The sequence below is a fragment of the Pinus tabuliformis genome, chromosome J, assembly GCF_031772625.1.
Source record: "Pinus tabuliformis cultivar Carrire ecotype Pingquan chromosome J, CPIR1, whole genome shotgun sequence".
In the NCBI taxonomy this organism is placed as follows: Eukaryota; Viridiplantae; Streptophyta; class Pinopsida; order Pinales; family Pinaceae; genus Pinus; species Pinus tabuliformis.
In genome coordinates, this window is record NC_142295.1 from 1,357,667,048 (window position 1) to 1,357,955,405 (window position 288,358).

Genomic DNA, 288,358 nt, shown 5'->3' on the forward strand with positions numbered 1-288,358 from the left:
CTCAGCTAAAAACCGTGTTATCTGTATTATCATACAAGTGGAAATATCTCAGGATTACACAAAGCTTGAGCTCTCAAGCTATCCAGCTCTCAGTACAATCCCTCACTGCTGCTCATAGACATAATATACAACACATATGCCTTCCTTCAGTCCTCCAAGCCTCCTATTTCCGTGCACAGTTTCTCCTGGGTCCTCCAGCTGTAACCTGTGTGATTCTCACCTCACACACTGCTTTGACCTTTGTAGCAACTGCACAATCCTGAAGGAATGAATTCCTTCTGCATGCAAGAGATTTTCTTATAGGAAAATCCTAGCAACTGATAGTACATTGTCCTTGCCTTTAATCTCAACTGGGCCTTTGTCTGAACTGATATGCGTGAGTTATTTATGAGAGAATATTCATTTATCTGGAGAACACTAATTGCATGCATGCATGTATTAACTGACTAAACTCACAATTAGTTCCTCCAACTGTTTACAACTAATTTAACTGGACTAACTCAGTTAACTGAGCTAACTAATTACAACTCAAATACAACTCATCCTTATCTCCTTAATTAAGGGATAACTTCCTCAATCAAAGGGATAACTGTTGCATGTCTTCACAAAGACTTCGATAACTATTGCATGTCTTCACAAAGACTTCATGTTTGAATTTCTTCAACTAATTAACTCAAGATGAATTAATTAATTAATTTTCAAACAGCTGGTGAGACTAAATTCAAATTTTAATTCTCAATTTTGATTCAAGGACAAATCAAAATTGGAATATATCCTAAAATGTTATTTATAACAATGCTATTTTTTAGCATTTCTATTTTTATCATTCTTGTTGCTATTTTCAACACCTTTAGGTTATGGCTTGCTAAATAGCTTGGTTTTTACCTCTCCTTTACCTTCTTGCTTTCTAATTGCTTGCAGGCAAATATTGCAGGGAAATAAAGGCAACATTTGAATCAGAGCAAGTTGAAAAAGCTGAGAAATGAGCTATGAGAATATCTTGACAGGTATTTGCAACCTGTTGCTAATGATGTTATAGGAACTGTGTGCTGGGATGTTGGTCTGCTAGCCTAGGCGAGTTACACCTAAGAGAACGAGCCTCCATTGGCGAATTCAGCCTTGCGGAACAAGCCCTCATAGGCTTAAGGCTGTGTGCTATATGATGACTCTTTCTAAATAACTCGAAGAGAGAGTTTCCTTTCTCCACTCAACTAGCCTTCCATAAGAACTTGCCAGGTGTGAGGATACTCTTTAAGTTGATTTCATGCTTAATTTCACTAAAGGTTATACTCTCATTTGTTAAGCATATTGCAGGTCAGGTCAGACTTTTGGATCGCTGGAATTAACTTGCTTATGATACGAGAGAAATGGTTCTCCTTCTATCTGGATTAGCTAAAAACACATGCTCCCTTGTTCACAACATGGGCCATGCAAGACTGTTGACACATATGAGTCATGCGAAGTGATACGAGAGCAATGGTTCTCCTTCTGTCTGGATTAGCTGAAAACACATGCTCCCTTCTTGACAACACGCGCCATGCAATATTGTTGACATGCATGAGTCATGCGAAAGTGTTGACACATCATATGTTTACGTGTTTAGTCATTTTATTTTAATATTTACTTAACATAAAATGACAAGAAAAGTATAAAGTAGCATTGGTTCATTTGAACTGTAAATTCTCTGTATCACTTATACTTATCCTAAGTTTTTCCTTGGTATGAGGCCAAATAAGACCTCAAACTTTTTTATTACTTTTGATTCGTTAACAAAAAACGTTGTCAATGTTTAATACGTTGAAGAAAAAGTGAATTAAAACATGTATGAAAAAACTTTGGGTTTAATCATCTATGTTTTTGTACATGGCTCATATTCCAACGCAAATCGATTACAATAGTTCCTGCTGCCTTATGGAAGGGACTAAAAAGAAAGGGTTTCTTTATTTGAGCAAGAGTTTGAGACTGTATAAAGGCTCGTTACAATTTTTTTGGTGTTTTGTCAAGTATGAAATTTTTTTGGGTGAAGATTATGTCTTTTGGAGACATATATTAAACATTGTATTTTTTTTTTTTTTTTTTTTGTAATTTAATTTTTATTTATTGAGTCAGCCACAGATCTAAGAGTAGATAAGTAAGACTCTAAGGGGACAACAAAGTTTGGAGAATCCCACTCAAAAGTGGATGATGGTCATGAAGACTATAAAAGTGAAACCCATTATGCATACATGCATATGGATGAAGAAGATGCAACAAGGATTGCAAAGAGAGAAGTTGAAGCCTCTGTGTATGAAGCAGAGCAAGAGCGTATAAATGCTCAAGGACTCCATTGTAATGTGGATGGTGCAGATGATGGTGAATCCCACAGTGACAAAACACATGTGGATGATGACTACAAAGTGAGATGTGCATTGGTGCATCCAACCACAACTGATGAATTTGATGAAGTTGAAATTGTTAATGAGCACATGCATGCTCAGATATCCCACAATAGAGTGGATGAAAAATATGTTGATTTGAAATTTGACGAGGAACCATTACTTGATGATGAGTGGTTGCACATGATGCAACAAAATGCTCTTATTGATATGTTGTTATTTGGTGAGAGAAACCCACTTGTTTCAAAAATCTAAGTGGAAGACAACATGTTTGCAACAACACAGATTTGTGAAGAAGCAGAGAAGGAAGATGTAGAGCAGGAAGCTCTCACTGAAGAGCATAAAGAAGATATTTTTAACATTGATTTTGAGTGTGCAAGTAAACAGGATAACAATCCAGCTAAAAGAAAATACGAAGAACACGATGCAGGAAAGGACATGGATGTTTATGAAGACAATGAAGAATGCATCAAAACCATTTTTCAATAATGGAGTCAAGAAGAGATAAGATTATATTATCAAGAACTATGGAAAAAGGAAAGTCAGGAATATGAAGCGCAAGAAGCAGAGCAAAAAAGACAGTTTGAAGATGCAATGTTCTGGCAACAGTCCATAGTTGAATGAATCCTTGAAGAGGAACCTGTAGAAGACTAACTCAGATCAAATTCAAGACAAGCCAAAGAAACATTGCATCAACAACAAGAAAATATATATGGAGCCTACAACAAGAAAGTGCAACTAAGAATGAAGTAGTTTCACGGATATAGAATCTGGAAGCAGAGAAAAAGAAAATGCAAAATTGTCAAAGTTTTGAGTCATTGTAAGCCTAGCTAAGACATAGACCAACAAACATGTTTGATGATAATTGAGTCAATTTCTATTGTAAGCCTAGTAGACATAGTTGAGTCATGTTTGAGTTATGTTGAGTCACACGATTTTAATTAACTATAAAATAACTCGAACTCATTCGACTTGACTCAGTTAACTGACTCTCCTAAATTTAGCCAACTCTGGCATGTAGGAGTAATTACAATTTCTAACAGAAACTCACTTAGAGAGCAATGAAGACATGGGTTCAATGGGTCCTCCAACATGCCAAATCTGATAAAATCCATGTGTTCCTTCGCAGTTAATAAAATTGGTGAAAACAAAGTGTTGTTATGATCCACCAAAATTAAATTATTAAAAAATGGCTGAAACAATCTCTATAAAGGGACAATTGATAACCTATACACTCCACCACTTTAGTGTGATAGAAAAGCATCTTCAAGATTTGGCACTCAGATTTTAGATTGAGGGCAAACAAAAGCTCTGCACTAAGGCAGACACGTCATCTAGAGTTATGAATTTTACAAACATAATGAAATTAACATGTAAAGGAAAATTCATTATATATATTGGGAGATCGCAGTAAGAAGGCTACCATCTCCATTGCAAGTAATCACTATCTGGCATGCCATTATTCTAGCACTGAAATCCTCCATCAAGAAAAGGGCAGTTGCGAGACTGATATAGGGAATAGGAATCGTCCCACACCCATGAGCCTATAGAAAAATCACAGTCCCCAGATTGCACAACCTCACTGACATTTTTCACAATTTCCAAACCTTGAACAATAAAATTCTTATTTCCTCTTTCAAAATCATGTTTGGATGTTTCATTTCTCGACTCCTTCTGCAGATGATATGAAGTGGGTCATGCAACAAATTTAGGGGAAAGAGTAGTAGTATTCCTATTGTTACCATTTGCTATAGAACTAAGTTTCAGAGAGCTTGTGTACATGAAAAACCCATAATTGCTGAGAATGCCAGTGAAGTTTGAATGTTTCTTCACTGAATGCAGTCTCCCCTGAATGCAAACACACCATAATGATGTAAGAAAGGGGAGGGAGTTTGAATTACGGGGGGAGCTGGAGTTTGAGTATTGTTGGAGTGCGTGGAGAGTGGATGGAGCTAAATGGAGACGGTGGATGGAAAAGGGGGCTTGGACGCTGGTCAACGTACCGCCCGAGAATTTAAAAAAATCGGTTGCTAGGAAAGCCAAAAGGTAGCATGAGTAGACTAAGCCTTTCTAAAATATTCATCCCGTTGAACAAGGCTTTTAGACATCATATGATTATTATAAAGTTCAATTTTATAGGTTGCTGAACATCTAAATACATTGTTCTTGTTTTTTAAAATATTACCAAAAGTTAAACCTTGTCGTTATTATGCCTCAGTGGTTAGAATTATTCCTTTATTTAAAATTTTATTTTGATAATATAACTTTTTTAAATGGTAAATATTATGCATAAGCAACGAAATGAAATATATATGGTTTAATGTAAAAGACATTTAAATTTAATATACATGGTTTAATGTAAAAGACATTTAAATTTAATATAGTATTAATTGTTTTGTAATGGATTAGTTATAGTCATTGTTATTTTTTAGTAAATTAGTTAGAGATATTTTTTTTAATAATGATATAGTTGAGTAATTTTTTTTAAAGAGGTGTGATAAAGAGGCATAAACCATAGATTTGTAGTTGCTCCCCAAATAAGAAGATAAAGTCTCATATATAAAAGTTTACGTTGTTGCACTTCTTGTTGTATAGTAGGCAACCAGAGACTGCTTTAGCGAAAATATTTGCACCACTACTTCTAATTTGTGAACAACTTTTTCATGAACAAATTTAGTGCTCTGTCATCCAACTTTGATATTGGCAGCATAAGGGCTTAAATTTCATTCAGGAACCCTAACAATAATTTCCTTATTGAGAATTTTTAACGAAGCGTGAAAGGCTTGCGAGATCTTGTTTGGTTGAATTAAAGTTATCTTTCCATGGTTTTCAACACTCTGGAAAGCTCATAGACGTTTTGTCCACGGGCTAAGAAACACATGTGGTGTTGTGTAAAATGAAGTGGTTGAATAGTTAGTGCATCCAATGTATGGATATGCATTTGGTACACTATGCCAGTACATGTGGACAATAATTTTTTCAAAGCCAATAATTGGTTGGTTAAGGTGGTGCAGTGAGCTTTCAACATTTCAAAGAGTGTAATGTGTTTGGTCTATATGGTATATTGCTTTTGTCATATTTAAAAATAGTATTTATTTTTATTTAGTGTTAAGTGTGATAATTATTGTCTTTTTCAATTAAGGTGAGGAATAATATTTCTAATAAGTGTATTTATTATTTGATGGTTATTATTATTATTTTATTTAAATATTCTTGAATATTTTCTAAAATAGGAAATGTGCGTTCTATATTAACTATTTTTTAATATCCTTTATTTTAAGTAATAGAAATTCAGAATTGAAAAATTATGAATGAAAAAATGGGTTTCGTCTGTATATGAGTTTCAATACCTTTCTTTGTGGAGCTTGGCAAAACTATCACGAACAAGTCACTAGTTGGTCCCCATGGCAACTTTGGGCATGAGGTTTCTGGTTTCTGTCATCCAATTTTGATAATGGCTCTGACTTGGGAATTTGCCTTATGTGTACATTTGCAAACAACAAAATTAAGTGCTCCCTTTGATTGGCCACATTGCCTTTCTGAAATCCAAACATAGCTTGGAGCCTTTCAAGCAGATCTTGCTTTGCACCTGTTTTCTGATGATGTTCAGGCCATGGAAGGCCATGAATGTTATGTATAGCTACTACTGCAACTTCAATCTCAAGAAGCTGCATGATGGCTTGATGTGCACCAACAAGATCAAGAGGAAGAATATTATAGGACACATACAACTCTGCTTTTTTCTCAACATCTTTACCAGAGTACATACTCTCTGGAGCAACTTCAGTAGACTTTGTCTGGGTGGCTGCCTTTAGTACTTCAAATAGTACTGCAACAATTTGGTATGCTTTTTCTAGTTGAGCTCGATCAGCCTGATCAACCACATCATCAAGCGCCTTAACATAGTTCTCATGGTATTGCCAATAAATGTTCTACATTTCTCTTACACCACTTTTATGCTTCCTTCTTGAAAAGTTGGCTCAACATCCCTTTTGATTCTTTGCAAGAGAGTTGTCTTGAACTGGTGAACACCTTTTGTTAAACACACACATGGCAGCAACAAATATGAAAGATAAAACATGAGAATGCATTTTTATTAACAAGAGATATACATTTATAGTACATGGTTTGACCGTTGGGTTCCACATCCCAAGGTCTCTTGGACTTCCTTTTCTCTATTCCGCTTCCACACTAACCCATTGAGGATTAGGTGTCCAACATTCCCCCCCTTAATTCGAAGGGTTATGTATGAGTCCAAGAAGAGAGCTGTAATACAAAATGTGCAAAAATGCATGACAGCACTAGGCTGAATGTGCTCTCTGAAATGTTGGTATAAAGGGAGGTGGTTTAAGGATGACCACCAACACTGGAACGCTTAGTGTAGTTCCCGGAACTTTTCCAAAACTGGCATGAAGCTGAAGTCTTCTGCTAGAGGAAGTGCTCCTATTGTTTTGAAGAGGAAAACCTTCAACCATGAAAGGGAGGTCTCACCCCGCATAAAAGGGATAACTTGAACCTGAAAAGGGAAGTCTCAACCTGTGATGGTTTAAGGATGACCAACAACTCTGGAATGCTTAATGCAATTCCTGGAACTCTTCCAAAACTGGCGAGAAGATGAAGTCTTCTGCTAGAGGAAGTGTTTTCAATTTTGTTCCTGGAATTCTTCTGAAACTGGCAAGAAGCTGAAGTCCTCTGCTAGAAGAAGTGTCCTAGATTACCAACTGAAGGCATGTTCAGGGGCATCTTTGTTTCTGGCTACAACTCTGAAACTGGTGTGGCAGGTTGTGGCTCAGGTTCGCTTGATTTGACTTTGAAGCTTGTAGATGACCATCATTGCCCCCCCTCTCAGATACAAGGTGAGATGATGGAGAAAACTCAACTGCAAGACTGTTCAATACTCTGGAACAAGTTCTGACATGTGATTGGAATATCTTCTTGGCTGTTGATGCCCATTGCCAAGAAGCGATCCATCCAAGATGAATCTTTGTTCTTGCAGGACGTTTGTTTCTGAAGCATCTGTGTGAAGAATGGGTGGTTTTATGACAATACTCACATGGATGAAGATCAAAACAGTGATCTTTCAAATGGCCAACTTGGTCACAGTGTTGGCATTTCACAATCTGTTGTTGTTGTTGTTGCTATGGAAGAGGGGCAGAATTTGGAACAGTTGGAGGTGAACTGTCATGAATGAATCCAACACTCTGAAACTGAATGGGCTTTGAGTAGTCTGGAATATGAAAGGACAAGTCCTTGTCATATCCAAGACCAGTTCTGTGCTTGTTGTGGACAAGCTGTTCCCAAGGTCTGATGATGGGCTTGGGAAGTGCAGACTGAGTTTCTGCATCTGCATGTACAATTGCTGCTTTATTCGGTACTAAATCTGAACCAACTGTAACATTATTGACTTGTTTCTGATGGGTTGCAGTCTCAATGTTCTGAACAGAAACATGTTCAGAATGACTCCTATGTTTTAATTCTTCTTGCTGTAGCTGAGATTCGAGCTGCAAAAAATCAATTTTCTCTTGTGCATTTTGTAGACAGACCTGAATGTCTGTGAGAGAAACTTTGCTGATTTTTAATGTATCATGAGTGGTAGACAATATTAGAGTTTTGAGGAACTCTAATTCTTCATTGTTTCTGGCCATTTTTTTTTCTTCAATGCCAGAATTACACCTTAAAAACTGATCACAACTACTACTCAATGTAGAAAAGTAATACCCACTGGCAATATCTGTTAGGATATTCCGACACATAGGATATAGTTAAGTTCAACTTGGTCTAGTATAGAGTTAGGTAAAGTGTCTTTCTTTACCGTTGTACATTTTGTAACTTACAATCCGACGGTCACGATATGTAGTGATCCGACGGTTCACTCTCACCTCGGTATTACCGACACTTGATCCGTGGCTTGACACCCGATTGGTCCATGAGTTCTATTTAAAGCGCATGGAGGGTCATTGTTCGGGTAATCCGTGCATGAGAGAAGCTTATGTAAATTTTCATTCTTTGATTAATAAATTGCTTGTAGTACCCACGTTGGGACAGGCCGTGGACTGTTTCCCTCTTTGAGGGTTTTAACCACGTCAAAAATACTGGTGTATTGATCTGTGATCTGGTTGTGAGCGGTGTCCTTTTGGTATTCTTACTGAGGAACTTACCCTGTAAATTACTACAATATCCTTTATAAATGTGCAGCAAATGATTAGTGTGCAACCAACAAGCACCAATTACAATCCATATAAAAATAAGATGATGAAGCTACGTTACTGTTGAAGACCTTAAATTTGATGCTATGATGATATCACTGAAATTGTGTATTTGATAATGATTAGTACAATATATGAGTATTTGATATCACTGCACTTGAATGCTAAAACATTGTATCAAAGGTGAAGTGATTGTTCCAGCTATATATTGTACTGCTACAAGAACACTGTGACAAGGCTATGCTCAAATGCAACTATGAAACCTTGCTTATTGTACCAATACAACTTGATTATTCCTTAATTACTGTAACTAGACATCATAAATATATATGTGGCATCTTTGTTCTTGAGAAACCCTTGCCTTTTCATGGCATCAATACACAAAACCTTCACCAATCTGTCCTTAATCCTCTTGTCTTATTGAAGGAGAAGGGAATTAAATCTTCGAAAACAAAAACTACTCCAAAACATACCTTGTTAGTTTTAAGAGCATTTGATTTGACCAACTTCCATATAATATTCTTCTCTATACTGTCACTGTAATGAGTCAATTTTTGACTGCTGCTTAAATGATAGTAAAGTTGGCCTCAACCAAGGTCGGCTTCATTTTGTTAGGCACTGTAACAAGTATATATATAGATCTTCCGAAACCTCCACTGTAACAATCTAGGTCTCAACAAACTCCGCACATTTCATAAATGAAGACATTCAAGTCTGCTAGACATTAGAGACTTTCAAGGCCGCAAGCCGCAGAGGTATTTTAACTTCAGTGATAAGATATTCTTGAAGCGGCATAGTCTTAAATGCAACATTAGATTTTCTGCAAGGGAAAAGCAACCCTCAGTCCATCTAAATATGGCTGAAAGTGGATGACGAGGCCTGCCTTCAGATAATAATTTTAACTTTCAAACTTCTTCAATCAAATCTTCGCTGGTCCAAGCTGCGCTGAATTCAAATTGTCATACCAGGCTTTACACTATTCTTCGTTGGTCCTTCATCACAAGAATATGAGTGGAATAGTTCTATAACAAAAAGGCGTAAGAGTTCAAACTCTTTCAATAAGCTGGAAATTCATAGAAAATACAAGGTTCAGAGCTCCAAAAGACTTCATTCTTTTTCTATAGCAAGGCCAAGAGATCTTGTAGTATTGTAACAACTAAACCAATAATCGCTGCCCATAATGCCCATTGTTAGGCTTCCAGTCAGAGATACCATATGCCCTAAACTTTCTCCCCACTAGTTTTGTGTGAAAGGACACATGTTATGAACACAGTAGGATAAATCCAAATATGCGCCAGATCTTCAACCACAAAACAACAAATCTTGCGCACATTGAACACGGCACTAAGAAAGGCTAGCACCACACCGATTCTGTCAAATAATTGAATGGCCCTGTCTCCACATAACAAACGTTCTTCTATACTGTCTCCAGAAGGTCCAGTTCAAGAATCAAAAGCCCTCCCAGGAAAAATTATAGAAGGTTTATACCGTTCTTTCTCCAACCATAGCAAATTTCACGGGAAAAATCCCAGTATTAACACCACTTTAAAATTAAAACCCTGGAATTAGATAAATTCGACTCATACCCAGATTAACTGACCTCTTTTTTTTTTTTTTTTAATAAATTCCGCTCAAGTAATAATAAGAGCTCACAATCTTTGGAGGCGGATTGTAAACTTTCGAACGCATGCGATAATGGTCCAATTTTCTGCAGAATCGATATGATGTCCACGTAGTAGAAAATGACTAGGCTTCAATTTTTAGTTTCTACCTGCCTAGTGCTGCTGCCATCCTCAAGATGTCCTTCATGTGGGTTCTTTGGGCATGCTGCATTATGCTCACACTCAATATTTTCAGCATTGACACTGCTCTAATATCAAAATGCGGCAAAACCGATGGATTCTAGTATTAAATCCAATTCGAATCAATCAGACAATGAGAACCAATATCAAATGACTATCCGGTCAAACAATGAGGACCTGAATATCATTTTGACAGAAACCCATTAGGGTCCGATGAAACATTTAAAACTCAAATGGATTTCAATAAGCTAATTTGGGTCAATTGGACAACCAGAAGGCAAGTTAAAAAATCAGTGGGATTCAATCAAACAATGAGAGCCCAAAGCTAACAATTTAGAGATCATCAAGGAACGCAGATGCCATGAAGAGTATTATTATTTATTCAAAGTGACGTTCACAGGGACTCCATCGTGGGTAAGTTGAATATCATCTCTAGATTGACGCGCAACTATTTCTCCCATCAGTGTACCCACTGTTGGCGTTGAATTAGTGATTTACACCATTCAGGACAAAGGCAAGACCATAGCAGCCCAGATATGGGATACTTGTGGTTTGGAGTGATATGCTATGGATACAACGTTCAGGAGTAGTGTGTTGTATGACTCACTACAGTAGGTCAACCAAACGGTGTTGTGGGAGTGTGCTCTGGTCACTCGGCTTTGATCACTTCCTTTTCACTTGATGGAGTCGACCCCGAGTGTGTAATGGGACTGTGATAGTGGATTGTGAGGGCCGAGGGAGCATTAACACCAACGTCCATACAATCCATGCCAAGATAAACTCATAACTACGTCCTCTCGATTCTTCTGGAGCAAGAGTAAACCTGAAAGGGTGTTGCTACATCTTTGAAGTGCGCTCAATGCAAAAATGGGTATTGATTTGACACAGAGAGAATCAGGCAGAACTGTCAAATACGTTAGGGTGGCAAGGAGAATTTTGGTGTTGTTTGAGCAACAGAACTCAGAGAGACGTTGAGTAGAGTAGCTAGCAAAGGAATGCTAATGGAACGCTGACAGCATTGTAGGAGCAGGTATTCGATGGGAATACCAAGCGTTACCCATATTATCATGCAGAGAGCAGATTATTACGACTGAGCAGATTCAGAATGGCAGAGACATAATTAGATGAAACGGCTTGGTGCATGTAAGTAGCAGACCTGATAGACAGAGGTGGCAACTAGAATTTTGCTGAGAAAATATTCATAAGTGATGGCAGAAATGATTTGCACATAAAGGCCATAAAACAAATGGCTCAAAGTAATTATGCAGGGCAGGAATACGCATGCTTTGATACCATGTTAAACACACACATGGCAGCAACAAATATGAAAGATAAAACATGAGAATGCATTTTTATTAACAAGAGATATACATTTATAGTACATGGTTTGACCATTGGGTTCCACATCCCAAGGTCTCTTGGACTTCCTTTTGTCTACTACACTTCCACACTAACCCATTGAGGATTAGGTGTCCAACACCTTTGCATTTGGATATAGGGTCTAGTTTATGAGTTTTTCGAATGCATAGACTCGACAAAGATATGTGGCGTGAGGGCTGTCATGCTTAATCTCGTTAGTCACACAAATAATCCCGACAATCTCACAACATATCCATCTTCCCCATAGTCATGTAATCAACACCGAGCGAACCCCAATCTGACACATGAAGTTCATTTTCACTTGGAATTTGTTTTTTGCACTTTTCAGGTGTTGCATATTTGAATTTGTCTTGGATTTGGTTGTTTATTTGAATATCATTAACTTTGTCGTTCTATATATAATTAGTTAATTAATAAAAAATATAACTCAAAGATACAATTATTACTATAATCAAAATCATATGTAATGTTTTTGTGAATAAAACTCTTAGGTTTGATTTTATAATCCATTAGAATTACAATCATATCTAATGTTGTTGTAAATACAACTCATTGCTTTGATATAATAATCCATAGATTCTAATAGAAGCGAATGACGTTATTATTTCGAATTCCAATCGCTGAGAATATTTTAACTAACCTACTTTGTACGATATCATAAGCTAATTTTTTTTTATACAATAATAATTATATTAAATTAAATGAAATGACAATTTGATTCAAATATCCTACCTAACATGTTAGGAAAACCAATGGAAAAAAAATGTGCTTTATTAGTGCTTAGATGTACATATATCATTCATTTCAAATTCAACACTATACTCTTAAGTATAGGTAATAAAAAATAAAAATTAATTATCAAAAAATAAAAATTTATATATTTAGACATTTAGTAGGAGTAAAACACTACTCATTATGGATTACTAAAGGGTACCTAATGATATAGTTTTAATAAATAATAAAAAATCAATTCATAATGAGTAATGGTTATCTACACTATCAATTGTCAAACATCTTTATCTCACCTCAATGTCACGCCAACAGGTGTAGGTTTGGAGGGGGACAACTTATTATCAAGAACGAGCCCAAAAGGGGCACACATGCATGCATTATCATTTGGAGGGTTTCATTGGATGATATTGGGACTTGATGCTAGGCCCTGTCGAAGAAGACACTGCATGAGCTAAGGGAGAAGCTTCCATGCATAGAACTCCTCTCTCAAATACAAATGTACTGGTAGAATGGGTGATTGAATCCCAGACACAAGGCAACCCATCGATCGTTTCAACCAATACATGAAAACTATCGACCTTTATTGGCACATGAAATTCTTATTGGGACCCACACTAATGGATCAATAGCAACACCCAGAGGGTGTCCTTTCTTTAGAGCACCTTCATCACCATTTGAGAGACTTGGACCACATATTTGACATAATAGAGCAACACCTTGCCATACCCCCTATGGCAAGAATAACTCCTAAAGGCTGAAAGAAACACATACATATTGTAGTCTCAAATTCAAATGCCTTAGCATAGTTAACTCATGTTGATGTTCTAAGCGTCTTGTAATATAAATACTTTTAGGTAGTGTATTTTAGATCAAAATTACATTTGTATTTTGAAGTTTACAAAAATTACCATTATTTTGTGACTTTTATATTTGTGTAATTTTCTTCTTTATTTAACCTCTTGCTACCTTCCTTAAAAAATACATAAAAAAACAAATTTCTATTATATTTTATTATCTATATATTTTACTTCATTATTACTCTCCACTTCTCCTTTCTGCCACCTCTCTGTACAATTACTAGTTTTAATACCTATGAAATACTCAGTACCAAATCATGGCTCGAGGAATAATATTTTCCGTTAAATGACGGAGACCGAGTTTCACATTGATATACCGTTTGCCCGATGGAAAGGAAAACCAATTCAAACTGAAACTCTCGACTTCACATCTGCTGTCATTTGACGTGGCGTGAGTAGACGTGTATTTTAATTCACAGGCCACGCGGCTTCGAATTCATACACTGGATCTTCTCACGAATTATTCCATGCGATCCTTCGCTACTCACTCTCTGAATTTGGCTCACAACGTAACCGTATATCCTTCTCTCATGGATTTCACAGCCATCAAAATTCTCTTACAGGCAGTAATTGACATACGTCATAGTAGTGTTTCGTGCTCTAATAAAATCCTTATTCGGAGATTGCCAAAGAAGTGACAGCCCAATTTCAGAATCGAGTTCACAACGACATGGGGCGAGGTTGGTTTTATCGAAATCCGGCTTTCTTAAATGTCGGTTGTCTCTTTTACTCTTGATAACCGAATTGGCAACTATGGGTTGCGAGTTTAAATCCCATGCGGTCATGTTTGCATATAATGTCAGTACAGCTCTCTCTTACCGGGTTTAGGGTTTCTCCTGGGATCCTGTTTTCAATTCCCAACTCACCCCACTTTTATGTGCAGGGCATCTATTACATTACTATCAGGGTTTTCAGGCCACAAAAATTCTCTGTTTAATTTCTGCTGAGCCACATATTGCTCTATATGGCAGTAATTCTTTATCTAGAATTGTACAGTCAAATTGCCACAACATTCAGGATTCCATGTAGTCCCGAGTAATGTAGCTCCAAGGCTTAGTGTGTTTTCATTGACCAGTGGGTCTATTTCGTGGTTCCGAGTACTTTCTGATAGTGGGCGATGACAAACTGGTTTCCATGAAGTTGCACTTCTTAATTCTATACATAACAGTAAGCAAACGAACAAAAACCCTAACAACAACCAATGTGGTCTTGGTTCACTAGTAAGGTCGACGGATTATTAAGTTGTTGAATGGGTTTCATTCGCTTTGTGGTCTGCCCAACTTGAATGACATCATTCTTAATGGGATGAGACACAGCAGCGCTCCCTTCCCTGCCCTACCCCCCAAAAAAAAGAGCAGAAGAACCCGGAAGACATACCTGGTTATATTCATATGTTTGAATTCAACGAAAATGAAATATGGAAAATTCGCCATTGCATTAAAAATGGATAAAAGTTGCCATCAAATTAGGCAAACTAAGTATGTCTTTTTTTCCCTTGTCTTTCTGGAAAGAATCCAAATATCAAAACCCCACATATTTAAAAAAACACGTTAATGCGCACACATATATATCTATATATTATTTATTTATATATTTTTGATGGTGAATTTTAACATATTTAATCAATTGGTAAAAACATTTGCTTGGTCGATTCGATTTGATTCACGGAGTTCCACGCTGAATGTGATGAGTAGTGAAGCTCTTACTACATAAGCCTGTTTATGAACTACAAACTGAAAAGGCTTGTTTTACGATGATTACCATAAATAATCTTTTCTCTGGCCTAGTATGATTGTTCTAGGTATTGGATGGCTTCTTCCACATTCTCAATATGGTCTAGCACCCATCTCAAAATCATATCTATGTAATTATTTGAAAAAAAGAATATGAATAGACAGATATCAACAACGACAACAAGCGCAGCTCACTCCATATTCCTCTCGATACTCGTAGGTTCTACAAATGCTTGCGAGCAAATAATTGAATACTTTCTTGCCTGAACTACAACACTGGCTAAAGCCTACTTGAAATCACTACCATGAGTATAGATTTTGGATGAATCAATAGACAAGACAGCAAAGTGGCTAGTATCATTGGTTTCATCCATGCTCTTTGCTTGTATGTGTTCTGAATCTGCTTATTGGAGCTGATATATCCTTATGGCAGAGGGATCCTTTTGATGCATAATAGACTCCTATAATACTCGTTTTCACATCTCCAGAATATGGTAAGGAGCCAGTTGAGAGCCAACCAAGCATATCCCACTTTTATGTGGATGACTAGGAGACATCTTCTCCAATGTCCAAGTTCCAACGAGGGGGCATGAGCAGAAAAGATGATTGATCCTTCACTACAACAGGAGAAGAACCTCACTATTCACCATAACAGGAGAAGAACCTTTCTTGCTTGGAAGAGAGGTAGTGGGTTGGGCAATAGAAACCCTAGTGGTGACAAAATTTACCTTCCAATGTGTGTCTTGGTCGAGCACCAAATCACCCAAATATATGTTTATTGCGAAGTGCTTTTGAACTCATTTCTCTATGTTAGCTTATTATAGGTAAATATGTTTTTTCATTTTTGTAGTAGGTCATTAGTTGACCAGTTCCAAGCCATAATTGTTTTGTTGTCTAGCTTCCATGGATGTGCAAATATAAACATGCTGAACAACATATAAACATGCATAGAGTTATATTTTCTTTCACAAGGATTTATTTTTAAGCATTGCTGTGAGAACATTATGGTTTTAAGATTAATTGTTGTGCCATTGCTCATAAAAAGCTTTTTACTACCCAAGGGCTTTAAATATTTAAACCTGAAGGCTTCATGTCAAAGCAAAGCAAGGTTTTTGTTAAACACATACATGGAATATACAGAATGTGAAAGATAAATGTTAGTTGCATTTATTATACAAATGATATACATTTATAATACATTCTAATGACCCTTGGTTTCCATATTCCAGGTGGTCCCTTGGACTCCCTTTGACTGTTCACATTCCACACCAACCCTCAGTGGATCAGGTGTCCAACATTCTCCCCTTTAATCCGAAGGGGTATATACGAGTCCAAGAAGAGAGCTCTAATACAAAAATACAACAATGCATGACAACAATAAGCTGAATGTGCTCTCTGAGATGATGGCATAAGGTGGGAGAACTTGAGGTCTCAACCGACGGTGGTTTAAGGATGACCACCAACACTGGAACGCTTAGTGCAGTTCTTGGAACTCTTCCAAATCTGGCAAGAAGTTGAAGTCTTCTGCTAGAGGAAGTGCTCCTTAATGCTTTGAAGAGGGAGGTCTTCAACCTGCGATGGTTTAAGGAAGGCCACCAACCAAAGGAATGCTTAGTGCGATTCCCAGAACTCTTCCAAATCTGGTAAGAAGCTGAAGTCTTCTGCTAGAGGAAGTGCTCCTTAATGCTTTGAAGAGGGAGACCTTCAACCTGGAAAAAAGGGTGGTCTACAATCTGTGGTGGTTTAAGGAAGGCCACCAACAAAATGCATGCTTAGGGGTTTCTGTGTCGCTGGCCACAACTCTGAATTTGGGTATGACTATCTTTGGCTGTAGGCTTAGGCAGCAGGTTCAAGTTGTGGCTCAGACTCGCCTGATGTGGCTTTGAAACTTGTAGATGACCATCAATTCCTCCCTTGTTAGATACAAGGTGAGAAGATGAAGAAAACTCAACTGCAAGACTTTTCAAAACTCGAGAACAAATTCTGTGATATGAGCAAAATATTATCTAGGTTGTTGAAGCCCATTGCCAAGAAGCGATCTATCCAAGATGAATCTTTGTTCTTGCAGGAGGCTTGTTTTTGAAGCATCTGTTTGAAGAATGAGTGTGGTGACCACAATGTTTACACAGATGAAGAACAAAACAATGATCTTTCACATGGCCAACTCTAACACAATGTTGGCATTTGACAATTTGTGGCTGCTTTGGAAGAGGAGCAATATTTGAAACAAGTGAAGATGAACTGCCATAAAGAAACCCAACACTTCAAAATTGAATGGGCTTGGAATAGTCCAGAATATGAAAGGACATATCCTTGTAATATCCAAGACCTGTTCTATGTTTGTTGCTGATGAGTTCTTCCCAAGGTCTGATGGTGGGCTTGGGAAGTGCAAATTGAACTTCTGCATTTGCATTCAAATTTGCTCTTGCACTATGCACTAGATCAACCTTAGTTTTTGACTGCTGATGGGAGTCTGTCTCAAAGTCAAATAAAGGATTGTTTTGAATGAAAACAAGTTCAGAATGATGCTTATTTTGCTGTAGCTGTGACTCAAGTTGCAAAAATTCAATCTTATCATGTGCATCTTGTAAACATGTTTGAATATCCGAAAGGGTGTCCTTATTGATTTTAACTGCACTTTCAGTGGTAGACGCGATTAGAGTTCTCAACAACTTTAATAAATTGTCAATTTTAGCCATTTTATCAACCACTCAAACTCAACGAAAGGAGATTCAAATACTTGGATGCTTCACTATCAATGATTCTTACCAAGGTGGTAAAAAAACGAGGAGCAAATGGTCTTGAGCTTGCTATATTGCCTCACAATAAAGACCAAGGGATACCCCAAAAACCAAGCTTTATGTGGCCAAAATATGAGTGACGCTATGATGCCACTGCTATTTCGAAAATGGTGACCAATTTTTCAACATTCACCTTCACACTGTCAACACCTTTCAGATAGTCACAACTCTATACAGACCACAAATCTTGCTCACATTTTCATAAGGGGACTCTAAAACATAGAGAAAAAAGCTTCACTCGGTTGCATCAAATGAAACCTTATGTTAAAAAGATTCTTAAAATTTTCTTGCTATAGTTGGAATCCCAATTCTACCTTGGACACCCTATAAGGAGTCACGTTAATTATTAAAAGGTCGCAAAAAGTAAATTTTCATGTGGTTTTGTTGTAGTAGCTCTAAAGGGCAACGACAACAACACACAGGGGCATCGACGGATTCGATCTTAGGGGGAAGATAATATACTCTCTGGCAGCGAGTTTCGTGGGACAACAAGAAGATCAGGGAACAACCAGACTAATAGTCGATCTGGTTTATTGTGCTCTTCTTCTCACAAGTACTTCTGTTATTGTTGTGTCATCAATCACTTACATACATGCATGACCGCCTTTTATATTGTCCATCCATATTCTGGCACTCTGAGCTCACAAGAATGTCGAACGGTTACAACCTGGAAGAAATGAAGCGATTGTTGCAAATCAAACTTCTTTACTCCTTAAACAATCCACAAAACCTTCGCAGGAACTTTATGTTGTCTTCAAAGTATGAGTTTGACTCCTATGGAGCATAAATTTAAACAGTGCAGATACCAAAGCAACGCTGCGCCAATAACAATGCGTTGTCCTGTAGCCTGACATGCGCTAGGGTGCTTGTTGTAAATAGTACCAAGGAGACGTGTTACTAGGCATTTATCCCTTTTAGCCTAGTAGACACATTAATTACTTTTGTCTTCATGACATTTATGAATTACATTAATGTCATGGGTGGAAAAGGTATTTAAAAGTTGTTGAAATTTGGTACCGGAGGACAGGGGGTTCCCTAAGGCTTTGATCTTTGGCCTAGGGAAAAGTGTCCAAAAGAATTTAATTTTTCTCCCAAAGTGACTTTATAATTTTTATAGAGTCAAATCTAATTTAAAAGTGACTTTAAGTGATAAAGTTACTAAAGTCTAATTTTAAAGTGACTTTAATAAAGTCAATGTAAAATTAGAAAGGAAAAGTGACTTTGGAAATAAATGACTAAGTGGGTCTTTATGAAAGTGGGGTGAATTAAAAAATAGAAAGTGAGATTTAAATGAGCATTTAATCTCAGCCCTAGATCTCAATCTATTTCAGCCATTGGATTTAGAGATTACCCAAAAGTCACTTAGGGTTAGATTAAGGGAGGAAAAGGTCATTCATTCTTTCATGAGCAGATTGAGAGAAGGAGAGCAAGAGAGCAAGGGAGATTTCTGGACAGGGAGGAGAAGGAGGCAGCAGCTTGGCACACATTCCAAGGCAGCATTTTAGCAAATCTATACAGCTGAGTGAGCACATAGTGAAAGGCAGATATTGGGCACGATTTTCTAGAAATCCGTACAACAAGTGCACAAAAATCGAGGAGCAGAAATCCGTACAGCAAGTGGCTGTACCTTGGCATGCAAATCGAGGCAAATCCGTACAGTTGGATTGCTGGTTTTTTCTGCACGCAAATCGAGGAAATCCGTATAGCGTATTTAATGGCAGCTTGCACGCTTTTCTAGGAGGCCGTACAGCATTTATTGCTGTTCTGTTTTGCTGTTGGCAAGTTTTCCAGTTGGCTGTGAGGCACGAAAAACGAGATAAGTTGTAAAATTTGCTTGCTGATTTTTTTGCTGAATATTTCTCACTGTAAAAAGCATTTTTCAGAAATAAGAAAGAGCTCTCGAACTGGTTTTCCCCAAGAGTTGTAGGGGGTTTTCCCAGGGTCACCTTGACCAAAAATCACTGTGTTTAAATGAGTTAAATGGCTATATGTATGTGCTGATTTTTATGTTTCTGCATTTTCCAGCATTTTGTAAAATTTTCAGAATTTGTGTTTTCAGCAAAATTTATTTTCCAGTTGTTGAATGTATGGATATGGGAAAGGGCATTTAACCATTTTGGAGAAATAAGGTGAAACCGAAAACCGGGGTGGGAAATGAGAAATTTTTACAAAAGTGTTGTACCATGTACTTTTCTAATATAAAGTCATTAGTACTTTATAAAGTGACTTTATGTGTAAAGTACTAAGTGGACTTTTCTAATATTAAAGTGAGTTGAAAAATCACTTTATGAGACAAATAGAAAAAGGTACACAACTTGAAAAAGGTACTAGGAGGCTTTTAAGTAATGGGGCCAAAGTGTGAGAGGGGTCAATTGGGAGAGCTAATCTCAACCACCCATCTTGAGATTTGGAGATTAAATCTCATCCATTGGATCCTAGGTTTAGGGATTCAATCTTTTTTAAGAGACAAAAGGAGAAAATGGAGGCTTGTTCTTCACTTCACACTTGAGAGAGAATTAAGAGAAGAGGAGAGGAGAACTTCAAGGAGAGTTTGTAACTAGAGAAGGAGGGATTGATTTTCTAGGAGGGAGGCAGCCATAGGAGGCAAGTATTCCAAGGAGAGGAGCACGAAAATAAAGGAGACAGTTAGCGCAGAAATCGAGGCAAACAACAATACAAAAATCGAGGCAAGGGAGCACAAATTTTGAAGGTTGTGGCACACATTTCGAGGGACTGTTCAACGTGATTTTCAAGGGTCTTTGCTGTCACTTGGCACAAATTTTGAGGTTTTTCCAGTCACTTCTAGTGCAAAATTCGAGGCTTCTTCAACACAAATTTTGAGGCAGATTTGGCACAAAAAGCGAGGTTGCTTCAACACGAATTTTGAGGCAGATTTGGCACAAAAATCGAGGCTGCTTCAACAAAGATTTCGAGGCAGATTTCTGGGCACAAAAATCGAGGAGTTGAGTTGTGGGAAAGTGCAGAAAATTTTGGGCATGAAAAATTTGTAAAATTTGAAAATTATCAGTGGGTACAAATTTCTAGAAATTGCATTTAATGCTTCAGCTGAAGGGAGATAAGTACTGTGTTTAATTTTATGTACTTAGACTAATTTCTCAAGCAAAAAAATCCTCCTTTGAAGACCGGTTTTCCCCAAGAGGCTGTGGGGCTTTTCCGGGGTCACCTTGACGAAAAATAAGTGTCTCACACAGGGTTGCGGGGGAACGCCCCCCCCTCTCGCTCCCGCTCCCAATTCGCGCTCCGAGCGGGAGTAGCTCTGGAGCACGCTCCCTAAAAAAAAATTGCTCCCTGACTTTTCGGGAGCGTTTAGCCTTTTTTGCAGTAATGTTCCAAATGCAATTTTTTTTCAAAGAAACAAATAAGTTTTGAGTGGGGCAGCTTAATGATCAAGCCTATGGCCCTAGTATTGATATGCGATTCATGGTAATGTTAAATTCTTAAAGTAAAAGTGACATTCTCCTTAATCTTCATTTTCATCCTTTTACTTAAATTTTTAACATTACCATGAAATGACTCAGGATGTTTGAGAGTGGTTCCGACCTCATTGGATTTCATATGGAGAAAGTAGAATTTTAGATTTCATTCAAAATCCAGCAGACTTATCAGTTTTTCAGGATTTCAGGATTGGGGGATTGCAATGTTTCCCTTGAATTTTTTCATGTATTAGGGTATGGAACTTGTATTTAATCAAGAGCACCAATCCCTCTATGTAACTTGATGTTAGTGACATTGGTTGTCGAACTCCTCTATCATGACCTTCCTAAAAATGTACACATCATTCAAACAAAATCTTGACTTGACATGCTATGCTTTTTCTATCTTATGTTAATGCTTAGAGGGTGATATTAATGACAAAGATCCCTATACAGATACAGAGGTAATGACAAAGATACCTCTGGATATTAATGCTTAGAGGGTGATATTAATGACAAAGATCCTGATTTTCCAACAAGACTAAAAAATTAGACATTTCTCGTGGTGGCAAGAGGCCCAAGCATAAGCAATAGATAATAGATTTACTTGTCTTTTCTAGTTTCTAGTAGTTTTTATAACTATTGACTCTTTCATATTTATTATGATATTATTTTAAACAATATATGACAATTAAAGTTTGAAGTTGGCAATTATAACTCATTAGTAATGAATTATGAATATGATGCTTCATGAAAGTTGAAAGTTGTTTCATTTCATTTCATTTTATAACATTTCATTTCATGTTAGATATTATTTGTTGTAATGGTTACACTTAGCTTACAAGTACAACTTTGGTGATCAATGGTGATAAATGTTATATATATGGAATTTTGAAAGCTTGAAAATTTAAGATTGATGAATCATGAGACTCAATATGTTGTATGTTACTAACATGTGGACGTGGTTGATGAATATTATAACTTCTAGATGATTGTTGTTATATGGTTCAATCTGTTAGGATATTCCGACACATAGGATATAGTTAAGTTCAACTTGGTCTAGTATAGAGTTAGGTTAGAGTTAGGTAAAGTGTGTTTCTTTACCGTTGTACATTTTGTAACTTACAATCCGACGGTCACGATATGTAGTGATCCGACGGTTCACTCTCACCTCGGTATTACCGACACTTGATCCGTGGCTTGACACCCGATTGGTCCATGAGTTCTATTTAAAGCGCATGGAGGGTCATTGTTCGGGTAATCCGTGCATGAGAGAAGCTTATGTAAATTTTCATTCTTTGATTAATAAATTGTCTGTACCCACGTTGGGACAGGCCGTGGACTGTTTCCCTCCTTGCACTCTGAGGGTTTTAACCACGTCAAAAATACTGGTGTATTGATTTGAGATCTGGTTGTGAGCGGTGTCCTCTTGGTATTCTTTCTGAGGAACTTACCCTGTAAATTCCTACATGGTATCAGAGCTATTTGAGGGCCGCGTCCGTTGGTGATCCAAATCTGAAGCCGGTAGAACTGCATGCGGCTGTCGTTTCCTAGATCTGCTGTTTCTGACTGCTTTCGGGCCGAGAGGACTGCTCTGTTGCGTTCGGAGCATCTGTTTCAGTGAGGAACCCCTTTCGTTTCACGCGAAAAGGTTTCCGGTAGCCCTAGCTGCGTCATTTTTCAGATCGGGAGGTATACAGTGTTTTTTTGCAGTTTACTGTCATTTTCTCTCTGCTTATTTCGGTTTCGGTTTATTTAGCCTTTTTTTTCCGGATCTATACCTTTCATTTCTGCGTATGCTCTTTGCCCTGCGACTCTGTGCGATCTGGGCAAATCAGAAACAGAAAGAAAGGATTTTTCTCATGCGTATGCTCTTTTCCCTGCACCTTAGTGTGATCTCGGAAAATCAGAAACATTGAGAAAAATATTTAGTTTTTCGGCTAAAAGCTAACTTTGAGATTTTTTTTTAAATTTCTAGTTTTTTGGCTAAAGCTAACTTCGAGCCGTAAGGTTCGTTTTTCTTTGGATATTCGTGTTGGGTTTTGTGTTTTGTGTTTTGTAGGGAAAAGAGTCTTCCCAAGGCAAGCACGCAAATCGAGGCCCCCCCCCCCCTCTCTCTCTCTCTCTCAAATATTTTGTATAGATCAATTGGTTCAAAGACCTTTTAAGAGAGTAGAGGTCTTGGGTTCAAGTCTCCATTTTGTGGGGGCGGATTTTTTCATTCCCGCACATTCGCGCACTTTGCCGGCAACGTCAACAATTTTTTTTCAAAAAGCCATAACTTCTTCATCCGGAAGCCTTTTTCAGAGCCGTTTTTTTTAAAACCGCCTATTTTTTCGAGATCTATCCATTGGACCACTTACTTTCAGCATCTTCAGCTTCAGTTGTTTTTCAAAAAATGGAAAGTCCATGCCAAGTCATTCTTGACAGCACTAACTACTTCCAATGGGTAGCCTACATGGGAGATTTACTTAGAAGTAAAGGTCTCTTCAGAATAGCCACAGACCAAGAGAAGAAACCCAAAGATGAAGACAAGGCCGAAAAATGGGAAAATAGACAAGATCAAGCACGTGGTTTGATAGGAATGTCTGTTTCTCCTGATCTTAGATTCCACATTGCAGAAATTGAAACTCCTCATGAAGCATTAGAAAAACTTGCTAAAGTTTTTGGGATTAAAAATGAAATTAGAGCCCATCAACTTGAGAATGAGTTGCTTACTTTGGATCCTAATAATTTTTCTTGCATTGAAGATTTCTTGTCCAAATTCAAGACCCTTAGATATCTCTTGGAAGGTGTTAAAGTTAAGAAAGAAGATGGTAACCTTATTTATTCCATCCTTACTAAGTTGGGACCAGCCTACTCTGTATTTGTTTCCACTTTCCATTCTACAAGGGAAGCTTTCATTTGTCAAGGCAAAGACTACAAGCCCCCTTCCTTTGACTCCTTTTGTGATTCCTTAATAAGAGAACAAGAAAAACTCTTACACCTTGGTCTTCTTAATCTTGGAAACTCTTCCTCGAAAGCGTTAGCCGCCCAGCAGCAACCAAATTCAAAGAATCCTAAGAAGTCTTATCCTCAAAGGAATGGTCCTAAACCAACTCAGCCTCAAGATGAAAGATCATTTCAGCAAAATGACAAGACCAATAAAAACAAATGGAAGAAGACTGACAGACATTGTAACTTTTGTAATCGAGATGGCCACTTAGAATCTAAATGCTTTAAGAAGATGGAAGCCTTGGAAGCCGCAATGAAGAAACATAACATCCATCTGGAGCCTACTTCAACTTCAACTTCCGGAACGGCACTTTCTGCATGTCATCGTCAATCATCTCAGTCTGGTTATGCATTAAATGTATCTTCTTCTTCTTCTCATTCTCATGAGTGGCTCATTGATTCTGGAGCCTCTTGTCACATGGCCAAAAACCAAGCCATGTTTTCTTCTTTAAATGATTGTAACACCAAAAATATATATGTTGGTGATGATAGATCTCTTAATGTTGTAGGGACTGGAACTGTTCATCTAGACAATGGTCAGTTCAATGATGTATTATGTGTTCCAAACTTATCCTGCAACCTTCTATCTGTCTATCAGATAACTCATTCAGGTGAAGGTAAAATTGTTGAATTTTCACCTCATGATGTTGTAATCAAGGATCTAAAAGATCCTAAACAGATTCTAGCTACTGGTCTTGCTGATGATTCCAAAAGGTTGTATAAGTTTCACAACTTTGGGTCATCCCATCTTCCCTCAGTATTTGTTGCTCATAATGATGAAGTGAGCAAACTTTGGCATGAGCGGTTTGGTCACTTAAACTATCGCTCCCTTCAGCATCTATGTAAAGAAAATATGGTGACAGGTCTTCCTATGGTATCTTGCAAAGATGGTGTTTGTTCCGGATGTGTACTCGGAAAACATCATCGGGACAGTTTTGACAAACGTGCCTCTTGGCACGCCTCAGCCCCTTTACAGCTTGTGCACAGTGATTTATGTGGTCCTCTTCCTGTTGCTTCATTCTCTGGCTGCAAGTACTTCTTAACTTTCATTGATGATTTCTCCAGACGCACTTGGGTATACTTCTTAAAACTCAAGAGCGAAGTATTTACCACCTTTTTGGCCTTCAAAGCATTTGTTGAAAAACAATCTGGACATCAAATTCTTAAGCTAAGAACTGATAATGGTGGAGAATATGTTAAAAATGCATTCATCAACTTTTGCACCGAAAATGGAATTCAAATGCAACATACTGTTCCATACACTCCACAACAAAATGGTGTAGCTGAAAGGAAAAATCGCACCTTAAAGGAAATGGCTAATTGTATGCTGCAATCTAAAGGACTCAGTCTTAGTTTTTGGGCCGAAGCAATTAATTGTGCAAATTATATAATCAATCGCACTCCTACTAAGGTTCTAGAGAATATCACTCCAGAAGAAGCTTGGAGTTCCATTAAACCAGATGTAAGTCACTTTCGTGTGTTTGGAAGTGAAGCATGGGCCCATATTCCAGATGAAAAGCATAAAGCTTTAGAACCTAAGAGTGAGAAATGTACTTTTGTTGGATATTCTGAAGATGTAAAAGGCTATAGACTTATTCCATTTAAGTCCAAAAATGTTATCATTAGAAGAGATGTAAAATTTGATGAAAATAAATCGGCCTGCGAGCCTAGTCCGGCGGATGTGCCACCTCTTCCTATCTCTTCTATCTTTGAAAACATTTCTTCTTCTGATGATGAAAGCGAGGATGATAATCCTTCCCCACCTTCTCAGGATCCTCAACTTCCAAGATGGGTCCGTGCTACTCGGGATGCAGCAGGTGATCTTGCCGGTGATCCTACAGATCAGCGACGTACACGTTCTCAGTTTGAAAGAGCCTCTTCTTTACTGGCTCAAGCTCCAGTAAATCATGATCCTGACACTTTTGCAGAAGCTTCAGGCCATCCACATTGGGAAACAGCTATGAATGAAGAATATCATTCATTGATGACAAATGATACATGGGATCTTGTTCCTCTACCAAAGGGACGCAAACTTGTTAGATGCAAATGGGTTTACAGAACCAAGTATGGACCAGATGGGAAAGTTGATAAACATAAAGCTCGTCTAGTTGCTAAGGGCTTTTCACAGGTTGAAGGCATTGACTACACTGAAACCTTCTCTCCAGTTGCCAAAATGAACTCTATCCGCCTTGTTCTTTCCCTTGCTGCCTCTTTAAAATGGGAAGTCCATCAAATGGATGTTAAATCTGCCTTCTTGCATGGGGACTTGCAGGAAGAAATCTATATGGAACAACCCATTGGCTTCATACAAACAGACTCCAGCCTCGTTTGTCGACTTAAGAAATCCCTTTATGGCCTCAAGCAAGCTCCTCGAGCTTGGTATGCCAAAATGGATAGCTTTCTTTTAGAATCTGGCTTTTCTAGGTGTCATTCTGACAATACTGTCTACACCAAGAAAGTGGGCAACTCTCTCATCATCCTTGTTCTTTATGTTGATGATCTTATTCTTACTGGTAGTGATCCCAACCTTATAAACCATGTGAAGTCCAGCCTTAAAAAGAAATTTGAAATGACAGACTTAGGACACTTACACTATTTTCTCGGTCTTCAAGTCTTGCAATCCCAAGAGGGTATTTTCCTTTCCCAGTCCAAGTATGCTTGTGATATTCTTCGTCATTTTCACATGGAAGACTGTAAGCCAGCCCCTTCTCCCTTTCAGTCTGGAGTCAAACTTTCAGTCTCTTGTACTTCTCCTGAAGTTGATGCTACCTTATACCGTCAACTTGTCGGAAAACTCTTGTATTTAACCCATACTCGTCCTGATCTTTCCTTTGCTGTTGGCCTTGTTGCTCGTTTTATGCAAAACCCCCGTGAAAGTCATTGGAAAGCAGCTAAAAGAATACTTCGTTATGTTCGAGGTACAGTACAGTTTGGGATTCATTACAGTGCCAAAGCAGCTCCTCTGTTAGTTGGTTTCACTGATTCTGATTGGGCTGGTGACCTTGATGATCGGAAGTCTACTGCCGGTTATGTCTTCACTCTTGGTTCAGGACCTATTACATGGGCTTGTAAGAAACAGGCTGCCATTTCTCTTTCGTCAGCAGAAGCAGAGTATCGTGGTGCCGTGGAAGCTAGTAAGGAAGCCTTGTGGCTTCGTCAGATCCTATCAGAGTTTGGCTTTGAGCAGCAGCATCCAACCACACTTTGGTGTGATAATCAAAGTGCCATTCAGCTATGCAAAGATCCAGTCCAGCATCAGCGCAGCAAACACATTGAACTACACATGCACTTCATCAGAAAGCTCATTCATGACCATGTTCTTGAAGTGCAATATTGTCCAACAGATGATCAGGTTGCAGACATCTTCACAAAGGCTCTCACAGAGGCGAAGTTCACTAAACTTCGATATATGCTTGGAGTTCAGGAAGTTGTCACTAAGGGGGGATAGGCTCTAGTGCCTCCTTCCTTCTCCTATTGTGTCATATTTGTAAATCCTTCAATCCTATCCCAAGTTGTTCTTAAGGGGGGATGTTAGGATATTCCGACACATAGGATATAGTTAAGTTCAACTTGGTCTAGTATAGAGTTAGGTTAGAGTTAGGTAAAGTGTGTTTCTTTACCGTTGTACATTTTGTAACTTACAATCCGACGGTCACGATATGTAGTGATCCGACGGTTCACTCTCACCTCGGTATTACCGACACTTGATCCGTGGCTTGACACCCGATTGGTCCATGAGTTCTATTTAAAGCGCATGGAGGGTCATTGTTCGGGTAATCCGTGCATGAGAGAAGCTTATGTAAATTTTCATTCTTTGATTAATAAATTGTCTGTACCCACGTTGGGACAGGCCGTGGACTGTTTCCCTCCTTGCACTCTGAGGGTTTTAACCACGTCAAAAATACTGGTGTATTGATTTGAGATCTGGTTGTGAGCGGTGTCCTCTTGGTATTCTTTCTGAGGAACTTACCCTGTAAATTCCTACACAATCTATGGTTTTTTTATATCTAATTCACCATTCTACATGTTTTTGTTGACATATATGTATCAAAATATAAAAAATATAAATATATATATATTATATAAAAAACGCTTCGGGATTCGCTCCCAAACCGGGAGCTTCTGAAAATGTCGCTCCTGCACCCGTTTTCACTCCTGCTCCCCGCTTTCGCTCTCGCTCCCAAGTAACATTGGTCTCACATGCTTGAATGCTTGCCTAAATTTTGTATTTATTTCAGCTGATAGGAAAAGTGAAAAATAGTAGTACTCTTTAAATGTTTACAATTAATGCATTCTGAAATTTATATCAGCAAGACAAAACACGTGGGTTGGGCCAAATAAACACATGCAAACTTGTAAACTGGGTAAGGGTGCAGATCATTAATTTTTCTACATGGTATCAGAGCCAGGTTGAGCCAAGTTGAGGCTTAAATCTTCATTTCTAGTCAACTGATAAAAAGGGAAACAAGCTACCAAAGTCTTCAAACAATGAACCATACCTTTGAAACTTTGCCAAAAACCCAAAGACTTAAGCAGTTCAAAGGGATATTGGTTCTAGCTTCCAGATATGCTTCATTTTGTTGGTTGTGGGGTCATGGCTACTGGGTTGAGAGTAGAGGACAGATTGATGGGGGCTGAAAACTTTGGCTCATGGAAGGAGAGGATCATGCTTTTACTGGAGGAGGTGGAAGTGTGGGATGTTGAAGCAGCTTTGCAAGCACCCACTGATCCAGCTTAGTTGGTGGAGTTCAACAAGAAGAATGTGAAGGCAAAGAGGATCCTTCTAGATGCCATCAAGGACCATTTATTCCCTCATGTTTCAGGGATGAGATATGCATATCAGATGTGGGAGTCCTTGGTCTCTTTGCACCAGAGTTCTAATGAGAATAGGAAGATGGTGTTGAGACAAAAACTACGCAACACCAAGATGACCAAGACCGACAGTGTGACATCTTTCCTCACCAGAGTCTCACAGGTGAAGGATGAGTTAGCTGCTATTGGAGAGACTGTTCCAGAGGAGCAGTTGGTTCGGATTGCTTTAGAGGGGTTCACTGAGAAGTGGGATAGTTTTATCCACAACTTGGTGGCCAAAGAGCACTTTCCTGGTTGGAGGAGGATGTGGGACAATTTCCTTTAGGAGGAGATCAGGAGGAGTATGAAAAGTGGCAGCAAGAGTGGTGGGGGAGGTGAAGAGGAGAATGTTTCTCTTGCGGCAAAGGGAAAGAAGAGCAAGAAGATTAAGAAGGGGTCTTCTAGTGGAGCAAAGCATGATAAGGGGAAGCAAAAGGCTAAGGAGAAGGAAATGAGCAAAGTGAAATGCTTTGCTTGTGGGAAGATGGGTCACTATATTTTTCAGTGTCCCAACAAGAAGGGTAAAAAGAAACAAGGAGTTGCAGCTTCAGCAGATGTGGATGATTTTGTAGCTATGTTTGTTTCAGAGTGTGCTTTGGTGGTGAGTTTAGCCACTCATGTCACATCTTCCCGTGCATGGTCCACAGACAATGGAGCATCCTGCCATATGACCGAAGTTAGAGAGCACTTCACGAGCCTTCTGGAGGATGACATTGACTTGGAGGTTGTGCTTGGCGACAACTCCAAAGTCAAGGCGACAACAAGTATGGGGACAGTTTCATTTTAGAGGAAGTCATCACCTCCTCTGAAAGTGACAGACCTTCTTTATGTTCCAGGGTTGAAGAAGAGTTTGATATTAGTTTTCAGCTTGGAGGACAGGGGGTATGACGTACTGTTCCAGAAGGGACAAGTATTGATACATCCTAGAGGATCTAGTATAGTCTACTCGTGTGATTGGAGCTCGCAGTGGGAGACTATACGAACTCATGTTTCAGCCTCTTCGAGCTATGGTAGCACAAATCAGTAGCAATGATTTATGTGAGCTATGGCACAGGAGGATGGTCCACTTGCACCATGGAGCTTTCAGGATGTTGAGGGAGATGGTTACCGGGTTGCCAGATTTCGACACTGAGCATCTTGATGTGTGCAGGGGGTGTGCTTTGGGAAAGTACACGAAGACACCTTTCCACAACAGTGACAACAAAGCTGTAGGTGTCCTTGATTTGATTCATTCTGATGTATGTGGTCCTATGTCCCATGTCTCATTGAGTGGATATGAGTACTATGTGACATTCATTGATGACCACTCCAGGAGGACCTAGATTTACTTCCCGAAGACTAAGGATGTCTTTCACGATTCCAAGAGTTTAAGGCTCTTGTGGAGAACCAGACAGGGAGGAAGATCAGGGTGTTGAGATCAGACAATGGGGGTGAGTACACTTCAATAGAGATGAGAGATTTTTGTGGGAGTGTTGGCATCAAGAGGGAGCTCATTGTGCCTTACAACCCTCAGCAAAATGGGGTGGCGAAGAGGAAGAATAGGACCATTGTGGGTGCAGCAGCGCAGCTAGAGCGATGCTGCATGATCAGAGTTTACCTTTCTTCTTGTGGGCCAAGGCGTGTAACACTATTGTTTATTTGCAGAATAGGAGCCCACACAGAGTCTTGGGGAGCAAGACTCTTGAGGAGATATATACTGGCAAGAAGCCAGAAGTTGGGCACATCAGGATATTTGGGTGCCTTACATATTCACACGTCCCTGAGGAGAAGAGGACGAAGTTGGAACCCACAACAGAGAGGGGTATCCTAATGGGTTATAGTGAGACCAACAAAGCCTACCACATATATCTTCCTGCACAGAGGAAGATAGTCTTGAGGAGGGATGTGACATTTGAGGAGGAGAGGGCTTTGAGGAGGTCTCAGGAGATTGATCAGGTAGAGAAACAGGCTCCTCAGCAGGGGGCCACACCACAGGTTTCAGGTGCATCAGGTGGTACATCAAGATCAGGAGGTTCACCTTCTTCAGGGGTGACAAGTTCACAGGGTACAGTTTCACTTGGCATAGGCTCACCTGGTGCAGGTTCATTAGGCATAGTATCTCAGAGTTCAGGATCTCCTTTGGTTATTTTAGAGCCTTCCTCGTCAGGAGGAGAGGCACCAGTTGAGGATTTTCCCATACCACCATAGGAGACTACTGCAGGGAAGAGGAAGCCAAGATGGCTTCGGGAGACCCTAAAGGAGGCTCAAGAGGCAGTGGGGAGACCCAAGTGGTCAGTGAGGGAGAGTAGACCGCTAGAGAGGTTGGGTGGCTTTGTGGTGGATGTTGTAGAGTCAAAGCCAACTAGTTTTGAGGAGGCAAGTAGACAACAGATTTGGAGGGATGCCATGGTGGAGGAGTATGCCTCTATAATGAAGAATGATGTCTGGGAGGTAGTGCCATGACCTGATGGGAAGTCAGTTGTGACTTCCAGGTGGCTCTACAAGGTCAAACATGTTGCAGATGGTAGCATTGAGAAGTTCAAAGCTTGGTTTGTGGTGCGGGGGTTCTCACAGGTAGAGGGAGTTGACTATGAGGAGAACTTTACACTAGTTGCTCGTTATAATTCCATTAGAGCAGTGATATCTATAACAACTGAGATGGGCCAGAGGATTCACAAGATGGATGTGAAGACCACCTTTTTCAATGGTGTTATAGAGGAGGAGGTGTACATTGAGTAACCTAAGGGATTTGAATTGCATGGGAGGGAGTCTCATGTTTGTAGGCTGAAGAAAGCCTTGTATGGATTGAAGCAGGCACTGAGGGCATGGTACGAGAGGATAGATGCCTACTTGCAGCAGATGGGATTCCAAAAGAGTGATGCAGATCCGAACCTATACTTTATCCTGGTAGGTGATGATCCACTCATTCTGGTACTGTATGTGGATGACTTGTTTATTACAGGGGAGGACAGTCTCATCCAACACTGCAAGAGAGATCTTGCTTCAGAGTTTGATATGACTGATATGGGGCTGATGCATTACTTTTTGGGGTTGGAGGTTTGGCAGGAGGATGGGCACATCTTTGTGGGCCAGGGCAGGTATGCAGGAGATATCTTGAGGAGATTCCGTATGGATGGTTGCAGGCCTATGGCTACTCCTATGATCACCAACTGGAAGAAGCTTCATGATGTTGATTCTGAGTTGGTGGATCCCACTTTGTATCGTCCGCTGATCGGGTCATTGATGTATCTGGTCAATATTAGATCGAATATTTGTTTTGCAGTCAACTCATTGAGTAAGTTTATGATGGAGCCTGTTTGCACTCCGTAAATTTCTCCAAGCTGAGGAGAGAAATCTTAGAGGTAACCACAAACCTCTTTTAAGGCTAAGGTCCAACCCCCCTAGCCTTAGAGAGGGCTCTCTCGCTAGGTTTCTTCTATCAATCAACTAAATGACTGATAGGGTTTAGATTTTAGGCTGGTTATGATGGTCAGAGAATGTTTTGATTTTGGTTTAAGGTGGGTGGAGAGGGCAGGACTGCTCAGATCATAGCACTGTTATAGGTCTGAATGAATCAGGGATATGGTGCAATTCACACAGTGGCAAGGTAGGCAGACCTATGGGTAAACAATCAATTTCGTTGTAGTAATAGTATGAATGGGAGGAAAGGGAAAAATGACAACCTGCGCGTCCACACAAGGATGAATTCAACTTTCCATGGAAGAAAACAACACACCTATATTGATCATCTGAAATTTGTTAGAGCAATTCTTGAATTCTGAGAAATTTTTCAAACATGAACATGAAGAAGATATCATGTAACAAGAGGAACAAGATACCAATAAGCCAGACACATGTATCACTGTATAAATATGCACATGCCTTCTTCAATTCATTCAACAAAGATACAAAACTTACAGAAAAGTAGTCTAGCCTCTAACACTCTCAACCCAACCGAACCATTTTTCATGTCTTGTCCTCCTTAAATACAATAAGGAATTTGAAATTACCACTAGGTGGTCGAATTCATTGCATGGAAACTAAAAGACTAGATACAATGTATCATTTATCCACTAAGTGGATCGAATCAGTTCAAAATTATCCACATACTGTTTTTTTAAACCAAAACTAAATAAAGCTAATCATAAAAGCTGCAACTTTGTCTTTTTAGAAAAACATAAAATATTTTATTCTATCCTATCTAAATAATATCCCGCTAATCCTATCTAGATAATAGTCTTATCCCACAAGATCTTATCCTGACATTGAAATCTCAGATTGATGATGAAAATGGAAAAAAGCAGTTTAGACTGTGCTGCGCAGCAACTCCATGTTGGCATGCTTTCTTGTGTGCTGGAGGACAACTTGGCTGATGAATGGGCGCTGAGTAGGCATATGAGATGGAAATGAACTGTTCCACACACTCTTTAACACTTGGAATCTTCAAAACATCCCATTTCACCTTTGTGCAACACATGCACAACACTGGGCAACACTTGTGCAACAAAATTTCAAAACTGTGTTTGGCATTTTCTTCTCGCCTCAAATCAAACAAGGTGGTTATAACTACTCCATTGAAATTCTATTATATACCAACAACCTCCAGAATGCAAAAATATGTATACATTTCCACATTTTCAAACTGAAATCCAAAAATTTCATCATTCTGTCAACAAAAACTGCGAAAAAGGGCCACCAAGTGACGCATGTAACTCCCAAACGGTAGCACCTGTGTAAAATCTGAGATAGGTTTTTGTAGATGAGCTTGTTGTGAAGAAAAACCTCTCTCAGTTTCTTCAAATTATTCCCTAGCTCCTCAGAAAATGTTTTGCAAAATCATGACTAAAACAGGAAAATACACAGTCCAAAAAATAGGCCTTAAAGATGCATTCGAAACTCCCGATCTATGACACCTGTGCAAAAACTAGAAGAGGTTATTGTGCTTTGGTTCGTGCTTGAGAAAAACCTCTTTCAATATTTTGAAATTCGGCTCCATGTGGTCAGAATCAACGTTTCAAATTGATGACTAAAACAGGGTATTTTGTGCAGCACTGTGCAATGAATAGTCTGAGTAGCACTCCATGCTCTGTATGGTTGCACACCTCCTCTGGCAAAATGGATCAAATGGGTAGGCTTGAAATGGCTGTGTGATGGTGTAGAACTCTTTAAGTAGGCTCTCCAACTCTTGCAAACCTCCTAAATGGTTGATACCCACCTGCGCAGTGACCATGACTCCCATTAACTTGACACTCCTTCATGCTTTTGGTAAACCCTTTATAACAAAAATTTGAAAATGTTGGACAATGACCTTTGAGACTATGACAACATTAGTGGTCATAGGCTCAACTTATTCAAAAACTGAAAATGAAAAGACATAGAAAATACATTTGATGATGAAACTAATGACCCTAACAGACCCCAAGAGAGTACATTGGGTGGCTGCAAAACATGTGTTGAGGTACTTACAGGGCACAATGGATTATGGGTTCGACTGTGTCAGATGTGATGGGGTTAGATTGATTGGTTGCACAGACTCAGATTGGGTTGGCAGTGTCAGTGACCAGAAGAGCACTTCCGGATGTTATTTCTCATTGGGCTCAACAATTGTGTCATGGTTGAGCAAGAAACACAAGTCAGTGGCATTGAGCAGCGTAGAGGCAAAGTATATGGTAGCTAGTTAGGCAGGGTGCGAGGCATTATGGCTTCGCAAGATGCTTCATGGTCTATTTGGTCAGATGCTGAGACCAACTACGATTTATTGTGACAATCAGAGTTGTATTAAACTCTCTGAGAATCCAATATTTCACGATCGGTCAAAGCATATAGAGATCAGATACCACTTCATCAGAGATTGGGTTCAGTGAGGGGCAGTGAAGCTTGAGTATATATCCACTGATGAGCAGGTAGCAGACATTCTCACCAAGTCTTTGCCAAGAGGCAAGCATGTTTTCTTCAGAGACAGGATGGGAGTGGTGAGCAACACCTTCCTCGGTAAGAGGGAGTGTTGGAAATAGTACCAAGGAGAGGTGTTACTAGGCATTTATCCCTTTTAGCCTAGTAGACACATTAATTACTTTTGTCTTGGTGACATTTATGAGTTATATTAATGTCATGGGTGGAAAAAGTACTTAAAAGTGTTGTACCATGTACTTTTCTAATATTAAAGTCACTTGTACTTTATAAAGTGACTTTATGTGTAAAGTACTAAGTGTACTTTTCTAATATTAAAGTGAGTTGAAAAATCACTTTATGAGAAAAATAGAAAAAAGGTACAAAACTTGAAAGAGGTACTAGGAGCCTTTTAAGTAATGGGGCAATGTGTGAGGGGGGTCAATTGGGAGAGTTAATCTCAACCACACATCTTGAGATTTGGAGATTAAATCTCATCCATTGGATCCTAGGTTTAGGGATTCAATCTTTTCTAAGAGACAAAAGGAGAAAAGGGAGGCTCATTCTTCACTTCACACTTGAGAGAGCATGAGGAGAAGAGGAGAGGAGAATTTCAAGGAGAGTTTGCAGCTAGAGAAGGAGGGATCGCTTTTGTAGGAGGGAGGCTGCCATAGGAGGCACAAATTCCAAGGATAGGAGCATGAAAATCAAGGAGACAGTTAGCACAGAAATTGAGGCAAACAACAACACATAAATTGAGGCAAGGGAGCACAAATTTTGAGGGCTGTGGCACACATTAGGGACTGTTCAGTGTGATTTTCAAGGAGGGTCTTTGCTGTCATCTGGCATGAATTTCGAGGTTTTTCCAGTCACTTTCAGTGCAGAATTCGAGGCTGCTTCAACACAAATTTCGAGGCAGATTTCTAGGCACAAAAATCGAGGAGCTGAGCTGTGGGAAAGTGCAGAAAATTCTGGGCATGAAAAATTTGTAAAATCTGAAAATTATCAGTGGGCACAAATTACTAGAAATTGAGCTGAAGGGAGATAAGTACTGTGTTTAATTTTATGTACTTAGACTAATTTCTCAAGCAATAAAATCCTCCTTTGAAGGCCGGTTTTCCCCAAGAGGTTGTGGGGTTTTTTCGGGGTCACCTTGACCGAAAATAAGTGTCTCACATGTTTGAAAGTTTGCCTAAATATTTTATTAATTTCAGCTGATAGGAAAAGTGAAAAATAGTAGAAGTACTCTTTGAATGTTTACAATTAATGCATTCTGAAATTTATATCAGCATGACAAAACATGTGGGTTGGGCCAAATAAACACATGCAAACTTGTAAACTGGGGTAAGGGTGCAGATCATTAATTTTTCTATAGTGCTCAAATATATGTGAAGCACCAGTGTGTGTAGCTCGACACATTCAACCAAGAAGAAGTCGCGACCAGAACTTGGGACAGGACCACCATCAACTTTCACAACATCGACATCATCCCATCACTAACTTGAACTCCTATTAGAGAAATACATAAACTTGAACTACATTTCTTACATTTGTTGGCATTTCTCCAAAATTCAGAACTCAAAATACTTGAACTCAAACTATGGAAAAATTTGAAAGAGGGTAGAACACTGTGCCGCAATACCGGAACTCAAAGAAATCGATGATTTTCTGGGCTAATAATGGTTGCTAGTCAAACTCACAACTTATTAAGTAGTAATTACAGGAATTGCCACAAAATCCGCGAGGACCAACTACAAGAGAAGGAATGGTTTCTCTGTCGAGTGGTTTCGAGGTCAGTCCACAATCACAATCATTGCCATTAAAGTCACAGGTTTCACAAAGATCAAAAGATTTCTCGTAGAAGTTTTGGGTGTTCAAATTAGCTTTTTTCTTTTTATTCTTTAATGTATGTATATATTCACAAGAAATAAATTGCCCTCACCACCTTGCACATTGGGCATTCAGAGCGAGGAAGTTGGTACCATGCCAATCCCCCATGGATTTCCATCCTCTTCCTTAGTCTTCTAGACGAAGGATGGTATTATCCGCTTGTTGAAATGTGCAAACTTGAAATATTTGAAGCTATTGAAATGAGATTGGAAGACTCCTACTACTAGATGAAAAGATTAGATTGAAAAAATACACCCCTATTGCCAAGATGTGTGTGGAGATTGATTTGAACTAGGGACTTCTAGATGCTATAAATATAGTTGTGGGAGATTATGGTTTTCTCTAGACCCTAGGTTACATGAACACCCCCTTCGGAGTTAGCTAGTATAAATCATATGGGCATCTAAAGCATGCATGCCTTTTCTCAAATGAAGATGAAGATTTGGGGATCACTATGGAATCTTAAGCCTATCACACTATGGGAAAATCCTTCAAGGAGACCACCAAGCCACAAAAGAACCAAATTAGGTTTTCTTCTCGAAGAATGAAGATTTGGGATGCTTGCAGGATGCTTTAGAGAGGGCTGATGAAACTGTGGAGTCTCATTTTATGGAAGGTCTTAGCTTGGAAGAATAACTTGATCTTATCTTCAAAAGTAACGACACTTAACATCCTAAAGGAAAAAGAAGAGTCTTTGAAATACAACTTCAAGCTCTAGGGAGGAGGACAACTACATGTGACTGGACAAACAACCACCCTATTGAATGATGGAGACGGAAAAATGTATTATGATCATTGCCCGCAAGGTTTGCCCACCCCTCTCCTATTAATAGGAAAGCTACCTGATCTAGGTTTTTCTACCCCTCTCCTACTAATAGGAAGGTCACTTGAAAAGGCTAAGAAAGTAAAAAAAGAACTTTTGAATGAAAAATATGCCATTAGGACCATTATCACAAAGCTAGAAGAGGAGATATCAAGCTCTTTAATGATTGGCAATACTATTAACCTTGGCGAGAGAGATCAAGAAATTTCATATAATAAAGTGAGAGGCCATGGATATAAGTTGATGTCTGATCCAAAGGATTGGGTGTTAGAGAAGGGTGTTGAGTTGGAAAAAAAAACTACTAAGGGGCTAGGAGGGGCGACGATCATTCCTTGACATAGCTAAGAAAGTGGCTAATACAAATTTCTTTCTAGAAGGAAACAAACCATCCAAGGTGCACTCAGAGCAACAAGGACCCCAAAGGGGGGTTAAGAAATGTTGGTTCTTTCTTAGAACCTTAAAGATCTAGGATTTGATTAAACAAAAAGATCCCTTAAATGGATGGTACAAAAGGTAAACTTGACATTGTTCTTTTGCAAGAAACTATGTTGAAGGAGAAATTTGTATATCCCTATTATACAAGTTATTTTTTGGGTGGAGGTTTTGTGTTCGAGGCTCATATGGAAAATATAGAGGTTTGGCTATGGGATCAAACTAGCCTTGGAGGAATTTAGACAAAGTAGTTTTGGACTTTGAGCTATATGTATTTATGCCCCATTTGGAATTAAATAGGCAAGTAGATTGATTAAACATATATGGGCATAGTTCCAATAGGTAGGATTTTGGAATGGCCTATCCAACTTTGGAGTGCTAAATTGGTCTAATCTCATATTAGGGTGCAATCTTAATCTAGTATTGGATTCTTATGAGGCTTGGGTTGTCTTAGGCATAAGAAGGATACAAGAGGATTTCTTTTAACCATTCTTTGTTCACCACTCAATGGTGGGCCCAAAACCCATTAAACATGTTCCTACATAAATAAATTTTAAGACGACAGATGAATTCTTTGGAAAACACTAGCTAGATTCTTTGCAAAGGAAGGTATTTATTATGAAGGTGGGTAGGTTCAAATCATGGAACATCATACCACAAGCTCATCTTTCTTCATAGGGAAATAGGAGGTAAGAAACCCCCTTCTTGTAAGTGTAATTTCAGTTGGATTAACTATGAGAATACGTACAACTATTGGAAGATGGTTTGGTTAAATATGATCTTGAGGAGGAAGAAGAAGCATTGCAAGGCTTTCAAAGGAATTTCTCAACCATTATTTTGTTGACAAAAACATGGTCAAGAATTACATTCAAAGTGCTAAGGCTCAATTGGTAACTATAGAAAATAAATTGATCATATGCACCAAGATATTTCAAGAGAAGGTTTTATATAGGAGGCAAAAGTAGATCTTGAAGCCTTATACAAGGAGAAGGATTGTTTACTGGCATGACAAGAGGCTAAATGGCAACCGAAGAGTTGGACCACTTGGTTGGAAGAGGTGATGAAAATACTAATTTTTCTAGGGTTATGCAAAAGGAGGAAAAGCTAGAACACCATTTGGCAAATAAAGGACAACCAAGGGCTTGACGTGTATGGTTTCAAAGATACTTCATAGGTATTAAATTCACCATTTCAAGACCTTATGCACTAAATTGCTACGGGAAAATATGATTGAAATATTGGGGGTATTGCACTGCACTTTTATAGCTTATATTCCTAAGGGGGACAACCTTTCCACTTTTGACCAATTCAAGCTTATTCCCTTATGCAACCATGAATATTATTGCCAAAGTAATAGCTATGAAACTTAAACCCATGTCCTCTAGCATCACCTCTCGAGAACAATATGGTTTCCTAGAAAGCAGACTCATTTGTGATGCAACAATAGTTGGTTAGAAGTGTCTTCACTCAACTAAAATCAAGAGGCTTATTGGGTTTGTTGAATTGATTTATACAAGGCCTATGAAAAGGTAAATTGGTTGTACATTAGAATTCTGATGATGCAAATAGGCTTAGCTTGGCCTTCATAAATTAAGTAGATGAAATGCAATGCATTTGTATGATTTATAGACTTGATTAATGGAATTGCCATTAATTTTTTCAAGCCCTCAAGAGGGATTGAGGTAGGGATGTCCTGTATTGCCCATTCCTTTTCTCGTCACTATTGAAAGCCTAAGTATACTTTTCAAGTCACAAAGCATAGGAGGAACATTGAAGGGGTGAGAGTGGCAGTCGATATGCTTATAACACATTCTATTTGTTGTTGATGTACTAATGTTTGGTAATGACATTGCAAGGGAGGTAAAGCAATATGAGAAATTGTGGGTCTATTTTGTAGAGGCACGAACATGGAAATTGGTGCCTTTAAATCTACTATGATTTTGAAAACAACTAATGAATTACAATAAGCAATGATTTTGGAGATGCTACCTTACAAAGAAGCAACCTTTGAATCCACAAAAATACCTTGGTTTTGAGTGAAACCAAATGATTGCCAATCGAAAGATTGGATGTGGTTCTTTGAGAATGGAAAGGCTAACATAACAAATGGTTATTCATTGGGGGGAAGACTAACCCTCCTAGAGAATGTGATTGATGTTACTCTTATTTTTTGGAGTTATATCATCTATATTCTCAAGTTGCTTCTTAGTAAGATAAGAAATAGAAGCCTAATATTTTTTTGGTTAGGGAAAAAAGATAGGGGATACCTCAACCAATTGGCAGAAAATAACTTTACCAAGAGCATGGGAGGTTGGGGACTAAAACACTTCCACCACTTCTCAATGGCATTGGGAGCAAAAGTAGCGTGGAGATTCATTTCCATAGAAAGCTTATGGCAGGGTTTCAAAATCCAAAAGTAGATTTCAGATGGGAGTTTAATGGAATGGATCAAAGAACTTGTTAAGAATAGATCGATGTGAAAATTCCAAAACTGAAATCCTATTGCAGCAACTGGAAATTATTCTTCTAATTGTTAATTAATTTTAACAATTTATTTGCTACAACAAATACTGAATAAATCACACTGCAACCTTCACAAATAAAATACTGCGGAAATAATAACGCTGGAAACTGAGAAAATACTAGCACACACACAATAAAAATGACACCATTATTTTTGGACAATTGTTCCCGGAAAAACCCAACTTGGGAAAACCGGTGCAACAACTGAGGGCTTTATATTATTAAGCAACAATGAAATCTAAGTACAATAATTTGGATGTTGAATCTGGCAATCCCACAAAGAAAAATACTGGCAAAAATCTAGTGAGGAATTTTCCTCACCCCACAGGCAAGTTCGACACTAAAGATTGGCCTCTGAAACTGTCTATGAATTGCCTTGTGTCACCCTCCGCGTTGGCTCTGTGCTAGCTCTAGTTCGTACGACTTGGATCTCAATATGAGTTGCTTCTTCTGTTTGCCACTGACTCTGGAAATGCTTCTCCCAGTTTCTACAAAATTCTTTTGCCACCGGAACAATGAAACAACTTCCCGAATCTGCAAATCGAACTGCCTTTAGAGGCTACTGCGCAGTCCCAACGTCGGCCTCACTGTGGCTCTTCTGCGTCTTTGCAAATGCACTCACTGGATCTGGAAAACTTCCTCCAGCCTCATTGTCCCTGCCCCTCACTATCTCTGCTTCCTCATTGAAGTTCGAACTCTCTGCAACTGACTGTTGCTACTTTGGAAAATCGAATTCTCTAAGTGACTCTGGTGTATTCTCCATCACCACATCGATCCCTTCTTATATCTTCCTGTTGGGACTCCATCGACCAAGATTAAATCTTAATCAATGGTTTAAATCATTTCTGGATCACCTTGACTTAATTAATTATGATTAATTAACCAATTTTCCTAAGTTTAGACTTAGGAAACATTAAAAAATTGGTTAATAATCTAATTAAGTCATTTCTAGGTGGAATTTCCAAAAACAGTTTTTTGGGTTTTGGAGATCTCATGTATTCTAGCCTCTCCACCAAATTTCGTGGCTAGAATACATCCGATGCTATAGAAACTAACACTCCTTAGCGAGCACTATGTTCTATCTAGCGCTGCACATCCCGACACTGCTATACTGTTGCCAACTTTGCATTTGCCTCTCATCTGTTGCTGCTGCAACTACAACTATTGCAACTAAGAAGCATCCAAAATACTGAATCAACTGTGTTTAGTATGATGCATTTGTCTCCCGAGTCTCTGACTGCTACTAGCATTTGCACTGTCACTAAAGACTCTATGCTGCTGCCAACTTTGCACTGAGCCACCTCCTCTGCTATTAACACTGCACTGCGCTCCTTAGTAACTGACTGCTACAAGTCTTCAATTGTCACTCTAGTACTGACTGCATCAATTGCCACTGATCCATCCTGCTACTGAATGTTGTGGGCCCTCGTAGCCAGGTAATGATCCATGAGGTGGACTCCTCAAGGATCCTGCCCTATCTTTGTAGCTTTCTGGGGCTACAACTCCAAGTCACCCCACCTCATTCTTGGAGGTATGGCTGCCATCACTGCAAAGTCTTTCTCCAACCTGGAGGACAACCTATCTATCTTAGCATGTGCTTCAGCCTGGTCCTGCTTCTCTTGCTTGTACTTATTTCTGAGAGGATATTGGGTACTATAGTGGTCAAACTCGCCACACCTGAAGCACTTGACCTTATTAGATAGATCCTTCTTCTTCTTCTTCTGCTCCCCCTGCCCTTGACTGGGAGCCTTCGATGCTAGGGCCACATTCTCTTCCTCCTTCACACCTTCAATCTGCTGCTACTGCTACCACTGATGGAGCTCTTTAGTAGAGCTCACCTCAACTCCTCTTGTTGCAAGTCAGCCCACATTCTGGCCCATTCTTGTAGCGTGTCTCTGCGCAATATGCTTTGGACGAAGACTTGCCAATCCTTCACGATACTGTTCAGTGCCAACTGTACTAACTTTGAAGGTTAAGGTGTTGCGTCAACAACTGCAAGTTGGTCTCGGACCTCTTGAATCCTAGTGAGAAAGGGATCTATGTCTTCCCCCTTCTACATCCTGATGCATCTCATCTTTTCTTCCAGGAACATCTTCCATTGCTCGGAAGTACCCTGGTATAGCGTGGAGAAGGCACCCCACATCTCTTTGGCCATTACCTTGGCCGCTATATGTGAGACTATATGATCCCGGACTCCATCTAGGATCAACCGCTTCACCTTTGCCATTTCCTTCCTGTATTCCTTGAGCTGGTCTGCATCTTGGGGAATTGCCACCACATTATCTATGTAGGCTTTCAGGCCATATTCATCTAGAAGGAAGGACATCCTAGCCTTCCAGATGACGTAGTTGGAAGCTCCATCCAACCTATCCTGATCTCTAAGCCCTGCTATGGCCATCTCTGATCAAGTCGAAAACTCCCTCTTTCCCTCTGCTTAGTTGCTGTTCTGCTACTCGCACTCCCTTTTGGAATGCACATATCTGCTAGCTGTTATTGCCAATCTGCTTGGAAAAATCGAACTTCTGAGACTCGAAGTTCCCTGAGAGCAATTTTTCCTCTGTGTGTGCTTTTATCTTCCACTCGACGCTGATTTTGCTACTGCAAAACCCTGTGCGTCTAACCAAGGAATCTGCTAAGAAAAAACTGAGCTGTTGCTACTCCCTTTGCTTACCAGAATCACTCAATCTGGAAGGTCGAATTCTGCCACTTTGCATTGAAAAAATCGAACTTCTCCAAGCAACTCGACCTGCTTGGCAATGGACTGCACTCCCTCTAGGAATTTCGGCTTGCTGTTCTTACTGAACATTGAAATTCCCTCTTTCGCTTTTGAGCTTCCCAGCTGATCACTCAAGCTCTGATACCATGTGAAATTTCCAAAACTAGAATCCTATTGCAGCAACTGGAAATTATTCTTCTAATTGTTAATTATTTTTAACAATTTATTTGCTACAACAAATACTGAATAAATTGCACTGCAACCTTCACAAATAAAATACTGCGGAAATAATAGCGCTGGAAACTGAGAAAATACTAACACACATAATAAAATGACATTGTTATTTTTGGACAATCGTCCCCAGAAAAACCCAACATGGGAAAACTGGTGCAGTAGCTGAGGGTTTTATATTATTAAGCAACAATGAAATCTGAGTACAATAATCTGGATGCCGAATCTAGCAATCCTACAGAGAAAAATATTAGCAAAAATCTAGTGAGGAATTTTCCTCACCCCACAGGCAAATCTGGCACTGAAGATTGGCCTCTAAATTCTCTACGAATTTCCCTGCGTCACCCTCTGTGTGGGCTTTGCGCAAGCTCTAGTTCATACGTCTTGGATCTCAATCTGAGCTGCTTCTTTTGTTTGCCACTGACTCTGGAAATGCTTTTTCCGTCTCTGCAAAATTCTTCTGCCACTGGAACATTGAAACAACTACCTGAATCTGCAAATCGAATTGCTTTTAGAGGCTACTATGTAGTTGCTACATCAACCTCACTGTGTCTCTTTTGCCTCTCTACAAATGCACTCACTAGATCTGGGAAACTTCCTCTAGCCTCACTGTGGCTCTTTTGCCTCTCTACAAATGCACTCACTGGATCTGGGAAACTTCCTTCAGCCTCACTGTCCCTGCCCCTCATCGTCTCTGCTTCCTCATTGAAGCTCGAACTCTCCAGCAACTGACTGCTGCTACTCTGGAAAATCGAATTCTCCAAGTGACTCTGGTGTATTCTCCATCACCACATCGATCCCTTCTTATATCTTCCTGTTGGGACTCCAACGACCAAGATTAAATCTTAATCGATGGCTTAGATCATTTCTGGATCGATCCGTGTGAGTTTCTAGAGAATTCTCACCTTGACTTAATTAATTCTGATTAATTAACCAATTTTCCTAAGTTTAGAATTATGAAACATTAAAAAATTGGTAAATAATCTAATTAAGTCATTTCTAGGTGGAATTTCTAGAAACTATTTCTGGGTTTTGGAGATCTCATGTATTCTAGCCTCTCCACGAAATTTCGTGGCTAGAACACATCCGATGCTACAGAAACTAACAATCGAGAGGGTCTCTATTTTGGAAGGCAAGCCTTCAGTCTTTTGATTTGGTAAGCAACCACCTACCATGGATTATTGGATGGCAAAAATGTATTGATAGGTTTGGAACCTGGGGCTAGAAGTCGTGTGGAGTTTGGGCTCTCAAATGATCTTAATAGGAGGCTATAAACTCTCCATTGCTTTACACTAACTGATGTTTATAACACAAGTGTGGAAGGTTGTTGGACATATGGTTGTAGAGGAGTTGAAGCTAAAATAATTCTTAGCTGAAGAATAGGAAAATTATAGGTTTTCACTTATCAAAGCTATGACTAAACTAATGTGTGCTTAAGTTGAGAATATTTTGTCAAGAGAGGCTCTTTGATCACTTTTCTTCTTTCAATTAAGGCAGAGTCCAAATGGTGGTGGCATATACATTGGGAAATGCACGCTCCCACAAGAGGGGAAAATTCACTTGGTTAGGTTTGAGTAATAGGGTTCTCATTTGGAACAATTTTCAAAGGAGAGGGTAGCATGATTTGGGTATCTACCCATTATGTAGGGAGAACATTGAATCCATCGTACATCCTTTATTATTGTCACTTCTCCTAGGAAGATTGATATGATATCAAAGGTATTCCAAAGGGGGTGGGAAAATGGAGAGGAAAGTCTTTAGAGGAGGCTATGGAAACATGGTTGAGAAACCATGAAGATAGAGAAAGTTATCACTCTCTCCAATCTTAGTATTTTGGGTTCTTTGACTAACAACAAATAAAGCCATATTCAAGGGCACCTTATGGGCTCTAGCACATGTCTTTCAAGATTTATCATGCTTTTGAACACTTCAAAGAGAGTAACACCCCCAAACCCTCTCACATAATAACCCCTTTACCTTCAAATTTAAGTTATCTATGGCCCTTTTTCATGGTGCCTCTATGGAGAACCCAAGAAGAAGTGGAGCAAGTGGGATGCTATTATTAAGTAAAGAGATTATGATTACTTTCATAAGGGGTTCAAATAATGAAGTTGAGATTGAGGTTGATATAGTCTTGATGAACTTGACAATAAAAAATCTAGTGGAGACTTGTTATTACCCAAAATAGTGGTCTCATTAAGGTCTTCAAAAGAGGCTAAGCTGTTACCACATAGGACATGTACCCACTATTAACTCGACACTAGTTCCCACTCTTTAAGCCCAACTTCTATTGAAAGGCTATGGGAGAATTCCCCACAAAGATGGTTCACCAAAGAAGAGAACCAATGCTTAATAATGGAGTCTAGGGTGTGTTACCACTCAATCTAGTAGGGGTCCTAGGAGGGGTGCCTAAGGGACAACTACTAGACCAAATGACAACAATGGGACAAGGACCCACTATCACCTCAGTCAGTGTCCCCTGCTCTTTACGGACTTTCACCAATGGGAGGAGTCCCGGTATAAGGGAAATCACTTGAATGATAGGATCAATGGCAAGGTATGATGTGATTTCCAAGGCCCATTCAAAGGAGAGACTCAAATAATGGCTCAATGCTTCAAGAAGAAGCTAATGGCTCTCCAAGAAAGGCTTATGAGGAGACCTAGACCTAGGAGGAAAGATTATTCAATTACAAGGGATACTCCTAGACCTAAGGCTTCCTAAAGAGGCAAGACCTCTCTAAGGGCTTTGTAAGATAATTACCATATAAGGGTTTGACACCAATAGAGAGACCTAGGGAAAATCCAAGAAAAGCCTAGGGCTTGCAATGATTGCAAAAGATTATCTTCAATAGTTGACCAAACCAAGCGAGGAGAGAAGGGAAGGTCAAAATGATTAACTTCCTTTGATTTTTTGAGTGTAAGTGACCTTCAATGGTGCCGCTAACCAAAGAAGTCCAAGGATAAAATCGATGTTGGGACTAGGGTTTGAGATTTCTCTCAAACTAGCCACGAGAATTGCTTCAAATTTTGAGGGTAGCTATAAGAAACTACAACACAATAGCCTACCAACTCGCTCCTCAAGGTGACCTTTCTAATGCAAATCACAGTAAGCCCTAGTTGGCCTTCTAGGGTTAGGGCAGATTTTTGTGGAGGATGAAAGAAAAAGGCTAAAAGTTGATCACCTAGGATTGAGATCCAATGCCTTATCAATTGGGAGAAATGGAGTCAAAATTTCCTTTGATTTCAAGAACTTCGCTCTTTCAAGGAGACATATGCAACTTTCACTAACCCTAAAGAGGCAACAAGTCAGCGACAATAGATGTTTATACTTTGTTTGACAAACATTGATGGAGATTTGAGGATGCAAGATGCAAAAATGAGCCTCTAGGAACATTCATTCACATCATCTATGTGTAATGCATGCAATACTTCAATAATCTTAGTGCTTCCATGAATTCACATTAAATTAGGGCACATACAAGATCATGACAATATATTCCATACATTAGATATGTAACAATGTAGAGATATAGCATCAAAATAACACTTACAAGAAAATGCGAATATCCCATACTTTGCAAGAAGCTCCAAGACAAGATAACGAAAATCCCAAACATCAAAATGCATCTGTAACATCCAATTTCGTCCATCAATTGCAGGTCCGAATTCTCTTTACAAGAGAAATCCCCAATCCAAATAATGATGATCAACTACAAATGAGGTCTCTCCAATTTATACGAGCCTCTCACAAGTTCGAATGGTCTAATTGGCCTGATTAAGCCCCTAATAATTATTTTTAATGTGCAAATAACAATAACTTTGGTGACAAGCCCACCAAATAGCTCATATGTGTAAAATAAGCCTTCTTGATGATGTCGAAATGATAAAACAATGGCGCAAAGGGTCGTTGGAAGACCAAGATGAGTCCTCAATGTGCCATGATGAAGAGAAGGGCTCCAAACATGATGATCAAGGGGGTGGCCCCATGATTTCCAAGCAAAACATCCTGTGGTGTTGAAGAAACTCATGGTATGGCAATCAATGCTTTACTGTGGTGGAGGCCCATGGCTCTCAACGCTCACCCTACAAGTGCCATTATGACCCTCTGAAGGGCTTGGATCCTGTATAGGGAGACCAAGTCCAAGATGAATACCCACCTGCAATCCTGTATAAGATCCAATGCGTCTCCTCACCTTCCAGTACAATTAATCATTAGTGCAATTGAGTAAATAAGCTTGCTAATCAGGGGAAAAAGTGGACACTTCATAGTGGCATGCCCTTCCAAATGGGCTTTAGAAAGTACAGGAGTTACCTTGCTCGACAAGAGAGGTTAATAAAGGACCCTATTAGGTGGTTTCAACCTCTAAGGGAGTGGCAGGTCCATGGTACATCCATCAAATGGCAGGTGTCATGTGAAATGATGATGGAACGAAGTGGGGCAATAGGGAAGGCTCCAAGCCACATGTCATGGTACAAGGGAAGCTAGAATGAGGGAAGCCCACACCTTGGGTATATGAATGTAGGAGGGAGCAATCATGGTACATGAGTTACCCCGACCTTTGTTTTTCCACCTTTCTTCATATGCCTTTTGCCTTTTATTGATTTTTCTTTCTTTACTACTTGGGGCTCCAAGGGATGGGAGCATGATGTGTATGATGTAGTGATGATTACCCCCTTAAGGTTGGGCAATTCATCGCCCACCAAGGGTTGAGACAATCATGGGTTCCTTAATGATGCAGGGGGTGCTCATAGGGGCCCTAGGAATCAAGGTGATGGCCATAGTGATAAGGGGTAGAGTTCATGCTTGGCTTTTGCCCATGCGCTAAATTTTTATATCCCAGATATCTTTTGCATTTTGTGGTACATTTCCTGTTTTAAGTGGCCAAATTATTCTTTTATCTTTCTTTTTAGCTGCATCATTCTAGGCCCGACCCAAAGTGTGGACAAGGGGAGGTGGATGCTAAAACCTTGTGGACCCAATAGACAAATGTGGAAAGGGCTTGTAATGAGCGGAGGGGAGTGAAAGATATGGTGTCGGGAAGCGGGACCATGAAACCAAAATTAGGGTCTCCCATGTAGTGCCACTCCTAAAGCTAGTAGCTAATAAAGGAGACCCCACGGGACTAGGATACAAGATTAACCATCACCAAATTGGGACAAGGGAACAAGAGTACAATTCAAACCTATTCTTTTTGCCGAATCCCCCCACTAATCCATGTCCAAATGTGCCCCAGAAAAGCAAGCATAAACACCCAATTACATAATGAAAAGCCATGCCTTCGGGGTTGGAAGGCCCATCTTCAAGCATACGATCATACAAATGGGTGAGAGCACACAATGGCTGGGTCAAGTGTCAGAGAATGGTGAGACATCAAGCTATTTGGTGGCTGCAAGGGGCTGCTGGCTGAAGACAAACCTAGGCTAAATTTTCGCTCATAGGGGTCACCCATTCGTGGTGGGTAACAAGTTGAAGATAGGAGTTAATTATTGTGTTATTGCTAATCTGGAATGAAATATGATTACAGAAAAATGTAAACCGACAAGGAAACAAACACTGAAAATACAATAAATAACTCTTAGAATAACACCAAGTTGAGTGTTAGGAGCTCTTGCCAATTGGGATATAAATACCTCGCTATAGATCTTGGTAAATGGTTGTAAATGATAAAGTAGCTTGCTGTTTTGCACCTTAAGATCTTAAAAAACACATAAAACAAGCAACTATACCCCTTTAGGGGTCACCCACAAGTGTAGAGACACTCTAAAATGTTGGATCTATGGGTGGGGAAGTTAGGGAAATGAATAAATTATAATAAAAATATTCCAACGGTAAAAATAGATAAGTAAAAGTAATGATAATGCAATCTGGAAATTGTTTAATCAACAATTGGGATCAAATCCCCTTTGGGTCATGTTATTGCTCCTTTTAGCACGGTTGTTGAAGATCTATACAACCTGTTGGGCCGACACACACATGACAAAGGTCCATTGTCACCTCAGCCTAAGTCCCCACTCTTTAAGCCCAACTCCTATCAAAATGGCTATGGGAGGCTTCCCTTGGATGACTTTGTGAAAATTTCACTATTGAAACTTTTATTGCAACAACTGGAATTAATTCTTGTAACTGTAAATTGATTATGCAGTTTATTGCTACGCCAATAACAAATTAATCACACTGCAATATTCACAAATAAGATATAGCGGAAATGAAAATGCAAATACACACAAATTATAACACCGTTATTTTTGGACAATTGTCCTCGAAAAAACCCAATGTGGCGAAACCGGTGTAGCAGTGTGGGTTTTTATTATTATGTAGCAGAAAAATTTCTAAATACAATAAAATGTCGCCAAACTAGTGATTCTACCCAAGAGAAATGTTGGCAAAAATATACCGAGGGATTTTACCCTCTCTCAGAACAATCCCGACACCTGACTGCCTCTGAAAAGCAAGCCGTCGACCCAACTCTGCGCATGTCTTGCGTCACCCTAGCGCAAACCCTTACTTGTTCAATGCGGAACTCTTGCAAATCAAGCTGTCCTGCTTGTTGCTGACTGGGAAACTCTCTCCGACACTCTGGAAAATATTCCCGGCCTTTGGAACTGAAAACGAGCTTCTCTTTAGCTAAATTGAGCCTTATGGAGATAAATTTTGGCCTCCTCTTTCTAACTCTCCGGAACTGGAATCTCCTCTAGAATATTGCTATGTTGCCCCTCTGCCACCTAGTACTCACCCCTGGCTCGATCTCTCTTGCTGAATCACCTGCGCTGGAAAATTGAATTGCCTAGGCAACTGACTATCTGCATTGGTGTGTCCTCCATCTACCCATCGACTTCTTCTTATAATCTCCAGTTGGGACTCCAATGGCCACGATTAAAACTTAATCGATGGTTGAGATCATCTCTAAGTCGATCCGTGTGAGTTCCTAGAGAATTCTCACCTTTCTCAACTGATACTGATTAATTAACCAATTTTCCTAAGTTTGGACTTGGGAAATATTTAAAAATTGGTTAATAATCTAATTGAGACACTTTTAGGTGGAATTTCCATAAATGATTTCTGGGTTTTGGAGAACTCTTGTGTTTTAGCCTCTCCACAAAGTTTCGAGACTAGAACACCTCCGATGCTACAAAAAATAACACTCCCTCTTAGCGATGAAGGTGTTCTAGCGCTGCACTGCTCCAATACTGTGTTTCTGCATCACTCTTTGTACATGCTACTGATGTTTGGCCACTATGACTACCTGCCACTGCCCACCAACCACTGCGCAACTTTGATGCTGCATCTGTGCTACTGCTGACACTGCTATACTGCTGCCAACTTTGCATTTACACTGCAACTCCCTCTCACTGTTGCTGCTGCTACTACAACTATTGCAACTGAGAAACATCCGAAATATTCTGTGCTTGCTACTGAATCATGTTCTCCACCATGCCCATCTGTTGTTTGAAATAGACGAACTTAGCTCTCCCTAGAGCTTTCGTGAGTAAATCTGCAACCTGCTCGTTTGTGGAAACATATTGTAGCTAGATTGCTGCACACAATCTATGATGAAATGACATCGAATTATGTGTTTCGACCTGTCATGAAACATTGGATTCTTAGAGAGCTTGATGCAAATTTGATTATCACAGCAGACACTGGTCTCTTCCATCCTTTACTTGAACAAGCTCACCAGCAGCTTCTGAAGCCATATAACTTTGCACGTAGTTGTGCTCGCTGCCATATACTCTGCTTTTGCAGAACTCAATGCTATTGACTTTTGCTTCCCACTGCACCAAGAAACCATCCCTGATCCAACACTGAAGCAGTACCTAGAGGTACTTTTTCTGCCCATTGAACTGCCTGCCCAATCTGCATCTAAGAACCCAGAAAGTTTGACGTCATACCTTCAGGTATATTTCAACCCATACTGTATTGTGCCGCGCACATACCTCAAAATGTGTCTCGCCGCTGTCCAATGTACTGTCTTCGGTTCCACCATAAATTGATTGAGGGTGTTGACTGCAAAGCAGATATCTGGCCTAGTGTTGACCAGATACATGAGAGAATTGATGAGCTATCTATACAGGGTGGGGTCAACATCCTTGTCGTTTGATGCATCTATTTTCTTCTAGTTGGTGATCATGGGCGTAGACATGCGTCTATAGTCTCGCATTCTGAATCTCTTCAGAATATCTGTAGCATATCTTCCTTGGCCAAGATCTCCCCGTTTTTCTACCACGCTTCCAATCCTAGGAAATAGTGAATCAACCCCAAATCCTTCATATCAATATCTGCTGCCAGGTTCCTCTCGCAATCCTCTATAAGCCCTGATAACCCTGTCAGGAAGGGATCATCCACATACAACACTAGGATGAATGGCTCATCCTTTACCAACAAATAGTAAAGATTGGAGGGATTTGCGTCACTCTTGACGAATCCCATCTGTTGCAAGTAAATGTCAATCTGACCATACCATGCCTTGGGAGCCTGCTTGAGTCCGTATAGAGCTTTCTTCAATCTGCACACATGAGTGCGCCTCTCATGAGTCTCAAATCCCTCTGGCTGTTTTATGTACACCTCCTCCTCTATCACCCATCTGTCTTGATGTCCATCTGATGAATCTTTCCACCCCATCTGAGCTGCTGGGGATATAACTGACCGGATAAAACTATCTGGTAACTGGGGCGAAGGTCTCCTCATAATCTATCCCTTCTTTCTGTGCATACCCCTTTGCCAAGAATCTAGCCTTCTACTTCTCCACGCTACTGTCTGCAGCGTACTTAATCTTGTAGATCCAACGAGAACTTACAACTGACCTATCCTCAGGCCTCGACATCACCTCCCAAACATCATTCATCATGATAGAGTTGTATTCTTCTACCATGGCATCTACCCACACCTAATGCTTGCGGCGTCCTGAAAGTTGGAAGGTTCTACAGCCTGAGACACCAATGCTTGGTATCTGTCAGGCTGTTTGTGTTCTCTCTTGTTCGTTCTAGGAGCTCCAACGAACTCCTCCACATCTCTCAATGTCTGACGAACTTCTCTGTTGGTTCGACCACTGGTGGTGGGAGGTTCAACCAACTCCTCATCCTACCTCTATTGCTTCGTCTCTTGTGATCTCATTGGATCGCGTGCACCTGAGGAGATGCTAGTACTGGTCACTGTATTGGATCCCTGCGACTATCCCACTGGTTGCCTCTACTGCTGGATGAATGGAGCTTCAGCTGGCTGATTCTGATCACCTACAAACATCTCACGAGATATCTTGAAAACTCAGCCCTCCATGAAATTTACGTCCCGTCTCACTACAATCTTCCTATTGCTAGGAATGTAGATCCTGTATGCTTTTGAAGTTTCACTATACCCAACGAGGAACCCCTTTTCTGTAGTTCGATCCAATTTGGTGTGCTTCTCATCTGGCAAAGGCAATAAGCAATGCTGCCGAAGATCTTGAAGTGACTAACTTTTGGTTTCTTTCCTGTGAAGACTTCTTCTGGCGTTTTCTTCCCCAATGCCCTACGAGGAGTCCTGTTCTGAATATACACAGTTGTGTTACATGCCTCTGCCCATAGAAACTTGGGCAGATCCTGGTTTTGCAATCCCAACAATAGTTCTATTTTTCCGCTCTGTTACCCCATTCCGCTGTGGATTGTATGGAGTTGTCCACTCTCTTATGATGCCTCCACCATTATCTGAGCGGAGCACCTTGATCTTCTTCCCCATCGCATTCTCCATGAGAGCCTTAAACTCCTTGAATTGATCGAAGACCTCATCCTTGGTCTTCAAGAAGTAGATCCAGGTTTTCCTAGAATGGTCATTAATAAATTGAAGTATTTGGCCCCATTGAGAGCTCTAGTGGACATCGAGCCACAAATCTGAGTGTATAAGTCCTAACACGCCATCTGCTCTGTTGTCACTTCTTGGGAATGTTGCCTTAGCATATTTCCCAAGCACGCACCCTTTGCACAAATCATTGTGTTCCGTGCCAAGTTCTGGAACCCCTGTTACTGTCTCTCTGAGCATCTTGAGTGCTCCATGGTGTAAATGTCCCATTCTCCTATGCCATAGCTCATTTAGTTCCTTCCCACTGCTACTGTCACTGCTTATTAGTGCCATTGGAGAATCAAGTTGCAACCTGTATAATTTGTTGCTTCAAACTCCAATCTGTCTCACCCTCTTCCAGCTCGGGTGTTTGACAAACACCTTCTTCCCTACGAAGTGGACATCATATCCCTTATCTTTTAGCTGGGATACTAAAATCAGGTTCATACCCAATCGTGGCACATGCTGTACATTTGTAGCGCTGGTACTTGCTCTTGACTCCCTCTGAAAATTGATGGTACCTCTCCCCATTGGAGTACACTACGTTATGTTTTCCATCATAATCTAGAAGTCCATCTGCTCCTCATTGTAACTAGAGAAATATTCTCTAACCCTTGTCATGTGAGCTGACGCTCTACTGTCTATATACCAGACACTCTGTGAAGCTGAGTTTGATAAGCAAGCAAATTCATCCTCCAACCTGGAAGACAATTTTGAAGCTTCATGAATATCAACTATGTCCATGGCTTTACTGAAGAATTTTTTGAAGACAAATTTGTGTGCTATTCCTCTTCCACCCGACACTGATTTTGCTCTAGCAACTGCTGCAAAACCCTTTGTGCCCAGACAAGTAAAACTGCTCAACGAAAATACTGAATTGCTTCACCAGAATAACTTCCCGCCTTCACCATTGCCTGCTAGAACTGCTACTGGCCTCTACGAATTTTTCCTGCCACTTGCACTAGAAAAATCGAACCCTTTGTCTAGTAGTTCGAACTGCCTAGTCAGCTTCTGCGCAAATCTGAAAATCGAACTACCAGACTCCCTCTGAATCTGGACGATTTCTTCCTTCCGCTTCTGAGCTTTCTGTCTGACCAAATTATCTTTGATACCATGTGAAAAATTCACTACTGAAATTTTTATTGCAGCAACTAGAATTAATTCTTCTAACCAATGTCACATGGTTCGGGTTCGAGTTCAGGTTCAACAATGATTAGGTTCGTTTGAGTTCGAACTTTTTGATGAGGTCCGCCTTTAGGTTCGTATATATATATAGGATAAAATTGTAAGAAATCAACATCAGTAAGCATCAAAAATGTTATCACGGACATGGAAACTGCAAGGATATATTACAAGCTTGAGTTGTGACTTGAAGTTATGAGTTTTAATATGTGGATTTGGTCAATGGCTATGAGGGTTGATGAGGTTCGCCAAAATTCGAACCTTAAGGTTAAAGTTCGACAAACCTTGTGACATAGCTTCTAACTGTAAATTAATTATGCAGTTTATTGCTATGACAACAATTTAATCATATTGTAATATTCACAAATAAAATATTGTGGAAATGAAAATGCCAATACACACACAGTGACACAAATTATAACACCATTATTTTTGGACAATTGTCCCCGGAAAAACCCAATGTGGGAAAACTGGTGCAACAATGAGGGTTTTTATTGTTTTGCAGCAGGAGAATTTTTGAATACAATAAAATGTTGCCAAATTGGCGATTCTACCCAAGAGAAATACTAGAAAAAATATATTGATGGATTTTACCCTCTCAGAACAACAATCCTGACACCTGACTGCTTCTGAAAAGCAAACCGTCCACCTAGCTTTGCGCAGACCTTGCATCACCTTAGCATAGACCCTTACTTGCTCAGCCTGAAACTCCTGCAAGTCAAGCCGTCCTGCCTATTGCTGATTGGGAAACTCTCTGTTCGGTACCCTGGAAAATATTCCCGGCCTCTGGAACTGAAAACGAGCTTCTCTTAAGGTAAATCGAACTGCTCAATTGAGGCTCTACGTTGCCCCTGCGCATCATCCTGGAGATAAATTTCGGCCTCCTCTTTCTAACTCTCCGAATTGGAACCTCCTCCGGAACACTGCTATGTTGACCCTCTGCTACCTGCTACTCATCCACTAGCTCGATCTCTTGCTGAATCACCTGCACTGGAAAATCGAATTGCCTAGGCAACTGAGTATCTACACTGGTGTGTCCTCCATCTATCCATCGACTTCTTATAATCTCCAGTTGGGACCCCAACAAGCACAATTAAAACTTAATCGATGGTTGATATTATCTCAAGCCTCCTCTTATACTTTTCCTGTTGAGTTTTCAACGACCGAGATTAAGTCCCTAATCAACGGATAAGATTAGATTTGGTTTGATCCTCATCTCTTGGAACCTTCTAACCCAAAATTATATTAATACACATTAATATTTTAATTTTCATAAGTTTATACTTAGGACCCCATTAAAAATATTAATTATTTTAATATCTCCTCATCCGGGTAGAATTTCTCCAAACGATTTCTGGGTTTTGGAGATCTCATGTGCTTTAGCCTCTCCACCAATTTTCATGGCTAGATCACATTTGATGCTACCACAAATCAACAACACTTTCATTTAGTGAAACACCTTTCTGAGGGATCTGGTCTTGTAAGTAATACTGGGTGTTTGGCAAAACTTAGCTGGCTCTTTTACCGATGTCTTGATAACGTCCTTGGTGTTTAAATAGCTAATGCCTGCATAGAAGTGTGAATCCATATATCCCTCAGGCTTAGGCAAGTAATACATCAAGTGAATATCATGGGCTAAGTAAGAGGCAAGCTGCGGCCCACTAACACTGTTGAGGGTTATGCTTTTAGTATCCAAGTGCTGTAGAATAAATTTGATGACATCTGCACAAGGTAGAACTGGGAACCTGCAGGCACCCTTGTGGAAACCTGATCGCTGGATGTCAATGTACACCTGTCTGTCCTCCAGATCTGGCTTATATTCCGTAGCTGTGAATGCATATTTGACCATGTGCCATGTGATATCAGAGTCCTTTTCAATGAAGAGTTGAGTATTAGATAGAATAGGGATGGTAATTGGAGGACTCTCAACCACTTCGTTGGTACTTCTCTTAGTTGTTTCTTTTGAGGTTGATCTCTTGTGAGGCATGATGATGGCCACTGATGAAGAAGAGATGAGCTCAAAACTTGCAGTGCCTGTAATAAGAGATGCACTCATGGTGAAACAAGTTTGCTTACGCAGATCAGTTCATCAATCAAACTCAAAGCAACAACACACTGAGTAAGTAAAGGGATTGCACAGTTGCTGGGCTCTAGGAGGAAAACTGAGCTTTGGAATTGCGCACTGCGTAGTGAGAGAGGGGACTACGCAGTCTCACCAGATATGGAGGAAACTTAAGGATTGAGACTGTGCAATGAGCAGTCTCAGAGGCCAAGGTTGGGTAGTAAGGGTTGAATCTGCGCAATGCGCAGTTGGGCAAGCCAGTGATTGTGTAGAACGTAGTCTCAGAGGCTAAGAGGTGAGCGTGATGCTTGATGTTGCGAAATGCATAGTAAGGGAGGCAACAACTGCTAAAGGATTGCGCAATTTTGCTAGCGAGAGAGAGAAACTTCGAGAGCTGAAGCTGGGGCAAGAATAAGTGTAGATCGGCCTTAGGATGAGTTAGATCAACCAACAACATGGGCATCAACAGAAAAGAGGGGGTCTGCGGTTCCAATTCAGTCCTTTCAACCACTGGGTTTTAGAGACAATTAGCTGTCATGGTTAGCTGGAGCTTTGGAACATGCAGAAAATGGAAGCGCTAGAATAGGACTAGACATAAGCAAGGGTCAAGAATTTGGGACCTCTTTTGTAAAAGGTTCTCGTTTGCATGGATACAACCCTAGCTTTTCACACGTTGGTTTGGAATCTAGTTTTGACAGTGCTTCCTTTTTCCATCTAGGTTTAGGACCTCATTTTGAACATAATCATGGAAAAGAAATTGATCACTCAAATGTAGATGTGGGAATTAATTTGACAACAACTGATAATGTCATATTTTATGAAAGTGTTTGGAATCCAACCTTGGATTTACAAGCCATGGACAGAGCGCATCGGCTTGGACAAACTAAGGAGATCAACGAGTCATTCAAACAATCATCACAGGATATCTTCAAAGAATTTAATTTGAGTAATTATAGTGGGCGGCGTTTAATGTGGCAAAACTCTTTAAGCCACTGTGTTTTGAAAATCGAATTTCCCAAAGGCAGAAAGGAACTCACTGTTATTCGTTGTTATTCCCGGTTTCGCTGTTAATCACAACATCTGTCCCAACCATGTTTTTCCCTCCACAGTCATCGTCTCACCCCATTAACAACACGATCCCCCAACCGCAACAGCCGCCCAACCTGTCTTCCCTTGTCTGATCCTTCAATCGCAGCAACTACTACCGTTTCGTCCATCGAAACTCCAACACGATGGTCGTGCCCACGCCCCACCAACCACGCTGCCTGGTCGTGCCCACGTCACCGTTGACCATGCTGCCCTTTTCGACGCTGCATATTGTAAAGCCGACCACGTCTTCCCTGTCTCCATCCACTGCCAAACAAATTGAACATGACCATCCAATGGCTGGTTAGACACCTCCGCTCCTCCGACGCTGCCTGTCAGCGAGCAGCCAACACACTTCCGACGGGAGTTCTTTTACGTCCGCTTTTGTTTCTTGTTGCCATGGGTCAATCGATCGCTTTTGTTTCCGGTTGCGTGGGTCAATCGAACAAATTAAAGCATCGTGATGTTTCACAATCAATTTCTGGCCCATTACTGTATAACACATATAGTTACATTGGTATAATAATTATTTTAATTATATATATATATATATATATATATATATATTATTAAATTCAAAAAAATTATTACTATTTAATAATTAAAAAAAAGTTATTTAAAAATGTATATATATATATATATATGGAGGTCAATAAAAAAACATATATATAAAAAAAAAAACCATAGTTCCAAAATAATATCACCAGAGAATTATATATGTTGAGGTACCCGTGACCAATTATCAAAAAGGATGTGAGCCAAGTGAAGACAATTATTCGATGTTATAAAAAATGACGTGAGCCAAGCGAAGACAATTATTCGAGGTTAAAGTGAAGGAAATTACCAACAATACATCTTTGAGGACAAAGCTTTTGAAGGAAGGGGCAATGTTATGAACATAAATTGTATAAAATAAATAAACATAAATAAATATAAATAAATAATGAAATGATGATTAGGTTAAATAGTCATTAAGTTAAGTGAAAAGGCATGTTTAAAAGACATGCCCAGTCATGAGAGGACACCTGCCTAGGTATATATGCAGGTCCTCATTGTAACATTCAATATCACTTGTACATTTTTTATATTAATAAATTATTATCACAAATACGTTTGTGTATTTTAACATTTAAAGTCAACAAGCTATAAGTTTTGTTGCTTCATCTTAGCAGGGACACCAATAGATTTCTGCATGGTGTATCCATTAATCTCCAAGTCTTCTTTGGTAGCAATCTGCTTCAGTTGGTCCAAGTATTCTGAAACTTCTTGCTAGACGCATTTCTGCCCTTTGCCTTTGTAAATGACTCGATTGAAGGGATCTTATGAGATTTTACCAGGGAATTCACACCATTATACAACCGTGCTGAAGAAGATAAAATGCTGGTTGTGAAAGTGCTGAGTTGTTTATTACTTTGCATAAGCATTCTGACTTCAACTTTCTCTAACTTAGCTTGTTGTCTTGTTTCCCTCGACAATTCTGGCAGTGCACCTTTGTACTTCATTCCCCATTCATGAATTGCGGTGATGGCTGCATGAATGACTTTTAGAGCTTTTGCATTCTCTCGTGATTTCTTCTGCATATCATGCAAGGGGACAACTGCTTTATGCACGGTGACCAACTCCTCATAAAGATTCATCATAGTGTCTCCCAATGCTTGAACTTCACCATATATAGCCACCTGAAGCTCCTTCAAGTAAACATGTGCGAAAGACAACTTCTGAGTTTCTGCTTGGAGTTGTTCTATTTGTTTTCTCACAACTTCCAAATCCTTTTCCATTTGTTTGTTTTCTGCCATTAGATAATCTGTATTTTCCTTTGAATCTCTTGCAAAGGCCAAGTTAGCTGTGACAATGGTTTGAGGATTCTTTCTGGTATCCATGACAATCACCCTTTTTGTATTAATGAAGGCAGGATGTGTGAGGTCATTGGGAAAATGTTTCTTCCTTTCTTGCACAATTCTTCTCTGAAGCTCATTGAAAGTCAGGCTAGAAATATCCATGATCAGGTCCTCATCTAAAGGAGCAATTTCTCCTTCATCACCTAAAGCTTGCCCATCTGTAGGAGGAGGCGGAGACCGAGTGATAATCTTTTCTCTATTGGGCATAAGATCAACATCTTGGTTCTACTGCCGTTGTTCTACCTCCATGCCTTGGACAATTATTAGCTCTTCAATCTCTTGAGCAAGTTCTTGATCCTGCTACTGTTTATTCTCTTCTTCTTGTAGTTGATTCTGTCTTTCTTCTTCTGCTTGCTTCAACATTGCTTCTTCTTCCTCCTTCCTTCTTAATTCTTCTTCTTGCATTTGCCTTTCTTCTTGTTCTCTTTTCCCGTTCCTCCTTTAGCATGTGCTCCTGTTCCTACCTCTTTGATTCTTCCTCTTCTTTCCTCTTTTTTGCTTCTCGCTGTTGCTTCCTCTTTCTTTTTGCTGCCATAGCCGCTTTCAGAATAGCTGGATCTGCTTTGAACTTGCGACTTTGCTCCTCTATTGGGCTGTGAGAAACCTTCCTTTTATATTTAATACTCACTAGGTTGTGCTCTTCTAGTTGCCTTTCTTCCAGAGTAGTGTCCTGCTCTAGAGCCACATGGGAAGGGCTTCCCTGGCTACCTGGTGTGTGGGGCCTAGAGCGTTATAGCAGTTCTTGATCTTCTCCTCCTTTGGCCTAGAGAAAGTTTTACACGGCCAATTAAAATGCAACTTGGCACAGTGCCACTTGCAAATGTTGAGAATTCAATAGGGTAATGAATATGTTAATTCTCTTAACTTAATAACTGCTTGTGTTACCTTTTACTTATTAGCTTTGATCTTTCTTATTCCATTATGCAATACATCAAACAACTACCAAAACAGTAAGAACAATGACAAAATATATAGGCTGCAAGCCAGGGCCAAAAGCCCTTCTCTTGAGGGGAAAACCCGAAAATCTCTTCTTATCTTTCATATCTTTCAATTGATGAATACCATGACCTAGACTCAGACAAATACCCTCCAAGATCAAGTCTTCCTTGGCCTCCTGCTGAAATATCTTCGACCTCCTAGTAGATCCGAAATTCTGCTCCCCAACAACTGCTGCTGCTCCTCTAAGAGACTTTGATCTCCCTCTAACTGCCTTCCCCTTGACCTCGCTTGCCTTGACTTGAGTCCTAGGGCTAGTAAGATGCCCTAAGAGACCTTCGCTTGCCTTCCTTCTCTCTTGCTTCAAAATTGAACCTCAGACTAGCCCAATGTAGAAACCCTAACTTCGCACTTCCAGAAGAATGTAGAGAGACCCAAACACTTCGACTTTCTTCGTCCTTCTCTTCTTCACACTTCCTTCTTCAACCTCTTTCTTCTGCCTTCTTCGCATAAGAGATGAGTGAATGAATGATCCAAATGGAGGACGAGTTCCTCTTATATATAGGCTCCTTCAAGGGTGGACATGGCTCTTCATGTAGGCCGACTTGACAACTCATTAGGCCGACTTGATCTTGGAGGTATTTTGACACTTTCAAGACAAAATAATTTTTCTTTTACAATTTACAATGTGCCCATAGGGTCTTCCATATATGACAATGACTCTTATACCTAGGACAAACCCTAGAAGCACTCAATGGGTGCTTGACCTATAAAATAAAAGAACTTGAGCATGAAACCCATGCTCCAATAATAATAATAATTTATTTTTCATTTTATATATACAAGAATACATTTCATACTAATGAAGACCGAACCTAGTTACACATTTTTCAACACTTCCTCTTAACTAGGGAGGTATTCATTAGAGGTACATGGTTATTCTCAATCTGAAGAGATCTCATAAGAAGAGTCAGATTGGTAACCCATCTGTCTAGCATCATAATAACCATCATTTGTCATATAGCAAGGTCTTGACTAACAACTCTATCTCTCCACAAGATCAGAGCACAATGCTGGCGAGACCAATGATGTATAAACACCATCATTGTCTCTCCAAGGTACATACCCCACCCGGGTGTTCACAGAGTATGACCTCCCATTAGACTATTCTTATCTTGGGTAGCTAATCCTCAAAGAATATCGGTCCATGACTACTCTTATCGTGAATGCCCTACCACAACATCAAAGAATATCGAATGCCAGATGGTTACCCAATCCTCCATTCTTTCTTCTTGAGTGAAGACAAGAATGTTGTGTCTATCCCTCCCTCTCAATTCGGGAGGACAAATCCACCAAACCAAGCTTGTCCCTTAAGTATACAAGCTTCTTATTTGGAAGTGATTTCGTCAATATGTCAGCTATCTGCTCATCAGTGGAGATATATTGTAGCTGCATCACACCATTTTGTACTAGCTCTCGTATATAGTGATACTTGTATTTGTTATGCTTTGTCTTCCCATGAAACACTGGGTCCTTAGACAAATGAATACAACTGGTGTTATCACGACGTATCACTGTAGGGTTCATCGATCCTTCAAATAAGTCAGATAGCAGCTTCCTTAACCAAACTGCTTCTCGACTAACTTTGCATGCTGCAACATATTCGGCTTTAGCACTACTCAAAGCAACGGTGTTTTGCTTTTTGCTCATCCATGAGACCATAGATGATCCCAAACTAAAACATCCTCCTATAGTGCTTCTTCCATCCTGTTCACTGCCTCCCCAGTCGGAATCTGTATAACCAGTTAATTGAACATCATTCCTTCTATCATATTTCAGGCAGTAGTTGATGGTTCCTCGTAGATATCTCAGGATATGTTTTGCTGCTATCCAATGATCATGCTTTGGCTCCACTTGGAATTGATTGAGTACATTTACTGCAAAACATATGTCTGGTTGAGTATTCACCAAGTACATTAATGAGCCAATCAATTGTCTATATCTGGAGGGATCCACAGGGCTTGATTTAGAACTTCTTAGTCTTTTCAAATTTGTGATCATTGGAGTGGTCATAGTTTTACAGTCCATAATGTCGAACTTCTTTAGTATCTTGATCACATACTTTCCTTTACCTAAATAGACTTTATTAGGTTCCTGCCAGACTTATAGTCCCAAATAGTAATGCATTAGCCCAAGATCCTTCATGTCAAACTCTGCTGCCAATTGCTTCTTACATTCTTCAATTCGACCTTCTACACCTGTCAAGAGAAGATCATCTACATACAGAATAATAATTACATGTTCATTGTTTACAACCTTAATATAGAGGTTTGAGTCAGCAGAACTTTTCGTGAAGCCTAATCTCTGTAGGTATGCATCCATTCTAGCATACCATGCCCCTGGTGCTTGCTTGAGGCCATATAATGCTTTCTTCAATCTACACGCATATGCCTTTCTATCTTTGATTTCAAACCCCAAGGGTTGTTCTATGTATACTTCTTCGTCTATAATGCCATTTAGAAACGCAGTCTTGACATCCATTTGGTGGATGTTCCATCCCATCGATGCTTCCAGAGAGATTAGTGATCGAATCGTTGTATATCTTGCTGTTGGAGCAAATGTTTCTTCATAGTCGATGCCTTCTAGTTGAGAGAACCCTCTTGCCACAAATCTTGCTTTATACTTATCTATACTTACATCAGTTGCATGCTTGATCTTATAGATCCATTTGGACGTAACTATAGATTTGTCTTCAGGCCTAGGTACGATGTCCTAGACCCCATTCTTCATTATAGATTGATATTCTTCATTCATGGCATCTTTCCATTCTCGATGTTCTACAACCTCTTCAATGGTGGATGGTTCTGCTTCTATTAATTTAGTCATGTATGAAACATATCCAGAATATCTCTGGGGTCTTTTACTTTCTCTAAATGATCCTTGAGCTGCCCCATGACCTTCTGCATCAAGTAGTTTTGACTTCAACCAGTTAGGTCTTTTCCTTGTTTCTTGAATGACCACGGGTTGAACAGGTTCACTAGGTCCTTCTTCCTCATGGTGAAATCCTTCTCCTTCCTTGTCAACTTCTTCCTCAAATATAGGAAGTTCTTCGTCATCAGAATCTATAGAAAGTTCTTTTGATTTCTTGAATGCTATGCTCTCATCAAATATGACATCACGACTAACTTCAATGTGATGTCCATCTTTCATATAGATTCTATAGGCTTTCGATGAGTTACTATACCCAACAAATATACCTTTCACACCAGAAGGATCCAACTTCTTTCTTTTGTCCTTTGGTATATGAATATACACAGGACATCCAAAGATTCGGAGATGATCGACAGATGGCTTCTTCCCAGTGAACACTTCTTCCAGAGTCTTGTTGTCTAGAGATCTGTGAGGACATCGATTTTGTATGTAGACTATTGTCTTTGTTGCCTCACCCCACAAAAACTTAGGTAGATCTTGATCGTGTAACATTGCTTTTACACTTTCTTCAATGGATCTGTTCTTTCTTTCTGCAACTCCATTTTGTTTGGGATTGTATGGAACTATCAACTCCCTCTTAATCCCAGATTCCTTACAGAATGCTATAATCTCTTTGGATGTATATTCTCCTCCATTATCAGATCTTAGTATCTTGATTCTTCTTTCTGTAAGGTTCTCCACTTCAGCTTTGAATTCTTGAAATTTAGTAAATACTTCATCCTTAGTTTTCATTAAGTAAACCTAGGTCTTTCTTGAGTGATCATCTATGAATGTGACACAATAAAGATGTCCTCCAAGCAATTTTGGAGTCATAGGGCCACACACATCAGAGTGAATGAGATCCAAGATTTCTTTTGACTGTGAAGCACTGCTTCCAAATGGTCTCTTGCTATTCTTGCCGAATTCACATCCTTTGCAGACACCTTCATTATCTTCCTTTAGATTTGGTATTCCATCTACCATGGAATTTAGAGTCGGAAGTATTTTGAAATATAGATGACCAAACCGTCGATGCCAAAGTTCACATGGACTAATCTCAGTGTGAACTAGGGCATGGTTTACAGGAGATATTAACCTGTAGAGCCTTCCTTCTTGGATACCAATCACTTTTGCTTGTTCTATGCTTGAGCCCTTTGCCCATACAACTACTTTACCATCAATGAAAGCTACTCTATCTCTTTTATCTTCTAAGCTTGAAATAGAAAGTAGATTTTTGTGCAAACTTGGAACAAACAGAGTGTTGTTGAGGTGGATGTTGTGTCCATACTCGAGCCTTATAGATGAGGATCCAATGCCTTTCACTGGATAGCTTTTGTTGTCTCCAAGTTCCACAGAGTATGCGGATTTTCCTTTTGACAAGGTCTTCAATTAGTGGGAGTGACTAGTCATGTGCCTTGATGCACCGCTATCAATCACCCAGATGTCTTCGTCTTGGAATGTCCCATAGAGAGCCGAGAAGAGTCCCTCATCCCTTTCTTTGAGTGATACCTTCTTTGAAGAGAATATGAGACTCCATACTTCCTTGATACCTTTCTTGAGATGGCTTGCAATCCTTTTGATGACCTTCTTCATTGTAGAGGAGATCTTCATGATGCCCTTAGAGAACCAAAGCTTTGATACGATGTTGAGAATTCAATAGGGAAATGAATATGTTAATTCTCTTAACTTGATAACTGCTTATGTTACCTTTTACTTATTAGCTTTGATCTTTCTTATTCCAATATGCTATACATTAAACAACCACCAAAACAGTAAGAACAATGACATAGTATATAGGCTGCAAGCCAGGGCCAAAAGCCCTCCTCTTGAGGGGAAAACCCGAAAATCTCTTCTTATCTTTCAGATCTTTCAATTGACGAATACCATGACCTAGACTCAGACAAATACCCTCCAAGATCAAGTCTTCCTCGACCTCCTACTGAAGTATCTTCGACCTCCCACTAGATCCAAAATTTTGCTCCCCAGCGACTGCTGCTGCTCCTCTAGGAGACTTCAATCTCCCTCTAACTGCCTTCCCCTGGACCTCGCTTACCTTGACTTGAGTCCTAGGGCTAGTAAGATACCCTAAGAGAACTTCGCTTGCCTTCTCTCTTGCTTCAAAATTGAACCTTAGACTAGCCCAGTGCAGAAACCCTGTTAATTTATGGTATGTTCTATGCTTATAGCAGTTTACTTATCTTTCTTATTATTATCCACAGATTAGCAATCACATGTACATAAAGTAAAGTGCAGATAGAACATTAAACGATCGACAGAAAACAAGCCAAGACAAGAGACACAAGATGTGGTGGCTAGCCAGGGACAAATCCCACAATGTGGGGAAACCCTTTGATCAAATCTTCTTTTATCTTCAATAATTCAGCAGAGAGAAATAGTACAAAGAGAATCTGATTTTTATCAGCAGTAGCAAACCCTAGATCAACAGCATCAACATTAGCAGTTTCATCATCAAAACTAGGGCAGTGGATATCTCGCACACTGACCGTCGGATCGGCTTGATTCCACCACCAAAAAATGCGGCCTTCAGAGGAGGTCCAGATGGACCTACAACGCAGTTCTGAGGAGGGAGTCTTCTGGTCAACGCTAGTCAAACTTTGGTTTTGCAGTTGCAGCCCTAAAACTGCGTCCTTCCTTCCACATGTGTGTGAGAGAGTTTCTTTTCTGCGCAGTAGAGAAGAGCCTCTTTTTTGCGCAGGTGAGAGAGAGATGTGATGAGACGAGTGAGTTCAAATGAGGAAAAGACCTCCTGTATTTATACACAACTGTTGATGTTTGAATAGATGCGATTGTTGGGCTTCCGAGCCTACATGAGTTGCTGGTTGGCTTGATAATTTTTCCATAATCAAAATAAATTCATATCTCCATAAATACTTATCGGAATCGGATGATCTTTAGATCAATCCTACACCTCTCGACGAGAGGAGTCTAATAAAAATATTATCAGCCATGAATAAGATGACCCACATGGAGTTTGGCCCTAGTTGCCAATTTTAACATAGACCTCATCCTTGACAAGGTGATCTTGCTAAGCTATAAATTCTTGAAATATTTGACTTAAATTGTAGTTATGAGAGGGGGTTGGCAAGGTCCATTGTGATAAAGCTCAAGGAGTAGACCTCATCCTTGACAAGGTGATCTTGCTAAGCCATAAATTCCTGAAATATTTGACTTAAATTGTAGTTATGAGAGGGGGTTGGCAAGGTCCATTGTGATAAAGCTCAAGGAGTAGACCTCATGAGTAGACCTCATCCTTGTGGAGGTAATCTTGCTAAGCCATAAATTCCTGAAATATTTGACTTTAGGGTTGTTGAATATACTCGTGTTAAAGTGGCTGCCTCCAAATTTGATCTTGGGTCTCACCCAAGATACTCCAACACATTAACCCAAATTACTCCAACAAATGACAATTCACCATGATAAAATAGAAAAACCATGATAAACCAAAAAAACAGAAAGCCCATTACGACCCAATGGCAACCCAAAAGCCAGATTCTAGTATGCCAAATAAATAAACAAAGGAGTCCCGAGTCTTGCTAAGCTATAAATTCTTGAAATATGACTTTAGGGCTGTTGAATATGCCCTTGGTGTTATAGTGACATCGTCTAGATTTAATCTTGGGTCTCACCCAAATTACTAGGGCCAAACTCCATGTGGGTCATCTTATTCATGGCTGATAATATTTTTATTAGATTCCTCTCATCGAGAGGTGTAGGATTGATCTAAAGATCATCCGATTCCGATAAGTATTTATGGAGATATGAATTTATTTTGATTATGGAATAATTATCAAGCTGACCTGCACTCATGTAGGCTCAGAAGCCCAACAGTGGCATCTATTCAAACATCAACAGTTGTGTATAAATACAGGAGGACTTGTCCTCATTTGCACTCACTCAACTCATCACATCTCTCTCTCTCTCCTGCGCAGAAAAGAGGCTCTTCTCTACTGCGCAGAAAAGAGACTCTCTCTCACACATGTGGAAGGAAGGACGCAGTTTTAGGGCTGCAACTGCAGAACCGAAGTTTGACCAGCGTTGACCAGAAGATCCCGTCCTCAGAATTGTGTTGTAGGTTCATCTGGACCTCCTCTGAAGGCCGCATTTTTTGGTGGTGGAATCAAGTCGATCCGACAGTCGGTTTGCAAGATATCGGCTGCCCTAGTTTTGATGATGAAGCCGCTAATGCTGATGCTGCTGATTTAGGGTTCGCTACTGCTGATATAAATCAGATTCCCTTTGTACTATTTCTCTCTGCTGAATTATTGAAGATAAAAGAAGATTTGATCAAAGGGTTTCCCCACACATTGTGGGGTTTGTCCCTGGCTAGCCACCACATCTTGTGTCTTTTGTCTTGGCTTGTTTTCTGTCGATCGTTTAATGTTCTATCTGCACTTTACTTTATGTACATGTGATTGCTAATTTGTGGATAGTAATAAGAAAGATAAGTAAACTGCTATAAGCATAGAACATACCATAAATTAACATGCTACCAACTAGGACATCTTACTTGCCTGCTTAGCATAAGAGATGAGTGAATGAATGATCCAAATGGAGGACGAGTTTCTCTTATATATAGGCTCCTTCAAGGGTGGACGTGGGTCTACATGTAGGCCGACTTGACAGCTCATTAGGCCGACTTGATCTTGGAGCTATTTTGACACTTTCAAGACAAAATAAATTTTCTTTTACAATTTATAATGTGACCATTATTGAAGGAAATGTAACTAGGTTCGGTCTTCATAAATGTACTTTTGATATTTGTACTTATTCAAGAAAATAAATATTATTTTTATAATATATATCAATGAGTTTCTTGCTCATTGAAATAGGTCTAGCACATGTTAAGTGCTATAGGTGAGTCAAATAGTCAAAAGGAAATGTTGAAGGCCTTAAGGGCATGTTACACCATGTATGATTATGTATTAGGGTCAAGAGAATACCTCCAAGCAAAGTCAAGTCTTCTCCTAGCAAAGACACCATCAAAAGAAGCAATGGCACCATTAAAAGCACCCATCGCAACAAAGGAAGACAAGTCGGCCTCAAAGCAGCAAGTCGGCCTAAAGGAGGGACAATCCTCTATATATAGAGGCTGTCCACTCCTCTAAAGATAACACATTCATAACCTCTGAAATCAGCGAAGGTGGAAGGCAAGCAAAGGGTAATAAGAAGACAAGTAAAGGGTCTCCAAGGCAACGAAGAAAGGAGGAAGTAAAACCGAAGTCTTAAAGGGCTGTTACAGTCACACGTGCGAAGAAAGGAAGCCCTACCTGCGGTTAGAACAACACCACTATAACAGTCATATAATTTCGTTGGTTGGGATAGATCATTAGGCCTATAAGGTCTCTCTCTCAAGTGTGGAAGAAGGCTATACAAGCGAATCTAGAAGGAGTAGTCTAACATAATCCTTGTGAGGGTATTCCCTCACACGTGCGAAGAACTAGGGCTGCATTACTGCTGTTCTAAAGTCTGCAATATTCGTGAAAGAGAAGAAGGCTCTGTTGGGAGGCAACAAGAGCATCTCCTTAAGTTTGAAAGGCTCCATCACTAGCAAGGGAAGAAAAGATCAAGGGTCACCTAAAGTATACAATCAAAGGTCTCTACAGTTGCCAAAAGAAGTGCCGAAAGAAGAAAGACTAAGTGCTAGAAGGAGGAGGACGAAGTGCTGCAAGAAGAAGTAATCTTGAAAGGGCTTGCCTTGTGCTTGGAAGATATTTTTGTCAAGGGTCTAGGGTTTGGCATTGGTCGATAAGAAGCTTCAATAAGAGAAACTTACTAAAGGGTTTTCCTCTCAAGAGAAGAGAGGTTTTGGCCCTGGCAGAGAGTCAACATCTTGTGTTCTTGTTCTATGTTTTGATCGCAGTTTGATGAAGCACACACACATGCATTAATAAGCAAAGAAGAAGATTAAGCTAACAAGAAAATTAAAACGACATTACAAATTTTTCAACACCCATAGGGTCTTCCATATATGACAATGACTCTTATACCTAGGACAAACCCTAGAAACACTCAATGGGTGCTTGACCTATAAAATAAAAGAACTTGAGCATGAAACCCATGCTCCAATAATAATAATAATTTCTTTTTCATTTTATATATTCAAGAATACATTTCATACTAATGAAGACCGAACCTAGTTACACATTTTTCAACAACAAATACCTCTGGGATCGTACTGATGATAATTTATCGTGCCAAACCTCAAGTTCTCCAACTCTTTGACTACAATTTCTATGTCCTTAAGGTTTTTGATTTCGTATGATCCCACATGCAAAGGAAAAGTAGGCCAGGGTGCTTTCTTTTTCCTTCGCAATACTGCTTATAACACTGTGGCAAGATCAGGGTTGTGGGGGAGCGCCCCCTCCTTCCCAATTTTTGGTCGGGGCGGGAGTGAGTCAGGAGTTAGTCGGGAGTGCGCTCTCGAAATCGCTCCCGGCAAAAAAAAATGTTCCCTGGTTTTGCCGGAGCGTTTTAGTGAGCAGTCAGGAGTGTTCGCTCCTTGACCGCTCCCGTACGCTTTGGGAGCGCTTTTTCCAGAGGGGGAGAGATCGCTCCCGACCGCTGCTCGTCTGAAAAAATGCTCCCATCCGGTAGAAAAAAACGCTGCTTGACCGAGAGGGAGGGCGACGCTAGCGACAGAGAGGAGAGAGGAAAGGGAGGGAAAGGGGGGGGAAAAATAAATAGACCCTCTCCCCTCCCATTATTCACTTCATCCATTGAGAGCAAGAGGAGCAAGAGAGTTTGGAGCAAGAGAGAGTTTGAAGCTTGGAGAGAGGAGCTTGAGGAGCTTGCAAGGGGAGATTGGAGCTTGGGATTGAAGGCCAAAGAGGCAGGATCTACACTCTAATCTAGCATTTTTTTTTATGCTCATTGCTACATAAATAAATAAATAAATAAAAATAAATAAATTTTCTATTTCCCATTCCCATTCCTCCATGTTTTTGCAAATTCAAAACTTCAAATTTCAAACATCATGGTTATATGGCTTGGCATTTTCTTTTGGTTCCTATTTTGGTTATTATGGTGTTGGAGAGTAGAAGGAGGGTTGATCATGAAGAAGAGGATGAAGAAGTGGGTTATAGTGGATTTGATGAAAACCCCAGAGAGGAGTACCTTGGTGAGGAGGAAGAGAGTGAACATGATTCAACCCAAAAAACTAAACAAGACCAAACCCCATTGTGGAAATATGTTTCTAGGCCTGAAGCAGGGAAAGGGGGTGGAACCCCCATTTCAACAAAACTTACACAGGTTCATACACCCGTGCTAGAAGGCACCTTTGTGGGAAAATGCCACAGGATGAAGATAAAGCAATATGAATCAAAACTTGTGCAAGTGCAGCAACAGATAGAGCCAAATAAAGGAAGAGGAGGAAGCCCAATACAAATCTAAAAATCAAAGGGTTTCTTTGAACCAAGCTCACAATCACATCAACATGCACAAAGAACTCCATCATCATCCTCCCATGGCAGTGGATATGGAGGCACAGGGTCACCAAACATCTCTTTAAGGTGTAGAACCATATCAGGTTTCCTTGATGAAGGGTGTGGGAATGATGTGGATTCAAAAGTTTACCGGTTTCTCTATGCATGTGGGATACCATTTTATGTTCTTCGCTCAGCTTATTGGCATGAAATGGTTTCTGCCATAAATGATGCCCCTAAAGGATACAAGAGCCCTGGGTATGACAAGGCTAGAACTGTTGGAAATATCATGAAAAAGAAAAAATATCACATTTTTTGAGTAGAATGACAAATTCTTAGACTGAGCATGGGGTGTCCATTGTATCTGATGGATGGACAAATGTAAGAGGCAAGCCATTGATAAGTGTTCTTGCTGTGTCTGTTAGTGGTGCCATCTTTCTTTCAACATATGATTACTCAGAGAAGTTCAAGACTGGCATCAACATTGCAGAACCGTTACTTGAAACAATTGAACATATTGGGCCATACAATGTCATCTAAATCATCACTAATAATGCTGCTAATTGTAAGGCGGCGAGAGCAATTATTGAGGATAAATACCCAAACATATTTTGGTCCGGGTGTTTGGTTCACACAATGAACCTTTTGATGCATGATATTATTAAGAACAAAAACCAACAATACAAATGGATTGGTGATTTGTACAAGAGAGGCAAACAAATGATAAAATTTATTACAAATCATAGCAATACCCATGGGCTTTTCCGCAGTCACTCAAGATTGGAGCTGTTGAAGATTGCGAAGACTAGATTTGCTAGCTATTACCTCACCTTCAGGCGCCTTTTGAAGGTAAGAGAGTCATTGGCTAGCATGGTATCAAGTCCACACTGGCAGGTATTAAAGGAAAGGGCTACAAATGCAACTGACAAGCAAGGTTTTGAACAGGTGGAGGAGACCGCTCTTGATGGTCAGTTTTGGGCATGTGTGAGGCAAGTATTGGAATTCACCAAGCCCATTTATCACATGATTCGTTTTGCAGATACAGATAAACCAGTGATTGGGGAGGTGTATGAGCAGATGGATACCATGTTGGGGCAAATAAAAGATATTGTTCAGAAAGATGATCCCAACTTGTATACACTGATTCACAATTGTGTGTGTACACGGTGGAATAAACTTAATGTTCCACTACATGCCTTGGCGTATATCCTTATGCCAAAATACTACTCTCCATCTTGGTTGGGCCAACCTGCACTTGGGGGTGGGGTTAGGGTCAAACCCCATACAGATCCAGAGGTATCTACAGGATATATGCAAGCATTAGACAAGTTGGTACCTAACAAGGAGTGTTCTAATCTACGACTTGAATTAGGCATATACTTAAGTTGCACTGGTTTGTTTGGTTCTTTGCATGCAATGGAAGATAGAGACAAATTTGATGCTCTCACATGGTGGGAAGCATATGGCGGTATGGGAATTTTGTCAAAATTGGCAAAAAACGTTCTCTCACAGGTTGTAAATACTTCTTCTGCAGAGAGGTGTTGGAGCACCTACAGCTTCATACATAATGTGAGGAGAAACAAACTCAATGAAAACCAAGCATAAAGCTTGGTTTACGTGCACTACAACTTGAGGTTGTTGAGTCATTACTGTGATCGGGCTTATGAGGATCCAACATATAAAATTTGGGACAACCACCCAGAGGACGATAATTTGGAGGATGGCACTATACATCTTGAAGAACTGGAAGCAAAACTTATGAGAAATGAAGACGAAGCAACAACAACCATGCCAGCCCCACCATCCAGTAGTAGTGCTAGAGTTCCAAGTCTTGTTCCTTTGCTGTCGCCGCCCCCATGTACATCCACACGTGGAGGGCATTTGCCTTCTAGTTTTGGTCGTGGAACTGCGAGGGAGGAGATTCCTAGAAGACCACCATGACCTACTCAGAAATTAGACATTATTCGTGGCGACAAGAGGAAGCTGTAGATGATAGATTTACTTGTCTTTTCTAGTTTCTAGTAGTTTTACTTTTAGTAACTATTGACTCTTTCATATTTATTATGACATTTTCTGTAAACAATATATGACAATTTAAGTTTGAAGTTTGAAGTTGGCAATTATAACTCATTGGTAATGAATTATGAATATGATGCTTCGTGAAAGTTGTTTCATTTCATGTTAGATATTTTGTGTTGTAATGGTTACACTTAGCTTACAAGTACAACTTTGGTGATCAATTATGATAAATACTATATATTGAAATTTGAAAGCTTGAAACTTTAAGATTGATGAATCATGAGACTCAATATGTTGTATGTTACTAACTTGTGGACATGGTTGATGAAGATTATAACTTCTAGATGATTGTTGTTATATGGTTCAATCTATGTTTTTTTATGTTTTTTATATCTAATTCATCATTCTACATGCTTTTGTTGACATATATGCATCAAAATATAAAAAATATAAAAAAATATATATTATATAAAAACGCTCCCGGAATTGCTCCCAAATCGGAAGCTTCTGAAAATGTCGCTCCCGCTCTCGCTCCCCGTTTTCGCTCCCATTCCCAAGTAACCTTGGGCAAGATGATACACGACCTCTTGCATGAGTAACTTATTTGTGGCATACCTCGGTAACAAATGCGATGGTTTTTGGCAGCCGAACACCCTGAGGTAAGTGCCATTTGGTGAGGCAAACCAATCGACAACTTCTGATACTGAGCTCAAAGCCTCACGGGACATGCAAGGGGGTTCTTCAAGGATCATCCAGTACAAGACTGTGAAGAAGTGGTCTGCCAACTTCTCAATGTCTCCTTTGTAATTGCACTCTAAAATCAATTTGCAATGAATGTGAACAGGAGGTTCCTTGGGTGTCCACTTCCAATCCATGCCAGGAAAAGCATTCCGAGCACAAATACCATCCAATAGGTATCCAGACATATAGAATTTAGCTTGCTTGCCCTTAGGTGGATTTTTTTCCATGTTTACATTAATCTTAAGCTGCTGAGCCAAAAGGGCGGGCCAATTAAATATCTTCCTCTCCGTGACAATCTGATGCAGCATGTAAACCCATCCTTCAGGGAAGGACTCAGTATTCTTCTGTCCATATATTCGGCGGCATAACACTATCAACTATTGAAACACCTTTTTGAGGGATCTGGTCTTGTAAGTATTACTGTGTCTAGTGAAACTTAGCTAGCTCTTTTACCCATGTCTTGATAACGTCCTTGGTGTTTAAATAGCCAGTGACTACATAGAAGTGTGAATCCATATATTCCTCAAGCTTAGGCAAGTGATACATCAAGTGAATATCATGGGCTAAGTAAGAGGCAAGCTGCTGCCCACTGACACTGTTGAGGGTCATACTTTTAGTATCCAAGTGTTGTAGAATAAATTTGATGACATTTGCACAAGGTAGAACTGGGAACCTACAGGCACCCTAGTGGAAACTTAATTGCTGGATGTTAATGTACACTCGTCTGTCCTCCAGATTTGCGTCATATTCCGTAGCTGTTAATGCATCTTTGACCATGTGCCATGTGATATCAGAGTCCTTTTCAATGAAGAGCTTGTTGAAGTTTGTAACTAGGTTCGGTCTTCATAATTGTATAATGTTATATTTGTCAAAATAATTTTTATTATTAATAAAATGACTTATTAAAGCATGGGTTTCATGCTTGGGTCATCATTTTTAGGTTAAAGCCTCCATTGTAGGCTTCTAGGTTTTATGTTGAGTCAATAGAGTCGTTGTCATTTTTATTAGACCCTTCTTGGGATTTTGTATCATGTAAAAATAATTATTTTTGAGTCAAATAGGTCATTTGACACCTCCACACCAAGTCGAACCTGTCCCTATGAAGTCTGCCTACATTAGGGCAATTCAACCCATAGAAAAGGCTATATATGGAGAGAGGCAGTTCGATCCATTTGGCACATTCAGTCAAGAAATTCGATATACAAGCAAGAGAGGCAAAAAAAGTGTGAAATACCTAGAGAAGGACAAAGTTTTTTGGGAAGGATCTAAATCTAAGTTTTGGGCTATCTATCTCTCACACATGTGAAGTTGTTGGGGCTGAAATTCTGAAATCTACTGTAGGTCGAAGTTCTGTCGGGGGGCTGAAATTTTGCTCCTGGAAGGTCGAAGTTGCTGTTGGGAAGCTGTCACTTGGAGATGAAGGAAGGGTTGACTTGGTGATTGGAGGAAGTCTATGTTTAGGTCAAAAGAGTCTTGGATTGTCTCATCTTGTTTTTGAAGCCACTGAAGGAAGAGTTTTCACTGGTTTTCCCCTTATAGGGGTTTTTCGCTGGCTGTGCGCCTACATCTTGTGTCTCTTGTTCTTGTGATCTTCATACACATATAATTTGGTAATTGCTTGATGAAACATAATCTAATAAAGAAGTAAAAGAAGCCAACATAATTTACAAGTAATTTTCAAGAAGAGGAATTAAAACCCTAATTCCTACAAGCATTGATTTCTCAACATGGTATCAGAGCTAAGGATGATGAAGGTTGGAGATCACTTTGTTGGCTTGGAAGAAAAAGTTACTCCCTCTATGACAAGTCACTAGAAGATGGGATTCAATATCATAAGAATTGCAGGAAGCTGGATTGGAAAAATCATCTCCAACATATCTAAGAAAGTCAAAAGCGAAGGGTTCTTGGCTACACTTACAGGTACTCTTGATGATTACAATGCGTGGATCATTGATAATGGAGCATCAAGACATATGACAAGAGAAAGTGGACAACTTCATACTCTATCAAAGGAACAATCATCTCATGCAGTGGAGCTAGGAGACAACAACAATTATGCAGTCAAGGGCCTTGGATCTACATCATCGAAGTTGAAAAATGGAGCAAAGCTACACCTCAACAATATACTCTATGTTCCAGGTTTGAAAAAGAATTTACTTTAAATTTCTTGTTTAGAAGATAAAGGAGATAGGGTTGCCTTTCGAGATGGTAAAGTTTTGGTTTGGGGAAAGGAATCAAGCATTGAAAAGGCAAAGGTTATGGGAGTTCGTGAAGGAAGACTATATAAAGTTATAACACCATCTCCTCAAACCCTAGTTCACATGGAAATCAATCCTATTGAACTATGGCATAGAATATATGGGCATATACATTACAAGATCATTCCCTCTCTCAATCAAATGGTAAATGGCATCCCTAACATCAAGGAAGATTGTGAAGGAGTTTGTAAGGGATGTGCTTTGGGAAAGAATACAAGGAAGTTTTTCACAAGCAATGATACAAGGTCTAAGGAAATATTAGACCTCATTCATTCCGATGTGTGTGGGCTTATGTCTAACAAGTCTCTTGGAGGGCATCTTTATTTTGTGACCTTCATTGACGATCACTCTAGAAAGACATGGCTCTACCTTCTCAAGACCAAGGACGAAGTATTTGAAAAATTCAAGGAGTTTAGATCTGAAGTGGAGACCTTAACCGAAAGAAAGATAAAGACTTTAAGATCCGACAATGGTGGGGAATACACTTCAAAAGAACTAATTGCATATTGTAAAGAAGCAGGTATTAAGAGGGAGCTCATTGTTCCATACAATGCCGAACATTGTGAAAATTCCAAAATTGGAATCCTATTGCAGCAATTGGTATCAATTCTTCTAAATGGTAAATTAATTATTCAGTTTATTTCTATGACAGCATCGAATTAAACACACTGCAACCTTCACAAATAAAATTTTGCAGAAAATAAATAGTGCTGGACACTGAGAAAATTCTAGCGCACAATAAAAATGATACCGTTATTTTTGGACAAATGTCCTCGGAAAAACCCAACTTGGGAAAACCGGTGCAACAATTAGGGTTTTATTATTATGCAGCAGTGAGAAAATATGAGTACATTAATCTGGATGCTGAATCTGGCAATCCTACAGAGAAAAAGACTGGCAAAAATATTGTGAGAAATTTTTCTCACCCCCATAGGCAATCCTGACTCAATCAAGCCAATCGAACTGGCTTCCCAACTGCCTCTGTGTGGGCCCTGCAAAGGCTTGAAATATGTTGTTCTGGGAACTGCCTCTGATCTGCTTTTCACTGACTACCGCTGGTTTGGAATCCTTTGGTTTGGCTCTCTGGAAATTCTTTTGGCTAGTCACCTGAAATGACCCTTTGTCCAGCTAAATCGAAATGCCCTCTAGAGGCTTCTATGCAGCCCTGGCGTCAACCTCACTGTGGTACTTCTGCCTCTCTGCAAAGGCACTTACTAGATCTGGAAATCTTCCTCCAGCTTCACTGTCCCTGCCCCTCACTCATTGCTTTGATCTCTGGCTCTTTGACCACTGCTGTTGCTCTATGGAAATCGGTTTGCCAAGGAAATCGAACTTCTGCTGTATTCTCCGTCACCACATTGGTCCCTTCTTATATCTTCCTATTGGGACTCCAACGTCCAAGATTAAATCTTAATCGATGGCTTAGATCATTTTTGGATCGATTCGTATGAGTTTCTAGAGAATTCTCTTCTTGACTTAATTAATTCAGACTAATTAACCAGTTTTCCTAAGTTTAGACTTAGGAAACATTAAAAAGTAGGTTAATAATCTAATTAAGCCATTTCTAGGTGGAATTTCCAGAAACGATTTATGGGTTTTGGAGATCTCATGCATTCTATGTTGGAATTTCTAATTTTGCCCCGTTAGAAATTCTTCCTGCACTATCTAGTTTATTTCACCTACTTGTTTAATTACTTAACAAGTTATTTAACCATATAAATACTGAAAATAAACACAAGTATAGTCTCAACATCTACAGATCATCAACTGAAAGAAAACAAGCACACAAGTGACACTGTTATTTTTGGACAAATGTCCTTGAAAAAACCCAATGCGGGAAAAGTTAAAACCATTGCAACTATTCTGAGGGTTATATTATTATGCAGTCTATTTGAGTATAACAGGGTCCCTAATTCGGCTCACCCAACAGAGAAAAATACACTGTAGCAATACCTCTATATCCGGAAACAGGTATTCAGAAAACCTGTCCCACGAAACCCTCTCCGGCACAACTGAAGCTTAGCGCTGGCCCTTATGGCCTCTGTGTCAGCCTCCCTGCAACAACTCCCTGCATCTCGCACCGTTGCACACCTCTTTGTGTCATCCTGCACTGGTGCAACACTCCCGTGCCCCTCGCACTGTTGCAGCCTGTTAGCCTCGCGCTGCCCGGGGACTCCTGTACTGTAGCACTCTCTTCCGCCTCATCCGCATCCGTCTCTACCAACATCTGCCAGTCCTCCTACTCCTCTTCGGGGCTCCCATGGCAAGGTATAATCTAAGAGGTTGGGTACCTCAAGGATCCTGCCCCTCATCGCCTGTAGTCATCCTGACTACATCTCGATGTCTCCCCACTTCTTTTCAAGTGGCACATGAGCACTCATGGCATACAGAACAGATAGGATCCTGGCCTTCCAAATGACAAAATTGGACACCTCGTCCAGCCTATCCTGATCCCTCAGTCCATTCATGGCCATCTCTTTGCTCTTCTCTGTCGACTCCTCCGAGTCTCTCTACTTTCCAGCTAGAAGTTCTTGGTTCGACTCCTGCTGAGTCTCTTTATTTCCCGTCTGGAATTTCTCTTTTGGACTTCCTTTGAGTCTCGATTTCCCTCTTGGAAATCCTTCTACCAACGTCAAGTTGCCCCACTCCGATCGTCTGTGCAATTGCAACACTGATCCAGATTCCTTGGCTAGAAATCCGCCTCGGCAACAACTCCCTCCACCTTGGTCTTGCCCTGTTAGGTACTGTTCTGACCACAGTACCCCACCAGCTTCGCTCCACAAACTACCCACAACCTCCTATGCCCCAACAACTGAAGGATTGAGCCTCTTGGCTCTGCACATTCCGGCACCGGCAAAACAACTCCCTCAGCCAACTGCGTCAGCCCACCTGGCCTCTACGTGGCTCTGCGTGAGCCTGTTTCTGCCCTCCTCAGCCTCTGCGCTGCCTCTCTCTGGCCCAGATTGATGACGCAATCCCTTTGCGTCACTCCTTCCTCTGTCGCTTTTTGCAAGGATCAACTTTGTCACTCGGGACAACAGAATCTGCTACAAATGTTCTGCTAAGTTGATGCCTTCAGTTTTCCTGTGATCTGCAACCAAGCTCTGATACCATGTTGGAATTTCTAATTCTGTCCCGTTAGAAATTCTTCCTGCACTATTTGGTTTATTTCACCTACTTGTTTAATTACTTAATAAGTTATTTAACCATATAATACTGAAAATAAACACAAGTACAGTCTCAAAATCTACATATCAACAACTGAAAGAAAACAAGCACACAAGTGACACTGTTATTTTTGGACAAATGTCCGCGGAAAAACCCAATGCGGGAAAACTGGTGCAACAATTCTTAGGGTTATATTATTATGCAGTCTATCTGAGTATAATAGGGTGCCTAATCCGGCTCACCCGACAGAGAAAAATACATGGCAGCAATACCTCTATATCCAGAAACAGGTATTCATAAAACCTGTCCCACGAAACCCTCTTCGGCACAACTGAAGCTTAGCGCTGGCCCTTCTGGCCTCTGCGTCATCCTCCTGCTGACCTGTGTTAGCCCCAAGACCGTCTGCATCAACCCTCTGAGGCACTGCGCAGCCTGTGGGAGCCTCTGCGTCACTCCCCCTGCCCTCTGCGTGGATGACGAAGTCTCTCTGGGCTCTGCGCTGCCTCTGCTGGGCTCTGCGTAGCCTGGACTGACTACTGCTCTCGCTTTCTCTGCTTCTGTGCTGGTCTCCTAGTATTGTCCTTGCCTCTCTGCCTCGTACTCACTGCCCCTCACTGTTGATCACTGATTCAACTTTGCTTAGCAACCCCGCTCTAGCAAAATGAATGACTGATCACTTTGGTGTGTTATCCAACTGACCTTCAAGCCTCTTCTTATACTTTTCTTGTTGGTCCATCAACGACCGAGATTAAATCTCTAATCAACTGCTAAGATTATATTTGGCTCGATCCATAACTTTTGGAACCTTCTAACCCATTTTTATATTAATACCCATTAATATTTTATTTTTCCTAAGTTTAGACTTGGGAACTCCATTAAAAATATTAATTATTTTAATATCTCCCAAACCGGTTAGAATCTGCCCAAACCTTGTATGGGCCTTGGAGATCTCATGTGCTTTAGCCTCTCCACCAATTTTCATGGATAAAGCACATCCGATGCTACCCCAAATCAACATTCTAGCCTCTCCACCAAATTTCGTGGCTAGAACACATCCGATGGTACAAAAACTAACAAACATAATGGAGTTGCAAAAGGAAAAATAGAACAATTGAAGAATGTATACGAACAATGATATTTGATCAAGATCTACCAAAGTTTCTATGGGGAGAGGCAGCTATGACGACAATTTATATACAAAATAGATGTCTTCATAGAATCCTTGAGAATATGACACCTGAAGAAGCATTCACAAGGGAGAAGCCATGTGTGGACCATCTTCGAATCTTTGGGTGTCCCGCATACATTCATGTTTCGAAGGACAAGCGGAAGAAATTAGATTCTACAAGCATTAAAGGGATCTTCGTTGGCTACAGTCTTTCTTCAAAATCATATAGAATCTACATTAAGGAAGGAAGACAAATTGAAGTGAGTAGGGATGTTATATTCGATGAGAATCATGCCTACAAAAGATCCAAGGATATTCCAATCGATTCCGATGACGAAGATACACCACTATTTGAAGAAGAAGAGCATCATGATAAGACAACTACAAACCAAGAAGAAGAAGAAGGACCAAGTGAGTTGATTCAACCTGTGATCATACCCGAAACAAGGAAGAGGCCAAATTGGTTAAAAGCTACTCTTGAAGATGTTGAAGGACATGGAGCTACTAAAGGAACTTTTAGAGAAAGCAAAAGACCAAAGAGATATTTAGGATATGCAACATATATGACAAAATTGATAGAAGCTGAACCAACTACATTTGAAGAAGTTGCTCATTAAGAAGAATGGAAGAAGGCAATGCAAGAAGAATATCAATCCATCATGAAGAATAGAGTCTGGGAAATCGTTCTTAGGTCAAGTGACAAATCGGTTGTCACCTCAAAATGGATTTACAAAATCAAACATACTGTTGATGGAAGTATAGATAAATACAAAGCTAGATTCATTGCAAGGGGATTCGCTCAAAAGGAAGGTATAGATTATGAAGAAACCTTTCCACCTACTGCTAGATATACTACTATAAGATCTTTGGTTTCGCTAACTACTACAATGGGATGGAATATTCATCAAATGGACGTAAAAACAATATTTTTGAATGAAACCATTGATGAAAAAGTATACATTGGACAACCAGAAGGATTTGAAATTAATAACAAGGACACATGTTTGCAGACTTAAGAAAGCCCTATATGGCTTGAAGCAAGCTCTTAGGGCATGGTATGTAAGGATTGATGCATATATCTTAAGAATTGGGGTTGTCAAAAGTTTTGCAGATTCAAATCTCTACATCAAGGTGGTGAACAATGAACCAATCATTATACTACTATATGTAGATGATTTGTTTATTACAAGTGTGGAGTGCAGAATACAAGAATGCAAGAAGATGCTGGCAGCTGAATTCGAAATGAAAGAGCTTGGACTTATGCACTATTACGTGGGTTTGGAAGTTTGGCAGAAACCTCTAGAGATATATCTGGGTCAAGGTAAATATATAATCGAGATATTACAGAGATTCGGTATGATGGATTCCAAGCCTATGACTACTCCCATGATCACTAATCTTAAGAAGTTGAGAAGCTCCGACTCTAATCTCGTCAATCCTACTAGCTAACGTAAGTTGGTGTGTTCTCTGATGTCCCTGATAAATAGAAGACCTGATATATGCTTTGTTGTAAATATTCTTAGTCAATTTCAGTTGGAGCCTCGTCATGACCATTGGATATCTACGTGGCACTATACATCACTGCCTAAAGTATGATGGAAAGGAAGTTAAGTTGACAGGTTTTACAGATTCCGATTGGGGTGGCAATGAGACTGATGGAAGAAGCACTACCAGTGGATGTTTTAGTTTGGGATCTGCAATGATTTCATGGATGAGTAGAAAACAAGATCCTGTTGCATTAAGTAGTGTCGAAGCCGAATATGTTGCTGCATGTGAAGTAGGAAAGGAAGATGTTTGGTTAAGAAAACTCTTGTCAGATTTGTTTGGAAAGCCTTTGGATCCTACAATAATAAATTGTGATAATCAAAGTAGCATCAAGATGTTCGAAGACCCTGTATTCCATGCAAGGACGAAGCATATCAACAACAAGTACCACTACATTAGAAGCTTGGTACAAGATGGGGTCGTAAAACTACAAGATATTCTGGTAGATGAACAAGTAGTTGATGTGCTAACGAAGTTTGAATAAGAAGTTTGAGTATTTTATAAGCATGCTTGGATTGGTTTACATTACAAATTTAGTTGATAGGGAGAGATGAAGCATCTAATGGTGGATGCTCTGGAGGACATCTAACCGACATTTGTATTGATGTCTAGATCCCGAAGAGGGAGGGTGGCGTTGGTGTTGGAGCTTTGACCTTGGATACTCACCTAGATCCCTGGGTTGATGGTTAGCAAGTAAGCCTGATGGTACCTATATTGGCTGAAAGCTTGAGTCCATCTTAGTCCCACTTGGATAGATAACCCTGGTCAGGTATCTAGTCCATAGCACTGAGTGTACTAGAACCCTTCATAGTTCATGTCTTTTGAGATCTTCCATGTACTTGTATATATATGTAATTATGAATACCTCCCTAGTTAAGAGGGAGTGTTGAACAATGTAACTAGGTCCGATCTTCATAATTGTATAATGTAATATATTTGTCAAAATAAATTTTATTATTAATAAAATGACTTATTAAAACATGGGTTTCATTCTTGGGTCATCATTTTTAGGTCAAAGCCTCTGTTGTAGGCTTCTAGGTTTTATATAGAGTCAATAGAGTCATTGTCATTTTTATTAGGCCCTTCTTGGGCTTTTGTATCATGTAAAAAGAATTATTTTTGAGTCAACTAGGTCATTTGACACCTCCACACCAAGTTGGCCCTGTCCCTATGAAGTGAGCCTACATTAGGGCAATTCGACCCACAAAAAAGGCTTTATATAAAGAGGCAGTTCGATCCATTTGGCACATTCACTCAACAAGTTCAATATACAAGCAAGAAAGGCAGAAAAAGTGCGAAATAGCTGGGGAAGGAGGAAGTTTGCTGGAAGGATCTAAATCTAAGTTTTGGGCTATCTATCTCTCACATGTGTGAAGTTGCTGGGCATTTGCTAGGGTCAAAATTTTGAAATCTACTACAGGTCGAAGTTCTGCTAGGGGGCCAAAATTTTGTTGCTAGAAGGTCGAGTTCTAGGTCAAAGTTGCTAGGAAGCCGTCACTTGGAGAAGAAGGAAGTGCTAACTTGGTGATTGGAAGAAGTCTGTGTCTAGGTAAAAAGAGTCTTGGGTTGTCTCATCTTGTTTTGGAAACTATTGAAGGAAGAGTTCTGACTGGGTTTTCCCCTTATATGGGTTTTGCCTTGGCTGTGCACCTACATCTTGTGTCTCTTGTTCTTGTGTGTTAGTTTTTGTAGCATCGATGTGTTTTAGCCACGAGATTTGGTGGAGAGGCTAGAATACATGTATTTGTTGGAATTTCTAAGTTTAACCCATTAGAAATTCTTCTTGTACTATCTGGTTTATTTCTTCCTACTTGTTCAAACACAAGTACAATATCAATATCTACAGATCATCAACTGAAAGTAAACAAGCACACAAGTGACACCATTATTTTTGGATCAATGTCCCCGGAAAAACCCAATGCGAGAAAACTGGTGCAACTATTCAGGGGGTTTTATTATTATGCAGTTTTCAGAATACAACTAGGGTGCCAGAAATGGCTCGCCCAAGAGAGAATGCCCTTAGCAGTAATACCTCTCCTCGGAGACAAATATTCCGGCTGATTAATCACCGGATGAACAACCCCACAACGACAATTGCAACTCCCACTGCTCTGCGTCACTCTAATAGGGATTGCGTCACCCTACCTAGCTCACCAGCTCCCAGTCTGTCCCATGAAATCCCTCTAGCGCTGCCTCTTGGCCTTGCGTCAGCTTATGGAGCTTCTGCGTCAGACCCTAGACCCTCTGTGTCTCACACGCTGGCCTCTCCTGGCTCTGCGCAGCTCAAGGCTGCCTCTGCGTAGCACCCAGCTACCTCTGCATCAGCCTTTTCGGGCTCTGCGCTGTCTCTTTGGTACCAACTCTGCCTCTCTGCTATGTATTCACTGCCCCTCGCTGCAACAGATCACTCACTCGATTTCCTCAGCAAACCCTGCCCCAGAAAATCGAAATCTTGATCTCTCTTGGTGTGTTCTCCAACTGATCCTCAAGCCTCCTCTTATACTTTTCTCGTTGGTCCATCAACGACCAAAATTAAATCTCTAATCAACAACTAAGATTAGATTTGGCTTGATCCATGACTTTTGGACCATTCTAACTCAGTTTTATATTAATTCACATTAATTTTCTATTTTTCCTAAGTTTAGACTTAGGAACTCCATTAAAAATATTAATTATTTTAATATCTCCCAAATTGGTTAGATTCTGCCCAAACAATTTATGGGTCTTGGAGATCTCATGTGCTTTAGCCTCTCCACCAATTTTCGTGGCTAGAGCACATTCGATGCTACCCCAAATCAACACTCCCTCTTAGCGAGGACTGTGCTCTAGTAATACTCCTCACTGAGTATCACCCTGATCATCTGACATCGGTCCCTGTGCTGATGCTAGGCCTGCTGCCCAACATCCTCTGCACTGCTGCATCATGTACTACTTACCCATGGGCCTGCCACTGCTGCATTCATACGACAACTCCCTCTGCAATCGCGCTGCTGCCCATGGCCTTGCCACTGCCACTGTTGCATTTGCACTGCATCTCCTCTCATCAAGCTGCATTGTGCTGCCCATAGCACTACCACTGCTAATTGTTGCACTGCAACTCAGTTACTGAGAAGTATGTAACTGATCCTCCCAACTCTGACATCTCTGTCAGGCTAGAAACACTCCCGATGCTGAAGGTCCCTCTATTGCTGACAAGTGCTCCCTGTACAGACCACTGTGCTGCTGCAACAACTCCATGCCTCTCGCACTACTGCCTCACGCTGTCCTGGGACTCCTGCATTGTAGCCCTCTCTATCGCTCCATCCGCATCTGTCTCTACCGACATTTGCGAGTCCTGCTGCTACTCTTCGGGGCTTCCGTAGCCAGGTATAATCCAAGAGGTTGGGTACCTCGAGGATCCTGCCCTCATCGCTTGTAGTCCGTCTGACTACAGCTCGATGTCTCCCCACCTCTTCTCTCGAGGTGCATGAGCACTCATGGCACAGTCATCATCAGTCGCCACTTCCTTCTCCGCCTTAGCCGGCGCAACCTTGGTCTCAAAAGCCTCTCCCTTGCTCTTCTTCCTAGGACATTAGTTCGCATAGTGACCCCGTTCCCCACAATGGAAGCACTTGACTTTGGAGAGGTCCTTCTTTGTTTTCTCCCACTTTCCCGCAGATGCGAGAGCCATCTTCTTCTTCCTCCTCCTTGATTCTGACCCCTTTTCCGCTACTCCCCGCCTGGGACACCCATCTAATCTCTTCTTGACGAAGAGCCGCCCACAGTTCCTCCCAATCTGAAAGCCCTGCCCAATATGCTCTGGACAAATATCTCCCAATCCTTTGAGACTGCGTTCAATGCGGTCCTCACCATCAGTTCCTGATCCGGTGTGGCCCCTATGGAAGTTAGCTGATCACGGATCTCCTTCAATCCACCGAGGAAGACATCTATCTGCTCTCCCTTTTGCATCTGATATGACCGCAACTGATTTTCAAGTAACATCCTCCTCTGCACAGAAGTATGCTGGTACAATTTCTTCAGGGCCTCCCACATCTCATTTTCCGTCTCCTTCTCGGCAATGTGTGGCACCACATGATCCTTGACACCATCAAGGATGATGCACTTTTCCCTAGCCATTGCCTCCTCGTACTTGTCATTTTCAGCTGGGTCAATCGGGATCACTATCGTTTTCAAGGCGAAGTGTTTGATGCAATACCTGTCTAGAATGGACAAGATCCTGGCCTTCCAGACTACGAAGTTTGAAGCTCCGTCCAGTCTATCCTGATCTCTTAGCCCATTCACTGCCATTTCGCTGCTCCTCTTTCGACTCTTTCAAGTCTCTCTACTTCCTGTCTGGAAGTTCTCAGTTTGACTCCCTCTGAGCCTCGATTTCCCTTCTGGAAATCCCTCTGCCAATCCTTGGCAGCAACTCCCTCCTCCTTGGTCTTGCCCTGTTAGGTACTGTTCTGACCACAGTACCCCACTAGCTTCGCTCCGCAACTAACCCATAGTCCCCTATGCCCCAGCAGTCTGAAGGTTAGAGCCTCTAGGCTTTGCGCAATCCCAGCACCGGCACAATCTGCACCTCCTGGCCACAATGTCGATCCTTCCTGGCTGAGAAAGATGACCGGGCACTGCGTAGGTCAGGTTTGCTCCTCTCTGCCTCAACATTGATCCTCCTCCTGGCTCGAACTAATGATGCAGGCTCTCTGCGTCACCCCTTCCTTGCTGCTTTCTGCTAGGAACAACTTCTGTCACTCGGGACAGCTGTTTTTGCTGCTGCTTCTCTGCTCGGCTGATGCCTTCAGTTATCCTGTGATCTGCAACCACGCTCTGATACCATGTTGGAATTTCTAAGTTTAACCTGTTAGAAATTCTTCCTGTACTATCTGGTTTTTTTCTTCCTACTTGCTCAATTACTTAACAAGTTATTTACCTTGTAAATACTGAAAATAAACACAAGTACAATATCAACATTTACATATCATCAACTGAAAATAAACAAGCACACAAGTGACACCGTTATTTTTGGACCAATGTCCCCTTAAAAACCCAATGTGGGAAAACTGGTGCAGCTCTTTAGAGGGTTTTATTATTATGCAATTTTCAGAATACAACTAGGGTGCCAGAAATGGCTCACCCAACAAAGAATGCCCTTGGCAGTAGTACCTCTCCTCGGAGACAGATATTCCGGCTGATTAATTACCGGATGAACAATCCCACAACAACAATTGCAGCTCCCACTGCTTTGCGTCACTCTGATAGGGACTATGTCACCCTACCCGGCTCACCATCTCCTAGTCTGTCCCACGAAATCCCTCCAACGCTGCCTCTTGGCCCTGCTAGCCTTTGCGTCAGCTTCTGGAGCTTCTGCGTCAGCCCCTAGACCCTCTGCGTCTCACATGCTGGCCTCTCCTGGCTCTCCGCAGCTCCTGGCTGCCTCTGCATAGCACCTAGCTACCTCTACGTCAGCCTCTCCGGGCTCTGCGCTGTCTCTCTGGTACCAACTTTGCCTCTCTGCTATGTATTCACTACCCCTCGCTGCAACAAATCACTCTCTCGATTTCCTCAGCAAACCCTGCCCCAAAAAATCGAATTCTTGATCTCTCCTGGTGTGTTCTCCAACTGACCCTCAAGCCTCCTCTTATATTTTTCTCGTTGGTCCATCGACGGCCGAGATTAAATCTCTAATCAACCGCTAAGATTAGGTTTGGCTTGATCCATGACTTTTGGACCATTCTAACTCAGTTTTATATTAATTCAAATTAGTATTTTATTTTTCCTAAGTTTAGACTTAGGAACTCCATTAAAAATATTAATTATTTTAATATCTCCCAAACTGGTTAGATTCTGCCCAAACCATTTATGGGTCTTGGAGATCTCATGTGGTTTAGCCTCTCCACCAATTTTCGTGGTTAGAGCGCATCCGATGCTACCCCGAATCAACAGTGTTCTCCAATACCCTTAAATCGTTTCTGGAAATTCCACCTAGAGACGACTTAATTAGATTTATTAATTAGTTTTTAATATTTCCTAAGTCTAAACATAGGAAATATGATTAATTAATCAGAATTAATTAAGTCATGGTGAGAATGTTATAGAAAAGTATATGGACCGATCTCTAGTTAATCCTAGCCATCGATTAAGATTTAATCGTGGCCGTTGAAGTCTCAACGAAGGATTATAAGAAGAAGTCGATGGGGCTTGGAGAAGACACACCGAATCAGTTGAGCATTCGTTTTTGCTGGGAAATCGATCTCCAGCGTAGCAACATTCAGTTACCGGAGGTGATTCAATGAGATCGAAGCAGTGAAAGGGGCAGAGATAGTGAGGCCGGAGGAAGCTTTTCCAGTTCCGGCGAGTACATTGTAGAGAGGCAGTGATTGCCATAGAGAGGCAGCGCATAGCCCTCTAGATGAGATTTCCATTTTGTTGGGTAGAAGTCAAGACTCGGTGCTAGAAGCTGGATAGAGGTTGCAAAGGTCGGGAGCATCAGTTTCCCAGACAACAGCTGACGAGACAGTGAGAGGTGATGTAGTTCCGAGCTAGAGGGACGCAGTGACTATGTAGGCTGACGTAGAGATTGCGCAGAGGTAGCAAGGGACAACTTAGTTTCGAGCTGAGATCAGTGTCGGGTCACCCGTGGAGTGAGGAATTTTCCTCATTAGTTATTTTTGCCAGTTTTCATCTGTTTGGATAGCTAGGTTGGGCATCCATAGTTTGTACTCAGATTTTCACTATTGCATAATATTAAAATCCTCAGCTGCTACATCTGTTTTCCCGAGTTAGGTTTTTCTGGGGACTTAGTCCAAAAATAATGGTGTATTTTGTGTGTGCGCATCTATTTCTTCCAACGTTTTTATTTCTTCCGCAGTATTTGTTTTGTGAAGGTTGCAGTGTATTTGTTTCGATATTTGCCGTAGCACACAACAAATAATTTGTTTAATTAAATTAACAAATAGAAGAAATAACATCAATTGCTGTAATAGGATTCGGGGTTAGCCGAATTTTCACATGGTATCAGAGCACAAATTGTAAGCCGGAGAGTTCAGTGGTAGAAGGGAAGAGGAATTTCGTAGCTCTGCGTAAGCAACAGTTCGAAACCCTCAGAGGCAGCGCAATTTCTTGGCCAGGAGGGTCAATTTCTTGAGGAAAATCAATTTCTCTGAGAGAGCGACAGAGAAATCGGATTTCTCCAGTTCGAGGATTACTAGAGGTAGAGGGAGCAACCAGTATTTTCCTTGCAGAGCAGATCTCTAGCTGGACGCAGTATTTTGCAGCAGTTGCTAGTGCAAAATAGCGTCAGGAGGAAGAAAGAGCACACACTGAGGGAAATTTTCCTCAAGGGACTTCTAGCTTCAGAAGTTCAATTTTCTCTTGCAGATCAACAGTCGTTGTGAGCAAATTTACTCACTCCAGCAGGGAGTGCGTAGAGCCTAGCAGCAGCTGAGCAAAAGAGAAGAGGAGGATTTCGACTTATTTTGCTGAGATGGCCACTACTGGACTACAAGATTAGGATAGCTTGGACGGTGCTTCCAACTATGTCATCTGGAAGGCAAGGATGCCCTTCCTTCTGGATGAATATGGCCTGAAGCCATTCATAGACGTAGTGTTATCTATCCCCGCGGATGTAGGTCAGCTGAAGGAATACCGAAAGGAGATGGCGAGGGCAAAGAGGTTGATTCTTGACGGTGTTCGAGATCACATTGTATCACACATAGCGAGCCAGGGAACGACCAAGGAGATGTGGGATACACTTTCCACGCTATACCAGGGCACTTCCGAGCAACGAAAGTTGTATTTGGAGGAGAAGCTAAGATGCACTAGGATGCAGAAAGGGGAACGCATAGACCCCTACCTCACCACCATCAGTGGCAACAACAACGGATCGAAGTAGGTGAAGGAGGAGGAGAATGTGGCCCTCGCATCGAAGGGTCCTAGTCAGGGACAGAGGGAGCAAAGGAGAAAGAAGAAGGACCTGTCGAAGGTTAAGTGCTTCAAATGTGGTGAGCTTGGTCACTACAACACCCAATGTCCTCTCAGGAAGAAGGAAAAGGAGGAGAAGTAGGACCAACAAGCAACATCAACAGAGATCGATAGGCTGTCCTCCAGGCTGGAGGAAGACTTTGCCATGTTTGTTGACATACCCCTAGGAGTCAAATGGGGTGATTTGGTTTTGTAGCCCTAGAGTGCTACAGATGGGTAGGATTCTTGAGGAGGTCCACCTCTTGAATCAATACCTTGCTACGGGGCCCACAATAGTTTGTAGCAGGATGGATCAGTGACAGTAGATGTAGCCAGATGCCAGAGTGTCAGATGCTAGGGAGCGCAATGCAGAGTTGACAACAGTGTAGGTGGCACAGTGCAGAGTCAGCAACAACGGAAATACTAGCAACAATCAGAGACTTGGGTGACAGATGTATCATACTGATCGCAATTGATTTAGTATTTTGGATGCTTTTTTCAGTTGCAGATGTTGCAGTTGTAACAACAACAAATGAAGAGGGAGTTGCACTGCAAATGCGGTGTTGGCAGCAGTTCAGCAGGGTCAGCAACAACACAGATGCAACAAATATCAGAGTTGCGCAGTGGTTGGTGGGTAGCAACACCTAGACATCAGCAACGTGACAGGAGATGATGCAGAGACAGGGTGTTACTGCAGGGGGCAACAAGTCTAGAACACATTCCTCGCTATGAGGGAGTGTTAGTTTTTGTAGCATCAGATGTGTTCTAGCCACAAGATTTGGTGGAGAGGCTAGAATACATGTATTCTCCAATACTCAGAAATCGTTTCTCGAAATTCCACCTAGATATGACTTAATTAGATTTATTAATCAATTTTTAATATTTCCTATGTCTAAACTTAGGAAATATGATTAATTAATCAGAATTAATTAAGTCACGGTGAGAATGTTCTAGAAAAGTACATGGATCGATCTTTAGTTAATCCTAGCCATCGATTAATATTTAATTGTGGCCGTTGAAGTCTCAACGGAGGATTATAAGAAGAAGTCGATGGGGCTTGGAGAAAACACCAAATCAATTGAGCATTCAATTTTGTTGGGAAATTGATCTCCAGAGTAGCAACATTCAGTTGTCGGAGGTGATTCAGTGAGATCAAAGCAGTGAGAGAGGGGCAGAGATAGTGAGGTCGAAGGAAGCTTTTCCAGTTCCGGCGAGTACATTGCAGAGAGATAGCGATTGCCATAGAGAGAGAGTGCGGAGGCAGTGCAGAGCTCTCTAGAGGAGATTTCCGTTTTGCTAGGGAGAAGTCAAGACTCAGTGCCAGAAGCTGGATAGAGGTTCCAAAGGCCGGGAGAATCAGTTTCCCAGACAATAGCTGACAAGACAGTGAGAGGTGATGCAGTTCCGAGCTAGAGGGATGCAATGACTGCATAGGCTGACGCAGAGACTGCGCAGAGGTAGCAAGGGACGACTTAGTTTCGAGTTGAGGTCAGTGTTGGATCGCCTGTGGAGTGAGGAATTTTCCTCACTAGTTATTTTTGCCAGTTTTCCTCTGTTTGGATAGCCAGTTTGGGCATCCATAGTTTGTACTTAGATTTTCACTACTGCATAATATTAAAACCCTTAGTTGCTGCACCGGTTTTCCCGAGTTGGGTTTTTTCGGGGACTTAGTCCAAAAATAACGGTGTATTTTGTGTGTGTGCATCTATTTCTTCCAGTGTTTTTATTTCTTCCGCATTATTTGTTTTGTGAAGGTTGCAGTGTACTTGTTTCGATATTTGCCGTAGCACGCAACAATTAATCTGTTTAATTAAATTAACAAATAGAAGAAATAACATCAGTTGCTGCAATAGGATTTGGGGTTAGCCGAATTTTCACATTGTGGTCCTTGTACACATAATTTGGTAATTGCTTGATGAAACATAATCTAATAGAGAAGTAAATGAAGCCAACATAATTCACAAGTAATTATCACGAGGAGGAATCAAAACCCTAATTCCTACAAGTATTGATTTCTCAACAGAGCTGAGTATCAGATAGAATAGGGACAATAACTGGAGGACTCTCAACCACTTCATCGGTACTGTTCTCTATTGTTTCTTTTGAGGCTGATCTCTTGGGAGGCATGATGATGGCTAGCGATGAAGAAGAGATGAGCTCAAAGCCTGCAGTACCTGTAACAAGAGATGCACTCATGGCGAAACAAGTTAGCTTAAGCAGATCAATTCATCAATCAAACTCAAAGCAACAACACATTGAGTAAGTAAAGGGATTGTGCAATTGTTGGGCTCTGGGAGGCAAACTGAGCTTTGGAATTGCACACTGCGCAGTGAGAGAGGGGACTGTGCAATCTCACTAGACAGGGAGGAAGCTTGAGGCTTGAGACTGCACAATGCGCAGTCTCAGTTGGGCATGAGAGAGAAGGTACTGTGCAATGCGCAGTCTTAGAGGCCAAGGTTGGGTACTGAGGGTTGGATCTGCGTAATGCGCAGTCGGGCAAGCTAGTGATTGCGCACTGCGCAGTCTTAGAGGCCAAGAGGTGAGCTTGATGCTTGAGGTTGCAAAATGCACAATAAGGGAGGCAACAACTGCGGAAGGATTGCATAGTTTTGCTACGGAGAAAGAGAAACTTCGAGATCTGAAGCTGGGGCAGGAATAAGTGTAGATCAGCCTTAGGATGAGTTAGATCAATCAGCGACATGGGTCAGAGGTTGTTGGGCCAGAAGAAGATCATGCAAGAGGAAAAACATGCATGCACAAAAAAACTTAGTAGCGGCCACTACTGGTGGGCAAAAGCAAGAAGGTGATGCAACAAATGAAAACTGAACGACAGACCAAAACAACACTTGTACAAGCTAATAATAATAGAAACACCAACTACCATGAAAATAAAGAGACGAAAACGACAAATGCGACAGAAAACACAACAAAAAGCAACACATGAAAAACTTACCCGGAGTAGCACTGCTAACCAAGTCTAGAGCTCCTTCATCTCTTGAGGAAGGCTAGAGCTCCAAAGACGATTGTGTAAATGAGCTCTACTAGCCTCTATTATATAGATTTTCCTCACGGGGCTAGGATTAGGGTTTCTGACGAACATGCCTAAAAACAAGGAGGAAGCGACACTTGTCTTAATATCGGAAATAGAAACTTTGTGCCACTTGTCCTAAGGTGATTGCGCACTCCCTATTTTCTAGGGATGCGCACTTGCTTGCTCCGGGGAACTATGTAGTCTCACTGGCAGAAGGGATTGCGCAATTACCAGTGACAAGGTATTGCGCAATCCACTAACTTAGTGAGTTGCGCAGTCTTGACTCTCAGTGAGTGATTGCGCAGTTCACATGCTCAGTGACTGCCAATCTCTCAGGGTTGCACCGTTATGATCTTCAAGGGATTGCGCAGTTAAAATCCTCAGGAGCTTGTGCAGTCTCCAGTGGCAGGGGATTGGGCAATTCCTAGAGGGAAGACAGACTGTTGGTGCAAGATCAAGGCAAAAGTTGGTTTCTGTTTAGAAGTTGTTTATTTGTTGTCGACAAGACTTAGTCATCGTCAAGACAACCTAGTGAAGTCATCACAAGCACTGCATGCAAAGAAAAGTGATATCGACAGTAAACAACAAGAGGAACACTTGATGATCGTGAAAGATAAGTTCTTATGAACAGAAGGTAGGCTCCAAAATCAAAGCATAGGCAAAATTTTGGAGGGGGGTTGTAGCAGCTACAACACTTGGCGACACACTGGTAGAATTCCGGCTCTCTGTACAGGTCTAAATCTATAAACCAGGTCTATCCTTTTAGGAAGTATTGTTCATCTCTTCGATCACCACAGATTCTTTACTTAGCTCGAGTTAAAGATATAGTTCCTTCATTCTCTTCATTAGCAACACACTAACAAAATCAAGTCAAAACTCAGCTTAGGCAAATGATACATCAAGTGAATATCATGGGCTAAGTAAGAGGCAAGCTGCTGCCCACTGACACTGTTGAGGGTCATGCTTTTAGTATCCAAGTGCTGCAGAATCCATTTGTTGACATCTGCTCAAGGTAGAACTGGGAACCTGTAGGCAGCCTTGTGGAAACCTGATCACTGGATATTAATGTACACTTGTTTGTCCTCTAGATTTGCCTCAAATTCCGTAGTCGTGAATGCTTCTTTGACCATGTGCCATGTGATATCAAAGTCCTTTTCAATGAAGAGGTGAGTATCAGATTGAATAGGGATGGTAACTGGAGGACTCTCAATTACTTCATCGATACTTTTCTCTATTGTTTCTTTTGAGGCTCATCTCTTGAAGGGCATGATAATGACTATTGATGAAGAAGAGTTGAGCTCAAAACCTGCAGTACTTATAACAAGAGATGTACTCATGGTGAAACAAGTTAGCTTAAGCAGATTAATTCATCAACCAAACTCAAAGCAACAACACATTGAGTAAGGAAAGGGATTGCGTAGTTGCTGGGCTATGGGAGTCAAACTGAGCTCTGGAATTGCGCACTGCGTAGTGAGAGAGGGGACTGCACAATCGCAACAGACATGGAGGAAGCTTGAGGCTTGAGACTGTGCAATGCGTAGTCTCAAAGGCCAAGGCTGGGTACTAAGGGCTGGATCTGCGCAATGCGCAGCTAGGCAAGCTAGTGATTGCGCACTGTGCAGTCTCAAAGGCTAAGAGGTGAGCTTGATGCTTGAGGTTGCGAAATGCGCAGTAAGGGAGGCAACAACTGCTAAAGGATTGCGTAGTTTTTCCAGGGAGAGAGAGAAACTTCGAGATCTAAAGTTGGGGCAGGAATAAGTGTAGATTGGCCTTAGGATGACTTAGATCAATTAGCAACATGGGCTAGAAGAGATCATGCAAGAGGAAAAACATGCATGCACAAAAAGACCCTGCAGCGGCAATTGTTGGTGGGCAAAAGCAAGAAGGCGATGCGACACTTATAAAAACTGAACGATGGACCGAAATAACACCTGTACAAGCTAATAATAATAGAAACACTAGCTACCATGAAAAGAAACGGGCACACTTACTCTGAGGGCATGCTTACTTTATAGGTTCCTTTGAGGGTACACTTCTCCTTATTACATAGAATTGAGCCTTGTTCTTAGTTGAGTACCCATCGTAGGCCTTTTATTGTTACCTCCGAGTTTTAGATGTGATCATGTGATATATCTATTAGGTGACCTAACATAGGGAAGACTCCCTTGTGGTGAAAGTCCACTAAAGAGTTGGTTAAGATGTTAACTCCCTCTCCACCTGTGTTAGATTCCCCGAAATGACATGTTAAGCCTGTTGTGATGAGGCTAGAGGAATAGGCGGCCCTAGGGAGTTACTTCATTTGTAGTCAATACGGGATGTCTCGGTTCTTGCTAAGTCATATATTCTTGGTATATTTGTCTTACAGGGAGATTGGATATACTCTTGGTGGTATAGTGGCAGCTGGAAGGTTTTGATCTGATGAAGAATCTTAGGGCATGCATATCAAGGTGATTCTTCATTACATGATAACAATTTGTGAAGTATTTAAACAATTTATCTTTACTTTATTATTAGCATGTGTTTGTTAACTTCATCAAAACTGCTATCAAAAACAAAAGAGACAAGAACACAAGTGATTGGCTTTCTGCCAGGGCCAAAACCTCTCCCTCTTGGAGAGGAAAACCCATGCGTAAATTCTTCTTATAGAAATTCCATTGACAAATACCAAGACCATGACCCTTAACACAATCTGCCTCTCCAAGACCAAGTCATCAATCCTCTTGAGTCACTGCTGAGATCATTATCTTTGCTGCACCATAGAAGTAATCACCATCGTAATCTTCATCCTAATCTTCATCACAGCTACAGCACCATGATCTTCACTACTGCTGCATCCTCATTCCTGTAACATAGATGCTTTCACAATAGTGTCACTAGGAACATTTGTTAATACATCTCGTGCTCTACTGAGATACTCTGAGACAATGAGATCACTGATGCATGTATAGATATATGATCATGATCTTATAGTTAATGTGATCACAGTCAAGGCTATGATCTTGATCACTGCACATCGAAGTATATCAGGTTTGCATCATAATAAATCCGAGAGCTGTAGTGACACATGACACTGTATGCCAAGGATCTCTGTCATCATGGAGACTCCTTTCATGGTTCTGCCGAGATCATATAGATCTTCTTTATGTGACCTTGACATATCAAGGCTGTAGCAAATATGTCATCCTTAAGATCAACGTGAAGACAATAGTATATGTGAATGCTGGGAGTATTCCATCCATAGTGACTGCGTCCTTATGCTGATAGTACTTCATTTGTATGCCTGGATCACATGTTGCCTGCTCCTATCCATCCGAGGACATTACAGGTATGAGAGGAGGATGATCTAGGTTTTGCTGCTCCTTATACCCATCCAAGGAGGCAACTGAACCCATAGACCTCATCCTCCTTACTGCGGCTACATGATCTTGAATGAGATTCCTTTGACTACAGCTTGCCTAGACTGCGGCTTCACATTGACTGCAGCTTCATCTTTACTGCGGCTACCCTCTACTGCAGCTCCCTTTATATCACTGCGGCTCCATACCCTGACTGCGGCTCCTTTTTATGCGAGTTCTATGTGTTATTTGCGGATGATTCAATAGGCTATTTATAGTAGTTGTGCCATATATGCAAGCCGACATGAACCTTTGAACCAACGTGACCTTGTGTTGAGCCGACGTGTCATTTAAATATATATTTAATTTATTTATTGAAGCCGACATGAAGATCCTTTGATGATTTTGCTTGCAGACTTTTGTAGGCTTGTTTTTGAGGCATTGATCTTGGTCTTGGAGGGCTGTTAGACAACTTTGAAGACTTGTACATATTTACATAAACTCATGAAGAGTTTCTATACACATGACATGACTCTTTGACATTTAAATAAATCCTAAAGACATCAAGAAGAAGTCTTTCACCTAGTAACACTTCTTGCTCATGAAACCCATGCAACAAGATTACAAAAATAATTTATTCTCTTTTATTACATCAAATACAAAGATCATGTCATTATGAAGACCTAACCTAGTTACACTTTCTTCAACATGATCCTGGGTCTAACCTAGTTCACTTCAACGAGTTATTGATCCACGATTGTTATAAAAAAGAAAGAATGTCCACTAAAGAGTAGGAGGTAGTGGTTGTGGTGACAGTGGGCCACACCTCATAGTGTTGTCACTTGGTCTAGCTCTTTCCTTGTGAGCTCCCCTCACAAGACCAAAAGATTTTGAGGCAACATAACCAAAATAGCACTGAGTGCAATCCATTTATGGACCAAAAAAACATCAATTAAGAGGCTCGAATGACCTCTATAGTCCAAAAATATTCATGCTACAACAAATACATACACATCATCAAAATCATTGCGTATATTGGGATCCTCATCATCAATATTACCGTCTAAGAATTAAAATAAGATAGAAAAATTTAACATGCCAAGTCGAGATTTTGTCTGAGTGATAAGTTCAATTTTACTAGGGTAATGATAGAGGAGTTCAATAATCAACACCACCAACATCGAGGTCCATAAAGGGCTTGATGCACTTGATTAAATGCTAGTTTCGTACCCTCATACATGACAAAATTCAATGGAAATGTTGCAATCCCCCAAATCTCAAAATCCTAAAAACTGTTAAGTCTGCTAGGTTTTGAGTGGGATCTGAAATCCTACTTTCTCCATATGAAATCCAATGAAGTTAGAACCACTCTCAAACATCGTGAGTCAATTAATAGTAGTGTTAAAAATTTAAGTAAAAGGATGAAAATGAGAGATAAAGGAGAATATCACTTTTACCATTAAGAATTTAATATTACCATTAATTACACAGCATTAGTAAAACCTTATGGTTAAATATTATGCTTCCCTACTCGTAAATTATTGTTTTCAAGAAAAATTTAGGGGGGAATGCCCACAAGCACCGTTTTTGCGGAGATGCATCCCCCACATTGGGGAAATGTTTCCCCATGTCTCCTTGAGTTTCCCCAAAAAGGGGACGTGAAGAAACATTTCCCCAGGCGTCCCCTTGTCCTGGCTGCACGGTGTTAGTTTTTGTAGCATCGAGTGTGTTCTAGTCACGAAACTTGGTGGAGAGGCTAGAATACATGAGATCTCCAAAACTCTGAAGATTTTTCTGGAAACTCCACCTAGAGATGATTTAATTAGATTATTAGCCGATTTTTAAATATTTCATAAGTTTAAACTTAGGGAATATGGTTGATTAATCAGAATTGATTAAGGCAAAGTGAGAATAGTCTAGAAACTCACACAGATCAACTTCAAGATGATCCTAGCCCTCAATTAAGTTTTAATCTTGGTCGTTGGTGCTCTAACAGAGGATTATAAGAAGAAGTCGATGGGTACTTGGAGAATACACTAGAGACACTTGGAGAATTCAAGTTCCAGAGTAGCAGCAGTCAGTTGCTGAAGAGTTCGAGCTTTAGTGAAGAATCAGAGTCAATGAGGGGTAGGGACAGTGATCTAGAGGAAGTTTTCTAGATCCAGAGAGGCAACAGCAAGAGGCCGAGTTATTCCCAGTGAGGCAGCGCAAAGGACTGTGCATTTGCTTTAGAAGGGCAATTCAATTTGGTTGGAGGAAAATTCGATTCAACTTCAGAGGCTGGGAAAGTCTTCCAGAGGGCTGAAGAATCAGTTTCCTCAATAGATATGGGTAGAATGACTTGATCAAAGCCAGCTTTGGGCTAAACGTACAAGGGTCTGCGAAAACACTGTGTAGAAGTTGACACTGAGGGTCTAGGAGGACGAGTTTTTTGAGGTAGAGTTGTGTTGGGGTTGCTTGTGGAGGAAGGGGAATTCCCTTAGATAATTTTGGCTAGATTTACTTGCTAGTTGGATTGCCAGTTGGGCATCCATAGATTGTACTCAGATTTCATTGTTGCTTAATAATAAAACTCCTCAGCGGCTGCGTCGATTTTCCCAAGTTGGGTTTTTTCGGGGACATTTGTCCAAAAATAATGGTGTCATTTTTATGTGTGTGTGCTAGATTTTCTCAGTTTCCAGCGCTATTTTTCTTCCGCAGTATTTATTTGTGAAAATCACAGTGTGGATTATTTGGTATTTGCCGTCGTAAACTGTAAATAAATTAACAATTAGGCGAATAATTTTTAGTTGATGTGATAGATGAAATTTTCACATGGTATCAGAGCATGAGTGATCAACCGAGAAGCTTAGAAGGGAATTTTTCTATTCAGTGGGAGCAATAGGCCTAAATTTTTAGAGGCTACACAGTGCTCAGACAGGCAGGCCGAATTGTTGGGGCAGTAGTTCGATTTTCAGTTGCAGGGTTGTAGAAAAGTCGAGTTGCCCAGGTTAGCAATTCCAGTAGTCAGACGGAGCAACAACAACTCAGATTTTCGCTGAGTAGATTTCTGGTTGGATGCAGAGGGTTTTGCAGCAGCAAAATCACGTTAGGTGGAAGAGAAAAGCACACACAACAGAGGGAAAATTTCTCTCAGGAAACTTTGAGTATCAAAAGTTCAGTTTTTTTTTCCAGGTAAATTGGCAGTAGCAGCAACTAGATCCACGCATTCCAGAAGGGAGTGCGAGTAACAAAGCAGCAACCAAGCAGAAGGAAAGAGGGGTTTTCGACAGTTTTTGAGATGGCCACAGTTGGGCTTAGAGATCATGATAGGTTGGATCGAGCTTCCAACTATGTCATCTGGAAGGCTAAGATGTCCTTCCTTCTAGATGAATATGGCGTGAAAGCCTACGTAGATAATGTGGTGGCAATTCCCTAGGATGCTGATCAACTCAAGGAGTACATAAAGGAAATGGCGAAAGTGAAGTGGATGATTTTGGATGGAGTTTGAGATCATATAGTCTCGCATATTTCTGGCAATAATACGGCCAGGTAAATGTGGGTAGCTCTCTCTACGCTATATCAAGGTTGTTTTGAGCAGTGGATGATGTTTCTCCAGGAGAAGCTGAGAACCATCAGAATGCAAAAAGGTGAAGGCATAGATCCCTTCCTCACGAGGATTCAGGAGGTTCGAGATCAGCGAGCAATCGTTGGGCAGGCACCCCAACCCACAAAGCTTGTATGATTGGCACTAAACAATGTCTCAGAGGATTGGCAAGTGTTTGTCCAAAGCATATTGGGTAGAGACACTTTGCCTGGTTGGGATAGGATGTGGGCCGATTTACAGCAGGAGGAGTTGAGGAGGGCTCTGTTAAAGAGTACCATCAATGGTAGCGACAACAAGGGACCGAAGAGTGAGGAGGAGAATGTGGCCCTAGCATCGAAGGGTCCTAGTCAGAGGCAAGGGGAGAAGAAAAAGAAGAAGAAGGACCTGTCAAAGGTAAAGTGCTCTAGGTGTGGCGAACTCGGCCACTACAGTACCTAGTGTCCTCTCAGGAAGAAGGACAAGTAGGAGAAGCAGAACCAGCAGGCAGCGTCTGCGGAAATAGATAAGCTTTCCTCTAGGCTAGCGGAAGAGTTTGCTATGTTTGTAGACATACCTCCAAGAGTGAGGTGGGGTGATTTGGTATTGTAGCCCCAGAGAGCTACAAAGATGGGCAGGGTCCTTGAGGAGTCCACCTCATGGATCATTACCTGGCTACGGGGGCCCACAATATTTAATAGCAGGATGGATCAATGACAGTTGATGCAGTCAGGATTCCAGAGTGATAGTTGCAGACTAGTTGTAGTCAGGTGCTGGGGAGCATAGTGCCGAGTTGGTAGCAGCACAAAGTAGCACAATGCAGAGTCAACAACAACGTAGATTCTTCAATAATAGCACAGAGGCTAGTAGCAAACAGGGCTCAGGAGATAGATGCATCATATTGAACACAGTTGGTTCAATATTTTGGATACTTCTCAGTTGCAGTAGTTGTAGTTGCAACAACAACAAATGAGAGGGAGTTGCAATGTAGATGCAGTGTTGGCAACAGTTTAGCAGGGTCAGTAGCAACACAGATGCAACATCAGAGTTGCATAGTGGTTGGTGGGCAGCAACAGCCAGGCATCAACAACGTGACAAGAGATGATACAGAGACAAAGTGTTTTGGTAGGGTGTGTAGCACTAGAACACAATCCTCGCTAAGAGGGAGTGTTAGTTTTTGTAGCATCAGATGTGTTCTAGTCACAAAACTTGGTGGAGAGGCTAGAATACATGAGATCTCCAAAACCCAGAAATCGTTTATGGAAATTCCACCTAGAGATTACTTAATTAGATTATTAATCTATATTTAAATATTTCCTAAGTCTAAACTTAGGGATTATGGTTAATTAATCAGAATTAATTAAGTCAAGGTGAGAATAGTCTAGAACCTCGCTCGAATCGACTTCAAGATGATCTTAGCCCTTGATTAAGTTTTAATTTTGGCTATTGATGCTCCAATAGAGAATTATAAGAAGTCGATGGGTACTTAGAGAATACACTAGAGACACTTGGAGAATTCGATTTTCCAGAGTAGCAGCGTCAGTTGCCGGAGAGTTCGAGCTTCAGTGAGGAATCAAAGACAGTGAGGTGCTGGGATAGTGATCCGGAGGAAGTTTTCCACATCCAGAGAAGCGGCGGCAATAGGCCGAGTTATTCCCAGTGAGGCAGCGCAAAGGACTGTGTAGTTGCTTCAGAAGAGCAATTCGATTTCGCTGGAGGAAAATTCGATTCAGCTTCCAGAGGCCAAGAAAATCTTCCAGAGGGTTGGAGAATCAGTTTCTTGAGCAGAGATAGGTAGAACGACCTGATCAGAGGCAGTTCCGGGCTAGACGTCAAAGGTTCTCAAAAGTTGACATTAAGGGTCCAGTAGGATGAGTTTTCTGAGGTAGAGTTGTGCTAGGGTTGCTTGTGGAGGAAGGGAAATTCCCTTAGATAATTTTGGCTAGATTTACTTGCTGTTTGAATTGCCAGTTCGGCATCCATAGATTGTACTCAGATTTCACTACTGCTTAATAATAAAAACCCTCAGCTACTGCACCGACTTTCCCAAGTTGGGTTTTTCCGGGGACATTTGTCCAAAAATAACGGTGTCATTTTTATGTGTGTGCTAGATTTTCCCAGTTTCCAACGCTAATTTTCTTTTGTAGTATTTATTTGTGAAAATCACAGTGAATTATTTGGTATTTGTCGTAGCAAACTGCAAATAAATTGTTAAATAATTTAACAATTAGGAGAATAATTTCCAGTTGCTATGATAGATGAAATTTTCACACATGGGAAACATGTGGAGTGCGCTATTAGTTTTTGAAGCATCAGATGTGTTCTAGCCTTGAAATTTTGTGGAGAGGTTAGAATACACGAGATCTCCAAAACCCAGAAATCGTTTATGGAAATTCCGCCTAGAAATGACTTAGAAATGACTTAATTAGATTATTAGTCATTTTAAAAATATTTCCTAAGTCTAAACTTAGGGAATGTGACTAATTAATTAGGATTAATTAAGTCACGGTGTGAATGCTCTAGAAACTCACACAGATCGACTTCAAGTCAATCCTAGCCATCGATTAAGATCAAATCTTGGCCGTTGAAGTCTCAATAGAGGATTATAAGAAGAAGTTGATGGGGCTTTGAGAAATCACTTGAGCAGTTTGATTTCTGAGCAAATCGATTTCCAGAGTAGCCGCAGTCAGTTGCCAGAGAGAGAGCTAGAGATCGAAGCAGTGAGCGAGGGCAGAGATAGTGAAGTCGGAGGAAGGTTTCCAGATATGGTGAGTGCATTTGCAGAGAGACAAAAGAGCCACAGAGAGGCTGACGCTGGGGCAACGTATAAGCCTCTAGAGGTAGTTTCGATTCTGCTAGGGAAAGACGAGTTTTAGTGCCAGAAGATGGAAAAAGGTTTCGGAGGCTAGGAGAGACATTTTCCCAGACAACATCAGACTAGACGACTTGAGGAGAAGCTGGTTCGAACTGAATGCAGAAGGGATTACGCTAGTTTGACGTGTTGATTTGGGGTAGCATTGGATGTGCTCTAGCCATGAAAATTGGTGAAGAGGCTAAAGCACATGAGATCTCCAAGACCTAGAAATGGTTTGGGCAAATTTTAACCGGTTTGAGAGATATTAAAATAATTAATATTTTTAATGGAGTTCCTAAATCCAAACTTAGGAAAAATAAAATATTAATGGGTATTAATATAAATCTGGGTTAGAAGGTTCCAAAAGTCATGGATCAAGCCAAATCTAATCTTAGCCGTTGATTAGAGATTTAATCTCGGCCGTAGAAGGACCAATAGGAAAAGTACAAGAACATGCTTGATGGTCAGTTGGAGAACACACTGAGGGAGACCAGTTAGTTCGATTTCTGGAGCGGGGTTAGCTGAGAAATTCGAACTAGTGGTCTGGAGAGCAGCAGGAAGCAGCAAACACAGAACAGAGAATCGGGAACAACACCAAGGGAACAACGCAGAGGTTGGAGAGGCAGACACAGAGCCTCTCAGGCAGACGCAGAGGCAGTAGACTGCGCAGTCACTGGAGGGCCTGTGTGGGTGACGCAGAGAGGCAGGGGCTGATGCAGAGGGTCTAGGAGCTACGCAGAGGTCAGCCAGGCTGACGCTGAGACTGGGAGAAGTGCTGAAGACTTTTCTCTCTGTTGGGTAAGCCAGTTTGGCACCCAGTTGCACTGAAGAATTGCTGAATAATAAAATCCTCCCTTGCTACACCGGTTTTCCCACATTGGGTTTTTCCGAGGACTGTTGTCCAAAATATTTGTGTCGATGTGTTAATTCTTGTGCATGTGTTTGTTTCTATATTATGGTGTGATATCCGCAACATAATTTATTTTAATATTTACTAAAGGATTTTCATAAATAACTTATTGGGAAAATAAGTAGGTAAAATAAATTAGTTGTTGCAGTGATAAAATTTTCACATGGTATCAGAGGAAACAATTAGAGACAGGAAGGGAAAATCAATTATGGGTTGAGACCATGATGCAGAGGCATCTACGTCAGGAGACTTTCACAGATTTTCAGAAAATTGCACAAGAGAAAGTGATTTCGTTTTCTCTATATTGGCTTCTAGGCTGGAAGAAGAAGTGGCTTGTGTGACTAGCTCTGCATCATCAGAGGTGTGGGATATAGACAGTGGGGCCTCTTTGCATATGATGGGAATCCGGGAATGTTTCTCAGATTATCAGGAGGAGAAAATGAGCTTTCAGATCACCATGGGGAATAAGGCAAAGTGTACTCCAGTAGGGAGGGGTACCATAGTTTTTCAAACATAAACGGGAGAGCAGTTCCGTGCTACCAGTGTGCTGCATGTACTAGGATTGGGGATGAATTTACTTTTTGTGTCGCAACTTCAAGGCAAAGGCTATGACGTTTTCTTCATCAAGGAGAAAGTATACGTCAAACACCCGAGCTGGAAAAAGAAAGCGCAGATCGGGATCAAAAGTAACAGGTTGTACAAATTACAACCAATGGCACTAATAGGCAGTCATGGGGACAAGGATTTGAAAGAATTATGGCACAAAAGAATGGGACATTTGCACCATGGGGCTCTGAGAATTCTCAGGAGCACTATAACAGGAGTTCCGGATCATAGTACAAAACGAGATGATGTATGTAGAGGATGTGCTCTAGGAAAGTATGCCAAAGCAGCATTTCCTAGAAGTAAAAACAAGGCCAAGAGTGTACTAGGATTGATACACTCAGATATCTGCGGACCCATGTCCACTAAAGCTCTTAGTGGTGCCGAGTACTTCCTTACCTTCATTGATGACCACTCAAGGAAAACTTGGATTTATTTTCTGAAAACCAAGGCTGAGGTTTTCTGTCGATTCAAACAGTGCAAGGCTCTAGTAGAGAATCTGACTGGGAACAAAATAAAAGTTTTGTGCTCAGATAATGGTGGAGAGTATGTCGATAAGGACTTCACTGATTGGCATTAGAAGAGAGTGGACAACTCCTTACAATCCGGAGCAGAATGGAGTAGCAGAAAGAAAGAACAGGACTATTGTAGAAGCAGCTAGGGCCATGATGTATGATCAGGATATGCCAAAATTCTTGTGGGCAGAAGCATGCAACACAACAGTCTATGTTCAGAATAGAACTCCTCATCAGGCATTGGGCAAGATTACTCCAGAGAAAGTCTTCACAGGGAAGACGCCTGAAGTCAGTCATTTCAGGATATTTGGGAGCTTAGCATATTGTTGCATACTCGAGGAAAAGAGGAAGAAGCTGGATCAAATTGCAGAGAAAGGATATCTAGTGGGATATAGCGAGAACGCTAAGGCATACCGAATCTATCTTCCAGGGAGCAGAAAGGTGGTAGTTTGACGAGATGTGAAGTTCATAGAAGACGGGGCTTTCAGAAAATCTTGAGAAATGCCTTTCGAGGAGTAGTCAAAAGAGGAACCGTTGGTCAAACCTCTTCAACCAACGAAAGAAAAGAATTCTTCCTCGGGTCAGGAAGAATCACAGGATGAGGAAGAGCTAACAGAAGCACCTGCTGGCAGAGGAAGAACAAGCAGGGAACTTCGTCAGATTCTGCGAAATGCAGAGGACCTCATCGGTGCGCCAAGGAACAATAAGAGGGAGCGAAAACAACTAGATAGATATCAGGCATTAGTAGCTCAGGACGGGGAGCTTGCCAGTTTTCAGGAGGCAGCTGATGGTAGAGGAGTACAACTCCATAATGGTGAACGATGTCTGGGAGGTAGTGCCAAGGCCTCAAGATAGATCAGTGGTAGGTTCGAGATGGATCTACAAGATTAAATACGCTGCAGATGACAATGTTGAGAAATACAAAGCCAGGTTTGTGGCTAAGGGGTATGCTCAAAAGGAAGGAATTGACTACGAAGAGACCTTTGCCCTAGTAGCCAGGTATACATCTATTAGAACCATGATATCTCTTGCAGCACAGATTGGGTGGGAGATTCATCAGATGGATGTCAAAACGACATTTCTGAATGGTGTGATAGAAGAAGAGGTATACATTGAACAACCAGAGGGCTTTGAGACACATGAGAAGAAGTCTCATGTATGTAGATTGAAGAAAGCCTTGTATGGGCTGAAACAGACACCTAGAGCATGGTATGCGCGAATCGATGGCTACTTGCAGAAAATGGGATTTGTCAAGAGTGACGCGGATCCAAATCTCTACTATCTGGTTGTAGAGAATGAGCCTTTGATCTTAGTATTATATCTAGATGATCTCTTCCTAACAGGATCATCCAGGCTCATAGGGGACTGGAAGAAGAATGTAGCCATAGAATTCGACATGAAGGATTTGGGACGAATGCATTATTTCCTGGGGTTGGATGTTTGGCAGCAAAAGGGGGAGATCTTCCTTGGGCAAGGGAGATATGCTATAGAAATCTTGAAGAGATTCAGGATGGAGGACTGTAGACCCATGGCTACTCCAATGATAACCAACTGGAAGAAGATTGATGCATCAAAAGACAAAGATGTTGATCCCACCTTATACTAGCAGCTCATAGGGTCCCTGATGTATCTGGTCAATACCAGGCCAGACATTTGCTACGTTGTCAACACCCTCAGTCAGTTCATGGTGGAGCTGAAGAGGGCACACTGGGCAGTAGCCAAACATGTTCTCAGGTATTTACAGGGAACAATCGATTATGGACTCTTGTACACCAGGGTAAGGATATCAGATTGAGTGGGTTTACTGATGTAGATTGGGCAGGAAGTTCAGTGGATTGGAAAAGTACTTTGGGTACTATTTCAACATTGGATCAGGAATGAACTCCTGGTGCAATAGGAAACAAAAATCCATGGCTTTGAGCTTAGCTGAGGCAGAATATATGGCCACAAGCACAGCTTCATGCGAGGCCATATGGCTTAGAAAACTGCTTGTGAACTTATTTAGAAGAAAGATGGAGGCGACCAGGATCATGTGTGATAATCAGAGTCGCATCAAGCTCTTTGAGAATCCATTGTTTCACAATCGATCAAAACATATTGATATCCGATGTCACTTTGTCAAAGACTGTGTCCAACGAGGAGCTGTACAGTTGAGCTACACTCCTACAGGAGAACAGGTGGCAGACATCCTTACCAAGGCCCTTGGAAGAACCAAGTTTGATTATTTCAGGGAGAAGATGGGGATGATGAAGAATCCATTTCAGTAGCAGAAATGGGTATGCTGTTGCAGTGCAGTAGCATGATGCAACATGATGAGAAGGAGTTTGCAGTGTAGATACAGTGTTGGGAAGATGAACCAGCAGTAGCACGGATGCAGAGGGAACTGCAGTACAGGATGCAGCAGTGCAGAGGATGTTGGGCGGGGAGGCCTAACATCAACACAGGGACTGGTGCCGGATAATAGTGTGATACTCAGTGTGGAGTATTACTAGAGCACAATCCTTGCTAAGAGGGAGTGTTGATTTGGGGTAGCTTCAGATGTGCTCTAGCCATGAAAATTGGTGGAGAGGCTAAAGCACATGAGATCTCCAAGACCCATAAATGGTTTGGGCAGATTCTAACCGGTTTGGGAGATATTAAAATAATTAATATTTTTAATGGAGTTCCTAAGTCTAATCTTAGTAAAAATAAAATATTAATTGGTATTAATATAAAACTGGGTAAGAAGGTTCCAAAAGTCATGGATCTAGCCAAATCTAATCTTAGCCATTGATTAGAGATTTAATCTCGTCCATTGAAGAACCAACAGGAAAATTATAAGAAGAGGCTTGAGGGTCAGTTGGAGAACACACTGAGGGAGACCAGTCAGTTCGATTTCTGGATCGGGGTTAGCTGAGAAATTCGAACTAGTGGTCTGGAGAGTAGCAGGAGGCAGCAAGCATGAAACAGAGAGTCGGGAACAACACCAGGGGAACTGCGTAGTCACTGGAGGGCCTGCGTGGGTGACGCAGAGAGGTAGGGGCTGACGTCGAGGGTCTGGGAGCTACGCAGAGGTCAGCCAAGCTGACGCTGAGACTGGGAGAAGTGCTGAAGAATTTTCTCTTTGTTGGGTAAGCCAGTTTGGCACCCAGTTGTACTAAAGAATTGCTGAATAATAAACTCCCTTGCTGCACCGGTTTTCCCACATTGGGTTTTTCCAGGGATTGTTGTCCAAAATATGTGTGTCGATGTGTTAATTCTTGTGCATGTGTTTGTTTCTGTATTATGGTGTGATATCTGCAGCAAAATGTATTTTAATATTTACTGAAGAATTTTCATAAATAACTTATTGGGAAAATAAGTAGGTAAAATAAATCAGTTGTTGCAGTGATAGAATTTTCACATGACGTAGTAGCTGTGCAGAGCCAGTTTGGACGACTCACCTGGAGCAGAGGTCAGAGCCTGGATTTGCCTGTGGGGTGAGGAAAATTCCTCTCCATATTTTTGCCAGTATTTCTCTGTAGGATTGCCAATTCGGCATCCAATTGTACTCATTATTTCACTGCTGCTTAATAATAAAACCCTCAGCTTCTGCACCAGTTTCCCAAGTTGGGTTTTGCTGGGGACTTTTGTCCAAAAATAACTGTGTTATTTTATGTATGTGTGCTAACATTTCTTCCAAGTTTATTCTTCCGCAGTTTTATTTGTGTAGGTTGCAGTGTGATTTATTTAGTATTTGCTGTAGCAAACAATAAATAAATTGTTAAATTAAATTAACAATTAAGAGAATAATTTCCAGTTGCTGCTATAGGATTCCGGGTTTCGGAATTTTCACACACCCCACCTTGGGGGACATGTCCCTGTTGAACATTGCTCTTGCTTTGTTGAGGTACTATTTGGGAATCCTCCCTTGCCCTTTTCAGAGAATTCGGGCCTAAAGAGTGGGGATTTGGTCAAGATGACAATGGGTTCCTACCCTATGTGTGACTATCCTAGCAGGTTGCATAGGCTTTTGCAACCCTGCTAATCAGATCAGTAACAGGCCAAAACACCAAAACTGCCTACATGACTCTGATATGGTATGCCCAAGAGCACTGCAGCAAGAGGAACTTAATGTCTGATCAGAAAATTGTTATCCTGAGTTAGGATGAGAGCTGCTACAGCAATACCTCCAACCATATGGATCACATTGGCATTGGGAGAAAATCACAATAATAACATCTTTGGACAATAGGTTTGAAAAACGTGTCATGCTGTAGGTAGAAAATCCTTCATAACAGTAGTTCAAGAACAACATCACTTTATCACTAGAATGGTAACAAACAGCTCTGAAATTAATGTAAACATGTTGAATTTGGCAGTGTTTAAAATGTGTGAAGATTCTCCCAAAGGGACCATGTTTAGTCATAAACAGCTGGTGGAATGTCTCAAAATGCAGATGGGCAACAGTCCCCAGAGTGACCAGGAACACAAATCAAGTGCCTTAGTTTGTATTCCCTCCAACACTTGATCCTGCCATTACATTAAATGCATTTCAGTTTAGGCTTCGATTCATTCCAATACTTGGTCCTGTCAGTACATATATGGCATTTTATAACATGTGCATCTTACATTTTACTTCATCACCATTATACATTAGAACTGTTCTGTAGGACTCCTTTTCCTTACCCATTTTTTTTTCTTTTTGACCTTTATGTCGTACCACCTTTCAGGTGTTTGTTTTGGATCTTATGCACTTGAATTTGAAGTTTTGTGCATCATTCATTACATCTAATTCTTTTGCTCACTTTGAAGCCTTTTCTTTCAAATTTTTTTGAGCTAGAAATATCTCATAGAGATAAACTCAAAGGGACCACTCAGGCATGGTGACTTACCTGTTTATTGCTGTGTTAAGGTTTGCAATTTTCATTCCATTTTTGGTTTTGAATTTGCTTCTATCATGTGCCTCTATAACATATTTGCTGTAAGAAGGCAGTTTCTAAGAGATAACTACATTACTAATTCCTAGCATTGAACCTGGCTCTTTCTGTGCTGTCCTATATCATCTTAGTATGATTATCAGTTTAGATACATTATAGTATGAACGTGAATAGTGAACTATCGCATCTTTCTTCTTCTTTTAAATTCAACGCTTTAACATATTTTGGACAACTCTACATTCAAAGAGCTGGAAAATTATGAAATCAACTGATGTACAATTGAGTAATCTATGCTTATATTCAGCTTGTGGGATCTGCAGGTAGGAGTCAAAGCAAAAGTTCAAGAATGTTTGACAGTGATGAAGACAACCACAGTACTTCACCCACAGGAGGGTCAACTGATTTGACTGTAGTGAAAGAAGTTGAGGAGGATCTAGATGAATCTGTGGTGCTAGAAAACCATTTGGATGCAATATATGAAAAGAGGTACAAATGATTTTTATTATTACGAGTCTTTCATGTTCTAATCCTCAAAGTGTGCAGCGAAGAATGAAAAGCAAGATTCAATGGAAACAAAGCAATGGAGCTTCTTTTAAAATCTTGTGATGCCTAACTTTTGATGTTTTTGCTGTTAATGTTATCTAAAGGGTTTCTATAATTTTTTTTTAATATGTTGCTTATATGCAGGCTTGTATAACTGAAATAAATATTTGATATATTTCTCAATTTTACAAAATGAAACCAAACAAATCAAATCATGAATTTTTCTGGAAAAGACAATTGGTTTAGAGCCTGGACTCAAAAGGAGGCCTCTTGTAGGATGGCTTTAACTCATGACACATGAAATCTGAAAATCATAAGAGAAAATTCCATTCAAATAAGACAGAATTGGATTAGGAGGGCAAACATGAGAACCAACATGCTTGACAAAGGGTTGAAGTTGATACTTTTAATGAACAAATTCATTGGGATGTCAGTGAATTAGAAACACAGCTGCAGGTTTTTGAATATTATAAGGCAAGTGGAGCATGTTGCCTCAAAATCTAACAGGTTTTGTAGAGGGGAACCTACAAGACAAAAACTAGGCTAAGGGACAACAATGAGGTGTGGCCCACTGTCACCACAACCACTACCTCTTGCTCTTTATGAACTTTCACCAGCGGGAGGCTTCCCTTTAGATAGGTCTCCTATGAGAGATATGCTAAATTAAAGGATCAAGGTGACAAGAGAGGCTTGTAGAGGATGGCTCTTCTTAAGGATATGGTTCTATTAACAAGGATAGGTAACTCACATCCTCTAATAAGGCCTAATTTGGGCACAATTGATCTAGAGCTTGAGATATAACAAGTCAAATGGATTAGCCTAGATTCAAAAGGCCAAGAAAAGGTTTCCCAACAATGAATACTAGCAATCACATGGACCAAGAAACCTTCAACAAGGCCCCAAGTTGAAGCCTAGGGCAAACTAGGGTTTCCTAAGCCAAGATCCTAGGGCAAGAGAAATCAGCCCTAAAATTGATAGATTGTGCACTAAAGGGAGTTGATTATGAGACAATCAAGACTCCTAATGTTCAAGCCTTCCACAAGGCTAAATTCCCTCCTTAGGTCAACTCACACCCTAGCCTTAGCTACCGGCTCTTTATGAACTTTCACTGATGAGAAGAGTCCTGGTATGAGAAGAATCACAAGGATGAATAGATCAATGATGGGATGAGGAGTGATTCCAAAAGCCTATTCACAAGAGAGGCTCAAATACTTGGCTTACTTGCTTTGGAAGTAAGGTGATGGGCTCTCTACGAAGGGCTAAGGGGATACTTAGGCCTAGGTTTGTAGGATATCCCTTGACCAGAGGTATCCTAGACCTGAAAAATCTCAAAGGGGAAAGGACTTCTATGTGGTCCTTGTGGAATTTGAGTTGCAAAGTTGCGGGACCACTAAGAACCCAAGTGGACCCAAACAAGGTGAAGGGTATGGAGTTGATCAACAATAGAGGGGCTTGACCTGGTTAGGGAGGAGAATAGGATCAACGGACTAATTCTCTTTTGAAATTCATATGCAATGATCCAAACGAGGACACTAACCCAAAGCAACCTAGGGAGAGGAATGATCCTATGGTTAGGGCTTGCAATATCTCGATATTGCACCGTCGGATTTAGCTCAAACTTGGAGGGCCCCTCGAGAAGACCCCAACGCAGTTGTGGACCAAATTTCAAGGGTTTTGGATGGCTACAAAGGATTTTGCTTGATGCCCTAGGAGACCTTCTAGGTTTAGGCCTAGAGAGAGGAGAAAAGGTTGAAAAGATGTTTGCTTAAGTGACCACCAAGGGCTAGACCAGTGCCTTGCCTTAGGGAGAGATGGAGTCAAGGTTATTTTGAGATTTGGAGAAGCTTTCACCCAATCAAGGAGACCTTAGGCAACTTCGTATGGCATCTAGGGCATGAACTCAACTACCAAAGGTATTTATATTTCAATGTGCAATATTCGATGACTTATCAAGGTAATATCAATAAATTTCAACCTCTAGGAACATTCATTCACCATACAAGACACATGTAATATATGCAACACATCAAAAGTCCGAAATTCCACAATTTTGCATTAATTTAGGGCAATTTCAGATCTAGAGAGCGAAAATCCCATACATTATTCATGTGACAAGATAAATGTAAAGATAAACATGAAAAAGAGCACTTACATGTATAGTGAGTATATCCAATCATCAATTCAAGACATAATTTGAAGCTCCAAGATCAAGAGATAGTAACCAAACATCAAAATTCATCCATGAAACCAAACTCGTCCTCCAAAAGGAAGTGTAAAATTCTCACAAGAGATACTAATCCAATCCAAGTGATGATGAGAGGAATGAATGAGCCTCTCATCTATTTATACAATCCAATAGGGGATTCGAATGGCCTAATTTGCCTAATTTAGCCCCAAATAATAAAATAATGTACAATAATCAGATGACTTGGTGACAAGCCCACCAAGATAGCTCATCAATACAAAGATAAACCTCTCAAGAGGGAAAAATCGTAAACATGATGAGTCGTTGGGCGATTGAGGAGGCCTAGTGGCGTCCAAAGTGTGCCAAGTTGAGAGAATAGGCTCCAAACATAGTGATCAAGGGTTTGGCCCCTTGATATCAAAGCAGGTCACATGTGAGTCCCCAAGTTGGTGTGGGGGCACAATGACATCCTCATGGGTCTCCAAATGGATCAATAATACCTGTAAACCATTTGCTAGGTCTAGGATGATGATATAAGCCCTCCTTGCCCTCCCTTTGTCTCCCATGGTGAGACATATCTTCATCTGGGTCCTGGAACATCTGCTAAGTGTATGGTACAAGTGAGAAGCTATCTGAGCATGGTGATCCAGGTGCATCATCCTCATCCAAAAAGGTGGAACACGAGCAATCAATGAATGATATTGGAGATCTAGAAGTGCTCTCTGCTATGGTCGAGGCCCATGGTTCTCAACGCTCACCCTATAAGTGCCAATGTGACCCTCGATGCTTACACGCTGTATAGGAAGACCAAATCTCAAATGGAGACTCACCTGCAATCCTGTATAAGATCCAATGTGTCCCCTCACCATCCAGTACAACAAATCATTAGAGTAATTGAGTAAAAGAGCTTACAAACCATGGAAAACTAGTGGACACTTCATAGTGGCATGCCCTTCCATTGTGGGCTCTGGCATGTATAAGTGTCTCCAAGCTCAATAAAAGGGTTAACCAAGGACTCTATTAGGTGGTTTCAACCTCTAAAGGGGGTGACATGTCCTTGGTACATCCATTAATTGGTAGGTGACAAGTGATATAGTGATGGAATGAAGTGGGCCATGAAGGTGAAGCTCTGAGCCACATGCCATGGTATAAGGGTAGCTAAAATAAAGGAAGCCCACACTTGGGTATATGAATGTAGGGGGGTGCAATCTTGGTACATGAGTTACCCTGACCTTTGTTTTTGGTATGCCTTTTTCCTTTGATTGATTTTTCTTCATAACTGCTTGGGGCTCCAGGGGATGAGAGCATGATGTGTAGGGCATAGCAATAGATACCCCCTTAAGGTGGGGAAATTCATCGTCCCCCAGGGGTTGGGACAATCATGGGTTCCTTAATGATGGAAGGGGATGATATAGGGCCCATAGGAACCAGAGTGATGGCCATAGATAAGGGGTAGAGCTCATGCTTAACTTTTGCCCATGTGCTAGATTTGTATGTCCCGGCCATCTTTTGAATTTTATGGTACAACTCCTGTTGAGAATGGTCAAATTATGCTTTTTCCTTTTGTTTTAGCTGCATCAACCTCCAGGGCATTGTTCCATGCCCAAATCAATGTGTGGGCAAGGGAGAGGGGAGGCTAACTCCTTGTGGACTCGGTGGACAAATGTGGACCTACATGGGAAAAATGAAGAATGGGGTTATAATGAGCGGAGGGGAGCAATGTATATGGTATTGGGAAGTGGGACCACACAACCAAAATCGTGGTTTCCCATGTAGTGCCACCCCTAAAGCTAGTAGCCAGTAAAGGAGATCCCATAGGACTAGGATACGAGGTTAGCCATTAAATTTTGTAGAGGAGACAAGATAATAGGTCTAGTCCACTCTTTCCACTGAATCCCCTCACTAAACCATGTCCACAAGAGTCCATGATAAGTAAACAAAAATACCCAACTACATAATGAAAACCCATACCTTTGGGGTTGGAAGACCCACCTTCAAACATACGATCATAACAGATGGGTGAGGGACTACATGGATGGCTCATGTTGCGGAGAAAATGACACCTCGAGCTATCTGGTGGTTGCAAGGGGCTGTCGGCTGAGGACCATCTTGGAGAAAATTTTCTCCTATGGATATCACCCACAAAGTGGTTGGTAACATCTGGCTCCAACTGGGACATGATCTCTCAAAAGAGTGCACGAACGTACTCGAACGGGGAGGTCATGAGAACACCAACAATCTCTTGGGACCGCAAACCTGTCAGTTGCACATATCACTAACCGAGCACATAGGGCAACATGTTTTTGTTGCGTCTTATGATCGCCCATGCTTATATTAGGCCATAAAAATCAACAAGTTTTTTTTTTTTAATATAAATGCAATTCTAATCTAAGTGCAACCGATGATAATATCATATGATGTTAGTTCTAATGCAAAAAATCAATATGCAATGTGTTGACCACTACGTGTCAACGACCCATAGTAGTACACCTTTTTTTTTCGTAAAAGGAATAACGCTTGATTGATGTGTTCAAGCCGTTCAGCTATCATCATCAGCCCGATCACCATGTTATAATGTAAACCCATTCTGCATGTGTATAATGTAATTAATTTCAGCAGATCCGTGTCGTGTATGTAATTGCTTAGGTAAACCTACTTTTCTGGTGATGATCTACATTCTCGGAGGTTTTTTGTCTCACTGATCCATTCTCGAATGGTCGGCAGAGTTTTCCTTCAGCCTTACCCCAAAGCCGAGATGGATTTTGTCACTGGGAACTTAGGCGATGTAATATCCCTCTCCTTAATAATAAATAATAAATAATAAATAATAAAAATAATAAATAATTAAAAAAAATAAAATAAATAATAAATAATAAAAATAATACAAGAGTAATAATTAATAATAATAAAAATAATGAATAATAATAAATAAATCACTTAATAATAAATAATAAAATAATAAATCATAAATGTTAAATAATAAATAATATATACAAAGAAATAAATAAAAAAATAATAAAAATAAAAAATAGTAATAACCATATTAAAGCTCTAAATAAGAATAAATAGAAATAAAACAAGAAAACTATCAAAAAGAAGGAAATAAAACAAGAAAGCTAAAAATCAAAAGAAAAGTAAAGAAATAAAACAAGAAAAAAGTTGCATGTAGACACATGGAGTGTGTGCATGTGGATCCCCTTCCAATGTTTGTTCTATTTAATAGATGGTGAGGAGGATGGGAGGTATTCTATCATTCCGAGATTCTATCTTTCATTCTCTTGGGAGAATGGTATACTAAGACTTAGGAGCACTGGCAGTAGTACGTTGATTGAGGGCTCGGGGGTGGCCAGTTGTAGCAGAATCCTTGCACAATTGAGCCTACGGTTGGGTGGAGAGTCGTCCCCAAAACCTTGTTGTCATCTGGCAGACTTCGATCACAGGTAACATAGGTATGTGCTTATTTGTTTGATTATGATTTTTAATTAGGAAATTAACTTTATATTTACTTTGGACTGCTACATATGGTATCAGAGCTTTGGGCTCAACCCTTAAGGCCTATGGGCATCTTAAAATATATATATATATATTTGTTTTGTTGTGATTTTTTTAACTCGACTTGTTTTGAAAGTTACAGGATCGTTACTATAGGGAGGCCGCATGTCCCTTTTTGCTCTACAAACCCTGGCTGTATACGTAATTTTTTTTATTTCAGGGTTTTCAAAAAAAAAAAAAATAGCTAAAAACCAAGCTAACTCAATCTCAAGCCGTTAAAAGATTTGATCTGCTCTTTAGTTAATAAATAAAATCCTTTGCAAAATTTTCGAGGAGTTCTTCTAACATTCATCGTGCAAGCCTAGTTAATTTTCTAGTGAAGCTGACGGTTCTTTTTCCTCTTAATCGACCAAGATCTAGCAGAATATCATCATATTAGGGATTTTAAGAATTTTCTTTGGCATAACCAAAAGGGTTTTAAGGAGTGAAAAGTAAATTTCTTGCAGGGTTTATCTCTGATTTTTGGCCTGGCCGCAGCCTTTCTTCCATCGTTTGCAAGGTTTATTTCTGATTTTTTTTTTTTTCCAAAGGCTAGGCTGATATGCCTTGTTCTCTATCGGCATATTTATTATGGACTAATTTGCCACATTATTACAGAAATTCTTTGATTTTTCTAACAGAAGTTCTTAATTCCTTATGAAAGAGATTTTGATTGCCGTAGAATGCCTCATGATAAAAGTAATATTGGTCTCTATTAATTGGAGTAGAAGACTAAATGAATTTTCTTTGTAAGATGTGATGGCTAAAAAAAAAAGAATTGTTACAATCTAGCCATCAAGTACTGATATGTATTTACTTGTGTACCAATTATGTCACTGAAATAGTGCAAACCTGTTTTCCATATGCTAAATTTGCTGTAAAATAGGCACTTGAGAGGAATAGGATGTCAGCTGCAGACTATGCTTAAACCCCTCAAGGATTCTTTCACGTTGAAAAATCAAAAGGGGTAAATGCTATTGTCAAATAGTAGAGTGGTAAGGGTCCTAAGGTTTACTATCTTTAATTTTCCTACCAATTGTTTTACGTGTCCATGTGTGCGTCCCACTATAGTTGTTGGCACAACATACCAGTGATTAAGATCTACATCTATCAACTGCATAGAGTATTTTGATGGATCGATTATGTTAATATCAACAATGTGATTATATATATTGAAGCAAATTTAGTTGTTTCTACTTGCATTTCAGCATGAAAAGATTAAAGAACAATATTTTCCAATTTAATACTTTGGATTGGAACATCAAAAAGAATTTTAGTGCAATAGGGAAAAAACTAGTATTGTTTGGCAACATGCTAATTGATGACCATTTAAACATCCTTATAACGGTTGAATGGAACCGATGGAGTTTATGCTATTTTATGAAAGAGATATATCAACCTTGTGAATATCAGAATACCAGAATACTTTTACGGTTTCTCTCTTTAAAAAAAAAGAAGGGTCGCCTGCATGCGAGTTAGCATCAAGTCACATGATACTACAAAGCTTTAGGCAGAATTCGAATAACGATAAATAGTTGATTTAAAAAAAATAAATAAAAAAAATTGATTTAAGAAATGTTTTAAAGAAAAAGAAGGACAAGATTTTCTGATGAAAAGGATAAAAGCTGATTTTCTCCTTGCTCAGGAATATAGTAACGTTATCCATTTAAATCGCTGGCAAAGAGCTGCAGTATTGGATAAGATTGATGCTCTTTCTATCCACTTAAAAAGGGAATATTAAAACATTGCTATATTGTAACTAGTAGAGGCCGCTTTAAAAAGACATGCTTATGTTATATTTTGATTTCTCATTCAATTTCTGCAACCAGGTCTCAGATGGTTTTTCTTTTAGGATAGAAAAGTTGGCTTCATCGTGTAATTCATCCTCCTTCCAAGTAAAAATCTAGATGGTAGTCACAGAGATGCTTCAGATTCTTAATCACATTCCTTGCTACAAGAAGATATAATACTGCTTCTCGAAGTCTTTGTTTCCAGTGATGATTTTGGTCCCTTCCCTAGACTATTATCAGGTTCTGTAGTATAGAGTTGATGCCTGAATTTTGGACAAAGATTTATCTCAGAGAGGCTCGGTCTTTAAAAAGGTTGTATGTAGGAATCTAGGAGAAGAATATGTTTGTCAATAGCGCTGAAAATGATTCAAATCTAGGCGGGAAGTCCTAGTGTTGCTAAATATTTGAGCAAGCGCGGGCTTTCCAAAACACTGTCTTAGACCCAATGCGTAAGTTTATTTCGTATTCTGCAATTTCATAATCTTCCTTGGATGAAGTTTTTCTATATATTCAAAATTGGGAATTTTGAAATAGATTCATCGGCAAAGTTACACACTATTCACAGTACTCCCTTCCCAGATTCCCAGTGTCTGTTAACTGTTTGGTGCAATTTCGTTACATTATCAACCTTGGAGCATCATTATTGTTTCCAGGATACTTTGTGATTAGTATGGATTTCATATCTGTTGTCTTACTGTGGTATTAAACATTATGAAGGGTTATCCATGCAAAACATTTTTGTCCTAGGGTCATTTACAGCATAGGCATATTATCTACCTGAGCTTACTAGCACATGTCAATGGTTTAATTAATGAAGGCAAGTGAATGCCCCCACCTCTACATAAAAGGTGTGAATTTCTAGAATAAATAATCTATAAGTATTCTAATTGTTAGATGTTTGTTGCTTTTTGAACTACTCATTTTATCACAAAATTATGCTTTATTTTTTTTGGAGCAATTACAGAGATTTGAAGGCCGACACTTCTTGTTCAGATTCAAGAACAATACAAAATTCAGATTTTGTTTTCTACCTAGAACCCATAAATAAACTCCTATTCCTTTTGTGTTTTAACCGATTGAGATGAATTATAATGAACATTAAAATTGCATGCATGTGTGTTGAATCCAAGATTCTGACCACCTGACCGTTAAAGTTATGTTCTAATCCATTGATTTTTCTTCATTGCAATCTTTCATATAATCACCCTATAAATAATAAAACCCATGTGATATTACCTCCATTTGATATCATTATTGCATCACCCATAGCCTCCTTGATTGTCCAAGGACATTTTGGTCTCCTCTTAAATATTTTATGTTGGATTCTGAAAATCTTTGGTGTTCGAGTGAGAGTGCAAAGGAAAGCTAAGTTTCAGGTTCTATGCTTTCTGGTTGAGAGAATACAAGAGTTATGTTGAAATCGTTGATATTTGGTCAAATTTAGAATAGAACCACTACAGGAAAATATTTGGTTATGTTTAGCTGACATTACACAGTTTTTGTTTTCTTCTATTAATGGAATATATTGTTTTGTCTGTAAAAAGGCAATTAACATGGATTGAAATGCCACTTATCAATAGAATGATTCCATCCGATATTTTGAAGAAAATAGTGTAAAATCATGAATTCTAGAAGATATTGTCTTTCCTTGTTTATCGTGTAATAAGCATCCATTGGCTTTACCCCTGAACATTTTATTGCCTCCATGTCAAAAAAAAATAATTGAATAATAAATAATTATTTGTAGGCAATGCCAGCTGATGGATTTCTCGCATTCCTGCCTCAAGGTGTACTTCATCCCAACCTTTGAAAGGCCTTGGCTAGAGCATTGCATTCCTATCTGTTTTTGAAAAGTTCTCTCTTCACAGTTTAGGTACTTCATGCCAACAGGACTTGGAAAGTAGGATTTAATGAATGTGCATCGGTTGACACAGTTAGTAGATGTGAAAGTTCGTAAAATTCGATAAGTGATTGTGAACATCTACATTCTCATCCTTTAATCTGATCCGGAGAAGGATCTCGGATAAATAAGTGAACAAACTATCTATCAACACCGCTTTCAAAGATGAAAGGTCTAAATGTCTCTCGATTTGCTTTGTTTATATTATTTCGTAAATTTTTGTTATTGTCTCCGAATAGTGAGTTTGGAGGCATAAGTATTTCAACTAGTTAATTATTATATTACTTAAGGATTACTAAGGAACACACTTCCTGTGATTTTCTTGGTTAAACATAAAGAGGAGTGCGAAGAAAATTATATCATTAACCTGCTTCACAATTAAAAATAAGAAGTTAAATCTAGGATTGTTTTATAATAGTGAATGTGAATTGAGTTTAATAATATAATAATTAGTTAAAATTAGTTTCACATTAAAATTGTTTTATGAGTAAAGTTATTATGATTTTTTTTTCATTTTAATTTAGTTTTAAACTATTATTTTAACTGTAATTTAAGTGGTTGGCAAAAATATAAAGACAATAGGATTTTAGTTAATCCTATATGGTAATTTAGTTATGTTTTTTTTACATTTTGAGTTTTAAATTATATTTTAAGGAAAGAAAATGGAAATATTAAGAAAAAAAAAAGGATCAAAGTTTGGATTTACGCTTTAGAAGACATTCACAAAGTTATCAACTAAGTTGCAGGAAACGTGGCCCTAGGGGGCGTTTCTCCAGGGGAAACGAAACGAAACGCGTTTCCCCGTACCGTACGACCTGGAAACGCGTTTCCGGCCGTACGGCCACGTTTCCCGAAACGGAAACGTGGCCGTACGGCCAGAAACGCGTTTCCAGGCCGTACGGGCCACGTTTCCCCCAAAAAAACATTTGTTTTTTAATTTTTTTTTCTAATGTAGATCTCTTACATTTGTTTGCCCTAGTGTTGATATGCAGTTCATGGTAATGTTAAATTCTTAAAGTAAAAGGATGAAAATGAAAAATAAAGGAGAATATCACTCATCCTTTTACTTAAATTTTTAACATTACCATGAAATGACTCAGGATGTTTGAGAGTGGTTTCGCCGTCATTGGATTTCATATGGAGAAAGTAGAATTTTAGATCTTACTCAAAATCCAGCAGACTTATCTGTTTTTCAGGATTTCAGGATTGGGGGGATTTCAATGTTTCCATTGGATTTTATCATGTACTAGGGTATAGAACTTGTATTTAATCGAGAGAACAAAGCCCTCTATGCAGGGGAGACTCCCAATAATCAAGAGAATGTAGGGTACTAGGGTATGAAACTTGTATTTAATCAAGAGCACTAAGGTCATTCGACTATGTAGGAGGAGACTCCCAATCAACCACGAGACAAAAAATTAGAAATTTCTCGTGGCTGATTTTGGATATTTCTATTTTCATTATGTGATTATTCATGAGTAAATGTGATGTAAATTTAGATACTTATAGTCTATGCATTGACAATTGACAATTTTATCATAATGTAATAAATTAGAATGTATCATATATGCTTTATGATTGCACATATTTCTTAAATTCCTAATATATATATATATATATATATATATTCGCGTTTCCCCGTTTCCAAAATTTGGGGAGGTCGCGTTTCGTTTCGCTTCCCGTTTCGGAAACTCGTTTCTGTTTCCCCGTTTCGTGCAACTTAGGTTATCAATATCAATGAGGTATTATGAAAAGTTATGCGAATAACTTTGAAGATAGTAGGAAACTAGCCCTAAATGATAAACCCATTATCATAATGAGATGTTGGAAAGATAAGTATGTCAACAAGGGTTTAAGAAATAAAAGGAAGTTTTAGGATTGACATCCAAGGTTAATTGCATATATTGGATAAAGTTAGATAAGGAGAAATGGAAAGGAGAACCTTGCAAATTTTCTAATGATGATAACTAATGATAGCTCATGTGATTATGGCCAACTTGGATCAGATGAACAAAAAAAAAAAAAGGTGCTAGATAGATACTTAAGGTGGTTGAGAGGAAGTGTCACAACAAGGGTAAGAAAGCAATAAGAAGAAGCAACCTATTTTAGAGCATAATGGAAGAGTTTAGTATAATCATAACTTGGTACTCTAAAGGTATCACTATAAGGTCTATCTAAGGATGATGCACATAAAGAAGAAATATTGGCAATCAACTAATGAAGTTGAATAATCATGGTAATAATGAAGGTCATTTTGAAAGAACCTGGAAGGTATAATGACATAGAGAAACTTATCAAGTTTTGTTCCCATAGCATTAAAAAAGGTTGTTTCCACAGAACAACACGCATTTAAATTTTTCATGGACAATGATGGTAGTAGTGTTTCCAACTGTTTCAAAATCTAAAATAAAGATACTATTTAATGAGCGAAAATTAAAGTGGAAGAATCTCTTGTCCAACTTGAAGAAGGGTGAATTTACGATAAAGCAATCAAGTGGTATTGAGTTAGGAACTTGACGAGATAAGAAAATATTTTTGTGGATGAAAATAATAATTGTTAAGTGATGTATGTATAAGTCAACATGGATCAACAAACCCTCATGCAAGTAAATTAAGCATGATATAAAATTAAATCATGATGACCTAGTGTTTATATGCAATTGCATATAGCGATATTGGAATCGGTAAAACCAAGGGATTTTAATTTTGAGATAGATGATTTAAATAATGATTGTATAACTAGTAATATCTTAACAATGAATTTCACTAGAATTTACTTGGGGAAGGAAGAATATATGATGAGAGATTAAGACTCTAGATGATGAGGCTCATGTGAAATTTAACAGTGTACTTAGATGATCATACCTATGGTGTAAATGGTCAACTTCCTAGTTGAAAGAAGTGGAAATGATTATTGAAAAACTAATTGGTATCTTGATGAAAACATAACACTAATAACACTGATGAGATAACATAGATCCTAGATGAATGTTGAATAATCTCAGTTCATAGTTGAATGTTTGTAAAGTAAATGAAATTTATTTTTCTGATGAATCATGATAAGAATGCTTATAGAGTATTATTCTATATTTGATAAGTATTGAGATGTTTCTCATGTTTCATGATATGATGGTATGAGGGTGATCATGCACATGTGGTTCATATTTATATAGTTGTTACAATACTGATGAGGTATCCTTATGATGATTATGATATGCATAACATGGCATAGGAATTATAATGCTATAATATGAGGTTTATTGACATGTGGTTTAATTATCATGTGAAGTCATGATATGTCTTTGATGCAAATATGTTGATGTTATAACTTATGATGGTATTTCATGAAGTGAAGCATGTGATAGTTGCGTACAAATTTATGACATGCATGAGCATGGAGTTCGTTATTATTCATAATTTTGCGATTAACAATGATGAATGTTACATGATGACATGTAAGACTTGGCATGTGGATTATTTTCTATGATACTATGATGGTATAGCTAATGCATTGGTTACATGTTGAGGTGTGATGATTCACAGGACTCCACAAATGGGCCGAGAAGGCCAGTTTATTTGATGATCTCGTGCGAGCCCATACGCACGAGGGAGAATAAGTAACATCATATGGGTTGGGGACAAACTCAATCAACACTACATATGCCAGTGGTTCCTTTGTCTTGTGTATAGCTCTAGAAGAGCTATGAGACCATCTTGAGGAGGCCACGTGCCTGATGTTCTAGGCTAGGTGCCTAGTATTGGATTGGGATGCCGAAGTCTGGAAGGGATGTAAAGGACTTCGATGCTTGGGGTTGTGCGCCTTAGTAGTTGTGGAGGGAGTGGGCCAACCTTGCGAGATGCCCGGGGTCATTGAGTACCGGACCGGATGCCTGCCTTGGGGTAGATGAGGTCTGAGTCAGGCGCGAGCCTTGGGGCCAGCCTTGGACTAGGATACAGACTGGGTTAGGCTTATGCCTGGTGCCGAAAGTGGGAAAAAGGACAGAGATTCCTTGAGATTTCCCGGGGTGTTGGGGACTTTCGATGCCTGCTGGTTATACTAGTTCAGCAGAGGGTGTTGGCAACATGAAGCAAATAAAAATAATAAATAATAAATAATAAAAATTTAACTTCGGGACGAAGTTCCTTAAAGTGGGAGAGTATGTAATATCCCTCCCCTTAATAATAAATAATAAATAATAAAAAAATAAAAATAAAATAATAAATAATAAAAATGATACAAGAATAATAATTAATAATAATAAAAATAATGAATAATAATAAATAAATCACTTAATAATAAATAATAAAATAATAAATCATAAATGTTAAATAATAAATAATATATACAAAGAAATAAATAAAAAAATAATAAAAATAAAAAAATAATAAAATAAAAAATGGTAATAACCATATTAAAGCTCTAAATAAGAATAAATAGAAATAAAACAAGAAAACTATCAAAAAGAAGGAAATAAAACAAGAAAGCTAAAAATCAAAAGAAAAGTAAAAAAATAAAACAAGAAAAAAGTTGCATGCAGACACATGGAGTGTGTGCATGTGGTTCCCCTTCCAATGTTTGTTCTATTTAATAGATGGTGAGGAGGACGGGAGGTATGCTATCATTCCGAGATTCTATCTTTCATTCTCTTGGGAGAATGGTATACTAAGACTTAGGAGCACTGGCAGTAGTACGTTGATTGAGGGCTCGGGGGTGGCCAGTTGTAGCAGAATCCTTGCAATTGAGCCTACGGTTGGGTGGAGAGTCGTCCCCAAAAACTTGTTGTCATCTGGCAGACTTCGATCACAGGTAACATAGGTATGTGCTTATTTGTTTGATTATGATTTTTAATTAGGAAATTAACTTTATATTTACTTTGGACTGCTACAGGTGAGTCATAGTGTTCTAGATCGAATTTATGTAAAAGTGATTTGGGAATAATCCTAACTATTTGGTTAGGTTATTTTATTACAAATTGCTTGGTCTGCTGGATTATATTTGTGTCGCAGAAATGGTTAGTCTGTGGGGTTTATCACAAATGGGTTTTCCCCCTTGAGATGTAAAAAATATGAAAATTGTGATGTAAAGTGTCTTGAGGGTTGGAAAAATAATTTATCCCCTCATAGGTTAATTAATTAAATTTTTCTGGCCAAAATGAATTAAAATCCTAAGCCAGAAATTTAATTAATTCTAGGTCCTATGTAAATTTAAATTCTTCGAAGGCAAAATTCGTCGGTCCTTAAAAATTAAATTTTAAGAGATCTAGGGACTAAGGTAAATTAATTATTTTGCTAATATTTAAGCCTTTAGTTTTTGGGGTTAAGTCAAAATCAAAATTTTGAGGTAAATAATTCAAAAATTTAATTTTTGAATTAATTAAAATGCATTTAATTGAAAAATTCGAATTTCCTCAAGAATTTAATATTTCAATGGATGAGATTAAAAGAAATTTTAATCCTCATCAATGGTCGAGATTGCTTTGACAAAGATCACTCGAACTAGCCATTGGAAGATTTATCTTTAAATAGGTCATTTGTCAGTTGATGCATCCGACCTCTGAGTCGTGTGCTAAGCAAAAAAGATTTTGTGTAATCTTTTTCGGATAATAAAGAAAGACTTTGGGGTTAATTTTTGCCAGTGTTACTCTTCATGGAAATACTGTAAGATGTGTCATTTTTCATGCGTAATTTTTTTTTTTTAGCCATTGATAATAGCTTCTGAAGAGTGATTTGAGTACAGGTATCTTGCTCAGTCGCTGGGGTTTGAATAATAATCTAAATTCTGAACGTAATAGCAGGTACCTTTATTTGCCTGAGTTTTATTATTGTTTTCTCGCTCTATGTTGATGGTTGAATTGAGTTTTGCAGGAAAGTCTTGATTTTTTTAGATCATCGGGCATTCGGGGAAGTTTTCAGTTGGATCAGCCAACTCCCGATCCGTGTTTTCTGAAGAGCCCAGCTTAATTTGATCTTGGGCTTATCATAAGATATTTTTTTATGGGTGATGCATGAGGGGTTTTGAGTTCAACACCTCTAAAACTTAAAAATTTTAATTTTTTCTGTGCTAAATCGATAGATCTGGCTGTTGAGAGCTTTAGATTATCAGATCTGGGAGCAGAGTTGGACTCACATTCCCTAGATCTGATAGATCTGCCATTCATGTACATAAATCTGTAATTATTTTTGGTTTTCTGACTTGAGTTTTTGGGGTTTTATTTTATTTTTTGTATATCTGGGTTCTGGGTGTTTTTATTTTCAGGTACAGGTTGCAGATCTGAAGGTGAAGTTTGATTTGGAGCCAAATCTAGGCCCTGGAGGGTAAGATCTGGCCTCAAAACCAGCTTTTGCAGGAGCATTATTTTTTGCAGTCCAAGGGTTTTTAAGATACTTTAAATCTGGAAATAATCTTACGAGGGTTTCATTGATAAATCTGAAGCATAAGTGTGAAATTCGTTATTCTGGGTTGTCTTGAGTTTGGGCTGTCTTCTTGAGGCTTTCGAAATCGTTTTTGCTACGCGGGGTTTTCAACATAAAATTTTCATATTTGTTTTATTGCCTTGGGTTTGTTCTCTGCGTTTTTCTGTTCTTTGGAAATTTTCGAAATTTTTCCTGCAACCTTATCTCCACATCCTTGTCCTTCTGCCCTCATCCATCAAAATGTGTCGAGTTCGTTCTCTTTTGTTTGCTGATCCCTTGCATCGCTGTCATAGCTCCCCATCCTTGCGTCCTCCAATCCGCATTCTTAAACCTCGCAATCCATCCACGTTGCACGCTCTCATCATCGTCGCAGTAGTCTCCGTATCCCTGCTTCTACCTCTCCTCATCGCTGCCATCGTTGCTCCCTGCGTCTTCAAACTTATACATTGCTCCATCTTTTTCCCTTTGGTGCAACCCCTCTTCAACCCATGTTTCCTTTCTCACTCCCTCCATTCGCTGCATAAACCCTCACGCGTCCATTTAACTGTGCGTTGCCATACCTTTTCTTCCATTCCTGTCTGCTGCTGTCGAACTCAAACGCGTCGAGCTCCTCTTTTCCTTCCGCCGTCGAACCCTGTCCAACCTGCAAGCATTTCGATTCCCTTTGTGTTTTATTTTTTAGCTTTTGTATGTTCATTGGGTTAGATAGGGTTAGATTAGGTTTAACGTAGTTTTCATTTTATGATTTTATTTTGTTTTGATATTTATTTTTTAGATCTAAAACATAAATAAACAAATATAAAAATTGGATTTCTATTTTAGCTTTTATTTTATTTCCTTTTGTTTTATTTGATTTGATTTTACATTGTTTCATTTTTACTTCGATTTTTATTAAAAATCTAAAAATCTAAAATCTAAAATTTTTAAAAATTCTAAAAAAATTCTAAAACCCTAAAAAAAAAAAACTAAAAAATAAAAAAGGAAGGGGCTTCATTTTTATATTTTGTGTGACTAGAAAATAAATCAAAAGTAATTTTTCGCGTTAAAAGATTTTAAATTTTTTATGTGGCCTCTGGCCCATTAAAAAATTAAAAAATTATTAAATCATTTCGATTTGTTTTACTTCGGTCACATCAAGAGAAAATATTGATTAATCATTTACCACATTAAGTCTAGTTTCATAAAACTTAGCACAGTGAAAAAGTTTTCCTAAGGACTAATCAAATTTGTCAATTTTTTAAAATTCCTTCTTGGTGTCTTTTTGTGCTAAGGATAAAATCTAAAAGAGAACTTTTGTGGTATCAACATTTTTTATTTTTCTATAGTTAAACGTGCTTAAATTTTTATATCTAAAGAATAACTATTGGAAAGTGGTAAATTTTCCTAGATTTGGGTCACTAAACTTAAATCATTTTAATTCTAGGATTGGAACTGATTAGGATTTAAATTTCATGGTGTTTTAAAGCATTTGGATCTCTAGAAATTTAATTTCTAGAATATCTTGCATCTATTGAAATCTATCGTCATTGCTTGAATTATTTGATGTGTGCTACATGTTAGATATATTGCGAATATTTTCAAGTAATTGTTGAAGTGCTCTGTTGTGGAATTGTAATATATGCAAATTTCTAGAATATCTTGCATCTATTGAAATCTATCGTCATTGCTTGAATTATTTGATGTGTGCTACATGTTAGATATATTGCGAATATTTTCAAGTAATTGTTAAAGTGCTCTATTGTGGAATTGTAATAGATTGCATATCTTTGTTCTTTTGAGCATCTGTTGACATTGATATTAATTGCAAAGAAGTTTTTGTTCTCTTTGAGCTATAATTTTATCAGAAAGATTTGAAATAAGCTTGTGGTTTAATTGTAATATTTTTAGGAGCTTACTTTTAAGTCTTCATCCATAAAGCGAACATTTAATTTCAGTGATTGAGGGCTTCTGTGACACAAGTGTTTTCTCATCCTCAAGTCTAACTTCATCTCATCTTCTGGTGCATTTGCATATAAGTTAGCTTTGCATAATAAAATTTACTTCCAAGCATAAGCTTGGTCGATAGAGACATAGACATCCATCCATCTTTGCTTGAGAAGTCTGCTTTTAATAGTACTTAAAACGGTGACATTGCAGTCGTCAGAGCCACAACTCTCTGCAGCGTCGGAGGCACTGGATATGTTAGATTTTCAGGAGAGATATCGTTAATCACACTTTAGTGTGTTTCGCCTTATCTTTTCTCTGCCAATTACTACGAAATCGGGCTCAACACAGAAAGGATTGAAGGATTCACATTTAAATAGGCATTTAACTAAAATTAACCAAGATTCTTGCATCTCACACTAGTTTTAGGATCTGCATTTCATATAAGATAGTCATTCATCTGAACAGCAGTCGCTAATCGATTACTTGGTCTTAATTTCCCTAGCAAGATCATTGACTCCATAAGGCACTGGTATCAATCATCTAAAATCTAATCAAATCCTATAAGTCTTGCTAAATCTTAATCAAGTACTTGATCGCTTCACTGTGTCTCTCGAACTGGTTGGTTCCCAACTAGTTCTTCTTCATTCCATTTTCCATAGGGTCTACCTCCCTTAGCCTGCTATAAGGAGACAACTTAAACAGAGAGATTGGGGATCAGGGTGACAGCCCCCGATCTGAACCGTTGTCGTGGTGCCTAGACATTCTGTGCGACAACACAATGCTTCCTACCCTAACATGCATATGGTACAAGGCTAATACTAAGTGTAATCATAAAGTCAGTGGAACCAACATATCATCAAATCAATATAAATATGCCTTCCTATATGATTACTCATGCAACTGATATTTATGTTTGGAAATCACTGAGGGGGGGTGGTGAATCAGTAATTTTAAACTTAATTTTTGCTCAACTTAAATTTCTTCTTATGCAGCTCATGATTTATGTATATAGTCAAATATTAATGGTTTCCTTTTGTAGTTACCACAGAGAGAAATTTGCAGATATACTTATTCAAAATTCAAGAGCATTCACACAATATTCAAGAAACAACACATGAAGACACCAGATATAAGTGGAAATCCATAAGGGAGAAAACCACAATTTTTTGGCTGAAAGTGATGTGAAAGCAAGCTCATACTTTTTCATCACATCATATTTTTGTAGGCTCCTACCTCAAAGGAAGCTCCAACTTCCACAAATTTTCTGTAGGCTACAACCCATAGGAGGCTCCTACCTCAATAGGCTACAACCTGTTCTTTATCACGCTGCAACTTGAAAAGAGAGTGCAATTTCTCAATGAAAATGTCAAGTAAAGAGTTCTGGTTACCTGATATAAATTTTTGCTGTCAAGTCTACTGCACATCTTCAATTCTGTTCCTCTTCTGTTGTTGCTCAGGAGGCATTGTCTCTTGGTCTTCTAAAACTGTTCACAACTTGTCTCTTCATTTTCAGATCTGAAACATAGAATTTTTAATATAAAAATAGAGCTGAAATAAAACAACTCAACTGTAATGATTAAAAGAGACAAATCAAATTTGTATTATCTACATTTTTCTGTTCAATGAAAGCATATATTTTTCAGCTTTTGTCTCAATATTTTATGTTCCATTTTAACAATGTTCAGCCTTCACATTTAATATCATAACCTTTGCACTTCACATCACTTTCAACCTTTGCATTTCAAGCACTCTTGCAACAATGGCATACATCATGAATTAATGTCAACACATCCAACAATTATGACAATTTGACATCAATGCCAACATTACCAACATTCTCCCCCTTTGGCATTGATGTCAACACAATGATTCCTTCTATTACTTCTTCTTCTGCCTTTATTTTGTCTCCATACCTCTACTTACCTCCCCCTTTGACATCAATGACAAGGGATTTAGCTCTACCATGTCAAGGTATTAATGCTGGGCAATATAGTGTCCTGTACTTGTAGATGCTGCTCCAAAAAGTATTTATAAAATCACTCAAAATCTTTTCTCCAGTGTCTTTGCATGTGGATACTAGAGCACAAAAGCCTAATTTATAAAACCATTCCTGAGTGATTCCTCCATAAATCAATGTCAATGCCAATTAATAAAGGCTGCAAGAAGTATTTCGTAGATGATAACCATACTGCGAATAATATTAGATGATAAGGCTTCAATAGGGCGACATTGTATATTCAAGACAACAACTATGTGGATGAGAAAGCTTTAAATATTTAATATATATCATCCGCTGATATATATATATATATATATATACCATGTACCAATGTGATTTAATATTAACGCATCGTAATGAAATAATACGATATACCATTGTAATGCAATACACGTCAAGTGGCTTTGTGAGCTTGATGATTTTATTTAATGTATGCCTATTTGTTAATTTTAGGCTATGCTCTATGCTTTAGAGCAATTTTACTTCAATTTCTTTATTAGCCCAGTATCAATATTCAGATTAGCAATCACATCAACATGATAGTAAAATGCAGATAGAACATAAACATAAATAGTAGAAGACGAGGACACAAGACGTGGCACCAGCCAGGGACAAACCCCAATGTGGGGAAACCCTTGATCAAATCTTCTTTTAGTCTTCAATAGTTCAGCGAAGAGAGAGTACAATTTACAAATCTGATAATTTATGTTGATTTGGGGTAGCATCGGACGTGCTCTAGCCACGAAAATTGGTGGAGAGGCTAAGGCACATGAGATCTCCAATACCCAGAAAGGGTTTGGGCAGATTCTAAACAGTTTGGGAGATATTTAAATAATTAATATTTTTAATGGAGTCCCTAAGTCTAAACTTAGGGAAATTAAAATATTAATGTGAATTAATATAAAACTGTGTTAGAATGGTCCAAAAGCCATGGATCAAGCTAGATCTAATTTTAGCCGTTGATTAGGGACTTAATCTCAGCTGTTGAATTGTCAACGAGAAAAGTATAAGAGGAGGCTTGAGGGTCACTTGGAGAACATACCAAGAGATCAAGATTTCGACTTTCTGGGGCTGGGTTTGCTGAGAAAGTTGAGAGAGTGATCTGGAGTTGTAGCTGAGGGGTAGTGAATACAGAAGCAGAGAGGCAAAGATAGTGTCGGGAGGATCAGCGCAACAGCCGGGAAAGCTGACGTAGAGGGATGAAGCCGGAACTGCCGGGAAAGCTGACGTAGAGGGCAAAAGCGGCAATTGCCGGGAACAGTCGGAACTGCCGGGAACAACCGGAACTGCCGGGAACAGTCGGAACTGCCGGAACTGCCGGGAACTGCTGAAACTGCTGGGAAAGCTGATGCAGAGGGCAAAAGCTGGAACTGCTGGAATTGCCGGGAACTGCCGAAACTGCTGGGAAAGTTGATGCAGAGGGCAAAAGTTGGAACTGCTGGAATTGCCGGGAACAGCCGGGAAAGTTGACGCAGAGGGCAGAAGCTAGAACTGCCGGGAAAGCTGACGCAGAGGGCAAAAGAGGTTGACACAGTCCCAAGAGGCTGACGCTAGGGTTTTTTCGTGGCACAGATTGGAGCTGAAGAGTTGCTGGGAAAGCTGACACAGAGGGCAGAAGAGGCTGACACAGTCCCTAGAGGCTGACGTTGGGGTTTTTTCGTGGGGCAGATTGGAGCTGAGGAGCTACTGGAGTGTTTATCCGGGGTTTCAGCTGGAGCATCTGTCTCCAAAGGAGAGGTATTACTGCCGAGATTTTTCTCTGTTGGGTGAGCCGGATTTTTCATGTGCCACTTCAGAAGAAGTGGGGAGACATCGAGCTGTAGTCAGACGGACTACATGCGATGAGGGGCAAGAACCTCGAGGTACCCAACCTCTTGGATTAGGCCTTGCTACAGGGGCCTTGAAGAGGAGTAGTAGTACTGGCGATGTTAGTAGAGACAGATGCAGATGGAGCGACAGAGGGAGCTACAGTGCAGGATTCCCAGGACAATGCAAGGTTAGTAGGCTGCAACAGTGCGAGAGGCACGGGAGTGTTGCACCAGTGCAGGTGGGACAGAGAAGTGTGCAACAGTGCGAGATGCATGGAGTTGTTGCAGTAGCGCAGACGTCAAAGAGGGAGCACTTGTCAGCGACAGAGGGAGTTTCATCATCAGGAGTGTTTCTAGCCTGACGGAGATGTCAGAGATGGGAGATCAGTTACTTGCTTCTCAGTAACTGAGTTGTAGTGCAGCAGTTAGCAGTGGTAGTGCTATGGGCAACACGATGCAGCATGATGAGAGGGGTTGCAGTGCAGATGCAGTAGTGGTTGTGGTAGAGCCATGGGCAGCAGCACGGATGCAGAGGGAGTTGAGTACAGATGCAACAGTGGCAATGTCAGGGCCATGGGTAGCAGTACAGGATGCAGCAGTGCAGAGGATGTTGGGTAGCAGGCCTAGCATCAACACAGGGATTGCTGCCGGATGATCAGAGTGATGCTCAGTGAGGAGTATTACTAGAGCACAGTCCTTGCTAAGAAGGAGTGTTGATTTGGGGTATTATCGGATGTGCTCTAGCCACGAAAATTGGTGGAGAGGCTAATGCACATGAGACCTCCAATACCCAGAAAGGGTTGGGCAGATTCTAAACAATTTGGGAGATATTAAAATAATTAATATTTTTAATGGAGTCCCTAAGTCTAAACTTAGGGAAATTAAAATATTAATGGGAATTAATATAAAACTGTGTTAGAATGGTCTAAAATCCATGGATCAAGCCAGATCTAATATTAGCCGTTGATTAGGGACTTAATCTTGGCCGATGAATTGTCAACGAGAAAAGTATAAGAGGAGGCTTGAGGGTCACTTGGAGAACACACCAAGAGATCAAAATTTCGACTTTTTGGGGTTGGGTTTGCTGAGAAAGTTGAGAGAGAGATCTGGAGTTGCAGCTGAGGGGCAGTGAATATAGAAGCAGAGTGCCGAGAGGATCAACGCAGCAGCCGGAAAAGATGACACAGAGGGCAGACGCCGGAACTGTTGGGAACAGCCGGAACTGCGGGGAACTGCCGGGAAAGTTGACACAGAGGGTAGGAGCAGGAACTGTCGGGAACAGGCAGAACTGCCGAGAACTGCCGGGAAAGCTGACGCAGAGGGCAAAAGCCGAAACTGTCGGGAACAACTAGAACTGCCGGGAAAGTTGACGCAGAGGATAGAAGCCGGAACTGCCGGAAACAACCGGAACTGCCGGGAACTGTCGGCACTGCCGGGAAAGCTGACACAGAGGGTAGAAGAGGCTGGCATAGTCCCTAGAGGCTGACGCTGGGGTTTTTCGTGGGGTAGATTGGAGCTGAGGAGCTGCCGGAGTGTTTATCCAGGGTTTCAGCCGGAGCATCTGTCTCCGAAGGAGAGGTACTATTGCCGAGATTTTTCTCTGTTGGGTGAGCCGGATTTGGCACCCAGATTGTATTCTGAAACTGCTTAATAAATCAAACCCTCAGATAGCTGCACCGGTTTTCCCACATTGGGTTTTTCCAGGGACATTAGTCCAAAAACAATAGTGTCACTTATGTGCTTGTTTCTATTTCCTTCAGTTGATGATCTGTAATGTGTTGAGCATGTACTTGTATTTATTTCCAGTATTTACATGGTAAATAACTTGTTAATTAATAGAACAAGTAGGTAGGAATAAATCAGTAAAGTACATGAAGGGTTTCTAACGTGTTAGACTTAGAAATTCCAACAATTTATAACAGCAGCAAAAGAGCCCTAACCAGAAAAGTCAACGCTGGTCAACAATCAACGTTTAGCCTCGATTTCTGTGCCCAGAAATGCAGCCTTCCCAAACAGAGATAACCCTCATAAAAATGGTCAAACTATCCAGAAATTTAGTCTCTTGAAATTTCGGCCTCCTGAAATTTCGGCCTCTTGAAATTTTGCTCTTCTGAAATTTCGGCCTCCTGAAGTTTCGGCCTCTTGAAATTTCGCTCTCCTGAAATTTTACACTTGTGGAGAGAGGCCCAGAAATCCGTACCCAATCAATGAGGGGAGAGAGAGAGAGAAGTGTGAAGATGAGTGTGTCCAAATGAGGCTAAGTCACTTTCTATTTATATGCAACGTTGAGGATGAATAGACATCATTGTTGGGCTTCTGAGCCTACATAAGTTTTCTGGTCGACCTTGACAATTTGACCATAATCAAAATAAATTCATAACTTCATTTGTACATGTCAGAATCTGATGATCTTTAGATCAATCCTACACCTCTCGAAGAGAGGAATATCCAAGAAAAATATCAGTTGTCATCAATAAGATGACCCATGTGGAGTTTGGCTCTAGTTTCCAATTTAAACACTCCCTCTCAACTACGGAAAACTCCATCTGCTAATCCATCTGCCAATCTATACTATCTCTGCCATCAATGCACTGCTCTGCTATGCTGAACTATGAAGAAGAAGAAGTGATCGAGAATGTATCATACCATTCTCTACTGACCCGAAGTCAGTCCCAATCAAAGGAGAGTGTGTCATACCACTCTTACTGACCCGAAGTCGGTTCCAACCAAAAGAGAGTGTCTCATACCACTTTTATTGACCCGAAGTCAGTTCTAATTGATCCCAGATCAATATCAGTCATTCTAGCATAGGGAGTACGGTAGTATACGATGCGTCCATCAGTAGTACTATGGTCCCTATCCTCATTTCCTTACTCATTGGCCAGATGAGAGGTACTTCCCATGAGTCCCAGATTGCATGGGTAGGATGTCTCAGTAGGAGAAGGATGAACCACTCATCCTGCCTACGTGTCGCCAAGGGGTATCGCAGGGGAAGGCTGAACCACTCACCCTGTACACAACAAACCACTAGGGGAAGGTTGAACCACTCATCCTGTACACAACAAACCACTAGGGGAAGGCTGAATCACTTACCCTATGGCTGCTCATCGCTCCAAAAGGTACCCCCAGCCCCCCAGAGCTCCTAGAGTTCAATGTCTATCTCATACAAGACCCTGATAAGAGTGTCTCTCCACAACTCCAAGTCGTTCCCGGAAGGCCAAGAACTTGACCTTCCCCAAGGGATTTGTCAGAAAATCGACGACCTGCTCATCAGTCCCAATGTGATGGAGCCTTATTGATCCTCGTTGTACCATAACCCGGATAAAGTGGTACCTGATATCTATATGCTTGGAGCAATCATGAAACACGTGATTCTGTGATAATCGGATCCCACTCTGGTTGTCGTAGAGGATCACGACGGTATCCAACACGTCCAAATAGCTCACTGAAGAGCTTCCTCAACTAGACAACTTCACAGGAGGCCATACTAGCAGCTATGTATTCGGCCTCGATGATGCTCAAGGCAACCGATTTCTACTTCCTGCTCATCCAGGATATTGAAGCAGAACCCAAAGAAAAACAACATCCAGAAGTGCTCTTGCGATCCACCATACTGCCAGCCCAATTAGCATCAGAATAACCATGCAGCCTCACATCTCCGGCAGTGTATTTCATTCCATGAGTGATTGTGCCTCGAAGATATCTCAAAAGATCCTTGGCACCAATCCAATGTATATGATGAGGCTCAACCATATATTGGCTCAATGTATCAACTGCAAAACATATGTCCGGACAGGAGTTCGCCAAGAACATCAATACTCCTATGAGTAGACGATACTCAGAAGCATTTCCCAATTCAGGTCCAACAACACTACCACATAACTTCTTAAAGTTAAGTTCCATCGGAGTAGCCACAGGCTTGTAGTTCACCATCCCAAATCTTTCCAGTATCTTCACAACATATTTTCCTTGAGAGGAAAATTTCACCTGGCTTTTGCTAGATCTCCAACCCTAGGAAATAGTGCATCGGTCCTAGGTCCTTCATCTCAAATTCAGAAGCCAACTCCCTCTTACATTTGTGAATGAGAGGGTTTACACCTGTCAGAAAGAGGTCGTCCACATAAAGTACCAGAATGAGAGGTTTATCATTTTCAACCTTAAAGTAAAGGTTCAGATCAGCATCACTTCTAGTGAATCCCAACTTCATCAAATAGCTATCAATCCTCTCATACTAAGCCCGAGGTGCTTGCTTCAATCTATAGAGAGCTTTCTTCAACCTACATACATGAGATTCTCGATCATGAACCTCAAACCCCTCTGGTTGTTCCACATAGACTTCCTCTTTGATGGAACCATGCAAGAAAGCGGTCTTGACATTCCATCTGATGTAGGTTCCATCCTTGCGAGGCAGCAAGGGCTATGGTCAAGCGGATGGTGGTGTATCAAGCAACAGGTGCAAATATCTCATCGTAATCTACACCTTCCTTTTGAGAGAAGCCTTGAGAACGAAGCGAGCCTTGAACTTTTCTGCACTTCCATTAGCTCCATGCTTGATTTTTTAGAGCCACTTAGAGGTGACAACTGGTTTGTCTTGGGATCTAGGGACCACATCCCAGACATCATTCTTCATAATTGACTCGTATTCTTCATTCATAGCATCCTTCCATACTTGATGCTTCACGACTTCTTTGAATGATGAAGGCTCATTTTGAATGATAGTGCTCATGGTGGTCAAATATTGTTAAGTTATGGTATGTGCTATGCTAGAGCAATTTATTTAAATTTTCACAGTTAGCAATCACATCAGCGTTACGATAAACTGCAGATAGAACATAAAGATAAAACGCAGAAGACAAGCCAAGACAAGAGGACACAGGATGTGGCGCAAGCCAGGGACAAACCCCACAATGTGTGGGGAAACCCTTGATCAATTCTTCTTTTATGTTCTTCAAAGTTCAGCAGAGAGAGATAGTACAAATATACAAATCTGAGATTTTGTTACAGCAGTAGAAAACCCTTGACCAGAGAAGTCAATGCTGGTCAAACTGGACAGACTCTTTCATCCAAGTATCATCAACAGGAAGCTCATCACACAGAGTCTAACATAGTCAAGCCTTGACTCAATATAATTCCCAGAACGCTGTAGTCTTCTTGCTGCATAAGCTGTCCCTGTTTCATAAGATAGGACATCATCCTTCATTCTCCATATGGTCAATAAGGCAGGCCTTCTAAGGCTGAGATGAACCAATTGGAGACTCCACCACTGCACCGCTGTCCAGGTCTCATTGGAAATCCTGAGAACAGCCTTTGTTGCTGGCTATGGCCTGCGGCCTAGCCGAGCAACAAGTTAGGCCTCCAGTCCTTTATCAAACAGCATCCAAGCACCATCAACGCAGCAATACTTTATCCTATAAGAACTTGACTCTGCTGTCAGCCTTTTCCAACATCCAACTGTTTACATAAGCTGATCTAGGGCAGATTTCTTCAACGCATTCCTTCATTATGTAACAGTGGCTTACCAACCTTGCACACAGTCCTTAAGGCATGTCTTAAATGTCTTCAATGATGATGCTGTCACCTACAGTAATCCAAATTTATATGCTGTCCTTTCAGACCTCCTTATACTGTGAATAAGTGCCATCTTTTGCTGCAGATAAGGAGTCTCTTTCATGACAGCAAATAGGAGCCTTCACAAGACTATGGATGGGCCTCTTAACAACAGATTAGGGCTGCGTAATAAGGACCTTGGGACAGCAGATTATGGCCACTTTCATACTGCATATTAGTACTCCTCTTGACAGTTACATGTCTCCTTTTGCACTGCGTCCAGACCTCCTTGTAAGACATGACTGTGGCTTGTCTGCAGCTACGTTAGCCTTACTGCGGTTGTTCCTTATATGAACACACGTTAACCTTTAACCTTACTGCGGTTGTTCCTTATCTGACTGCGGCTGCGTTAACCTTATTGCGGAATATGTGTATAACATAACTGTTCTGGGCAGCGTATAACATGACTGTTCTTGCGTACATATTTATGATTAGCGTATAATGCTACAGCATGTATATATCTCTATAGATGTGAATATATGTTGCCATTGCTACGTTGAAGGAGTCTCCATTGACTGCGTAGATTAGGGCCTGCGTGCCTCGTATTAGGTCTTTGTCTGCTGCTCATCCTCATATGCCTGTAGCTTCTTGCGGTTAGGGCATCACCCTTGGGCCAGCGTATCTTTTGGTTCTCTCCTTCCAAAAACCCAGACGTGGAGAGGAGATCACCTCAAGAATACATGTGCAAATGACTTCAAATCCTCATCTATTTATACTAAAAGTGTAGAGGTTGAATAGACACGTCGGTTGGGCTTCTAGAGCCTACATATGTGCTGGTCGGTTTGACTATAATTACATAAACAAAATAAATTCATATCTCCATAAATACTTATCGGAATCGGATGATCTTTGGATCAATCCTACACCTCTCGACGAGAGGGATCCAATAAAAATATCAGCTGCCATAAATAAGCCGACCCACATGGAGTTTGGCCCTAGTTGCCAATTTAACACTCCCTCTCAACTAGGGAGAACTCCATCCATTGATCCATAAGTCCGACTGTACTATCTCTGCCATCAGTGCCCTGCACCGTTCTGCCCAACTCTGCTCAGCTCTGTTGGCTTTGCTTTGCTCTGCTCAGCTCTGCTGGCTCGGCTCTGCTCTGCTCAGCGCTGCTGGCTCTGCTAGCTCTGCTCTGCTCAGCGCTGCTGGCTCTGCTAGCTCTGCTCTGCTCAGCGCTGCTGGCTCTGCTCTGCTCAGTGCTGCTGGCTCTGCTAGCTCTGCTCTGCTCAGCTATGCTGGCTCTGCTCTGCTCTGCTCATCTCCGCTGAACTATGAAGAAGAAGAATTGATCGAGAATGAGTCATATCATTCTCCACTAACCCGAAGTTAGTCTCAGAGTGCGTACCACTGGTCCCAGACCAGTCTCAACCAACCCAAAGTCAGCGTCATAGTATGTACGACTCTCACTGGTCCCAGACCAGTACTGCACTGACACGAAGTCAGTCTCGGAGTATGTACCACTGGTCCCAGACCAGTCTCAGCCGACCCGAAGTCAGCATCATAGTATGTACAACTCCTACCACTGGTCCCAAACCAGTATCATTGATCCCAGATCAATGGAGGACATCCTAGCGTAGGGAGTACGGTAGATACAACGATGCGTCCATCGGTACTACTATGGTCCCTAACTTCATTTCCCTGCTCATTGATCAGATGAGAGGTACTTCCCATGAGTCCCAGACTGCATGGGTAGGATGCCTCGACAGGAGAACTTAATCAATCCTGTCCTCACAGGAGAACACATCAATCCTGCTACAATCGACATGGAGAACACATCAATCCAGGCTGCCATGGAGAACACATCAATCCAGGCCTCACAGGAGAACACATCAATCCTGCTACAATCGCCATGGAGAACACATCAATCCAGGCCTCACAGGAGAACACATCAATCCTGCTACAATCGCCATGGAGAACACATCAATCCAGGCCTCACAGGAGAACTAATCATCCTGCTACACAAGAGAGCGAATCATCTTGTCCCACAAGAGAGCGAATCATCTTGTTTCAGTGCGCACCACCAGGGGAGGGTGAGTCACCCTGTGGTCGTATGTTGCTCCAGTAATAACCGCAAGCCCTCAGAGCTCCCAGAGCTCAATGTATGCAACATGCAGGACCCTTTTACAAAGGTCTCTCGACGACTCCAAGTCGTTCAGGAAAATCACAAATTTGATCTTTCCTCAGGGCTCTGTCCTGTACATCATCTCAGTGTGATCGACTTACCATATCCCAGATAAGGCAGTAATTGATGTCTATCTGCTGGAGCAATTGTCAAATACGGGATTCCTCAATAATCGAATCCCATCTCTGGTTGTCACAGAGATTCACAGTGGTATTCATCATGTGTACAAACAGCTCACTGAAGAGCTTCAGCAACCAGACTGCCTCACAGAATGCCATACTATCAGCAATGTATTCTGCCTTGGTGGTGCTCAGAGTCACCGACTTCTGCTTCCTTTGCTCTTTCAGGATATCGAGGCAGACAGCACTGAGGAGTGCTCTAGTGATCCTCCATACTGCCTGCCCACTCATCATTCGAATAATCATGTGGTTTCATATTTTCGGCAGTGTATCTCAATTCATGAGAGATTGTGCCCTGAAGATATCTTAGAAGATTCTTGGCACCAATCTAGTGAGGCTCAACCAAATATGAGCTCACCATGCTAACTGCAACACAGATGTCCGGACAGAGGTTCTCCAAGAACATCAATGCGAATGAGTTTATGAAACTCAGAGGCATTTCCCAAATCTGGTCCGACATCATTACCATATAACTTCTGAAAGTTAAGATCCTCGAGGCAGTCACAAGCTTGCATCTTATCTTCCCACATTCAGAATCCAACTCCCTCTGTCTCCTATAAATGAGAGGGTCTGCACCTGTCAGACATAGGTGCCGGTACGAGAGGTTTATCATCCACAACCTTCGAGTAATGGTTTGGATCGGTTTCACTCCTAGTGAATCTCAGCTGCATTGGACAGCTATCAATCCTCTCATACTATGCCCGAGGTGTTTTTCTTCAAGCCATAGAGGGCTTTCTTCCGCCTATATACATGAGATTCCTTGATCATGATTCTCAAACTCCTCGGGTTGTTTCAAACCTGTGAACCAGCTGTATGAGGGGAATGGTCCCCTTATAATATTTTCCTTCGGTACATTTCAGACATGTACCTGCATGCTTCTTTTGAATTCAGGCATCCTAGTCACCATCTAACTTACAGACCTGTTGACCCCTACTGGTCAACTACCCATGCAGTGCACCCCGTCTTTTCTTGACAAGAAGAAGCAGCACCTGATCAGCATGTCCGTGCCATCCTGCCATCATCAGCAGTTTGATCTTTCTGATTGTAAACCCAGTCTGCATGTATTAACTGTAAATAATCTTAGCAGACATGAAGTCATGTATGTAATTTGCCTAGGTGGACCTAACTTTCTGATGATAATCTACGTCCTGGAAGGTTTTTTGTCTCACCGATCCACGGATCGGCAGAGTTTTCCTTCAAACCTGACCCCAAAGCCGGGATTGATTTTGTCATTAGAACTTTAGGAGAATCCTAGTGTGTTGATCTGCTAGATTATCGTTGTGTCGCAGAGCTGGGTGTTTTGTGAGGGTCTGTATTAAATGGGTTTGTCCCTTAAAGATGTAATTTTGTAAAAGTCATGATGTAATGTATCCTGAGGGTCGAGAAATGTTGTAAATCCCCTCATGAGTCCTAGGTCCTAGGTCCTAGGTGATGTTTCCAACGACTTAGTTTGATGATCCATCTTAAAATGAATTAAAAAATTAAAAATGAATAAAAATAATAGAAAAAATAAAAAATAATAAAAAATTCATAAAACAAAGCAAAAACCCTAAATAATAAAATAATAATATTTTTGTGAACACATGCAAAATATCATTTTTAAATAAAATCGACGGATGAGATCAAGAGATGTCTTGATCCTCATCAACGGTCGAGATCAGTTCTACATGGATCACCCAAAACTAGCCGTTGGGATCATTTCCTTTATATAGGGTCTTAGGGAGTCATTTCAGATCATCTGATCTGTGAGTCTGTACTGAAAAAGCTCTCTTGTAATCTGATTTTCTGGTTAATAAAAAGACTTTGGGGTTCAAAACTGGCTGGTGTTACTCTCCGGAATTGCTGTGAGATGATTGTTTTTTCTGCATATTTCAGTTTTCAGCAGTTAAATATAGCTGGTTTTCAGAGTATTGTGAGTACAGGTATCTTGCTCACGTGCTAGGGTTTGAATGTTGTAGGGTTTCTGGAATAATGGCAGGTATCTCCATTATTCCTGAAATCTAGCAGCATTTCTTGCCCTCTTTACTGATGTTTGCTTGAGGTGTGCAGGAACTCTTTAAGTGAAGGGTATTTGTGGGCGTTTGGGGAAGTTCTGGGCTGAACCAGCCGACTCCCACAGGCTTTTCTGTGCAGAGCCCAGCTGATTGTGCCCTGGGTTAATCTTTTAAGTTTTATTTCGTGTTTTACATTGAGAGATTTTTCTTTCTGTTCACAGTGAAGTTCAAAATTTCTGATATTCTGAAAGTATTTCTGCTCTTATTTGCTGAATCTGGCTATTTCAGGGGCCAAAAATCTGTAAATTTATTAGCTGTCTTAGAGTTTCAAATTTTTTTCATTAGGGTTTCAATTTTTTTTTTTTTTTTTGGATCTAGGGTTTCAAATTTTTTAGTTTTTTTTTTACAGTTTTTAGTAGGGTTTTGGTTTTATGATTTTATCATTTTTGGCAGGCAATCAGAGAAAAGAAAAATATCTTTGACATACGCTGTCCGGCCAGTTTGCCTTTTAGCCATCCTGTAACACATCGATATATTTACTGTGCAGAGAATCGATCCACCATTGCCGCGACTTGGATAGTAGCTTCGAAGTATTCATGCGTTCTATTTAAGCACTGCAAAAAATGTATGCGGATCAATATCAGCGTGAGGTATCGAAATCATAAAGAAAAATCAGTTGACGGCTTGGGTTTCATATGCGGATCAATTATTGCGGTTCTGTATCGAATGCATAGGATCAGCCGCCGACAGATTAGATTTTCAAATCGAAATTGTTCTGCATACTCTAGCCAATTAATCCGAGCCAATCGAAATTTTCTATCAGAAATCACGCTCGGATGGCAGCATTTGTCAATCTTTAAAACGAGAATTTGCTGAGACATGGCGTGATTGCTCGACGGATTGCCTGAACGCACGCCCTGAAGTCTTCTTGGCAAAGCATTTCAGTGTCACTGTGCTTTCTGGGTAAATTTTTTTTTTTTTTCTGGCGGCTTTTCAAAAAGAAATAAGGCATCGATTTCATTTTCTGCTTGCGGGTATGCCTGCGTGTGAACCAGGCCGCTTGAAAACTCTTTGGCGTGAAGCATTCTGCTCCAGGTAAGAAAGCTGTGCCTCCTTTCTGCGGTCGAATCCATACAAATTTTTCGCCCCTGCGTTTTCCGCGTCTGCTGTAGAGATGCTCAGGTAAAAAAAAAAAATCAAACAAATTTTTCATTCGCTTTGATATGGTAAATGTCGTACGCAGGTATACACTTCATTTTATTTCGATCAATTTTGGTTTGGATTATTTGCAACGTGTAATATATTATGCGTAGATGGTTTTGAAAACTGCCTTACGTTCCATTTTCTTTAGGATTTAATTGTAGTTTTCATGTTTTAGTTGTGTTAGATTTACTTCAGACGTGGGTTATTTTTTGTTTCATAGTTTAAAGTTTTATTTTATATAGATTTCATTCAATTCATATTTTAGAATTAAGATATGTTAGGGTAGTTTAACTTTCTTTTAGTTTTGGTTTTCTTTAAAATAAAAAATGAAAATATTAGTTAGTATTTTGTTTTAGATTTTGTTAAGTTTTATTTTATTTTTTTTATTTAGTTTTAATTTAGTGACATTTTTGGTTTGCATTTAGAATAGACTTAAATTTAAAAAAAAAATAAAAAAAAAAAATAAAAATAAAAAATGTGTTTATGTTTTTGTATATAGATTTTAATTAATCTTTAGTTTTAAGTTTAGTTAGGTTTTAATTGGTTTATCTTTTTAGTTTAGTTTAGAAATTTGTATAGTATATAGATTTTAGATTTTTTAGATTTAGCTTTAATTAGATTTTAATTTTTGTTTTATTTTTTATTTTTTTTTAAATAAAAAAATAAAAAATGAAAAAAATATATTTTTAGTTTTATTTTTAATGATTAGAATTTAGTTTTAGAATTTTAACTTTTTTTTAGATTTTTAATTTCCATAATATTAAAAAATAAAAAATTGAAAAAAGATTTAAAAAAATTTTTGGGAAATTATTTTTGCCAGATTTCAGTTGCTTTCACGTTATTTCTTTATTGCTGAAATCTAAAGTTTTTTTTTAGACGAGATGCGACATTGATATCTGGATGATGGTTTATGATTCTCGTGGTGATTTAAAGCATTCATCTTTTCGAATTTTTAGCTGCTGGATATCGTTTTTTTTGTCATTCTAGGAGCATGGTGTTTTAGCTGAAGATAGATGATCGCTGTTCATGGTCCATCTTTTATATATCATTTAACAAGTAATCATCTTAATAACGATCTCTTAAGGCACTGGTCTGCTCAATTAATTAAATCTTTCAAGTGCTTTTATATTGTATCTCGTGTCTCCCAACCAACTGTTAGGCAGTTGGTCTTCATTATCTCACAGGGTCTACCCCCCTTAGCCGCGGGAGACAGGCTTAAACGGAGGGATCGGGGATCAGAGTGACAGCCCCCGGTCTGAGCGTTGTCGTGTCAATCCGCGCGACAACATTTTTTGGCGCCGTTGCCGGGGACACTTTGTTCTCGGTGTTTCAAACGACAATCATTCATCTTCTCATCTTTCTCATCTCTCAGTTGGGCTGGCAGATTCAATATTTTGGCATCTTTTTATCACATATCAGCAGCGCCTCTTGGGTTTGTTTCCTGTTTGGGTGGCGACTCCTCTTTCTCATTTTTCCCAGACAAGAAGCTTTCCTCATATCTGCTTGTGGTTACTTTTTGGATCTTAGAATCAGATTCATTGTTCAAGTGGCGACTCCACTTCTTTCATCTTTTGATTTTCTTGAGCAAAGAGCTAGTTCTATCATCCATCTGATCCCTTATTGTTCATCATGGATTATTCATTTAAACCATGTCGTTTTACTCACCGTCTCCATGATCTTCCGGAGGAGGCCACTCCTAAATTACCTATTTTTTCAGGTGGTGATCCAATCGCTGTTAGAAGACATCTAGGCTTGTTTGATCGCATCATGATCATATATTGCAGATCCCCTCAGTTTAATCATGAAGATATCAAAATGCGTTTATTTGTCCTTACTTTAGAAGATGATGCTTTAAATTGGTTTAACAGTTTTCCTAAGGATTCTTTCACTTCTTTAGAAGACATTGTTGATGCTTTTAAAGATAGATATGGTTATCCAAACAGATTGCCTTCTAAAATTGTTGATCAGAAAGAAAGTAATTCAGCTGTTGAAGAAAGATTTCAAGATCAGAATGTGTCATCAACCGGAAATATTGCAGATCATCATAGTGGAAAATCAGGGACAAATAATAGTGAAAGGGAAGAACAAAAGCAAATTATACAAGATCTAATGATGCTGGTAAGAAATATGGAAAGCAATCAAACTAGTCTTATCAATGATGTCAAAACTTTATGCACCCACCTAGAAAAACGTAATAGGGAGTTGGAGGTCACACAAAATCAGCATGCTAAGGAAATTGAGACCATAAAAACTAATTATGAAACAGAAATTAGAATCATGCATAGCAAGATGTCAGTCTTAGAGGAAAATATGGTGACCATGAAAACTGATCATGATAGGGAAATTGACTCTATGCAAAATAAGCTTTTAACCATGGATGAGGAAATGACCATCATGACTTTCAATCATAATAATCAAGTGGCTGACATACAAGCAAATCATAAAGAAGAAATAGATTTTATGCAGCATTGCTTGATGGACATAAAGGAAGTGAATGATAAAGTAATAAAAGACATGCAAGAGCACCATGCCAGACAAATTAGTGTTGTAAAGGTTGAACACTCTAGTCAGATAGATGCATTTAGAATAGAGGTTCAAAGGTTTCAGCAATTGGAAGATGAAAGAAACCAGGTGACATCAATAGATCAGGAGCCTTCTCATGTGCTGCAACAAGATCCATCTTATTATGAGGAGGTTGTTGATTCGATTGAAAGATGGTTAATTGAAGGTGATCCGGACAGACTTAAGAATGATAAAGATCAGATGCGGGCTAAAGAAAGACATATCATGCATACTTCATCTGATAGTTTTGAAACAGAAAGTTCCAGATCATCAGTAATTCATCCTGCCAGAAAGAAGAAGCGCAAGAGGAAGAAGATTAGACGAAGATTTGATGTATCAGACGGCCGTGAGCAGCTTGATTTTCGGATAGGAAGGAGTCCTACCATATGCAAAATTGGACATGGTACATCCGACAAGCAGCCGACAGATTTGCCTGAAAGCAGGCAAATGCTCAGTATGCACTATATTGAACACATCTGATGCCCCAGGGCATCCTTTGTATCGTATTCCTAACCCTACTCCTTGTTTTTCCGCATTTTTATTTTTGCCTTAGATAGTTAATAAATGAAGAGCTTTTGTCTTTCCTGTGCTTAATGAATATGCTGATTTTTTGGGATGGACGCTACTTATTTTTGTGTTGTATGGATGCAGATTCTGGATTCTCACATTCCTGCAAGCAGCAACGTGTCCCCAAGTAGAGCCAGATGTTGACCCCTACTGGTCAACTACCCATGCAGTGCACCCCGTCTTTTCTTGACAAGAAGAAGCAGCACCTGATCAGCATGTCCGTGCCATCCTGCCATCATCAGCAGTTTGATCTTTCTGATTGTAAACCCAGTCTGCATGTATTCACTGTAAATAATCTTAGCAGACATGAAGTCATGTATGTAATTTGCCTAGGTGGACCTAACTTTCTGATGATAATCTACGTCCCGGAAGGTTTTTTGTCTCACCGATCCACGGATCGGCAGAGTTTTCCTTCAAACCTGACCCCAAAGCCGGGATTGATTTTGTCATTAGAACTTTAGGAGAATCCTAGTGTGTTGATCTGCTAGATTATCGTTGTGTCGCAGAGCTGGGTGTTTTGTGAGGGTCTGTATTAAATGGGTTTGTCCCTTAAAGATGTAATTTTGTAAAAGTCATGATGTAATGTATCCTGAGGGTCGAGAAATGTTGTAAATCCCCTCATGAGTCCTAGGTCCTAGGTCCTAGGTGATGTTTCCAACGGCTTAGTTTGATGATCCATCTTAAAATGAATTAAAAAATTAAAAATGAATAAAAATAATAGAAAAAATAAAAAATAATAAAAATTCATAAAACAAAGCAAAAACCCTAAATAATAAAATAATAATATTTTTGTGAACACATGCAAAATATCATTTTTAAATAAAATCGACGGATGAGATCAAGAGATGTCTTGATCCTCATCAACGGTCGAGATCAGTTCTACATGGATCACCCAAAACTAGCCGTTGGGATCATTTCCTTTATATAGGGTCTTAGGGAGTCATTTCAGATCATCTGATCTGTGAGTCTGTACTGAAAAAGCTCTCTTGTAATGTGATTTTCTGGTTAATAAAAAGACTTTGGGGTTCAAAACTGGCTGGTGTTACTCTCCGGAATTGCTGTGAGATGATTGTTTTTTCTGCATATTTCAGTTTTCAGCAGTTAAATATAGCTGGTTTTCAGAGTATTGTGAGTACAGGTATCTTGCTCACGTGCTAGGGTTTGAATGTTGTAGGGTTTCTGGAATAATGGCAGGTATCTCCATTATTCCTGAAATCTAGCAGCATTTCTTGCCCTCTTTACTGATGTTTTGCTTGAGGTGTGCAGGAACTCTTTAAGTGAAGGGTATTTGTGGGCGTTTGGGGAAGTTCTGGGCTGAACCAGCCGACTCCCACAGGCTTTTCTGTGCAGAGCCCAGCTGATTGTGCCCTGGGTTAATCTTTTAAGTTTTATTTCGTGTTTTACATTGAGAGATTTTTCTTTCTGTTCACAGTGAAGTTCAAAATTTCTGATATTCTGAAAGTATTTCTGCTCTTATTTGCTGAATCTGGCTATTTCAGGGGCCAAAAATCTGTAAATTTATTAGCTGTCTTAGAGTTTCAAATTTTTTTCATTAGGGTTTCAAATTTTTTTTTTTTTTTTTTTTTTTTTGGATCTAGGGTTTCAAATTTTTTAGTTTTTTTTTTACAGTTTTTAGTAGGGTTTTGGTTTTATGATTTTATCATTTTTGGCAGGCAATCAGAGAAAAGAAAAATATCTTTGACATACGCTGTCCGCCCAGTTTGCCTTTTAGCCATCCTGTAACACATCGATATATTTACTGTGCAGAGAATCGATCCACCATTGCCGCGACTTGGATAGTAGCTTCGAAGTATTCATGCGTTCTATTTAAGCACTGCAAAAAATGTATGCGGATCAATATCAGCGTGAGGTATCGAAATCATAAAGAAAAATCAGTTGACGGCTTGGGTTTCATATGCGGATCAATTATTGCGGTTCTGTATCGAATGCATAGGATCAGCCGCCGACAGATTAGATTTTCAAATCGAAATTGTTCTGCATACTCCAGCCAATTAATCCGAGCCAATCGAAATTTTCTATCAGAAATCACGCTCGGATGGCAGCATTTGTCAATCTTTAAAACGAGAATTTGCTGAGACATGGCGTGATTGCTCGACGGATTGCCTGAACGCACGCCCTGAAGTCTTCTTGGCAAAGCATTTCAGTGTCACTGTGCTTTCTGGGTAATTTTTTTTTTTTTTCTGGCGGCTTTTCAAAAGGAAATAAGGCATCGATTTCATTTCCTGCTTGCGGGTATGCCTGCGTGTGAACCAGGCCGCTTGAAAACTCTCTGGCGTGAAGCATTCTGCTCCAGGTAAGAAAGCTGTGCCTCCTTTCTGCGGTCGAATCCATACAAATTTTTCGCCCCTGCGTTTTCCGCGTCTGCTGTAGAGATGCTCAGGTAAAAAAAAAAATCAAACAAATTTTTCATTCGCTTTGATATGGTAAATGTCGTACGCAGGTATACACTTCATTTTATTTCGATCAATTTTGGTTTGGATTATTTGCAACGTGTAATATATTATGCGTAGATGGTTTTGAAAGCTGCCTTACGTTCCATTTTCTTTAGGATTTAATTGTAGTTTTCATGTTTTAGTTGTGTTAGATTTACTTCAGACGTAGGTTATTTTTTGTTTCATAGTTTAAAGTTTTATTTTATATAGATTTCATTCAATTCATATTTTAGAATTAAGATATGTTAGGGTAGTTTAACTTTCTTTTAGTTTTGGTTTTCTTTAAAATAAAAAATGAAAATATTAGTTAGTATTTTGTTTTAGATTTTGTTAAGTTTTATTTTATTTTTTTTATTTAGTTTTAATTTAGTGACATTTTTGGTTTGCATTTAGAATAGACTTAAATTTAAAAAAAAAAAAAAAAAAAAAATAAAAAAAAAATGTGTTTATGTTTTTGTATATAGATTTTAATTAATCTTTAGTTTTAAGTTTAGTTAGGTTTTAATTGGTTTATCTTTTTAGTTTAGTTTAGAAATTTGTATAGTATATAGATTTTAGATTTTTTAGATTTAGCTTTAATTAGATTTTAATTTTTGTTTTATTTTTTATTTTTTTTTAAATAAAAAAATAAAAAATGAAAAAAATATATTTTTAGTTTTATTTTTAATGATTAGAATTTAGTTTTAGAATTTTAACTTTTTTTTAGATTTTTAATTTCCATAATATTAAAAAATAAAAAATTGAAAAAAGATTTAAAAAAATTTTTGGGAAATTATTTTTGCCAGATTTCAGTTGCTTTCACATTATTTCTTTATTGCTGAAATCTAAAGTTTTTTTTTAGACGAGATGCGACATTGATATCTGGATGATGGTTTATGATTCTCGTGGTGATTTAAAGCATTCATCTTTTCGAATTTTTAGCTGCTGGATATCGTTTTTTTTGTCATTCTAGGAGCATGGTGTTTTAGCTGAAGATAGATGATCGCTGTTCATGGTCCATCTTTTATATATCATTTAACAAGTAATCATCTTAATATCGATCTCTTAAGGCACTGGTCTGCTCAATTAATTAAATCTTTCAAGTGCTTTTATATTGTATCTCGTGTCTCCCAACCAACTGTTAGGCAGTTGGTCTTCATTATCTCACAGGGTCTACCCCCCTTAGCCGCGGGAGACAGGCTTAAACGGAGGGATCGGGGATCAGAGTGACAGCCCCCGGTCTGAGCGTTGTCGTGTCAATCCGCGCGACAACAAGACCTTCGGTGCTGAGTCAATGGACATGGTCCCCAGTGGACTTCCTGCAACTTGATACAACCCTGAACTCAAAAACATCTTTAAAAGATCTATTTTCAAACACGTACCTTTACATCGATAAGTGCCACCTTGCAACCTTTGACTTCCATTTCCGAGATGGACATCAGGTTCGATCAGGTACATAAAAGAGATTTGGGGTTCCTTGCTTTCGAGGAAGAGTCGACCATTTCCTTGATGACCTGCATTACCAGTCATCCTTTTGATCATTGAAGATGTCCCAGGAATGATTGTTATCTTCATCAAGAGATGTGTCTCTGCCATTCGGACACTCCTTCGCATGACGGCCGAACTTATTTCAACAAGGCATCCACCTTTCCTTCCACCCTTAGATCCGAACTTCCCAATGAAGTGATCTTAAGATGGACCATCAAAATCTTCCGCTGCACCATTCTGATAACATTCTTTGCTTTGAATTCACCCTCGGTGAATTATGAGGAACCCATTGATCCTTCTGTCTTGTCCCAACTGACTTCGGTGATTGCTATTTCACTCTTGCTTGGGCATTGTCTTCACCTCAGCTCTGATACCATGTTAAGTTATGGTATGTTCTATGCTAGAGCAATTTATTTAAATTTTCACAGTTAGCAATCACATCAGCATTACGATAAACTGCAGATAGAACATAAAGATAAAACGCAGAAGACAAGCCAAGACAAGAGGACACAGGATGTGGCGCAAGCCAGGGACAAACCCCACAATGTGTGGGGAAACCCTTGATCAATTCTTCTTTTATGTTCTTCAAAGTTCAGCAGAGAGAGATAGTACAAATATACAAATCTGAGATTTTGTTACAGCAGTAGAAAACCCTTGACCAGAGAAGTCAATGCTGGTCAAACTGGACAGACTCTTTCATCCAAGTATCATCAACAGGAAGCTCATCACACAGAGTCAAACATAGTCAAGCCTTGACTCAATATAATTCCCAGAACGCTGTAGTCTTCTTGCTGCATAAGCTGTCCCTGTTTCATAAGATAGGACATCATCCTTCATTCTCCATATGGTCAATAAGGCAGGCCTTCTAAGGCTGTGATGAACCAAGTAGAGACTCCACCACTGCACCGCTGTCCAGGTCTCATTGGAAATCCTGAGAACAGCCTTTGTTGCTGGCTATGGCCTGCGGCCTAGCCGAGCAACAAGTTAGGCCTCCAGTCCTTTATCAAACAGCATCCAAGCACCATCAACGCAGCAATACTTTATCCTATAAGAACTTGACTCTGCTGTCAGCCCTTTCCAACATCCAACTGTTTACATAAGCTGATCTAGGGCAGATTTCTTCAACGCATTCCTTCATTATGTAACAGTGGCTTACCAACCTTGCACACAGTCCTTAAGGCATGTCTTAAATGTCTTCAATGATCATGCTGTCACCTACAGCAATCCAAATTTATATGCTGTCCTTTCAGACCTCCTTATACTGTGAATAAGTGCCATCTTTTGCTGCAGATAAGGAGTCTCTTTCATGACAGCAAATAGGAGCCTTCACAAGACTATGAATGGGCCTCTTAACAGCAGATTAGGGCTGCGTAATAAGGACCTTGGGACAGCGGATTATGGCCACCTTCATACTGCATATTAGTACTCCTCTTGACAGCTACAGGTCTCCTTTTGCACTGCGTCCAGACCTCCTTGTAAGACATGACTGCGGCTTGACTGCGGCTACGTTAACCTTACTGCGGTTGTTCCTTATATGACTGCGGCTGCCTTAACCTTACTGCGGAATATGCGTATAACATAACTGTTCTGCGTATATATTTATGATTAGCGTATAATGCTACAGCATGTATATATCTCTATAGATGTGAATATATGTTGCCATTGCTACGTTGAAGGAGTCTCCATTGACTGCGTAGATTAGGGCCTGCGTGCCTCGTATTAGGTCTTTGTCTGCTGCTCATCCTCATATGCTTGCGGCTTCCTGCGGTTAGGGCATCACCCTTGGGCCAGCGTATCTTTTGGTTCTCTCCTTCCAAAAACCCAGACGTGGAGAGGAGATCACCTCAAGAATACATGTGCAAATGACTTCAAATCCTCATCTATTTATACTAAAAGTGTAGAGGTTGAATAGACACGTCGGTTGGGCTTCTAGAGCCTACATATGTGCTGGTCGGCTTGACTATAATTACATAAACAAAATAAATTCATATCTCCATAAATACTTATCGGAATCAGATGATCTTTGGATCAATCCTACACCTCTCGACGAGAGGGATCCAATAAAAATATCAGCTGCCATAAATAAGCCGACCCACATGGAGTTTGGCCCTAGTTGCCAATTTAACAAATATCCTTGATACCTGTTCGGCTTCTTGCTTTCACGGAAAGTTCCCCTTGGTGCAATGTGTCTCTTGACATCTTCGAGAGTCTCCCTAAGCCATGAGGGTCTCCTTTTGGAGGAGGAGGGCTCATGAGGAGGAGGATCATTAGGATCCATTGGTTCATCAACATCAGGCATCGTTTTGTCTTCTTTTTCTCCTTGATTTCCAGTGTGAGCTTCTTTGGCCTTCCTAAGGATAGGAAGGTTGTTGATATTCCTGAAGGCCATATCTTCGTCGAAGGTGACATCGTGACTTATCTCAACTTCTTTTTGACCATCCACATAAATTCTATATACCTTAGAATTTTCACTATAGCCCACAAAGATTCCTTTCTTCCTAGATGCACCCAATTTCCTTCTTTTCTCTTTCGGCACATGAAAATATGCGGGACTTCCAAAAATTCTAAAAAGAGAGACATCGGGTTTCTTACTAGTGAACATTTCTTCGGGAGTCTTGGAGTCCAATGCTTGATGATGGCATCGGTTTTGAACATACACGATGATATTTGCAGTTTCAGCCCATAGGAATTTCGGAAGGCCTTGATCACGAAGCATGGCACAAATTGCTTCTACAATAGAGTGATTCTTCCTTTCAACAACACCATTCTGCTCAGGATTGTATGGCGTTGTAGTCTCCCTCTTAATGCAAACTTCTTTGCAATAATCCTGGAATTTATTGGATTTGTACTCGGTCCCATTATCAATCCTCAATATCTTGATTTTCTTCTTGAATTGGTTTTCGATCAAGGCTTTGAAGTGTTGGAACCAGGTGAACACTTCATCCTTCTTCTTCAAGAAGTAGATCCAAGTCTTGCGAGAATAATCATCTGTAAAGGTGAGATAATATAAGTATCCTCCCAAAGAGTTTACGGGCATCATACCAGATATGTCGGAGTGGATCAATTGCAATATATCTGTGGTCTTGCTATTACTTGAGGGGAATGGTCCCCTTGTAAGTTTTCCTTCGGCACATCCCGGACATACACCTTCATGCTCTACTTTGAACTCAGGCATACCTGTCACCATCTGTCTCACATCAGGTAGGGCCTTATAATGAAGATGGGCAAACCTTCGGTGCCATAGTTCAGATTGTAGAGATGTGTCGCAAGACATGGCTCCCAATGGACTTCCTCCAACTTGATACAAAGTGTCAACCTTGAACCCAAGAGTAAAAGCATCTTTAAAATTTCTTTTCCAAATACATACCTTTCCATCGATGAATGCCACCTTGAATCCTTTGTCCTTCATGGCTGAAATGGGCACCAGGTTTGATTTGGATTTAAACAGGAACGCAACAAATTACAGAGATAACCATAAACACAGAGATGTAGTGGAAATAATACTTCATTTCATTAATATAAAATACTGAAATATGCTTACAAACATCAATAGAAATAAACCAGCTAGGGCGATGGTAGCTTATCTCTGAGAAGAGATGTGGCGGTTACATGCCTCTGAACTGTGTTACAATGAGGCTCGAAGGCCTATTTATTATTGAGAAACAATGAAAAACCCTAAACATTCAAAAACCTAACCCTAGAAGATGAAACGCCAAACTGTGGGCCCCGTTTGGGTAAATTGGTACATCAACTTCCCGGGGTCGTAACTTTGGCATACGATCTCCGTTTGACGCGTACAATATCTCGTTAGAAAGATCTATCCGAGAATGGACTCATGTTGCTCCCAGTTTTTCCAAAAAACATCGTTTAGGGCCTCAAAATGGCTCCGGAAGTTCAGGACCCGAAAAACTGCTGAAAATAGTAAATTGTGCTATAATTAAGGAAACTGAAAAGCTGAAAGAAACAATGGTGGGGGTGCAAGTGGACTTGGTGGGTGGCCACCAATATCCACTTGGATCATTCCTCCCCCTTAGGAAGCAACGGGTCCCATTGCGTTGAGTTCCTCCATGAGATGAGGAAACTTCTGCTGAACTTGGTCCCTAGTGAGCCACTTGCTGTGGTGAAGGAGTTGACCTGCTTTGACAACTCGATACAGTTGGATATTCTGCTGGCGAGTGTGCTTGATCTGTGTGTCCATGATCTGATCAATTGCAGCTTGTTCCATGCAATCTGGATTTAACTCTGTGGGTGTGAGCTGTTCTGCAATGTCGGATGTGTCTAGTAATGGTGGAAAGTATGGCCGAAGGCGGTCCACATTGAACACTAGGTGCAGGCTAAGGAATGGGGGAATGCTAAGCTCAAATGCTTGTCTCCCACAGCCTCGGTAATGGTGTAAGGACAATATTGGAGTGGTCTGAGTTTCCGATAGGCTCCGGTAAGGTGTTCCTTTTGCAAATGCAATCAAACTTTGTCGCCCACCTGAAACTTGTGTGGCACTCGATGTTGATCATGTCGCTGCTTGTACTTGGCATTTGATTTCTCCAGAATGTCATGGACCTGCTGGCGAATATGTTGGATGTGCTCAATGAAGCTGTTTGCCTTATCTTTTTCGGACTGGACATGAGCCGAATCTGCGTGAGTAGCTGCAAATGGCATGGCCACATCAATGGGACATAGTGGCTGGAATCCCAAGCCCACCTGAAAAGGGCTGTGGTTAGTCGAGCTGTGGAGAGCCCGGTTGTAGATGTGCTGAACATAGGGGAGGCTCTCGTTCCATGTGCGTGGATGCTTTGAGTTGTACATGCGCAGAATGTGTACAATCATTCTGTTGACAACCTCTGTCTGGCCATCAGTTTGAGGATGGAAGGTTGTGGACTTAGTGAGTTTGGTGTCCAGCATCGACCAGAGACTGGACCAAAATGTACTGAGGAACTTGCTGTCCCGATCTGAGATGATACACACTGGGATCCCAAAGTATACCCACACTCGTTCAAAGAAGAGTTTAGCAGTGGCTTTTGCTGTGATATTCTTCTTGCAGGCCACCATAATGGCCATCTTCGAGAACCTATCGACGACCACAAAAACACAGTCGTTTCCATGCTTTTAGTGGAAGGAAGCCTGACATGTAATCCATGGAGATGGATTCCCAAGGTCGACTAGGGGTAGGCAGCAGGGTATAGAGGCCTTGCTTCTTGACGGTCGGTTTGGCAATGGCACAGGCAGTGCATGATCTGATGTACTTCCCGACATCTTGTCGAAGATTCGGCCAATAGAAATACTTTTGCAGTACTGCCACCATTTTTTCGACCCCAAAATGCCCAACAGCCCGACTGTAGTGTGCTTCCCAAATCATCTTGGCACACTCGCTTGAAGGAACACAAAGGTGACCCAGGTGGCATAACAGGGCATCCTGGAGGTGAAAATCTGGAACATGCCAACCTTCCAAGAGTGTCTGGTATGTGTGGCCGAATCTGGGTCGCTTTTGTAGAGAAGTGGCCACTCAGAAGTCTCGTGCCCACAAGAGTTGAGCACGGTGGTTAGTGCCATGATCGGTGGTCGACTGAGGCAATCTGCAACATTATTGGTGCTGCCCTTCTTATACTTGATATTCAAATGGAACTGTTGCAGGTATGTGGACCACTTCTGATGGCGATCATTCTGCAATTTCCCTTGGGTCTGTATGAACTGGAGGGGTCGGTGGTCTGTGTGGATGATCGTTTCCTTCCCCAAAATGTAATGTTTCCATTGTCGACAAGCCTGCACAATGGAATACATATCTTTGTCATAAGTGGGATACTTCCGGACTGTGTCTGAAAGTGTCTCACTGTGATATGCCACTGGATGCCCGTGTTGAGTAAGGACTGCCCCAATAGCATAGTCAGAGGCATCTGTCTCGACCTCAAATGGTTGTTGCAAGTCTGGCAATGCGAGCACTGGTGCCGAGCAGAGGCGATCTTTCAACTCTGTGAATGCCTTCTATTGAGATTCAGACCAAAAGAATTTTGCTTTTGCTCCTCCCTTGGTGACTTGACTCAAGGGCCAAGTGATATGAGAAAATCCCAACACAAACCTGTGGTAGAAGTTGGCAAGACCTAGAAAGCTGCGGAGCTCTGTTAGAGTGGTTGGAGAGGGCCAATCCCGAATGACTTGGATCTTGGTTGGATCCACATGCACCCCCTGTTCATCAATAATGTATCCCAGATACTGAACTTGGGTCATGCCAAAAGTGCATTTCTCCAAATTGGCACATAACTTGTGTTGCTGCAGTGTTTGGAGAACCTATCGGATGTGGTGGAGGTGCTCTTCCCAGCTCTGGCTGAAGATCAGGATGTCATCCAAGTATACCACTACAAATGAGTTGGTGAATGGCCACAAGATGTCATCCATTAGCCTCATGAAGGTTGCAGGAGCATTCGTCAATCCGAAAGGCATAACCAACCATTCGAAAAGGCCCTCCTTGGCTTTGAAGGCAGTCTTCCACACATCAGAGGGTTCGATTGGTACCTGGTGATATCCTGACTTCAAATTGATCTTGCTGAAATATTTTGCCCCCTTCAGTTGGTCCAGGAGGTCATCAATCCGTGGGATCGGGTACCTATTACAGACAATGATCTTGTTCAGCGCCTAATAGTCAATACAGAGTCTCCAAGTCCCATCCTTCTTCTGTACCAACACGATCGGGCTCCCATAGGGCGATGAACTCGGACGGATGTGACCTTTCTGCAGCAGCTCCTGAATCTACCTCTTGATTTCATCGTTCTCCAGAATGGAGCGCCGATAGATTGGTCCATTGGGCAGCGACGCACCTGGGGTCAGATCGATGGAGTGCTTGACCTGACAGTGCAGAGGAACCCCTGCGGGGGAGGTGAAGATGTCCTCGTACTCCTCCACGACCTTGTCCATCTGTAGTTGTCGTGCAGAGGGGCCCTGTCTGGAGGTCGTGGCCACCGTCTTCTTCTTTCCTTGAGGGCGTATCATCAGGAAAACAAATTTCTCGGTTTTGGAAATGAGCTTACTGCATTGTTTTGCAGTAACCAAAGAGATGGCGGTAGGCGGTGCTACCTCCGGTATCCTGTATAACTTATTTCCCAAAGTAATAATAACAGCACGGGGCCTTGATTCATACACAGCATGTCGCTTCCACAAATATGGTTGTCCTAATAATACATCACAAACTTCAAGGGGAGTAATGTCACACAATACCTCATCCGTGAAGGGCTTGATGTTGTATGGAAGGCGACACTGCTGGCTCACGCGAAGATCCCGTCCTTGGTGAAGCCACCCGATGGTGTACGATTGTGGATGTGTTGTGGTCGGTAAGCCCAGCTGCTTCACGACCTCTGCCGAAATGAGGTTCTTTTGGCTCTCGCTATTGACAATGAACTGTAGCGGGGATCCCTTTACCCACATCTGGGAGTGGAAGAGACGCTCCTCCTCCTCTGGATCTTCGGGTTCCTCCTTCTGGATCTTCGTGGTGGCAACGGTGGCGTTGGGCTCCGCATCGATAATCTGCTTCCCTTTGTCATTCCCATTGTCGGATTCTGACTTAGAGTTGGAACATGCATATGATTCTGAAACCTTTAGCTTAGCCACCAATGACTGCTTGGCCCGACACTCACTTGTGTTGTGAGTGGAGCTGTTATGGAACTCACACCATTTTCCCGTGTCCTTTTTCGGCTTTGCGACACTGTTCTTTGCTTGCAGCTTTGGCGGGTTGTCTTGGGCCGCCCCGCCTTGGCTTTGTCCTTTGTTCTGCGGTTTGGGGGCACCTTTCCCTTGCTTCGGATTCGCAGATCCAAAGTCTCGCTTCTTTTGTTTAAACTTTTGCTCGACCTTGACGGCATATCGGTATGCTGTGCCGAGCGAGGAGATGTTTAGGAATTCTATTTCTTCCTAAATGTACTTGTGCAGGCAGCCGCGGTATTTGAGTATCAAATACTGCTCTAAATCCTTGATACCCAACTTTGTGCGAAAGGTATGGAAAATATTGGTAAACTCCGGCACGTCTTGGTCCCTTCCCTGCCGCAGCATGGTCCACTTTATGTATTGATCCTCATAGCTTCCAACGAGGTAGTACTGCTCCTTGATGGCATTCCGGAATGAATTCCAGGTGGGTGCTGTTGAAAATAGTGAGCCGGTACTTTCATCCTTCTGCTTGTAGTAGGTTTCCCACCAGTCCTTGACGTGGGGGGCTGCTTTGAGAAGAGCGAAAACAATCTTTTCCTGACTCGAAAATTCATGAACAGAAAAATAACCCTCCAGCAGGTTTAACCATTTATCTACAGCATCTGCATCTATCTGACCCTCGAATATGGGGATTTCAAAATTAACTTGTACCTTAAAGGGCGTGGCGTTTCCAGAGTAGCTGCTGGAAGCCGATGCGTCGCCTCTGGGTAGCCGCTAAAGGATCTGGGCAACGTTGTCCATCATCATGTTTCTTTGTCGCTCGAGGGCTTCTTCGAGCAAGATTTTGATAGGATCTCCTGCCCCCTCGTCTTTCTTCTCATCCGCCATGGGAGGCCGTCGGGATTTGCAAGGCTGGTCTTGCAAAGGTTCGACTAGTTCAAGCCCTAACTCCTTATATCCCAACCTCGTTGGGGACATGCAAAGAAAAACAGAGAAAAAGCAGATTGCTTTGATACCATTGATCTGGATTTAAACAGGAACACAACAAACTACAGAGATAACCATAAACACAGAGATGCAGCGGAAATAATACTTCATTTCATAAATGTAAAACACTGAAATATGCTTACAAACAACAATAGAAATAAACCAGCTAGGGCGATGGTAGCTTGTCTCTGAGAAGAGATGTGGCGGCTACATGCCTCTGAACTGTGTTACAATGAGGCTCAAAGGCCTAGTTATTGTTGAGAAACAATGGAAAACCCTAAACATTCAAAAACCTAACCCTAGAAGATGAAACGCCAAACTGTGGGCCCTGTTTGGGTAAATTGGTACATCAACTTCCTGGGATCGTAACTTTGGAATACGATCCTCGTTTGACGCGTACAATATCTCATTAGAAAGATCTATCCGAGAACTACAACTTTGGGAAGAGCAACATCGGTCCATGGACCCATGTTGCTCCTAGTTTTCCCAAAAAATGTCATTTAGGGCCCTCAAAATGGCTCCGGAAATTCAGGACCCGAAAAACAGCTAAAAATAGTAAATTGTGCTACAATTAAGGAAAGTGAAAAGCTGAAAGAAACAATGGTGGGGGTCCAAGTGGACTTGGTGGGTGGCCACCAATATCCTCCTGGATCAAGGTTCTTGTTAGGCCCCTATACTACTAATGTAACCCCTTATTGTTATTAGTATAACCCACTTATTATATTGATGTACCCATGTAGTGCCCATATTGTTACTATTGTGCCCCATAGAAGCGCACTATTGTTATTATTGTGCCGTTACATTATTATTGTTATGTCGGCTCTGATTATGTTATAACCCCTTAGACTCCTATATATAGAAATGAGGTCTTTTCATTTGTATCATCCAAGAATTGTTCATTTATGTAATGTAAAGAAGGTTGTCCCCTCGAAGACGCTGAATTCTAAGGCATTGATCTATCTTTTCTATCTTTTCTTGAGCTGGTTTCATAACAGTTCTTCTTTAGATTAGGTACATATAGTACTTCTTACAAATGAATAGTTTTACCTTGATACAAATGAAGGGTAACATTCCCTACTCCCTTCACGGGATAGGTGGCATCGTCTCCAAGGATGATCTCCAAGTTTGTCTCTTTTTTCTATCAGATTAGAGAGGGCTTCCTTGTATCCGGTGAAGTGCCTTGAGGCACCACTATCAATCAGCCAATTTCCCAAAGTGTCTGGAGGAGAGGCAGTGGAGAGGGCCAATATAAGATAGTACTCTTTTTGCTTATTGTTAACAACATTTGATTCTTCATACGTGGAGTTCCTTGATTTCTTAGAAGGTCGATCATTTCCTTGATGTCCCGCATTCTTTTTTCCTTTGCCATTGTACCTGCCATTCCTTTGATCGTTGTTGTTGAATTTGCCCTTGGAATGATTGTGATCATCATCATGCGATGTGTCCCTTCTATTTGGACACTCTGTTGCATAGTGGCCAAACTTATTGCAAACAAAGCACCTGCCTTCCTTCCTCCCTTAGATCCAGGCTTTCCATGGAAATGACCTTTAGACCCTGCATTATTTCTCCTTTTGGCATGAGTGGAGAATGTAGTGGGGTTGCTTCTATTAGAAGGCATTTCTTGCTCCACCATTCTTGTTTTTTCAATGCATCTCGACATCAATTCTTCAAACCTTGGAATTCGATCATTGTTGAGGACGGTGGTTCTAAATACATACCACTCAGGTGGGAGTCCTCCAAGGGTGGTGAGAGTAAGTTCCCTGTCAGGAATGACTTCTCCAATCGAGAGTAGATCATTCTTGATCTCAGTAATCCTCAAGAAATAGGATTGAATATCCTTGTCCTTGCCCTTCTTAATATCCTTCAACTTATTCTTGAGAAATAGAATTTGATTAGCATTACTAACCTTGAACATGCCGACCAACCTGTCGTAGATCTCCTTGGAGGTCTTCAATTCGGAGATGTAGGCCACCAGATGCTTGTCAATGGAATCCCTGATAATCTTCTTTGCTTTGACTTCAGCCCTATTGTACTTGGTCTTCGCAACAGCCGGTGCATTTGAAGGAGGTTCAGGGATTTTACCCTGCACATAGTCCATCACTTCTTTTTCTTCCAAGGTCAAATCAAGAGACATCTTCCATCCATGATAGTCAGATTTATCATGGAGCTTGTCTTCAGCCGAGAAGTAGGATGAGGAACCCATTGAACCTTTTGTCCTTGTCCAACTGTCTTTGGTGATTGCTCTTTCACTCTTTCTTGGGCTTTGTATTCACCTCAACTCTGATACTATGTTAATTTTAGGCTATGTTCTATGCTTTAGAGCAATTTTACTTCAATTTCTTTATTAGTCCAGTGTCAATATTCAGATTAGCAATCACATCAACATGATAGTAAAATGCAGATAGAACATAAACATAAATAGTAGAAGACAAGCCAAGACAAGAGGACACAAGATGTGGCACCAACCAGGGACAAACCCGAATGTGGGGAAACCCTTGATCTAATCTTCTTTTAGTCTTCAATAGTTCAGCAGAGAGAGATTGTACAATTTACAAATTTGATAATTTATAACAACAACAAAAGAGCCCTAACCAGAAAAGTCAACACTGGTCAACAATCAACGTTTAGCCTCGATTTCTGTGCCCAGAAATGTGGTTTGCCCAAACAGAGATAGCCCTCACAAAAGCGCTGTCAAAGGAGGTCGACGCATGCTGGTCAACGCTTGGTCAAACTATCCAGAAATTCGGTCTCTCGAAATTTTGGCCTCCTGAAATTTCGCTCTCTCGAAATTTCGGCCTCCTGAAATTTCGCTCTCTCGAAATTTCGGCCTCCTGAAATTTCGCTCTCCTGAAATTTCGGCCGTGTGGAGACAGAGAGGCCCAGAAATCCGTACCCAATCAAATGAGGAGAGAGAGAGGAGAGCGAAATTTTGGCCTCCTGAAATTTCGCTCTCCTGAAATTTCGGCCGTGTGGAGATAGAGAGGCCCAGAAATCCGTACCCAATCAATGAGGAGAGAGAGAGAAGTGTGAAGATGAGTGTGTCCAAATGAGGCTAAGTCACCTTCTATTTGTATGCAATGTTGAGGATGAATAGACGTGACTGTTGGGCTTCTGAGCTTACATAAGTTCGCTGGCCGACCTTCACAATTTGACCATAATCAAAATAAATTCATAACTTCATTTGTACATGTCAGAATTGGATGATCTTTAGATCAGTCCTACACCTCTCGAAGAGAGGAATCCAAGAAAAATATCAGCTGTCATAAATAAGATGACCCATGTGGAGTTTGGCCCTAGTTGCCAATTTTAACACCATTCCAAAGTGAATGATAAGTATAGAGATAATTTTTATTTCATCCATCAATAGTGGATCCTATTTTCCTACGTTGGGAGTCGATACACCACAACTTATCACTGTAATGCACATGCTGGGCAATATACAACAACCACAATATTGAATATATGTCAATACATCATCTGCAATGTTGGGCAATATACACCAACCGCAATATTGAATATATGTTGATACACCAATCGCAATATTGAATATATGTCGATACACCAACCGTAATGCTGGGCAATATACACCATCACTGTAATACATCAACCGCAATGCTGGGAAATATGCACCATCACTGTAATACATCAACCTTAATACTGGGAAATATGCACCATCACTGTAATACATCAACCTTAATGCTGGGTAATATACACCATCCTTCACAATATGCCTCATCATTCAGTATATCTTTGGCTGAGCATTAACGCTTGACATAAATATATTAACGTTGCCATCTTCAAACACCAACACTGCCAAGTAAAGTAGCATAAATCTTGCCCACAAATTCAATCCATCTTGCTCACTTTAATGCACATGCTGGGCAATATACACCAACCACAATATTGAATATATGTCGATACATCAACCTACTGGGCAATGTACACCAACCACAATACATCTACCGCAATATTGAATCTATGTCGATACACCAACCGCAATATTTAATATATGTCGATACACCAATCGCAATGCTGGGCAATATACACCATCACTGTAATACATCAACCGCAATGCTGGGCAATATACATCATCACTGTAATACATCAACCACAATGCTGGGCAATATACACCATCCTTCACAATATGCCTGATCATTCAATATATCTTTGGCTGAGCATTAATGCTTGGCATAAATATATTAACATTGCCATCTTCAAACACCAACGCTGCCAAGTAAAGTAGCATAAATCTTGCCCACAAATTCAATCCACCTTGTGATTTTCAGCAGAAAGATCCATCATTAAACACTGTGGTGTATATTAATAAGATAATTGACCCATTGGTTTGTCATTATTTTGATGAAACACAAAATTTTGAGAGCAATTTGTAATTGTCCAACTCCAGCTTTGTTAAAGTTGTTTAGGATACACATTATTATGTAACCCTCGACTAGCATTAAATAGGAAGACAACACAGCGGAGGTTGATTTGAGTTTTGCAAAATGAACAAACTGTCCTTACATGTAGGAGAAGAATGGATTCAACTAAAGAAGGATTTATGCTAGCTTTGCTCAAGTCAAATCTCCCTCTTTTCTTTTGCACTCCTTGTATGTGTCGAATTGGTCTTGACACTTGCTCTTGTCATAATTTGAGTCATTCAAACATTTTAGAGAGGCGACTGATACTGAGACTATGAAGGAGACGATGCCACCGTATTTATAATCTCAGGAATTCTTACCGCTGATGTTATCATTAAAAAAGAATAGCGCTTCATTTTCCAAAAAAAAAAGGATATCGTTTCATTAAAGATAAAGTTGATTTGGCATGGATTTGTCTGTGCAGATAACATTTTATTTAACCGTTTAACTTTGTAGGCAACGTTCAAGAGGATCAACTTTGCATCAATAGTATGTGCTCAGATTAGGGCATAAAACCCTAAATTCTACTTCATTTGGAAAAATCTTGCTCCAATTATAAAACTTAGATAATTGATCCTCTAGACTAGGAATTTAATGCCGCTCCAAGGGATTTTAATGCTCCTCTAGGAAGCTAACGATGCTCCATGAATTTTAAAACCGCCCCCAGTCAAAGCAAATGCAACAAATAATTTGGAAACCCTGCAATATTAATTATATCAAATGCTGGCAACGAATGTATTAAATGTTGGCTGTTGGAAAATGTATTAAATTGTTGATGGATGCATGTATTGGATCCATGTATTAATGCCAATCCCATCTGAACGCTGCTATGCACTAATAGTCAATTTGCTGCAAATTTCCTCGATGCATAGTGTTGGCCACCATTGTAACCGGTGCTGCCCAATGGATTTATATGCAAATTATTCCATGTCTGTCTTATCTGTCTCTCTGTCCTCTGCAATTTATGCTCCTGTCAGTTTGAATAGTCATAATAATATCCCTGACCACATAGTCGTTACTCTTCCTTGCGTTACTTTTCCTGCAAGCATTCATTCTTTTCATTACATATAGGAATAATTTTGAGCGCTCAATTTTCTTTGGACTGCCATTTACTTCCTCGAATGGTTAGGTTATCCTCTTATTCTTCTCTTGTGATCAATTCACACAGGGTGGATCTGGATCAACTTCTCAATGTAGATGCCGTCTCTTTTGCATATGGACTTTGCATTGAAATGGGTTCAAAACTATAACATTTAGCTTTTTCATTTGAGAATATTGCGAGCATGACTATTTTATTTCAGTGATTATAGAGAATATAGTCTGTAACATAGTGGATTTGCTTGCTATGTGATAGATGAACCGTATTTTCTACAACATGAATGCCTTCCTCCAGGGATATGAAGAATGTCCTCTGCATATAATGTTCTTTTTCCTTCTGCAAATGAACTCTATGTTGCAGAAGAGCTTCAAGGAATTTCTACTTTGATACTTCAAGCATTCATCTTTTGTATTCATTCAAATTCCTACATTCTAATATAGCATAGCATACGAATCTTTGCTTTCATGATACACAACTGAAGGATTTAGAGGAGTCCTGGTGATGCTATGGAATGTAGCATTGTAGTTTAATTACTTCCTGGCCTTTTGATTGCAGAGTCATTTTCATTTCAATAGCAGTCTCTTGCAATCATAAAAGATATATGCATGTAATTATCTTTTACATCAATACAATATTTGATTAGTTGCTGAGATAGCTATCTTCACATAGAGGTTGCAAGTAATATGGTTTGGATGTAGATCTCATGATGCTTCATGATGAATGCTTCTATAAAACAAACATAAGTGTATAGAATCTGCTCCTCCGCTGGATGGAAATACCTTTTCTTTTGCTTGCATGCACATAAATGTGAATAAAATAGAATCCTCCTCCGCTTGATGACAATACCTTTGCTTTTGCTTGCATGTATATATATATTTGAATAGATTTCAAGTTTTGTTTTTGTTTTTTTTCATAGATCAAATGTCAGCTGAATACATGAGTTATACATTGATGCATTCCATATACATATTTAAATTCAACAGAAGCTGAAGAATTTTGAGGAAATTCTGATGATGCCAATATACAATGAGCTAGACTCATCTTTCAATATGGTTTGACTAGATATGCAAATGTCTAACTGGACTATGTACATTTGAGAATGTTTATTTACATGCTTATATACAAAATATACATATATATGTACAATTTTGCATAAGAAATTCTTGAATCAAAGAATGAGCCGCTAAGTGAAGAACCTGATTAATGTTGCTAGTTTATGCAGAAGATGACTTGATTAGTTTGATGATAGCCCTTTGTTCTTGTTGCTTCTTGATTGCATCAAATTCTAGACACAATCATATACTTCTTGTTTCTCTTCTTTACTCCTTGCTCCTGTAGTCTCCCCCTTAGATAATGCACTCAATTTCATATTCTCTATAATGCTTCAAGTTATCCTTTTGAAGTCACATTAGTAAGAAGAATCTGCAGGAACTATCCCTAATTTGTTTCTCAGATATTCAAATGGTTCTCTAGCAAGAGGCTTTGTAAATATATCTGCTATTTGTTCTTTTATGGGTATGTATTCCATCTTCACTGTTTTCTTAGCCACATGTTCTCTAAGGAAGTGGTACTTTATAGGGATATGTTTAGTCTTTGAATGAAGCACACAATTCTTTGAAATGCTTATTGCACTTATATTGTCGCACTTAACAGATATAGGTTTACTGAAATTTACCTTCATATCTTGTAGATTCTGTTTCATCCATAACACTTGTGTACGACAAGCAACAACTGCTGTGTATTTGGCTTCTGCTATAGACAAAGAAACTGATGATTGTTTCTTGCTTAACCATGCAACCAAAGACTCTTCCAAATAGAATGCACCACCACTTGTACTTTTCTTGTCATCCACACAACTGGCCCAGTCCGCATCTGTGTACGCTGTCAATGTAAAGTCCTTACCTTTTGGATCCCATAGTCCATAGTCCGTAGTCCCTTTAAAATATTTGAATATCCTCTTTGTTGTTAATAGATGACTCTGTTTAGGTGTTGATTGATATCTTGCCACTAATCTGACTGCCAACATTATATCCGGTCTAGAAGCTGTTAGGTATAGCAAGCTTCCTATCATAGATTTGTAAAGCTTTTGATCAACTTTAGGCGATTCATCATCTACACATAGTTTGCATTTAGTTACCATGGGGGTTGAGACAAGTTTACAGTCATCCAGTTGGAACTTTTTCAACATATCTCCTAGGTATTTCTCTTGAGAAATGAAAATGCCTCCAGAGTTTTGTAAGATTTGTAGCCCTAGGTAAAAAGTAAGTTCTCCAATCATTGACATCTCGAACTCAGATTTCATCTCTTCAGCAAAGCATTTTACTAAATGATCTTTATTGTTGCCAAACATAATATCATCCACATACACAACCACAATTAGTAATTCATCTCCATTAGCGTTTATGTACAAATTACTATCAACTTCTCCTCTTTTGAAACCCTGTTTTTGAAGGTACTTATCTAGTCTAGAGCATTGTTTTAAAAAACGGTCGAGCCAGACCGAGCCAATGCCTAGCCAGGTCGGCTCGGTGGCCAAAACAGATCGGCTGGCCGGGTTGTGATCGAGCCGGCGACCGACTCGGCCGGCTCGGTCGGCTCGGTCATCAACGCAAATTGACGACTTGCAGATTTTTTTGGGGGGGAAATTGGGCCCCACAACCAATTCTAATTTGGCTTTAGGGTTATTTTGAGGTCCATTTACCTCTCCCAAACTTATAAAAGCTACCCAACACCTCTCATTTCCTCAACTATCTCATTGCATTTGTGTGAGAATTTGTGAGGAGTTTGTGAAGCACTGTGGAGTTTGTTTTTGGAGTAGCAGTGAGGAGTCTTGAGCAAGCATTGGAGCAACAATGAGGAGCTTCTTGGGTAGCCATTGGAGCATCATTGAGGAGTTGGTTTGTTGGAGCAGCATTGAGGAGGCAATTTGTGCCTAGAGATATTTTTTTTTCACTTCTAAAATCTGTTTTTTTTTTTTTGTGCAAATCTGAAAATTGAAAAGAGTTTTTTTTGTACAAGAAATGAACATTGAAGCAATGCTATTTTTTTTGTTTTCATTTTTATATTTTTTCCTTTCATTTCCAAGTCATAAAATGGCTCCTAGAGTGAAAGACGCTGCTTGGGCATATGCTGAAATGGTTGATAATCAAATGCATTGCAAATTTTGCCATAGAAAAATTAAGGAGGGTCTTGGGGGCATTCATAGGCTGAAACAACACTTGGCAGGTATTAGAGGCCAAATTACTCCATGTGAATCACCACAAATTGGGGAGATTAGGAAGGAGTTGTTAAATAGCTTTGAGAAGTTTCAGGAAGAAAAAGCTAGGCAAAAAGAAATAGAGGCTGAAATTGGGAGGAAGAGGAGTATACAACAAATGATGGCTACCAACCCCCATTTTGATTTTGAGGGCTCTTCATCTATCCCTTGTACTAATGCATCCAACCCCTTTCGCTATGTTCCTCCCTCTTTGGAGTCCATGCAAGAAAAAAAGGGTAAGGGTAAAATGAAAAAGAAGGGTGATATGAATATCAAAAGTTATTTCACTGTCACACCCTCCTCTCCATTAGATGCACATGGTCCTCAAGCTAGTAGAAGTCATATGCAACCCACTTTAGATGACCATTGGAAGAAAGAATTGAGGGAGACTTCTTGTGATTACATAGCTAGATGGTGGTATGATGCTGATATCCCCTTCAATGCTTTCTGTTCACCATATTATGAGCCTATGTTTGATGCCATATTTGCTGTTGGAAAGGGCTTCAAAGGCCCTACTATGCATGAGTTAAGGGGGTCTCGTTTGCAGAAAGAAATTTCCTCCATTGATGAGTATTTGAAAGATTTCAAAAACTCATGGGAAAAAACAGGATGTACCATCATGTCAGATGGATGGACTGATCAAAGGAACCATACCATCATAAAATTTCTTATCTTTTGCCCACAGGGAACCATGTTTCTAAAATCAGTTGATGCATTTGATAGGGTGAAAGATGGACAATTGTTGTTTCAGCTATTGGATGAGGTTGTTGAGGAGGTGGGGGTGGCTAATGTTGTTCAAATCATCACAAATAATGCCTCTAACTATGTTCTTGCTGGGAAAATGTTAAAGGAAAAACACAACCATCTTTTGGACCCCATGTGCTGCACATTGCATAGACCTCATGCTTGAGGATATTGACAAATTAGATAGGGTCAAGAACATTGTAGATCACACAAAAAGCATAACAAAATGTATCTACAATCATTCATGGATTTTGAGCCTGATGAGGAGACACATAGGGGGCAGGGATATTATTAGGCCTGCCATCACTAGATTTGCAACTCATTTTTTGACATTGCAATCTATGCTTTCCCAACATAGAAACTTGCAAAAGATGTTTTCCAGTGATGAATGGAATGAAAGCCAGTGGTCTCACAAATAGGATGGCAAAGATTTGAAAAAGAAAGTTAATGAAGAAATATTTTGGAAAAAGGCAGCAGAGATTGTGAAGGTTGCTGAGCCACTGGTTAAGGTGTTGCGGTTGGTGGATGGGGAAAGATTGGCTATGGGCTTCATTTATGAGGCTATGGATCAAGAAAAGGAGCAAATAAAGACATCATACAAGGATAGAGTGGCTAAGTATGGGCCCATTTGGGCAATCATTGATGAAAGATGGAACAATCAACTCCATCGCCCTATACATGCAACTGGGTATTTTTTGAACCCAAGGTATCATTATAAAGCTCTGGAGGCAGGAGCTTTGGGTGGGGAGGTTAGAGATGGATTGATTGACTGCATTGATCGCATGATCCCATTGGAGAGTGATCAACTGGAGATACACTGACAGATCACTTGTTTCAGCAAAGCCATAGGTACCTTTGGCAAGAACCTAGCAAAGATTGCAAGGGAAGCAGATGAGCTAGCTAAACAAAATCTTCAATTTTCAAATTCTTATTTTGTTAAATTGTTTATAATTTGAAAGTTGACTGTTGGATATAATTTGTTGAGCTAACTCATTACACTACTATGTTTTTTGCAGCACAATGGTGGGAGGCTTTTGGTAGCCATTGTCTTGAATTGCAAAAGTTTGCAATTTGTATTTTGAGTCAAACTTGCAGTGCTACTGGGTGTGAGCGCAATTAGTCTATCTTTGAGAGGATTCACACGAAGAAGAGAAACCATTTGGATAAAAAACGGTTAAATGATCTAGTCTATGTCCAGTACAACCTCCGGCTCAGATGTAACTAATTGCTGAACAAAAGACCTGATTCAGATCCCATTGTGTTGGAAGATATTGAGATTTGATCCAACATCAAATTGGGTAGTGGAGAATCATCCAACAAAGTTTGATTCTGATGAGGATCTTGATTTGGATTTACAGATGGAGGCATCACTTGAACAAAATATTCAGTTGAATGCAGATCCACTTGTACCAGCCTCAGGCTCAGCCCCAAGTCCTTCAGTTGTAGGCGCTTCCTCTGCTCAGCCACGACGGAAGCGCATATCTCGTCTATCTCAGCGTGCAGCTGCTGCACAGCCTGCTAGTGCTACCATTTCTACAATTGCAATTGGAGATGATGATGAGGAGCCATGGGTTCCCTGTTTGACTTTGATTCAGAGTCTGAGCCAGATGATGTTGGCTCCTCTAGCAGTAGTCAATAGTACTGGTGATTAGTGATGTTTCACAGTTTACTTTTGTTGTAGAGGCCATTTCTAGCCTCCTTGGTTATGTGTTTTTGTTTTGATCTCTATATCATCATTCATGTATGTATTGGACAGTGCACTGGGTGCCGTTTTGATATAATGGATATATTCATGAGCCTACATTGATCATATGATGTCTTCTCTCTATATTCTAAAGCTTTGTGTTTGGAAACATGAATGAAAATCTTTAAAATGATGTTTTTTTTATAAAAAAATAAATATTTAATGTATTTTTTACAACGACCGAGTCATTGAAATCAAACCGGCCGAGTCGATACCAAGTCGGAGTCGGAGTTAAAGCTGACCCTCGGCCGTTTTCGAATCGGAGTCGAAGTTTTAAAACATTGGTCTAGAGCACCATGCCCATGGTACTTGTTTAAGACCATACAATGCCTTCTTTAACCTACAAACATAGTTAGGCTTATATGATAATAAAAACCCTTCAGGTTGTTCCATATAGACCTCTTCCTCAAGTTCTCTGTTTAGAAAAGTAGACTTCACATCCATTTGGTATACTTTGAAATCCTTGTAACAAGAAAAAGCCAAAAACATCTTGATTGCCTCCAATCTCGCAACTGGTGCAAATGTTTCTTCATAATCAAGACCTTCTACTTGTGAGTACCCCTTGCACACTAGTCTGGCTTTGTTTCTAACAATTTGACCCTGTTCATTCATCTTGTTTTTGAATACCCATTTTGTGCCAATGACATTCTTTCTGACTGGTCTTGGTGTTAGTTCCCAAGTCTTATTCTTTTCAATTTGGTATAACTCCTCGTTCATAGCATCTATCAGTTTTTGTCTTTACTTGCTTCATCAAAGTTCTTTGGTTCAATCTGTGACAACATAGCAATATGAATTTGGTTTGATTTTTCTGCAAGTTGCCTCCTTGTTTGCACTCCTTCACTTTTATCTCCAATAATTTGACTTTCAGGATGATTCTTTTGTGTGTGTCTTGAGGGACCTTTTGAATGAGTCTTTGTATTTTCTAATTCTTCATCTTGTACTTCATTTTCTTTACTATCATGATGATGATGATCTGGAGGATTAATAAAACCTGTGCTCTTGTTCTTATTAGGTAGCTCTTTATCAAACTTTACATCTATTCATTCCACAATCTTATGTAGAGTTTTATTATAACATCTGTATCTCTTACTTTTTGATGAATGTCCCATAAATATTCCATCATTTGATCAAGCATCAAACTTTCCTAGTTTTTCATCATTATTTTTGATATAGCATTTACTCCCAAATACTTTAAAATGTTTGATTGAAGCTGGCTTACCGTGCCACAATTCATAAGGTGTCTTATCACAATTTGGTCTGAGATGTGCCTTATTGAGGATATGTACTACTGTATGTACCGCTTCTACCTAATAGGTTTGAGGAATGTTTTTTTCTTGCATCATGGCTCTGACCATTTGCTGAACAAATCTGTTTTGTCTCTCTGCAACTCCATTCTATTGAGGTGTGTTTGCAATAGTATACTGTCATTTTATGCCAAGTTCATCACACAGGTCTGCAAACTCATTTGAAGTAAATTCACCTCCTTTGTCTGACCTTATGCACTTTATCTTGCACCCCGTTTGGTTTTCTGCAAGTGCTTTGAATATTTTGAACTTCTCAAATGCTTTTGAGAAATTCCACCCATTTTAATCTAGAATAGTTATCAATTATCAACATAAAATATTTTTCTCCTCCTGGTGCTTCTGTTCTGGAAGGCCCGCACAAATCCATATGAACTAGTTGCAAAGGCTTACTACTTGACAGTTTATCTTTGACTTTGAATGATGTTCATGTTTGTTTTCCCATTTGACATGACTTGCAGATAGTGTTTTGAGGCTTCTTTATTGTTGGTAGATCTCTAACTGCTCTCTTCTTACTAAGCTTGATGATGTGATCAAAATTGAGATGCCCCAATCTCCTATGCCATAGCCAAGATTCATCTTGTTTGCTAATGTAACATTCTTCACTCTCTTCCTTCAAGATATATACATTATTCTCTGTTCAAACTCCTTTAGCCAAAATATTCCCAGTAGTTGTTGACCTGATTTCACAGTCTTGAGCTTTGAAGAGAACATCACAACCTTTGTCACACATCTGACTTACACTCAACAAATTATGTTTTAGACCATCTACAAACAGTACATCCTGAGCCTTTCCTCTTCCATTATTCAGACTAACTATGCCCTTTCCTCTAATTATTCCTGCTTCATCATTGCTGAATGTGACATTTCCGGTTTTATTTTCATCTAGGGATACAAGCTTGCTTTTATCCCCTATCGTATGTCTAGAGCAACCACTGTCCATGTACCATTTATTGTTTTGATCTTGAGCATATAGAACTAGGTCATGTAGGAATTTACAGGGTAAGTTCCTCAGACAGAACACCAAAGGACACCGCTCACAACCAGATCGCAGATCAATACACCAGTATTTTTGACGTGGTTAAAACCCTCAAAGAGGGAAACAGTCCACGGCCTGAGCCAACGCGGCCACTTCAGGCAATTTATTAATAAAAGAATGAAAATTTACATAAGCTTCTCTCATAGACGGATTACCCTACAAATGACCCTCCATGCGCTTTAAATAGAAATCATGGACCAATCGGGTGTCAAGCCACGGATCAAGTGTCGGTAATACCGAGGAGAGAATGAACCGTCGGATCACTACATATCATGACCGTCGGATTGTAAGTTACAAAATGTACAAGGTAAAGAAACACACTTTACCTAACTCTATACTAGACCAAGTTGTACTTAACTATTTCCTATGTGTCGGAATATCCTAACATCCCCCCTTAAGAACAACTTGGGATAGGATTGAAGGATTTACAAATATGACACAATAGGAGAAGGAAGGAGGCACTAGAGCCTATCCCCCCTTAGTGACAACTTCCTGAACTCCAACCATAAAACGAAGTTTAGTGAACTTCGCCTCTGTGAGAGCCTTTGTAAAGATGTCTGCAACTTGATCATCTGTTGAACAATATTGCACTTCAAGAACATGGTCATGAATGAGCTTTTTGATGAAGTGCATGTGCAGTTCAATGTGTTTGCTGCGCTGATGTTGGACTGGATCTTTGCATAGCTGAATGGCACTTTGATTATCACACCAAAGTGTAGTCGGATGCTGTTGCTGAAAGCCAAATTCTGACAGGTCTGACGAAGCCACAAGGCTTCCTTACTAGCTTCTACGGCACCACGATATTCTGCTTCTGCTGAAGAAAGAGAAATGGCACCTTGTTTCTTGCAAGCCCATGTAATAGGTCCTGAACCAAGAGTGAACACATAACCGGCAGTAGACTTCCGATCATCAGGGTCACCAGCCCAATCGGAATCAGTGAAACCAACCAATAGAGGAGATGCTTCGGCACTGTAATGAATCCCAAACTGAACTGTACCTCGAACATAACGAAGTATTCTTTTAGCTGCTTTCCAATGACTTTCACGTGGGTTTTGCATAAACCGAGCAACAAGGCCAACAGCAAAGGAAAGGTCAGGACGAGTATGGGTTAGATACAAAAGTTTTCCTACAAGTTGACGGTATAAGGTAGCATCAACTTCAGGAGAAGTACGAGTGACTGAAAGTTTGACTCCAGACTCGAAGGGAGAAGGGGCTGGCTTACAGTCTTCCATGTGAAAATGGCATAGAATATCACAGGCATACTTGGACTGAGAAAGGGAAATACCTTCCTTGGATTGCAAGACTTGAAGACCGAGAAAATAATGTAAGTGTCCTAAGTCTGTCATTTCAAATTTCTTTTTAAGGCTGGACTTCACATGGTTTATAAGGTTGGGATCACTACCGGTAAGGATAAGATCATCAACATAAAGAACAAGAATGATAAGAGACTTGCCCACTTGCTTGGTGTAGACAGTATTGTCAGAATGACACCTAGAAAAGCCAGATTCTAAAAGAAAGCTATCCATTTTGGCATACCAAGCTCGAGGAGCTTGCTTGAGACCATAAAGGGATTTCTTAAGCCGACATACAAGGCTGGAGTCTGTTTTTATGAAGCCAATGGGTTGTTCCATGTAGATTTCTTCATGCAAGTCCCCATGCAAGAAGGCAGATTTAACATCCATCTGATGGACTTCCCATTTGAACGAGGCAGCAAGGGAAAGAACAAGGCGGATAGAGTTCATTTTGGCAACAGGGGAGAAGGTTTCAGTGTAGTCAATGCCTTCAACCTGTGAAAAACCTTTAGCAACAAGACGAGCTTTATGTTTATCAACTTTCCCATCTGGTCCATACTTGGTTCTGTAAACCCATTTGCATCTAACAAGTTTTCGTCCCTTTGGTAGAGGAACAAGATCCCATGTATCATTTGCCAATAATGAATGATATTCTTCATTCATAGCTGCTTCCCAATCTGGATGGCCTGAAGCTTCTGCAAAGGTGTCAGGATCATAATTTACTGGAGCTTGAGCCAGTAAAGAAGAGGCTCTGTCAAACTGAGAACGTGTGTGTCGCTGATCTGTAGGATCACCGGCAAGATCACCTGCTGCATCTCGAGTAGCACGAACCCATTTTGGAAGCTGAGGAGCTGAAGGAGGATCCTGAGATGGTGGGGGAGGATTGTCATCCTCACTTTCATCATCTGAAGAAGAAATGTTTTCAAAAGTAGAAGAGATAGGGAGAGGTGGCACATTCGCCGGACTAGGCTCGCAGGCCGATATATTTTCATCAAATTTTACATCTCTTCTAATGATAACATTTTTGGACTTAAATGGAATAAATCTATAGCCTTTGACATCTTCAGAATATCCAACAAAAGTACATTTTTCACTCTTAGGTTCTAAAGCTTTATGCTTTTCATCTGGAATATGGGCCCACGCTTCACTTCCAAAAACACGAAAGTGACTTACATCTGGTTTGATTGAGCTCCATGCTTCTTCTGGAGTGATATTCTTTAAAGCCTTAGTAGGAGTGCGATTTATTATGTAATTTGCACAGTTAATTGCTTCTGCCCAAAAACTAAGACCAAGTCCTTTAGATTGTAGCATACAATTAGCCATTTCCTTTAAGGTGCGATTCTTCCTTTCAGCTACACCATTTTGTTGTGGAGTATATGGAACAATATGTTGCATTTGAATTCCATTCTCAGTGCAAAAGTTGATGAATGTGTTTTTAACATATTCTCCGCCATTATCAGATCTTAGCTTAAGAATTTGATGTCCAGATTGTTTTTCAACAAAGGCCTTGAAGGCCAAAAATGTGTTAAATACTTCACTCTTGAGTTTTAAGAAGTATACCCAAGTGCGTCTGGAGAAATCATCAATGAAAGTTAAGAAATACTTGCAGCCAGAGAATGAAACAACTGGAAGTGGACCACATAAATCACTATGCACAAGCTGTAAAGGGGCTGAGGCGTGCCAAGAGGCACGTTTTTCAAAACTGTCCTGATGATGTTTTCCGAGTACACATCCGAAACAAACACCATCTCTGCAAGATACCATAGGAAGACCTGTCACCATATTTTCTTTACATAGATGCTGAAGGGAGCGATAGTTTAAGTGACCAAATCGCTCATGCCAAAGTTTGCTCACTTCATCGTTATGAGCAACAAATACTGAGGGAAGATTTGATGACCCAAAGTTATGAAACTTATACAACCTTGTAGAATCATCAGTAATGCCAGTAGCTAAAATCTGTTTAGGATCTCTTAGGTCCTTGATTACAACATCATGAGGTGAAAATTCAACGATTTTACCTTCACCTGAATGAGTTATCTGATATACAGATAGAAGGTTGCAGGATAAGGTTGGAACACATAATACATCATTAAACTGACCATTGTCTAGATGAACAGTTCCAGTCCCTACAACACTAAGAGATCTATCATCACCAACATATATATTTTTGGTGTTACAATCATTTAAAGAAGAAAACATGGCTTTGTTTTTGGCCATGTGATAAGAAGCTCCAGAATCAATGAGCCACTCATGAGAATGAGAAGAAGAAGATACATTTAATGCATAACAAGACCGAGATGATTGACAACCACATGCAGAAAGTGCCATTCCTGAAGTTGAAGTTGAAGTTGAAGAATGCTCCAAATGGATGTTATGTTTCTTCATCGCTGCTTCCAAGGCTTCCATCTTCTTAAAGCATTTGGATTCTAAGTGGCCATCTCGATTACAAAAGTTGCAATGTCTATCAGTCTTCTTCCATTTGTTTTTATTTGTCTTATCATTTTGTTGAAATGATTTTTCATTTTGAGGTTGAGATTGCTTAGGACCCTTGTTTGGTTTAGGACCATTCTTTTTAGGATATGACTTCTTAGGATTCTTTGAATTTGGTTGCTGCTGGGTGGCTAACGCTTTCTTGGAAGAGTTTCCAAGATTAAGAAGACCAAGGTGTAAGAGTTTTTCTTGTTCTCTTATTAAAGAATCACAAAAAGAGTCAAAGGAAGGGGACTTGTAGTCTGTTCCTTGAGAAATGAAGGCTTCTCTTGTAGAATGGAAGGTGGAAACAAACACAGAGTAGGCTGGTCCCAACTTAGTAAGAATGGAATAGATAAGGTTACTATCTTCTTTCTTAACCTTAACACCTTCCAAGAGATATCTAAGGGCCTTGAACTTGGACAAGAAATCTTCAATGCAAGAAAAATTATTAGGGTCCAATGTAAGCAACTCATTTTCAAGTTGATGGACTCTAAGTTCATTTTTAATCCCAAAAACTTTATTGATTTGTTTCATTGCTTCATCAGGAGTATCAAGTTCTGCAATATGGAATCTAAGATCTGGAGAAATAGACATCCCTATCAATCCACGTGCTTGATCTTGCCTATTTTCCCATTTAGCAGCCTTATCTTCATCCTTCGGTTTCTTTTCTTGGCCTGAGGCTATTCTGTAGAAACCTTTACTTCTAAGTAAATCCTCAATGTAGGACAACCATTGGAAGTAGTTGGTGCTGTCAAGGGTAACTTGGTATTGACTTTCCATTTCAACGGAAACTGAAGCTAAAGATGCTGAAACTAAGTGTTCCAATGGATAGATCTCGAAAAATTAGGCTGGTTTAAAAAAAACGGCTCTGAAAACGGCTTCCGGATGAAGAAGTTATGGCTTTTTGAAAAAAAATTGATGAAGTCGCCGACGAAGTGCGGGAATGTGCGGAAATGAAAAATCCGCCCCCAAAAAATGGAGATTTGAACCCAAGACCTCTACTCTCTTAAAATAGCTTTGAACCAATTGAGCTATACAAAAAATTTGAGAGAGAGAGGGGGGGGGAGCTTTGGGTTGCGTGCTTGCTTTAAGAAAGCTCTTTTTCCCTACAAAACAAAAAACCCAAAACCCAACACGGACATGCAAAGAAAACGAACCTTACGGCTCGAAGTTAGCTTTAGCCGAAAAACTAAATATTTTCAAAAATGAACCTTGCGGCTCAAAGTTAGCTTTAGCCGGAAACTAAATATTTTCCTCAATGTTTCTGATTTTCCGAGATCACACTAAGGCGCAGGGAAAAGAGCATACGCATGAGAAAAATCCTTCCTTTCTGTTTCTGATTTGCCCAAATCGCACAGAGTCGCAGGGCAAAGAGCATACGCAGAAATGAAAGGTATAGATCCGGTAATAAAAAAAGCTAAATAAACCGAAATCGAAATAAACAGAGAGAAAATAACTGTAAACTGTAAATAAACACTGTATACCTCCAGATCTTAAAAATGATGCAGCTAGGGCTACCGGAAACCTTTTCGCGTGAAACAAAAGGGGTTCCTCACTGGAACAGATGCTCCCAACACAATAGAGCAGTCCTCTCGGCCCGAAAGTAGTCAGAAACAGTAGATCTGGGAAACAACAGTCGGATGCAGTTCTACCGGCTTCAGATTTGGATCACCAACGGACGCGGCCCTCAAATAGCTCTGATACCATGTAGGAATTTACAGGGTAAGTTCCTCAGACAGAACACCAAAGGACACCGCTCACAACCAGATCACAGATCAATACACCAGTATTTTTGACGTGGTTAAAACCCTCAAAGAGGGAAACAGTCCACGGCCTGAGCCAACGCGGCCACTTCAGGCAATTTATTAATAAAAGAATGAAAATTTACATAAGCTTCTCTCATAGACGGATTACCCTACAAATGACCCTCCATGCGCTTTAAATAGAAATCATGGACCAATCGGGTGTCAAGCCATGGATCAAGTGTCGGTAATACCGAGGAGAGAATGAACCGTCGGATCACTACATATCATGACCGTCGGATTGTAAGTTACAAAATGTACAAGGTAAAGAAACACACTTTACCTAACTCTATACTAGACCAAGTTGTACTTAACTATTTCCTATGTGTCGGAATATCCTAACAGGTCATACTTATCAGCTTTCTTTTCTTCCTTCTTCTTTCTGCATTGCATGCATCTATTTGTTCTATAATCGTTCTAAGACGATAATTTATTGTTTTTAAGCGGACATTCATATGACTTGTGCCCAAAGTTGTGACAATAGAAACATTTAGTGATATCAAGGAGGGGCAAATGCATTTTTGTCTAGATTCATGTTTGTTTTGATGTTTGTGAATCCATTATTAGCCTTACTTCTCTTAGAATTTCTCAAATAATTTCTTCTGACATAAGCTCTACAATCTATGGCTTTATGTCCAAAATTTTTACAGCAGTAACAATATCCATAGAAAAAATATTTGTACCTGGTAGTGGATGTCGTTTGAGGATATAACCATCTTGACATTTGATAATCCTGTCTCCTGAAGAAGTATGGTCTCTGATAGTTTGTTGTTTGATTGTCCATTCCTTTTGTCTTCTGTACTTTTCCAACAATGTTTCTTTGTAGCTGTTCATTTGATGTTGAAGTGTTGCTCAAATTTTTGTTCTCAGATTGATGTGAACTATCATTGTCTCCCCTGACAACTTTTACAAAAGTGATTGTCCTTTTATCCTCTACCTTGGATTCACTGGATTCTCCTTCATAGCCTAACCCAATCTTTATGAGTGGAGACCTCTGAGCATTTAATATCACATCCAGTTTTTTAGAACCTTTTATCTGTTGAATATTTATGTTTAATTTAGTTTGTGCCTTCTCTAGCCTCTTCTTCAGACTTACCACCTCTTCTTCCAATCTTTCACACTCCTGACTTTTCTCCTTTATTCGCTGCATCAAAATGCCTTCCACCTTTTTTGCTTCTTCAAGTTCAATTTTCAACTTGATAATTTCTTCTGAATTTGATTCTTCTTTTACATATTTCAATAAGATCTCTTTCTGCTTTCTATTCTTTTGTTTAAGCCTTTCTATTTCATCCAGGGCACTGATCAACTCCCCCTCAAGATCTACCTCACCTTCCTCTTATTCTTCATATTCATCACAATCCTTTTCAAGTTCTTCCAAGGCCATCAACACGAATTCACTGGTTCCATCTTCACTATAGGATTCATTAGAACTTTTAGATACATTGCTGATTCGGATCTCTTCAACTATCGAAATTAACCAAGATCTTTTACTTCTGTGATGTTAGCAAAATTGTATATGAAAGAGTATGAAAAGCCACATGTACATACTGTAAAAAAGATGAAACATAACGACAACCATCAAATAAAGAACACAAACTCATTGATAACGAAGTTCACCCAGTGTGGGTTACGTCTCCGGGCCTGGTGTCAAGAGTGGGAGGCTGCTTCATTAAATGCTGCAAGATGATGATGAGTACATAGTACATTTTTTGTCATTACAAGGATAAATTCCCTCAACTAGAGTGGCATGTCTCTCCATTAGACGTTCTCCCTATAGGAACTCTCACTCAAATGCGCTTTCCTTCAGCATGACAAGCTAACAAATTCTCACATGATGTGGCTTACAAGTATCCTTCAACATAATGGTAACAAGGATCTCGACAACAAAACCATCATCTCAACAAATCAAAAGAAAGCCATAGCATAACTACATCATATACTTCCACTTTCGGGGATGGTCAGAAAATGCAAAGCTCTACTGATGAAATGGACTGCACCGCTGAATTCGTGGTGCGAAATTGTGTCAAACGACTATACACTTGGCCCCTTTCTGACACCGTCAAATTCTGGACCCTCGGGAATCTCAAAGACTTCCCCAAAGATTCCCTCCTGGAGATCGCTGAAAAATCTGCTGTTCAGATGGAAATTTTGAGCACATCACTGCACTGCTTGCAAAATTCTATGAAAAATGACCATAAAGTTGGCATCCTCTGTCAAAATCAGCTTCCAAGGGAATCTTTTAGATTCCACAAGATTTTGCAAAGATTCCTTGTTGCTGGCTGCCTGAATTTTTGCTGCTCAGATGGGGAAATGGACCACACCATCACGTTCCCTGCAAAATTCTTGTTCTTTTGAGTATAAAGTTGACATGTTTCCATCAATATGAAAAATCACCCTCTAGGGAATCTTTTAGATTCCTCATTGCATCAGGGAATATTCTATGGAATATTCCTCCTTGAAAAATGTGCCCGCTGGGCTCCTGGTTCTGCATTCGGTTCTTGGCCTCCGCTTCGGCGCTCCTCCTCCCTTCCTAGGTGAATGAATTTGTTGTGGTTAAATATGTTTTGGTGGGCGTTAATTACCAAGTCGGGCCACTTGGGCCGTTGGTGGACACCCAAATTAGGTTGGGCGCCACCTGGGTTCCAACCTTGCGGCTCCAAGTTGGCGTGCTGTTTAATTTTTTTTGGGCGTAGTTAAGTTAACATCAATGTGGAAAAAGTCGAAGTCGGGATTAATTCGGCAAGGGTCCAAAAGTTGAAAAACTCGTTAAAGTCAGTGGTTTTTTGAAAAAGTGGCAAAAATTCGGCAAAATTAAAAAAACACAAAATTATTCATTTTATTTTTTATTTTTTTTAACATCTAGAGTCGAAGTCATAGTTTAGAGGTGTTTTCAGTGTTTTACTACAATGTCATTCTTTACATGTGAATTCGATAACTAAAAGCATGTTACACTCTTGCAGTCTGCATTCTAAGTGCATTTTATCACCAATGTTTTTCAACATTATCCACAAAAATATGATCATAACAGTGTTGATTCTTGGGAATGTTCTTCAGCGATTTACACTTCCTTGCTTGCTAGTCTGGGTACTCCTTGTCCTCTTGCTCTTATGTCTCACAATCATGCTCGTCGAGGTAGGTATGCACTTCTTTTTCATAGTCTTCTCAGTTTCTTATAGCAGCCTTCTGACAGCTTAGCCTCTGGCTAATGACTCTTCTCTGTATTTTTTTGCACATCTCATATAGATCCCTATTGTTTTGGAGACATAACATCCAACAAGAGCAAACCAATAATAGTCGTATATGTTTCAACATTCAACAGAATATAGCAACTAAGCAATTAATTTTCTCAGTAACACCAACTAACTATAATGTTCGAAATTAAGATTCAACAACAAAACAAATTGCACAGCACAACATTATCATCAAATTTCTACGACTATGTTTGAAAGATTCCACTCTCTACCTTAAGATTAAACAACAGAAAATTATATCATTTTCGCCTTTGCGGCCTGGGAGGGAGGCCGACTTTTTGGGTCGACTCCCGATTAAATCGGGAGTATAACGATTAAATCGCAATTTTTTCCTTTCTGAAAAAGTCGCCAAAAAGTCGGGGGATTAAATCGTTTAGTTTAAAAAATCGCATTTTTAGGATTAAATCGCAATTTTTGGAGACTTTTTCCACACTGGTTAACATGGTCTGCGTTGTTTGTTTTATTGGTGTTGGCATCATAACCGTGGCAGTAACGAATTCAACGTTGGCAAAGTGGTGTTGTTTTGGAGTGTGGTTAGCGTATGTTTATCTGGGGCCGCCGTGTAGGGCGGGCCGGCTGGCGCGGGTTCAAGTCCCACCGACCCCGTTCAACGACTGTATGACATTTGGTTTGGTGTTGTTGGGCGGCAGGTTCGCCAATGGCATCTCGCCCCCACTATCATCTGATATTAAAATAGTTCCGATGGCTGGCGGGGGTGGCAACCAGCCACCCCTTAATATTTTGTTTTTGTTTTTATTTTAACATATTATTCAAAAATTTTCGATCGGTTTTTAAAGGTCACTGGAAAAATTAAGTAGGCAACAAATTCGCCCGTTCTAGTGGCCGGATTCCATTCGCTGGGACTCTGTCAAATTGTTGCTTCATTAGTGACTGCGACTTGGCCTAGTTTGACCCGAACTTTGACTGATGATATCTTGAGCATATGAACTCGGATTTGAGTGTCGTTCGCACCATTGGAATTAGGACGACGAGCACTCCGATCTGGTCATGGTTTCACTTCAATCCAACAACTTTGTTTTTTGAGCTATTCTGAACCACTTATGAATTCCGAGCATTCCTGGAGCCACCTAGATCAACTGCTATCTTCTTGAGCATAGAAGCTTTTCCTTTTAAACTTTTTCTCTTTTTGCATTTTGTTAGACTTGTTCTTTTCTTTCCCTTTAGGTTTATTTTCTTCTTTCTTATAAGGACATTTTGAGGCATAATGTCCCACTCTTCCACAATTAAAACACTTAAATGGAAGTTTTCCTTTGTACTTACTTGTACCTTTCTTCAACCTTTTGACAAATTTTGCTTCTTCTTCATCAGAACCTGAGCATGAACATTCCTTTTCTTCTATGGACTTGTCTGCCTTGAAAGTTTCCTCTCTAGTGACTGGCTTTCCTTTTGGAATTCTCATCTCATATGCTATCAAGGAACCAAGTAGTTGATCCCTGTTCAAAGTCTCAAAGTTTGTTGTCTCTTCTATAGTTGAAACCTTAGGATTGAACTTAGAAGGTAACGACCTCAATATTTTTTGAACTATTACACTTTCTTTGATTGTTTCTCCTAGACCCATCATGACATTTATGACTTCATCAACTCTTAAAAATAACTTATCTATATCTTCATCTTCATTCATTTTTAAGGTCTCAAACTGTGTTCTATATACTTGTAATTTGGCCATCTTTACCTTTTTATCTCCTTCATGAATATTTTCTAATTTAACTCCAATATCTTTAGTTGTCTAACAATGCATTATTTTAATAAATCCAGTCTCACATAATCCACTCAAAAGTGCATTCATAGCTTTTGCATTAGCTATAAACTCTAGTTTGACATCTTTGTCACTAGTCGTTTCCTTTGGTTCTACATACCCTATCATCACAACAACCCAAACTTCTACTCCAAGAGACATTAAATATGTCTTCATTCTCACTTTTCAGAAGGCATAGTTTGTACTAGTAAACAGGGGGCCTTTATTTGTTGAGCATCGTCCCTGACTAGCCATTTTACTGACTTAGGAACTCCTTCCAGTTGTTAGAATGCTACTAAAGGAATTTGGTTCTAATACCAATTGATATTTATGTTTGGAAATTACTGAGAGGGGGGGTGAATCAGTGATTTTAAACTTAATTTTTGGTCAACTTAAATTTCTTCTTATGCAACTCATGATTTATGTATATACTCAATTATTAATGATTTCCTTTTGCAGTTACCAAAGAGAGAAATTTGCAGATATACTTATTCAAAATTCAAGAGCATTCACACAATATTCAAAAAACAACACATGAAGACACTAGATATAAGTGGAAACCCATAAGGGAGAAAACCATGATTTTTGGGCTGAAAGTGATGTGAAGGCAAACTCTTACTTCCTCATTACATCAGATTTTTGTAGGCTCCAACCTACAAGAGGCTCCTACCTCAAAGGAAGCTCCAACTTCCACAAATTTTCTGCAGGCTACAACCCACAGGAGGTTGCTACCTCAACAGGCTACAACTTGTTCTTTATCAAGCGGCAACTTGAAAAGAGATTGCAATCTCTCATCACAATATCAAGTCAAGAGTTCGGTTACTTGATATAAATTTCTGCTGTTAAGTCTATTGCGCATCTTCAATTCTATTCCTCTTCTGTCGCTGCTCATGAACTCTCTCGTACAAACTGCTCAACTCCAAAAAGTCCCTTTTCCATTCAACAATGTATATTTTATAAGCATGGCTTATTGGATGTTTGTATTCTTTGCAGGAATATGAAATGAGACATTGTCTCTTGGTCTTCTAAAACTGTTCACAACTTGTCTCTTCATTTTCAGATCTGAAACATAGAATTTGTAATATAAAAATAGAGCTGAAATAAAACAACTCAACCGTAATGATTACAAGAGACAAATTAGATTTGTATTATCTACATTTTTCTGTTCAATGAAAGCATATATTTTTCAGCTTTTGTCTCAATATTTTATGTTCCATTTTAACAATGTTCAACCTTCACATTTAATATCATAGCCTTTGCACTTCACATCACTTTCAGCCTTCGCATTTCAAGCACTCTTGCAACAATGGCATACATCATGAATTAATGTCAACACATCCAACAATTATGACAATTTGACATCAATGCCAACATTACCAACAACAGCAAATCCCAAATCATATGTAGACACAATCACATGGAGGATTATGTGGGTGGGAGGCGCGAAAATATGATATCCATTTGTCGTAGAAGGAAGTCTTAGAAGAAGGAAAATAAGTCAATCTAGACGTGCGGAGCTTCCCTTCTAGACATAGGATGGAAGAAAGAATGATCAAACTTAAGAGCTCCTTATCACAACCGTTTTTCATAAGGTTATGCCTCATGGATGCCATGAGGTTATGATGGGAAGGAAAAGGAGGTTGGGGACACGGAAGGGCAAAACAGATTGGTTGCTCAATGGAATAATCGTATTTACAATCCTGAGGGTATGAGGGGGAAGGAGGGATACATCTAATGGATAGTTCTTCCTCAACATCATACCTAGGAGAGGAAAAGGGATCATCAATAATGGTGATAATGTGAGAATGGGCAAGGCGAGGCCTTGTGGATAATGTAGCTATGCTATTGGGATCCTAGAGAAGGCATGGGAAAGAAAGGCTATTGTCAGTGTCATCATCGATGTCATAAATGGGGCTCGCCATTTACAATAAACGCTCTTCATGCATGGGAAAAGAACGATCCTCCCTTTCAATGGTTTGAGTAGGCATATCATTATGAATAATGTCCCGGAGAAAAGGATAATCAATTTCAACCTCATTTTCCTTGTCAGTATCATAAGTAGGGTCACTGTCAAAATGATGGTTGCCTATATCCCATTTTCCCTTATTTAATACGCAAGAAATTAGAAATGTCATCTTCACAGGGAGCTACAACACTCATATCTTCATACGGCGTTTCTTGAGTGAAAGCCCCCACTTCATTGTGTTCATCCTTATGGTCTCCAATGGGGTTTTCACTCATGCCGTGCACCTTCTCAATCCTTAAATTTGCATCCTGAAGGTCCTCTATGGCATTATGGCCATCATGATCTTCTTTAGATGGATTCCATTCTTCCATATATTCCTCACTTTCATGATGGTCCTCCACACTTGAATTTTCTTCAAGGTCACCGTGATCATCCAACTGATTACATTGTATGGGCCTTTGTTGTTGATCATAATATTTCTCATTGACTAGGTCAATCAAGATATAGAAAGTATAAGTGTGACAAGCAAGCTCAAGTAGGCAAATATGATCTCTTTCATAGGCACATTGTACATAGTAGAGCTCATTACTCTTCATAGTACAATACTTGAATATAAAATCCTTATTCCTGTGATCTATCAAATACTCATAATCATCAGTCAACTCATCCACACATTCTTGCAGTTCTTTATGCTCTTCATGATTAAGGTTATTGAAAGGAGAGCATGATTAAGCTTATTGAAAGGAGAGCATGATTAAGCTTATTGAAAGGAGAGCGAGGGACATTTTCTCTTTCGAGACTAGCCATTTTTCATGATTTTTCATATAATACCAAAATGGAGTCGCTAGGGTAAATTAAATGCCTTGATAGATGCTTGCTTCACCCTACAAGCATTAACTGTGCAATTCAATGAGGAACTAGGGATTCATTCCTCCAATGGAGTCGCCAACAGATATGTCAATATTATCGTATGGGGAACAAGACACATGTCTCGTTTCACCGACAACGGACTAGCAGGGGTCCTAGGATGGGATCTTATAGAGCAACTACTAGGTCAAGTGGAAACAATGGAACAATAGCCCATTGTCACCTCAGCTAAAGCTCCTTGCTCTTTACCGACTTTAACTGATGGGAGGAGATCCATTATGAGAGGAATCACAAGGATGAATAGATCAATGATGCGATGAAGAGTGATTCCAAAAGCCTATTCACAAGAGAGGCTCAAATATTTGGCTTACTTGCTTTGGAAGCAAGGTGATGGGCTCTCTAGGGAGGGCTAAGGGGATACTTAGGCCTAGGTTTGTAGGATATCCTTTGACAAGAGGTATCCTAGACCTGAAAAATATCAAAGGGGAAGGACTTCAATGTCATCCTTGTGGAATTTGAGTTGCAAAGTTGAGAGATCACAAAGAACCCAAGTGGACCCAAACTAGGTCAAGGGTATGGAGTTGATCAACAATATAGGGGCTTCACCTCGTTAGGGAGGAGAATATGTTGATTTTTGGTAGCTTGGGAGGTACTCCAAGCCTTGAGGATCGATGGTTTGGAGGAAGGAGCTCCACAAGTGTCCTTGTGGGCTTGAAACCCAAGCTTGCGGTTTTGCACCCATCGATGTTTGGGCCAAAACCGTGATGAGACTTTGACATGTGATGGATAGAGATGATAGAGGATGTCGAGACGCATCCAAAGCATTGAAAATCATCGAATTCCGAGTTTTCAAAGTAGAGTTATGAATTTTCGAAGTTTACATGTGGGATTATGCACCAAAATACAAGTTAGCCTTGTTGTTGGAGAGCCCAAGAGTGTGTTAGGATATTCCAACACATAGGAAATAGTTAAGTATAACTTGGTCTAGTGTAGAGTTAGGTAAAGTGTGTTTCTTTACTATGTACATTTGTAATTTACAATCCGACGGTCACGATATGTTCTAGACATGAAGTGATCTGACGGTTCATTCTCTCCTCGGTATTACTGACACTTGATCCGTGGCTTAACACTCGATTTGTCCATGATCTCTATTTAAAGAGCATGGAGGGTCATTTGTAAGGTGACCGTTCATGAGAGAAGCTTATGTAAATTTTCTTTCTTTTATTAATAAATTGCCCGAAGTGGCCGCGTTGGCTTAGGCCGTGGACTGTTTCCCTCTTTGAGGGTTTTAACCACGTCAAGAATACTGGTGTGTTGATCTGTGATCTGTTTGTGAGCGGTGTTCTTTGGTGTTCTATCTAAGGAACTTACCCTGTAAATTCCTACATGGTATCAGAGCTATTTGAGGGCCGCAACCGTTGGTGATCCAAATCCGAAGTCAGTGGAATTGCATCCGATTGTTGTTTCCTAGATCTACTGTTTCTGACTACTTTTGGGCTGAGAGGACTGCTCTATTGTGTTAGGAGCATCTGTTCCAGTGAGGAACCCCTTTCGTTTCACGTGAAAAGTTTCTGGTAGCCCTAGCTACGTCATTTTTAAGATCTGGAGGGATACAATTTTTATTTGCAGTTTTAGTTATTCATCTCTCTGTTTATTTCAGTTTATTTAGCTCTCTGTTTTTTTTATTACCGGATCTATACCTTTCATTTCTGCGTATGCTCTTTGCCCCACAACTCTGTGCGATCTGGGCAAATCAGAAACACAAAGGAAGTATTTTTCTCATGCATTTGCTCTTTTCCACCGCGCCTTAGTGTGATCTCGGAAAATCAGAAACATTGAGGAAAATATTTAGTTTCCGGTGAAAGGTAACTTCAAGCTAGAAGGTTTATTTTTTTTTTTGCATGTCCGTGTTGGGTTGTGTGGTTTTTTGTTTTGTAGGCAAAAAGGGTTTTTTCAAGTAAGCACGCACCCCAAAGCTTCAGTGACTTAAAAAAAAAGAAAGAAACCCCTTCCTCTTTTCCAAAAATTACTAATCTTTTAAACTAGCTTACTTGGTCCAAAGTTACTTTATGAGAATAGAGGTCTTGGGTTCAAGTCTTTCTTTTTGTTGGGTTACTTTTTCAAAAAGCACATGTAACTTATATTTTAAAGTTACTTTATGTAAAAGTGTTCTCACCCATTATAAAAAGTGAGCCACTTATAATTCTAAAGTCTCTTTATCTTTTATTTAAGTTATAATTTAGTGAGTAGCTCATAAAGTACCATTGTAAAAGTGACTTTCACTTATTTATAAAAGTGGGTCACATAAAATCTTTTTTTAAAGTGAGCTAATTAGATTAAGTTTGGAAAGGGGGGGATTTTTTTTAAATATAACATTATCATTCACTTCCGCACATTCACGCACTTCGTCGGCATCTTCAACAACTTTTCTTCAAAAAGCCATAACTTCTTCATCCGGAAGCCGTTTTCAGAGCCATTTTTTTTGAATCGGCCTAATTTTTCAAGATCTTTCCATTGGAACACTTAGTTTCAGCATCTACAGCTTTAGTTTATGTTAAAATGGAAAGTCCATGCCAAGTTATTCTTGACAGCACCAACTACTTCCAATGGTGGTTCTATATTGTGGATTTACTTAGAAGTAAAGGTCTTTACCGAATAGCCTCAGGCCAAGAAACTAAACCTAAAGATGAAGATAAGGCAGCCAAATGGGAAAATAAGCAAGATCAAGCACGTGGGTTGATAGGGATGTCTATTTCTCCAGACCTTAGATTTCATATCGCAAAACTTGATACCCCTAATGAAGCAATGAAACAACTCACTAAAGTTTTTGGAATTAAAAATAAAATTAGAGCCCATCAACTTGAAAATGAGTTGCTTACATTGGACCCCAATAATTTTTCTTCCATTGAGGATTTTTTGTCCAAGTTCAAGACCCCTAGACTTCTCTTGGAAGGTGTTAAGGTTAAGAAAGAAGATGGTAGCCTTATCTATTCCATTCTTACTAAGTTGGGACCAGCCTACTCTGTATTTGTTTCCACTTTCCATTCTACTAGAGAAGCCTTTATTTCTCAAGGACAAGACCACAAGTCCCGCTCTTTTGATGCCTTTTGTGATTATTTAATAAGAGAACAAGAAAAACTCTTACATCTTGGTCTTCTTAATCTTGGAAACTCTTCTAAGAAAGCCTTAGCCGCCCAACAACAACCAAATTCAAAGAATCTTAAGAAACAGTATCCTAAAAGGAATGGTCCTAAACCAGACAAGGGTCCTAAGCAATTTCAGTCTCAAAACGAAAAATCAATTCAACAAAATGATAAGGCAAATAAAAACAAAGGGAAGAAGACTGATAGACATTGCAACTTTTGTAATCGAGATGGCCACTTAGAATCTAAATGCTTTAAGAAGATGGAAGCATTGGAAGCAGCAATGAAGAAGCATAACATCCATTTGGAGCACTCTTCAACTTCAATTTCATCTTCAGGAATTGCACTTTCTGCATGTGGTTGTCAAGCATCTCGGTCTGGTTATGCACTAAATGTATCTTCTTCTTCTGATTCTCATGAGTGGCTCATTGATTCTGGAGCTTTTTATCACATGGCCAAAAACAAAGCCATGTTTTCTTCTTTAAATGATTGTAACACCAAAAATATATATGTTGGTGATGATAGATCTCTTAGTGTTGTAGGTACTGGAACTGTTCATCTAGACAATGGTCAATTTAATGATGTATTATGTGTTCCAACCTTATCCTGCAACCTTCTATCTGTATATCAGATAACTCATTCAGGTGACGGTAAAATCGTTGAGTTTTCACCTCATGATGTTGTAATTAAGGACCTAAGAGATCCTAAACAGATTTTAGCTACTGACATTGCTGATGATTCTACAAGGTTGTATAAGTTTAACAACTTTGGGTCATCAACTCTTCCCTCGGTATTTGTTGCTTATAATGATGAAGTGAGCAAACTTTGGCATGAGCGATTTGGTCACTTAAACTATCGCTCCCTTCAAAATCTATGTAAAGAAAATATGGTGACAGGGATTCCTATGGTATCTTGCAGAGATGGTGTTTGTTTGGATGTGTACTTGGAAAACATCATTGGGATAGTTTTGAAAAACGTGCCTCTTGGCACACCTTAGCCCCTACACAGCTTGGGCATAGTGATTTATGTGGTCCACTTCCAGTTGTTTCATTCTCTGGCTACAAGTATTTCTTAACTTTCATTGATGATTTCTCCAGACGCACTTGGGTATACTTCTTAAAACTCAAGAGTGAAGTATTTAACATGTTCTTGGCCTTTAATGCCTTTGTTGAGAAACAATATGGACATCAAATTCTTAAGCTAAGATCTGATAATGGCGGAGAATATGTTAACAACAAATTCATCAACTTTTGCACTGAGCATGGAATTCAAATGCAACATACTGTTCCATATACTCCACAACAAAATGGTGTAGCTGAAATGAAGAATCACACCTTAAAGGAAATGGCTAATTGTATACGTCAATCTAAAGGACTTAGTCTTAATTTTTGGGCAGAAGCAATTAACTGTGCAAATTACATAGTAAATCACACTCCTACTAAGGTTTTAAAGAATATCACTCCAGAAGAAGCATGGAGCTCAAAAAAATTAGATGTAAGTGACTTCCGTGTTTTTGGAAGTGAAGCATGGGCCCATATTCCAGATGAGAAACATAAAGCCTTATAACCTAAGAGTGAAAAATGTATTTTTGTTGGATATTCCGAAGATGTCAAAGGATATAGACTTATTTCACTTAAGTCCAAAAATGTTATCATTAGAAGAGATGTAAAGTTTTCTGAAAATATATCGGCCTACGAGCCTAGGTCGACAGATGTGCCACTTCTCTCTATGCCTTCTACTTCTGAAAATATTTCTTCTTCAGATGATGACAGCGAGGATGACAATCCTGCCCCACCTTCTCAGGATCCTCCTTCAGCTCTTCAGCTTCCTAAATAGGTCCGTGCTACTCGGGATGCAACAGGTGCTCTTGCAGGTGATCCTACAGATCAATGACATACACGTTCTCAGTTCGATAGAGCCTCTTCTTTACTGGCTCAAGCTTCAACAAATTATGATCCTGACACCTTTGCAAAAGCTTTAGGCCATCCAGATTGGGATGCAGCTATGAATGAAGAATATCGTTCATTATTGGCAAATGATACATGGGATCTTGTTCTTCTTCCAAAGGGACAAAAACTTGTTAGATGCAAATGGGTTTACAGAACCAAGTTTGGATCAGATGGAAAAATTGATAAACATAAAGCTCGTCTTGTTGCTAAGGGTTTTCACAAGTTGAAGGCATTGACTATATTGAAACCTTCTCCCCTGTTGCCAAAATGAACTGTTTCCGCCTTGTTCTTTCCCTTGCTGCCTCTTTCAAATGGTAAGTCCATTAGTTGGATGTTAAATTTGCCTTCTTGCATGGTGACTTGCATGAAGAAATCTATATGGAACAACCTCTTGGCTTTATAAAAACAGACTCTAGCCTTGTATGTCAGCTTAAGAAATCCCTTTATGGTCTCAAGCAAGCCCCTCGGGCTTGGTATGCCAAAATGGATAGCTTTCTTTTCGATACTGGCTTTTCTAGGTGTCATTCTGATAATACTGTCTACACCAAGAAAGTGGGTAAGTCTCTTATCATTGTTGTTCTTTATGTTGATGATCTTATCCTTATTGGTAGTGATCCCAACCTTATAAACCATGTGAAGTCCAACCTTTAAAACAAGTTTGAAATGACAGACTTAGGACACTTGCATTATTTTCTTGGTCTTCAAGTCTTGCAATCCAAGGAAGGTATTTCCCTTTCCTAGTCCAAGTATGTTTGTGATCTTCTACGCCACTTTCACATGGAAGACTGTAAGCCAACTCCTTCTCCCTTTTAATTTGGAGCCAAACTTTCAGTCACTTGTACTTCCCCTGAAGTTGATGCTACCTTATACCGTCAGCTTGTAGGAAAACTTTTGTATCTGACCCATACCCGTCCTGACCTTTCCTTTGTTGTTGGCCTTATTGCTCGGTTTATGCAAAACCCACATGAAAGTCATTGGAAAGCAGCTAAAAGAATACTTCGTTATGTTCGAGGTACAGTTCAGTTTGGGATTCATTACAGTGCAGAAGCATCTCCTCTATTGGTTGGTTTCACTGATTCCGATTGGGCTGGTGACCCTGATGATCGGAAGTCTACTGCAGGTTATGTCTTCACTCTTGGTTCTGGACCTATTACATGGGATTGCAAGAAACAAAGTGCCATTTCTCTTTCTTCAGCAGAAGCAGAGTATCTTGGCACCGTAGAAGATAGTAAGGAAGCCCTGTGGCTTCGTTAGATCCTGTCAGAGTTTGGTTTTCTTCAGCAGCATTCGACTACACTTTGATGTGATAATCAAAGTGCCATTCAACTATGTAAAGATCCAGTCCAACATCAGCGCAACAAACACATTGAACTACACATGCACTTCATCAGAAAGCTCATTCATGACCATGTTCTTGAAGTGCAATATTGTTCAATCGATGATCAAGTTGTAGACATCTTTACAAAGGCTCTCACAGAGGCGAAGTTTACTAAACTTCGATTTATGGTTGGAGTTCAGGAAGTTGTCACTAAGGGGGGATAGGCTCTAATGCCTCCTTCCTTCTCCTATTGTGTCATATTTGTACATTCTTCAATCTATCCCAAGTTGTTCTTAAGGGGGGATGTTAGGATATTCCGACACATAGGGAATAGTTAAGTATAACTTGGTCTAGTGTAGAGTTAGGTAAAGTGTGTTTCTTTACTATGTACATTTGTAACCTACAATCCAACGGTCACAATATGTTCTAGACATGAAGTGATCCGACGGTTCATTCTCTCCTCGGTATTACCGACACTTGATCCGTGGCTTAACACCCGATTAGTCCATGATCTCTATTTAAAGAGCATGGAGGGTCATTTGTAAGGTGACCGTTCATGAGAGAAGCTTATTTAAATTTTCTTTATTTTATTAATAAATTGCTTGAAGTGGCTGCATTGTCTCAGGCTGTGCACTGTTTCCCTCTTTGAGGGTTTTAACCTCGTTAAGAATATAGGTGTATTGATATGTGATCTGTTTGTGAGCGGTGTCCTTTGGTGTTTTGTCTGAGGAACTTACCTTGTAAATTTCTACAGGGCTAGACGTTGCACATGAAACATGTATAAATAAGAGTCGTTGGGAGGTCATTTAGACATATCCTAAGAGCATCATCCATCAAGATAACCTCTGAAATTGGTGTGGATCTAAGGAAGACTAGCGAGGAAGCAAGGAGGACGATTTGTGGAGTATCCTTTCTCTGTTTTGATGCAGATTTCTTGTGAGATAGGCCGCAGGTGTCTAAGGTCTGAGGCAGACAACAAGCAGGCCGAGAAGGCAAGTTCTGGATAGGTTTGGGTGCAGATTCCTTTGCAGAGCTAGGCCGCAGGTATAAGGTGAGGTAAGGGACTGATTTGTGCATATAAAATGTGTGTTTAGTGTCCGTTCTGGGCCGCAGAGGTAATTGTAGCTACAACAAGTGTGGGAGGTCTGTTTGAGTGGGCTAGGAAGGCTCCTCTACCCTAGTCACAACCTCTCCAAGCTTAGTGCAAATGGAACAGGGGTACTAACCGTTGCTAGAAGGCAGATTCCCTAGCTGTAGCTGATCCGTGAGTTGTAGAGAGCCTTGTGGAGGTGCCCAAGGCCTATAACAGTGGAAAGAGAGGATTGGTAAGGGCAGCGAAGGATGACAACAAGTCTAGAAGGGAACACAATGATTTGGAGTAGGGTTAAGGGCTGTGAAGTGTGCCCTAACCAGAACTCAAGGGTGCATAGAACACTAGGGCAAGAGATCAACAACAACATGCAACATATGCTCTTTTGGTGATGAGGATGCTAGGTGGATGGGTGTCCTAGGAGAGGACAATTTGATGGAGTTTGTTGGCAGCCAAGAGGAGGGTTTCCTAGGTGTGAGAATGCCCTAACTAGAGGCAGATGCTACAACAAGTATTGGTCACTTGTGGACTGTTGGAGGGCAGCGTGAGAGTGGACCAAGTGTGGACGGTGCATTGGGCACTTATGGTCTGTTGGAAGACAGCGTGATAGTGCCCAAGTTGGAGCCCAATGTGCGCCATCTTCATGGACTTAGGTGGTTGCTAGAGTGGTAGTTGTTGAGCCCAAGGTTTGATCATCCAAAGGAGCAGTTGAGCAACCCTAGACTTGTGTTTGGAGAAGGACTTCTACAACAGATGATGGTCAATCCTCCTAGCTCATGTTCATTGTGAGAGATGGACATCTTGCAGTGATAGGTGGCAACCCTCAATGCCCAATGTTGGTCTTCATTGGGGTAGCGCTGGAAGACCATAATGCGCTGAAGTCCCTGAGTAGCTGAGGAGCAACAGTGGGTAGATTGACAGTTGCTCACAAACGAAGTTGTGAACAACTCGACAGGAGTCTTGATGTGTTGTGCCCTTGATGGACTAAGGCACAACTAGTGAGCAGATTGGATAACTGACATTCAGTGGCTAGATGGACTTGGGTCGTTGATAGAGGTAGTGCTGCAGATCGGGAGCCGAAGGATTAGGCAAGTACAAGGTACGACCGAGAGGAGTTGAGAGAGCATGCGACAACCAAATGGTCAGAGTATCTTGTTGAGGGTAGATTGGTTGTCGATGGATTGACACCAAGCCCCAGTTTTGTATTCTTGTACTAGTGGATGTATGAGGGCCATTATCCCTGGTACGGGAGCCCTAGATTGTTGTATTATTCAGTTTGATTAATATAACAAAGTTGGGTTGAAAATTGTAAAAAGTTGTCTATATTTTGTGCACTAGTAGAATTACTACTATTTATATTCCGCTGTGCACAGTAGTTTTGTACTGATCTTTGGTTTGGTAGCGTCAGTGATTTAAGATTCTATCCTAGACACCAATATCGTGGAATAAAACATGGGATCAAAGCATATCTGAGCTACTTTGAGGGACAGTGAATCATAGTGTGCAAAACGAAGCAACTCAGAGGAAGTTGTAGGTGTCTAGATCATGGAGCAGAGGGTTCAGTTGAAGACATGGAGATGTGGTCTCTATAGAGTACATGGTGAGATGGGCTAGGGGTTCTGGTGGATCCTTGGTGGACCTGGTGCACTTCAGTATGTTGTGTGGCAGTTTGCAAATCGTGGACTTCCTTTGTCTTGTCATGGATGGTTGGGACAACTCGAGGGTTTCCTTGGCATGGACGAGACCAGGTTGATCGTGATGGCTTCATGTGATGGACTACATATTGGCAGGCTAGAGTCTTCATCGGATCGTGATGTTGCATGTCCGAGATTGGAGGGATTTGCACCAGTGGTATTTGATCCAAGAGGATGAGTGCATGCAGGACCGAGCTAGTGGAGATCATGTAGGCTCAGATAGAGTCTAGACTCAGAGGGAGCAACCTTATGGAGGTTTCGGATCTTCAGGTTCAGATGTGATGAGGCAGAGGCAATACCGAGATTGTCGGGTTCATTCTACAGGGTATGCTGCAATGATGGGTGCTAGATGGGCTAGTGTAGCTGGTGCTGATGATGAGTTACTTCCTAGTCTTGGAAGTACCTCCTTTGCTAAGACAAAGTGTTGATTTTTGGTAGCTTGGGAGGTACTCCAAGCCTTGGGGATCGAGGGTTTGGAGGAAGGAGCTCCACAAGTGGCCTTGTCGGCCTGAAACCCAAGCTTGGGGTTTTGCACCCATCAATATTTGGGCCAAAACTGTGACGCCACTTTGACATATGATGGATAGAGATGATAAAGGATGTCGAGACGAATCCAATGAATCGAGAATCATTGAATTCCGAGTTGTCAAAGTGGAGTTATGATCCATGAATGTTTGAAGTTTACATTTGTGTTTGTGCACCATAATACAAGTCGGCCTTGTTGTTGGAGAGCCCAAGAGTGGGCTAGATGTTGCACATGAGACATGTATAAACAAGAGTCGTTGGGAGTCATTTTGACATATCCTAAGAGCATCATCCATCAAGATAACCTCTGAAATTGGTGCGGATCTGAGGCAGACTAGCGAGGAAGCAAGGAGGACGATTTGTGGAGTATCCTTTATGTGTTTTGAAGCGGATTTCTTGTGAGATAGGCTGCAGGTGTCTAAGGTCTAAGGCAGACAACAAGCAGGCCGAGAAAGCAAGTTCTGGACAGGTTTGGGTGCGGATTCCTTTGCAAAGCTAGGCCGCAGGTATAAGGTGAGTTAAGGGAGTGTTTTGTGCATATAATAATGTGTGTTTAGTGTCTTTTCTGGGCCACAAAAGTAGCTGTAGCTACAACAAGTGTGGGAGGTCTGTTTGAGTGGGCTGAGAGGGCAAGGAAAGCTCCTCTACCCTAGCCGCAGCCTCTCCAAGCTTAGTGCAAATGGAACAGGGGTAGTAACCCTTGCTAAAAGGCAGATTACCTAGCTGTAGCTGATCGGTGAGCTGTAGAGAGCCTTGTGTGTGAAAATTCCACAAGAGGAACCCCTACTGCAGAAAACTGATGTTACTTCTTCTACTTGTTAATCCATACAAGTTATTTACTGTGTGCTATGACAAATATTGAAGTAAATACTACTACAACCTCCACATAATTGAATTATAAGCGGAAACAAGATACTGAGCAAGAAAGAAAATACAACACAATAGACACCATTATTTTTGGACAAAAGTCCCCGAAAAAAGCCAATGCGGGAAAACCAGTGCAGCAGTTATGAGGGTTTATTATTATTAAGGAGTAGCAAATTCTGAATCCATCTCTGAATACCTCACAGGGTTATTTAGTTACAGAGAGAAATACTGGTAGAAATATTTGTGAGATTACGTGACACAATCACTAAGAAAATCTCGGTTGATTCGGATACTGAATGAATTGCCTCTGGCAGGCCCTACGCTGCTCCGCGTAGTCCTCATGCAGGCTCTGTGTCAACCTCTCTGGGCTCTGCGTCACTCAGTCTGCTGATTGATTTGCTGCATGGAGTCTCTGCTCTCGGCCTTCCGGTCTCACACCCTGGTTCCCGACTTCTGAAACTGACTCTCCTCAACAAAATCTTGGATTCTCTCTCACCCTCTACGCTGCCTCTGTGTGGCCCTTCGTGGCCCTGCTTCAGCCTCTGCGTCTGGGCTACTGGATCACTCTGCCTCTCTCTGCTGATGATTCTTCGGCTGAGAAAATCTCTCTCTCTGGAAGCTATCCATACCCCTCAATTGCAAGAAATCTCCTCAATCAAATTTTCCTCCTGAGAACTTCTCATTTTAGAAAATCGATTTCTTGATCTCTCTTGGTGTATATTCCAAATGACCCTCAAGCCCCTTCTTATATCTTTCTGTTGGACAACCAATGACCTAGATTAACTCCTAATCAAAGGCTCAGATCATTTTGATTTGATCTCCGTCTTTTTCTAAAAGTTACACCCACAATTAGATTAATACCCATTAATAAAATGAAGATCTCCGAGGAAGAAGGAATAGCTCCCTACTTCATGAAGGTCTCTAAGATGAGAGACCAACTGTAAGAACTGGGAGAAGTATATATGCCGAGAAGGAATCTACCCTGCTGAATGAACTTTGGTCTCAATGCAAAATTGAGGAGACTAGACTCAAAGCCAAGGATGATGTGGGATCAAAGGAGCAGGCATTTGCTGCTATGGCCAAGAGAAAAGGGAAATTTGGCAAGTTTGGTCCATAGAGAAAGGGTAAAAGAGATATGTCCAAAGTCCAATGCTTTGGCTACCAAGAATATGGACACTATAAAAGGGATTGTCCTAAGTTCAAGAAGGACAACAATAAGAGAAAACGAGAAGAAGCCCACATTACCCAAGAAGTGAAAGAAGAAGATAAGAAGTAGAAGGAGGAGGACCCTCTAGATCTCTACTATGATTGAGATCAACTTCTTTACATAAGTCTTCTTTAAAGTTTTGGGTATCATAGGAACATGTAGCAGTAGGATAGAATGCATGATTTATGAATGGCATCTTCAGGAATATAGGAGCATTATGTAGAGATAGCTCAGATAAAGATATTCATATAGGAAGGATGTAGCCATTGAATGAGCTCATCAATGCATAAAGGAATGATCACGATCAAGCAGAATCATCTTAGAAGGCCACTATCATCAATAGGAAGGAACATTTGCAGGATGAGGACTACAAGGATCCTCCAATGAAATCTTCAATAGAAGGTTCATGATCTTCAGAAAAGGCAGATGTCTTGATGGGAATTCCACCTATGGGGATTCAAGAAAGGATGATATATAGGCAAGAAAGATACAACAAAGCAAAGGAGATTGAGGTAATCTCAATCCAGGAAGTTGTCAAAGGAAGTTGAGATGATCAAGGAAAAGAACTAAGATGAGGTATGTATGCATCTATGTTTTTAGTTGAATTCATGTCATCATTTGTATCAATGAGCATGGGGAATTGCTCTAATAGCATGGTCAAGAATAAGGAAGATCTCTTTTCGTTGAAGATATGCACGAAGGCATGGTCCAAACGCTGATAAAAGTCAACATAAGAAATGACCTCATGTAGAGTATGAGGTAGTTGACTAAGAAACCTATAAAGAAGCATATGAGTAAAGAGATCTGGGATAAAAGGATACCATGGACACTAGGAATCAACATCTGACAAATTTGTTGAGACATCTCATGAAAGAAGGCACGAAAGTTCTAACCAAGGAAGAAAAAGATCAAAGGACCCTTGACACCTGGAAAGGCCTTGGAGATATGAAAATGTAGGATGCTGATGATTCAAGCCAACAAGATGTCATGATGGAAAGCCATCTCGTAAGGTACTATTTGATTTAATGTTATGCTTTGATTTCTTGAATAATATCTGGATAGGTTCGTGCAGGGCTATTGGAACAAGGGTTGTAAGTATCCTTCAGCATGACAAGCTAACAAATTCTCACATGATGTGGCATACAAGTATCCTTCAACATAATGGTAACAAGGATCTCGACAACAAAACCATCATCTGAACAAATTAAAAGAAAGCCATGGCATAACTGCATCATATACTTCCACTTTTGGGGATGGTCAGAAAATGCAAAGCTCTGCTGATGAAATGGACTGCACCTCTCAACTCGGAAGTATCTCTCAAGGAAGGTCTCATTCTCTAGGCTAAGTATTAAGGAAAGGGAAGATTGCCAAGCAAAGTAGAGAAGGAAAGGAAGACTCTAAAGAAGAGGTCTCTAAGGAGACCTTGGGTTTCTACAGTTGCCGGAAGAAGTGTGAAGGAAGAGCTCAAGGTGCAGAGCAGAAGAAAGCATTGATTGAAGGACAAAAAGGAAGAGAGACTGTGTCTTGTGCTTGGAGGATCTACTGGTCAAGGGTCTAGGGTTTGGCATTTGTCAATTGAAGCTTCAATAAGAGAAATTTGCAGAAGGGTTTTCCTCTCTAGGAGAGAGAGGTTTTGCCCTGGCTGAGAGCCAACATCTTGTGTTCTTGTTTCCTTTTGTTTTGGTAACTGTTTGATGAAGTAAGAAAACACATACTAATAATAATAAGAGAAGATTGTATTAACAAGAAAAGTAAAAGTACTTCACAAATTGTTATCCTCGTCAGAAGAATCTCACTATAACCTAGATGCTCTAGATTCTTCAACAGTTACAATGATGTTAAAGCCTCTTAGAGGGCTGCCCAAAAGATGAAGGAGATCTGTACAAGATGATAGCTAGAAAAAACTAGAAAATCCCTTCAAACGTGGTAATAACCTCAAGGGCCAATGAAGTCCTTCTAAAATCAGAAATTACAAGCTCCAATAGGGCCCACAACTTAACATTCTTTGCAACTCTTTCTAGTGTCCACAACCTCCTTAAATGAATCTTGAATGCTTGGGAGGTTCTACATGGAAAATAGTTAGAGTCTCAATGGTCTTTCTTCAAGGTACTTGTTGTCAAAACTCCAACTATGGGCTGCAAAACCAAGACAATTAGTGTAGAGGGAGCATATAAAATGAACAAGTATGATACAAAATAGTGTACAAAACCAAATCAAGTGATGGGAGTGAACCCCATCACTTGCCTAGTTTGAAAAATGTTTTTAAATAGCTAAATAAAATCAATGAAAGCACAATTTTTAAAAGAGATTTAAATTTAGAAATATTTTGCTTGTATACAAGCTATGTCTAAGAAAACTCCTACAAAAATCCCTTTGTAAGATAAAACTATGGAAGCTCAAAGAACCAATTAGAGCTCCTTAGAGAATGTGTCACAAGTTGGTTGGTCTCTCCAAAGACTTCCCCTTACGCTTGATATTTGATTCCAATAATATTTTTCCTCTACAACACTTCAATTAAACATTAGTCCCATATAGATTTAGCAAATAAGCAATGATAAGAAAAATCTAGAAATTTATTGGAAAATAAGTAGAGATTTCTACACCTAGAGCATACTTCTAAATCAATTGCCAATGCAAGATAGTTTTACATTAACAAATCTACAAGAGCATATGGAAATAACATAGATCAAAGCACGAGTAAAATAAATTATACCGATAGTCATCCAATCATCATACTCCAAAGGAATAACAACTCATGAATGAGACCTCCAAAGTCTTTTATTGCAATTGAGAACAAGTGTACATAAGAATAGAGCTTCTCCAAGAACAATAGCTTGTAACAATGATTACAAAATGAGAGCACAAAGCTCTATTATATAGAGAAATGAGAGCAAATCCCAATGTAGCAACCGAGTGACAAATGGCCATGGAGAAGATCCCAAGAAGGAAATCGAATTCCAAGTGGAGGGATGAAGAGACATGCATGTAGCATCCAATCAAATCGAACTCATGGAGTGGCCTCCATCATGCAAGTCGAAAATCCAAGTGTTAAGATGAGCAATGCAAAGTGTGAAAGAAAGGGAGTCAACTCCCAACAATCAAGCCATCAAGTGACACCTCTCCAAACTTGTCTCCTCGAAGCCATGCATAGACCTCCTCTAGGAATTGCATGGGCTTCCTTGAGCAAACTCGTGGTTCATGATGGAATGACAAGTGTAGATGGGTGGGAACCAATGTGGGAACAAGCTCCCACAAAAATCTCTATTAAATATACTCCCAAATCCTCCCAAATGTGCATTAACTCCACAAATTCGAACTTTCCAAGTCACCAACTGCTTCATTAATTCCAAAAAATTCGATTTCCTTGAGTGGGCCATGTATTTATGATGCAAGGTGCCAAATCATCTTCCACTTCTCCTTTGACTCATTCCTTTGACTTGAGATATTTTCCAAGTCATTTCCATGTCATTTTCTCACATGGAGCATTTATTTTTCTCCATTTAATTTTATTTCTGGTTTAATTTATTGCCAAATTTCCCACTAAACTTAAGAAAAGTGGGTTTTGAGGGTCTAGAACTTATTTTTACTCCTCAAAGTGTGTCATAGTAGAAAGTCGAGGGTGGTGTTGAGATTTGTAGCCTTGGAGGTACTCCAAGCCTTGAGGATCGAGGTTTTGGAGGAAGGAGCTTCACAAGTGCCCTTGTGGGCTTGAAATCCAAGCTTTGGGTTTTGTACCCATCGATGTTGGGGCCAAAACCACGGAGAGGATTTGACATGTTATGGAGATGATAAAGGACGCCGAGACAGATCGAACGCATCGAAAATCATTGAAATCCGAGTTGTTTATGTGTAGATATTAATTTTTGAAGTTAATGTGTGGGTTTGGTCAAAGGTCAACTAGGCATTTGGAGACCTTGTGACAAGTTGTCAAGTCGACACATGTGATTTGATGGAGCCCTTGTATTGTGTATATATATAAGGTGGAGGAGAGTCATTTAACACATCCAAGAAGCATCTTTCATAGTCTACACATCAAGAAAGGCAACACGAGTGCGGGAAGTTCGAGTGTAGGCAGCGCGAGTGCGGGCAACGTGAGTGCGGGCAGCGTGAGTGCGAGCAACATGAGTGCAGGAACGTGCGACTGCAGGCAACGTGAGTGACGACTGAGCGTGTAGCAGACTACACCAAGGTGACGCAGAAGTTATGCAGGGCTAGGTATGTATTGTATTGATGTGTTAAGGTTGAATTGATGCTAGTGGATGGTGTCCTATGAGAGGACAGTTTGGAAGTCTGTTAGCAGCCAAGAGGAAGGGTTTCCTATGTGGTTGGATGCCCTAACCTAGAGCAGATGCCAGGACAAGGATTGGTCACTCGTGGTCTGTTGGAGGGCAGTGTGAGAGTGGACCAAGTGTGGATAGTGGATTGGGCATTTATGATTTGTTGGAGGACAGCGTGGTAGTGCCCAAGTTGTAGCCCTAGACTTGTGTGTGGAGAAGGACATCTACAGCAGATGGTGGGCTGTCCTCCTAGCCCATGTTCATTGTGGGAGATGGACATCTTCATTGTGGGAGATGGACATCTTGTAGTGATAGGTGGCAGCCCTCCGTGCCCTATGTTAGTCTTCATTGGAGCAACGCAGGAAGACTATAGTGGGCTAAAGTCCTTGAGTAGCTAAGGAGTAGCAGTGGGCAGATGAGAGTTGTTCACAAATGAAGTTGTGAACAACTCGACAGGAGTCTCGATGTTTGGTGCCCTTGATGGACTAAGGTACAACTAGTGAGCAGATTGGATATCCAAAGTTTAGTGGCCAGATGGACTTGGATCATTGATAGAGGCAATGCTACAGATCAGGAGCCAAAGGACTGGGTGTGAAAATTCGGAATCCTCGAATCACTACTGCAACCACTGATTATATTTCTCCTACTGAATCAAGTTATTTACAGTATTATACGGTAAACATTGAAATAAATACAAATGCAACCTTCACAACTTAAATAATATGCAGAAACAAGCACTGAGCAAGAAAGAAATAGCACACACAAGTGACATCATTGTTTTTGGACAAATGTCCCCGGAAAAACCCAATGTGGGAAAATTGGTGCAACAGCTGAGGGTTTGTATTATTATGCAGTAATTTCAGAGTAAAATTCTTCAGATGCCCAAATTGGCAATCCTATATAGAGATCTAACTGGACAAAAAGATAGTGAGGTGATCTCACCCTGTCACTGGGAAATCCGGGACTGATCTGCGCTGGAGATGAGCCTCTGCGCTGTCTCTACGCAGTACTCCATCACACCCACGTAGTTATTGCGTCACTTCTGCTGGGGCTGCGCTACACCTTCTCTCGATCCTGTGCTCGTTGGAAACTTTGATCCTATGGCCTCTCGGTCTCACAGGCCGACTTCGGCACTAGATCCCGACTGTTCCCTAGCAGAAATACAGACTCCCTCTAAAGCTCTACGCGGCCACAATGTAGCTCTATGTTGCCTCTACATGGTCCAACGTTGTCTCTTTAGACTACTCTCTGCCCTCTTTGCCTTGCACTCTCCGGATCAAGAAAACTTCCCTGCCCCACTGCAAGAAATCTCCTCGATCACCTTCTCCAACAACTGCTGCGCTGCTCTCTTGAGAAAATCGATCTCTAATCTCTCACCCGATGTATCTTCCAAATGCCCATCAAACCGCTTCTTATAATCCTCTCGTTGATCAATCAACGACCCAGATTAGATTCTAATCAACGACTCAGATCATTTTGACTTGATCCTCGTCTTCTTCCAAAAGTTTCACCCCTAGTTTAATTAATACCCTTTAATTATTTTAATTTTCTAAGTTTAGACTTAGGCATCCATTAAAAATAGTTAATTATTTTAATAAAACTGTCTTCGGGTGGAATTTCCCAAAACGATTTCTTGGTATTCTGGAGTACATGTGTCCTAGCCTCCCTACAGATTTTGAGGCTTAGAGCACATCTAATGCTACTAGAAATCAACACTCCTTCTTAGTGAGGAATGTGCTCTGGTAGTGCAACCTGTTGAAGCATCCCCCGACTCTGTAACATCTCCCTCTGTGCTGCTGATGTCTGACATCACTGCCCACCAACTACTGCGCAAATGCTGCATCCGTGCTACTGCTGAATTTGCATGCTCCTGCCAACTGCATCTGCATTGCAACTCTGTTCCACCTGCTGCTGCTGCTGCCTTCTGCAACAAAATACAACAGAAAAACATGCAAAATACTGAACCAACTGTGTTCAGTATGATGCATCCATCGTCTGAGTTTTGATTGCTGCTTGCCTCTGCGTTGTCACTGAAGTCTCTACGTTGCTGCTGACTCTGCTTTGTGCTCATTGCACTGCTACCAACACTAGCTCTGCGCTGCTCAATATCTGACTGCTACTAACCACTGCATCTGTCACTCTGGCACCTGACTGCACCACCTGACATTGGTCTATCTTGCTACTGTTGACTATGGGCTCCCGTAGCAAGGTCTTGATCCAAGAGGTGGACTCCTCAAGGATCTTTCCCATCTGTAGTTCTTTCGATCTATAGTACTATATCACCCCACCTCTTCCCTGGAGGTATCTGGGCAATCATGGGAAACTGCTCCTCCTCGATCTTTGCGGTGGCAACGTGTGGATCATGTTTCTCATCCCTGTCCTTCTTCTTGAGAGGACATTGTATAGCATAGTGACCAAGTTCACCACACCAGAAACATTTTATCTTTGAGACGTCCTTCTTCCGCCTCGGCTGCTCCTGCTGCCCCTTTGATGCAAGGGCTGCATTCTCCTCCTCCTCCTTAGGCTTCATCCCATTGCTGCTGCTGCCATCAATTTTGCACTTGACTAAGTCTCGCCTCATCTCTTCCTGTTGAAGTGCGGGCCACATTCCTTCCCAATCCGACAATTTCTCTCTGCCCAGGATACTTTAGACAAATAATTGCCATTCTTCTGAGATTGAATTCAGGGCCAACCTCACCATATCTGTAGGCTGAGGTGATGACCCTATAGCTGCCAACTGATCTCGGACTTCTTGAAGCTTCGATAGGAACGGATCAATGCGTTCCCCCTTCTGCATCCTCTCAGATCCCATTTTCTCCTCCAAGTACATCTTCCGCTGCTTGGAAGATCCTTGATACAATGTAGCCAAGGCATCCCACTTCTCTTTAGCCGTCCCTTTGCCAACAATGTGACATACAACGTGATCCCTCACTCTGTCAAGGATCAACCGCTTGGCCTTCGCCATCTCAGCCTTGTACTTCTTGAGTGGATCCACATCTGCAAGTTCAACTACCACACTATCGACATAGGCTTTGAGATTATGCTTGTCCAGAAGGCAGGAGATCCTAGCCTTCCAGATCACATAGTTGGATGCTCCGTCCAACTGATCTTGATCTCTCAACCCATTAGCTGCCATCTCTGCCAAAAAAATATCAAACTGCGTCCTCTCTCCTCTGCGCTGCTGCTAGGCTGGCCTACACACTCCCTGCTGGAGTTAGTAGATCTGCTCCTCTCTACTGCTGCGTAGCAATTGAGAAATCGAATTCCTTGGCTAGGAATTTTCTGAGGAAGAAATTCCCTCAAAAAGTGTCTCCTTCTTCTGACGTTTTTCTGCACCAGCAACTATTGCAGAAAATTGCGTCTCAACTAAAGACTTCTCTGCGCTGATGCTTCTACTGTGCTGCTCTCTCCGCTGCTGACAAATCTCGATCTGGAAATCTTACCTCTCTGTCAACTCACTCAAAGAGAGATCTTCCTTTAGAATCTTGCCCTCCTGGGCTGGACTGCGCAATCCCTCTGGGGATTCGATTTGTTGCCTATGCAACACTTTGATCTCCCTCGTTCTCTTCAATGCTCGGCTCTTCTGGTTTGCTCTCTTGCTGCACCTGCGCTCTGATACCATGTGTGTTAATTTTAGGTATGTTCTATGCTAGAGAAATTTATTTAATTTCTTTTCCATATTAGCAATCACATCAGCATAAAGTAAACTGCAGATAGAACATAAATATAAATCGCAAAAGACAAGCCAAGACAAGAGGACACAAGATGTGGCGCAAGCCAGGGACAAACCCCACAATGTGGGGAAACCCTTGATCAATTCTTCTTTTATGTTCTTCAAAGTTCAACAGAGAGAGTGAGAGAGATAGTACATTTACAATAGAAGTCAACACTTTGACTTTTGATATCTACAGAGATCAGTTGAAGACATGTTGCTTCCACTGATTCTCTAAGGTGACTTCTTCACCTATCATAGCGCTGCATCTCGTTCATGTGTTGCACCTTACCGTGTAGCACCATCATGCTGCATCATCCATCATCATGCTGCTCATGATTACTACGCTGCCCATACATCATGCTGTCCATTCATCATGTTGCCCATGATCTCTTGCATCATGCTGCCCATTCATCATGTTGCCCATGATCTCTTGCATCATGCTACCCATTCATCATGCTGCCCATGATCTCTTCTATCATGCTGCCCATGCTAATTCATGCAGTCTCATAGATCATGCTGATATACTTGAAACATGATGAGACTGCCGTATACCAAGGATCTCTTGACCATCATTGAAATCTATTTCATTATCAGAGCTATAAAGAATAGATCTATCATGCTGTTCATTGTGCTGCTACAGGTATGCCACTGAAGTTTATATACCAAGACAATATCACCGCTGTTCATTATATTAGGGCTGCGTAATAGTGATACCTTCATACTGCGTAAGGTATTCCTTTTGGTAGCTACAGGCCTCCCTTTCAACTGCGGCCAGATCTCTTTGTCTTGCTGTGTATTTACCCTCATGTATTGTGACTAAGGGCAATCTTAAATGCTATGGTTATGACCTGCACATAAATGATTCCATGGACTGCGTATAAAGACTCTCCAGATCTGTGTATAAGTGTCCCTCATACCAGCGTATAACATCCTCTGAGAACAGCGTATATCATCCTCTATGAACATCGTATATGATCCATAATGAACAACGTATATGATCCATAATGAACAACGTATTTGTACAGCATATAAGGACATCCATTGACTTCGTTTAGGGCTGCGTATTAGGGCCTCCATATCTGCGGAGATGTCTCCTTTTATGACAACGTGTAAGGTGTCCATGCCTTCCCTTACTGCGGCTAAGAAACTCCATTACAAGACTGCGTTCAGATGTGATAGGGCTTCTTGAACAGCGTGTAGGCTAGGGCATCATCTTTGGGCCAGCGTGTGTCCCTCCTTCTCCAAAACCCAAAGACGTGGAGAGGAGGAGACCACACATGAATAGGATGTGTGTTACAAAATGACTTCAAGTCCTCTATATTAATACTAAAACGGAGATGATTGAATAGACATGACGTTTGGACTTCTTGAGCCTACATAAGTTGCTGGTCGGCTTGATAATAAATCCATAATCAAAATAAATTCATATCTCCATAAATACTTATCGGAATCAGATGATCTTTAGATCAATCCTACACCTCTCGACGAGAGGGATCCAATAAAAATATCAGCTACCATAAATACGCTAACCCACATGGAGTTTGGCCCTAGTTGCCAATTTAACAATGTGAAAATTCGGAATCCCGAATCACTACTGCAGCAACTAATTATATTTCTCCTACTGAATCAAGTTACTTACAATATTATACAGGAAACATCGAAATAAATGCAATTGCAACCTTCACAACTTAAATAATATGCGGAAATAAGAACTGAGCAAGAAAGAAATAGCACACAAAAGTGACACCATTGTTTTTGGACAAATGTCCTCGGAAAAACCCAATGTGGGAAAACTGGTGCAACAACTGAGGGTTTGTATTATTATGCAGTAATTTCTGAGTACAATTCTTCGGATGCCCAAACTGGCAATCCTATACAGAGATCTAACTGGACAAAAAGATAGTGAGATGATCTCACCTTGTCACTGGGAAATCTGGCACTGATCTGCGCTGGAGATGAGCCTCTGTGTTGTCTCTACGCAGTGTCTGCACAGTACTGCATCACACCCACACAGTTACTGTGTCACTGCTACCGGGACTACGCTGCACCTCCTCTTGATCCTCTGCTTGCTGGAAACTTCAGCCCTTTGGCCTCCCGATCTCACACCCCAGCTCCGACACTAGATCCCGACTGTTCCCCAGCAGAAATACGGACTCCCTCTGAAGCTCTGCGTTGCCACAACGTAGCTCTACGCTGCCTCTGCGTGGCCCAGTGCTGCCTCTCCAGACTACTCTCTGCCCTCTCTGCCTTGCACTCTCCGGATCAGGAAAACTTCCTCTGGAAAATTATCCCTGCCCCTCACTGCAAGAAATCTCCTCGATCACCTTCTCCAGCAACTGCTGCGCTGCTCTCTTGAGAAAATCGATCTCTGATCTCTCACTCGATGTATCTTCCAAATGCCCATCAAGCCTCTTCTTATAATCCTCTCATTAATCAATCAACGACCCATATTAGATTCTAATCAATGACTCAAATCGTTTTGACTTGATCCTCGTCTTCTTTTAGAAGTTTCACCCCCAGTTTACTTAAAACCCTTTAATTATTTTAATATCCTAAGTTTAGACTTAGGCATCCATTAAAAAAATAATTATTTTAATAAAACTGTCTCTGGGTGGAATTTTCCAAAATGATTTCTGGGTATTTTGGAATACATGTGTCCTAGTGTCCCTGCAAATTTTGAGGCTTAGAGCACATTCGATGATTAGAGCAGAAATCAACACTGCGCAGGTACAAGATGCGATCGAGAGGAGCTCAGAGAACATGCGACAACCACATGGTTAGAGTATTGTTGAGGGAAGATTGGTTGTCGATGGATTGACACCAAGCCTCAATTTTGTATTTGTTAATTTTAGGTAGCATCAGATGTGCTCTAGCCTTGAAAATTGGTGGAGAGTCTAAGGCACATGAGATCTCCAAGACCCAAAAATCGTTTGGAGAAATTCCACTTGGATGAGGAGTTATTAAAATAATTAATATTTATAATGGGTCCCTAAGTCTAGACTTAGGAAAATAAAAATATTAATGTGTATTAATAAAATATGGGTGAGAAAGTTCTAAGTGACGAGGATAAAGCCAGTTCTAATCTTAGCCATTGATTAGGGAATTAATTTCGGCCGTTGAAGACTCAACAGGAAAAGTATAAGAGGAGGTTTGAGGGTCAGTTGGAGACACAACAAGTGATCAAAGAATTCGATTTTCTGGGGTGAGGTTTGCTGAGGAAATCGGGTTAGTGATCAAAGTTGCAGTGAGGGACAGTTCAGCAAGGGATTTTCATCCAAGGCTGAAGAATACATAGCAGAGAGGCAGCGCAGTGTCGGGAGAGACAGCGTAGGCCCTAGAAGGGTTGACGCAGAGGACGTAGAAGGCTGACGTAGGTGATGCAAAAGCCGTAGAGGCTGACGATGGGCCTCAGAGGCAGTGCTGGGGAGATTCTGTGGGGCAGATTGGGAGCAGATCAACAGATTCTGAGCCGGGATAGGGTGACGCAGGTCCTAGAGGAGTGACACAGTTCCATAGTAGTACTTGTAGCAGCTTTCGTTGTCCAGCATAAGGAACAACCAGAGTCACTGTGGGGTTTGATCATCCGGTTGTTGATTTGCCGAAATATCTGTCTCCGGATAGAGGTACTACTGCTGAGGATATTCTCTGTTGGGTGAGCCATTTCTGGCACCCTAGTTGTATTCACGAATCTGCTTAATAATACAAACCCTCTATATGCTGCACCGGTTTTCCCAAATTGGGTTTTTCCGGGGACGATTGTCCAAAAATAACGGTGTCCCTTGTGTTATTGTCTCAGTTTATTTCAGTGCATGATCTGTATATTTGTGAAGGCTGCAATAGTGTTTACTTCGATGTTTATGCAATTAAATAACTTGTTAATGTAAAGAACAAGTAGGAGATTGTAAACCAGTAATTGTAGTAGGGGTTTCTGATCTATTAGATCCAGGAATTTTCACATGGTATCAGAGCGATTGTAGATCATAGGCGAATAAAGACACCAACCAAGAAATCTGAGAGTTTGCAACAGAGAAGCAGCTGTCCTGAGAGACAACTTGTTCCAGAGCCGGAGAGGCAGAAGGAGGAGTGACGCAGTGCAGAAGTGATGTAGAGGCTCACGCAGTGCTCGCGTCAGCATTTGGAGCCAGGAGAGGAAGACGCAGTAGCTGGGAGGAGCCCAGACAGTCGAGGCAGATCAGGCTCATGCAGAGCCATGTCATCTTTCTGAGCCAGGAAGGATTGACGCAGTTGGTCGGGAGGAGCAGATTCAGCCCACACAGATTGCGCAGAGCCTGAAGGGCTCAGATTCTTCGAGTTGCCATGGCTAAGGGAGCTGTGTAGATTTTTTGATTTGAGGAGCTGGTGGGATGCTGTTTCTGTCGGTGCAGAACAATGTCTAGGGAGACTGAACCATGGTAGAGGGAAACACTACCTCGACAGATTTCTAGCCAAGAATTCTAGATCCGGGTTGCAACGACAAAGGAGGATTGGAGAGGAGTGATTCGACAGTTGGCCGAAGGATTTCCGAGAGGGAAATCAGGACTCAGAGGGAGTCTAGAGAAGAGGAGCAGAGATGGCAATGAATGGGTTGAGGGATCAGGACAGATTGGATAGAGCATCCAATTTTGTCATCTGGAAGGCCAGGATCTTGGCAATCCTAGACAAACATCGCATCAAGGACTATGCCTTGAAGGTTGTTGCTGAACCAGTCGACGCTGATCCATTGAAGAAATACGAGGAGGCCCAGGCTAAGGCCAAGTGCATGATCCTAGACAGGGTCAAAGATCATGTAGTACCACACATTGCTGAGAAGAACACAACAAGGGAGATGTGGGAGACCCTGACCACCTTGTATCAGGGCTCTTCCGTGCAACGGAAGATGCTATTAGAAAATCAGCTGAGACAGTATCAGATGCAGAAAGGAGAGGAGATAGATCCCTTCCTTCTCAGGTTGCAAGGGATTCGCGACCAGCTTACTTCCGTGGGGTCTACACTGGATCCAGAGTTCATGGTCAGGACTGCCCTGAATGCAGTCTCCGAGGAGTGGGAGACGTTTGTCCAAAGCATTTTGGGTAGAGCAACTCTCCCTAGTTGGGAGGAGATGTGGGTAGCTCTTTGACAAGAAGAGCTCAGGAGATTGACCAAGGCAGGGAGTAGTGGTAAGGGAGTTCGAATCAAGGAGGAGGAGGAGGATGCAACTCTCGCATCAACGGGACAACAGGGGCTACAGAAGAGGAAGAAGAAAGACATCTCCAAGGTCAAGTGCTTCAACTGTGGGGAGCTGGGACATTATGCCTCTCAGTGCCCCAGGAAGAAAGGCAAGGGAGAAGCTTCTGACTCAAAGGCTGCTCCAGCAAAGGTAGAGAAGGATGTCGAGACTGATGACGATTGTGCCATGAGTGTTCATGCACCTCTAGAAAAGAGGTAGGGTGATCTGGAGTTGTAGCCGAGAGGTCTACATGTAGGGGCAAGATCCTTGAGGTGCCCAAACTCTTGGATCACATACGGCTACGGGAGCCCTTAAAGACAGTAGCATGATGACAGGTGTCGGGTGGAGCAAGGTGTGATGGACAGTGCTAAACAGCCGAAATCTAAGGCAACACAATGGAGGTTGCAGCAATGCGAGAGGCACAAAGGTGTTTGCAGCAGTGCAGTGGCAGCAAAGGGAGCACAAGATAGCAGCTAAGGTAGCTTCAACATCATGAGGCTTCCAGATTGACCAGGATGTTAGTCATTGGGTGAAGTCAGTTACTTACTTCTTGGTAACTGAGTTGCAGTGCAATAGTTAGTAGAGGCAGTGCTATGGGCAACAATTTTGAGAGGGAGTTGCAATACCGATGTAGTAGTGACAGTGGCAATGTCATGGGCAACAGTACAGGAAGCAACAATGCAGTGGATGTGGGGCAACAGGCCAAGCATCAACAACAGAGAACCGATGCGGAGGATCAGTGTGATGCTTCTATGGTAAAGCATTGCTAGAGCACATTCCTCGCTAAGAGGGAGTTTTGATTTTAGGTAGTATCGGATGTGCTTTAACCTTGAAAATTGGTGGAGAGGCTAAGGCGCATGAGATCTCCAAGACCCAGAAATCGTTTGGAGAAATTCCACCCATATGAGCAGTTATTAAAATAATTATTATTTTTAATGGGTCCCTAAGTCTAAACATAGGAAAATAAAAATATTAACGTGTATTAATAAAATATGGGTGAGAAAGTTCTAAGTGACGAGGATCAAGCCAATTCTAATCTTCGCTGTTGATTAGGGGCTTAATCTCGGCCGTTGAAGACTCGACAGGAAAAGTATAAGAGGAGGCTTGAGGGTTAGTTGGAGACACACCAAGTGATTAAAGAATTCGATTTTCTGGGGCGAGGTTTGCTTAGGAAATCAAGTTAGTGATCAAAGTTGCAGTGAGGGGCAGTCCAGCAAGGGATTTTCATCCTAGGCTGAAGAATAAATAGCAGAGATGCAACGCAGTGTTGGGAGAGACAGCGCATGCCCTAAAAGAGCTGACGCAGAAGACGCAAAAGGCTGACGCAAAAGCCGTAGAGGCTGGCGTTGAGCCTTAGAGGTAGCATTAGGGAGATTATGTGGGGCAGACTGAGAGTAGATCAACAGATTCTGAGCCAGGATAGGGTGACGCAGCTTTGGGAGGAGTGACGCAGTTCTAGAGCAGTACTTGGAGCAACTTTCGTTGTCTAGCATAAGGAATTGCTGGAGTCACTGTGGGGTTTGATCATCCGCTTGCTGATTTGCCAGAATATCTGTCTCCGGATAGAGGTACTACTGTCGAGGATATTCTCTGTTGGGTGAGCCATTTCTGGCACCCTAGTTGTATTCACGAATCTACTTAATAATACAAACCCTCTATATGCTGCACCGGTTTTCCCGAATTGGATTTTTCTGGGGACGATTGTCCAAAAATAACGGTGTCCCTTGTGTTATTGTCTCAGTTTATTTCAGTGCATGATCTGTATATTTGTGAAGGCTGCAATAGTGTTTACTTCGATGTTTATGCAATTAAATAACTTGTTAATGTAAAGAACAAGTAGGAGATTGTAAACCAGTAATTGTAGTTGGGGTTTTGATGTGTTAGATTCAGGAATTTTCATAGTATTGTTGTATCAGTGGATGTATGAGGGCCATTATCCCTGGTACGGGAGCCCTAGACTATTGTATTATTTAGTTTGATTAATATAACGAAGTTGGGTTATTGTACAAAATTGTGTATTTTTTGTGCACTAATAAATTTACTGTTGTTTATATTCTGTTGTGCAAAATAGCTTCGTTGTGATTCTTGGTTTGGTAGCGTCAGTGGTTTAAGATTCTACCCTAGACACCAAGGTCTTGGAAAGGCAACATGGTATCAAAGGGTGTCTGAGCTACTTTTAGGGACAATGAATCAGAGTGTGCAACATGAAGTAGCTCAGAGGGAGCTAAGATTGTCTAGATCACGGAGTAGAGGGTTCAACTGAAGACATGGAGATGTGGTCTTGACTGGTTGGTGGCGAGATTGGCTGGGAGTTCTGGTGGATTGGCGGTGAGCTTGGGGAACAACAGTGTATTATAGTACAGGTTGCTGATCATGGACTTCTGTTGATTTTCCATGGATTGTTGGAACAACTCGAGGATTGCTTTGGCATGGATGATATTGGTTTGATCGAGATTTCTTCTTGTGATGTTGGCAAGATAGAGTCTTCATCAGATCGTGATGTTGCATATCCGAGATTGGAGGGATTTGCACGAGTGGTATTTGATCTAGGAGGATGAGTGCTTGTAGGACTGAGCCACTAGAGATCATGTAGGCTTAGAGGGAGTTTAGCCTTAGAGGGAATAACGCTATGGAGGTTTGGGATCTTCAGGTTTACATGTCATGAGGCATAGATACTACCGAGATTGCTGGGTTCATTTTATAGAGTATGTTGCAGTGATGGAGGCCAAATGGGCTAGAGTCGCCGAAGATGATGTTGATGGAGACTTCCTAGTGTTGGAAGTACCTCCCTCGCTAAGAGGGAATGTTGAGATTTGTAGCTTGGGAGTTACTCCAAGCCTTGAGGATCGAGGGTTTGGAGGAAGGAGCTCCGCAAGTGGCCTTGTGGGCTTGAAACCCAAGCTTGGGGTTTTGTACCCATCGATGTTGGGGCCAAAACCATGAAGAGAATTCAACATGTAATGGATGGAGATGATAGAGGACATCACGATGAACTAGATGCATCGAAAATCATCGAAATCGTAGTTGTCTATGTGGAGATATTAATTTTTGAAGTTAATGTGTGGGTTTGGTCAAAGTCGGTTAGGCATTTAGAGACCTTGTGACAAGTTGTTGTTGAAGTTTCTAAGTTTTCTTAGTTAGAAACCCTCCATGCACTTTATCTGATTTATTCCTACCTACTTGTTATTTTACTTAACAAGTTATTTACAATGTAAGCACTGAAAATAAACACTAGTGCATGCTCAACATATTACAGATCAACAATTAAAGGAAACAGAAACAATCACACCATATGACACCATTATTTTTGGACCAATGTCCGCGGAAAAACCCAATGTGGAAAAACCGATGCAGCTATCTGAGGGTTTTCTTATTAAGCAATATCAGAGTACAATCTGGGTGCCGAAACTGGCCTACCCAACAGAGAATTTCCTTGGCAGCAATACCTCTCAGTTTCTGACAAATCTCCTGGCTGAAACCCCGGATAATCCTTCCGGTAGCTCCTTAGCACCAATCTGCCCTAGAAACTCCAACGTCAGCCTTTCTATGGACTACGTCAGCCCCTCTCTGCCTAGCGCTGGCCCTGCGTCACCCCGGATAGGCCTGCGTCAGCGTTAGGAGGCCCTGCGTCAACCCTTTGGCCCTTTGTGTCAGCAACGCTGGCCCCTCTGAGGCTCTGCGCAGCTCTCAACTACCTCTATGTGGCCCTGCGTGAGCCCTGGCTGGCTCTGCGTCACTCTCCCCGGCTACTGCACTGCTCTCCCGGCACTATCTCTGCCTCTCTGTCTCTCTGTGCTTAATGCCCCTCTGCTGCAACTCTCGATCACTAATTCTATCTCTCTTAGCAAACCCCGCTCTAGAGAATAGAATGACTGATAATTTTGGTGTATTCTCCAAGTGACCCTCAAGCCTCTTCTTATACTTTTCCTGTTGACATATCTACGGCCGAGATTAAGTCCCTAATCAACGGTTAAGATTAGATCTAGCTTGATCCATGTCTTTTGGACCATTCTAACGCAGTTTCATATTAATACACATTAATATTTTATTTTCCCTAAGTTTAGACTTAGGGACTCCATTAAAAATATTAATTATTTTAATATCTCCTGAACTGTTTAGAATCTACCCAAACTCTTTCTGGGTATTGGAGATCTCATGTGCCCCAACCTCTCCACCAAATTTCGTGGCTAGAGCACATCCGATGCTACCTGAAATCAACACTCCCTCTTAGCGAGGACTGTGCTCTAGCAATACTCCTCGTTGAGTATTACTCTAATCATCTGGCATTGGTACCTGTGCTGATGCTAGGCCTTCCTGCCCAACATCCTCTACACTGCTGCATCCTGTACTGCTGGCCATGGTTCTGCCACTGCCATTGCTGCATCTATACGACAACTCCCTCTGCATCCGTGCTACTGCTGGTCCTTTCTCTCAGCACTGAATCCGCACTGCACATCCTCTCATCATGCTGCATTGTGCTGCCCACTACTGCACTGCAACTCAGTTACTAAGAAGTAACTGATCTCCCAATCTGACCTCCCTGTTGGGCTAGAGACCCTCCTGATGCTGAAGCTCCCTCTGCTGCTGACAAGTGCTCCCTCTCTGACCTCTGCGTTGTTGCAACAACTCCCTGCATCTCGCACTGTTGCACACTTCTCTGTGCCATCCTGCGTTGGTGCAACACTCCTGTGCCTCTCGCACTGCTGCAGCCTGTTAGCCTCGCGCTGTCTCGGGACTCCTGCATTGTAGCTTTCTCTGCCGCTTCATCCGCATCTGTCTCTACCCACATCAGCCAGTCCTGCTACTCCTCTTCGAGGCTCCCGTAGCAAGGTCTAATCCAAGAGGCTAGGTACCTCGAGGATCTTGCCCCTCATCGCCTGTAGTCTGTCTGACCACAACTCGATGTCTCCCCACTTCCGCTGAAGTGGTGCGTGTGCACTCATGGCACAGTCATCGTCTGTCAAAACTTCCTTCTCTACCTATGCTGGCGCTGCCTTAGTCTCGGAAGACTCTCCCTTACTCTTCTTCCTCGGACACTAGGACGCATAATGACCCAACTCCCCACAGTGGAAGCACTTGATCTTGGAGAGATCCTTCTTCTTTTTCTTTTTCTGCTTTCCCTCTGATGCTAGGGCAACATCTTCCTCCTCTTGCTTGACTTTGATCCCCTTGCTGCTGCTACCTGTCTTCGACTGCTGTCTGATCTCTTCCTGGCAAAGAGCCGCCCACATCTCATCCCAAGGTGGAAGTGTCCCTCTGCCCAATATACTCTGGACAAATACCTCCCAGTCTTCTGAGACTGCATTCAAGGCCATCCTCATCATCAATTCCTAATCCGGCATGGCTTCTATAGCAGTCAATTGATCTCGGATCTTGTTCAGTCCTCCGAGGAATGTGTCGATTGGTTCTCCCTTCTTCATCTCATACGACCTCAACTGGTTCTCAAGTAGCGTTCTTCTCTGCATAGAAGTATGCTGGTACAATTTCTTGAGAGCCTCCCACATCTCATATGCCGTTTCCTTCTCGGCAATGTGTGGTACTACATGATCCTTGACCTCGTCAAGGATGGTGCTCTTGGCCGTCGCCATTGCCTCCTCGTACTTGTCGTTATCATTGGGGTCGACTGGGATAGCTATTACCTTCAAGGCGAAGTTTTTGACACGATTTCTGTCAAGTACGGATAAGATTCTGGCCTTCTAGACTGCGAAGTTTGATGCTCCGTCCAGTCTATCCTGGTCTCTTACTCCGTGTAGTGCCATGATGCTTTTCTACTTCCCTCCTGGAAGTTCTCTGTTCAACTCCTTCGAGTCTCTACTTCCTGTCTAGAAGTTCTCTTCTGGACTCTCTCTGAGTCCCGATTTCCCCCTTGGAAATCTTCATGCCGCTGTCGAGATGCCCCCTACTCTGATCGTCTTGTGCAACCGTACCACTGATCCGGGTTTCTCGGCTAGAAACCCTCGGTAGCAACTCCCTCTTCTTGGCCTTGCTCTGTCAGGTGTTGTTCTGACTACAGTACCTCACTAGCTCCACTCTGCAATATTCCCACAGCCTTCTAAACCCCAGCAACTTGAAGGTGAGAGCTCTTATGCTCTGTGCAATCCCAGCATCAGCAACCCGGCCTCCTCAGCCAATTGCGTCAGCCCTCCCAGCTTCTGCGTGGCTCTGCGTGAGGCTCCCTTTGCCTTCCTTAGCCTCTGCATTGCCTCTTCCCGGCTCACCCTTGATGACGCAGGCATTGCGTCACCCTTCCCTTGTTGCTGCTTTGCTAGAAACAACTTCTGTCACCTCGGGATAGCTGTTTTCTACTGCGATTGCTCCACTTGGTTGATGTCCTTAGTCCTCCTGTGATCTGCAATCACGCTCCAATACCATGTTGAAGTTTCTAAGTTTACTTAGTTAGAAACCCTCCATGCACTTTATCTGATTTATTCCTACCTACTTGTTATTTTACTTAACAAGTTATTTACAATGTAAATACTGAAAATAAACACTAGTGCATGCTCAACATATTACAGATCAACAACTAAAGGAAACAGAAACAATCACACCATATGACACCATTATTTTTGGACCAATGTCCCCGGAAAAACCCAATGTGGGAAAACCGGTGCAGCTATCTGAGGGTTTTCTTATTAAGCAATATCAGAGTACAATTTGGGTGCCGAAACTGGCCTACCCAACAGAGAATTTCCTTGGCAGTAATACCTCTCAGTTTCTGACAAATCTCCTCGCTGAAACCTTGGATAATCCTTCTGGCAGCTCCTCAATGCTAGTCTGCCCCAAAAACCCCAGCGTCAGCCTCTCTGGACTGTGTCAGCCCCACTTTGCCCAGCGTTGGCCCTGCGTCACCCCGGATGGGTCTGCGTCAGCCTTAGGAGGCCTTGCGTTAGCCCTCTGGCCCTCTGTGTCAGCAACGCTAGCCTCTCTGAGGCTCTGCGCAGCTCCCGACTGCCTTTGCGTGGCCCTGCGTGAGCCCTGGCTGGCTCTGCGTCACTCTACCCTACTACTGCGCTACTCTCCCAACACTATCTCTACCTCTCTGTCTCTCTGTACTCAATGCCCCTCAGCTGTAACTCCCGATCACTAATTCTATCTCTCTTAGCAAACCCCGCTTTAGAGAATAGAATGACTGATCACTCTGGTGTATTCTCCAAGTGACCCTCAAGCCTCTTCTTATACTTTTCCTGTTGACATATCAATGGCCGAGATTAAGTCCGTAATCAACAGCTAAGATTAGATCTGGCTTGATCCATGTCTTTTGGACCATTCTAACACAGTTTCATATTAATACACATTAATATTTTATTTTCCCTAAGTTTAGACTTAGGGACTCCATTAAAAATATTAATTATTTTAATATCTTCTGACTGTTTAGAATCTACCCAAACCCTTTATGGGTATTGGAGATCTCATGTGCCCCAAACTCTCCACCAAATTTCGTGATTAGAGCACATCCGATGCTACCCCAAATCAATAGTTGTCAAGCCCACACATGTGATTTGATGGAGCCCTTATATTGTGTATAAATGTAAGGTGGAGGAGATTCATTTAACACATCCAAGAAGCATCTTTCATAGTCTACACATCAAGAAAGGCAGTGCGAGTGCAAGAAGCTCGCGTGTAGGCAACGTGAGTGCGGGCAACGAGTGCAGGAAGCGCAAGTGCAAGAACGCGCGAGTGCAGGAACGTCGAGTGCAGGAATGCGAGTGCAGGCATCACAAGCGAGCGTTGAGTGTGTAGCAGACTACAACAGGGTGACGCAAAAGCTGCACAGGGCTAGGTATGTCTTGTATTGATGTGTTAAGGTTGAATTGATGCTAGTGGATGGTGTGCTAGGAGAGGAGAGTTTGGAAGTCTATTATTAGCCAAGAGGAAGGATTTCCTAGGTGGTTGGGATGCCCTAACAATGAGTAGATGCTACAACAAGGATTGGTCAGTCGTGGTCTGTTGGAGGGCAGCGTGAGAATGGACCAAGTGTGGACAGTGGATTGGGAATTTATGGTCTGTTGGAGGACAGCGTGATAGTGCCCAAGTTGGAACCTATTGTGCACCATTTTCATGGATTTAGGTGGTTGCTAGCATGGTAGTTGTTGAGCTCAAGGGTCTGATCATCCAGGAGCAGTTTTTGTAGCCCTGGACTTGTGTGTGGAGAAGGACATTTACAGCAGATGATGGGCAATCCTCCTAGCCTGTGTTCTTTGTGGGATGTACATCTTGCAGTGATAGGTGGCAACCCTCCGTGCCCTATGTTAGTCTTCATTGGAGCTGCGGATGAAAACTATAGTGGGCTAAAGTCCCTGAGTAGATGAAGAGCAACAATGGGCAGATGAGAGTTGTTCACAAACAGAGTTATGAACAACTCGACAGGAGTCTCGATGTTTTGTGCCCTTGATGGACTAAGGCACAACTAGTGAGCAGATTGGATAGCCGAGGTTCAGTGGCCAAATGGACTTGGATCATTAATAGAGGTAGCGCTGCAGATTGGAAGCCGAAGGACTGGGTAGGTACAAGATGTGATCGAGAGGAGCTGAGAGAGCATGTGACAGCCGGATGGTCAGATTATCTTGTTGAGGGTAGATATCTTGTTGAGGGCAGATTGGTTGTCGATGGACCGACACCAAGCCTCAGTTTTGGATTCTTGTATCAGTAGATGTATGAGGGCCATTATCCTTGGTATAGGAGCCCTAGACTATTGTATTATTTAGTTTGATTAATATAACGAAGTTGGGTTATTATACAAAATTGTGTAAAAAGTTGTGTATAGTTTGTGCACTAGTAGATTTACTGATGTTTATATTCCGCTGCGCAAAGTATCTTCGTTGTGATTCATGGTTTGGTAGCGTCAGTGATTTAAGATTCTATCCTAGACACCAAGGTCTTGGAAAAACAACAAGTGAGAGGTGTAATTTCGAGCACACAAACCCATACAACTTCTTCTAGACACCACTTATTACATCATACATTCAGATTTTATTCAAATTTCTGCCTTGCGGGAAATTTAAAAAATTTAAAAAATGACCCCTAGACCTAATCAAATTCCATGAATTTTATGTGTGATTTAGTATGGTAATATACAATGACCCTAGACACTAGGATTCACCCAAAGCCTCACCATCAAGCCGCACTCCGACTTTGGGGTTATGATTGGAGGAAAAAACTCAATTAATTATTAAATTCTCGGAAGAAAATGATAATTAACCAAGTGAAAAAAACCTCCCAGAGTAAACTCACTTGATGACAAGGTCCCAGGCCACCCAGGCCTATTACATGACTCGACTCATCATACTAGTATCACTTTTATATCATCCCCGCAGGGCTTGTGGAATTTGAGTACAACAGAAGAAGATGAGAAGTAGAGTTGAAAAACGCTGATGACATAGTGAACTTTGATAATGCATGAAGCCTTTGATACATCCTTGGGCATGGAGTCTTCAAAACTTTTGGGTACACTTTTAGTGGTCAACAAGACGCTTGTATGAAACTTGTTAAGCAAGGTAGTTCCTCATAAGTTTATCCTTTCAAGACAGTGTTTCTTTGTAGGAGCTTGAGTTGGAGGCAGCCGTGCAGGCGCTCAAGAATGATAAATCTCTAGGTCTTGCTGGTCTCCGGGGAATTCTACAAATTATCGTGGCATGTGATAGGGCTTGTATATTTGAAAATGTGACAGAAGCGATTACTTGTGGGTGTATGGTGGAATTGGTTGATCCTGGTCTTGTCAAACTCATCCCTGAAAGGGGTCAAAGACTCAAAACAGATTTGGTAGGAGGTGGTGTCCAATTCTTCTTCTCAATGTCACATACAAAATTCTAGCCAAAGCTTTGGCATGGAGGATATGGCTTTTGGTTGCATAGATAGTTTGTAAGGAACAAACTAGTTTTATTTAGGGCCAATTTGTTCTTGATGATTTGTAATTGATCAGTCTATCGCTGAATTGATTCATCAACATAGATCATTAATTAATTATACGTGGAAAACTATTCTTTTGTGCATATTTATGTTGTGCAAATGACAATGATTGTGTAGTCAAATGTCAAATAACTTAATGCAAGAAGAATCATCACACATGATAAAATGTAGAGATTACCTTGGAAAACCCAATGTGGGAAAATTCTAGAAAGAAGTGGCTTGTTTGACTCTTTATAAAGTCTCATGGATTTGTTTTTACAATCTGAAGCAATAAGGTATCTGACTGAGAACTTGTATATTCTTACTTTCTGTTGTAATTTGTAGATTAGTACCCTTTGTCACACTTATCGAATTATATTTTTTTTGTGCAAAATACAAGCTTGGACAACGTTAGCTCTCTGTGAATAGGTTTGTCTTTTTCCCCTTTGTCACTCAGTCTCAAAACAATGCTCTTCTTTCCCGAGTAAGCCAAACCAACCAGTGCCTCACATATGCAATCTGGGAAGCTGTGCTCCAATCCTTCCTCCATTCTACACGTACAACCACCACCTCCCGCAAATCGGGAAATTACCCTATGAATAAATGGTATGACCAGGAATGCAAGTCTATGCATCATGATCTCCGACACACATTCCGAAACTCCTTACCAACATACCCTGACCTCTGTTCATCCTACCGTCGCCTCCTTCGCCGCAAGAAGCGCCTCTTCATTGCCCACAGGAGACAGGTTCTTTCTACTCTCCTCCTTCGCTCCCCTAAAGATTTCTGGGGGACCATCCTTTCCCGGCTCTCACCTACCCCAGTCGACCTTGATCCTGCCTCAATGTTCTCTCACAACTCCCAGCTGTATGACATTCCTGGGCAACCTCTGATTCAGGTTACTTCCCCCCACCTCCTGCAACCTTTTCTCCGACAAAGATATCAGAGAAGCAATATGGACAATGAATAGCAGCAGGGCATCAGATGAAGAAGGCTTCCATGCGGAATTCTTCAAGCATGGACTTCGCCCCCTAGTAAGATATCTGGTGGACCTTTTCAACCAGGTGGTTCGGGTTGGATTTCCGGATGGGTGGTCACACCACATTATCTACCCGATCCACAAGTCAGGGCCTACTTCCGACCCCAACAACTACAGGACAATCATCGTTGGGCACACATTCTCCAAGCTATATGCTACAGCACTCCACAGGACACTCTCCCATTTCCTTGAGCAGAGACAACTCAAGGCCAAGGGCCAAGCAGGATTCTGCCCAAACCACTAGACGATCGACCACATCCTTACTCTTCGTGCGATGATTGAGGAGGCTAGGCATCGATCCTCTAAAGTGTACTGCTGTTTTGTAGACTTTCGGAAGGCCTTTGACTCAGTCCCGAGGGAAGATCTTCTCCAGAGACTGAGAGAGATTGGCATCTCCTCAACCCTCCTAACAGCTATCATGCGCCTTTATGAGATCGTCCTTGGCCATCTCCGCACAGTCAGAGGAATGTCGGATTTCATCCGAAGCACCATTGGAGTCAAGCAAGGATGCCCCCTTTCTCCTACTTTAATTGGGATCTATATCGATGAGCTTGAGTCCTTCCTCTGGGAGCATATCCAGGAGACAGATGGGTGTCTTCTCCACCAGGTCCTGATTTCCTTCCTCCTCTTTACAGACGATATTGCCCTTATTGCCTCCTCCCAAGAAGGCCTTCAGAGACAGCTGGATGCTCTCGTAGCTTTTTGTGACCGGAGGCATCTAACTGTGAACTTGGGTAAAACCAAAGTGATTATTTTCAATGGAGTCAAGAAAACCTCGGACTTCCACTTCCTATTTAAAGGAGAAGAGATCGATATTGTCAGCACCTATACATATTTGGGAGTTCAGTTTTCAGGGCCTCGCTTCAGCCTGCGGCCAGCCCTTCAGCCTCGGATCAACAAAGGGTATGGCTCCCTAGCCCTTCTGGAGAGGCAGTGTTTCCGGCACCATTTCCAGGACATCTCGTCCAAAATGAGCATCATGAACACTTTGATTCGTCCCACAATACTTTACGGCTTAGAGATTTGGGGTCCCTCTCTCTTAGAGTCAGATTGGGCTTCAGCGGAGCGGGTCCAGACCCTCCTTTTGCGCCGTTTCATTAGGTGCAAGCAGACAGTTCCTCAACACATCATTCTAGCAGAGTTCGGGGCTCAACCTTTCCGCCTAGAGGTGATATTCAGATTAGTGTCGCTCCTGCACAGGATCCGAGGACTGGCAGACACGAGGAAAGGTCGAGATAGATACCCATATTTAGCATATTGCTCCTCGGAGAACATCGCCCGTATGCAGACAGGCCGATCCAAATGTTGGTACACCGGTGTGACCGAGCTTCTGGAGGCTTCAGGAATCTAGATTGACCATCTCCCTCCCTTTCAGTACTCTCTGAATGCTCCAGGCCACCTCCTTCCCAATCAACAAGAGCTGAATAAAATCATTAAGGAGGATATTTACAGACGATATGTTCAGACTACATGGACCAATCCTCCCAATGGGTTGCGTCCAAAAATGGCCTTCTACGTGGAGCATTGCCTGGAGATCAGGGATGGGCTCATCATCAGACCTCAGTACACGTTCCAGCATTGGATGCATGCTCTTAGAATCCCCCTCGGGCAGCTCAGAGTTGGGTCTCACAGACTCCGAGTGGAGACAGATCACCACATCGATAGGGCAGACAGGATTTGCTAGCTCTGCCACTTACAGGAGATAGAGACAGAGACCCACTTCATCTTCGGATGCCCTTCTTACTACGAGATTTGAGGTCGTTTCCATTGTCTCTTTAGGTCTTCTCAGACTTTGTCCAGCTTCCTTAGATATGTTGATCCGAGATGCCTTGCACTTTATCTCCGGGAGGCTTTCAGATTTCGGGCCCGTTTTCTTCAGCCCCCCACTAGATCGGACACCACGCAGCAGATCACAGACTTCTTTAGGGCGCTACCATCAGCACGGGGCACCAAAAGAACCATTGACTGACCCACAGACACTGAGACCAGATCAGTGCGATCCCGGGGGGGCCGACCCACCAGATTGCACCAGCACTCCAGGATTGTATCCACCCCCGGGAGGCGCCCTAGAATCTCCAGGTGACAACAGTGATAGCTCAGTATGCCCACAGGACAATAGACTTTGACAAGCTTCTCCCAATTTTCTTCTCTCAACCTTGGATGTTAGGAGTAGGGACTGGACAGGAAACTCCCTTTTTCTCCTTCTCCTTCTCCTTCTCCTTCTCTGCTTCATCGCAGAGCTTCGTTTCGAAGTTGAGAGCTCCTAGCTTCTACATTTACATTTACTTAGATTATAGATGTATTTTCTGCTCTTTAAAAAGAAATGTTAAAGGGGACCGTTTGGTCCACCGGCTTGGCATGTTGTAATCATTGTACCCGACAGTCCCGTTGACCTATTATGGTCATTTGTTGGACATTAATAAAATTATCTTATCTTATCTTTATCTTCTCTCTTTATTTGATTTATTTCCTTTGGAAGGTTGACAATTGGGCCAATAGTCAGTTACATGAGGCTGTAACTGGTCATTGTCCTAGTGGAGTGAGGTTGACATGGTGGATCTTGTTGATGTGGATGAGAAGCCACACATTTGCCATATATTCGTGCTTCATTCCTTGGCGGGTCTTTACATTTTTTGATCCCCCGTGACTACGCTTGTTGCTTATTTTAGAATTGGTTTTGGTCATTGACAGCTCCGTTTGGATGTTCCAACCTTTGGGCTCCACTTGTATACAACATGGCGCCCATTACCTGGTGTGGAGGCCTTCTATCCCCATGTCAAGCCTTCCACATTTTCTTTTAATTTTGGATGGAGAGGCTACACCTCTCTTTCCCTTGCTTTACTCCACTTTTGCATTGGCATGGACCCTCTTACAACTTATATTGTATGAGGCTCCATTTTGTGACTTTCATCACATTGTTCTCTCTCTCTCTCTGTGTATGTATATGATCATCACCGAAGAGCCAAAATGAAGCACCAGCCAATTTGCTTAAGAACAAAAACTAAACAATATGCTACACTGTTCAGAATAAAACAATTGATGTGAATATTGTGCAATTACTCGAAAGCATATTCCAGCAAAAAATAAGGTTCCAACTGTGACTGCTGTGCAAGGGTAGCAAGATAATTCACTGAGTATATCTTGCTACCCTTGCACAGCAGTAACTGTTGGAACCTTATTTTGTCACTGGAATATGCTTTTGAGTAATTGCACAATGTTCACATCAATTCTTTTATTCTGGACAGTGGCATATTGTTTAGTTTTTGTTCCTCAGCGAATTGGCTGGTGCTTCTTTATTGGCTCTTTGGTGATGAACCCATTTTACCACCACATCATTAGTTGGGATAAATTTAATCTTACATTTATGGGCATGCTTTGCGCTCATTTTTACATATGAATCAGTCGTATCAATCTTACAAAAATGCTTTTAGGCATACTCAAAACTTAGGTATGGAAATTACTTGATGAAGTGGGTGGTAATGTATATTGTTCATTATCATTTTTGAATGGAATATTTGACTGCAATTGGTTGGTTAGCAGATGTTTGGGTGAATGTAATGTGTGGGTTGTATGACATCTAATGATATATAGACTAGGAGTTTACTCTAAGGAATAATTTTCATGCTGGAGGGGAGCTCCTTTTGGAACCAGAGATCCTGGATGGTGTTAGATGTATTTCAAAATTTGAATGATTAGATTCTTGTATAAGAACTAGTATATTTGGGAAGAGATATTTTTTATGAAGCTACTGACTCTGTCATTTTGAGAGATTCAGATCATCAAGTAGAGAATGTGGCTTAAATGCTCTTATTGATGCCTTTACAAGCAACGTGCAGCTTGTGTTTGCATTAAGAAGGTATATACTGATATGTCTTATTTTAGTTATCTAAAATCTAATTTTTACTTATCTACATGCAAAGTGGTGGTATGTCTAGTTTTCTGACTATATATGGCTGGTTTTCGTGCAGATATGAAACATTGCTGCACCAATATGTTGGTTCAATTAAGCGAGGTTCTGCTTCTGAAGTTGCTTTAGCAGCACATGCTCTTGGTACAGAGTCAATTCTTAAATGGGTAGTGTAGACTGAAAAATGACCTAAATCCTGAGAATACTCTGCTTTGATTTTGGATTTCTTAAAATCTGCAGGATTGCTAGCCATAACTGTTGGGGCTGGCAAAATTACGCATCAAATAATTGAAGAATCAATTCCTCACCTGTCTCACATAGCCAAACAAAGTTGTAATGCGACAAATCGTATCTCAGTAAGTGGAGATTATATTCCTATATTATGAAATCATTCATCACTGCAGTTGTAAGGATCTTTTATGAAAAAGTTACCATTATATTTTATATGTTCGTGAGCTTTCCTTGATAACAATTTGGAGTGTCCTATTGCTGTTGTAGGCATTAGAATCCCTTGCAATAATCACATTTGTAGGTGGGATTGACATTGAAGACACACAGAAATCGATGGATATTTTGTGGCAAGTAAGCAGACACAAGGGATGTGGCCATGCGGATCAGGTGGATATTCTCATCTTTATGAGGATCTACTCATTGCATTTATGCTGTTGCCTTTTTAAAAGAAGACTCTGCAAATAAGGAAATTAAGCATTGCTTATACATTTTTTTGAGCATCTACTCATGGCACTTATGCTAGTATCTTGCTGGATGTAACCTCCACTTACAAACAGGGAAATTCAGTTTTGTTGTTTTAGCTTATCCATTTATTTGTTTTTTAGGTCTCAGGGATCACAATTCCACCACCTGAAGTGAGGACAGCTGCTCTTTGTTCATGGTCTTTCCTTCTGACAACAATCCCCAAGCAGCAAATTGATTCATTCTTTGTAAAACAGTGAGTGAATCTGGCTAATTCCATTTTCTGCAATTGGAGTCAAAGTTTATACCTGTGTCCATAATGGAAATATTATAATACGTCTCTTTTATGCAGAACTCTACCCGTATTACTGTCACTCACACAAATGGATAATCGCGCAGTGCGCATAGCTGCAGGCAAAGCAATAGTTGTTATCTTTGAAGCATCAAGATCAAGAAATAAGAATGGAAATGATTTAGATACCTTTAACTCAATTAATAAGGGTGATGAGGAAGATAACCCCCCTGGAAATTTATCATCACTGGATGTGTTGAAAGTGAAAATTATTGAACATATGAGAATTTTATCCACTGAAGCTGGTGGGAAAGGGATCTCTAAGAAAGAACTAAATAGCCAACGGAGCTCTTTCAATGAATTTTTGGCATATATAGAGGTTTGTTACTTGTTATAACCCTATTTTGATCTTTTTTTATTGATTAAATAAAACAGATCAGGTAAAATGGAATCAGAAGGTTGTAGCTCCTTTAAAGTGCCTGTACTGTAGTAATTGAGTTTGAGTCTTGAATGACTGACCATTGAATATCTACCGAGTGTGCACCAGTTCCATTTAGTGCAACTGAGTGTACAATGCATGTGAAAATTCCAAAGTGGAATCCTATTGCAGCAACTGGAAATTATTTTCCTAATTGTTAATTTAATTTAACAATTTATTTGTTGTTTGTTACGACAAACACTGAATAAATCACACTGCAATCCACACAAATAAAACAGTGGAAGAATAAACGCTGGAAGAAATGCTAGCACACACACATAAAAATAACACAGCTATTTTTGGACGAAAGTCCCTGGAAAAATCCAACGTGGGAAAACTGGTGCAGCAGATGAGGGTTTTAATATTATGCAGCAGTGAAAAATCTGAGTACAAACTGGATGCCTGACACTGACAATCCACAACAAGAAAATCTAGGCAAAATACTGAAGGGAATTTCCCTTCTCCCACAGGCAATCTTTGGCATGACTTGCCTTCAGAAAACTTGGCCTCCAAAATGCAGCGTGAGCCTCTCCTGCGCTGTCTCCACATTGTTTGCAACATCTGTGGCTCGAAACTGCCACTGATGAAGTCGTTCTGCCTCTAGCTGCTGAGGGAATCGTCTCTGTGGCCTTCTGGAGCCTTTGCCTGACCTCTGGAACTGAGAATGATTTTTCATCACTAGCAAATCAAACTCCCTGCTGAAGCTACTACACAGAGCCTCTGTGCTGCCTCTCTTGGATAACTTGACCCTCATGCTGCTGCCTCTCCAGATGTGGAAAAGCTTCCTCCGGATCACTGTCTATGCCCCTCTCACACTACTTCGATATCTAGCTCTCTTTCTAGCAACTGACTGCTGCTACTCTGGAAATCAGTCTGCTCAGAAATCGAACTTCTCAAGTATATTCTCCATCACCACATCGACCTCCTCTTATAATCCTCTGTTGGAGCAACAACGACCAAGATTAAAACTTAATCAATGGCTATAATCATCTTTGAATCGATTCGTGTGAGTTTCTAGATCATTCATGCCTTGACTTAATTAATACTGACTAATTAACCATATTCCCTAAGTTTAGACTTAGGAAATATTTAAAAACTGGTTAATAATCTAATTAAGTTATTTCTAGGTGGAATTTCCAGAAACGATTTCTGGGTTTTGGAGATCTCATGTATTCTAGTCTCTCCACAAAATTTCAAGGCTAGAACACATTCGATGCTACAAAAAGTAACACTCCCTCTTAGCGAGGAATGTGTTCAAGTGCTACTGCACACCCTATAGCAGCACCCTGTCTTTGCATCATCTCCTGTCACATTGCTGACGTATGGCCATACTGCCCACCAACCACTGTGTAACTCTGATATATGTTGCATTTGTGCTGCACCCTGCTGCTGACATTGCCACGCTGCTGCCAACACTGCATCTGCACTGCAACTCCCTCTCATCTATTGTTGCTGCAACTGAAAAACATCCAAAATACTGAATCAATTGTGATAAGTATCAGTGTTGATAATATCGGTATCGGGAAAATATCGGCGAGGGTCCAGAAAATATCTTATCGGCAATATCGGCGAAAATATCGGCAAATATCGACAAATATCGGCAAGCATAAAAAATGCATAATATATTCATTTTTTTTCAGATTTCTAAACATATAAAGCAATAACAACATGAACTAAACACATTGGCACATAAATATGAAGAAGGCATTGATATATATGATGTCAAATAGAAATGATACATCAAACTTCAAAGGCGATACCAAATCCTGCTGATCCCTGATAATTGTCCAATCAAGGACTCAAACAAAATAACATCACATATCCTGCTGATCCTTGATAGTGATAAATTGATAATTGTCCAATCAAGGACTCAAACAAAATAACATCACATACCCTGCTGATCCCTGATAGTGATAATCGTCCAATCAAGGACTCAAACAAAACAACATCACATATATAAAACTTTAAAAGTGTTTCATCATCATGAGTTATAAACTTATATGTAGCAAAAGTTGCAAAACAAATAAAACTAGCAGCTATCTATCTGAGACCATTGGCCTCTCCCTAGCAGCTTTCTTTCTGTCTTGTTCAGCAATTGCTTCACGAGCTTTTTGTATAACCTCTGCACTAGAAACCATACAAGGCATCACATTTGCATCATATGCAGAGAGTTTAGCCAGATGGTATTTCAATCGTGTAATCCCTCCTGACATCTTGGTCCCACACAAGTTGCATGATATATATGCCTGATTTGCCCCACCTACAACCTCCCCATACTCCCAAAACGGGTCCAAGGCTTTTGGCATATTTGACATTTGTACTATGTAGTGAACTAATTCAAACCTAGGGCACAAAAAAAACAAAAAATTGGCATTAAACCCCCCAACACAAAATGAAAAAATAATAAGTAATAACAACCTCATTCAAAAAAAATTACTACATTATTTGCATTTTGCAATGTGAATGAAAAATGGCAATAAGAGGGTGCATAAGAAAGTTGAAAAAAAAAACAGTTTTAACTTTTTTTGCTACATTATTTGCAAATTTGCAATGGGCATGAAAAAAAGAGTGAGCTTGTATCATGCAATAATTGCCACTTTAACCAAAGATGCCAAGCAATGAAAGAGCCTAACAATGCAAATGATATGCCAAGGAAATGAGGTGACTGTATATCACTGTTACGTAATTAATAATTATAGTTATACCACTGCTGTAGGTGCATTATTAGACCTCGGTATTCAACCTCCTAGCAGTGACCTCTTTTGTATTTGTATTACCTTGACAGTGATATGAAGTTATTTTCTATAAAATATGTGTGGTATTGCTAATAGTCAATACACCATTTCTCTTGTGCAGTTCGGTGAAGTTGCACCAGATTTATTGAAAGATTACAACGTGCCACATTTGTTTCAAGAAGACCTGTTTGATGTTTTGGATAATTCCAAACGGCCCCCATTTAGATGGTTAGTTATTAACTTATTATGAACCTGATGATGACTTGACAATGATACAGGCCTGATATAGATGTGAGTCTGTGACACATCACAGTGAGCTTGACTCTCCTGAGTCCTGACAACAATGATCCTCTAAGTAACTCGATGATGATGTATGGCCATAATAGTGGCATGGAGAGTTTCTTAACAGTGGTAATAATTTGACACTAACAGTGATCTATGATGGCAGCAATGAAAACATAGTGACAAACCTTGATGACTTGTGCAATCTTTTGAAACAGATGTAGCAATTAATGTTTGGATTCTGGAATATATGTTTGTTCTGAGAATCACTATGTTTTGCAAAGAGTTTCAATGCATCTCTCTCCTACACACTATGATGATAAATTTAAAACCCTTGCATTTTGAAATGGAAAACAAAAACCAAGCAAAATGATTGTAGGGAAGAATGAGATTGTCTCACTGTTCTTGGCACTTGCAGCTTAGAGAAATCTTCGTTGTTGGTGGCAAATTGGCAATAATGGCTATGGAACGTTCAAACCCTCCTTGGCAGCAACCACATTCCTTCTCCAGCGCTCAGAAAAACAAAATGACATGAAAAAAACCAAAAATCGAATTTTGTAGGCTGCGAGGAAAGATTTCAGTGTCACCAGGCGATATTTTCCGTCGTCGCGCGATATTTTTCGAAATATCGGTGATATATCGGAAATTGCACGATATTTTCAAAACCTTAAAATATCGCGATATTTGGTAGGCGATATTTCGGCTCGCCGAAAATATCGCGATATTTCCGAATATCGCCGATATCTCGGCGATATTATCAACACTGATAAGTATAATCCATCTGTCACCTGAGTCTTAGATTGCTGCTAGTATCTACACTGTCACTGAAGAATCTGCGTTGTTGTTGACTTTGCACTGTGCCAACTGCACTGCTTCCAACTCTGCATTGCGCTCCCTAGCATTTGACTGCTACTAGTCTCTGCATTTGTCACTCTATCATCTGACTGCATCAAGGGTCACTAATCCATCCTGCCACTGAATACAGTGGGCCCTCGTAGCAAGGTATTGATCCATGAGATGGACTCCTCAAGGATCTTGCCCAATCTCTGTAGCTCTCTGGGGCTACAACACCAAATCTCCCCACCTCACTCCTGGAGGTATATCAACAAACAAGGCGAAGTATTCCTCCAGCCTGGAGGACAACCTGTCGATCTCTGCTGAAGCTGCCTTCTGGTCTTGCTTCTCCTCCTTGTCCTTCTTTCTGAGAGGACACTCGGTACTGTAGTGACCAAGCTCACCACATCTGAAGCACTTGACTTTTGATAGGTCCTTCTTCTTCTTCTTCCTCTGTTCCCCTTGCCTCTGATTGGAACCCTTTGATGCGAGGGCCACATTCTCCTCCTCCTTCACTTGCTTCTGTTTGCTGTTGTTGCCACTAATGGAGCTCTTTAGAAGAACTTGCTTCAATTCCTCCTGCTGCAAGTCAACCCACATCCTGTCCCAATCTGGTAGCTTGCCTCTACCCAATATGCTTTGGACAAAGACCTGCCATTCCTCGATGACACTGTTGAGTGCCAATCTCACAAGCTTTGTAGGTTGAGGCGCTGCCCAACAACTGACAACTAGTCTCGGACCTCTTGAATCCTAGTGAGGAAGGGGTCTATGCCTTCCCCCTTCTTCATCCGGATGAGCCTCAACTTCTCCTCGAGGTACATCTTCCGCTGCTCGGAAGTACCCTGATACAATGTGGCGAGAGCATCCCACATCTGCTTGGCAATATCTTTGCCAGCTATATGTGAAACAACATGATCCCAGACTCCATCTAGGATCAATCGTTTCGCCCATGCCATCTCCTTTCTATACTCCTTCAGCGGATCTGCATCTTGGGGAGTTGCTACCACTGCATCAATATATGTTTTCATGCCAAACTCATCTAGAAGGAAGGACATCCTTGCCTTCCAGAGGACGTAGTTGGAAGCTCCATCCAACTTGCGCTGATCACAAAGCCCAATAGTGGCCATCTCAATGAACTATTGAAAACTTCTTTCTTTCTGTTCAGCTGTTGCTCTGCTATTCGCACTCCTTTCTAGAGTGAGAAAATCTGCTCACAACGACTGCTGATCTGCAAAGAAAAATCGAACTTCTTGAGAGTAGAAGTTCCCCGAGGAAAATTTTCCCTCCGTGTGTGCTCTTCTTCCTTCCACCCGACGCTGGCTCTGCGCTAGCAAACTGCTGCAAAAACCACTGTGTCCAGCTAGAGATCTGCTCAACAAAAAATCTGGGCTGCTCCCTCTGCCTCTGGAATCACTCGATCCGGGATCAAATTTTTCTGCCCCACTCAAAAAAATTGAATCTCCACAAGTAGCTTGGCCTTCTTGCAGAATGACTGTGCTGTCCTTGGGAATTTCAGCCTACTGCCCACAATAAAGAAGTGAGCTATTTATAGCATAAAAGGGCTATTGCCCACCTTGGTAATCCTGTCATTTAGGCCAATATTTAAATGGAGTTCAGGTTAGAAGAGTTAAGCATTCTTTATGTTTTAAAACGAAAGTTTGCCTTTGCATAGACAGAGAGTCAAAATTGGGGCCTGATGCAGGTATATGGGCCCAGAGTATTGTTGGTTTTCGTTTGCCTTTCATACGTACAAAATGGGTTATTTACAAAGTGAATACATGGTATTTTAGTGATTTTGTGGTTAAGAGGGATAAATCACCAGGTGCTAAATGTACCAAAACGCTTAGATGTATGGAGCTAGTCAAACGATTGACCATCAGCCATAACTGCTAAAGCTTAAACATTCACATATATTTGATTTTGTCTCACAGTTTCACTTTATTTATTTGGCTGGAATCTTGATAGATCCTCTCGAGAATCTTTGATATTTATGAACTACCATTATCTAATTTTTCTATATTTATCTACATGCTATTTTGCCATTCCTTATGATATTCCCCTCCAAATTTTTGGTTCTCATCTCCCATGTCTCTGGTACTGTTGTCAACCATCAGCCTATAATATATTATGAATATTCTTTCTACTAATGCAGGGTGGTGTGAAATCCGAGACTAATGTTAAATTACAAAACGGTGATGCTCTAAAAATACAAACATGGAACCAAACAATCCAGGTATTGACGGGCTCCTAGCTTCCCACTTTAGTGATATTTTTGTTTGTGAATGTCTTATGTAGTCCATGGGGATTATATGGATGTTTTCGTCGCTAACGTATTATCTTATGGCCAGTTGGATATGCTAAGGCGTTATCTTGGAGGTGGCTTTCAGAAGCACATGCAGGTAACTTGTGTCATTTGGTGCTAATTTCTAGGCATCCTGTAAGAGAGTGTAAAATCAAATTCCTATTATCATTAGAAGGATATCCGATTAGTTCATTTTATGTTTGTTTTTTTGCAGGTGAATTCGTTTCTCCATGATATCTTTGATTTTACTCCCAGGCATGACAAGAAACAAGCCCTGTCAACAACTCAGAAGGTGAGCAGATTATTATTTTTAGCATATCAGTTATAAGAGGTGTTAGATATTTGATATTTCATCTGTGAAGGGGCTATGCCCTCTACCCTTCTTTTTCCATCATGCCCACAGTTCTCACTTGTAAATTGCTTTAAGAACACGGTATTAATTTATTCAGTGTGTTTGTTGGGCCAACTTCCAAGTCAATACAACCACGAGGTGGTGTTTTTTCATGTTAGCTCTCTACTATTCTGACCATTTTTCTGCTGCCTGTTCTAACAGAGGACGATTATTTCTTATGCAGAGAATGTACATGTCGCCTAATTCTGCTAGGAGCAAAGCGATGACTCAATTGTTGAACAAACAGCGAATGACTGCGCAGGCAAGTCAACCTTTTGGACTGTTTAAAGACTATGAGGCTGTTATAAACTTAGAGGATGTAATGATTTGTGACCAAATTAATTGTCTCACGCCCAGTGCTTTCACAGCCAGCAGATCATTAATTTTGTACCGAGGGTTTATGATTTTGCGGTCTTTTCATAAACTTCAAGCATCTTATTAGATTTAATTGACAGTACAATTTAGCTGTTTGTTTCTCTTATCTGAGAAAACTTGTCTTATATATTATTCTAAAGAATAGCTTCAAATGATTAAGGTTTTTAATTTTATCCTTTTTTGTGTGTAGAATCTTATAAATGTAATTCTAATTGGACAGGCTGCACAATACGGGCACTATGGTGTTGGCGTGGATGAAGGGCTTAAATAACTGAAGTGACGACCTTTTGAAGTGCATATTATTTTCTGTTTTCTGATTATTTAATAATATTGTATTAGACGTTATTGACTGCCAGGCAATTGCAGAACTAGGAAAAATGGATCATTTAAGGAGTTGTAGCTTCTGTAATTTTTTAATCTCATCTGTTGGGTAACATTATAAATATATTCATAATGTATCTATTTGCTGAAAATGCTTGTTGATTTCGTAGTTGGATAACATTGTAAAAGTATTCATAATACTTATCTATACGCTGAAAATGCTGGTTGATCTTGTAGTTGAATAATATTGTAAATGCATTCATGATACATAAAAAAGAAAGAAATAAAATTATTTTAACGTCTACGAGGCTGAAGATAGCCTATGGAACAGATTGCTTCTTCATCTGGTTGATATATTTGGCTCTTTTCCTGTGAAGCCTCACAATAAGCGCTCCCATTTTTCCGACAAACCCCTTGTTAAATAGATTATCCCAAGAATTAGCTGCCAGAATATCTACATAACTTTCCCTGTTGTCTTTGAAGGCCTCACATTCTAAAATGAAATTCTTTTCTGTTTCCACTTTTCTAGAAGGACAAAAAATACATACTTTTTCCTCCCACACTTCTTTTGGTCTTTTCCAGCGCCCTGTTTCACAACGGAGTTGATGAGAATTAGTTCTTAATTGAGCAATAAGAGTTTTGGCTCTCCAAGAAATAATGGCCTCTATGTACGTTTTTTGTTGATGACTATGAGTGGGATTAAACACTTCAATGTACTTTTTCTTTCTCCCTAGCTCCTTATCCCAAGTACGCTTGTGGAACTTATCCATAACAAAAGCTTTTATCTCTTTACTATTTATGGGACACGTGTTCAAACAAATACCCCATTTAGTAAACCATCTGTTATTTTGTTGCAGCCAAGTCTTTTTTTTTTTTGCACAATATGTTATTAAAGACAACCTTAGGTCATCTGCCCTTTTCCATTTGGTCAATTTTTTTTAAATACCTTATGACTCACACCATAGCAATTGCTTCAATAGGAACAATCCTTGTTTCACTTAACAAGAGAGCATAAGGAACTACACTTTTAATTTTGAATTTGTTTGTAATCAAATGCTTCTGAATTTTCTTAATTTGTTTCCATTGGATGTCGGATGTATGACTGACCCACAGTTCGCAACCATAGAGAATCACCGGAATCACAAGAAGCCCCAAAAGAGTTTGAGTGATTTTCCAGTTCCATAACTCTGCCTCTGTACCCCTGTTTTGAAAAACATAAAATGCTTTCCCACCCCAAAGTTCTTTTCTTTCTACAACCATCCCGACTTAGATTTGTTTTGAAGTCAATTCCGAAGTATTTGTATATCTAAGTGCTAAAGATGTCCCAGACTCCTTTGGTGAGCATAATATTCCAACCCAAATTCTTTGTTTGGTTTATTTTATAGATTTTTGAAGGTAAGTAAATATATGGGGATTAAAACAAGTACATCGTTTCCGGTTTAAAAAATCATTTATCATGAAGTTGTAGAAATTATCTTTGTTGTCTGTCCTGAATCGGTTACGGCACTAAGTTATTTGTAACATTCGTTTTTTTTTCCATTTTTCCTTTTTAATTCCATTTTTTCCTCTTTAGTTTTTATTGGATAAATAAGTTCTGCAGATTTTCTGTTATGTAAAAAATAGTTAATTTTAGGTTTATTAATTAATTTAGGTTTAGTTAGGCGAAAGGGCACGATCATAAGATCATGCCCTTTCCCAAAGGGTGCCCATGGCGGTATATAAGCCAGGCAACCCAGTGTAAATCATCATCATCTGTTTATTCATTTTATCAATAAAATATTTTTATATATATCTTCTGTTATCCCGAAGTTTTTACACTTCATCTGGTATCAGAGCATCGATCCTGCCACCTGCAACGCTGTTTAACCACCATTATTTTTCCCCACACTCGCCATTCTTCCGCCCTCGCTCTGCCACCACCGTCAAACGTAAACCGACCACAGTTCCTTCATCCGTCTACCTGCACCGTTGGTTCCTCGCATCGTCAACATCTGACCACACCCATCATTGTCTGTAGTTCATACAACACCTACCACCGCCATCGTCTCTAGAGCCATCTGTCAGCGTGCTAGCAAACCACTTCCCATCTTCAACCGCTCCTGCTTTTGCTCATAGCTTGATTCTTTGTCGCGTTCATCCTTCGATTCCCCTGCAATTAGCCTGTCGTCTTCCGTGTGACCAGTCAGCCATCGCTGCCTTAGCATAGACGACCACAACCACCAGACGACTTGCCAACTGCTGAAAGAGAAACTAACCTAGCCACTGCTGGACGTTCCTCCACGCTATCGATCGCCATTCATCAGGGCACTAGCTGCAGCCAATTCCGCCATCACCATCTGCTACAACCGCTCTGCGTTACGGGTGTTAAATCAACGTGCTGCCAGCGGTTAGTTAAATCAACGTGCTGCGGTAATATTCGGTATTTGTTGAATAGGCAAGGGTTAAGTTAATAGTCGTGCCGGTTACGGTAATATTCGATTTTTTTTGAACGGTTCATCAACCAAACGGTAGTCGTGACGTTCTGTAATATATATATATATTATAATTTACAATATAAATATATATATATTATAATATATATATATAAGTTATATAACAATACTTTTAACGTAATCGCAAATTATATATATATATATATAAATTATATATATATATTATATAAATTATATAAAAGTTATATATATACGTTATATTTTAATTATATATATTATATATATAATTTAATTAAAAAGTTATATAATTTATAACTTTAAATTATACATATATATATATATTTATAATAATTAATAATTATAAATTAATTATTATAATTTATAATTAAATAAATATATATTTATATTAATTAAATTAAATTATTAAATTAATTTAATTTAAAATATATATTTATTAATTAATTAAATTAAATTATTAAATTAATTTAATTTAATTAAAAAAAAAAAAAAAAAAAAAAAAAGAGGGGAAAGGAAAATTTTTTTTAGCTGGCAAATAAATACACGCCTCCGCAGACCCGCTCAATGTCGACAATGACAATGGCGGATTTCCAGAAAAGGTTGTTGGATGCAGAGCAAAGGATAAATAACAACCATGACGAAGTCAGTAAGAGATTAAATGACGTCGAGAGCAAGCTTGGGGAGCAAGCAGACAAAATAAAAAATCTTGAAGATACGACAAATCGAATAGAGATAAAAATGGAAAGTCAACATGTCCAAACAGGGGTAAGCTTGAGAGAAGTTTTAACAATGCTGAAAAGTCTGTGTAAAAAGTCGAATTGTACACCCGAAGAGCTATTGAAAGAAGGTGAAGAGAATCAAGAACACATCTCGCCAGAGTCAACTAAGTCCACAGATTCTCATGACAAGGATGAATCCCCAAAAAAATCAATGACACACCACCAAGAAGCAAGTAACACTGCTTTCACAAACAAGCAACTTTGGGATACCCTTACTAGTCAACACCCTCTTTTTGCTCAACCATTAGCCACATACCAGAAGAGGGTAAAGGTTGAGATGCCTAAATTCGATGGGAACGAAAAAAACAATGTGGCATGGATAAATAAAGCAGAAGAATACTTTGAAATATATGACATCACTGACGATGACGAAAAGCTCAGACATGCATCCATGAAAATGGAGGGAGAAGCATATAACTGGTACATGTGGTGGAAAAAGACAACACACGTCATTAGCTGGAGGAGATTTAAAGATGCATTCTTCAAAAGGTTCCAAGGTGTGAGGGAAGAAGAGTTCTTTTCAAAACTCATTAAATTACGACAAAAAGGGAGTGTGGATGAATACACTCAAGAATGGGAGACTTTGGTAACACGAGTACCAGGGTTATCAGAATCTCGTCTAATTCAGTCATACATCTCGGGACTCAAAACCCATTTACAAGCAGAACTTGAGATGCATGATATTACATCTATAGAAGAAGCAAGACGAAAAGCAAAAACAGCTGAAAAGAAATCCGAACCAATATTTTGGTCAACAACGGAAAAAGCTTATGCAAGACGAAGGATACCTCAGTATGTGGACTCAAATAATACAAGATATGTTCCACCACATCGTCGTGAAGATGAAAAATCTAATGTGGAAATGCAAAGGATAAAAGAGGGTAAATGTAAACGATGTGGTGAGAAGTGGGACCCCAAACATAGATGTGCTAAAGGAAAAGAACCAAAGAACCTATATAAGTGTGAAGCAACCATTGATTCGAATAGTGAAGATTATGACATAGAAGACACAGAAGACGCCGCAGAATTCTCACCAGAATTAGATGACGGAAGTATTCCGCAAGTGTCATTATCAGCCATGACAGGTATATCACAACCTCAGACCTTAAAGTTAAAAGGACACATAAAGAAGAACAACGTAGTGGTTCTCGTCGACTCTGGAAGTACACACAATTTTTTAGATGCAACCATGGCAAAAAGACTCAATATATTTTCATTTCCCTTACCAAACATGAAAGTGATGATAGCTAACGGTAAGAAGATTGAAAAGGTGGGAAAATGTCATAAGGTTAAATTGCAGATTCAAGACTTCAGTTTAGAGTCTCCGTTTTTCACAGTACCGTTAGGAGGAGTAGATGTAGTTTTAGGTATCCAATGGCTACGAACTTTAGGTACTTATGCCGCCAACCATCAAATACAATTTATAAAATTCAAATGGGGAGGTCAGAAGTACAAGCTACACGGATTCCAAGCACCAGAAAATCATGTTGTATCATCATCTCAGATGATGAAGTTGAGTCGAAGAAGAGCACCTGCTTATGCAATACAATGTCACCAATTAGAAATGTTATCTACAAATATGATCAGAGAAGAATCACCAGAGATTCAAGTCCTACCTATGAAGATGCTGCCTAATACAGAAATTGAGCGTAGAACAGAAGTTAAAACAGAGTCAAACCCCATCAACATCAAGCCATACCGATATCCACATCTCCAAAAAGCGGGAATTGAGAGATTAATCCAAGATCTTTTAAAGTGTGTGATTTTGATCATCTTGGAGTATCTGATCAAGTGGAAGGACTTACCCGAAGAAGACGCTTTTTGGGAGAATGAATCATTCTTCAACAACATCCGTCGTTACATATGCTTTGAGGACAAAGCATTCTTTCGAGAGGAAGGCAATGTTATGTAAAAAATAGTTAATTTTAGGTTTATTAATTAATTTAGGTTTAGTTAGGCGAAAGGGCACGATCATAAGATCATGCCCTTTCCCAAAGGGTGCCCATGGCGGTATATAAGCCAGGCAACCCAGTGTAAATCATCATCATCTGTTTATTCATTTTATCAATAAAATATTTTTATATATATCTTCTGTTATCCCGAAGTTTTTACACTTCATTTTCTCTCTTCCTCGTTATGAAAAACAGTATTAATCTCCAATGTAAATATTGGTGGGGAAAATAGTATTAATCCGAAATCGCCAATTTAAATAGTGGTGGGTAACCTTGCAAGACTCGGCGGGAATGGATCTCGCAATCTCCCTGGGCATTATAACTTTTGTTGAGAGGGTCGAACCAACAGAGTTATCCCTGATTCCTTGGACCAAATTAGTATCCCTTTATTGTGTATTATATTGGAAGGGAAAACCATGACATGCTTTGATCCCATTGGCTCCACTCCTTGGGACCTGTATATTGTATATTTAAAGATCGTTGCCTTTTTTTAAAAATCAAGCATCATATTTGCAGGACGAGTTTCAAGCCCAACTTAAAGATTGCCCTGCATAAACTCTTCGACACTTGCACTATAGCTGGAAGCCCAATCAACTGAAATGCACGCAATCAATAACAGAAAGCAAGAAAGCAATAACACCATTACGGTGGAAATGGAAATTACAATTACATAAAATGAAAATGCTCTTTGCTTGTTTTTTTAAGAATATAAGGCTGAAAATGGGCTTTGCTTGTTTTTTTAAGAATATAACGTTGAAAATGCGCTTTGCTTGTTTTTTTTAAGAATATAAGGTTGACTTTTGCGGGTTTTATTATTATTATTATTATTATTTATTTTTATTTTGGTGCATTTAGAGTAATTTGGGGAAGCCCAAGATCAAAACTAGCAGCTGCCATTATAACACGAAGGGTATATTCAACATCCCATAAGCCAGATATACTAGCAATCTATGACTTAGTGAGGGCTGAGGCTCCACGAGGGTGGGGGAGCCTACTCTTTGAGCCTTATCACAATGAGCCGAAGATGTCTCCTTGTGGGATTTGAAATTGGGTGGAGCAAATAACATCCCATTTTGTCAACCACTCAGTGCTCCCATGAAGAGACATTTGAAGGAAAATATTTATGACCAGAAAACCAAAATGTGGAAACATATATACAATAGTTTCATAGCTCCTTCCAATGAACTACTAAAGTAGAAATAAAAGCAAAGTAATTTGCACCATCTAGTAGAAATAAAAGCAATGTGTGATATCCACAGATTAGGCATCTTTGATGAACGAAGATCCTTTTCCCAATCAATAATGATGAACCCCATCCTTCTATATTTAACTTAATGCAGAGAAAGAACTAATCTCATGATAAAAAACACAAACTTACAGTTCAATTTTCACAAATAAATAAATAAATATCACTAGTGTCTTTTAGCATTGCCAAAGACCCCAGAAAAAAACTGCTCTAAAGAAGTACTAAGTGATGTCCCTCAAACTAACTCTAACAACACAAGCCGATAGTTCTAGAATATGCTGTTGACAAATGGGACATCCTATCCAAAAGATTGATCTTGCCCAATGTAACCCTCAAGCTAGTAAATCTAACATACATGTAATAAATGAAATTAAACACTTAAATTTATAATCTTTATTGATAATTATTGATAATTGATCTTGGCCAATGTAATACTAGGGTAAACAAATCTAACTTACATATATAAATACAATCAAACATTTAAATTTATAATCCTTAATTGATAACAATAAAGGAAATTTAATTGGTAATTGAATAATTTATATGAAAATTTTGTGGGAGGAATTTTGTTTGGGAGTTGAAGAAACTAATTTATTTACAATGTTGTGAACACTAAATTGTTGTGTATCAGTCTTTGGTCTTGTTGGTCACAAACAATATCTGGGAGATGACTTTCCACTCGATCAACACTTAAATGAAGTCAACTAAAAGCCCCCGAGCCATCAACTAATTATATATGCCAATGACTAATCCTTACGTTTCGAAAATTCTCCAGAAAAATGGTGCCTCAGATCCTTCTCTTTATCTATTATTTATTTATTAAATAGAATTCTCTTTTTCGTCAATGCAAGGAAAAACCTCATGGGGCCACTTGTCATCTTGTATTCTTATTTTTATTTGAACATTTTCTTAATTTAGTTCTTCCACAAATTGTCCTCACTTATTTTACTTTTTTTCTTTTATTAATAAGATAGTTGCTTTTATTTATGTAGTTATTATAATTATTTAATAATAACATGGGGCATTACATACTCTACCATCAAGGAACTTTGTCTCAAAGTCATTGATAATGTTATTTATTTTAAAATTATTCTCTTCATATCTTCGATATCATCTTCTATTAAACTAGGATAAGGTCACCACCATAGTAGGCATCAAAAGCTTCCAGGAAATATGAGTACTCTCAAGCATTTCTTCTCAAATTTTGAAATCAGACTTAAAACCTTTCGGTTTATCAAGGCTCCAATTCTCCAGATCTCTTTTCATTTATTAGGGTGCCAAGGCTCTAGAGCATTCTTGGTCTATCATAGCTCCAAGGCTCCAATTCTCACCTGCTCAAGCAAACATCCAGTGCAGTACTTACATATCCTTAGAGATCTTGAAAGGTTGACCTAAACTCCCTCCAAACTACATAGGTACATAATTTTTAGGCATGAAAGTTCAATCCCACAACTAAATCGACAAACAATACTCTAGCCCTTCTCTAGACTTCAATATTTCAAGTCCAATATTGGGCACTTGGCCTTCTCAAGATAGATTCGAGCCCTATCAAGAATTATACAAGTCAAGAAAAACACTAACATAAGTGATACATCGATTTTGTCCCTAGTTCATAAGGTGTTACTTTGTAAATGTTCTCCCTCATAGGTATGATCTCTCATGATATTATCAAATAACTAGCCAACTTGGTCCAATTTTTTGTCAACCACTAATTCAGAATATGCAAACAATGCATTAGTTATAATCATAACAATATTGTCTCATAGAAAAGAACCTACATTCTAATTTTCATATGTCATCATGAGAACCCATCATCATGACATCTTGAATTGTAAGACATGACATGCTCATACATGTCATTATAAATATATCATCATAAAAATTTCATATAATTACATCAGTGATCACATCATGAGATACTTATCATAATGTTATAACATCAACATTTCTTTATTTAAAATACAACATTATATCAACATAATAGTTGGAATCATATGCTAATATAACATAAATATGATAATAATATCAACACATCACATGTAAAATAATAAAACATTAATAGTGTTCTTATCATGATTTATTAAAAACATCAAATTCACTAACATATGTAAATAAACTATGAATATCAACTTGGTACGAGTAGATGACTCTTTATAGAGTAGATTTTTCTTGAGGAATATCTTGCCGGGGAATGACAATATTATGTGGACAACTTAGTCGCTGGATTTAAATGGCTAGATGATGAGGTGGAAGACTCATTGAGCTGGTCATTAAACCCAACCACAAACACCTTTACTATAAAATTGTGATACAAGGCATGGTGCAACGCTGGTTTCAATGAACAATACAGTTGGTGGTGGGGGCATCTATGGAAAATTCATGCACCAATAAAAACAAATAGCGTCCTTTGGTTGTCTTTAAAATATAATGTCTTAACATGGGAAAATTTAATTAAATGAGGATGGATTGGCCCTTGTTGGTGTCCTCTGTGCAAAGGTGAGGCAAAAATCTATTCATCACTTGTTTATTTTATGTGAATTCATTGGGAAATTGTGCTCTGTCTTGAAGGTAAGATTTAGTATTTCTATTACTTGGAAAGGATACACATTGGAGGACTGTGTTCATTCCTACTTGAGGGAGGGTTCTCTTTAGTACTATTGTTCTCTTCTTCTTTTCGTGGTTTATTTTATTTGTTGGGTAACGAATTTGTTGATTTTTCAAAACAATTCGGTTCCAACAGAGATTGTGGCAAAACAATCTTGAAGGTAACCAAGGAATGTAGGTTGGATCCAAAGCAATTCTAATCACGCCTCATCTGGAGTAGGGAATCTTATGGAGCATCTTTGATGGGGCTAGTCAAGGACATCCCCTATGCTATAGGGTTGGGGTGTTCCTCCACCTATCTAGGTCACATTTTCTTTCAGATTAGATATGCTCTAGGCCTCTGGTCCAATATGAAAGCCAAATCTGTGGCTCTGTGGATGCTCTTGTTTCAAGCCGTGAAAATTGGTCTTTCTAAGCCACAAGTCACGGGGGGTGCAAAACTAGTTATTGACTAGGCAAACAATAAGGCTCAAATCCAAAATGTAAGGGTTCATCCCATCTTTGGTCATATTTACGGTCTTATCTAGAGTTTGTATTGGTCTTCTTTTTCTCATATTTACAGGGAATGATGCTCACACTAATGAACTTTCCAAGGCATCTTTCTCCCTACAGGTTAGAGCATTTATCATCCATGAATTCTTTAAGGTCCATTTGGTCCAAGATATGCGTTTCTCTCTATAAGTTTGGAAATATAATCTTGTATCTCATCAGGATTTTTATATTTTTGTAAATTAAACTCACTATGTAGATCCTAACAGTGGTATTTAAGCTAGCGAGTTTTTGAAGTAATTTTTATGTTAAGAAAGTTATAAACTGAATTGCTTAATGCAGGAAGGTGTTAAAATACAATAGTCCATGTCTCATTTTTGGCTAATCCTATGGATTAGTAGTTGACCCCTGCACAGGGAGCAATACATATATTTCTATGTAATGAAATATAAAGATTTTTTCTTTAGGTAAAAAACAAAGGTTACCAACTAGCTAATATAACAATATCATCAAAAATTCATTTGGTACATGGATCTATTTGGCTAAGTTAGTCACGCTGAGCTGGATCATCACTACCATGAGTGTCATATTCTCACGAAGATATTGATTGTTTTATGAGTATCATTTCTTTTTCTTTCAACATCAAGGTAGACACTTCACAAGGTAGATATAATCACCTTATTATTATATAGAAGTTTTCTTATATTTTCCTTATTTGAATATACCACTAAACTTTCAAGTAAACTCCATCTTCCAAAGTCACAATTTCTAAGCTTGCATTATTTTATGTGGTGGAATTTGGTGGAATTCAACATTAAACTATTACTAGCTTTACTAGCATACCATCACAATCATCAATACCCAAAATTTAAATTCTTGGCCTTGCATATATTTGATTGTTTCCCACTGTTCTTGTGTCATTTTACATGTTTTTCTTATTCATTCTAGAACCATTATGCACAATAGCATATAAGACTAGGTAATCATCATTATAACTTTTTTTTTTTTTAATCCACTTGCACTAATGATTGATTAAGCTCTAGCAATATACACTTGATAGATAATTATTACTATTATCCCTCATAAAGATTAGGTTATCTAACTCAAATACATGTCTCATCATTGGCACACAAAGTTTTTAACTCTTCATGCTTGTTGTTCTTTAATCAATTTATCACAGAGTCTATTTTATGTACCAAAAAGTGGGTAGTTGTTATCTTTTAATATTCAGACCTTTAAATTTTTTCATGTTCTATCACTGGAAATTCTTAGCCAACAATGATGTTTTTAATTCACAATTCCCTATCTTGACACCATCATGGTCTATCACTAGCCATTCTTAGCAAAAAATGAGTGTTTTTAATTCACAATTCCCTATATTAACACCTTAGAAACATAACGGTCATTGTTACCCACCAAAAGTGGGGACCCCTAGGAGAGCTTTGATCCTATTCATCTTCTTCCAGTCGACAACCAGCAACCCTGACAACCACCTTGTAGCCAATGAGATGTGCCACTTTATCTTCGCTCCCTGCATCAGGTGTGTTAGCGCTTGAAATTTCACCTCAGGCTGAGAAAGGTAAACCTCAAGGCCACATCAAACCACTTAGCCTCATAGCTAGCCCTACGGGGCAGGAGAGGGCTCTCTCCGGTCTATCTCGGTAAAATCTTCAATGGATGAGATGAACAATAAGGTAACACTGATTTTAGGCTAGTAAACTGATCAAAAAGGTTGATTTGGGGTTTTTAGAGTTTTTTGGTGGCAAATTGAGGAGAGGGCAATTTTGGGTGCGGGGATTAGACACAGTTTCTGCAGGGGGTTCTTTGGGGCGAGGTAGGAGACAGTATTGATGCCTTTGATTGAGGTGAATGATCAGGAATGACAGGTGAGGAGCTAAGGAGAGCAAACAATAACTTTGAATTCTCCTTAGACAGTAGAAAACATTGAAATTAAACAAACTTAAAAGCAGAGCATGACATTCATGAATTCTTACTTTAACACTTCATTTGTTTAATGTGCAGAAGGAAAATAAAGGAAATGGTTCACATAACACACTTACAAGTACATAGAGAAACACACCATCAATACATGCAACCACAAGAATCCCAAAAAGCACTGCAAAACCCTGGTCTTCCTTAGCCAAAAATTGCAGAGATACAGTGAATAATACAATGATAGCTTCCCCCTCAAGAGTCCAACCATGAAAATGAGCAAGAAAGTACATAATATAGATGATCTAACCTCTTTCCCTGCCTCCATGGGTCGAGCTCACTATCCTAGGAGCTGTTTCAACCACTTCTAAACTAAGCACTACAAACTAGGCAGTCAAAACAACTTGCCTCTATAAGCTAGGAAACCAATTCATTCATTTAATATTTACCCTTTTCATGAATGAATCTTCTAGAAGTGTTACATAAGAGTAAAAGTGTCTTAAAAGTACAATAATTACATCAAAGAGAATCATAATTCACCCCAAAAAGTCAAACTGGGTCAAACTGCGTTTTTCTGAGCTGTACAGTGCATTTTGGAAAAATCTGCCTGACGGGTCACGCGCCTTTGGAGCCACTTTTGGGGCACTTTCAGGTGTCCAAATTGGGCAAGAGTAGGCTTGTTGGAAAGGTCTGTGAGTCTACTTTCCAACCCAACTGGAATTTTTTAATTTGGAGTTCATTTGCCCTGTCAAAAATCAAATCTCCCAAGACTGCTTTCTGTAACTCAAAAAAGTGGCAGAAAGTCATTTTTTGCTAGTTTTTTGACTTTCTAGAAGCCCAAAACTTCACCAAATCTCAAGTCCATCCATGAGCATGTGTAATTTTGCATGACAAATCTGGAAATGCTGAGTTTTTGCCAAATGGAGTTGCCATGATGAAGGGTCGCGCGGGGGGTGAGACCCGTTAATGGGAAAAACCTGCAAATTGCCTGAAAAAGTCAAAATTCACCCAAAATTCTCAAAATTTCTTGGGATTTGTGCTGTGGCTAGGCTATTTAGTGCCTTGATCCTTGAGTGAAGCCTCAGCCAAGATACGGAGGGGATTGGGCCTCTTTCTCCGTTTTAGTGCCTCGGTCAACCGCCTTTGAAACATCTTCATCTTTGCCTTGCACACATGCATTCTTGCCCAATAATGGTTTTTCATGTTCCTCAACAACTTTTTATCTTGGTTGGCCTTAGCCAACAGCCTCTCCAAGTGTGCATTTTCCCGGATGAGCATGGACTCTCGGTCAGCGGGCAATGGGTCACCGGGTCTTCTTCGGTTCAAGATTCGGTCACTACGAATCCTCCACAACTCATCAAGTGCTTTCTCCTCCTCCAACTGTTTGTTGCGCTGCTCCAGGTATGTGATGGTCCATTGTGCACCCTCTAATCTCCTCTGTAAGGCATCATTTTCAGCTCTGAGATGCTGAATGACCTCCTTTGCCTCTTGGCTCGGAGAAATGGCCTCAAGATCAACAAGCTCAATATCTGGAACTCCTGATGGCCCCTCATCAATCTTGGGCTGCTTGCCCCTTTGTGCTGCTTGTGCTGCTGAAGAGAGCGAGGCCCCTTCCACCTGATGTGGAGATAACACTCGCTGAGCTGATGATGAAGGCGAGACCCCTTCCACCTGCTGTGGAGATAGTACTCGCCGAGCTGCTGCAAATAAGGCCCTTGGGCCTTTCTGATAGGTAACCAGGGGTGAGGAACTGACATGTCTAGTGACAGGGATGTCATGCTGCTGGGATGGTCCTCCCTCCTCGTGAATAACCTCAGGATGTGGCGAGGGTGGTGCTGTGAAAAACTCACGAGATATGAACTCCTCCCATGAGATGCCCTGCTGAGCCAACTGATGCAATACTACAAGCTGAATCAAACCATAATGGTACAGGCTCCTATACTGCTGTGTCGGGCTCTTCCTCTGCAACATGGGCACCATCCTCTGAATGTTCTGATAGAAGAAAACAGGGATGTTCATCATCCTCACTCGGGTGAAGTGCATCAAGAGGCGAATATGATATGAATATACCTGTGAAAATCTGCCCTCACAGGTAAAATAGTGCATGATGAGCCTCATCATGGGAGCATACTCGCTCCTGAGAAACCTGAATGGAAACACACCTGCCAAATGTCTCATGAATGGTGGCCGGACAAAAGGCTCAAAGTGAACATTATCCAGCACCTTGCGCTTATTCCACACCTCCCCAACATTAGGTATCCCTGTGGCATGTGAGATCACCTCGGGTGTCAATGTAAAATTCACCCCTGCAAGGTTGACATGTCCATCATGCAAGTGTAAAACAAATAGGCGAGCCAACTCTCTGTGGTGCTGAATCCGAGAGATCCTCTCACAAAACTCATAGCAAGACATATACTGAAAACATGTGACTGCCATAGGACAAGCCTGTAACTCTGCTAAAGAGGTGGGCTCCTCTCGCTTATGATGTCCACCTTTACCACCCTTATGAGGCCTCCTCTGTACCTCAATCTCTGAAGCTGATGACTGGTCATCACTTTGCTCATAGGTTTCGGTTTCTGACATTGTTCAAGGAGCAAAGTGGACAAAATGTACTGCTGTTTCTGCCTGTAAAAAGCTGATTTATATGCTGTTTCAAGGGGACAAGGAACATGAGGGAAATGTTAGGGGAGGGACATTTTTACAAGGAAAATGGGAATACATGTATACAACAGGGAATTTAGGGAAATAGACTGCAAACATCATTGCATATACATCATCAAATTCATATGTTTACATGGGCATAAGGAGAGATAGGGTTAGGATGTGATTTTTTATTTTTAAAGGGAAAAGGGGTAGGGTTTATTTTCTTTACAAATTTAAAAGGGAAAATTACATGGAAATACAAGGAAAGTGAAAAGGGGAAAGAGGAAAATAATTACAAGGGAAAAACCATGAAACAACAATAAACCCTAGCACACTTTTACAATGTAACATACAGCCATATGGAGGTCTTGCTCTTACACAATTTGATCTTTAAACACATTCATAATGTCCCTCTAATATAATCAGCAACCATTTCAAAGTTTGGAGAACCTACCTCAAGCAAATTGATGATTTGGAGGGTGCTTGAACGAATTTGCAGTTAGTTTGAAAGGGAGGTCGCTGACGGGTCGTGCGCCTCACCCAATGGGTCGCGCGCGCCTGACGGGTCGCGCCCGTTATGAAATTACACTGCGGGATGAGCTCTGATGGGTCGCGCGCCGTTGACGGGTCGCGCGCCTGGCTTGACGGGTCGCGCGCCTGTCCTGCTCCCCAATTTCGACCAGTTTCACTCAAAACCGCTTGGATGCTCGCCCAATCTCTCTTGCAAGTGTATTGGATGCACAATGAGGGTAAAAGGAGGGAGATTGGGTCTTTATAAGCTTCATTTGAATAAATTTCATGCCAAACCCACTTTCTAATGTTTCTCTTTGACACTTTATAAAACTGACTTTTTGGTTTCCTTTGTCCTGAAATTGACTCATTTAGTGCTTTTGCTTGATTCTTTTTGCAGTGATATCATCTGAGGGATCTTGGCAAGGGAGCCAGGGTTACATGCTGTCCTTGGAAGCTTTTTGAGATTTCATCACTTTTACAAAAATTTGAAAAATGACCTTGGCTTTAAAAACAGAGTTTTTAAATCCAAGGTGAACATTAACTGTACAAGATAAAAAATCTCGAATAAACATCTTTACAGTCATCCCTCTGGCTTGCTGAACATTTATTGACCTTCAGAAACATGACCTTGTAAACATTTTTGACCAAAACCCTAGACCTAGGAAATTGTCCTCAAGACAAGACAAGACGAACTTGAAAGAACTTAATGACTGAAATGACCTGAGCCAACAATGCCAAGAGGGGTATAAACACACCAGCTCCTCCATCAGGGTTATGGCATGCCTAATGGGATGCAAAAATTGACACTGATGAGACACCTACATATGCAAATGCAAAGAGCTTTGATCGCTGATGGAGGGCTACTAGACCGACTCTAACAAGGTGTATGTTTCCTCACCCATTTGTCAAGAGCATATGTTAGAAGGTGGGAAATTCGACCCAAAAGGTATGTTTTTCATTGTGCAATTGAGTGCTTATGCTTGTTTTTCCATTTGGGCATTTTAGGCATGGATTATTGGGTGACTTGGAAGAAGGAAGGGCTTTGACCGTGGTTTTGTTTCCTCACCTTAAATTGGTGGTTAATCTTTAATCATAGTCCCATGGGATCTCCCCTATTGGCGTATGGCTCTAAGAAGGGCACTACTTGGGAAACCCTAATTTTGGTAGTGTGGTCCCATTTTCACGTTCCACATTCTTCACTCCCCTCTGCACATTACAAGCCCTATTTCACCATTTTCCTTCTTTGGGTCCACACTGAGACATCCCCTCCCCTTGTCCACATATCTAGGTCGGGCTTGGAAATGTTTCCTTGGAGGTTGATGCAATTAAAAGAATGTTAAAAGAATATCGTAGTCACATGCGATAAACAAAAGAAAAAAAAAATCATAAAATGCAAAAGATGGCCCGGACATTTAATAGAACACGTAGGAAAAATCCAAGCATGAGCTCTAACCCTTATCATTATGTCCATCACCTTGGTTCCTAGGGCCCATGAGTGTCCCTTACATCATAAAAGAAACCCATGCACATCCCAACCCCTGATGGGTGATGAAATGCCTCAACTAGGGGGTAATAATTGCTTTACAGTATTCACAATATGATCTCACTCCCTAGAGCTTTGAGTAGTAATACAAACAAAAATCAAGAAAAAAGCAAAAGAAAAATAAAGAGGGGTGGAAAAACAAAGGTTGGGGTAACTTATTCAACGACGATTTCTCCCTCACATCTGTACACCCAATATGTGAACTTCCTCATTATTACTATCCTTGTACCCATGGCATTTGGCCGTGAGACCCCTTCATCCCCATCCATTCATCGTTATTCATATGCTGCCTATTGACTAAATGATGTACCAAGGAAATGTCTTTCCCCTTAGGGGTTGAGAACACCTAATATGATCGTTTATTAGTCACTGCTACCTAAGAAGGTAACACTATTATGATATCAAAGCCCCAAATTTGGAAGAGAAGCCCCATATGAAGTCTCAATTTTCCCTTAACTAACAAGCTTGGTTAACTTAGATGCACTAATGATTAATTGTACCTAATGGTGAAGATACAACACTAAACATTATGTGTGATTGGGAAGTGGGTTTCATCATGAGTTGGGCAGCTTAACTTAGGTCTAAGTCCACCAGAGGAGCATATGACACCCTACAGGTGAAGCATTGAGAACCATGAGACTCGTATCACTTGCTGAACATCATTCCATTCCATGGGCACCTACAACACCCCAACAGTTTGTGCTTTGCCCCATATTATTTATAGGATGATGCACTTGGAATGACATGCCCCAGTGGGCTTAACAATGTACTCAAGGTTGGGTAGCTGATTGGAGGACCAAATGAGGTTTGTCTCACCCTTTGGGACATGGGAGGGCTAACACTATTCTCTAAGCCTTCAACGTTGGATCATAACTAGCTTATTCTATCACCAGGGTATTTTTTAAGGATTCACATATTATGCCTATTTATAATATTATAGGTGAATATTCTGGTTTGAAAAGTCATACATATAGTATGTAGGTGAATATTCAGTAAAAACCATGTAATTTACTAGTAAAATTGGTAATTTTGTTGTGAATATTATCCATTTAATCATATATATGTAAAAAATAGGCGATTTTTTTAACCAAATGAGTGAATATATTTTCTTGAAAATGTAAAAAAAAATAGCCAATTAACGAAATTTCGTGCCTAAATTTTTTCCTATCTATCATCAGGAGACCCATGAGACCCATTTTGTGCCCCAAACACAAAATTGGGGTCCACATGATGATTTTCATAGAGGTCTAGGGGCAAACCCTCTTCACTCAACTTGGCACTAAGAGAGCTCAATGCATGACTCCAAGAGGCCCAAGCATGGACGTCGTCATCATTTCGGCCCTCTTGTGATTGTTTTCCTATGTTTTTACATTGGGTATGAGGTTGGCTTGTAACCTTAATTAGTTTTTTCCCATCATTTGACAACTAAGAGGGGCTTTAGGCTAAAATTAGACTTGATTGGACATGTATAAATATGAGAGACCTCATTTAGTCTCTCATCATCATCACACTTGGAATTCGACCTTTTTGCACTTGTTCCTTCTTAGCTATTGGAGATATTTTGGGTGCATTTCGATGTTTGGAAGGTAATTTGATCTTGTCTTTGGAGCTATTTCTTGGATAATGGATGGATATATTGCATGTTATCTTGTAAGTGCTTAATGTTGATGAAATTTTTCTCTTGAAATTGTTTAATGTATGGAATTGTTGCTTCTAGAATATGCTAAATTGTACCCTAATTGTTGAAAATCAATTTTTGGAAAAGATTTCTAGTTGAGTATTGCATATGTTATTCATTGTATAACATGTAATGAATGTTCCTAGTGGAGGAATCCTTAAATTCTCCATCAAACTCCATTATCTTTTGAAGTGGGTAAATGCTAGGAATTGGTACCTAGGGCATCAATTTTAGGCCTCCTTAGAGATGATTTAGCTCATCTTGAGCCTCCTAAGACTCCATATGCCCAAAGGACAAGGCACTAATCCAAGTCCTTAGTGGTCAACCTCATTTCTTCTCCATAAATATTCTCTTAAACATTTCAGTCCTCTTAAGGTAGGACATCTCATTAGGGATTAGAGCGAATTTTATTGGGAGAGGTTTTATGGGAATTTGAGAGCCTAAACATCAAGCTTATGGTCTAGGATACCTATTCTCCAAGTTTGGTGGGCATAAACTTGAGTTTACTCAATAGAGTTTAATGCCCTAGGTGTTACCCTAAGAGGGAAACCCTAATCAGTGTTCCTCAACTTGAGGACTTCTTTGAGGGTTGTATGAGCTTGGTACTTGGTGAAGTATATCATAATAAGCCATTTCTCCTTGTTGCCTTGATCTTGGGAGCACCTATACCCACATATATTCATGAAACCCTAGATCTCATGCCTCTTTTTCCTAAGACTCTTATAGAAAGCAAATTACCTTTTGAAGCTTTATATCATAACTTTGAATGTTAGGCTTGAGAGGTCTTACTCCATCACCTTGCACCTTAAACCATAAGAATACCTATCGTAGGTGATCATAATCTTACCAAAATATCTCCCATCAGTGAAAGTCCATAAAGAGCAGGGGATACTAGTACAAATGGGGCCAAAATCTTACGTATATTCGTCAGCTATTTGACTTATTGTCGTTGCCTATCAGACACATTGGAGTTGAGCTCCTCATTGGTGGGTTTGTGTCGAATAGTCGACCCTTTATTAAACATCGAATATTTGACGGGAAGATGTCGCATACCCAATGCAAAAGATGGCCGAAAATGTCTTTAAACATCTGACACTTTGGGGTCGGTTTTGTGATGCCCACATTTGTCAGATATGCGACGGGGTAAATGTCAGTTGCGATGCCCACATTCATCGGATGTGTGATAGGGTAAACATCGGTTATCCACTTCCCTAGAAGGAAAAAATGGAGACACTTTGACATCAAATATTCAACGCCTTATTAGTTTAGTTTGATTGGACCAAATGGGTCATTCTGTCGGTATGGAGTCGGTTATATGATGGTTGAGCATCAGATAATCAACATTATAATAAGTTTGTGCGATGTGATTGTTATAACTCCGTCACCATAGATCCCAAAAATGTCGACACTTTGACATCGGATATTCGACGACTTATTAGTCTAGTTCGACGGGACCCGATGGTTCATTCCGTCAGTGTGGAGTCGGATGTTCAACGGTTGAGTGTCAGATAATAAACATTATAATAAGTATGTGCGACGAGTGTTATAGTTATGACACTTGGTTCTATCGACACAATGTCGGATATCCAACAGTTTGTCCCATTGGTTAAGAGTCAAATATTCGATTGTTTCCACGTATCGTCGAATATCTGATGGCCTCCTGTGCATAAAAAAATTAATAATAATTTGATCTAGGGCACTTGATTAGATCTAACCAAAGTCAGGAAACAATGCCTTCACCATGAAGTGGTAGTCACAATGTCTAAATGAGAGTTGATTAACTTCACCATGAAGTGGTAGTCAAATTACAAGACAAATGGGAATCATGAAAGGCCGAGTAAGGTAAGGTTCAAGAAGACCTATGTAGAATTAAATAAAACCAATAAAAATACAAGGAGAACCCTACAAGCATCATTAGATCAGGTTGATAGGATTTGATAAAATATCAAACCTTCAACTACTGTTGGAGGGAGACTATCCGTAAGTTATATATAGGCTAAAATAAAATGGTATAGCTAGATTGTAGGAGAGCATTGAGCAACTTACCACTAGATCCAACATGGCTACCCCAACTGAATTAAATCAAACCTAGGGTCAAGAGAAATATGAAGAATCTAGTTAAAGATTGGAAGAGAGGGCTAGTGAATTGCACCAATTGAGTTGGATTGACAAAGTTTCCCTCTTAAAATTCCTTGTCACTTGTTCAAAATGGGTCCTAAGTCTGACATTTTGCGTAAAAATAATTGAAATGAAGCTAGACTCTCTATTTGTCAATTTTGAAATAATCTACATAAAATGGAAAGTAAATGCGGTTGAAGATGCACCATCTAGAATAGAATAAGCATTGAATTATATTCCATTACATCTTCAATTCTTGTGTGGCTGGAAGTAGCTCAACATCACTAGTGAGAAGATAATAATAGTAGCCAAAAAATACAATGTCTAAAAGAAGGGAAGAACTCTATGGAACAATGTTAATGGAAGAGAGATATCCTTTGCTATAATGATAATATATTTTTATTCCCTCAATCAAAGTTGAAACAACAAATAATAAAGGATTCTCGTATCTCCCCCATACAGTGACATTTTTTATTCCTTAAAACATGTCAAAGGTTAAAATAATAATTATTTGGGGCAAGAATTAGGATAGATATTCATAAATTTGTAAGAGAATGTCAGGTATGTAAAATAATGAAGGAGAGACTATCTAGAATCTAAGGTTACCTCAACCCTTACACATAACCAATTATGAGGAAATATATCAATCAAATGGATTACATGTTGACCACATTCTAAATGTAAGTATGCAATTTTTGTTGTCATTGATAGTCTCACAAAATATTTACAATTTTCTTGGAATTCAAAGTACAAATAATACAATCCAAGTAGAATATGTTTTCATGAAATCAACTCATAGGAATGGTATATTTATTGAAGCAATACTGAATAACGAAGATCCAAATTCATAAGAAAATTTTGGAAGGATTAATGGAAGATAATAGAAAAAACACTAGTGTAACGCCCCAAGGATGATCCTTGTGTATATTTTACATGTCATGTTTAGGTTGGTGAGCCAGGAAATATTTTAGGGCCTACATGCCCATGCACATATGACGTGGCACACTAAGGTGAGGAAAAGTGATATTGTGATGACATGGAAAGGTGACATGGCAGAGATAGGTGGTAGGATGATGACATGAAACCCTATGGTCATGAAAAGTGGCAAGTGCATTTGGCATTTTTGGGTGGCCAAGTGGCCCTTTTTTGAGTGACACATGGTAGTATCATGACCATGATGTGGTATGATAGGTGGCAAAGAGTGATGTGGCAAGATAGTGTTGGAAATTATAAGTAGCTTCGGTCTTCATAATTGTTTTTGTGTCATGATGTAATTATGTATTATCAAAAGAAACAAAAACAAATTTTAATGTATAAGATTGACTTATTAAAGCATGGGTTTCATGCTTGGGTCAATAGTTAATAGGTATAACACCCATTTTGTGCTCTAGGGATTTTATTTGGAGTCAAAGTCAAAATCATGATGTCATGGACCCTTTGGGGCTCTTGTAAAAGGAAAAGGACAAATTTATTTTGTGTAAAAAATGTCTTAGAGTCCACCAAATGATCAAGTTGGCCAACCCTTCAAGTCGGCCTTGAAGTGACATGTCCAACCCACAAAAATATGATGAAATTCGACCTCAATTGGTGAGAAACTGAACCACATATTTTTTGATTTGTTCTTAAGCAAGGAGGGAATGTGAAGAGGCTTAAGAAGAGGCAAGAAGTATAGCGAGAAAGTAAAAGGATGGCACTCTCCTTTGAAGTGTGAATTCTCTAGGGTCTCCAGATTTCTAAAGGAGTAGGAGATAACAATTGGCTTTGATGAAACCGATCTCTTGGTTGGGTGGTTGATTTGATCATGGTGTGTTGGTCTTTGGGTCTATGGTATTGGAAGTCTCATTTGAAGTTAATAAGAAGAGAAAATTCTTACGAATTTTACCCTCTAGCAGGGGTTTTTCCCTGACATGATACCTACATCTCGTGCTCTTGTGATATTTTTTTGTTTGGCATTTATTTGATGATGAAATTACACACACATAATAATAATATAATCACAAATAACCGTCAAGAATGGAAATCACCATGCCCTAACCAGTTTTCCAACATGGCATCAGGGCTAAGGGCTAGAAAATGAAAAAAATAAGAGGTCACTCAACAATGTTTCAACAACAAAAGATCAAATCGGAAGGCATAGAAGTTTAGTTTTGCACATATACAAAGTTTACTAAGATGAACGAAGTTGTAGTGAGGTATTACATAGAATCATAGTCCGAAAAGTGCAGTCGATCACAGTCCGAGAAGCACTGTTTCTAAGGACCGAGAGACTAGCTTAATAACCCATTCAAATCTAAGTCCTTTGATGGAAGAATAAAAGTCCTTGACATATGTTAGAGGCACTATTTTTGAAACTAGGCATTTGAATTGTTGCACCATTTTAGAAAATCCAGAAACAAATATTGTTCATGATTAAAGACCGAAATTCACATTCTGAACATGGTATCCGAATTAAGTTTGAAAACACATTGTTAAAAGATTAGACCTAGTCCGAAAAATGCTGTCACCATACTTAAATATGACAAAGTGGTCTTGCACATACATATATAAGAACCAAAGTTTGAATAGGAGTATAAAAGTCGAGATACTTTTCAGTTCTATGTATATATATGTTAGAAATCCCAAACCAAAACAATGATTAAAGAAAGATGACTTTTGAAGCAAAATCACACAATTCTAAGAGATCAATATTTGGGTTTGAAGAAGCCCCAACCAAAAGGACATTATCTCAGATCAAAAGAACGGACAAAGCTATAGGTGTCCCTCTTAAAAAAGTAGAAGAAGATCCTTGTACAACAGTAAGAAGAGCTTGTAATATTACCTCCTTAAAAGCATCCACTATAATCAACGATAGAAGAAGCATCAAGCATCTTGCACTAGCTCGTAAATAAAGTCCTTTTGAGATCCTATAGGAGTCACTAAAAGGAATCCTTGGAGGGAGGAGTACATCTCTAACTATAACAATGAAGGAAGGAGCCTGTATAAGAACCTATAGAAGCTTCTATATTCTTCCCTAGCCTATTGGCAAGCAGAACAAGTGGTATCATCTCTTAGATAGTATCATTGTTTGAAGTGTCTAAGATCGTGAGACTTGCTTGAAGCAAGCCTTGAGGACCTGTTGATGGTGCTTGACCCACCAACATTTACGGGATCTCCTTGATATGAAGTCCAATTAGACCTCACACTGTTTGGTGTAGCAGTGCCATCTGGTATAAAAGCCTGGTTGTCGAATCCTTAAAGATTTTCCTTGGCTCTAACTATCAACAAGAGAGAGGGATGCAATGGTGCCTTTGAAAAGAAATAAGGTGTGCCTGGTGAGTGTTTAATTGTAAATGTGTCAAGGTTCTTCTATTGCGGAAAGGGAGAAAAGTGAAGCTTTAAGTGAGAGGTAGCAGTACCACCCAAGAAGAGACACACATAAACTGGAAGGATCCGTCTAACATCCAACGAAATAGTCCACAGAGCATGTTATGGTCGTTACAACCAACAAATGAAGAAATATATGTCTAATATCTTGCGGAATAGTCCACAAGGGTGGGACAACAATAAAAACCATTACAACACATTCTCAATAAGATAAGTACTAAAACAACTAAAATAGTTCAACTATCTTAGCACATATGAAAGCAAACATGAAATAAAAACATCCGCAAAATAGTTTTACAAACATTCATAATCCATGCATGAAGAACATGCCGGCCTTGAAGGCTTCTGTTATTAAGTAAGAATTCCAAGACACATGTTTACAATGTACATCACTAGCTCTAGTAGTGGAGCATTGGAGCCACCCCTTGCTCCTCAAAGAACTATCTTATCTCTCTAATTCTTTGCGGGAGGAGTCAAAGTGAAAATTTCTTTTCTCATACAATGAGGGAGTATATATAACCATGGGTGACTCTTTGAATACCCTCATGACTATTTGACTTCCTATGACTCTTTACATTCCATGTGTGTCTTTTGGACTTCCACTTTACAATACATTTTGAATACAATATACATGATCCACAATACTGATGTGGCATATGACCACTCATGACATGACATGACATGACACTGCTGACATGGACTACTTGATGATGCAACAATTTCAAGCCACTGTTGCTCCTAAGTGTTGGGTGTCTTCTTGAAGATGCTTTTCTTTTCACCTTTGCATGGCTTGGTGATGAGGAATCTTCAATGATCTCAAGTCTTGAATAGTGGTCGCAAACTAGTGTCCCTTCGCTTTCTCTTGATCGATCAACTTGTAAGTTCAGCTACAAGAGAGTCTTTGAGAATGATTCCCTCCTTCTTCTCCTTATTCATCATCTTTCCATGACATGATAAGGTACCTTTTCCTGCAATGCACTCATGACGAGACAACATCAATCCGAAAACCCCCTAATCTAAGATGATGCATCTTGATCCACCAATTGAGCCCAGAACAAGTGATAGGATGGGAAGAGGGACTCAGTGAGCGCACATTGCATAGTTCCAATAGCCAAGGGAAACGCTTGAGCCCTGAGACTGCACAGTGCGCAATTCAGGTAGGGCCGAGGGACAAGACTGCGCAGTTTCCGGAGCAAGTGGGGCATGCTGAAGGCATGGGCACCGAGAGAGCTCACTGTGTAGTTTTGGTAGTCAAGGAAGGTAGGGATACTATGGAGTTGTACAGTTCAAGGGATCAAGGGATGATTTTGAGGCTTGAGGTTGTGAAGTGCACAGTTTAAGCTAGGCCCAGGGACATAATTGCACAATTCTGGAGGTTAAGGCTGAGGCTTCGGAATAAAAACTATGCAGTTCAGCAGTCTTGGGAGGAAGGAACTGCGCATTGCGTAGTGCCAAGCAACAAGATCACAAATAGAGGACTGAGATTGCATAGTGCTTAGTTTAGGGGAGGCCTAATGAAGCTAGGTTGCTCGGTCGGGAAGTTTTTCTGAAAGTGGCTAAGTGTGGGATCAGTGAGATCAGTGTGAACAGTGAAGGACTTTGACTATGACCACACACTTAGAGTATTTTGACGACACGAAAACATAGATCATCCGAACACATGAACAAATCATTTCTCTCTGTGCAACAAATTTATGACAAGTGTGACATTAAAGGTGCACTTTACGACGACCGTGACGACACTTGTGCGACAAAGCTCAAAACTTTGGAAATGAGTGTGACGGGTACTTACAAGGTTAAAAAAACTTATTTGCACAAATATGACCTCTTAAAACCACTAGAACAAGCTTATACACATGATGCGGCAACCGACATGCTAAAAGATGACACTTTGCCCATCTTGCAAAGGGGACCACAAGACTCTAAGAACACCAATGAAATAAGTTTCAAAGTTTGTGAAAACAACCAACAAGATCAAGGAAGGCTCTAAAATTAGGTATAGGCCAAAATTTTGGAGGGTGTTGTAGCAGCTACAACACTTGGCGACACACTAGTAGAATTCCAGCTTCTCTGTCTTAGTTAACTTCTCTCTGTGAAGGGCCTTGGTTCTTCAGGGAGTATTGATTCATTGTGCAAATTACTTTGGTCTTCCCACTTACCCCATGAATAGACATGGTCCCCTTTATGCCTTCTCAGTTGAACACACCATAAGATTCAATGATATCACAACGTTTCAAGTTGGGAAGGGTAGTGTAGCTCGCGAGCTTAAGAGTTTTAGAGTCTAGTTTTTCATATCTAGTGATGCTCCGTTGCCAGTAGGCCTGGACATTGCCTCGGCAGAGTCATGCAGGAACACATTGCTCCAATTCCAACGAGCCTAGACAATACCCCAGCAAAGTTTCTTGCTTCACCTCTCTATGCAGGAAAACTTGTCACGTAGGAACACATTGCTCCACTTCCAACGAGCCTAGACAGTACCCCGACAAAGTTTCTTGCTTCACCTCTCTGTGTAGGAAGACTTTCTCTTATTTCACCTTTATTTAATTATTTTAAAGAGGACTGTGCATCAAAACTCATTTATTTTGGGGTGGAAGAGGGATCCTGACTTATTGAGGGAATAAGAGGTTGTTCCTCCAGAGAAGCATATAGAGACCTTTGATTTAGGTTTTCTCGTTTAGGTTTTTCCCCTTCTCTGCTTCTACTGATTGGATAAGCATGAAAACACTGAAACATAAAAACTGAGTGTAGGCATGAGGTTTTTGGAATAGAAATGGGTTTATGGTTGGAACAAAAATATCCTTACACACGGATCGTATTTTCCATCGAAACTTTATTAGCCAAAAGATATAACCAACAGAAGGAAGATGGACAAAAGGTTTGCCAAATGTTGAAGTGTCACAAGACTCTTTAGAGTTTGGCCACACACATACTAAGAAGCCACAACATGTTCATGCACAACACTTATTCACACGACAAAAACAAAATCAAATTCACAAAAATGAAAAAGAAAAGACTATGTACAAAATGTAGGGCCCAACCCCATATCTGCATTGGAAGTAGTGTTTTAAGTCTTGGACATTGACAGGGAGAGAGTGAATCTTCTCCTCAAGTGATTGAAGATGATAAGTGTGTTGGCCAAGCCTTTTGTGTACTGTGAATAGTACAATCCACAGGAACTGAAACTTATTGTGTTTGCCTTTGTCCTTGTAGGCTTTGTCCTGCTTCAAGACTAAGTCATCCACACTAAAAATGTTCTTCCCCACAAACTTCTTGTCGAACCACCTCTTGATATGGTTTTGATGAAGTGAAATTTTTTCTTTTGCTTTTAACCTTTCTTCCTGTAGCTTGCGAAGGGTGTCCATCCTACGCTGCACTAACATACATGGATTGCCTTGGGATTCTTGTGAGAGTTGGAGGGCAGAAAAGTAGACGTTGAGTGGGAGGATGAATTCTTTTCTGTATACCAGGAAGTAAGGGGAGGTGTTCAGGGAAGTCTTCAGTGTGACTCAGTCAGCCCATAAGGCATTTACCAAAGTGGAGTGCCAATTCCTCTGTTTAGAGAATATGTTCTTCTTAATGATACAAATTAAGTTCTTGTTCATAGATTCAGCAAGACAGTTCCCCTAAGGATAATAATTAGTAGAGTATTTCAATACAATTCCATTTTCCAATACAAAGTCATATAGTTTTAAAGATGAAAAGTATGTTGCATTGTCGAAAAAAAGTGAAGTAGGAATGTCGAACCTAGAAATAGTGTTCTGCTGCAGGAAGCTAATGACTTCCTGATCATTCACCTATTTGAGCGAAACTTCTTATGTCCACTGTGTGAAGTAATTTGTAGTAGTAAGAAGGTAGTGGTGTTGCTTTGATGAGTGCGGAAATATTTCTCCAATAATATCCAAGCTCCACTGTTGAAATGGTTCTTCCACTACGATAGGAGACAATGGGGCGGTTGACTTATTATTTCTGCGGCACACCTTTAACAGAACAGAAATTTGTGGGCATAAGCATGAGCATATTTAAATAGTCGAGGCCAATAAAAATTGGGCCGCATGACCTTATGCGCCATTGTGTTGCCCGAAAAGTGTCCCCTGGCTGGTCCGTCGTGGAGATCATGCAATACCTTCTCTGAATCACGTGCTTCCAAACAACTGAGCAATACTTTATTGTGGTGCTTTCTAAAAATCAACCCATGTACCAACTGGTAGGATAATGCTTTAAGTCTGAGTTCCCTCTTTTGTTGTGCGGAAAAGTGGGAGGGCAAGGTGCCGTGCTTAAGGTATTGGCACACATCAACGTACCAAGAGTTTGTGCTAGTAGTGGGGGAGGCTCACTCGATGTTGTACATTTAAATTTCTTGCTCTCATCCTGAAAGATCTTCTTCTTCTTCCTTTGTGTTCACTACTTCTGCCGCTAGTCGAAAAATACCATGCCCTTGATTGTGTGAATTGGTTTTATCTCTATATCATATTCTTGCAAACCAATCATCCAGTTCACGCTCCTTTCACCCAACTCTTGTTGAATGAGTAGTAATCTCACTGCTGGATGCGAAACAAAGATAATGCAATGATTTTTCAATACATAGGGCTGAAAGTGCTTTACCGCCTTGTATACTGCATAAGTTTTCTATCCACGGTGGGGTAGTTGAGTTCGTGTCCTTTCATACTCATGCTCATGAAAGAAATAGGCCGCTTGTTGTTCAAATCATACTTTTGTGTGAGTACAATGACGAGAGAAGTGTCAGATGAGAAGGTGTATAGATTTTCTTTTTATTGAAGTCTGGGTTGTACAATGTGGGTGCTTCTACAATAGTCTGTTTAATACAAGAAAACACATCCTTTTCCCTTTTATCCCATTTATAGATTGCATCCTTCTTCACCATCTCCTATATCGGCTTAACAATCTGAGCGTAGTCAGATCTAAACTTGCGGAGGAAATTGATTTTCCCCAAGAAGGTCTACATGGGCTTCTTATTCACTGGGAAAGGAATCTATGTATTTTCTTTGACCCTATTTTTGTCTACCTTAATCCCACTTTTAGCGATAATGTGGCCCAAGAGATTACCCTCAGACACCTTGAAGATACTTTTATTGGGATTTAAGGATATCCCGTACTTGTTTTCTTTAAGTGGTGTATGTGGTTCAAGATCTGTTTGGAAAATATTGTTATGCCGTTAAGATAGACCACTATGCTCTGCCCAATCAACGCATAGAATGCGATGTCCATAGTGCGTTGAAATGTTGCACAAACACTGATTAACCCAAACGACATTCGCCTCAATGTGAACATGCCCTACTCTGTGCGAAAGGTGGTTTTAAGTCTGTTAGGCTCTGAAACCAGAACCTGGTTGTATCCTGAGTAATCGTCTAGCAAAGAAAACATTTCTGACCCTGATACTATTTGTAGTATTTGTTCCATGGACGACACAGGGTAGTTTTCCTTGTCTGAGGCGCGATTGAGATTTTAGAAATTGACACACAAGCAGATTTCCCCAAACTTTTTTCTTACTGGGACCAAATTTGACACCCAAGTTGAGTGTCGCACTCTGTATATGATCCGAGCATCCAATAGTTTCCTTAAATCTTTCTGAATAAGAGGCTCAAGAATTGGATGTACTTTTCTCAATTTTTGTTGGAATGACTTGGCGCCTTCTTTTATTGGTATCACATGTTGGATGATTCACGTGTCATAAATTTTAAGCTCATCATACATCCATGAGAACACATCTCATTACTGCTTGAATAGGCGGATAAAGGCTTTCCGTTCCTATGGTGTACAATATGTACCAAGATTGACACACTTCGTATCCTTTTCTGTTCCCAAATTAATCTGCTCGTGCGACAATGTGGAACTATGGGTTTTAGCATTAACAGGTCCCCATAAGCTATTATGTAGGTCATACAACTTCTTCAATGATACCACACCCTTTGGGATGAGATTTCCTTTACTTGCAATGGATGCATCCTGCAATTCCTTCTCGTGCTCGTCCTCATCGATTATTGCGTCTTTGAACTCATCAATGTTTTCCATGAATTGAAGTATCTGCTGGTCATCATTGAAAACACATAAATTAGTGATATTATCATGGATGGATGGCTTATAAATAATCTCAACAGAAAAACCATCCCTTAATGGTGATAACCGAGCAACAACATTTTCCAATGCATCCGCAGTTGCATTACGCATTCCAGGAACAACGATAATATTAAAATATTGGAATTGCAAAATCAAACACCATACCTCTTGTTGATAGCTTTTAAGATGAGGTGACACACAATGTATGGTATCACGTACCTATCACACAACAATTTCTGAGTCACCTACTTCTTTTAGGATCACAACGTTGAGGTCGATGGCTCTTTGCAAACCCAAGATAAGTGCTTCGTATTTTGTAGTGTTGTTCGTGCACTCAAATTCTAAGTGGCTAGAGATCAAATGTTTTCTTTGTAGTGGGTCTATTAAAATGAAATTAGTTCCAGAGCCCTCCCGCGTTTTGGAACCGTCAAAGTACAAAGTCGACATATCATATGTACAAGGACTGGGAACTACATTAGTACTATTATTACTATTACTAACTGTACAAATGTCATTTTCACCATTTGGACTAAGAAGGAGCTCCAACTGTGTATCTGGTGGGACTGGGGATGGTTGTGCAAGATAACACCTAGTTGGGTTTCCAGGAAGCAATTGCCAAAGATAAGTTTTGCGAAAGCCATAGGTTCATTTTGTCCATTCAAGGGAGTGACAATATGTTTCATGTATCTCTTTGAATCCACCCAGATATGATTATTCTACCCTTATGCGGAAGCCATAAATGTGACCAACCTATACCAAAGTACCCTTGTAGCTTGCTGGACCAATCTATGCTAAAAAATATTCCATATGCTTATGGAATGTCCACAATCTCCATGTTGATACATTGGTGGAATCGCTCATCGGATGATAAACATATAATCACATCTCTAAGTTCTCCAACTACATGAACATGGGTTATGTCCATCTGAATAATTTGTGCATCTATTTTGTCCCATTTTGCGTTGATTTTCTTGGTGACAGATAATGGAATTATGTTCACCGATGCACCAGAATCAACCAAGCAATTGTGTACATTGAAATTGAAGATTTCAAAAGTTAACAGAAAAAGAGGACAAAGTGTATTTGCATCCATTGTTAAAGCATTAAGTACAAATTCGAGGGAACCAGAAGATATACTAGATCCCTTGTCAAAAGAAGCATCATTACCTGCGCTGGACTGCTCAAGTGCACGTAAGAAGATGTCCCGTTGGCTCGTGATCTTTGTTAGTTTAAACATTGAAATGTTTGCACGAACCTTCTTCATGTTGTCAACTATGTTGTAATCTACAACGGGAAGGATTGTTGAAGTGTCTGGGGGCGTAACTTGGTTTGTGACTTCTGGAATGTTGGTCTTACTCTTACTACTTACAGAAGCACTTTTCGTTGTAGTTGCATTACCAGACTTGCTCTGAGTGTTTTGTGCTGAGCTGATGGGTGGACTGATCTTTCTTAACATATTTTCTTTGATTTTCTGTTTCATCAACTCTGGTGCAATAACCGACCCTTGGCTTCTTAAATTGTATCGGTTGGCCTACTTTTGGCCCATACCATCACTCAAAGGTTGTTTGTTGGTCGTACTCTTTTGGGATGTGAGTATGAAATTGAACATGTTTACTGTGTGCCCCACACTTGGTGTCTCTTCAGTTGCAGCAGCTTCTAAATTTTCTTCTGTAGGCTTGGTCTGCTCCTTAGCCATTACCGCAGCAACAATATGTGTAGTAAGAATGCTCATGGCTTGACTCCATTGTGGGCATGTTTTCTCAGAATGATATTCTTGATGATATGAACAATATTGATATATGCCTGTGTTTTCAATATTCAATACAACAATGGATCTCTGCGCAGACTAAAGTAGTTGGTTGCTACTACTGCCAGAATTTGTAGTCCTTATAAACAGGTTGAACTTAGGAGGCTTACTGCTCACAATGGTCTCTCTTGACCTTTGTTTCAGCTCTGCCAACTCGTTTGACAGAGTCTTGACAGTGTGGGTCAAACTCTCAACATCAATAGTTTCTTTCTCTTTGGCCTTGCTTACTGAGGCCTAAGACCGTTTACCTATTTCTTTGGAGTCTTTGACTAGTTCATCATCTACAATGAATCCAATTACGTGCAAGTCCTTTTCAATTGTGATTGCCTCTTCATAATTTTCGGTTAACTTTTGTTTCGCAGTTTGCTTTACAAACTATGTAATGCTGGTCGACAAGGCAGAAGTGTAATAATTGATGGTGATGGAGTCATGAGGTTTAGTGTTTTCTAAGAACTTATTCAGAATGCAGTTAAACCTATGATTAAAATATTTCACTTTTTCCTTTTGCTCCATCTTGAGATTGCCTAACTCTTTCAATAACATGGCGGGGGTCTTGTCATCAACAAATTTCTCAAGGAAAATTTTCTTAAACCCCCTCCAGTTCTGGATGGAATTCAAAGGAAGACTATGATACCACATAGCTGCTCTACCATATAAGGTACATGGAAACAAATCTACATTCAACATCATCATAACGTACCTCAAGTGTTTGCAGATGTAGGTAGAAGTTGTCTACATGATCCTCTGCCTTTACTTCTCTGTCAGGGTCATACTTTGTTAGGAGATTTTTTGGATGCCTTGGCATCTTGTGTAGCACATCCGTAGTGAAAGTGGGCCCTGAGACATCCAATATAGTTATTGGTCTGCCATGTCATCTTCACTGTCTTCCCCTTCCTCTTCAAAATTTGATTGGTATTCTTCCTCTTCTTCTCCACCCAAACCACAGAAAGTATCGTCTGAGAGAATTGCGCTATCACCGTCACCACCGTTGAATGTTGGAGGTTGTTCTATTTTTTTCTGTATTTTCTTCAGTCTGCTAACTCTTCAAAGGTGGCGAGAACCAACTCTTCAATTGTTGAAACCACTATCCCAGTAGGGGTGGTTTGGTTCTTGTTTGGAAAATATGGAAGAGTTTCTATTCTAGGTATCAATCCAATAACTCTCACAAGCGTTTGGTTGATGGAATGGATGGCCCAGAGTTGTTCATATCTAAGTTTGTAAGGCTATGTAGTCTTAGGTTTAGAAGAATTACCAACTTCAGAAATATGCAGAGGGGAGTTGCTGGGAATGTTACTGCCTTGACCAAAGGAAGTAAGATTGGGGTTGGTGGGGTTATCAACCTTAAAATTCTGATTGTCCTCCTTCTAGTGCTAGAAATGTTGACAGTTTTAGACCCGTCAACATTCAGGGGATCTCCCCGATATGAAGTCCAAATTAGACCTCACACTATTTGGTGTAGGAGTTCCATCCGGTATAAAGGACTGGTTACTGAATCCTTAAATATTTTCCTTGGCTCTAACTGTTAGCAAGAGAGAGGGATGCAATGGTGCCTTCGAAAAGAAAGAAGGTGTGCCTGGTGAGTGTTCAGTTGTAAATGTGTCAAGATTCTTCTACAGCGGAAAGGGAGAAAAATGAGCTTCTAAGTGAGAGGTAGTAGTACCACCCAAGAAGAGACACATAAATCATAAGGATCCGTTTAACATCTAGCGGAATAGTCTATAGAGGATGTGATGGAAGTTACAACCAACAAATGAAGAAATATCTATTTAGTATCTCACAGAATAGTCCACAAGGATGGGACAATAAATACCAACCATTACAACATGTCCTCAATAAGATAAGTACTAAAACAACCAAAATATTTCAATTATCTTAGCACATGTGAAAGCAAACATGATATACAAACATTCGTAGAATAGTCTTAGAAACATTCATAATCCATGTATGAAGAATGTGTTGGCCTTGAAGGCTTCTATTATTAAGTAAAAGTTCCAAGACACATGTTTACAATATACATTACTAGCTCCAGTAGTGGAGCATTGGAGCCACCCCTTGCTCCTCAAAGAATTAGCTTATCTCTCTAACGCTTTGCGAGAGGAGCCAAGGTGAAAAGTCCTTTGCTCATACAATCAGGGAATATATATAACCAAGGGTGACTCTTTGACTACCCTCATGAATGTTTGACTTCCTATGACTTTTCAACCTACATGACTCTTTACATTCCATGCATGTCCTTTGGACTTCCACTCTACAATACAGTTTGAATACAATATACATGATCCATGATACTGATGTGGCATATACCACTCATGACATGAAATGGCATGACACTGCTGACATGGACTCCTTGATGATGTGGCAATGTCAATCCACTGTTGTTACTAAGTGTTGGGTAGCTTCTTGAAGATGCTTTTCTTTTCACCTTCGCATGGCTTGGTGGTGAGGAACCTTCAATGATGTCAAGTCTCAAATAATGGTTGCAAACTAGTATGCCTTCACTTTCTCTTGATCGATCAACTTGTAACTTTAGTTACAAGAGAGTCTTTGAGCATTATTCCCTCCTTCTTATCCTTCTTCATCATCTTGACATGCCATGATAGGGTACATATTCCTACAATTCACTCATGATGAGACGACATCAATTCGAAAAACCCCTAATCTAAGATGATGCATTTTGATCCACGAACTAAGCCTAGAACAAATGACATGATGGGAGGAGGGAATCAGTCACACTACACAGTGTGTAGTTCCAGTAGCTAGGGGAAAATATTGAGCCTTGAGACTGCGCAGTGCATAGTTCAGGTAGGGCTGAGGGATAAGACTGTGCAGTTTCCAGAGCCAGTGGGACAGGTTGAAGGGATAGGCACTGATAGAGATCGGTGTGCCATTATGGGAGTCAAGAAAAGTTGTGCTAGTGTGGATGTGCATAGTTCAAGGGCTTAGGGGATGAGCTTGAGGCTTGAAGTTGTGAAGTGTGTAGTTTAAGCCAGGCCGGGGGACATAATTGCGCAATTTTGGAGGTCAAGGTTAGGGTTTAGGCACAAAAACTGTGCAATGTAGCAGTCCTGGGAGGAAGGAACAACACATTTCATAGTGCCAAGAAAAAATTTCACAGCTAGAGGGCTGAGACTGCATAGTGCGTAGCTCAAGGGAGGCCTGGTGAAGCTAGGTTGCTCTGTCGGGAAGTTTTTTCGAAAATGGCTGTGGGATCTACGAGGTCGGTGTGAATGGTGATGAACTTTGACTATGAAAACAAACTTAGAGTATTTTGATGACACAACAACATAGATCATACAAACACATGAACAAAACATTTCCTTCCATGCGACAACTTTAGGACAAGTTACGAAAAGTGTGACACCGAAGATGTAATTTGCGACGATCGTGACGACACTTGTGTGACAATGCTCAAAACTTTGGAAATGAGTGCAACGAGTACTTACAAGGTTAAAACAACTCATTTTCACAAATATGACCTCTTAGAACCACTAGAATGATCTTATACACATGGTGCAACAACATACATGCTAAAAGGAGACACTTTCCTAATCTTGGAAAGGGGAACACAAGACTCTAAGAAAAAAATGAAATAAGTTTCAAAGTTTGCGACAATGACCAACAAGATCAAGGAAGGCTCTGAAATTAGGTATAGGCAAAAATTCTGGAGGGTGTTGTAGCAGCTACAATAGGACCTTATAGGTATGTTATAAAAAAATATTGTGAAACTAGAAATCCATAACCAAAGGGAAAAATACTTAACAATCATAGAACATTATAGAATGCTAAAAGGTTGTCTTGTAGATCACCTTGAAAAACATCTTGGTTTGATGATTACATCTTGAGAAGATCATGAATTCGCAGTACCTTTAAAGGTAGTTCGTGGCCTTGGCATCATTAGATTTTTCACTTTTCAAAGCAAAAACAAGACCATGACATCAATGGAAGAAGCAATAACTTGAATTGTGAAGAAGGCCTCATAAAAAGACGTTAGTTGTGATCTTTCTGGAAACAATGGAAATATTGTAGCAGCTATGGAAGCTAAATAAGGCAGGCTTTCAACAATCATGGTTGACTAAGGTATGTAGTCATAAGGTATGTGCATTTTCATAGTTAAAAGTTTTGTTTTATTTTATTTTGTTGGGATTTTTCAATGGATATTTTGATCATAAGGTTTGTAGACTTCATATTTGGAGTCTAGGGATTACAAAACCCTAGATGTTGTTTGAAGTAGAAAACCCTTATCAAGTAAGAAAACCCTAACCGCAATTTGATAGAAAACCTTGCTTTTGACTTCTAAGGGTTTGTATCCTTCATAAAGATCATTAATTTTTGTAAAAAAAGTCCTTGTTGATACTTAGAAGCCTTAGTGAAGAGAGAAACCCTAACAGTAATATATTTGTTCCCTCATAAGAAACCCTAACTTTTGGTTTTTAGGGTTTGTATGTAGTGTAGGGAAAATGGAAAATCCTATAAAGTGTAGAATTGGATTTGAGACTCAAACCCTAGGATTGATGTTTCAAAAGGAAATATCATGAAATTTAGGGTTTGAATCTGAAACCCTAGAATTCTCCCTCTAAGATTTATTGAAAACCCTAGAGTGGAAACTATGTTTTCATGCACTTGTCTTGTATACTTGGCTTGGTTGTATTTTCTATTAAAGAATTGCATGTAAAAGAAAGATGAGAAGGAAGAAGAAGTAAATAAACTATTGTACTTAACGATGCCTCCTTGGAAATAACGAGTATGGTCAATGGAGGGAATGATAACTTGGTAATCAATTTGGATCCTTGGGCACTTTGATAAAAGTAGACTCATATAAAGATGAACCATGAAGATGTTAATACTGTTATGGTAAGATGGAGACCTATCAAATAATGTAGAAAAAACAACTCAAGATATGTTTGAGGTTATAACGTTTATAACAAGCCTCCATCATATGAGCAGGTACATAATTGTCAAAGTTGTAAAGAGGTAAGCCTACCTCATATGAAATAATGATGAAAATATTGAGCATGATAGAAAGATGGAGCTATAAGAATCTTGGCAACATTAAAATATACATTGTTGATGGCCTTTTTTCTAAGTAAGGATAGAAGGAATGATGTTCTGGAAGGTTGAAATTCTCTGATGATGTGATGATGCGAAAGAAAGAGCCTATGTAGCTAAAGTTAATGAATTTTTCCCCTAGTAAAGAAGAAGCTTGGATAAAGAAAGTGTATATCTCTCCAGTTCAGAGGGAGGACATGTCATGACAACTATAATAGAGACTATGAAGAAAGAATGAAGATCAAAGAAAGGCTAGAGCACTACAGAGGGTTATTCATAAGTTGTATTTGTGTTTGATGTAAATTGGATGATTTGTAAAGTGCTTTGGCTAAGTTTGGTGCTGCGAGAGAAATTGAAGAAGGAAGATTCCGTAGAAATGTATTTGGATATTGTGATAACCTAAAGTAGCATCATAATAGTTGAATACCCTAGAGATTATGATAGCATACAAGAACATGTACATTGGAAGTTGAATGCTGATTGGGGTCATGAAGCTACAATGCGTGCCAACAAATGAACAAGTAGCTGATGTAATTTATCCACAAGAAATTAGTTTTAGGAGCATGATTGGATTGGTGGGTGTGTTGATCTCTTCTTGGAAAGATGGTATTTTTTTGGTTTAGAGGGAGAGATGAAGTACCATGAAACTACCAGTGATGGTACTTGGGAGGACATCTTGGCCGACTCGTTGAAGATGTCTGTATCCTAATGAGGGAGGGTATAATTTATCTTATGGAGCTTTGACCTTGGATATGATACCTAGATCCCTATGGGTTGGTGTTAGGCATTAAGGCTGATAATACCTATAGTGGTAGATGCCCAGATAACACCTTAGTCCTGATAGTGTCTTAGATCCTTGAAGAGTGTATGGCACTGGAATCCCTTAGTTGGATTCTTTGTATTAGTGTCATTGACACTTGGATCTTTGATGTGAGGATACCTTGGCAGTTAGGGTATCCCTAACATTGCATATGTTGATTCTCTTCTTATAATAACTTTTCAAATGGAGTACTATCCTTGTACCAGTTGGATAATTATGAATACCTCCCTAGTTAAGAGGGAGTGTTGGAAATTGTAACTAGTTTTGGTCTTCATAATTATTTTTTGTGTCATGATGTAATTATGTATTATCAAAAGAAAGAAAAACAAATTTTATTGTAAAATATTGACTTATTAAAGCATGGGTTTCATGCTTGGGTCAATAGTCAATAGGTCTAGCACCCATTGTGTGCTCTAGGGATTTCATTTGGAGTCAAAGTCAAATTCATGATGTCATGGACCCTTTGGGGCTCTTGTAAAAAGAAAAAGAGAAATTTATTTTGTGTAAAAAGTGTCTTAGAGTCCACCAACTGACTAGGTCGGACAACCCTTCAAGTCAACCTTGAAGTGACATGCCCAAACCATAAGAAGACTATAAATATGATGAAATTCGACCTCAATTGGTGAGAAATTGAACCACATCTTTTCTGATCTATTCTAAAGCGAGGAAGTAATGCAAAGAGGCTTAAGAAGAGGTAGGAAGTCTATCAATAAAGTAAAAGGATGTCTCTCTCCTTTGAAGTGTGAATTATCTAGGGTCTCCACAATTCTAAAGGAGTATAAGATAGAAGTTGACTTTGAAGAAGCAAATCTCTTGGTTGGGTGGCTAATCTGATCATGATGTGCTAGTCTTTGGGTCTAAGGTCTTTTAAGTCTCATTTTAAGTTGATAAGAAGAGAAAATTCTTGCAGGTTTTACCCTCTTTTCCCTGGCATGATGCCTACATCCTGTGTTCTTATGATATCTGTTTGTTTGGAATTTGTTTGATGATGAAATTACACACACATAATAATAATATAATCACAAATAATTGTCAAGAATGGCAAACACTATGACCTAACTAGTTTTCCAACAGATAGGTGGCATAAAAATGATATGGCAGATGACATGATTGTGACACGGAAGATGATATGGATTATCTTGGGATTTGTGCTAGGATGTTGGTTTGGAAAGGATTAACAATTTCAATGAAATTTGTTTGTTTTTTTTTTTTTTTTTTTAATGTTAATCATCTATATGTTAGATCTAGGGTCTCCTAAAATACCCATTTTCAATTTACTACTCTATGTTTTGGGGTTTAAGGATTTAGATTAATGTATCCCCTACTTAGGCTAGATTTGCAATGTAGAAATAAAAATTACTTGAAATCAAATGCAACATAAAACTTAATCGTGCACCTGATAAGAAAGCGCTTGGTGGGCTCAAGTTGAGTAGTACTTGGATGAGATTTTTTCGCGTATATGAATCCAAACCTAGTTAATCTTTCAAATACAGATATGCGAATGAAAGTACCTTCAAAACAAAGGAAGGATGAGAAGTTAGATGAGATAAATAATTAATAAAATTAAAGAAAAATCATGCCAGTTCCTTATGAATAAATAAGAGAATAAGAGTTTCTCCTATTGCCCCACATGAAAAATGAGGGTTTGTGGTCTTTCAATCAAATGCAAACACAATGGTCAAAGAAATACAAATACTACATGAATTTTTTCCATGGAAAAGTTTCTTATTCCACTCTATTTCTCTCATATAAAACTAAAAGAACAATGCATGAAAGAAAACAACTGGAAATGAAATAAATCTACAATAAAAACCAGTAGTACATAATGAGAACATCACCATGAAAATACATAAGCAAGGGGGAATCCAGCTCTGAACAATTCCGGTAGTAATTCGAGAAGATATCAATATAACCAAAGAACAATCAATACAATGCACAATCCCACTTTACTATAATTATCTCACTGCTTGACCTATCTTCTTTTAGACTAGAGCACATTTCCACTCATGACTATTATTTATTTAAAATAGGCATAAACCTTTATGTAACTCCCACTCGGCCAAGACATATGACAAACATATCAAACAAATTTTGTTGTATCACCTAAACACTTACCATTTTGAACTATTTTCTTCAGATAGTTGTTCCACTTCAACATCTGAATTGATACTAGTTGTCCTACACATATTCATGAGACCAATGAGGAAAACTTAGATTAAATTTGACCAAATATTAAATTTAATTGCATGAATAAATAATAATTTAGAAGACTTGAGTGCATGAATACCTGAATGAGTTCCTCTCGGTTTTGAGAATAAATTGTTGGATTAGTTTAATATTGAAGCAAACTTCCCTCCACTCGACAAAGCAACAACAAAGTCAACATTGAATTTTTTGTTTCTTTATTTGATAAGGGAGTTTTTCTCCAAGATTATCCAAATCCTAATTTATTCTCTACTGAACAGGGCCAACCACGTGAAGGTGGAAGCTCTCATGGACTCTCCAAACCATCACATCACTCTCAATTCCCCAATACCCAATATATCTACTAGGAAATAGTTGAAAGAAAGACATTAAGATACATAAAGAAACAAATAGAAAACATTCATTCATTCATTCGTACATCCACAAAATATTTTATCTCAATAAATTTTATCACAAAAAATATGTTTACATAATATGAAACAAGGTCGTTCTAAATTTTTCCAATGAAAAAATCACAACTTTTTATTAAGATAGTCAAAATTTACATGTTCACATGCCATGAGGCATTCAACTTCTCAGTAAAAATGTGGTACTCAAAAAATCGGGCTCTAAATAAACAAGTGTAGTAATTTATTATCAGGTTTCTTTCTCTTTTTAAATATGTATTTAGCAAGGACGTCTTGATCTTGGTCCCCTTCAGTTGTTGTGGCCTCTATATGTCTTGCTGCTAACTCGGTCCTATGACTATGCTGCTGCAAGCGTTTTATTAATAAAAAGAGTAGTATAATAGTAGTAGACTATGCTGCTTTGGTAGTGGAGGGAAGCATAATACTTTCGAATGTGCCCATATGTTCATCCTCTTGTCTGGCCTCATCTTGTACATGCTCTGGAGTAGAAACAAGAAAGGTTATAATTAACACACCATTTGCATTTAATTATTTTTAATTGTAATCCATACTACAGTTTTTTCATACCACATGAAATACCTCCAGTATCGAGTTGAACATCAATTTCAAGAGGCACTCCATTGTCACTAAGCTCATGTGTTGTATCTAAATTTCTTTCCTTATTTTACAATAAAGTGCTTTACTTTATGCCCACAAATAATATTTAATAGATTGTACAAGTAATAATTTATAAATTCTCTTCGTTGCTTTTGTTTACCTGAGTGTTAGGTTGGGTGCCAGAAGACTATGAAGACACCAAGCTTGTCCTATGTTCAACCACAACTTGATAACCGTGCTTGAAAGAAAGCTTGAGGTCTTCCTCCATGGGAGCCTTATTGAATTTTGACCCCTACAAGTTTGCATGAGAACATGAATTTTTCTTCTTTTGTGATATTAAATTAAAATTGTTAAGAATTTATAATTTGGATGCAATTTTATTTTTTAACATACAAATTTTGCGACCAATTTTGAGTAACCACTCAGGCCAAGATGATGCTGTCCATGTTTATCTATTCTAGCCTCCGTGGATTTGGAAGTATCTGGGAGCCTATATTTAAAATATTGAAAAACTTAATTAGATGTCGCATGTATGATAAAGCATTATAATTACATTATTAAAAGTGCCTCATACCTTCCTGGTCTAGGTGGTGTCTTCCCTTGTTTTCAAAGCCCCTTCTCCTTTGCATCATCCACAAGGGATTTCTACTCCCTCTTTGGAACCACTGGAGGGCACTCATACTTAGAGTTCTTATCTAGCTGAACCCTATATTGGCCCTGCAGATGTTTTAAATGTAAGCTTGCCTTCGAGATAAATCCAGATTTTTTGAAGGTACCCTCACCAAATAGGCAAACTATCTTGTTCATAATTTCATCCTTCAACTTGGAACTTTGGGATTTCCAGTTTGTGCAAATGGTGGGCCCAAATATTTCCAAGGTTAGTTCATACAAAGGGCTATAGAATACATCATTTCTTGCAAAACGATATTATCATCAATTTAAAATAATCACAACGTATATGTTAATTTCAATTAGATTGTACTTAATATTTAAAACACTTTAATACCTGGAAGTTTCCCTAATTTCTTGGGGAAATGGTCATCATCTACCAAAAACGTAATCGATAGTGTTCCCATGCTAGTAGCACAGGAAGATCTAGGAAAACTCACTTCAAATTGGGTGATGCAATCATTCTCTTCATCGACATCATCATGTGCAGATCCTTGCATATGTTGTTTAGGGGGTGTAGAGCCTAGCGTGTTTGGTTCAACGGGTGTACCAGTCTCAGTGACCGGTGTGTCACTCATAGGTGGAGCATCAACACTGTTGTGAATGCTAGCCCCCGTAGTCACAACATGAGGATCGTACTCCCCCAAAAACTCCTTTAAAATAAAGGGTATTTTATAAAGGATGAGATAATTAAAATCATAAATAAATAAATGGGATAATTAAATGATTTGTTCACCCCATACCAACGAATTTGGCCCATCAAGGTTTTGATTTTGCCTCATATCTCTTCTTTCTGCGGCTCAATCAGAACCAAAGAAATGAGTCTTGTGTTTGATTTCATTCGAATCTTCTTTATTGTTTGGATTGGATCAATGAATAAAAAAGTTGCTTCTTCACTAATCACTTCCTTAGGAGCATCTGTGGACTACTTTGAGGTTGGCGCCTTCCCCTTGTAATCTTGTTTATCAAATAAGTGTAATTTGTAATTTTATTCCGCCATCCTCAACTATAAATATTCAAAGATTTCAATTTGGTGAAACATTTTAGATAAATAAAAAATCCATTTTTTACATAATAGGGGAAGTTCAACCACGATTAAATATTTTCTCATAAATATTATGATATCTTGAAAGTTCATTATGACACATTAAAAAAAATTCAAGCAATTCATCCACAATTAATCATCATTATATTAATAAGAAAACCACCACTGGATATGTCTAAATTTATATAGAAACTTCGTGTTATATCATGGCCAATATAAAAGGTTATAAATTTATAAAAACTTCATCATCTTGGAAGGCTCTTGGAAGAGGCATTATGACATGATCAATATATATTCCATATTGCATAGAAACAATAATTTGAAAAGGATGAAGGAATGCATTTGCTCAAGTTGGTCATATGCATAGTGAATCTTTCCTTTAGTTATATGATGCTTGAAAACATGAATTTGAATTACTCTATAATGGATAAAATGCTACTATAGAATAAATATTGTGGTTATATTATTTTATATACAATTACATTGATGTTTAATAGGTTGTGAGGTTACCTTACCTTATAAGATGCTTGACAATACATTATAGTAAATGGAATTCATAACATATAATATACATTTCTTATAAGTTGGGTAAAATTGAATACATACCAGCCCCATAATAGCAATATTTGTATCTATTCGATTCAAATTGTAATCAATGAGCAACTTTTCCCCTGCAACTATTGATTTAATGACATATATGAGTACACGGTTTCCTTCACACCCCTTGAATATGAAACTGGGTTGCCATATTTGTGGTCATGGGCTATGTACTATTAAGAAACCTTGTAATATTCTCTACTGCTTTTGGGCTTCCATCAATATACATAGTTGCACATTCATTTTGATCATTGTCTTTTAGTTGTGCATAATTTACGGTCACTCCGTATCTTCGCATATTATTGGTATATTGGATTAGTTGTACCCAATCATTGTAGATGAAATAGAGCCTGACATACTCCATCAATTCAGCTAATCCTCCATAAAATACCTTTATGCCATCCATGGAAAATATCCCCAAACCATGTAATGACGATGGGGCGATGTGGTATATCCTTTCATTGATAGAAAAATAAATGTTTATTTCAAGAAGATCCTTGGGTACCCATTGTTTCACTATATGTTTGTACCTCAAAGGCACCTCATTGTCATCTATCCTCTCATTATCATACAAACATGACCCCCCTTTAGCGAGAAAAAAATCCATGCATCTATGGAATTTTCTTCTAATCTTTTCACCTCTAGTTGATCTTCACTTGCTAGACGACGTGTTTAGGAAATTTATTCTATCCTACTTGAACTTCCATCACTTGATGAAGATAGATCTGACAAATACCTATTTGGTTAAAGGCCTTATAACACTCCATCAAATGAAAAAAACAATTACTGAGTGTCGTAAGGGATCTTGAGAAACGTCTTGACAAAACCACAAGAAAATTATAATAGTACAAGTGAGTTGCAAGGTCTTTGCATTTAAAATATTCAAGTAATATTTTAAAACTTGAGAACTTGAGAACCTATTCATCCTAACCAATGTTGAATGAACTCACTCAATAAATTGAGAAATCAACATAATCTGATATAATTTAATATTCCATTACAAAAAATACCCACATACTTCGATATGTTGAAGAATGTAACTAGTTTTGGTGGAATAAAAGGAAAAGTTTTTGGATGTTGAGGTTGTTAAGGTTTGTAGCTTGGGAGGTGTTCCAAACACTATGCTAGAGGGTTTTGGAGGAATTGACACACAAAAGTGACTCGTGGGCTAAGAACCCAAGCCTGTCGGCTTCGTACCCAAGATGGTGGGTGTGGAACCATGAAGAATTTTGATGAATTGACACATGGAGGTGTTGGAGGATTTCGAGAGGAACCAAAGACAACAAAAAGCATCGAAATCCAAGTTGTATATGATGAGATTTTTATTTTTCTATATGGCTGTTGGGTTTGCACACGATTTGTTCAATTCAACTTGTATAATTTTATGAGTTGTCAACCCCACAAGGGAATATTAGATGAATCCCTTGAGAAGTCTATAAATTAGAGTGAGGATAAGCCTCATTCTCACCAACCCAAGTGCAATTCATCATAAGTGGAGAGCATCTGAAGTAGCCATAGCCTAAAGGAGTCTTGTGAAATTGGACCCAACATATGAAAGAGCATTATGAAATTCATGGAGGAAATTTTGGAGAAACGTGCCCTATATTAGTTGTATAATATTAGCACTAAAGATCAAGATGATTACATAAACCCTATATTGGACAGTGAGCTAAGTTGGTATAGTGTCTAATCATTCATGATAGATCTAGAAGTTACCTTTAAATACAAAATATTTAAATCATTCATGACAAATATAGAAGTTATTTGCTGAGAAAACTATTGTTTCTTAAGAGCTTGAAGCTGATGCTAACTCTCTTACTACTAAATAGGCTCATTTGACTTTAGCTGATCAACTCGATAGATAAATGTGCAAATATTGAAGAATAAAAAGACACTATTACTTTATTGGTGCTTTCATCTCACATACGCTTACAAAATAGGGAATTTTGAAGCAACTGGAATAACTCATTCATCTGACCATGGGAGCATTCCAAGGGTATTCACAACCCAGATGAGAAAATCAAACTTTGGCTGTCCTTACCTGGATACCAATCAAATATCAATGCAACTTCCCAGGAAGACCTTCTTTAGAGATAAGTAGGTAAAGAGGGGTAACAAGCACAATGTATTTATTTGGCCTACTATAAGGTCTCTAAAGAAGGTATTTCTGACAACCTCCTCTGAAAAACCAAAGTATTCAGAGAGAAAATGAAACAACATTTAGGAATGCAATTTTATCATGGTAAAAGAAGCCAAAAGTTATAGTGTCATATCAGAACAAAATCTTGTTCATTGTACAAACCACCATTGGAGCATGTAGGGATCCTAGCGGATCACTCATTAAGGGTATATGTACTCTTTTGAAGGAGCATCATCACCTATAGAATACTATTCTTATTGGCTAACTCTTTGTTGCTCCTATAGCTTCCTAAAGACCAAAAAAATCTCACCTTTGTCCATCATTTGAATGGATATATACTTAATTTCTCCGACTAGTAAGTGTTATCTAGAAAGCTCTAGAAGAGTTTTAGTTGTTAAAGTTGACTATGTCAAAATAGTTAGATCTAGATAATTCTTCTCTAGATATTTAGAGAGAATTATCCTTAATTTTTTTCTAAAACAAACTATATGTATAAATATGTGTTTTATGAATCAATGAAGCATCATCTTATACGTTAATCATTTTCATGATTGATCATCTCATAGGTTAATTATCTTAATTTCTCATTTCTCTCTTTGATTTTTTCATGGTATCAAAGTAGGCTTAAGCCCCTTTGGAGATAGAAGAGTGGGATTATTCTAATTGTGTGGAGAAAGTTGCACGTACATTGATATAGTGATTAGATAGTGTGTAAGATTTAAGTATGAGAGAGCATCACATTTTGTAGTGGGAAGAGTCTAGTTGAAAGGAAGTTTTTGTGAACTATATCTAGAAGAGCCATTGACTATTTGTTGATGAGAGACGCCATTTTCTAAAACTATAACCTCCCCATGTGCTCAATTAAGGAAAATTTTCATCACTGTAAGTTGTTTTATAATTTGGTTGAATTACAATTTTCAGGAAATCTAAATTTAAGGGGCAGCTTGATAATTAATTGAAATTAAAAATATTGATACAATATCATAGTGAAATTTACAAACAAAGGTGCTAATTGTATCTGTTAAAACTCCATAATTTCCTTTGGCTTTTGGAAGCAAACCCAGAGGTAACCACAAACCACTTGTGGAATTTGAAACTAGCCCTTCCAACCCCAAAGAGGGCTCTCTCTTTCAACTCAATGACTAAAGATTGATTTCAATGAAGAACAATGGCTAGATTTTTGGCAAATAGCAGAGTTTATAGGTGTGGTGGTAGGGTAGAGAAAACCAATTAGGCATGGAGTTAGTAAAAATTAAGATCAATGACATGGTGGGTGCTCAGTGAATTGGGAAAATCTATTCAGAGGCAAGATAGTGTTAATCAAGGTTGTCATTGATGTTAATATGGCATTGGCCGAGATGGAAAATATTCTTGAGATGCCTGGTTCTAGATGATGATGTGATGAATCTTGTTTGACAGGGATTCCAGCAATTAATATGTCAAGCCACTAATGAAGAAGTCTTAAGAAGTTCCAAGTGCCAAATGCCAATCACGTGCCTTATTTGATGATCTAGACCTTAACCCTTGATGATATATGGAGGACTACACTTGATGAATGACCACACTTGATGAGGTCTTGATAACATGGTTGGAAGACTAGATGATGAAGTGGAAGATCTCATTTGATGGTTGGAAGACTACCTTGGAACTTTCCTAATGATGTTGCACTATGACTGCACTAGTATATGATAACATTGTTGATGCATCATGCTACATGGATATTGCACTCCTACATAATGACTCTATGATCCTATGATGACATTGATAACAATGAAGAAGCCAAAGAATGAAGAAGCCACATTGTCCCAAACATCCCTCATGTTGTCCCAAATATTTTATGCATAAAATTTAAGGAGAGTCACAAAGAAAAAATATTTTGGACACCATGGAGGCATAATTTCAAAATTGATCCTAGATCATCTCAAAGAGGATTTTTTCCTATTTCTAATGAGCCTTTATTTGACTCGAGACTCCCAATATTTTGTGAGATATTGAATTTTTAAATTAAGGAAATTATTCCCAGTAGTGAACTAACCTACACTTAGTCATACAAGTCGATCTTAGTTCAAATAGACATGTCCCTTCAGTTATAAACGAAATATCTATAATAGATGTCTAAATACTTCATTTTGATCAGAAATTCACGCAAGAATTCAAAGATACAAAGTACAGAAGAAGACAGAAGGCCGAGGAGAACAAGGAGACTATTGTTTAGGATGAAAAAAAGGATAATTCTCTTTGGGCATAAAATCTTGGTCGAAGATGCCATAGTTTTCGTGGTCGAAGCTGCTGTAGTTTTCGTGGTTGATGCTACCGTAGTTTTCGTGGTTGACGCTACCGTAGTTTCTGTGGTCGAAGTTACCATAGTTGCCGTGGTCAAAGCTGTCGTAGTTGCTGTGGTCGAAGCTGCCGTAGTTGTCGTGGTCGAAGCTACTATAGTTGCCGTGGTCGAAGCTGTCGTAGTTGCTGTGGTTGATGTTGCCGTAGTTGTCATTGTCAAAGCTGCCGTAGTTTCCGTGGTTGAAGCTTCCGTATTTCCCATGGTTGAAGCTGTCGTGGTCGAAGTTATCATAGTTGCCATGGTTGAAGTCTTGATTTATTGGGATTGGACAAATAGAGCTTGTTGAAGTCTTCTCCTGAGAACAAAATAGGGTAGATTTGGAGAACTTTGTGAAGCATCATATTGAAGATTTGTGGAGATCATTGAAGACCATGATGCATTGAAGCCATCATGAGGTGACCTTGAAGAAGTTTTGTTTGGGTGACATGAAGAGTAGTGGTGGCACCTTCATGTGAAGAACAAGGTAGTCATTGATAATGTGACGTGGAGACTAAGTGAAGGCATAGTTGAAGATTGACAGGAATCATTGAAGAAGACATTGGGAGACGTGAAGTATAACCAAACATATCTTGACGAAGTAATGCTAAGGGTTGGAGCCCAAGAGGTTGGAGCCTCAAAGAGACAAGGTTGGTGCCTTGGAAGATAGGGTTGGAGCCCTAGAGGTTGGAGCCTTAAAGAGACAAGGTTGGTGCCTTGGAAGATAGGGTTGGAGCCCTAGAGGATAGGAGTCCTCAAGAGACCAGGTTGGTGCCTATACCAGAGATGGGGTTGGATCCCTAGAGGTTGGTGCCTCAAAGTGACAAGGTTGGAGCCTTGGGAAGTCCAAGTCAGTGCTTGGAAAAATACAGGTTGGAGCCCGAGAGATTGAATATTGGTGTCTTCATCTAGGGTTGGAGCCATACACAAATATTGTACTTGATTTATTGAGATTAATAAGAGTATTTATTCTTATTGTTCATTTTGTTTTCTAATTATAAGTGATCTAACTGGTAAAAGTAACAATTGAAAAGGAATACTGATTCATTAGTGGATTCAAGCCACTAATGAAGAAACCTTAAGAAGTTCCAAGTGCCAAATGATAATCACATGCCTTATTTGATGATCTAGACCTTAACCCTTGATGACATATGGAGGACTACACTTGATGAATGACCACACTTGATGAGGTCTTAATAAAATGGATGGAAGACTAGATGATGAAGTGGAAGATCTCATTTGATGGTTGGAAGACTACCTTGGAACTTTCCTAATGATGTTGCACTATGAATGCACTAGTATATGATCACATTGTTGATGCATCATGCTACATGGATATTGCACTCCTACATAATGAATCTATGATCATATGATGGCATTCATAACGATGAAGAAGCCAAAGAATGAAGAAGCCACACCGTCCAAACATTCCTCATGTTGCCCCAAACTTTTTATGCATAAAATATAAGGACAGTCACAAAGAAAAATGATTTTGGACACCTTGGAGGCATAATTTCAAAATGGATCCTAGACCATATTAAAGAGGATTTTTTCCTCTTTTTTAACGAGCCTTTATTTGCCCCGAAACTCCCAATAGTTTGTGAGATATTGAATTTTTAAGTTAAGGAAATTATTCCTAGTAGTGAGACGACCTACACTTAGTCATACAAGTCGGCCTCACTTCAAATAGACATGTCCCTTCAGTTATAAATGAAATCTCTATAAATAGACATTTAAACACTTCATTTTGATAAAAAATTTATTCAGAGATACGAACTACAGAAGAAGACAAAAGGGCGAGGAGAACAAGGAGACTATTGTTTAGGATGAAAAAAAGATAATTCTGTTTGGGCATAAAATCTTGGTCGAAGCTACCATAGTTGCCATGATCGAAGTTGCCATGGTCGAAGCTGTCATAGTTTCTGTGGTCAAAGCTGTCGTAGTTGCTGTGTTCGAAGCTGTCGTAGTTTCCGTGGTCGAAGCTTCCATAGTTGTCGTGGTTGAAGCTTCCGTAGTTTATGTGGTCGAAGCTACTGTAGTTTCTGTTGTCGAATCTGCCCTAGTTGTCATGGTCGAAGCTACCATAGTTGCCGTGGTCGAAGCTACCGTAGTTGCCGTGGTCGAAGTTTCCGTACTTACCGTGGTTGAAGCTACCATGGTCAAAGTTGTCATAGTTGTCGTGGTCGAAGTGTTGATTTATTGGGATTGGACAAATAGAGCTTGTTGAAGTATTCTCTTGAGAACAGAATAGGGCAGAGTTGGAGAACTTTGTGAAGCAACAGATTGAATATTTGTGGAGATCATTGAAGACCATGATGCATTGAAGCCATCATGAGGCGACCTTGAAGAATCTTTGTTTGGGTGACATGAAGAGAAGTGTTGAGACCTTCATGTGAAGAATAAGGTAGTCATTGATAATGTGACGTGGAGACTAAGTGAAGGCATAGCTGAAGATTGACAGGGCTCATTGAAGAAGACATTGGGAGACGTGAAGTATAACCAAACATATCTTGACGAAGTAAAGCTAAGGGTTGGAGCCTCAAAGAGACAAGGTTGGTGCCTTGGAAGATAGGGTTGGAGCCATAGAGGTTGGAGCCTCAAAGAGACAAGGTTGATGCCTTGGAATATAGGGTTGGAGCCCTAGAGGATAGGAGTTCTCAAGAGACCAGGTTGGTGCCTGTACCACAGAGAGGGTTGGAGCCCTAGAGGTTGGTGCCTTAAAGTGACAAGGTTGGAGCCTTGGGAAGTCCAAGTCGGTGCTTGGAAAAATACAGGTTGGAGCCTAGGAGATTGAATATTGGTGTCTTCATCTAGGGTTGGAGCCCTACACAAATATTGTACTTGATTTATTGATATTAATAAAAGTATTTATTCTTATTGTTCATTTTGTTTTCTAATTATAAGTGATCTAACTGGTAAAAGTAACAATTGAAAATGAATACTGATTCACCCCCCTCTCAGTATTTCCAACAGATAGAAACACTTCCTTATGCCAATTAATAGTTGTAGATGTGAGAAGAATAAAGAAATTATATAACCATCTCAAGGCATCAAACAATGGATGAATCTCAAAATGATTATGGCAGCAAAAACATATGGAATGTCTAAATGACTGCAATAGAGCACCATTAAATAGATGAATTTTGAAACAAGTTTTTCATTTAAACATCATAGGAAGAAATATAACACATAAAAAATAAGAAACACTCACATAAGAGAGTTGAATAACATGAATCTTTGAAGAGATTTATCCAGGTACTTCTGATCCACCGATTTCATTAAAACTTAGAAAAAATTACAATATGCACAATGTTCTTTCCTCTCCAATCTAACCAACCAGCCCATTTCCCATATCTTTACATCGTTATATACAATGAGGAATTCGAATTCACTTCACAAAATTAGAATGGTCCATATGCAATGCATCTTTACTTACTATGCAAAAAAAACAGAAACTGCTATATCAATACTAATATAATTTGGAAACATCAACCAAACAATGCATTTTTGTTTAAAAACTCAAATTACATGATTTTAACTTATCAACACTTATCCAACAACTAGAATGACTTCTAGAATTTGCAAATTTTGAAATTTTCCAAAATAGAGTTGACTGATATGTTTGCACAGTAGTTGCGCAACAGAGGGCACCGAATTTTGTTACATACTGTCATCAAACGCACAGATCAAATATACTTTCAAGGCCATACTATCACTAATACTTAGTGTCATATACATGACGTATACAACATTCAATGTGTTACTTCTTTACAAAGGGGCTCATAGTCATGTTATGAAAAATGTTGCTTTATGCACCAAGGTTATGGTGATATTCATGTTGTCATCATGATTACTATAGACATATCATTATCCAAGACTATTGTAGACATATGATTATCCAAGAATGCTATAGACATATCATTATACAACACTGCTGTAGACATATGATTATCCAAGTTTGCTGTAGACATATCATTATCATAGAGAGACAATTACAAAGAAGTATGTAATCCAAAATGCTTACCCACATAGAGTATCGATAACCATAGGAAAATATTGTGCCATAGAGAAATAACATGCTACAAAAGTAAGAAAGCAACAAGGGAATGTCATACCAAATAGATAATACATTCTATTGTAATTGAAACCATCAAGATACAAGCCACAAGAAATTGAGTACCATTGTGGTAAACCAGTGAGCTTCCTCAAAATTATTTCAATGAACTAGAATATTTTAATGAGATCAAGCCATGATATAATGACAAGTATGAGCCATAGATGTTATCAATCTATTGTAAATATATTCAATCCACAAAAAATTTGATTCTAGCCACTATAAATAATATACAAGCCTTAGAAAATAGTTTGGGTCACTGTAAATGGATGCGAGCCACAAAACAACAACTACGAACTATTGTGAATGGTATGCAAGCTGAGATAGAAAAATTTATAGATGACAATTCTGAACCAAGAAAATAATATGATCTACTGAATGAACAAGATATAGAGCGAGAACCATACAATGAAAGCTATGGAGGAAAAACCATATGATTTGTTTTGTAAGCTTCTGCCATGTGAGCCAAAAACTAGAAATAAGCTATCGAACTATTGAATGGATAAGGTTTAGAAATGACAACTAGGGTTCAATCTGCATTTGTGTGTCTCCATTCTTCATCAATTTTTTTTAGGGAAACCACTATGCCTAGAACCCCTTATCTCACCTCAAAGTTTAATCCTTTCAAAGGTTTGACATTCATAATTTTTTTTAAATAATTTTTTGAATTGTTTTTAGGATTTTCTCATCAAAATATAACTTAGGTTTTTTGTTGCAAGCTTATAAATAGATATTAAGTTCAAGAATAAAAGCCTAGAAAAAAATGGGTGATTTATAGTTACAAAATACATTTATCCAACTAATGGGTCTCTATCCTCTTGCTCTTCTCTTCCTTAGGTTCTTGAGCTATCAATCCAAGAACTCTTGTAGCTTGATGGCAAAGGTAGAGCTATCAATCCAGGCACTCTTGTGGGTGCTTGATGGCGGAGGTGGGCGAGGCAAACGACTAGATAACAGACTGGTCACATTTGTTTTGTTTTAATGAAATAACTTAGGGTGCAATTATATGTGTTGAGTGTTATTTGTTTTTATTTTTTATTTTTAAATTCTTTTTTTAATACAGTATTAAGTTTGTTATATTATAATCTATATTAATATATCATGATCTTAAAAATATAGATATTTATGGAGGTGGAGAGATAGAGGGAGTGACAAGGGAGAGATGGAGATAAAGTGAAGGATAGGGGAGAGAAGGAATGAAGAGAGAGAGAGAGAGAGAGGGGGGGAGAGAGAATGAGAGAGGGAGGGAGATAGTGATAGAGTTGGAGGGCACAGAGAGAGAGGACTTGAGAGAGAGGAGGAGAGAGGGATGGATAGAAAGGAGTAGAGAGGGATGGATAGAAAGGAGTAGAGAGGAAAGGACAAAGAGATGGCGTTAGAGGGGAGAGAGTGAGGGAAGAAGAAAAACATAGAGAGAGAAAATTGGAGAAAGAGAGAGAGGGAGTAAAAGGGAGAAATAGAGAGAGAGTATGTATGTTTTGGGGTTAGATAGAGAGAAAAAGAAGGAGAGATGGAGAGAAGGGAGGGAGATAAGGATAGAGGAAGGGAGATAGTGACGGAGTTGGGGGGGGGGGAGAGAGAGAGAGCAAAAAGATGGAGAGAGTGAGTGATAAGGAATATGGAGAGAGAGGGAGAGAGAAGAGTAGGAGGGAAGAGAGATAGAAGGTGGAAGAGAGCTAGGGAAGGGTAAGAGAGAGGGAGAGGAAGAAACAATGTTCCTTGCATTGTGAAAATGGTTCCTCAAGTTAATGGGATATGATCCTCCCTTTCGATAATATCTTCCTCCCTTGCTCCAATAATAATGTCGTTGATAGTTTGGATCCCATGCACTCACTTTAGTACTGACATTATTAAAAATTTCAATGCTTGTAATAACATAGTTAATGGTCTTGGTGCTATTCCATCACTCCAGACCATGTTAGTTCCTTGAATTGTGTAAATCCTTATATTGATGCATGTGATAATGTTTTTCCTTACTCCAATATTAACATCATTTATATTTTTAGTACCATTCCTTTAATGCAATGATAACATCATCCAAAAATTTAGTGCCATGCTTTTGGTGTCCACTCTCACCTGTGGACATATTAAATAATTCCACAAGATGTCATACATGTATAACAATTATGACTCAAGAAAAAGAACTATCGACTAAAATATGCTTGTGATGCATTCTTGAGGTCAATGTGATAACATACTTCATTATTACGTATCACTCTAAGTTGTAAACATATTATATTGTATGAATATTATATTACATTGTTTGTATTACATTATATTAATATATTATATTACATTATATATTATATCTCCATGAAATGTTGTTTGTTATATGTACTTCTATCTATGTATGTAACATGTAAAGGGAATATCATGGTATTTCTTGGACATGCATGCATACTTCTTTATCATGCCTACTTGATGCCTTGGTAGTTTTTCTGGTTTAGTATAGCAACCTCTATAAGAGATTTATTTAACACTTGGAGGAGTGGGCCATGTGTTGTATGGGTCCTCTATGAGTTCCCCATATTATTGGTTGTATACTAATTTGGGAGGTGAAGTTTTACATTAAGAGGAGTTCATTAAGAAGTTGACTAAACCATCTACACCTCAAAAAATGAAGATTAAGAAATGTGGTCATGGGAGAAAAGACAAAGTGTGGCTTTAGTGGCTCCGTTTTTGATATGTATATTTAATTCTTTTTATTTTTGGTGTTTCATGTTGAGAAATCTATAGGGCTGCAACTAGGATGATTTCCCTTAAACTTGATAACTACTTGTGATGTATCTTTATTTTTCTTGATTATTAGCTTCTTATCTTATTATTATTTTGTTCTTATCATCAAACAACTACCAAAACAAGAAGATCAATAATACACAAAAACATAGGGTGTAGGCTACAAGCCAGGGCCAAAACCTCTCCACTTGAGAGGAAAACCCACAAATATCCTCTTCTTATAGATTCTTCAAATGACGAATTCTAAGACCTCTATACTAATACCAATACCCTTTCAAGACCAAGTTAGGCCATCTTGATGATGTGCTTCCTTTGTCCAAGTCAAACCTAGTCAAATCTCTTCCACACGTGTGAGAAATTTCAAGGATTCCAAGGCTTCCTTTGACCTTCTCTTGGGTTTCTCCTTCTTCTAGGGCTTGAAGGTGACCTAATAGTCCTTCCTTTGACCTTCTTCCTACAATTTTCTCAAGTTCGATCTCGCAGCATTG

The 288,358-nt window shown here is 39.9% G+C and overlaps 1 protein-coding gene across 3 annotated transcripts; it reads left to right on the plus strand.

The window, feature by feature from the left end:
* Positions 1-13,731: 13,731 nt before the first annotated feature.
* Positions 13,732-234,236, plus strand: LOC149232428 (uncharacterized). 3 transcript variants are annotated; one of them, XM_089379406.1, is made up of 14 exons: positions 13,733-14,032; positions 95,275-95,356; positions 109,907-110,072; positions 225,151-225,231; positions 225,344-225,426; positions 225,523-225,638; positions 225,781-225,900; positions 226,119-226,231; positions 226,328-226,646; positions 232,749-232,829; positions 232,945-232,995; positions 233,113-233,190; positions 233,474-233,551; positions 233,885-234,236. In XM_089379406.1, exons 3-14 carry the CDS (start codon positions 109,933-109,935, stop codon positions 233,933-233,935), a joined length of 1,311 nt encoding a protein of 436 aa, XP_089235532.1. In that variant the 5' UTR covers positions 13,733-14,032; positions 95,275-95,356; positions 109,907-109,932; the 3' UTR covers positions 233,936-234,236. The 3 variants fall into 3 exon arrangements, with proteins under 3 accessions (XP_089235533.1, XP_089235532.1, XP_089235531.1); XM_089379405.1 differs by lacking the exon at positions 95,275-95,356 and having other exon boundaries at positions 13,736-14,032; positions 233,885-234,235; XM_089379407.1 differs by lacking the exons at positions 95,275-95,356; positions 233,885-234,236 and having other exon boundaries at positions 13,732-14,032; positions 233,452-233,535.
* The last annotated feature ends 54,122 nt before the right edge of the window (positions 234,237-288,358 follow it).

Excerpts from the sequence above, each read along its gene's own strand:
- LOC149232428 (XM_089379405.1), top strand. Across the intron at positions 226,647-232,748 it reads AATTTTTGGCATATATAGAG|GGTGGTGTGAAATCCGAGAC; the intron begins GTTTGTTACTTG and ends CTACTAATGCAG. Across the intron at positions 233,552-233,884 it reads AACAGCGAATGACTGCGCAG|GCTGCACAATACGGGCACTA; the intron begins GCAAGTCAACCT and ends CTAATTGGACAG.